The sequence below is a fragment of the Hypanus sabinus genome, chromosome 11 (assembly GCF_030144855.1).
Source record: "Hypanus sabinus isolate sHypSab1 chromosome 11, sHypSab1.hap1, whole genome shotgun sequence".
Classification (NCBI taxonomy): domain Eukaryota; kingdom Metazoa; phylum Chordata; class Chondrichthyes; order Myliobatiformes; family Dasyatidae; genus Hypanus; species Hypanus sabinus.
The window spans coordinates 80,251,052-80,539,409 of record NC_082716.1 but is presented as its reverse complement, the minus strand read 5'-3'; the positions used below and the strand labels follow the sequence as shown (position 1 = coordinate 80,539,409).

The following is a 288,358-nucleotide window of genomic DNA, read 5'->3' as shown; positions in this document are numbered from 1 at the left end:
AAGTTCAGTAGAAGGGGCAGGGGGGCCTGGAGAGGAATTGGATCTGAGCAAGGGGAAGGAGGAGTAATTGAGACAATACCAGCTGGAAGCCTCTTGAACACTGAAGACTGTTTTATGTTGGTAACACCATATTAATGTCAGTTTTGCTCCATCTGCAACAGATCATTGTAGAAGTGATATCAGTAAAGAAGATTACACTTGAATACAGACATGAGGATCAGTGCTAAAATAAATTACTTCATATAATGGAAGTTAAGTTTTTCTTCAAATCAAAGATTAAAGACCGGTCCTGCAGCCGAAAAAAATGATTTTGTGCAGATGTTCAGATCTGTGATGTTATGAATTCAATCCTTGTTTAAAATTTAGATAATTTTGACTATCTCAGTGCAGCCTCAAGACAATTACTGATGACATAGAAAAAATGCTGAGATAGATTTGAGGCACTGTAGTGCTGGTCAAAGGTGCTTACTCTTTAATAAAATACTTTTTACAACACATTCTGTGAACTCTAATCATCATGAGCTAGTCTAAATCCTTCCAGGTAAAGAAACTTGACAATATTAAAAACAGCCATTGTGCCAAAGATACGGAAAATCAAAATAAGGCCTGTGCTAACTAACAGCGAAGCAATGGACAAGCAAAGCTTTGTGCCATGTAAAGAAACATGAGTGGAGATAACAATTTTGGCACATTTAAAAGTACGTGTGTAACCATTTTCACTTCCATGGTACTGCTGGTTCCTAGTTGTAGATTTTTCTTCCCAAATTGCAATCCATGAAATTTAAATTTAAAAGCAATTGTTTCTGTAAAATATTGGTGTCTTTTTGTCTTAATTGTCTGAGGAGCCAGAGTATTGCTCAGAAATTAGATGAGCTAGGAGAGAAGCACAAAATGATTTCAGGCCTGTGTTGCAAAATTATTTTGTACTTTTGTCTATAGAACATGGCCTACACCAAGTCTAGGGATCTAATCTACTAATTCTCTAAATGCTGGAAATCCAGACTGGCATGCAAAATGCTGAAGGAACTAAGCTCATCAGGCAGCATCTGTGGAAAGGAGAATAAACAGTTGTTTTGGCCAAGACCCTTCACGACTGGAAAGCAAGAGAGAAGAAGTCAGAATAAGGTGGGGAGAGGAAGGAGTGCAAGCTTGAAAGTGATGGGTGAAGCCATGTGATGGGGGAGGTAGGTGGGCATGGAAGAGGCTAACATGAGAAGCTGGGAGGTCTGGTGGAAATGGTAAGGGCTGGAGAAGAAGGAATCTGCTGGAGGACAGTGAGCCATGGGAGAATGGGAAGGAGGAGGGGATGCAGGGGGAGGTGATAGGCGGGTGAAGAGAAGAGGATATGGGGAAGCCAGAATGGCGAATGAGAGAGAAGTGGGGAGAAATTATCAGGTAGGTATTCCAACCATCAGATTGGAGAGTATCCAGGTGAAGTGCTACTCCTCCAAACAAAATAGAGGAGCAATGAATCAACATATGGGAATGGGGATATCAACTAAAATAGTTGGCCACCAGGAGATCTTGTTGTGGATGGAGCCAAGGCGCTCAAAAAGCAGTCCCCTAATCTATATCAGGTCTTGCTGATGTTGAGGACGCTGCACTGGGAGCAGTACGTACGGTAGATGATCCTAACAGATTTGCAAGTGAAGTATTGCATCACCTGGAAAGACTGTTTGGGGTCCTGAATGGTGGGTGATGGTGGAACTGAATGGACGGGTGTAGAACTTCTACTTGCAGGGTCAAGTGCCAGGAGGGAGATCAGTGGATAAGTGAGTTAGAGGTTTCTCCTTGTGGGGAGAAGGTAAAAGATAGTTCAGTGGTAGGATTTCATTGACAATGGCAGACGTTGAGGAAGCTGATGTGCTAGATTTGAATGCTTATGAGTGTTAGGCATGGACAAGAACTCTATCCCTGAAAAAGACAACAGGAAGATGAGATGAGGGGGATGCCCAGGAATGGAGGAGATGCAGGTGAGTGCAGTATCAATAAAGTGGGAAGAGAAATCCTGTTCTTTGAAGGAGGAGGAAATCTCTGTACTGCAAAGGAAAGCCTCATCCTGGGACCAGATGTGGCAGGGATAGAGGAACTAAGAAAAGACCATGGTATTTTTACGAGTGATGGCATGTGATGAAGTGCAGCTAAGATGATGGCTGATACTGATAAAAAGATATCAGAAGCCAATGATGGTAACAGATTAAGAAGGAGAAGAGGTGTCAGAAAGGGACCAAGTGAATTTGATGGCAGGGTGGAGGCTGGATGCAAAGTTGATGAATTTGACAAGTTCATCATTGGTACATAAGCAGTGCCGGATACAGTTGTCAATATAGTGCAGAGAAAGTTGGGGAGCATTACCAGTGAAGGCTTGGAATATGGACTGTTTAATATAGCCATATAATAGGCAGGGATAGCTGAAGCCCATGCGAGCCAAAAGAGAAGTTGTTGAGTGTGAAGACCAGTTTTGCCAGATGGAGGGTGGTGGTGGAGGGAAACTGGTCAGGTTTGTCAAAATATTTTATTATTGTCTTTGTCCTGGAGAAATGATTTTAGAATCTTGCAGTTTGACTGTTTAATGCTGCATCATATTCAAAGTGTCACTGGTTAATCTGTTCAGCACCTTACAATATTTAATTTATGCTCTTTATGTGTAATCCATTTGTAGATTTCATCCTTGCTTTCATAAGTTATGTTATGTGTATTACAGTGCTTTATGACATGGCTTGGAGAAATATTCTCACTTGACCACATATGTATATAGTTAAATGACAATAAACTTAACTTGATTTGTGTTTGATCCAAATGCTTAGTTTAGAATGATTATCTAAATGACTGCTTTATTGACTTTTGCTATATTTGACTGAATTGCCTTGCAATGTACTAATCAACATTTTTATAATGGAGTTTCAAATTCTGTATAGTGTTCTATATTTTTGCCATAAAAACCTAATCTCTAAATCATTTTAGTGGCATTTTGGAGAACTGTTGATTTAAGATGAAAGACTTTGATTTTGGAGCCTGATTCAGAAGGTGCACATTTCACCATGATCAACCATTTCCAGCACACTTGCACAAATGAGTCTACTTTTGAGTCAGTTTTAAGATTATCCAATAATTTACTCTATATAAGAAGCACTCTGTTCCAGCTTGACATTGAACAGATACATTAGATATTATTCATAACCTGTAAATCATTCAGTGCCAATAATTTGTTCTGACTTACTGTTTTGCCATCTTCATGATCACCAATGCTTAATATTTTGGTCTCCAATCCTCATTACAAATCTTTGTATTACTTAACACTCTTCCCTTGCCCAAGTCAACACTGGGACTCTACAGTAGAAATCTTTCTCCTCCTCAAAAGCAGAAATGTAGTCTGGGTTCCTTCTCCCACAAGCTCGTCGAATCTCATCCCTCTACAAGTGCCATTCAGTAGAAATCTTTCTCCTCCTCAAAAGCAGAAATGTAGTCTGGGTTCCTTCTCCCACAAGCCCGTCGAATCTCATCCCTCTACAAGTGCCATTCACACTTTTTTTTCTCAGTTATGGAGATTCTCAACAGCTTCTGCCACACCACTCCTTCTCTTTTGTCTTTTGATCTAGAGCTCCATGCATATCTTTAGTTCTCTTTTGAATCCTTTGTATAAGCAAATGTAAAGTAAAAACAACTCTGCTATTTCCACCATCTGCCCTGTATGAAACCATTTTACTGCCACCTGACTTCAGAAGGAGATGATAACAAAGAGTCATATTTCTTAAATCTATTTTTACTTGATGAGAATAAAATCAAAATAGTCCAACTATAGTTTTATAATGCAATATGCACCTTCCATGTTCACATTCTATGTACTTGGTTTATTTGAAAGGAGCTTGTTTATGCACTATCACTAGCAGGTGATGGGTATTCTTCATCGAATAAACTTCAGTAACAATTGAGAAATTCTGTTTTGAACTGAAACTGATGCAATGTAATCAATTTAGAGTCAAAAACCTCTACAGCACACAGGCCTTTCAGCCCATCTAGTCCATGCCAAACTTATTCTGCCTAGTTCCATTGACACACAGCATAGCCTTCCATCATCCTCTCATCCACGTACTTATCCAAACTTAAATGTTGAAATCAAATCCACATCCACCACTTCCTCTGGCATCTTATTCCCTGTTCTCAGAACTCTCTCAGCGAAGAAGTTCCCCCTCAGGTTCCGCTCAAATATTTTAGCTTTCACCCTTGACTTGTGAGCTCTAGTTCCAGTTTCACCCAATCTCAGTGGAGAAACCCTGCTTGTATAAACCTATCTACACACCTCACAATCTCCCTTCATTGTCCTATGCTCCAGGGAATAAAGTCGTAACCTTTTTAATCTTTCCCTATAACTCAGATCCTGAAGTTCCAGCAACATCTTTGTAAACTTTGTCAATTTTGTTCATATCATTCCTGCAGGTAGATGTCCAGAACTGCTCACAATACTCCAAATTAGCCCCCTCAATGTCTTGTAAAACTTCAGCTAACATCCCAATTTCTCTACGCAATACTGATTTATAAAGGCCAATGTGTTAAAAGCTCTTTACAGCCTATCTATCTGTGACAACAGTTTCAAGGAATTGTAGATTTGTATTCCCTGATCCCTCTTCTACCACACTCTACAGTGCTCTGTTTATTGTACAAATCCAACCCTGGCTTGACTTCCAAAAGTGCAACACCCCACACTTGTCTGCATTAATTTCCATCTACCATCTTTTCAACCCATTTTTCCAGCTGGTGCAGATCACACTCCAAGCTTCCTCACTGTCCACTACACTCCACAGTAACCTGCTTCAATGAGTATTGTCCAGTGGCACTGATCTCAAATACAAGTGCTTTGAGCGGCTGGTTATGGATCTCATTTAAGTCCCATCTTCCTGTTGCATTGGACCCTTTCCAATTTGCTTATCACTCGAGGGGAAAACTTGGAATGTCCATCTTAGGAAAACTGTGCCTCATATGCCAGGATGCTGTTCATTGGCTTCAGCTTGGCACTTAATACAATCATCCTTCAGAAGCTGTGGGTAAACCACCCTTGTTAGGTCTCAACACCTCTCTCGTTAACTGGATTCTAGACTTATTGATGGGCCACAGTCAGTCCATGTTGATGGAAGCATCTCTAGTCCCATCACACTGAGCACTGGTGCCCCAGGGTTGTGTGCTCAGCCTGCCGATCATTGTTGCTGACCCTTGGCTGCTCTGCTAGATCCAGTTCAAACTGAATCCTCTTTTGCTGATGACATAACAGTGGTTGGCCTCAAGGGTGAGTTTGGGACCAAAGGACATGGCCTTGAGTTAGAGGGACCTCCATTTAAATCCGATGAGGAAGAGTTTTATTTTAGCCAGTAGGTGGTGAATCTGTGGAATTATTGCCACAAATAGTGAAGGCCAAGTCACTGAGAATATTTAAAATGGAGGTTCATACTACTTTATTAGTCGGGGTGTCAAATGTTACAGGAAGAAGGCTGGACAGTGGGGTTGAGCAGCTCTAAATCTGCTCCTATGTCTTGTGGTCATCAACAAAGACAAGACAGCAGACAGGGGGTAGAGCAGTTGGTAGAATAGTGCAAGCAAAGCAATCTGAGTCTCAGTGTGAGCAAGTCCAAAGAGAGGGGAGCAAAAGGGAGTGCACATAACTGGCAATCTCACCTGATCCCTCAAACCACCCCTTTGGTCAATAAAACACAGCAGTGTCTCCACTTCCTGAGGAGATTGAGGCCAGTGAGGCTTCACCTCCCCCCCCCCCCCCCCACTTCCCACCCCAAATTTAACTAACTTTTACAGGAACCCCACTGAGTCATTGTCTGCTCATCTGGAATGGGAATTGCAAAACATCTGACCACAAGTTCCCACAAAGGGTTGTGAAGGCTGCTGAGGATCATCAGGGTCTCTTTTCCATCCATTAGTGATATTTATCTGAAGTGCTGTATACCCAGTGCCTTTAGTGCTGTATACCCAGTGCCCATAGTCAATGATCTGTCCCATCTGTCCCACCTGGCTAAGAATGTCTGTGACCTCCCTACCATTAGGCAGGAGGTACCGTAGCATTAGGACAAGTGCTGTTAGAATGGGAAAATGGGTTTCTTTCTCCAGGCCATGTGACTACTGAGCTCCTTGCTTCCACCCAGGTCTCTTCATGCATGAAGTGCCAGTAGTGTTATACTGACTGCTTTGGAGTCCTTTCCAAACCTCCAATACTGGAGTCCCAGTCAATTTCTGGAAAGTTTAAAAATCACCTACTATCACATCTTTATTTTTCTCTCAGCTGTGTGTTATTGCTTTACAAATTTGCTTCTTTAAATGCTGTTTGGTGGTCTATAATATAATCCTATTAGTATGGTCATCCCTCAGTTTCACCCAAATATCCTCATAGACGAGCTGTCCAGTCTGTACTGTTTGAACACCTCCTTGATATTTTCTCTGACTAGTAATGCCACACCTCCCCAGTTAATCCTTTCCACTCTATCGCATCCAAAACAGTGGAATCCCAAAGTACTGAGCTGCAGTCCTGCCCCTCCTGCATCTAAGTCTCACTAATGGCTGCAAAGTCATAATTTCATGTGCTCTAAACTATGCTCTACCCATGCTCTAAACTAGTCTACCTTACTCACGATACCCTGAAACTCACATTGCAACTCGGAACACTCATTTCAACGTGCTCATTTTTTCAGTTCCTGTCTTTGTAGGTAGGCTTAACACCTTCTCAATCAGCAACTACCCCGGTACTCTGGTTTCCATCCTCCTGTAGCACCAGCAAACTTTCCCACAAGGATGTTGGTCCCTTCCAGTTCTGGTGCAAGCTCTGTCTGTACAGATCCCATAAACTCTGGAAGAAAGCTCAATGATCAAAAGATCTGAAGCCCTCCCTCCTGCACCATCTCCCTGGCCACGTGCTGACCTGTATTGCCTCCCTATTTCTAGTCTCACTAGCATGTGGCATGGATAGTAATCCTGGGAATACCACCCTGGAGGTCCTGACTCTGAACTTAGCATCTAACTCTCTGAACACTCTCTGCAGGACCTCATCACCTGTTCTGCTTGTGTCCATAGACCACAACCTCTGGCTTCTCAACATGTTCAAGAAGAATGCTGTGTACTCGATCAGAGATATCCATGACTGTGCCATGTAGGAGACAACATACAATCCGGAAATCTCGTTCTTGACTGCAGAGCCTCCTGTCTGTTCCCTTAACAAGGAATCCTTGTCACTATTGCTCACTTCTACCTCCTTTTGTGAGTCAGAGTCAGATTTGCCGGAGTCCAGACTGCTGCAGCTTTCCTCTGCTAGATTGCCCCTCCCCCACCACCCACCAGCAGTATCTGAAACCATTTACTTGTTATAGAGGAGAACGGCCATAGCGGTATCTTGCATTACCCTTTCCCTCTCCTGACAGTCACCCAGTTAGTTGTGTCCTATACCTGATGTGCAACTACCTCCGTGAATCTCCTGTCAATCAATCCCTGGTCTCTAGATGCCTCTGTACTAAGATGGGATTGTTCACATCAAAATAATACCAACTGAGCTTTGCCCAAGTTCCTTCTGATTTTCAGTCAACTTGGTTTCCATTTTAGCAGCTGCTTAGAAATAACTACTGTATAGGGCAATTAGATCCACAAATGACCACATTTTTCTGGGTGCTTAAGTTGGGCTTTGTAAAATTCTGTAAAGAAAAATGCACTCTGTTCCATCCCTGCTGGAGGTCTTCATGTACTTTGAAAATGGAACCTCAATAGTTTTTAGATTGCAACTGGAATAGGGTAGGATATTCCAGCATTGTCACATCCACAGCAGCATTGTGTCAGGGTTACTGTTGTATGGAGGTACAGTATAACTACTGGCAGGTAATGTGCTGTATCTAGTTTATGATTGCACCATCCCTTCATCTACTTTGGAAGGCAGTGCATCTGTGCTCAGGATTTTTTTGAGGTAGGCCCGATGCTGCAAAATATTTTAGAAATCAAATTGTGACCAGACAAATATTTGGCACTTTAACATTCTTTAATTAGTTCAAGATTTGAATATTATTCTTTTTAATCATTCACCATCTCTTTTCCATACAATTGAGCTAAATTGCATCAATACTATGTGTCACAGGGCTGCAACAAGGCTTCACGCTGGACCAGAGTTGGTGAATGTGGTGGAAACTGCTTGGACTCCTTGAACGCTGCTTTGTTTCTCTGTCCATTTTTTTTTCTTTTGTTTTGGCAACTTGTATGGTGCTCCTATCACTTCAGACCATTGTTTATTTTTTTTAAGCAATCAAGAACTTCACCTCTGTATCCAACACCACTTTAATCATGTCCTTGTCTCTTCAGCATCTATCTGGCATACTTGCCTTTGTACAATTGTACTAGAAAGGTACAAGTTGCACTTCTAAATGCACTTTGTGCTCCCACTGACTTTTCAGATGCCTTCCCAATAGAAAATGATTTAGCTTGTAATTGTGAAAATGAGTATGTAACCTGTTTAGTCCTTTAAATCTTTTTGGGTATCTTGCATCACATGCTTAACAGAAGATTAACAACAGTTGTAAAGATCAAAACTCCTAGCTAAATAAACTAGTATAAATGAAAATTTAAATGTAGAGAGAACATGGAATGTAGAGAGAACAGACACAGGTCCTTCAGCCCATAATGTAATGCTGAACCAAATAAATTACTAATCAAATGGTCAGCTAGACTAATCCCTTACTACACAATGTCCACATTTTTCAATTTTCCTGACATCCATGTGCCCGTCTAAACATCTCTTTGAAAATCTCTAATGTATCAGCCCTAATACCATTCTCCTCTTGATTCCTCCTTTAACAATCCAGTTAGGCTGTGTCTGGAGCATTTCATGCAGTCCTCTAAACCTATCAAACTGATAGTTAGTCCATTGCCAACTTATCTGGAAGATGTTGAGTTAATGTGAATTACAAAATTTGTCACCTGTTGAGGTGAAGGAATTTGTGGAGTGCAACAAAAGGGTGACAGAATAAGTTTAATTGAATAACTTTCTCTCAAGGCACAGACGCATTTCAGATTTGGATTAGTTTATTCAGATGTGTCATACAATTAAGTTTGGTGTTCACATTCAACCTTCTTATGCCATTTAAAATTTTCCACAACTAATCCTGTTAATACTTTTGATTGGAAAATACTTTTGGATTCTAAATTGTTACCTCAATTTCAGTAAATGAAGACATTTCTGGCCCTCCCTGGAGTAGATTTGTGCTCACAGCATAGGGTACTGGCTTCCAAAGGATTCAAGTACATTTATTTATCCAAGTGTGAATGTAGCATACAACCCTGATATTTGTCTTCCCAGACAGCCACGAAACCAAGAAAGCCATTGAAGCCATTCTAAGAAAAAGATCAACCACCTCAACCCCCTATGCAAGAAACATAATTGCACAAAAGGCAACAAAAAGAACGAGTGAAGACACAAACTACAAAACACAAAAATGACTAAGTGTATATTCAGTTCAGCTCATTGTTCATTATCTGGAGACAGCCCTAATTCAAAGCCCTGAAAAACTCATAATGTGAGTTACAGTCCGATCCACAAAATGGTTCTATTACCGTAAATCTCGCTCTGATAGGATCGAGGGAGAGATAAATCATTTGAATGCAGGGACCTTCCTCCAGGAGCTTCAAGTTGTGTGGGGGGGGGGGGGGGGGGGAGAGACAGAGCGCATCATGCAGCCACCTTGTTCAGCTGTAGCGAGCAAGAAACTGGTAGTTGCTGCCAAATACTCGCCTTGATATTTTCAATCCTCGACACTTTAATCAGTGAGAAATGGAGTCAATCTTGGGGTTTTTGTCCTCGGAGGCCACTCACCTCCCAGATCCCTCTCGGAGACAGCAAAGTGCCAGATTGCTCAATCAGCCTGAAAACAAACCATTAGACTGTAGATCACAGGCCCCAACAGTACCAAGAATGACATTTGAAAGAAAAAGAATGAAAAGACATGAACAAAGCAGTTTCGTGGACCATCATGAGGGTGTCATCTATGGTGGCATGGTTTGCTGGCGCCATCTTCTCCCATCTGAAGGGTTTTAACATAAAATTGCATTCCATTCTGACTGATTTGGACAAACCTATTCCTTTACAATCTGTAAAGACCTGGAAATTAATTTATCATAATGCCTGGAATCTTGATACTGCAGCCAATTCGGAGTGAGCGTAACACTTCCTTCCCTGCTTTATTGGGTACCAATGTGTTTAGCACCTGCACTGATTTTTTTTTATTATTTATACCAAAAATAAGTTTCCAGTTTATCATGGATACAGAGCCTCCCGCGTTCTGCCAGTTCAATAGATTTACTCAGGCACCTTTGCTGAATCATATTGTAATGTTTACACACTTGTGTTATGGCTGTAAACTGAATACGCATACAGTATCAACAAAACATGTCTCTTGGAATTGAAGGGGCATTGTGAAAGACGCTGGAAAAAGCTTTGTTTTACTTGCATGAAAGAGAGATAGCAAGAGAATATTTGTGTCTGCTGTTGCTCGTCAAGCTGAAGCCAACATAATCTCTGCCTCTAAGTGGCCTGCAAGGTGTTTCTGCCAAGCATTAATGCTATTATCAATCTCCTCCAGAAGTGTGGGCTTGTTCACCAAGTAACCTCTTACCTATTACTTTGTCTCTATTCCTAATTGAGGACTTGGGCATATATTTGCCTGAATGGCAGCTTGGTACCTCTTTGTGTAACAGCTGTTGCCATAATTCTTGAATTGGCATTAACTCATTCCCAAATCAGTAGAAATTTGCTTGCAGTAATGAAGTGCACATGTATAAAAGTACGAATTTGCCCATCAGTTGAACTTGAAATTGAGTTACAATGTAATATTAATCTGGTCATGCAAACATTGGGTGCATTGGCATGATTTGTAGCATTCATGTGCCAGATTCTCCAAGTACTATACAAATGTGCCCTGAACTGGCATTTACCCTGGTGCAAGGGCAGCGATTCTGCAGTTCGAACAGTTTTTTTTCTTATATATGATGGTCTGCTATTTCCTCCTAGATTTTGTCCTTTTGCTGCTCTTTCCCCGTCTGTTTGAATTGCCTGATTTCTTCGTTGCAGGAGCTTCAAGAATTTCCACTACTTCAGTAACTTGCACATTGTGAGGTGATGGGGTTGTAGGTTTTTCCCACTCTTTGTTGGGCATGTTCAGGTGTCTCACTACATTTCTTGGCTTGGTCTTCTGTGGTTTCAGAGGGTACATTGACCAGTGAAATGCTGGTAGGTTTGGAAGACTCATATAAGGCTGATACTGAGCCATTAATGGCATTTTGTTTATAGTGGGAAGTGATGCTTGTGAAGACTTGTACATGTTCATGCCTTCTGGTTTAAAATGTTGCTGCTTATGCGGCGTGACCTGAACTGGTTTCTGAGGTATGGCATCAATGTAGGAAGGGTTCACACCAGTGATGGTAGCGATCTGATGGGCATTGATGAGATCAGCATGGGCTCTCTCAGGTAAAACTGGGTTGTAAAGTGCTGTCCAAGGCACACCATTCACAAATCGGTGAAGAATATTCAGCCATGTCCAGCTACTGATTGGGTTGATGGTTACCCTGGGCCAGAATGCTGCTAAGTAATGGAGAGCTTTCTTGTTCCATCCTGATTCAACATTGGAATCATCGGTATGATAGAGTGCAGAAAAATAGATATCTAATCTCGTACTTGGATAATTTATTAAAAAATCATACATTTTGCTTATGCAATATTGGGCTCTTTCGTTGCATGGGGTGTAATTGGAGTATATGGTGATATAAGCAATGTTTTCATATGAATACATGAGTGCATCCAGATAACCATCGGTATCAAAGAATATTGATTCTGGGTGTAGTTGGTGTAAAGTACAGCTGGATACTTGTCCCTTCTGCACTAAGGTACCTGATGATAACTTCAGTTCATAAAAAAGCAGATGACTCCCACGCTGTGGCTGAGCATAAGGAAATCCAAATGATTCATAAAATTCCATGTACGACACGCGAGCTTCTTCTCCTGTTTTGATGTGATATGGGCACTTCAAACAGTTTTCAGTGAAGTGAAGCCAGTAGTAGGGCTTCACCAGCGTTCCCTGAGGAGCAGTATATTCCTTATGAGTAAAAGCCATGATGGAGAGTTCACTTCATTTCCATCGGAAAGGAATCCTTTGATGTATGCAGCACCTTTTTTTAACGATAGTTAAAATGGTGCACATGGTGGTGTAAAAATGGAATTCTGAAATACAAATACAGAAAATGGTGGGTATGCGGAAAAAAGTATCAATATCTGAAAAGCGAAACAGTGTTATTAAGTCTACTGTAGATATTCTATCTAAAGGTATCATTGATCATTCTTGCCAACCGACCACCTAGCATCAAGACTTTGCACTTTCTGCTTCAATAACAACATGATCTGGACTGTAATATAGTCTTGTTTAAAATTTTGTGTCCTTTGTGAAGATTGCACTCTGCAAGCAGAAACTTAAAATTCTGAATTGGAACAAAGTCCTCCAGTCTACTCTTAGTAAATAGTGATTCCTCCCCATACCTTGTGTCGGGTAGGGCAGCAACCTTGCTATTTCTTTAGCATTTTGTCTTTTTTTTGGTGAGGCCGTGTTGCTAGCTTGACACTTAGTACAGCATGGATGGAAAACGTGTGAGGAGCCAGCCGGATTTGAACCCTGGATTTCTCACCTTGAAGTACAGTGGCATTTAGCAAATGAGGCTAAACATTAAGATGTTTATATCCTTCCATCAAGCACATCTTTCCCTCCCCTCCCCTCTCTTTCTCCATGGAGATCGCTCTTTACACAACTCTGTTGTCCACTCATCTCTCCCCTCCGACACTTATTCCTGCAAATGGAACAAGTGTGAAACCTGTCCCTACCCATCTTCAATCATCATCATTGAGGGGCCCCCAACAGTCCTTCCAGGTGACACTTCACCCACGTCTAGCTACCATATCCAGTGCTCCTGTGTGGCAGCCTCTACATTAATGAGGCCTGACACAGATTTGTCAAGCAACTAATCCTGTGCAACCTGTTGTCAATACCCCAAAAGATGATATTTCCTGGTGGCTACACATTTCAATTGAATCCCTCATTCCAAAATATCAGCCCAATGCGGCCAATCTTTCTGGGTAGTTTCCATTCTGATGGTATGAACATCAAAATCCACAAGTTTCTATTAGTTTTTTTCCCCCTCCCCCTTCTCTTTTTTTGACATACCCCATTCTGGTTACCCTCTTACCCTTTCTTCTCACTTGCCCATCACCTTCCTCTAGAGACCCTCCTCCTTCCCTTCCTTTCACAGGCCACTATTCTGTCCTATTAGATTCCTCCTTCAGCCCCTCAACACTTCCACATCACCCACCCACTTTTTCCCCTATCCCACCTTCTATTGGTTTCTGATCCCTTTCTTTCCTTTTTTGGGTCTCTACCCGAAACATCGACTATTTATTGATCTCCATTAATGCTGCCCTGATGAGTTCCTCCAGCACCTGCAGAATCTCTTGAGCTTGTGCATTGACGTTAATTTCCAGAGGTCTTGGTCAAAATGCTCATATACACCAAGACTGTGGCTGACTTTCATTCATATAATGGAAGTTCTGAGAGTGTTTTGCTTCCAGGTACATTTAATAGTTTATTAGACTGTAAAGCATAATGTCTTCATGGGCTTAATTGTACCAATGGAATGTCAATTGTAGTGCTACTAATAGCTTCCACACTTAGATAGTTATTTTTGGAACTATTTTCTAAAGCAGAATTCAGAAATTGAAAGGGACAATCTGCTTGAAGGGCAAGTATTGTTGATATTGAGCAACACTTGTCTACTGCTTTCCCAGTTGATGTAATAGTAACTTGTTTTGATTATCACATGTGCAGAGGTACAATTAATGACTGACGCATGCCATTCATTCATATCATTTCATCACATCAACGCAACAAGGGAGTGCAAGGGAAAAAGCAGTATCAATTTAAGCATTATCGTTATTACCATGCTGATAAGTTTGATCGGTTTTAACTTTTTCTTTATTCATTAGCCATATGATTTAATTACAACTGTTATTTACACTATTTGAAAGGAAGAACTTTGTTTCCTGTTACAAAACACCCTGGAGTAACAGAAAATGTCAAAAGAGTGAATGCATTTTGAGAAATCTCTTCAAGATCTTCTCAAAATCTCATTGCTTGTAAAAAGGGATTATGGAGTAGGTTGCAGTGATCATAATAGTTGAATGTTTTCCCCACCTTGTGAGGAATAGGTGGTATGAACTGGAATGTCAAACTCCAGGAAGATAGAAGGTATTACAACAGTTTTACGATCTCAGCCTCGATGTGGCGAATGAAGCTGATGGACAGGAGCAAACTCAGACGACTGAACAGACTGGGCAGGTTTGTAATGCTTGGCATCTAACTTGCACATTGGAAATGCTTATCACCATCAAGACCAGCATATGTTTTCTGTTGCTTCGAATGTGCTGGAGACAACAGTTGTTGATTAGTTCAGAGGTGGCATTGTTCCGCATGAACGTTGAGTCAAAGGTCAGCTTTAACCTGTGAAGGAAGTATGTAAATAATTGAGGGCAATGGAAAGGCCATTTGTCATGGGATCTAGAGAATGGTCTTAAGCTTTGAAAGTGTTGTTTGGATCATGAATAATTGCACAACAACACCTGTAACTGTCCTGACAGTCCAGGGGATTGGTTATGGAGAAGCTAAAACTAGAGAGGAGTGCACATGTAATTAGAATTAAGCCTTAAAAGTGATGCCTGTCCATGCTGTGTTCCTTTCATCTCCAATCTGAAAAGGACACTTAAAATCTCTGTAGTTTCTCTAGTGATATCTGGGTTACTACCAGAACTTGATATTTACACTTGTTAGGAAACAGAACTTGAGAACCTGCAAGGTTTTTTAATTTGGGAATGAACAGGATTGTAAACAGGTGGTTGCAGATGCATTCAGTAAAGGATCACAGAGAAATTTTCTTAACATTCCACATTCCAACATCTCTATCATAATTTGACACATTCTTACCACAAGAGAATGCAGCTGGGACTTGTTGAATAGAGGTATTAACATTGAAGTTGGACTGAATGATGTGTCTCTGTTCCTTGGGAAGCTAAAAGAAGGAACTATGCCAAACTCATATGCATACTTAATATGCAGTAGTAGAAATGGATAAAAATGATGCAAGTGAATCAAATTTATCCTTTTCCGATAGTGTTACCTTGACTATGATTTCAATTTGATCATGTTGCAACTTCACTCAACTCTATCCACTCCTTTAAAATCTTGGATGGTCTCTTATTTTAAACTTACACAAATGTGTGTTGTTGCTTAATACATAGCCTGAGTTGCTGATTATCTATTTGTGAGCCAGCACAATAATTATCAACAAGCTAGTAAGCCATTTTAATATCTTAAGCTGGCACTTCATTTGATGGCATGAAAATTAGTTGTTTTTTGGGGGTGGGGATCTCTTGAAACCTACTGAATACTGAAAGGCTTGGATACTGGATATAGAAAAATATTTCCCATTAATTGGAGTATCTAGGATCTGAGAGCACATCCTCAGAGAAAGAAAATGATCATCCCTTTAAAACTGAAATGGTTTATTTCTTTAGTCAGAAGGTGGCAGCCAGAGGGCTATCTGGTGGTTGGATGTATTTAAAGCAAGATTTATGGGTTCTCAATCATTAAGGGGTTGAAGATTACTGAGTGGAGGTGGGAGAATTGGGGTTGAAGGAAAATCAGCCTTGATTGAATTGTGGAGCAGACATTATGGACCAAATGGCATAACTCTGCATCTACTGTATATGGTAGTTGAGTTGCAACATGCCTCAGCACAAGAGCTTAGGAATTAATCTTGTGCAAATCAGTTGTCAAACTTGCAATCATGCATGCTTTGGTTACTTTTGAATAAACTTCGGGCCAGAGGGATAAGCCCTGCTGTCATTTGAAGGGTGTAATACTAAATGTAATCATGTACAAAGGGACTCTAATTTTAACTTTCAATCTAAACTGCTACCAAAATGACTTTACTGGGTTATAAACAATTGTCACCCCTAATTTCTACGGATGCCAGGACAATCCCAAACCTGGAGCGGGCTGAATACAAGAGACTGGATAAGCACGGACCTAAGAGACTGCAGATGCTGGAATCTGGAGCTAAAAATGTTGCTGGAGAAATTCAGTGGTTTAAGTAGTTTGTTCTCTGTTGCATTGAAGAGGCTGGCTCTGTTTCCCTGGAGTGATGGGTGCTAAGAGCTGTCCCATCATGTATGTAAGGCTGAATGCAGATCTGAATCTTTTCCTCATGGTATAGGGGAATCAAAATGAAGGAATGGTTTATTTTTTTTGGGGGGCAGGAATTTAAGGGGATCTGAGTGGTATGTTTGTAGTGGTTGAAATCTGGATAATACTGCACAAGGAAGCCAGGTATAATATCTATAGAAGAGGCACTCGGAAATGCATTTAAACAGGCAAGGCATATGTGGATATGGTCTTAATGAAGGTAAATGGCATTAGCATTCATAAACAAATGGTGTGATGGGCTGAAGGTCCTGTTTCTGTGTTTGCATCACTCCGACACTGCACTTGCAAAATAGATTCCTTTATTTCTTATCAGTTGTAAAGAAATCAAACAGCACTGGAGTGCAGAGTTTAAGTGTTTACACTGGGGGCATGAAATTACATGATCACATCCCCAGAGCCTATCTTATCAAAACTGGCAACCTTGGGGTCACTTTGAATGCAGTCTCTAACCTAAATTTACTGTACAGTAGAAATAGAAAAACTCAGCTGAAATTTCTAGTGCAACAGCATAAAATTTGAAGAGCAAAATCGGAGACAAAATGGTTGCAAAGCAATGAAATCATTCTGTACAATTTCTCACACAGCTTGTATTCATCATCAATTACTTCATGGTTGAATCAGAAATACGGGGGGGGGGCACAGAATGGTAATAGAGCATTGAGAAATTCATTGCTTAGCATTTCATACTAAAAACTGGATACTGAAATACCTTGCAAGTGAAAATAAATGCTCTTGGTGCACGGTATAGTGCATCTACTTACCTGTTAGCGGGAAACTTGGCTAAGCTTCTGTGATTTTTGTTTCTTATTTCTTGGTTTTCTTGATTTCATTTGAGAAATTAATTTTATTCCAATTTGGTCTTCATTATAAAAGCACAGTACACAAGTTCTTCACAACTGCAGGTACGTACTTCAGAGTTGTGGATTCATTGCTAAGGTGTGGCATCTTTGCTTGGAAGCTAAATGGGTTCCATGGCAATGGTGTTGTTTGGATTCAGTGCTATTGTGTGTACAGAACCTGCATTTGCAATGCTTTTGGCAGATCATTCTAATGTATTAAAGAGTGCTAGATGGTCTCAATGCACATGATAGCACAAGATTGGTGAACCATTTGCTGCAGTGTTTTAAACCTATATCATCTTAGTGGTTTTTAAGTTGTAGGTCAAATGGTGACTTCCTGTACAGTAAACTTCTGTCATACTAAACAGGTTTGTAAAGATTGAAGAACTGTGAGATAAAGATGTCACTTCAAAGTTCAATTCCTCTGTTTCCCAACCACCCCTTCTGGCTTTGAGTTTAAGAATTCATAAATTGATAATCTGTTGGCTTATTCGAAGTTGAGGATTACCAAAAAGTAATTGGCTTCAAAAATGTCTCCATTTACAGGAATTTTAATATGGAGATATAATTACAAAAGATAGCAGATGCTTACTGGAACTGCCTACATTTTGTTAGTATTGAGTTTAATTTTCAGAAATTTGTCAAGTTTGCTCATGATAGTTTGGGATTGAGGGTGAATTGCAAGTTTGGGTTTGGAATTAACTTGCCTCTGGTCATGGGAGAAGTGGAAGTCTGTTGTTCTGGCTGGAAGACTGTGACCATTAGTTCTCCATCACGATTGATGCTGGGACCTCGGAGACATATATAAATGACCTGGATAAAAATATAGAAGGATGGATCAGGAAGTGTGCAGGTGAGAGAAAGAGTGAAGTTGTAGGTAGTGTAAAGGATTATCAAAAAATGGAGTGGTATATAAGTCATTTATGATTTATGGGCAGGGAAGTTGCAGATGGAATTTAATCTGACAAGTGTGAGGTATTGCACTTTGGTAGGTCAAATGAATGAAGAGGTTGTATAGTAAATGGTAAGGTCCTTTAATAGTACTCGGGTGCAGAGGGATCTTGGTGTCAACGCTCATAGTTTATTGAAATTTTAGTTGGACTGCATTGGGTGTATTGCATGCAGTTCTCGTAACCCCGTTATCGGAATGATATGGAGAGTGTGGAAAGGATTCAGAGAGGATGCTGCAAGGGAAAGTGGGGCAAACGTGGGTTGCTCTTCAGTGTATCAGAAGCTGAAGGGCGAACACGATAGAGGTTTTCAAAACTATGGAAAGCATACATAAGGTAGACGGTCAGAATTTTTAAGGGAGAAATGTCAAATGACAAGGCACGTTTTTAAGATTGGGGGGGTAATATTTGTTATGGAGTGACAGACCCCTGGAGTGGGTAGAAATGAGCAATTTGGTGGAGTTTAAGAGGCTTTTTTATATAAACAGGTGAATGTGAAGGAATGGGGGGAGGGGTAAATAGATTAATCACTCTTGGTATAAATTGGCATTGACACCTGTGCACCCTAGTGGGTCAAATGACCTATTGTATGCTGTGCTGTTCTATGTTCTATAATTATCATGGGTATCATTAAAATTTAAAGCACAGGAAGAGTCTGTTTGGCCCATATGGCAATGTGCACTGTCAGATGGAGAATTCTTTTTTGTAGCATGGCTTTAGTTCTATAATCTATTATTAATATACTAAGGAAACTAATGTTTATTTCCTTGGTCCAAAACTCAAATTTGTAAATGCCTCATGTGGTTTTTTTTTTGCATATTTCCATATTATGGTGTTTGTGATGAGGGACAGTCCTCAGTGACTATGTAGCGTGGGGGAGGAGGCAACTGCCCATACCACTGCCTCAGTAATCAAAAATAATTCCAGAGTGAGCTCTCCCCAGAACTACTGCTACTTTCTCCACTTAAAATGCCTAAAATCAATGTCTTTTGAAGTGGTGATCGCTTGTGGCAGCTCATGTCAGTATGACAAAAACATTTTGATTGCATTGAATGAAGTTGTCAGCACTCAACATCAGTTTGGAAAATGAAATGCTGTGGCGACCCATTTCCTGGCGCATCCGAACCGACTCACAATTAGATAGCCTGCGGGGATTTGCGAGCACAGAGCTTTGGAGCCTCTGCGCCATGGGGGGCCGGTTGAGGGAGGCTTAAAAGTGAGGCTGAAGTTTTCGAATAAAGTTTTTTCCTTCGACTGCAGTTACTGACTCCGTGTCGTAATTTTAGCGCTGCATGTAGCACACCGCTACAATTGGTGACCCCGACGGTCCAAACGATTTTTGGACCAGAAATGACCGACGCCGCCTCTGTTCATGCGGTTTCGTTGAAACTGCCGGGTTTCTGGACACAGCGCCCGGACCTATGGTTCCAGCAAGCCGAAGCCCAATTCCACGTTCGCCAGATCACCTCAGAAGACACCCGCTACTACTACGTGGTGAGCTCCCTCGACCAGGACACAGCGGCCCAGGTCGCGGAGTTTGTACAGTCGCCCCCGGCAGACGGCAAGTACACGGAATTCAAAGCCCTGCTCCTCAGGACTTTCGGACTCTCACGGCGCGAGCGGGCTGCCAGCTTACTGCACCTGGATGGCTTGGGCGACAGACCTCCATCGGCTTTAATGAATGAGATGTTGTCTCTGGCCGACAGACACACATGCCTCATGTTTGAGCAGGCATTCCTGGAGCAGCTGCCCGAGGACATACGCCTGCTGCTGTCCGACGCGGATTTCAGTGACCCCCAGAAGGTGGCAGCCCGGGCGGACTTGCTGTGGAACGCCAAAAAGGTGAGCGGGGTGTCCATCGCACAGATCTCCCAGCCACGCTCCCGGCAGCAAACCAGTCCAGGCCCGGCCGCAGAGCCCGCCAACCCCCGGCCCAATGAACACTGGTGCTTCTACCACCAGCGGTGGGGCGCAGAAGCCCGCCGTTGTCGCCCGCCCTGCAAGTTCCCGGGAAACGCCAGGGCCAGCCGCCGCTGATGGCTGGTAAGTGTGGGATAGAAGGTCGGGACGCCGGTTTTTGGTCGATACTGGGGCTGAGATCAGCGTTTTACCTCCGACAAGTTACGACACCCGCAGCAGGGCACCGGGTCCCCCCCTGAGGGCCGTGAATGGCAGCTCAGTAAGGACCTATGGCACCCGTCAGGTGCAGCTACAGTTCGGCTTCAGCCAGTTCACGTGGGACTTCACACTGGCCGCCGTAGCCCAACCGCTTCTGGGTGCGGATTTTTTGCAGGCTCACAGCCTACTGGTCGACCTGCCCAGGAAGAGACTGGTACACGCCGAGACCTTTCAGACGTTCTCCCTGGGTGCAGCCCAGTTGCCAGCCCCTCACCTCGGCTCCATCACGCTGTCCGACAACGACTTCACCAGGGTCCTGGCGGAGTTCCCATCGGTTCTGGCACCACAGTTCACAGCGGCCATGCCCAGGCACGGCGTACAGCACCACATCCCGACCCAGGGACCACCCCTCCACGCCCGCGCTCGGCGACTTCCCCCGGACAAGCTCCGACTGGCGAAGGAGGAGTTCCAGAGGATGGAGGAATTGGGGATCATCCGGCGGTCCGACAGCCCATGGGCCTCCCCCCTGCACATGGTGCCCAAAGCGACGGGGGGCTGGAGACCGTGCGGCGACTACCGCAGGCTGAACGAGGCTACCACACCGGACCGCTACCCTGTGCCGCACATTCAGGACTTTGCAGCAAACCTGCACGGCGCACGGATCTTCTGCAAGGTAGATCTCGTCCGAGGGTACCATCAAATCCCGATGCATCCTGACGACGTCCCCAAAACGGCTCTCATCACCCCTTTCGGCCTTTTCGAGTTCCTCCGCATGCCGTTCGGCCTGAAGAATGCCGCACAGACGTTCCAGCGGTTAATGGACGCGGTGGGACGGGACCTGGACTTCGCGTTCATCTATTTGGATGACATCCTCATAGCCAGCAGCAGTCGTCAGGAGCATCTGTCCCACCTCCGTCAACTCTGCGCCCGACTGAGTGAGTACGGTCTTACAATCAACCCCGCCAAATGCCAGTTTGGACTCGATACCATTGACTTGCTGGGCCACAGGATTACTAAAGACGGGGCAACCCCTCTGCCCGCTAAGGTAGATGCGGTCCGCCTCTTTCCCCGACCCACCACGATCAAAGGCCTTCAGGAATTCGTAGGGATGGTCAATTTCTACCGCCGCTTCCTCCCTTCAGCTGCCCGGATCATGCGCCCCCTGTTCGCCCTGATGTCGGGTCCGAGCAAGGACATTACCTGGGACGAAGAGTCTGCCGCCGCTTTCGTTCAAACGAAGGAAGCTTTGGCGGACGCCGCAATGCTAGTTCATCCCAGAATGGACACCCCTACCGCCCTCACAGTGGACGCATCAAACACGGCAGTCGGTGGGGTGCTGGAGCAACTCATCGCAGGTCGCTGGCAACCCCTGGCGTTTTTCAGCAAACACCTGCGACCACCCGAGCTTAAGTACAGTGCTTTCGACCGGGAACTGTTGGCGCTCTACCTGGCAATCCGGCATTTCAGGTACTTCCTAGAAGGTCGGCCCTTCACCGCGTTCACGGACCACAAACCGCTTACCTTTGCGTTTACGAAAGCGTCCGACCCCTGGTCGTCCTGCCAGCAACGCCACCTGTCCTACATCTCTGAATACACGACGGATGTCCGGCACGTCTCGGGTAAGGACAATGTCGTGGCGGATGCGCTCTCTCGCCCTACAGTTCATGCCCTTTCCCAAGGGGTAGACTTTGAGGCACTGGCAGAGGCGCAGCAGGCGGATGAGGAGATTCGGAGTTACAGAACCGCAGTCTCCGGTCTGCAGCTCCAGGACCTCCCCGTGGGCCCAGGTGAGAGGACCCTACTCTGTGACGTCGCCACCGGCCAGCCCCGTCCAGTCGTCCCGACAGCATGGCGGCGCCGCGTTTTCGACTCCATTCATAACTTGGCGCATCCCTCCATCCGGACAACTGTCCGGATGGTTTCCAGCAGGTTCGTTTGGCACGGACTCCGCAAACAGGTCAGTGAATGGGCCAAAACGTGCATGCAATGCCAGACGGCCAAGGTGCAGGGGCACACCAAAGCCCCACCGCAGCAGTTCCATCCCGCCCACCGGCGTTTCGACCACATTCATGTGGATATCGTGGTCCCCCTGCCAGTGTCGCACGGAGCGCGGCACCTCCTGACTATCGTGGACCGGTTCACAAGATGGCCAGAGGCGGTCCCGCTCACCGACACCACCTCCGAATTTTGCGCCCGAGCCCTGATCGCCACCTGGATATCTCGCTTTGGTGTACCAGCCCACATTACCTCCGACAGAGGCGCCCAGTTCACCTCCAACCTGTGGTCAGCTATGGCCAGCCTTTTGGGGACTCAGCTGCACCACACAACTGCCTACCACCCACAGTCGAACGGGCTAGTGGAGCGTTTCCACCGTCACCTGAAGACGACCCTCATGGCCCGCCTGCGAGGAGCCACCTGGGCGGACGAGCTTCCCTGGGTCCTACTCGGCATCCGCACGGCACCCAAAGACGACCTGCACGCCTCGTCGGCCGAGTTGGTATACGGCGCGCCCCTGGTCGTCCCCGGGGAGTTCCTACCAGCCCCAAGGGGGCAAGAGGAAGAACCCGCAGCAGTCCTGGGCAGACTACGCGAGAAGCTCGGTAACCTGGCCCCCATACCCACTTCACAGCACGGGCGGCACCCGACCTGCGTACCCAAAGACCTACAGAACTGTAAGTTTCTGTTTGTACGAAGGGGTGGGCATCGGCCGCCGCTGCAGCGGCCATACGAGGGGCCGTTTATGGTGCTCCGGAACAACGGGTCCACGTTCGTGCTGGATGTTGGGGGGAAAGAGGAGGTTTTCACGGTGGACCGCCTCAAACCGGCCCATGTGGACCTGGCGCAACCGGCCGAGTTTCCGGCGCCTCGGCGCAGAGGCCGACCTCCCAAGCAGGTTCTGGCCCAGACTGTGGACATTGGGGGGTGTATCGCCGGTTCTGGGGGGGGGGGGGGTGTTATGTGGCGACCCATTTCCTGGTGCATCCGAACCGACTCACAATTAGATAGCCTACGGGGGTTTGCGAGCACAGAACTTTGGAGCCTCTGCGCCATGGGGGGCCGGTTGAGGGAGGCTTAAAAGTGAGGCTGAAGTTTTCGAATAAAGTTTTTTTCCTTCGACTGCAGTTACCGACTCTGTGTCGTAATTTTAGCGCTGCGTGTAGCACACCGCTACAATGCTGCCTTTTCTACACTGAATTCAGATTTGAAAACCATTGTCAGCAATGTCCTACTCTGTAAAGATGCTCATTTGCAATCTTCCAATACAAGTATTTAATGTGAATGTAACTTTTTGTACAGATTCTAGCTGTAAAATGGCAATGAATTAACATAAGAACATAAGAGATAGGAGCAGGAGTAGGCCAATCGGCCCCTCAAGCCTGCTCCGCCATTCAACAAGATCATGGCTGATCCAATCTTAACTCTAGTTTTCACCGAATCCCACAAGGCAACAGTGCCAACCAACAGGGCACCATGCTGCCCATTTTATTTTATTATTCATCCCACCCATACCCATGTGATCACCCGGGGGAAAAATAAACGATTTGCCAATTGAGGAGAAAAAATCTGGAAAATTCCTCTCTGACCCATCCAGGCTATCAAAAACTGGCCCAGGAGATCACATGGCTGATCTAAACCTAGCCTCATGTCCACTTACCTGCTCGCTCACCATATCCCCTAATGCCATTTTTATCCAGGAAAATGTCTATCTCCGTTTTGAATTTATTGAGTGTAGTAGCTTCCACAGCTCTCTGGGGCAGTAAATTCCACAGCCCCACTACCCTCTGAGTGAAGAAATTTCTCCTCATCTCAGTCCTGGAACGGCATCCCCTTATTTTAAGATTATGCCCCCTAGTCCTAGTTTCACCCATCATTGGGAACATTCTCCCCGCATCCACCCGATCAAGCCCCTTCACAATCTTTTATGTTTCAATAAGATCGCCTCTCATTCTTTGGAACTCCAATGAGTAGAGTCCCAATCTACTCAACCTCTCATCATACATCAACCCACCCATCCCTGGAATTAACCTAGTGAACCTTCTCTGCACTGCCTCAAGAGCCAGTATGTCCTTTCTTAAATATGGACACCAGAACTGCACGCAGTACTCCAGGTGTGGTCTCACCAATACCCGGTACAACTGCAGTAAGACCTCCCTGTTCTTATACTCCATCCCCTTAGCAATAAAAGCCAGCATTCCATTGGCCTTCTTGACCACCTGCTGCACTTGCATACTAACTTTTTGTGTTCCCTGCACCAGGACCCCCAGATCCCTTTGAACAGAAGCACCTTCCAGTTTCTCTCCATTTAGATAATAACTTGCTCTATAATTTTTCCTGCCAAAGTACAAGACCTCACACTTGTCAGTATCATATTTCATTTGCCAAATGTCTGCCCAATCACTCAGCCTATCTATGTCCCCCTGCAGGGTTTCAATGTCCTCCGCACTCATTACACTCCCTCCCATCTTTGTGTCATCAGCAAACTTCGATACGTTGCACTTAGTCCCTTTCTCCAAATCATTAATATAGATTGTAAAGAGTTGGGGTCCCAACACCGACCCCTGCGGAACACCACTAGTCACCAACTGCCAGTCTGAGAATAAACCATTTATCCCAACTCTCTGTTTTCTGTTAGAAAGCCAATCCTCCACCCATGCCAGAATATTACTCCCAATCCCATGATTTTTTACTTTAAGTAATAATCTTTGGTGTGGCACCTTGTCAAATGCCTTTTGGAAGTCCAAATACACCACATCCACTGGTTCCCCTTTATCTACCCTATATGTTATGTCCTCAAAGAACTCCAACAAATTTGTCAAACATGACTTCCCTTTTGTAAAACCATGCTGACTTTGTCCTATTAAGCTATGTTTATCCAAATGCCCTGTTACTGTTTCCTTAATTATCGATTTCAACATTTTGCCAACCACAGATGTTAGGCTAACTGGCCTATAATTCCCAGCCTTCTGTCTATTGCCCTTTTTAAATAAAGGAGTTACATTAGCATTTTTCCAATCTGCCGGGACCATTGCCGAGTCCAGCGAGTTTTGAAAAGTTATCACTAATGCATCCACAATCCCGACCGCCACTTCCCTTAAGACCCTAGGATGCAAGCCATCCGGTCCAGGGGATTTATCCACCTTCAGTCCCATTAATTTATCAAGTACCATTTCCTTGGTGATTTGAATCGTAGTTAGCTTCTATCCCCCTAGAGCCCCTTGTTTATCCAGTGTTGGGATATTTTGAGTGTCCTCTACTGTAAAAACTGATACAAAATATTTGTTCAACATTTCCGCCATCTCCATGTCCCCTACCATTAATTTCCCGGTCTCATCTTCTAGGATGAGAAGATGAGCTCTCTTTAAACAGAATGTAATTAAACTTGTAATGATGCATTAGGTCACCTTGTCCCTTGAACAACCTCTGCTCTCAATATAAACACAAGATTCTGCAGATGCTGGAAATCTTGAGCCATACATAAAAATGAGTCAGAATCCCTGAACCTGGAGAACTAGTGGACGACATAGTTTGGCCTTAACCCTTTGAGGTGTTTGACCCTACCAGGAGCTAAAGCACAAGGCTCTGGCTCCAACCAACATAGCTCTCCAAGTCATTGAGGCACGCAAGCCTCCAAACCACAATGAGATTGTGGTTCTCTTGGAGGAGATAGCTCGTATTTCCAAGATAGCGGTGCAATGCAGCTTGCAGCACCCACTCTGGAGCTGATTATCTGTTATTTGTAAAGTGGGGTGCCATGTACAATCATGGAAGAACATTGGGAAATCTCCAGGAAGACCTTCTTAATTGCTGCTGCTGCTGTGAGGTCCGGGACTCTGCTGGGAAGAACAGGCCCCCAGTCCTCGGGGTTGCATTGCCGATGGCCGTTGGCAGGGCCATCTTAATACGCTCGGCAGTGGATGGTGCTTGGAGAAGCTGTGCTGGAGGGGATGGTTGTCGGCTTGGAGGTTGGACGGACTCGGAGTCCGCTGCGGTCAGGTTGCTTTCAGTGTGTGCTGCGTCTGCGAGGCTGAGTCGGGCGGCGCAGTGGAAGTCCATAGCGGGGGTATTCCCTTCTGCCACCAGCGTGGGATGGCGAGTCTGTCGGGGACCCTGGGGACTTGTGGAAGCTGTGTGGTGATTTCTTTTGAACTTATAGTCCTTTAACATCTTTGGATTATTTTTACTGTGCCCATGGTCTGTTTTTTTTTAAATCAATTATGCTATTGTTTGCACTGTTGTAACTATATGTTGTAACTATGTGGTTTTGTGCAGGTCTTGTAGCTTTAGTTTTTGGTCTTGTTTGTCTAGTGCAGGGGTCGGCAACGTTTACCACTAAAAGAGCCAATATGGACCCATTTCCCACAGAAAAGAAAACACTGGGAGCCACAAAATGAAATAACACTGCATACAACGGGTTTTTTTTGCCTTTATGCTATGTATAAACAAACTATAATGTGTTGCATTTTTGAAATTGATGAACTCCTGCAGAGAAAACGAAATTACATTTCTGCATGCAACAAAAACATTTTGAACTCCGAAAAAAAGACGTTGGGTTGAAGGTTGCTCCATAGTTAGCCTACCTTGGATCGAAGAATTAAAAGAAAGCGCGCACTGGCGGGTGTCAGGCATTGGCAGTGGTGATGTATATTAATAGCGATAAAAAACACGTTGTAGCGGTGTAGCGCTACACGCAGCGCTAAAATAAAGACTGCAGTCAAAGGTAACTTTATTCGAACTAAACAGCCTTGCTTTTAAGCCTCCCTCAACCCAGCCCCCATGGACGCAGATGCTGCAAAAGACGCGTACTCACAAACCCCCGTAGGCTATCTCCCTTAGCCGGAATGCTGGCTAATTGTGAGGAAATGTGTCGCCACACTTAGATCGTACAAGATCACCATAATCTTCAAATTTAGAATTACATTTCAAAAGCTAACAAACTAACATAAAATACATTTTAATTAAATACTGACCAATTATTTCCCAAAGCCACAGGGAGCCGCAGCACAGAGGTGAAAGAGCCACAAATGGCTCGGGAGCCGCAGGTTGCCGACCCCCGGTCTAGTGGATTTGGGGCTCCTTTCTGGGGAATGCACTAAGACAGAGCGCGATGTTAATACTCAGCAACCTCTCTGGACTCTGGATTGGGGATTGCCAAACGTTATGTGGATTTTCTAGTGTAGTCTGTTTTGTCACGTGCTTTTATGATATCATTCTGGAGGAACATTGTCTCATTTTTTAACTGCATTGCATTTGTGGTTTCCAATTGACAAACTGAATCTGAATCTATGCAATGGAATAAATGGTTGATATTTCAGATTGAAATTCTTTATCAGGACTAAGAAGGAGAGGGGCAGAAGCCAGAATAAAGGGGGGGGGGGGTGGGTGAGGAGGTGGTGTTCTACTTCAACTACTTTAGAATGAGAATCGTTTAATATCATTGGTATGCGTTCTGAATTTGTTGTTTTGCGGCAGCAGTACATTGTAATTCATAATAATAAAAACTAATTGCAGAAAGAAAGGGGAGAATACTGGGGTAGTATTCATGGGTTCATTGACCATTCAGAAATCTAATGGCAGAGGGGAAGAAGCTGCTCCTGAAAAGTTGAGTGTGTGTATTCAAGCAGCTGTACCACCACCTTGATGGTAGCAATGAGAAGAGGGTGTGGCCTGCATGATGGGGTTCCTTAATGATGGATGTCGCCACCTTGAGGCGCCACCTTTTGAAGATGTCCTGGACGCTGGGGAGGCTGGTGCCCATGATGGAGCTGACTGAATTACTGAGTTTACAATATTGCAGCTCTTCTAATCCTCTGCAAGGACCCCTCCGTACCAGACGGTGATGCAAAAAGTAAGAATGGTCTCCATGGTACAGCTGTAGCAACTTGCAAGTGGCTTTGGGGACATCCCAATTCTCCTCAAACTCTTGATGGAAATATAGCCACTGTCATGCCTGCTTTGTCATTGCTTCAATATGTTGGACCTGGGATTGATCCTCAGATGCTGACACCCAGGAACTTGAAGCTTTCGCCCTTTCCACTGCTGATCCCTTGATGAGAGGATTGGTGTGTTTTCCCTCAACTTCCCATTCTTGAAGTCCCCAATCAATTCCTTGGTCTTACCGATGCTGAGTGAAAGGTTGTTGCTGCGACACCACTCAACTACTGATCTATCTTGCTCCTGTATGCTTCCTCATCACCATCTGAAATTCTGCCAACTATAATTGTGTCATTCGCAAATCTATGAGCTGCGTCTAGCCACCAAGTAAAGTGTGTAGAGAGAGTAGCAGTGGGAAGACTAAACATGCATCCTTGAGGTACGCTGCAGAGGAGCTGTTATTTCCCATCCACAAAGACTGTAGTGTCGCAGTGAGGAAATAAAAGATCCAGTTACAGAAGGGAGGTATAGTGGCCCAAGTTTTGGAGTTTGTTTAGAACTGAGGGTATAATTATGTTGAACGTTGCATTGACATAGATATTACTATTGTCCAGCTGATCTAAGGCCAAATGGAGAGCCTATGAGATTGCATCTGCTGTAGCCCCATTGTGGTGACTGGCAAATTGTAGTAGGTCCAGGACCTTGCTTAGACAGGAGTTAATTCTAGACATGACCAACCACTTAAAGAACTTCATCACAGTAGATTTGAGTGCACCTGGATGATGGTCATTGAGGCAACTCACCCTGCTTTTTTTTGGGCACTGGTATGATTGCCTTTTTGAAGCAGGTGAGAACGTACGACTGCAGTGGTGAGAGTCTGAAGATGTCATTGGACACTCCCACCAATTGGTTGGTACAGATTTGAGGCCCTAGCAGCTTCACCATCATGGCCTGACCCTCTTGAAAAATGTTCTGATGTCAGTCTAATAGACAGAGGTCACAGGGTCACCAGGTCCTGCAGGGATTCACACAGGTGTAGTTTTATTCTCCCTTTCGAAGCATGCATAAAAGGTGTTGAGCTCATCTGTGAGTGAGCCATCACAGCCATTCATGATGTTAGGTTTCATTTCAAAGGAAGTAATCACATACAAACTCAGCCAGAGCTGGTGTGCATCCAATTCTGCCTCTAACCTCAATCGGAATTGTTTTCTCAATCTTAAAATACCTTTTTGTAGGTCATACCTGGACTTGGAAAGTTCTGGATCACTGGTCTTGAATACACAGATCTAGTCCTCAGCAGACTACAACTCCCCCAGTTCATCCATGGTTTTTTGTTTGGGTATGTCTGGTATGTTCTCGAAGGTGCACACACTTATCCAAACGTCTTGATAAAATCTATGACAACTGTATGTATTCACCTAGACTTGAAGATGAATCCCTGAATATTAACCAGTCCACCAACTCGAAGCAGTCCTGTAAGCACTCCTTCACCTCCCCTGACCATATCTCCTTGGTCCTCACCACTGGTGCAGCAGTCTTTTGGTCCTCCTGGCACATTTGGAAATGATTTACATGGACTACAAGGATAATTTCTAGTGCATAAACCTCAGCTTTTCAGATAGTCAAGAGTCGTAGTTTCTTGAGGACAGAAACTGTAAGTCCAGAAGGTAAGTGAGCAGATAGCTTAATTTATTCTTATTTTACAGAGATGAGAGCCCAGAAGACAGAGAAGGAGCACAACAGAACTCAGAGCACCTGAACCGTCTCCTGTGTTGTTCCACAGAATTTATAAAATGGTACATGGTGAAATACATGATCTTTAAAATCATTCCAGTTTTGGGTCCAAACTTTCATTTGCTCTTGATCCAAGGACTTAAATAGAACTTGAATTCTTATGATGCTCACTGAAAATTTGTTGGCTGATTCCGGTCCTCAGTCTCTGCAGTATATAGGAAATTTGCATTTTGGAATCAGCAAAATCTTCAGTCTAGTCTTAACTTGAGGTCTATAGCAATTGCCACGATTCTGCCAATAAAGCTCTCCCTGGTGGCCCTCAATCCATGCACGGTCTTTCAGTGTTGGCCTTTAACTTACAGTGGCATGCAAAAGTTTGGGCACCCCTGGTCAAAATTTCTGTTACTTTGAATAGTTAAGTGCGTAGAAGATGAGCTGATCTCCAAAAGTCATAAAGTTAAAGATGAAACATTCTTTTCAACATTTTAAGCAAGATTAGTGTATTTTTGTTTTGTGCAATTTTTGAGTGAGGGGGGAGGAGAGGAGCACCATGCAAAAGTTTGGGCACCCCAAGAGATTTGAGCTCTCAGATAACTTTTACCAAAGTCTCAGAACTTAATTAGCTTGTTAGGGCTATGGCTTGTTCACAGTCATGGTTAGGAAAGCCCAGGTGATGCAAATTTCAAAGCTTTATAAATTCCCTGACTCCTTAAACCTTGTCCCAGCAATCAGCAGCCATGGGCACCTCTAAGCAGCTGCCTAGCACTCTGAAAATTAAAATAAATGATGTCCACAAAGCAGGAGAAGGCTATAAGAAGATAGCAAACTGTTTTCAGGTAGCCATTTCCTCAGTTCATAATGTAATTAAGAAATGGCAGTTAACAGAAATGGTGGAGGTCAAGTTGAGGTCTGGAAGACCAAGAAAACCTTCCGAGAGAACTGCTTGTGGATTGCTAGAAAGGCAAATCAAAACCTCTGTTTGACTGCAAAGGACCTTCAGGAAGATTTAGCAGACTCTGGAGTGGTGGTGCATTGTTCTACTGTGCAGTGACATCTGCACAAGTATGACCTTCGTAGAAAAGTCACCAGAAGAAAACCTTTCCTGTGTCCTCACCACAAAATTCAGTGTCAGAAGTTTGCAAAGGAACATCTAAACAAGCCTGATGCATTTTGTAAACAAGTCCTGTGGACTGATGAAGTTAAAATAGAACTTTTTGGCGGCAATGAGCAAAGGCATGTTTGGAGAAAAAAGGGTGCAGAATTTCATGAAAAGGACACCTCTCCAATTGTTAAGCATGGGGGTGGATCGATCATGTTTTGGGCTTGTGCATGCAGCCAGTGACATGGGGAAAGTTTCACTGGTAGTGGGAAGAATGAATTCAATTAAATACCACCAAATTCTGGAAGCAAACATCACACCATCTATTTAAAAAAATTTTTTAAAAAGTTGAAGATGAAAAGAAGATGGCTTCTACAACAGGGTAATAATCCTAAACACACCTCAATCCACAATGGACTACCTCAAGAGGTGCAAGCTGAAGATTTTGCCATGGCCCTTGCAGTCCCCTGACCTAAACATCATCGAAAATCTGTGGATAGACCTCAAAAGAGCAGTGCATGCAAGATAGCCCAAGAATCTCACAGAACTAGAAGCCTTTTGCAAGGAAGAATGGGCAAAAATCCCCCAAACAAGAATTGAAAGACTCTTAGCTGGCTACAAGAAGCATTTACAAGCTGTGATACTTTCCAAAGGCAGTGTTACTAAGTACTGACCATGCAGGGTGCCCAAACTTTTGCTTCAGGCTCTTTTTTTAATTATCTTGAAACTGTAAAAGATGGAAATAAAAAAGTAATCTTAAAATATTAAAGAAATGTGTCATCTTTAACTCTATGCCTTTTGGAAATCAGGTCATATTTTACTTGCTTAGCTATTCACAGTAACAGAAATTTTGCCCGGGGTGCCCAAACTTTTGCATGCCACTAATAAGTTTTCTCACATGTTGGCACAGGTGCAATAAAAGGCTTACAGCAATATCACAGGCACATAGCATCATATAAGCAGTATTCACAAAAAAATTCTTAAATTATACTTAAAGAGAACTTCAGGCTTTCTCTTTGCAGTGTCTCTAACTGCAGCACTAATCTATCTTTAAAACATTTTGAGGTGTGGTATGTGCTTGTTTCATTAAGGTGCAGAGTCTGTTGTCACATTTTTGTACCACTTGCAGTTTAACATTTTGTTTAAATCCATAAAATTCATCAGGAGCAAGAAGAGTCTACAGATCAGTCTTGAGTTCTCTCCTGCTTTGAAAGTAATGAGTTCTAGCATGAATATGCCAGAGAGATTTGTTTTGGCTTTAAAAATGTATCTTTTCAAAATGGATAATTTAATATGATTGCAATCCCACTTGACATGAGTAAGCCATTAGGAATTTTGAGCAAAAGCCAATGTGCTGGTGGTAGTTATTTTTCATTTACCATCTGGTAAACAGACGTCTAATAACAAAGCTTTCTCAACTGTTGTCAGAGTTGATGGTGACTAAGTGACCTAGATGTAAAGGTTCCAGTGGGACTTGTGCATGCATCAATTGGCACAACTAAAGAGAAATGCGTTGCACCATTTAAGGTTGTCTTAATGTTGGACATTTGACAACAGGCTTCAAGTCCAGTCCAAGTTGTTTATTCTGTTTGTATGATTTGTGATCTTCCCTGAATTGAGAAGTGCATCTGTTAATCCATTACTTAAAATTAAATTAGTAAATCAAAAGGTAGATTTGTTGCTTCATTGTAATAAATTGATTTCTTTCTGGAGTGAAGATTTGAGGATTCAGCCCAACTCGACCTGCATCCTTCAAGCTTTGCCCCTTTAGATCAAATTGCTTTGTTTTGCAAGTCAGTGCTCTGCAGACTTTGTCTTCAGTGCTGCAACCAGATTCTGCTTCGTACAGTCCTATTGGAATGTTTATGAATATCTCTTGCTCTCCTTGAATCGGGATGTTTACTTGTGTTATTTTCAGGTGCATCCCACTGACCCCAACTCCTTTCTTTTTAAATCCTGCGTTGGAATAAGATGTCTGATTTGGCTTGCGCTGCACTAACACTGCTTACGTGACACCAAGTCCTCAGTCCTTGTGCTACCTTATTCTTTCATAATACCACCACTATTTGCCTAAAGCTTCAAATAGTTAAAAACATAACCATGTGGTTCACAAATTGCTTCTCATAGTTAAGCAGCACAGAAATGAGCCCTTGTTCCTGTTAATTATAATTTACCCATCCATCCTGATTCCATTTACCATCATGTAAGAAGGTATCTGCCTTGGCATATTGTCTGAGCCACTAGGACATGAATAAGGAAAATACATATTTACTGAAGTGTTTGATAATTTTAAATTGCTCCTGTGTGGTGATGCAAGGTATTGTGAATGAGATGTGATACACAGGGGGGGGAATAAAAGATGCAGGGTGCAGGGAAAAGCTTCTGTTCTTCATCCATACTTATCTCCAAAAATGCTTATTGCTTTGCTGGGTTTAGTTGGAGATTTTAGAGAGCATGTTAAAGCAAGTTGCAAGCCTTTGTCTTTGCCAAATTTTCTATACTATTTAACTAATTTTGAGGCCCATCAATACACACAGCAATAAATGAAGTTTGGAGCACAATGGTAAAGTAGTTTCTCGGATGGAAAGTGCCAGCATTTTTAAACCATAAAAATGGCAACTTAAGACTCCGGAACAGTGAAATATTGCAACTCACTTCACTGTCAAACACATCTGTGCAAGCTTCAGGCTTGATATTCCAGCAGTACAACATTCATTTAAAAACTAAACTGCTCAAAGTTGATTATGGAATTTTTGTGAGCTCTTGGGGAGCATGAATGCCTGCACAGCATGTGCTGAATGCATTGGGCAGCTCGTGCACAGAAAGTGCCACTGCTGGAATAGCCCTTTCTGATATTGCAGAAGGTGAACTAGTGGTAATGAGTCAGAATCGGTGGTTTATTTTCACTGACTTTAATGTCATGAAATTTGTTTTGTGGCAGCAGCATAGGACAGAGACGTAAGCTATTATAAATTACAAAGTACGAGGGGTGATTGATATGTTCATAGCCTAAGGTAGAAGGAGCCAATTTTAGAAAACCTAGCACATTTTTCAACATAGTCCCCTTCTGCATTCACACACTTAGCCCAGCGGTTGTGGAGCATATGGATCTTGGACCTCCAGAAAGTGCCCACAGGTGGGGTGATTGATAAGTTTGTGGCCTTGGGTAGAAGGAGAGATTAACTTCAAACTTTCTGCATAATCATTCAAAGAGTTAACCTGCATGTTCATGTAACGAGAGCTGTATAACTCGTCTCCTTCTATTTTAGGCCACAAACTTATCAATCATCCATGATGTGGACACTTTCTGGAGGTCCAAGATCCGTATGTTCCATGACCGCTGGACTAAGTGTGTAAATGTAGGAGGGGACTATGTTGAAAAATAAATGTGCTAGGTTTTCTAAAATTGTCTCCTTCTATCTTAGGCCATGAGCATATTAATCTCCCTCGTAGTACAAAAGTAATGTTCATGGAGCATTTGGACACCTGATGGTGGAAGAGAAGAAGCTGCTTCTTAATAATCTGGGTATCGATCTGCAGGTTCCTGTACCACCTCCTCCAATGGTTGCAATGAGGGAAGGGCAGGGAGGGCTGTGCCTGGGATGGAACTGGCTGCACCCCTCTGCATCCTTTTGTGATCAAGCACACTGCCAGATGGCAATGTAGGCAGTCAGAATGCTCTCAATCATACATCTATTGAAATTTGCAAGAGCTTTTGACGTACAAAATCACTTCAAACTCCTAATGAAGTCGGGCCACTGGTGTGACACCTTCCTGACTGCATCAATGTGTTCGGCTGAGGACAGTTCCTTAGATGTTGACACCTACAAACATGATGCTATTCACCCTTTCCACTACTGATCCCTCAATGATGACTGGTATGTGTTCTCCTGACTTTCATTTTGGGGATGTCCATGATCAATTCCTTAATGTTGCCAATCTTGAGTGCAAGGTTGTTCAACTAACTGATCTATCTTACTCCTATACACCTCATCACCATCTGAGATTCTACTGTGGCGTTATCAGCAAATTTATAGATGGTGTCTGAGCTGTGCTTAGCCACGCTGTCATGAATGTAGAGAGAATAGAGAAGTGGGCTAGTGATACTTGATGAACAACGAAGACTGGTGTGGCTGAGAACAATCCTCTGCTGGTGTGTTTTGCTCTGGTGTCTCTTCGCAAAAGGAAATAAACCAGTAATTTTTCAGTGCATTTTTATCAGTGGCTTAAGCAACTTAGATTTGTTAAACTTAACATGCGCTGAGACATTACTGTTTAAGGGTTTGAATTCACTGTGAAGCTGGTACAACTGTTTTGATGCCTGAACCAAACCACACACTTTGTGACTGTAGGCAACTGTCATTGGGAACTGTTAATAAATATTCTGCTCTTAATACCTTATTTGGGAAAAAAAACTTAATACTGTCTGTCTGTCTGGTTTCCATTTCTTGGCAGCATTGAAGGTGTTTGAGAAGACTGCAAATGGTCATTTACTTTCTCTCTCTCTCCCCTATTTGGCTCATTTAATCATCTCTCCTATTACTATTTGGCTGCACTAGTTTATAAAGCAGTTCTGTGATGATTCTGACTAGACAGTGGCTTAACCTCTATTGACTTGTGCACACTTATTGTGTATTTAATATTTCAGTAATATTTGAGTTATACTGTAAATGTATTGTTTTTAAGCATTCTTTGTTTACACACTTCATTGTGGGTTATATATAAGAAATACGTGAATGGCACACCTTATTACATCACCACATCATACATGTGTGCTTCATTAAAGTAAAACAAAGTAAATGTATTTCCCCGGTCTCCATGTTTCTGGAGTTATAAACCATACCAGTGGCAATGAGTCAGTTTTAAAACTAACCCAAGACTACTACCTACCTAGTGAAGAGCAGCACAACTTTATTCTGAAGAAGAGAGATACATTCCAGTTTCTTAAAGTGCAGCTTGTGTTTATTTGGAACAGGAGTGAGACAGTTAAGAAATAAGGCAGATAACAGACATAAACAGTGAGTACTGGGTGAAAATAATAAATAATAATAAATTTAAAAAACAAAACAAATGGCTGGCTACATCAGAAACACAAACACATTCAATTGCTCAACAGATAAGTAGGCAAAATATACTGAAAGAATTGAGCAGTATTTTAAAGCAAATGAAATGGTCAATTAAAAGCAAGTGCCAGTGTTACTGAGTGCAATGGGTGGGGAAACATGCAGTTTACTTAGGAGTTTGATTGCTCCAACCCAACTAGCCAAAACGAGTTTTGCTGATATCATGAACATAATGCAGGAACGTTTAGAATCAAAGCCATTGTTGGCCAGACTACTTTAGATTTCAAAAGTGGAAAGGGGAATCCATTTCAGCGTATGTAGCAGAACTAAAATTGTATGAACATTGTTAGTCCGATGATGGGCTTAATGTACTGAGATATCATTTAGTTTGCGGAATCTTAGAAGAAAGCAATTCAAAAATGGCTGCTGCCTGAAGTGCAATTCACACTTAAAAGAGCAGTTCAAATCGCTCTGTCAGTGGAAACAGTAGCTAGAGATGCAATTGAGTTGTAGTGAGGAGTGAAAGTGAGTGTGAACAAAATTGTAACCTCTTAATAGAAACCTACTTGGTTGAACAAATTTTGTTACTATTGTGACAGGGGCTTGCATACACCAGACCAATTCAGGTTTAAAGGTGAAAATTAGAGAAAATACAACAAAGAGCATGTCAGGCTGGAAAAAAAAATGGACTGTACAGGGGAGAGATAAAGATGAGCACTAATCTGCATGCTTTTAGTGATGTGTGATATGGTACTGAGTAGTCTTGAGATTTACAATTTGAAAACTAACAAGCAATAGGGCTTGCAACAGAATTGAATGGCAAATTAATTAAGATGGAATTGAACAGCATTTGAAAGATACTGAGAACTTAATACTGTAGAAAAGATAACTCTTGTGGGATAATGACATTTGTAACAGTGAAATACAACCAGGAACAAGCTATATTGGTAAAAATAGGAGTGCCACATGCCAGTGGGGACGATGTTAGCTAAGGCAACTTAAGCTTGATTGGAGATCCATCCAAAATTTGCATGCCACATCCCCTGTAATAGAGTCAACTGAAAGTGAATTGAGGATGATACTGGATGATACCACAGCCCCTTTCAAGGATGGCATTGGAAAGCTCAAACATATCAAGAGTGAAATAGTGTTAAATGAAAATGCTACACCCCAAGTTTTACAAAGCCTATCTGGTTCCTTATACCACCTGTAATAAAGTAGCCAATGAGCTAGATTACAAGGAGGTTGAAGGAATTCTTTTTAAGGTTGAGTGGAGCCCATGGGCAATGATGATGACAGTGGTCCTAGTAGCCAAGCACAAAGGTCTGTCAGAATCTGTGGTGATTTTAAGGTCACCATCAACCAGTACTGAAACTAGATCAATATCTTCTGCCCAGAATAGAGAATATTTTTGCAAACCTTTCTGGAGAGAAACACTTCAAAGTAGGCTTGGCTGAGGCTGACCTACAGATTGAGATGGAAGAAGAGTCCAAAGTGTTTTTCACCAAAAACACTCACAAAGGGCTAAATTGCAATACAAGACTTATATTTGGAGTAGCATCTGAACCTGCACTCTGGCAGAAAGCTATGGACCAGGTTCTACAAAGCTCCCTAAGCTCTCCGTGTTATGTCGATGACATAAATTGTTAACGGTAAGGATGACAAGGAACATCTCTAAATTCTCAAGAGTGTCAAAAAGATTATGGGCTCAGAGCATGACGCAACATGTGAGCTCTTTAAACCAAGAACCACTTATTGTGTTCACACTATTGACGCACAAGATTTACACAATTGTGCTGAGAAAATGCAAGCACTGGTGGATACCCCAAGGCAGAAGTATGTGTCACATTTGCAGTCCTTTTAAGGATTTGTCAATTACTGTAACAAGTTCCTGTTCAAACCTAGTTACTGTGCTCTACCCCATGAATTTATTACAACAGTTCAAGAAGAGATAGCATTGGACAAAGTAGTGTGAGGTGGCTTTCCAAAAGACAAAGTAAATAGTGACAACAAATACCGTGCTCAAGCATTATAATCCACATTGTCCTGTGAAGCTCCACCTTATGGCGTAGGTGCAATCATATCACAGAGAGGCTTTGAGTCTGTTTGCGGTGTAAAACATTTTAACCAGTAATTGTATTTGAGAGAGTTTACACTCCTTCCTAATCATCAACCACTAGAGTCCATTTTCAATCCACAGAAGGGTGTTCCACTAACAGCAGAAGCACAAATGCAGAGGTGGGCGCTGTTCCTTGGCTGACGCAATAGCAGGATCACATTCAAGAGGACAACTATTCAGAGAAATGCTGATGAATTGTCCTATTTACACTTGGAAAGGAAATTCCTGAATTATTTACAAAAGGGGTTATATTCTTCCTAATGCAAATCGAAGGTCTCCATATAATAGCAGAGGTGATCCAGAGGGAAACCAGATAAAACTCCACATTGTCTCATCGGCATGACAACCTAAAATGGCTGGAATGTGCAGCAGAAATTCCAGTTCCGAGAAGAACTTGCCCTTGTGGGGGTGGGGGGAATGTAGCCTTGGGTGGAGATTTAGAGTTGTTATACATCCAAACTGAAAGCTAGAGTGTTGGAGCTACAGGCTGGTCATCTAGGCATAATCAAAATGAAAGTGCTGGTTGGAAGCTTTGTCTTGTAGCCTGGATAGATTGAGCAACTTGCCAAGCATTGTTCAGGATACCAACACATCTAGAAGATGCCAAGAATAGCATCTTTCTATCCTTTGGAATGGCCTGCATTACCCTGGCAGAGGATTCATGTGAATTCTGCCAGACCATTCATGGGCACAAATTTCTTGTTAGTAGCAAATGCAACTGCAGATTGGCCAGAAGTGTTCCCTAATAGCCTCCACTACAACCTCACACTCTGTGTGTTAAGTTTCTTCTCAAGGACTGGTATTCCAGAACACTTGGTCATTGACAACAGAGCACAGTTTGTTGCAGAGCAGTTTCAGTCATCTCTGAATACAAATGCAATGTGACACATTACATTTGCGCCATACCACCCTGCTGCAAATGGCTTGGTGGAAAGGTTTCCCAGAGACTAAAGAGTGTACGGTGAGCTACGAAAGGAGAACACATTACACTAACACCGAGTCAGAAGCTTGGCAATTTCCTCCTTGCATATTGCAATGCAGTTTACTCCACAACAAGCAACTACTCACCAATCTTCCTGGGTTGTCCTTTGCATCACACTTGGATTTCGTCAAACTCAATCTCAGGAGGACACTGTGGGACAAACAGCTGAGACAAATGGAGGGCTCAAACAAGGAAGTTCAATGTGTCACTTCTGGACAAGCAGTCCTGGTGAGGGACTGCAGAGGTGATCAAAAGTTGGTGCTCAGAAGGATCAACTGGACCACTCTCCTACACAGCGGAGGAAAGCTGAGTCAATTGTTAGAGAAGAAAGGTGTCCAGAGCTGTCGGAACCATTTTCAGTCATCCCAGAGTCAACTCTTACCTCCACCTGGAACCAAAGATCTTTTCACAGTCACAGGTCAAACCTGCAAAGCAGAGTGAACCCTCCCCCTTATCCTGAAAAGCGGTATCCCACAAGATCAAGAAATCCTCGCAGCAATTAAACCCTTATGCCTGAATGGGGCAATTAAACATTTATTATGCTGTGGATGTCTATGTAGTAGTTGTACTATATTCTGTGGTATAGTGTGTGTGCGTGTCTTGTGGCAAGCATTCAGTCCATGATGATAGATGAGAAAAGTTTATCTCAGTTGCCACTTTTATTGCGTCAAACACAATAGCAGAGCACAGTAGCTCAGTGAGAACTGACACAGTCGCGTACAGACGGGGAGGTGATTTTACACACCCCGGTTACAGTCAGGATGGCACGCAAGCGAGCAATTGTATAACCCGAGCCAAAATAAATGAACTTAAAATCTCACCAACATTCTACTGAACACTCACACCAAGAACACATTTTAAAAACCATAGCAATAAATGGAGCTGCCGCTAGGAATGCTGGAGCGAGCTGCCGACTGCGCCTCTGGAGTGCCACGCTGCCCCCGGCAACCGCGTCCACAACAAAGTCCAAAGGTCCCAGTTGTGGTTGGGACCACCACTGCTTGGGGCACGGGAGGGGGGGGACTGTGTTTGTAGTTCCACCTCGTCCCCACCGCCCAGGGGAGGCACTGTTTGGGATTGAAAGGGGCAGGGGCACACAGTTTCACCTCCTTCCCTCAGCTTTCTGTGTTGATGGTGGCCAAGGCCTGATACGGTGCAAGCCAGCCTTGCTGGAGCCAGATTTCTTTCTGTCATTCAGGCAGCCGTGCCCGGTGTACCATATCGGAGATGTGGTCCAGCTCTGAGGATGGTCCCTGCAGATATCATAAGCCCATTTCTGGTGGCTGCTAGCTGTGCTTTGGTTTTGCTGAGCCTCATCGTGAACAGCAGATGCTCCAACCCAGCCGCACAGGAACCTCCGGCCCGGGGAAAGATGCCAAACATCGTCTGCCACCGTACATGGCTCCTGCCCAAGCACGTGCACAGTTGGCATGTACCTGGTGCTCTCCTGAGCTGCTGCCTGGTATGCCCGCAATACCAGGGGTAGGAGGCGATCCCAATCGCGCTGGTGAGGATGGCAAGCTGAGTAGCCAGGGTGTAGGTCAGCACCCATCACTTTGCAGCTGAAGGGGGGGGGGGTCCATATTTTGGTGATTCCCAGCCACCTGTAGACCTCGCCAAACACCTGCGTCTCAAAATTGTGCTCCTAGTCGCTGTGGAGTTTCTCAGGGGTGCCGAAATGGCAGAAGAACTCTCGGTGGTAGTGGTGCTCTTGTCCGGGACCACGTATGCCTGTGGTCACCTTGTGAAGTAATCTACGGTCATTGGAGCCTGGTGATTTCCAACATCGAGGCAGAAGGGGCCGCAGCACTGTGGAGTGGAGGCCCCAGGGACCACCAGCTGCAGGAGATGTCTGACACCATCGGAAAACTGCCACTGCCGGAACAGCAGCCCATCGCACACCTCCAGTATGTCCCACTGAGAGTATTGGGCTTCGACCTCTGGATCCAGGACTGAGACCTCCACCCCACCCCACCTCACTCACCCAGGCCAGCATAGGCTCACTTTCCCGATCCCTGTGCAGCCACTGTGGCCGACGGTGGGGAGGTCTACCTCGCTGCCAGGAGTCACCTGAAGCATTGCCACTGCTGCTTGCCCCGGCTCCACTCCTCAAGGTGATGACCATAGACCACTCAGCGGCCTCACAGGTTCAGCAATGAGGAGCTGTCGTCCTGCAGCCACAGTGGCAGCTGCCCCTTGGGACCGTGGGAGCTCAACAGCCAGGTTGACAACACGTGATCCCTGTGAAGCAGGAAGAGCAACCAAAGAGGTAGGGGTGGAAGTGGCAGAGGGCCTGAACCGATGCCGAGAGCTCCCGGTGGCTGACACAATGGTTCTGTTCAGGGCTGAAGTACAACACAATGTGTTCTCATCAGACCCCCTCCTATGACAGCACTACACTGACCCCCCCAGTTGATGGTGTCTGTGTTAACACTGACGCCATGCTGGTTTAGAGTACACCAGCCCCGGGGTCTGGGTGAGCGCAGCTCGGAGCTGGCAACACATCTGTCAGTCCAGGTGAAGGGCCTCCCCTTCTCGGTGAGCTGGTGCAGGGAGCTGGCAATGGGGCAAGGTCCCTAATAATCTGGCGGTGGTATGTTGCCAGCCGTAGGAGGCTGCGAAGCTCAGAGACGTCATGGGTGATGGGCTATTCCCTGACTGTCCATCACCGCTCCTGCGCTCACCTTGTGTCCCAGGAACTTCGTCTGGTGGTGCAGCAAGCAGCATTTTGCAGGATTGAGGTGCAGGTTCGCCTAGTGGATGGTGGAGAAGCCCCCTTCTGCAGGGCATCATCAAAAATGGTGACATTTACCAGGAGATCATCAAAATAGTTGACACAGTAACTCTGCCGAATGTGAGCCTGCGCCCTCTATTAGTCTCGTGAATGTGGCCAGGATGTTACATGTGACCAAGCAGCATTACCTGGAAGTGACAAAGCCCTTGACTGATGGCGAAGGCAGTCTTGCCCCCGATCGATGTGTTAGCAGCCGTTGTTGGGATTGAGAGAGTTGAGCCGGGTCAAACCCGTGACCCTGCATCATCAATTCGGGCCAGTGTGTCATAGCTCTTCTGGGTCACGGCATTGAGATGGTAGTCTATGCACAGCCACCATGACCCATCTTCCTTCCATTGGGGCTGCCCATGGGCTTTGGAGAGCTCAATGATACAACTGCTGCCATCGCTTTAATCTGCTGCCTGAGGCCAGGTGATGGAGCTGCAGGCAGAAGGGCCGGGTGTCCCCAGAGCTGGATTAGCCATGTGCGTCTCCAGTCCTCATCCCTGTCTGTGAAGATGTCCGAGATGTCTTTCAGTTGCCCCCTGCTGGTCCTGATCCAAACCCTTGATACTCTGCTACCACAGCCTGGGTGGTCCCACTGTAGTGCTGCCCGTGGCGTCTTGCTGCACTGGTGCGGTTGCTGGTGATGGGCAGGGTGAGGTGCGCTAGGGTGGCAGGTGATGGTGCATGTCACTCCACTGCAGGTTTCGGCGTGGTGCTTTGCATTGTGCTGCGCTGCGGTGGGCCGCTGTGAGACCGGTGGCGTGTGCTGCTGTGCCCGCCTGGCCTGCTTCCTCGAGCTTCCCCACCAGCGGGTCCAGGCCAATGATGCAGAAGTGCTGGACGTTGACTAGCCACACCTCGTGCTCCGCTGTGTTTTCCCCACAGTGAGACACAGCCGCCTCTTCCCTCTCATTGCCAGGCAGTCGCCGGTGACCATAGCCAGCTGGACCGCTGTTGTCAACCACCCAGGTGGGGAAGGCTGGTCTGTGTTGGGGGAGAACACCAGGATGGATGATAGTGATGGTTGAATCCGTGTCCACCAACTGACACCTTCCACCTCAAGGTCTGTGTATAAGCCTTGATCTTCGCCCAAGTGGCCTGCCCTGGGAGGCGACAGCAGAGGGATTTTGCTGGAGGTCTCGGGCAGTGCCAGTCACCTGGCGTTTCCCTATGGCTGCACTGTGGTATGGTTCTGGTGCAGGGCAGTTCCGGGGCACACGGCCTGCTTTGCCACTCGGTAGCAGAGATCATTCGGTGGCTCGTGGTGGGGCCAACACGGCACTGTTTGGACTTCTCACTGGCTCCTCCTCGTCGACACTGACCCAGCCTCACGGCATGTGGGGAGACGCTGGAACACCTGGCAGGTTAAAATTGCTCTACCATCTCCGCGTCTGACAGCATCTCGGCCAGTGATGATGGTGATGTCGAGAGAACGTGCCGCCTAAGGCACTTCGGCATTAGCGCCCTTACAAGGGCGTGGAGGGCAAGCTCTCCTTGGGCTGCGAGTGAGAACTGGGGGCAGCTGTGAACACCCCACCAGGCTTTCTCCCATACAATGCCCTCTGCCTCCTAGTTCTTCCTCCAGTAGCCTCAGCTTGCAATGCTGCTGCAAGGGTTCTGTAGTCGCGCTGCTCCGCCAGCATTGGTGGAAGAGGGCATCCCCTCCACCGCTGTCTCAATGGGGCTCCACTCAATGTGCCATGTGGCAAGTTCGACTTGCGCCAGGTAAGGCGCCCGGTGGCTGGTACCATTGTATCTGGGTGGATCTTGTGACGTGAGCTGCTGGAGTCCATTGATCCTTCTCTTTGGCGTTGTTGGTGCATGCCGCATTGCCCATTCTCCCCTGGCTGTGGTATCCTGGGTTCCCCAGTGTGGGCCACAAAGGGTGCTGGTGACACTGTGCACCCAGGGTACACTTGCTCATCGGGGTTCTCTGGGAAGGACTGATGCTCAGTTCCAAGGTCCGCCCCCCGGGTCAGCAACCCAGTTTTGAGAGCCCGGTGCCGGGGAGGAGTCCTGCTCATCCCTCGACTTATTCCCTTTGTCTAGCCCTTACAGCTCTTCACTTGCACCATCCAGTTCTGATCCGACTCCCAACACTAATGTTGCAGGCATTCAGTCCCTGACGGCAAATGAGAAAGGCTCATTTACCTCAGCTGCCATTTTTATTGTGACAAGCACAATAACAGACACAGTCGCTCGGTGAGAACTGACTCAGTCACGTTCAGATGGGGGAGGTGATTATCACTCACCCCGCTCACCTTCAGGGTGGCACACCAACACACAAGCGAGCAGCTGTATAACCTGAGCTAAAATAAATGAACTTGGAACATATCACAGTACTGAACACACACACCACAAGCACATCTTAAAAGCAAGAACAATAAGTAGCAACGGCCGCGAGGAATGCCGACCACAGCTCCCCAAGCACCACAATATGCTGAGGTGCATTCCATTTTGTTTGAAGTTTATAGCTGAGCAGTGCATGTAGTCAACGTTTCAGTAATATTTAAGTAATATAAATATATTGTCTGAAGCATTCATTGTTTATAGAATTCGTTATGGGTTATATGTAAAAGTGCGTGAATGGTATACTCTGTGCCCATATGTGCACGCCTTACGAAAGCAGTCTGAAGTAGGCATGTTAACCCCAGACTCCCATGTTTTTCTTTCAGTTAGTTTCTGAAGTTACATAACATGGCACCTCTACAATATTGTCAGTATAAGTATTAATTAAATGAATGTGAGGGATTGTTTTGAACTGTCCTTTTCCTGCCTCCCACTTCTGGAAGAGAAAAATCAAGGATCCCTACTTTGGTGTCATTTTCGGTGTAGCTTCTATTAGTACAGTTTAATTCAATGCAATTTTAATGTTGCGATGTGACTGTCAAGACAGATATACTAATAAATATATCTTTGCATTATGAACCATAAATGGAGACCCAAAAGCACATTTTATACACTGAGCTTTTCCAGTAAAATTGCAAATCTAGACCACAAAAATGACTCTGGCACTTAGGAATGTTTTCTTATTGGATTTTGCACTTCCCTTGAATTTGTAACAGCATTCTGAGATTTCAGCTTGTGTAATTTGGACATCTTTATTTTTATTTTGAAGCTCATTGAAGATTTACTTGGCTTGAGGATTACTTGGATTTTTGAGTAGACTTGTAGCAACAAAGAAGTGCTTGTATCAAATCAGAGGCTGTTCAAAATATGAAGTAGCTTTTTGGCACTGCAGAGCTGTTTTTTTTCCCTTCAGAGCAGGAGTCACACAGTCTGTGTGGGAGCACGATGCAGATTAATCCAGCTCAGCAGTTCACTTCCATCAATTGTTTCTGAACATCTCCTACTTAAGAGCGGAAAAGGAATTTCATCCTTTCTGGAACTTCACTGTGTCATAATCCCGTGACGGGCATTGTGGAGCAGAGTGCATGCTTTGAGTCACTTAGTGATTCCGGGGAGAATCTGGTTTAAACAAGAAGACTGGGCTATCTAATGGATTCTAGCTATATCTGTAAAATGACTTGCACAAAATCAACTGTACTTGCTTCTCACAATGGTTTATGAAGCAAATGAAAATTATGTTCCAAAGCAATGGCATATTTTCCTATATTGGTGAGTATGTATTAGTGGATATGTACAGAGAATTTTTTAAAATTCTGCAGCCAGATGTTTATTATAACTATGCGTTTTGAAAGTTGTTTGCATTTTTTTATAATCAGTGCCACCATTTTGCATGTTATTTGTATATATTCTCTTTTAATTGGGCACATGCTTCTTTACAGAAATGTATTATAATTGGAATAGGGTATATGCCAAGCCGAGTGTCAGTAAGAACATATCATGAATCCTCCATATTTAGCTGATGTGACCCTGAAGCAAAGTGAAGTTGAAAGTGTTGTCTGGACCCAACCAGTTTGGTGGTTCTGCCCTACTGGTCGATTATATGCCAGTGGCCAGACTAAATTGTTATCAATGGAATTTAAATATAAATGAAATATTGAATAATGAAGTGCAAGCTTTTATTTAATTCATTCTCATCTAACGTTTCACGGGATGTAATTAACTTACACTGATGTGTTCAATGACTTAGAACAAGTTGCAATTGGTATTAAGTGGTTGGCGAAAGCTTCTGAGATTTGGTAGAAGTGTAGATCATTTGCAGATTGACTCTGTTACAACTTTTGCACTGATACACATCTGGAGCTTGCACTTCACTGTCTTCCTTCAAACTGACTTGAGCAATGCAGAACGGGGGTTGCTTTAGAATCCCATACTCAACACCACTCCTTATTGAAAGTGTACAAAAGAGACATCTGATGTCAGTTTTGTCAACAGGAAATTGCTGTTGCCATGGGGGGGGGGGAGGGGGTGGAATTTAACAATATCTGAATCGTGAGTTTTGCTGCCATTTAGCTTATTCCTTAAATGGATCCTTGCCTCTAACTTTACAACAAGTAGCTGAGACCTCTTGACTATTATTTTTCTTTGTGTCTTCTGCTTGAACATAGTATAAATATGCGGGCAGACAGTATCAGGAAACCTGTGTAGAAGTTTGTGTACTGGTACTGTATTTAAAACAATTCCTTGTTCCTCATGCAAATGATGGGCCTGTTTGTTAAAATGGTGCTGCAGCAATTGTATGGCCTGAATAGCAAAACCACATCAAGATGGATGTCCATTTAGATCAGAGATGAAGAGGAATTTCTTTAGCTAGAGAATGGCAAATCTCTCAAATGTGTTGCCACTGGTGGCTGTAGAGGCCAAGTCATTGGGTAATTTGAGGTTGATGGTCAGGGATGAAGAGTTACAGGGAGAAAGCAGGAGATTGGGGCTGAGAGGGAAATGGATCAGCCACGACGAAATGGTGGAACAGACTTGATGGGCCAAATGGCCTAATTCTGCTCCTGTAACTTACGGTATTATGGTATACCCAAAAATGTTGGAACACCGTTATTCATTTTGGTTATTTAATTTTTGGCTTGGGCACCGTGCCCATGAATGAGATTACTATTGGTTCCTTTTAGGAAGCTGGAGTTTAAAATGACAATAGTGTTATTGGATTATGACTAATGTCAAAGTCTGACCTGGGGACCTTGAGCTGCCAGTCATTCTTAAGTATTGGAGACTGGTCATTTTCTGTCCCTCCCTATTCCCCACAATTGGGTGTTCCATGAGTTGGCTTTAAAATTGAAGTCTGGGGTTTGTTTCAGTGCATGATGCTAATATGTTTGTCTCCTGCAAGTTGAACTAGTGCTGGTTTGTGCTGCATTACTTCCTGCGCAATGGCTTCTAAAATGTAAATGTCAATCACCAATATGTTGTCTCTGACAGCTGCTTCTACATATCAAATATTCATGTGAATAAGTGGCATTGCTCCAATTTGCAGTGCAGTTTTATTTTTAAACCCTCCACCCGGGAAGGAATAGCTTGTTTAATGCAGCTTGATTCCATTGATGCTGATCTACAGCAGCACTAATATGGTTTTTTCTGAATCACCATAACTTGTGTGACTGCAGAATTGTGAAAGGTATGATGACGTGCTATCCTTAATCGACTGGATTGTACTTGATCTTGTCCACTCAGCCCCTGCTCCCATCCCCTTTGTTGCAATTCATGGCCCATTGACTGCTTGATGTCAAAATGTCAAAGACATTTGAAGCGCAATTACGTAAATACTTCTGATTGTAATTGGATTACAACAGTTTCAAATATTAATCATTTTTTGTTTTTTTAATTTTAATAGTTAAAAATTAAAGTTTGAAGGGGCAGTTTAGGAAAGATATTTACTACAATTATCAAGCAAGTACAATGCTGTCTATGCCTGTCTTGGCTGGTAGAAGGTTGTGGGGCCAGATGCAAAGTCAATCCAGCCACATGGTTCAGCATGACTGTATTCATCTGAGATTCCGTTTGAAATCCAGTGGTCAAGTGAGAAGTGAAGTCCAAAAGTGTCTGATCAATGCAGCTGTGACTGGTGGTTCCCAAATCTATTGATGTGATATTCAGGAATGTTCTGTCCTGCAAGCCATAGTTGGCCAACAGTTCCCTTCAATAAAAGGTTTATTAGCACCTCGACCTGACCAAACAGATCTCTTTTGGATCCTAACTGATTCTAACGTGAATGATTTCAAGCACCTTGTCAGTCTATTTTGGAGTAAATATTTATTCTTTTCTGAAGGCACAAACAACCAAGCTTTTGAGATGCTTTATTGGAATTGTGGATTTACTAATATGTCAATTTCATCAACAATTGTCTTGAAATGTACAGGAAGCCTGTACATCCCCTTCAGAGAACACAGTGAAAGATATTTCTTCCTAGTAAATGTAGTATTGAAGTATATGAACCAGTAGTTAAAGCACTGCAAATGTGAAAGCAGAATTACAAGCCGAGTGAAAAGTTCAAACAATCAAAACTTTTTGGAGTGATTTCTGATGAATATGCTTGGTGACCACCGTGTTTGGTTTTGGGAATTTGATCATATGTTACCATTGGTTTTTTTTCAATTTTGTGCAGTTGTAGAAATAGTTGTCAGTGTCCAAAAACGCACAGCAGTGCTGTGGATTTAATACTTGAGATCTCTGCCAAAAGGAGGTCTATAAAGATTTAGCAGCCTTCGTGGCATTGATTTTTGTCTAGTCAAATGTCATTTTGGTCTGGAACTCTATGGTTTATTCAGTATCTCAAAGTTAAGTCATTAAAAAGCCTGTAAAACATGGGAAAATATTATGACCTTAAATTGTAGAAGCTATAGATAACAAATACTCTCATTTTATGGGAATAGATAATTAGGATGTACATGGAATATTTCTGTCCATGTTTTCTCTGATTTTATTTTCTCTTCAGAACTACTTTTTTCATTAGTTGATGTATAGTACTTCAAAGTGTTTTACTATTTACTCTACCAGCATTTTCCTACAATTTTATCATTGTCTAGTAGACATAGTCTGAGAGGTGACTGACCATTGAAATGAGCAGCTTGGGATAGAGTTAAGAAGGTCTCTTTATAGTTGACATCTTGATAGCTTAAGATGCAGAACTGGATGTATTGGGGTGCCACCAATCCTACCAGTCTCTTCCTCTGTGAAGACAAAGTTCGAAACTCAAATGAAGCTCCTAAGCCCTATCCGATTATAGATAGCTATGGGTGCCCTCTCTAAAGGGAGGTTATACTGTAGCCACCTACCCTTCAAAGGCTACATGTCTTCCCTGTTTATCCTCCACAGCAAGTTAAGCTGCCATACCCACTATTTCAGTTGTAGGTCCTCCCTATCTACCTAGGGGGAGATGCTACCATCTAGCAAAGTAGTTTAAACACAGTTTGTTTATTTTTTAGAGATACACATTTAAATTTAGATAAAATTCTTAAAAAGAAAAATGTAGAAAACCTCTGAGTTTTAAATCTCATAAAGATTTCCAAATTGAAAACAATTTCTACAATAGAGTATTTCCAAAACACAGGTACAATTCGAATGAACTAACCAGTCATTTGTTGCATAAATCAATGGCAGATGAATGTTTTATAGTTCATCCTGTCTTTCTGTCATTCTTCTTGCTGTTCCTTGACCAGTCCCAACAAGCCTAACCACTCTCTTACATTTATACTTTCTTTTGCCACTTAGATGATTACACACAGATATTTTTTTCAGATTCTTTTTCACACAGACTGTCTTAAGCTTCTGAGACCCCAAATTAATACTGTGAAGCTGACTCTCTGAGTGCACAAATCTTCCAACTGTTGATCAATTAGCTATTTGATGTGCTAAGGGATAAAATCAATCTAGTCTGCAAGCTTCCTTGAACTAAATAACTTAGCCAGTGTTGTCTGATTTGATAAACACAAAGTACACTGCAAATGCTGTGGTCAAATCAACACATACAAACAAGCTGGATGAACTCAGCAGGTTGGGCAGCATCTGTTGAAACGAGCAGTCAATGTTTCGGGCCGAGACCCTTCGTTAGGACACAGGCCACATAACATAACCCCACTGATCTCTAGAAGTGTCAGTAGCAACATTAGAAAGCTAAGCTTCGCAAACAGGCCCCCAAACCCTGGACAGTGAATATCCATCGCACCTCTAAATATTTTGCTTCCATTTTAAGTTTTCTTCCACTTTTATTTCCTTTGTTTAACATATGTCGCTTTTGGGTTTGATGCCAGAGGGCTGTTGAAAATGCTTTACCAGCAGCTTGGCAGTGCAATAACAAAACTACGGAAGTGACTACATTTTTTACAGGTTATTGACAGTAATACATTGTTCTGAATGTGTTGAATCTATTGTTTTTGTGCGCTGTAATTGGTAATAGGTTTACACAAGATAAATGGCAAGTTAAACTTACTGGTTAATATTAATCCGCTAATAGCTGTCACTTGGCTACAAATCAGTCTCTGAACATCATATGCCAGTAGTACTAGACAGTTTAGCGTGGCAGGTTGCTATTACTTCTTTAGACTCTGAGTGGTGCTCTTTTCATACAGTAATGGGAATTGTAGCGGTGCTTGCTTAGAGTCACTTACAAGAAAGTAAGTGATTGCTTGTTTACAAGAAAGATCTGATGCAACGTACTTCAGCCCCAGTTTGTGCTTTACTGCTTCTCTTTTTCAGCTATTGAAACCAATATTTTTTTCTCTTCACGTTGGCTGACTTTTACTACCAAATGTCTTAAACTAGCAAACAGCAAAACAAAATATTGGTCGGGAATCTGTATTTTACTAAGTGAGTCAGATTATCAGGAAACCCTTATCTTCAGCACTTGAATAAACACACATTTTCTCTCTCTCACTCTCTGTTGGGTGCCAGATGACATTTATAATTTACCCAGTTGGTAGATAAACACTTGCCCAGTTTTCTCCTAACATTGCTGTGTGCTTAATGACAGGGTATATGTGTGAGCAGTTGTTCTCCCTTCCGGAAATAGGAAATAGACCAGGTGAATTATGCAGAACTTTAACTCTCCAATCAATACAAACCAGTCCTAGGTTCCAGCCAGTCAACTTTCCTCAAGCTTTGGTTGAATGTTTCCAAGATCCAATTAATGCCAGTTAAACACGTTTTCAATACGCAGTAGTTTTGATCTGTAGTTATGAAGTTGGTTCATTTTCAGTTTTGGCATGCTGGGAAATTCTGTATGAGGTTCTAAATTTCCAAAACATGTTAGAGATGACGACCTCCAAATTCAGCAGGGGCAAATCACGCATTGCTTAGTATTTCTATGCAAGTTTAACACATTTGGGTAGTGGCTTGTTTGTTCTAGTCAGAAGCTTGGCATTTTTTTACCATTCCTTTTGTGCTATCCAACCTTGCAGCACTAAATGGCCATGTTCATCTCACCCATTCCAAAATGTGTGCATTTATGAAGATGTGCACATTTGCCTTGTGTCATCAAGGTGATAGAAGGCCAGTAACTTCCAAAGTTCTGCTATCACTACTTTCAGACTCCAGCAGGACAAGTGAGCTATGAGGAAGTCAGTGGCATGCTGCTTCTGTGCCCATGCTATTAGCCATTGAATGGATAGCTTCTTTGCTGAAAGTACATAGTTAGCCACCACTCTAACTTTTGAAAGACTTGTAGAGTAAATGAAATTTGTCAAGTGCAGAGCGTCTAGATCAGGGGTTCCCAACTTGGGGTCCAAAGACCCTTCAGTCAATGGTTGGGGTCCATAGCATAAAAAAAGATGGGAAACCCTGGTCTAGATGCATTAATGCTCCATGAGTACTTTATTAAGAAAATAAAAATATCAGATGCTGGGAATCTTGAAACAGCATGCTGGAAGCACTCAGAATGTTGGACATCATCTGTGTAGAGAACAATACATTAATATTTCGAGTCCATCATGCAGCATGGATAAGGGCGAGTACAATTACAACGTTTTACAAAGGACATTTAAACATTTTTTTTTTGCTCTTTGGGTCCCTTTTAGATGTTTCCCCTTGTCTTAAATCTATGTTCTCTAATTCTTAGACTGTCCTTCCCTGGGACACACTGTGACCATTCGCCTTGTCTATCCTCCTCATGGTCACCACTCTAACCAGGACCCTCTGTTAATGCTTCCACAGATGTTGCATGACCTGTCGATTGTTTTTTGTATGCTTGACTTGAACTGTGAATAGAACATAGAACAGTACAGCATAGATACAGGTCCCTCAGGCCACAATGTGGTGCTGAACCAGCTCAAACATAAATTTAAAATCTCCAAAAACTAACCCCTCCTACCTACATGATGTCCGTATTCCTCCATCTTCCTCATTCATGTGCCTATCTGAATGTACCTTAAAAGCCTCTAATGTATTTGCATCTACACCATACTAGGCAGCGCACTCCAGACGTCCATTATTTTCTGAGTAAAAGTACTTGCCCCTCACATCCCCTTTGAACCTACCCCCTCATACCTTCTGTGCATGCCCTCTGGTATGAGATACTTCTACCCTGGAGAAAAAGATGCTCCCTGTTGACTCTATCAATGCCTCTCATAATTTTATCAACTTCTATCAGCTCTTCCCTCAGCCTCCACTATTCCAGAGCAAATAACCCAAGTTTTTCCAGTGTCTCGTGACAACACATGCCCTCTAAACCAGGCAACACCCGGGTAAATTCTTCTTCATTCTCCCCAAAGCCTCAACAGCCTTCCTATAGTGGGGGACCAAAACTGTATGGAATATTCCAGATGTGGCCTAACTAGTTTATCTATAGGTAGCATTAATAAGAATGAGTTGCCCGTTTGCCAGGCATTGACACTCTGATGATAGTCCTGGAGTTGGACTTTGAAAGGCACATTGTGATTTATTGGAAGAGAATTCTGCCAGATGCTTGTAATTTTGTACTATATGTAAAATGACCCAAGTATTGCAGTGATAGCTTCTCAACATTGTTTATGCTTGGACTTGAGAGAGAGTAATCAGTGTATTAAGAAATTCAGTTTGTCAAATCAAAACTTTCATACATACTGCACTCCTGGGGAACTCAGTTCCAACAATTTAACTTGAAAGCTTCCCAATTCCACAAAGAGCCCCTTGGGAATCCAAACTTCCCTGGACAAGCCAAACTGCAATTTTGCGCACAACATTTCAGATAATGGCTTGGTCATATAGTAATCAGAGACCTTTGGTCTCCCTAATGTACTGGGCATAACTGGCTGGCTGATTTCCAGCTCAACTCTGTTTGCCCTCTGAGTCATGTAGTAATATTTATAATAAAAAATGTTGAGAAAACCTATTTGTTTTAACTCAAATTAGATTTGCAATTTTCCATGGGCTGTGATGTTTTGAAGCTTTCTCAACTTAACTGAACGAGACAAGCTCTAAGCTATGAGCCATTTTTTTCAGTGCACTAAAAACTGTGGCTTTTGTTGCACAGAACTAAAGTTTTCAATGGCATGTTAACTTTGTTCACTGCTTTCACAATGGGCTATTCATGGTACTTTTCTAACAATCTAATTTTTGAAGGAGTTGAGGAATTAAAATTTTACTTTCTGTCACTTTAGCCTGCATAAATGTTCTAATCATTATTTCATGCTTGGCAAAATGTTTAAAATATGAGATTAAAATTGTGGCTGCCTATCCTTGATGTCACTGTTGCTCGATATCTAGGATTGCAGAGTTAAAAGCAGTGACATTCGAAGGTCAGGGCTTTCCTCGGGGATTACTTTCTTGGAGGTTGGTAAAATTCTTCTGTTTGCAAAAATCCAGACTGAGCAATAGCTTGCTAAAAGTGCAAATAGATTCTTTTTTTATGTAGTGACATACATTTTGAACCTGACAGGGTGTTATCATGCATCCCTGTATGTTATGTACTGAACGTAATGTGAGAGGGCATTCTGGGTAGATGACTTACATGTAAAATAAACAGCAGCACGTTTGTTCCTCACCTCTCTGTTCCCCGTGGTTGTTATTCATGGCCACCCGGCTTCCCAGTACTACAAACATAACAACTTGTGATGCGGTGACAAGTCCTCGCACGATATTTATTGTTTTGTTCCTCTTGGCAAGTAAAGTCCATGTGCAATGCTGGCGGTCTACCGCTGTGTCATGATGATGAGCAAAAACAAAATGGCCTCACGAAGCCTGGTGAGAGAAATCGAGGGGAGAGAATGAGAACAGAATGGTTAAAAAGAAAATGAGAGAGAGTGACGGATAAGTCTAGTTACCTTTTCTGGAACGTGATTGTTGGAAAATAGTAACAATGTTTAGAATTATGGGGTCGTATGACAAAATGACAAAGCAATGGAGTTCATATACAGAAAGATATGAGTATTTTGCACTGGCAAGTCAAATTTCAGATAATTATGTTCCAACTTTTCTGACTGATGGGTACAAAAACGTTTAATTTATTATGCAGTCTAGTGCAACATGCTAAACTTGGTGATGAATCTGATGAGGACATAGTTCAAGTCATAAAGGACCACTATTTACCTAAGTCTTTATTGCTGAGAGAGTAAATTTCAGGAAAGGAATCAAGGGGAAGGCAATTCTATTTCACATTTGATGTGGTGCTGAAGCAATTGTCTGAACACTGATTTTGGGCAGCGGCTGAATAACGCGGTACATGATAGACTCGTATGTGGTCTACACTGAGGCAATTTGGAAACATTTGCTTACAGAATTCAGACTATCATTACAGAAGACAGTTGAGATTAGTACAGCTATGGAGCTGGCAACTGAAGAAGTATAGCTTTTGAGCCATCTTCCCAAGTTCATAAAGTTTCTACTGACTTTAAAAATAAGACACCTATTGGTAATCAGCGTTACTGTTGTGATAAAACTAGGCACTCAACAAAAGAATGCTGGTGTAAGGATTTAGATTGCTAAAACTGTGGCAAAAAGGGGCAGACTGAACGCACCTGTAAAAGAAAAAAAGACACTGTCAACCAAAAACACTATAATAAAGAAAAATGACTTTTGGAACAACAAAAAGAAACGTGAATAAGGAGTGACAAGAAGGATGGACTGAGTGACTCTCCCTCTGTGGTTGAAGAAGCTTTGCATGTTTTATCTGTTTCAGTGGAAGTGTTCAATGGAGAACTGGGCAGAATGAAAGGAATCACTGGTAAGCCCAGAGCCTCAGCAGAGGCAGCTGCTGACCCCCGGTGGTGGCATGGATAAAACAGAACGACGGATTGAAGAAAAAGATCAATGAAACGATACAATAAAAATGTATGGCACAAAGAAACCACATAGATATTCTGTGGAAAAGCTGCTGGAAATCAAAGAGTGCCCATATACAATGCAGAGACCAGCAAGTCTTTTGGAAAAATATGACAGTGAAGGCATCTGGGACCTGGACAAATGGCATGCATCCTTGTATCTGAATTCTGGCAGGAATTCACCACGGGGGGGCACTAAGAAGGACTATCTTTCAAATTTGGAGAGGGCAATTCTCAAGTGAAGAATTACAAATCCATGAGAGAGAATAAAAAAAAGATCATGATGTTGTACTCAGTCCTCAGTGCCAAAGCTGTAGTCATAGCTGTCATGTGACCAATACTCCTAGTAGTTGAGGATCTGGAAGCCCATTGGAAAATAGAATAAAAATATTCATGGGTTGGGCTGCCAGTGGAGGATTGGAAGTGGGTGCATAATAACATCAAGAACCATTGATTAGGATGGTAGAGACAAAAACTTTGGTGATAGAGATGCTAGAGAAGGAAGGGGATGAGGCTGCAAGGAAAAGCACTTTAGGAGAGAGTTTGGTGATGGCGGATGCATTTTAGTCAGTGGAGGTGATGTGACTACTTTACTGAAGAGGAAGCAGAATGGTTTTCTGCTGGCCTCGCTAGTCAATCAGAAACAATAGAGCTGACAGGCTATGATGGTAACATGCTGCTGGAGGATCCGAGTCAGGCAAAGAGGCGGAGGAAACGATCACAGACCATTAAAGAAGGTGTAGGATGTAATGGCGTAGCCCAAGCAGAGAACCTACTGTTCTTGCATCAGAAGCTGACCAAGAAGCTGACCCAGAAAGCAGTCCAGCCTGAACTTGCATCGGCGAACTTCAGTGAATTCTTTAATATGGAGAAAAGAGTTCTTCAACTACCATCGATGATTGAAGAGGTGCTTGGTGAATGGTCAATATTATCCAGCTGATTCTATCAATGGTTGTTAAGCAACTTAAGTAGACCAGGTAGTCAGTCGGTCCAGTAGCTTGCAGTCTACCCCTCAAGAACGAGCGATTTTCTAGTCTGGAGCTGATGATCCCAGTACCCGTTCCATCATGAGGAAACTTATAAGGACATCAGTAAAAAAGTTGATATTTTGGAATACTGCAAAAAGTAAATGTGGATGTGAAGCTAAAGGAGAGGTCACAGTCTGGAGTGGTTTGTCTGTGGAAGAGATGGAAGCTGAACTGAAAGGTCTCAAAATGGAATCTGAGACGAAGCTTACCACCCCATTTATGGTGGAACATCTGGAACAGACTCTAACTGCACCATCTGGTCTTGTACAAATAAAAGACCGAAGAAAAGTCCTGCCAAAGGGTTTCGGCCTGAAATGTCGACTGTACTCTTTTCCATAGATTCTGCCTGGTCTGCTGAGTTCCTCCAGCATTTTGTGTGTGTTGCTCAACAGACCAGATATGACTTCCTTCAATAAGCTAATTAACAGTATGAAGGCAAGTGGAACCTTACCCTTGCAATCAAACCCCCCCAAAATTCTACCTCCCCCTGTAATGTGGCCTCCATTCCCAGATATTCTAGGTGACCTGCTTGGTGGTCAGAATCATCACACAGCAATCTTTAATCGGCAAGGCCTGTCACCTGTGCTTTCGGAGGTGACCCTACTAACAATGCAGTATCCAAGCCAAGATCTATACATACACCACCAAGAGATAAAATTACCTTAGCGTTATCCCCAAGTTGTCAATACCCTCACAGGATTATGTCTGGGAATAGAGGCGGTCTACCCTCTCTCCCCAGTTTAAAAAAATGTCTTTTGTTATTGGTTGTATTGGATGATTACTCTATTGAATCTTAATAGCTCAGTGGCTGGTCTCTGTGGGAAGGCATAGAAACCTTTAAAATAAGGGCGGAGAGATACGTTATGTATTGATGTATACTTTAACCCTTGCAAGTTGCTATCAAACTTCCCATGTGTGCAATGTACTGAATGTAACATGAGAGGGCATTTTAGCTAGATGACTTGCAAGTAAAATGAACAGTTGAACATTTGTTCTTCACCTCTCTGTCTCTTGTATGTGTTATTCACAGTCATCCAGCTTCCCAGTACCACAAACATAATATTTTTAATAACTACTGAACAAAGAATTTATACTAATTGATTTTTCAGTCAGCAGAACTAAAACAGATTAGCTGGTCACTTGTTACTGTTTAAGGCTGAAACCAGTATATGCCTGGCAACAGGAGTAGTTTCACAGTTGAATACTGCAGATGCTTAAAAACAGCAATGGGATGGGGCTAGAAATGTTCTAAGGGATTGGTAGGGTTGGGATCACTAGTGCAGAAAATTTCTTGATATCAGATGCCCTCAGCTTAGCTGCCTGCATTTTAGTTCCTGATCTTGCAAAGAGCAATGCATGCATTTCCATATTCTGTCATTAATGTTACCAATGCCTATAAAATTCACCTAATATGTTTGTTCTCCTGGAATTTTTAATTTTAATATTGCTTCTCCCTCCCAAAATATATTTAAAAAACAGTGCAGGAGCTGAGTTTGTGTAATTGACCACTTGATCAGGCTGCAACTAAACATGCTGGTATCTGTAGTAAGACCAATTTTGCTCCCATTTGCTCATTTGGAAAGAGTGCTATAAAATGGCCAAATCAAGGAAAACACCCAAAATTGAAAAATAAATCTTTGGAATGTAGGTTGAAGTTACATAATTCCTGGAACAAGTTTGCAGAAGGGTGTATTAGATATGCTTGAAGTTCAGAGGGGAATACTGGCATGTTTTATTTCATTGATGTTGGGGGAACAGGAACAGGAATAATATGGGGTTGAGGTAGATCAGCTTTATTAAGTTTTCCAATCTTTTGCTGCATTTCCAGCCTCTCGCCCCATGCACTTCATAGTGGGCTGCATTAACTTGGACACTGAAAGTGTTCTCCTTCAACTATTAATCCGGGATGCTTGCAAATGGGGGCTGGATTCACTGTGTTCACTGAAAATTGACATCTTGTGACTGCCCCAGCATTGCCTGGGAGTGTCACGTTAACTCTGTCCTTAGGCATTGAAAGTGGCTCTGGAACCCGCAGCCTTCTGTCTCAAGGCAAGTTTCATACCGGTGAGGCTTGGCCAAGACCTATATTTAAGAAGCAGCACTAGGTTAGTAACATTTCCATTAAGATCTTTCTGGAGTTACTGATCGTTATATTGTGTTGTCTGTTCTGTACACTTTCTACAAAGCACAACCTTCAGTGACTTCGTAATTCTGAACCCGGATCTGAAGGTGCACTTTCATCACTGCTGTAAACATTTTAATGCAATACTAATGAATCTTTTGCAATACAAGGCTAAAAACCACTATTTAAAAATATTCAAATTTCCTAAATGCTGCAAACCCTCCATGTTATTCCACTTAAAATGTATTTTATTTTATTACCCCAAATGTCTTGCAAGGAATAAATTTGAAGTAATGTACTTTTGGAATTGATGTAATTGAACACAGGTGATCGTGAGTAATTATTAGGGTCAGTAATAAAAATGTCAGATGCCTAGTTTAACTTGCCAATGTTGATCATTGAAGAACTAAAAAGAATGCAGAACATTTCATTCACAACGGCCATTGGATTGTCTTCGGCACAAAACAACTGTGCCACCTGATGAAGGAAGCCATTGATATAAAACTAGAGAAAAAGAATCTTAACGGAGGTGATGGTCTTGTTCCAAGTCAGAGCTAGAATTCAATTGTAAATGAGTTGGGACAACAGAATCCTGATTGGATGCAGACTAACCAATCAGGAAGGACGGACGACAAGGGTGTATAAATAGCACCGGTCTAGACATGCCCAGACTTCATCCCTGATGAAGATGGCAGAGTTTGTCATCAAAACATCAGTTCAAATTGATACCTGTACCCGGCTGGAAGCTCAAGAAGAGTTTATTCTTAACTAAAAAGACCTTCAATGAAATCGCAAGCTGTATAAAAGCACAACTGTATAGTGCTTTTGTGATATCACAGTTTGACTCCTTTGCTATTGTTAGTTCCTACGATAACTTCTCAGCTATTTGATTATCTTTGGAGCATGTATCTATTAAGATTGTTTTTATCTTTATTGAAGATAAATGTGATTGACTGGTTAGGCAACTTGATGAGACTACAGTACCTGGCTGTCAATCATTGGCTCAGACTGAATCCTGACAGCAGCTCCATTTCAAGAAGGGACATGATCATGTTACAGTTTGTTGGGTGTTTGTCAGTAACTTCAAGGTCAGCAAGTGTTGAGGCTACCCTGTAGGTTGGGAAAGGGGGACACTGAAGTCCTGTTTTGCTTAACAAGGTTTTTTAAAAACACAAAACCATGGAGTACAGTCTTTACAGAATTAATGCACTTCACAGTATTGAGGAGGAAATATGGTTTCCAGACCTTAACAATTATTTGATATGCTTGCTTTGACAGAGTTATGCTCGAGCAAGGTCTTGTATTGTGAGCCAAGGTTTAGTGAAAATCCCCAGGTAGTTACATCACTGAAAGTTTCTGTGTAAGTGCCGGCTGTTTTAAGAGAAAAATCCCAAGTGTAATGTGCAACCATTAGTGAATATTAAAGCATTAATCTTAGTTCAGAATTGTAGTTTTCCACTCAAACCACCCACATTGGAAAAAGCAGGTTTTTATTTTTAAGATTTGAGACAAGTAAAATACCTTCAGGTTTTTGGTGAAGTGCCAAATGGAAATTGGGTTCGTTCCTTGAACTGATGAAAAAAAATGTCTGCTTGAAGTCTTGGAATGGATGAGGTAAACTTTCTAACCAAATTTTTTTTTACCATTTAGTTAACAGTAAGATGGGGCAATAAAATACTTTAATAGGCTGGGGAGCATCTGTTGAAGGTTTTTGACCTCTGATGTCAAATGTTTCTCTTTCCGCAGATGCTGTCCTGAATATTGCCAACAATTTGTTTGTATTTCAACTGTCCAGTTTTTTTTTACTTTCATCAGACACTTGAACAACATTGTTGCAATAGGTTAAAGTATTAAATACTTCAATATATTAGAAAGGTTGTAAAATATTGCATGCTATCCAAATAGTCCTATGCAGTTTAGATTTCACATTGTCTAATAGAAAAATAAGACAATTTCATAATTGGATGCAAAATGGGTTTGCCGTTTAGAAAGGCTGGAATGAATTGTGTAGCTGAGGATGTCTTTCATTTTATTTCAATGGTCATATACAATGTATTGCGTGGAATGCTGTTTGATCCAACAGTCCATGGCATGGAGTACTTTTAAGCCACAAGTGAATACTATTATGCTAGCCTGTCACATTCTTCCAATCTGACTGCTTTGTATCGCTGAAGGCAGATGAGTTTGTGCCAAATTTCAGCAGATGTTTTTTATTAAATTACTGGTATTGTAATTCTTCCAGACAGCAAGGGTATGCATCTGCCACAAAACTCTAGCTTTCCACATGGACAGTTGGGATTCTTTTAGCCTGTTTTTTTTCTCTTGAATTAATTTAGTAATCACATGGAATGCAAGCAAGACTTTCTCCCGTGATGAAGAACAGCCATTGTTTTTTAGCTTTGGTCCTGCTGAAATTTGAGCTACCCAGTGTATACTATGATGTGACCTAAACATTTGGTTGTAATACAGGTTTTGCTGGATAATGGTTTAGGATTGTAATTGCTGATGGGGTGTTGCAGAGAAGAAAATTGTCCATGTAGTTAAAGCATTAGTGATTTATTTTCTTGTAGTCTTTTATTTTTGCTGGACTGTCTGAATTAATACCGCAGTTGGAAATCATTAGCAGGCACTTGGGAACACACACAAAATGCTGGAGGAACTCAGCAGGCTTAGGCAGCATCTATGGAAAAGAATACAGTTGACTTTTCGGGCCAATACCCTTCAGCAGGACTGGAGAGAAAAAGATGAGTAGATTTTAAAAGTGGGGGAAGGGGAGACAGAAATACAAGGTGATAGGTGAAACCGGGAGGGGGGGGGTGTAAAGAGCTGGGAAGTTGATTGAAAGAGATACAGGGTTGAAGAAGGGGGAATCTAATAGCAGAGAACAGAAAGACATGGAAGAAAGAAAAGTGGGGAGGAGCACCAGAAGGAGGTGATGGGCAGGCAAGGAGATGAGGTGACACTTCACCTGTGAGACTGTTGGGGTCACACTGTGCTCCGTGCTCCCAGTGCGGCCTCAGGTATTGGTGAGACACATGTAGATTGGGAGACCGCTTCGGTGAGCACCTACTCTCTGTTCACCAGACGAAGTGGAATCTCATAGTGGCCACCCATTTTAATTCCACCTCCCATCTCATTCCGATATGTCAATCCATAGCCTCCTCTACTGTTGCAAAGTTGAAGGAACAACTCCTCATATTCTGTCTGGGTCACCTCCAAACTGATAGTATGAACATCAATTTCTCAAATTTCCAATAATGACCCACCCCCCTTTCACCATTGCCCATCCCCTTTAACCCCTCTCACCCTATCTCCTTGCCTATCCATTGCCTCCCTCTGGTGCGCCTCCCCCCTTTTTCTTTCTTTCTTCCTTGGCCTTCTCTCTCTTTCACCAAATCAACTTCCCAGCTGTTCACTTCATCCCTCTTCCTCCAGGTTTCACCTATCATTTTGTTTCTCTTTCCCTTCTCCGCACCTTTAAATCTACTCCTCATCTTTTTCTCTCCAGTCCTGCTGAAAGATCTCAGCCTGAAACATCGACTATATTCTTTTCCATAGATGCTGAGTTCCTCCAGCATTTTGTGTGTTGTTTGGATCTCCAGCATCTGCAGATCTTCTCTTGTTTGTGAGGTAGCACCTGGGTATTTTTTTCTCATATTATAAAGAGAGTTTGTATTTCAAACCAAAACATGCGAGCTGAGGGCCTACATCATTTGGATAAGGTGCTGAACCTGACCATTAAACTAGATTAGTTGTCATGGCAAATGGAATCTTCAGAGTCCAGCTGGAGAGTAAATCTTTTGAAAGTACAATCAATTGTAATGATTTGTACTTCAAGTAGCTTACCTTTCTGGTAATCATGTAAACATGTATTCCTTTTTTTTGCATGTGTAAAGACATTACACATGCCGCAACACAGGCTAATATCATTGATCTTGACGAGGTAACTAATTTGCTTCTTACTAAAATCATGTTTTCCCAAAACAACTTGTGAAGTATTCCATACTAACCATCAAAATACATGATCATCCTCGGAATACATGACACCATTGTTAATTTGCTACGTAATATCTGAAAGTGAAGCTGGAAAAGTGTGGATGGAGCACAGGGTTTTGCAAATAGTGATGTGAGGCATTTTATGTTTAATAAAATAACCCAGAACAACTCATTTATTGAACTCCAAAAAAATTAACACAAAAACACACTAAAAGTTCTTTACGTAATTATGTCATCACATCAGACCAGTCTCTTAAAGTGAACCCCAATTCAAAGTCGGTGGTTGTGCATTATGTACATTTCCACCAATTATATTACCCTACACAGGCCCACCCCTGGATTCACTAAAACCGCTGTTATGAGCCTGTCTGGAGCCCTGCCTGGGTCTTACGTTCCAAGGGTGGAGGAACAGCAGGTGCCCCTGGTTTGTCCAGAGATTTGTTGACACACTCATGGTCATGTCACAACAGCAGGGACATGGCAGCAGAATCCTCTAAATCTTGGTGGGCCAGTTTAAGGCAATCTACCGAAACACATTCAGCTTTATCCCTATTATTTATGATAAAAGTCTTTTCTCTCTGTTCCAAAATGTGGAACGGGCTCTGATAAGGAGGCCTAGGGGGATGTTGGTGTGCATCGTGGTGGATGAAAACGAATGAGGCGGAATGTAGGTCAACAGGAACCCACGAGAACTGTGCACCATGATGGGAGGTAGGAATAGCTGAAAAGGGAATTGAGTTTACTGAGGAGGGTGGGACGCTGTTGAGACGCCAACCAGGCAGTTGTGGGATCAGGATAAAATCACCTGGTGCTCGTAATGGCTGCCCATATACAAGCTCAGGCACAGATGATTGCAGGTCCTCTTTGGAGCTGCTCAGAGCCCTAGCAGGGCCTACGGGGGATGATAATGCCAACACTAATCTGTCAGGGAAGCCCTCAGTAATAGTAATAGAGCTAGTAATAGATATGGGTGCATTGGGAAGCGGGTGTGCCAGTAGAGTCGCGTTAGAGCTGATTTCAGATAATCAAATGCCCTGGTCATGCCTGCTGACCAGTCAAGCCCATGATTGGGGTATTGCCATTAAATGCACTATACAGGGGGAGTATAAGTTCAGTAGCTCACAAATGAAGCGGTGACAGAAATTCACCATACCTTAAAAACTCCTGTAGCTTTTTAGTAGTGCAGGGCAGAAGGAAATCCATAATAGCGGCTACTTTTGTTGGGAGGGGTTTCGCACCTATGCAGAAATGCAATGACCAAAAATGTCACTGGCTGACAACCGAAATTGGCGTTTAGCAGGTCTAACAATCAACTGTAATGTTGTGAGTGCTCAAAGTGTGCTGAGATGAGATACGTAAACAAGAAAAAATCTGCAGAAGCTGGAAGTCAAAGTAATACATACAAAATGCTGGAGGAATCGGCAGGCCAGACAGCATGTATCGAAATGTGTAAACAGTTGACGTTTTGGGCTGTGACCCTTCATCAGGACTTGAAGAAGGAGATGAGAAGTCAGAGAAGAAGGTGGGTGGGAGAGGCGAGGAAGAAGTACAAGGTGGTAGGTGACAGGTGAAACCACGAGAGGAGGAGGGGTGAAGTTAAGTGCTGGGAGGTTGATTGGCGAAAGAGATAAAGGGCTGGAGAAGAGGGAAACTGATAGGAGAGGACAGAAGGCCATGGAAGAAAGGAAGGGGGAGGAGCACCTGAGGGAGGTGATAGGCAGGTAAACAGCTAAGGTGAGAGAGGAACGGGGAATGGTGCTAGGAGCGAGAGGGGTTGTAATTACTGAAAGTTTAAGAAAACGATGTTCATGCCATCAGGTAGGAGGCTACCCAGACAGAATATAAGGTGTTGCTCCTCCAACCTGAATGTGGCCTCCTCGACATTAGAGGAGGCCATGGACTGACATGTTGGAATGAGAATGGAAGTAGATTTTAAATGGCTGGCTACTGGGAAATCCCACTTTTTCTGGCGGATGGAGCATATGTGCTCGGTGAACTGATCTCCCAATCTATGTTGCGCCTCCTCAATATATGGGAGGCCACACTGGGAACAATGGATCCTGTAGATGACCCCAACAGACTCACAGGTGAACTGTTACCCCCACCTGGAAGAACTGTTTGGGAGCCTTGAATGGTAGTGAGGGAGGAGGTGTAGGGACAGTTATGGCGTTTGTCTCTCCTCACTGATCTCCCTCCTGGTACATCCTTGCATGCAGAACAAGTGGACAAGGGAGTCATGTAGGGAGCAATTGCTGCAGAAAGTCAGGAGGATGGAAACATGTTCTTGATGGTGAGATCCCATTGGAGATGCTAGAAATTAGAGAGAATTCTGTGCTGGATGCAGAGGCTGGTGGGGTGGTAGATAAGGACAAAGAGGAACACTAACCCTGGTGGGGTGAGGGTAGACATGCATGGAATGAAAGGGATGCAGTTGATGGCAGCATTGATGGTGGAGGAAGGGAAATCCTTTTCATTGAAGAAAGAGACCATCTCATTATTTCTGGAATGAAAAGCCTCATTCTGAGAGCAGATGCAGAAGAGACGGACGATTTAAGAGAAGGGGATGGCATTTTTACAAGTAAATGGATGGAAGTGGTATAGGCCAGGTGGCTGTAAGAGTCAGTGGGTTTATAAAAGATATCAGTGGATAGCCTGTCTTCAGAGATAGAGACAGAGATCGAGAAAGGGAAATGGATCAGGGAAATTTAACGGCAGGATGGGAGTTGGAGGCAAACTTAAGAAGTCAATGAACTTGGCATGGGTGCAGGAAACAACACCAGTGCAGTTGTCGATATAGCATAGGAAAAGTCGGGGAGTGATACCAGTGTAGGCTTGGAACGTAGACTGTTCCTTGTAGCCAACAAAAAGGCAGGCATAGCTAGGACCCATGTGCGTGCCCATGGCTACACATCTTGTTTGAAGGAAGTGGGAGCAGCGGAAGGAAAAATTATTGAGAGTGAGGACCAATTCTGCAAGACTGGGGAGAGTAATGGTGGAGGGGAACTGGTTAGGTCTGGATTCCAGATCTTCCTGATAGGGATAGAGGTGTATAGGGACTGGACATCCATAGTGAAAATGAGATGACCAGGGCCAGGGAACCTGAAATCATTGAAAAGATAAGAATGTCACAGATGTAGGTAGGAGAGCACTGAACCAGGGGGATAAAACAGAGTCGAGGTATGCAGATATAAGTTTGGTGGAGCAAGAACAAGGAGAACCAATGGGTCTACCTGGACAGGCAGGTTTGAGGATCTTGGGAAGGAGGTAGAAATGGGAAGTGTGGGTTAAGGGAACCATGAGGTTGGTGGCAGTGGATGGGAGATCCCCAGAGTTAATAAGGTCAGGGTAACAATAGCCTGGTGCTCCTTAGTGGGCTTCTGTTCAAGGTGTAAGAGGAGGTGTCTGAAAGTTGTTGCATGGCCTCAGCATGGTAGAGGTCAGTCTGCCGGTCTACTGCAGCACTCCCCCCCACCCCCCATCTGTGGCTTTGATGGTGAGGTTAGCATTAATGCAAAGAGAGAGGAGAGCTGTGCATTCAGGAGTGAAGTTAGAACTGGAGAGAGGAGTAGTAAAGCCGAAATAGCTGATATCTCATCACCAGTTAGCAGTGAAAAGATCCAGGGAAGGCAGAGCGGGTATCCAGGAAGAGGATGAGGGTTGAAGATGGGAGATTGGTGCAGGTTGGAGAGTCCTTGCCAAAGAAATAGGCAGAGACAGGTGGAAGAAGAACTCTATGTCATGACTGGTATGGAAATCACTGATGTGTGGGTGCAGGGGGACAAAGGAAAGGCCCTTACTGAAGACAGAACATTCTGCCTCAGAGGGTATTGTGAAGAGTTAGGATCAGAGGGCAGAAGGGGGATGGTAGTGTCTGAGGATGGGAGGGTTGGGGTGTTCGGGGAAAGTGGGGTAGGAGGAAGATGGTCTCCAAGGACTCGAGCTGGTACTGGGACCTGAGAGGCACAGGATTGCAGAGTGGAGGTAGGGTAGGGGACACTGGGGTTGCAGCAGCAGTGTGTAAAGTCCCGGCCTGGTGGTGCTGTTGGTGAGATGTGTGTTCATATTTGGGTGCACTGGTGGCAAGTATGTCATCCAGTAAACAAAAAGAAAATTTGTCTTTTAATATGGAGTCCATCGGTCATTGGAAGGTCTGTGCTGCATTTTTCAGCCCAAGTGGCTAATGCAGAAACTCAGAGCCCAAATGGAGTTAGCACTGCCATTTTGGGAATGTCTGCTGAGCACACATGCCCTGATTGAAGCTACTAACTAGAATAACTTTGGAAAAATTAACTTTCTGGCTAAACATGTCAAAAAGTCTTAGATGTAAGGCACCAGATAACGATCAGGGGTGGTGTCCTCGTTAAGGTGTGAGTAATTGCCACATGGGCAACAACCACTATTGGACGTGGGGACCACACGGAGGAGTGACGCCCAGGGTTTATTTGAGTGGCATGCAATGCCGAGTCTTTCCATGTTGCCAAACTCAGCCTTCCTGGTTGCCAGTTTTTTTTGGGTCCAGTCTACGTGTTCAGGCATGGACTGGCGGGACTGCTGGTGCTTGACCTCATGTGACTGCAGTGGAGAATGTACACGTGGTGAGGTTTGGAAATTCACCCAGCAGTCAAGTTAAACTCACATGCAGTGGTGCATGTGCTTGACAGAGTTGTGGGGAACTTACTACGGGAACAGGGTAATGACCCAAAGTCCTTGATATCCATAAGCTAGCAATTTTTAAGATTGACTAACAGCCCTGGGGCATACAGGATATCTGCACCGAGCAGAGGTCTAGCCACTTGAGCTAGGACAAAGTCCCATGTGTAACGTCACTGACTGAAGCAGAATGCCAATTCTCATGTCCTGTAAGACTGGATCCTACTGCCATTGGCAGCCTCCAGTGAGGTTTCATCACTCTTTGCCTTCTCATCAATTGGCGATACTGGCAGAACACTCACTTGAGCACCTGTGTCACAAGGAAGAATTGCCCTGAAAGGGTGTCCATAATGAACAGTAGACCACCCTGGCAGCCTGAACCTGTGGTGATCACAGACCTCTGATGTCCCTATGCACTGGCACTTCTTCAAGTTCGTATCAAAGTGCGCATGGTTAAAACACAGACCAGACATAGTCTGTTTTGCAGCATTAATTAGTAGTCTGTTTCATGTGCTTATGTTGAGGGCCTTGATGCCTCGGCTTCTTGGGACAGGGAAAAGAGAAGCTGCCTAGCTGAGTGTAGTCTATCAGCCTTTTTAGCAAACTCCCTATAGTCCTTCTCAGATACATTAGCAAGGGCTCTGCAACCTTAAGCAGGTATTTGCTGCATGAAGAATTCTTTAAAAATAAAACAAGAATGATAATTTTCCAGGGGAGGCAGCATGTGGCCCATTAGCTCTGATGGCTTAGCATCACTGAGGCTGGGCAAGGAGAGCAATTGTTTGGAGCGCTCAGACTCCCATAGTCCAAAAGTCTGTAAAAGGTGAATTTATCGTGTTCAGATGTGTGTTCTAGTAGACTCATCACTCTCGTGGCCTTGGAGTTTCCAAGCAACACTACCACATTTGGTGTCGTCATTGGTTATTTCTCCCAGCATGAATTGGGCTTCAGCTTGAACAAGGCGAGTATTAGCATTTTGCTCCCAAAACTCCAGTTTCTCAAAGTGACTGCATTGGCTGACTTGCTCAGTAACTCTGGAATCATCCTAGAACATTGGGGTCACTAATGTATGTTTTCACAAAAAAAATGACATAAGCAGTTTTATGTTTCAAAAAAACTGTGATAACTTATTTATGGGATTCCAAAAAAACTGAACACAAAGCACGGTAGGCCTTTGCATAATTATGCCATCCCATCAGACCAGCCTCTCAAAGTGAGCCCCAACTCAGTGCTGGTGTTCAAGAATTATGTAGGTTTCCACCTATTACATTTTTCTACAGGTTTCATGGGCTAAACTGTCATCTGCAATGTTAAAAAATGTTGTGCCATGCAGTTTGGAAACCTTCAGAATGGAGAGCATGCCCTTCACCCCAAAATGTCTATACTTGCCAATATGAAGTAATTGTATCTGCCTACACGTGGTCCACCCCTCTCCACTCCTGCCTGTTCACATGCCTGTCTAAATGCCTCTTAAACATTCCCATTGTATCTGCTTCCACCACTTCCTTGGCAATGCATTCCTGGCACCTATCACTCTGCATTTTTAAAAAGAAAACTTGCCTCATAGATCTCTAAACTTCCCCCCTTAAACTCCAATTCCAATACCTTGTCACAAGTTAAGATCCTTAAAGCTCTGCTGTTGAGTATTTGCAAATTTCTACCCTGGGGAAGAAAAGATTCTTCCGATCCACCTTATGTATGCCATTCATAATTTTATGTGTTTCTATAAGCTATTGATATTCCAACAGTCTGGGTTTGTCCAATTTCCTTTATTTAGTTAATGCTCTGTACTCCAGGCAACTTACTGGTGAATCTCTTCTGTACCTCTGCAAAGCCTCCACATCCTTCCTATAATGCCATGACCAGATCTATGCAACTACTTTCATGGAGTGAAGGTTGTGGTATTGAAATCCCCCGGGCTGTTCTTTCTCTTGCAGCTTTGTTTTTGGAAGAATCCCAGGAGCACAGTCAACTGACACTGATGCATTTTGTGATTTGTCATCACTTTATGTATTTCTAGTCTACCAATCCAATGGGTGAGAAAATTTGCCACATCAAAGCCATATTTTGTAACTTTGCATAATCTGGACATTTCCAAAAAATGAGAGGTGTTTGGGTGCAGATTTGCCAGCTCTTGAATCTGTAACATGCCAACTGAATTGCTCTTATCTATGAGTTAGGTACCAAGTATGATTTGGTACCATTAAAGGATCTCACAATATGTGATAATCCTTTATGCCAAATATTTGAATTCCTATTATAGCACGTGACTTGTGACTTCATCCTATATATCATAATTGATCATTCAATAAACCAAGTAACTGAGAGATTCAGAGTTGAGCCTTAAGGACAGTGAGAAACAGAATAAAATTAATTACTAAGAAGTTTAGTGAAACACTGATTTTTTTTTGTGGAAAGAGTGGAACACTTGTTTGTAACTTGCAGAATGGTTTTGGATCTGAACTCTTGACAAATATAAAGAGTCAATAGGATCAAATGGGCAGATTGCAACACCCAGAACAGCTTCAATCTCTTTGATCTGTATCATCTTTGACAAATGTCTTTACACATACTATGGCAAACGCGCAACAAGATGCTTAAAGAGCAATACACAGCAAGATAGAGACTAATTGCATTCAAGGATGTCAGAATAGATTAAAACCTTAATCAGAGATTGTCTTGAAGGACAGAAGTCTGTGGAGGGAACCACAGATTCAAGTTTTCTTAGCCAAAATAGTAGCATTGGGTTGGAGCAGTTGCAAGATGGTCATTGCTGTAAGAGATGAGATGATGAGACTGTGAAGAAGGTTAAGACCAAGAGATTTGAAGTTGAAACATCATTTAAACCCAAGTAGGTCAGCACTGAGGTGACGGGTTAAAGGTAAGACACAGCCTGCAGAGCTTTGGGTGAGCTTTCGTTTGTAGAAGTGCAACCAGCAAGAGCTGATAGAGATGCATTAGAATGGTAAAGACATGGACAGTGTCAGTGGTTAGGGCAGAGTGGACAATGGAATGAAGGAGAAAGTAGCCATTTCGAGTGATCTTTTGCTCAATTTGGAGTCTGATAATGAAAAGCTTGAATCTGTTTTGTACTATAGCCTTGAGAGATGGTCATTTTGTGATGAAAGCCAAAGCTTATGATTTCATGTTCAAGGTACCTGGAGCAAAGTTCCCAAATGCACAACTAAATGTCATTTGGAGACTTAGATAAGTTAGAGGTCAGAGCAGTATAGCTGAGAAAGATGCAGTACTTCTGAATGATGGAAGTGATAGCATACAAAAGAGAAATGGGTGAAGACCAAAGCTAACTCCCAGGGAATCATTAAGTGCATGAGTTGGGGACAAGGAAGAAAGCCATTGCTGTTAGTTCTTTTGATTATAATAAGATCATAAGACATAGGAGCATAACTAGACAACTCTGCCCATCGAGTCTGTTCCACCATTCCATCATGGGTGATTTATTAACCCTCTCAACCCTATTATACCCGATGGCTAAAATAAATCCTTCTCATCTCTGTTCTAAGTGGACATCCATCTATTCTGAGGCTGGGCCCTTTGATCCTAGACTCCGCCACTATAGGATACATCTTCTCCGTATCCACTGCAACTAGGCCTTTCAACATTATATAGGTTTCAATGAGATCCCCCTCATTCTTCTAAACTCCAGTGAGTACAGGCCCAGAACCATTAAACGTTCCTCATACATTAACCCTTTCATTCCCAGAATCATTCCTGTGAACCTCCTTTGGACTCTGTTCAATGCCAGCACATCTTTTAGATGAGAGCCCTAAACTGCACGCAGTACTCCAAGTGTGGTCTGACCAGCGCCTTAAAAGCCTCAGCATCATATCCTTGCTGTTATATTCTAGTTCTCTTGAAATGAATGCTAACATTGCATTGGCCTTCCTCACCACTGACTCAACTTGCAAGTTAACCTTCAAAGAATCCTGCACAAGGAGTCCTAAATCCCTATGCACCTCTGATATTTGAATTTTTCCCTGTTTAGAAAATAGTCTCTGCCTTTATTCCTTCTACCAAAAGTACATGACCATACACTTCTGTACCCTATATTCCATCTAGCACTTCTTTGCCATTTCTCCCAATCTTTCCAGCTTGTTCACCAGACTCCGTTTCCTGACACTACCTGCCCTCCACTTGTCTTTGTATCATCTGCAAACTTGGCCACAAAGCTGTCATTTCCATCATGAAAATCGTTGACATATAATATGAAAAGAAGCTGTCCATTACTGAACCTGACAGAACTCCAGCTGCCAACCAGTTTAGGCCTGCTTTATTCCAACTTTATTTTATTTCGTATACTGTGTGAATACAAATTTAAATCCTTCAGTCCTGTGTTAATCACCCTTTTCAATTTTGCTCCCACGTGACACTTCAACTCAACCAACTGACTGAAATTTTGTCCTATCATCTGCCTGTCCTTCCTCAGTCTCGCTACAAATTGTATCTGTTTGTATTTAAACTACCCATCCTTAGCCCTATCACTCCTGCTCCCAACCCCCTGCCAACTTAGTTTCAACCTTCCCTAACAGCTCTAGCAAAACAGCCTGCAAGGATATTTGTCCACCTCAGGTTCAGGTGTAAACCCATCCTTTTTGTACAGGTCATACGTTCCCCAGCAGAGATCCTAATGATTTGGAAACCTGAAACCATGCCCCCTCCACCACTTCCTCAGCCATTCAGTCATCAGTACTGGCACCCTATTCCTGCCCTGTGTGGCATGTGCTACTGCGAGTAATCCAGAGATTACTACCTTGAAGGTCCTGCTCATAAGCCTCCCCTAACTTCCTACTCTCTTTACTTAGAACTTCTTCCCCTTTTCTACCTATGTGAACTATGACCTCTGGCTGCTCACTGTCCCCCTTGCAAATCTTCTGCAGCCACTCTAAGACATCCTGGGCCCTAGCACCTAGGAGGCAACACCCTATCCTGGTTTATCTTTTTCAGCCTTAGAATCTGCTGTCTGGCTCTTTATCGAGTGTCCTATCACTACCACTCTGTCTGACTTTAACCTTCCCTGTTGAGTCTCCGAGCTGGCTACAGTACTCCTGCGCCCCGATAGGTCATCCCCTCCAGCAGTGTGCTGTTGTTGAGGGGAATGGCCACAAGTAAACCCTGCACTGACTGCTTACTCCCGTCACTTCTCCTAGCCATCAATCCCTCGAAGCAGCCAGTCACTAGCATTGGAATTCTTATGCAATGCACTCAGGGTGTGACCACCTCAGTTAAAGTCTCATCTGTGAAGTTTTCATTCTCCCAGATGGTCCTAAATGCATCCAGCTCCAGCTCCATTTCTTTGACCTTGCCAGTCAGGAGCTGCAGTTCGATGCCTATCCTGCAGACTTGATCATCAGGGTACTCTGAAATCCCACATCTCACAGTTGGAGAATTCCACTGTCTGATCTACCATCTTGCCAACACTTGTTGTACCTCTATTTTAAGTTCTCTGAGTTTTAACCTGCATCTGTTCTCTCCCAAGCCTGACCATTCTAATACTATCCCACTCCAAACAATGACCGCTTTGCTTACACCTTGCTTCTTTTTATTTGACCCCGACAAGTTACTTAATCCAAGCAACCTCCCGCTCTGCAAGCAAGTTCCAACAGGCTCCCTGATGGCTAAATCTGCAGGATGGGCATGTAACCGCAGCTCCTGACCGACACATCTGCAACGAGATGTGGACCTGGACACTAGGCACACAACCACTCCCATCAATTTAACACGATTGCTTTACCGCTGTGGACAGAACAGTTTTTCTAAATATTAACATATTCCGCCACAATTGACCAGAGAAGTTTTTTCCCCCAGTTTTCTCATGTTCTTGCCCCAGAATGCACTTTGGTCATCTGATTATCACAGGAGTCTGCCGTGTGCAAGGTTGGCTACTTTAGAAGCTGCTAAGCTGGCTGTAATGAGCTTTGGGACATCCTACTTTTGAAAGAGTGAGTGAGTGTTTTTGCTCTCTCTGCCCACACCTGCATTCTTCACTTAATTAAGCAATGCCCTTTGTAACTTGACTGTGTACCAAAGGTTTGCTCAATAAAATATTCTGTTCCAATACTTTGTACATTGAACTCTGAAGGTTTATGATCTAACTATTATTATTGCTTTTCTAATAAACAAAGCAGCACAAAGTTCACACAAATCCATGTCATTATCTTTCATTAAATTTGGAAAGTGAGATGTTTCATATTCTAAACAAGAACAGGGATCAACCATTTTGGATGAAATTCCACAATGGAATCCAAAGCATGTCTTTAATGTCTATTGGTTTCCATAACCTTTAGAAGCAAAATAAAGTCTGAATGACACCTCACCACCTGTAAATGTATTCCATTTTATCATTGCTTAACCAAGGGCATTTCTGTGGTTGCTTTAGACTTGACTCTTTCCTGAAGTGTGTAAATTCTACAGGAAGAGATGAATATTGACATGGAAAAATGCTTAGAGGTTTATTGGCACATTGTGCAGTGAATTAGATTTACCTACAAGAAATGTTACATTAGTATTACCTAGAAACTATACATACATTTTACACTCTCCACCACCAATAGTTAATTACTCATAACAAATCTTCTGGAGTGAAATGCAACAGTAACAATTTCCAGGTCACTGAACAGGCAAATCCTGGCAACAATTACCCTTGCATATAGAAATATTTCTTTATTCAGTGCTTATAGCATTTTACTGTACATGGACTTGGACCTTGGAAATCAAGTTCTCCACAGCCTTTCTCCATAAAAGGCCACGTTGACCACACCCTAGACATTGTCTTGCCCTCACCAAAACATCCAGGTGGTGTACACGAGAGATTCTGGAGATGCTGGAAAATTCGGAGCAACAAACACAAAATGCTGAAGGAATTCAGCGGGTTAGGCAGCATCTATGAAGAGGAATAAACAGTTGTTGTTGCGGGTGAGATCATCAGGGCTGGAAAGGAAGGCGGGTGGAAGCCAGAATAAGAAGGTGGGGGGAGGGGAAGGAGTACAAACGGGCAAGTTCAAATGGTGATTGCCCTTTGATTTTTCTTTGGGTGGGAGTGTGGCACTCTTAAAGCACATCTTAAAGGAACAAAAATAATAGGCGATTATATTAGGTTAGTTGTGAGAAGTGTCCATAGCTGAGAGATCTTGTACAGAGTGAGGCCAGGTTTGCTCTGTGTTTATAATGTTCTCAGGGAATATCATACTTAAGGAATACATTGCTGAATCTTTATAGTTTGTTGTAATTGTACAAATCAGCAGGGTGCTAGTGAGAGTGGACTGCTCCATTTGCTCAGTAAGGTAGGTAGTATGTTTTTAAATAAGTTCCATGCTTTTAGTCTCAATTCGTACCAGTTGCCACAGTAAATTATAGGTGTCACGGTGGTGTAGAGCCTAGCGTGACACCATTACAGCTCAGGACATTGGAATTCAGAGTTCAATCCCGTTGTCCTTTCAAGGAGTCTCTGTACGTTCTCCCCATGGAATGCCTGGGTTTTCTCTGGGTCCTCCAGTTTCATCCCACAGTCCAAAGATGTACCGGGTGGGTTGGCTGGTCATTGTAAATTGTCCTGTGATTAAGTAGGTTAGAGTTAAATTGGAGCTGTCAGGGATTGCTGAGTGGTGCTGCTTGAAAGGCCAAAAGGGCCTATTCCATACTCTCTCCATAGATTAAGGAAACAAAATAAACTTTTTTTGGAAGGGGAGAGAAGATCCCTATTCCCTTTTCTGATATCAAACCGTCGTATGATCTGAATTTCTTCACTATTTTTAGTGTATCATGATGCTTGCTTTGTTTCAACTGCCTTTCTCCCACCTTCCCTTCCAAATTTGGCTGTGTTAGACAGTGCTAGGTATTCTGGGCATCACTATTTCTTCAGGAACATATCCTGTTATGGAGAATGGTGTTGAACTCTGATTCTGAGTAATCTGTCTTCTGCCGACATCTGACCAACCATGAATGACCTGAAACTTTCATAGCACATACATTGTCTCTTGGCCAACCTCGATCGGTGATGAGATGTAAAAAGATATTTAATCTGGTTTTGTTTCCAGAAACAGTTTAATTTGAACAGTGACCAATATTGTGTACCATTGTTTCATAGCAATCACTATTGTGAAAGTGTATCCAAATTCCAGTTCAATGATGATGAATAAGCCATGTTCTTGTTAGTGCACATGCTTTTGCAAATAGTCTTTGCACATGTGCTAACATGGCTTTGAAGGACATTAGAACACTTCGGTTATTATATCTTAGGAAATGTGGCCTTGCTGACTGTCCCTCTCATGTCTTTGTCTATGAACAGCCAAATAGATGAGACTACAGGCTTTTGTATTAATACCCAAGTGCAGTAATGGTATTTTTAAATTCTATGTTTGTGACTAAATCTTTGTAGTTCCAGTTGGTGCAGCCCTGGTCTATGGATAGCTTGCTACAGAGAAATTTTTAAAGAATCATAGCACATAACAGCACAGAAACTGGCCACTCAGCCCATCTAGTCCACTAATCTGCACTTGGACCTCCATACCCCTCCCATTTATGTACTTACCCAAACTTCTCTTAGGTGTTGAAATTGAACCTGCATCACCACATTCTCACCACCCAGATGAAGTTTCCCTCATATTCCCCTTAAACATTAGGCCTTTCATCCTTAATCCATGACCTCTAGTTCTAGTCTCACCAAACCTTAGTTGAAAAAGCCTACTTGCATTTACCCTATCTATACCCCTCAATTTTGTATACCTGTATCAAATCTCCCCTCATCCTCCAGCACTCAAGATAAAGAAGTCCTAATATATTCAACCATCCCTTTAACTCAGATCCTCAAGTCCCAGTGTCCGTGTAAACTTTCTCTGCATTCTTTCAATCTTATAACTTTCTTTTAGGTACATGATCAGAACTACACACAGTACTCCAAATAAGGCCTCCCCAATGTCTTCTACAACTTCAACAAAACATCCCTACTCCTCTACTCAATAGACTAATTTATGAAGGCCACTGTGACAAATGTAGTCTTTACGACCCTATCTATATGTGACACCACTGTCAAGGAATTATGGATCCGTATTCCCAGATCACACTGTTCTATTGCACTTCTCCATGTTCGTCCTTCAAATGTGCAACACCTCACGCTTGTCTGCATTAAATTCCATCAGCCATTCCTCAGCCTATTTTTCCAGCTAATACAGATCCTGCTGCAAGCTTTGATATCCTTTCCACTAAGCTCTCAATCTTGGTGTCATCCGCAAACTTGCTGATCCAGTTTACAACATTATCATCCAGATCACGGATATAGATAACAAACAACAAAGGACACAGCACCAATCCCCTATAGCACACCACTAGTCACAGGCCTCCAGTCACAGAGGCAGCACCTACTACCAATCTCTGGTTTCTCCAACGAAGCCGATGTTGAATGCAATTTACTACCTCATCCTGAATGCCAAGTGACTGAACCTTCTTGACCATCTGCTCAAGCAGGACCTTGTCAAAGGCCTTGCTAAAGTCCACGTATACACTATCTTCTGCCTTTTCTTCATCAATATGCCTGGTAACTTCAAAAATTATATTATATTGGTTAGACATGACTTGCCACATACAAAGCTATGCTGACTATCTCTAATCAGTCCCCTTCTGTCCAAATACTTATATATCCAATCTCTTAGAATACCTTCCAAAGACTTAACCACTACACATGTTAGGCTCACTAGCCTATAATTTCATGAATTATTCTTCAAGTCTTTCTTATACAACGAAACAACATCAGCTATTCTCTAAACCTCCAGTACCTCACCCATGGCTAAACACATCTTAAATAGAGACCATGGAATTTCTACACTAGTCTCCCACAAGATCAGAGAGAAAACTGGGGTTTTATGTATCTTAATTTTCCTCAAGGCGGCAAGCACCTCCTTTGTAATCTGTATACGGTGCATGACCTCACTGCTGTTTTGCCTCACTTCTACCGACTTGTGTCCAACTACTGAATAAACACATGCAAAAAATCCATTTAAGATCTCCCCCAACTCTTTCAGTTCCATGTGTAGATTACTGTGCTGATCTTCCAGCAGACTAACTCTGTCCCTTGTTTTTCTTTGCTCTTAATATATATGCAGAAGCCCTTGAGATTCTTTTTCACACCTTATGTTCAAGAGCAACCTCGTGCCTTCTTTTAGCCCTCCTGATTTCCTTAAGTGTTCTCTTGCATTTTTTATACTCCTTAATTACCTTACTTCTTCCTTGCTGTCTGCACCTGCTATGCACTTCTTTCTTCTTAAATAAGGCTCACATCACTCAAAAACCAGGACTCCCTAAATTGGTTGGCCTTGTCTTTTATTCTGGTAGGAACATCCAAACTGTGTTATCTCAAAATTTCACTTTTGAACGCCTCCCAAGAACCCAGCATGCCTTTGCCAATAGTCAGCCTATCCCTAACTATTCTTACCAAATCCTCTGTGATACCATCAAAATTGGCCTTCCTCCAATGTAGAATCTCAACTTGAGGACCAGCTGTATCCTTTTCCATAATTATTTTGAAACTAATGTAATTATGATTACTAGATCCAAAGTGTTCCCCTATACACAATTCTGTCCCATGCCCTGTCTCGTTCCCTAATAAGAGATCCAATGTCATACTGTCTCTAGTTGGAACCTCTAAATATTGATTAAGGAAACTTTCACAAGCACATTAGCGGAACTGTATCCCATCCAGCCATTTTACAGTATGGGAGTCTCAGTCAATGTGTGGAAAGTTTCAACAAAGTGGTATAGCCACTTTGCTTTATTATCAGATCCTTGTGTATCCATAAACACAAGAATTCTTTGGTGATGGAAATCCAGAGTGACACACACAAAATGCTGGAGGAACTCAGTGGGTGAGGTGGCAGTTATGGAAAGGAATAAACAGTTGATGTTTAGGGCCGAGACTCATTGTGCATCCATTTTACTTTTGCCACCACTGTTAAAGAAAAACTATCATCCTCAACCATCTGTAAACTGTATTTTGCATCTCATCTAAGATTCTTTATTGCAATCAGGATGTATTGATCTGTGGCATTTGGTTTGGATACTGAATTTTAGTGTTTCATTGTGGGTGTCGTGCATTGCGTTTGTAATCATCGCACCTAAATGTGATGGGCTTCGTCAATCCAAACTTTGATCCCCACTTTGGTTCCCAAATACATTTTTTGGTAACTCTCCTCATACATGACTAATTTGATACAAATACTTCCTGACCATCATGTGGCTTGTAACTTCCCCAACATTATTGAAGGCATCACAAGTGAACTTTAATGAGTGCATAAAGGGAGCTTGCAGACCTTTTGCCCCTTGTCCCACCACCACAATCTATCTTTCAACAGTCGATGCAGAATTTTGCACTATTACAAAATGTAGCTGAAACCTTGGAGGGGATCATATTGGACTGTGACTGAGAAGGCGAAAGGTAATAGCTTCAGCCTTTAACGGGATGTAGAGAATTTTGTGTCCACTTTTAAGCCCAATTAAATCCATTTCTTTCTGTACAATGGCACATTTACTCTCAGTTTAATGCTGTGGTCAGGAAGCATCTTGAATACATCAATATTCAGGATCTTAATCAACAGGCAATTTATTATGTAGGGGTGACCCTGATTTTCCAGTCTCCTGTTATTTTCACCCTCTCACACTTCCACTCTGAGCCTGTTCTTCTATCCTTCTCCAGCATGGCAGCATCTTGTCCTCCATATTGGCACAATATGGTCATTGGTACTTGATATTAAACTTAACAACTTCAAGTAGCCTATCATAGTCATTCTGCTGTCTCTACATTTCACTCTCTCTGCTTCACTCTCTTTTTTTTTCATTTTCCAGTTCTGATGGAGGGTCTTTGACTTCAGATATTGACTCTTGACTATTTCTCTCCCATAGATCAGGCAGCACCTAAGGACTTGCATAACTTTGTTTTTTGTTTTGGATTTTCAGTGTCTGTATTTTTTCCACTGCAGTTGCACAGGCTTTTCCTCTGTGGCTTTAAGCTATGTGTTTTCTCTTTATTGGCATTCTGCTCGGCTGATATTATTCTGGCTTGCAATCCAATGTCTAGCTTCACTGACTGAGGCTATGTGGCCTTTCATGCTGTTGAAGCACTTCCTGCTCTAATGTGGCATGCTAGTGATTTGACTACCAAGACATCATTTGCAGCTTTGCTGCCAACCTCATGTTGCTTAAACTTACTTTAGTAACTTGGGTTTAGTATTGGAGTTCCTGCCTTGTTTTTTTTGCTTTCATATGCACTACTGCTGACATTGTGAACTGGCCAAAATTCCTAGTCTTTAAAGGAGGCACTTCCATTGATGTGGTTTTACACAAATGTAAAATTTTATCACTATTAGCATGAATTTGCACACAATTTTAAACTGCACGTGAGTGCATCCCATAGCACTCTATATTCAAGAAGATATCAAATTCCAGCAAGGCAAATCCTTCAGCTTTATTATTTTATAGTCTCAGCTGATCACTTTCTGATTCTTTCCATTTCTTTCTGAATTTGTAGTTCCTTTCCATCTCCTTGCTTCTGCAATAAACTCTTGCCTTATGAAAGGAACCATCTCTTGTACCGCACAAGGAACTCTACCAAAATGTTGTTTGGGTTTGAACCTATTTGCTTATGTGTTCTTGCATGTCTTCATTTTGAGTGGTCTCCTTTCTGCCCATGTTGTTCTATTTTAGAATATATATTGATAATAAATTTACTTTGAAATTTGATCTTTACCCTGGAGAACTTCACCATTCTTCAACAAGAAAACTGAAGGACTTAAAATCATGATCGCAAATGCCAGTGCTCCCAATTACATCCAGCTTGTTTAAGCAGTCACAAGGGTTATATTTGTTCATGCACTGTTCTTTCTCCTACGTTTAGTGTTCGCACCAGTGTTCCATCCTTTCATGTTCTCACTGTGACCAACCATGAGTTCATAGATTTCCCTGGAAACCATAATGAAGGGTCATTAGATTCTGTTTAACTCCTACCCATCCTGCCACACTTGCTGAGTATTTCCAGCAGTTTGTTGCAAATATCATGAATCTGCTGCATTTATTTTGCTTTAGAAGCATATGTTGTCACCTGATATTCATTATTTGATTTAGCGTGAGTCTTTATTCTTCCAATCTCAATGCCAGTGTTAAGCCTTTTCCCCCCATTCAGACTTGTATGTTATGAAATAATATGTTGGTGCTGCAAAATAATATGAGAGAATCTTGAACTCAAAGGTTTAGCTGAGATTCCCTTAGGACTATACACTCTAAAAAGGAAACCAAAGGTTTATGAGCCAGTCCTCATTGGGGAATCAGAGATGGAGAGGGACTGCAGCTTTAAATTCCTTGTGTTATCATTTCAGATGATTTGTTCTGGGTTGAGCATGTAAGTTCCATTATGAAGAAAGCACAGAGGGGCCCCTAATTAGAGGTTTCAGAAGATTTGGCATGACATCTAAAACTTCAAAGGTGTGTGGTAGAGAGTACATTGACTAGCTGCATCACAGCCTGGTATGAAAGCACTAATGCTCTTGAACATAAAATCCCACAAAAGTAGTGGATCTGACCCAGTCCATCATGGGTAAAGCCTTCCCCCCCATTGAGCACATCTACAAGGAGCACTGTCACAGGCAACCATCATCAGGGACCCCCAGGTCAGTCTCGCTTCTCACTGCTGCCATTAGAAAGAAGGTACAGGAGCCTCAGGACCATACCACCAGTTTTAGGAACAATTATTACTCTCAATCATCATGCTCTTGAAGCAGAGGGATAACTTCACTCAATCTCACTTGTACCATCACTCAACTGTTCCCACAACCTATGGAATACTGTAAATGACTCTTTATCTTGTGTTTCAATATTTTTTGTCATATTTTTTCCTTTTTATTTGCATAGTTTGTTGTCTTTTGCACATTGATTGTTGTCTATCCTGTTGGATGTGGTCTTTTATTGATTCTATTGAGTTTCTTGGATTTACTGAGTATGCCTGCAAGAAAATGGATCTCGCTGTTGTATATGATGATGTATGTATATGTTGATAATAAATTTACTTTGATACATGCATTGATACATCGAGACATGGTCAGAAAGATTGTGCAGTGAATCTATTGATGTTCACTGCAAACATAATCTGCAGATTCTTCCTTTCCCTATTGTTATCTGGCTTCCATTAAATGCATTTCCCCCTCAAATTTTTCCCAGCTGATTGGCTATCTTTCAGAATTCATATTAATTTCCTCTTTAACCATCTTGAATGTCCTTTGGTTAACCCTTAGGTTGATCACAGGGGCATGTATAAGTCCATCTGTTTATCACAGTGGGTGTAACTTGGCAATTGCATCTTTTTATTAGTAAAAGCAATAACTGAGCTATTGCGCTCTGGCAAGAAAATTAGATTATCAATAATAAATTCAATGGGGCAAGAAATATTGGAGCACAAATAAATCTTTAATAAAATAATGAAAAAAGCATTCTGCACCCTTTTCTATGCCTCTATTTCATATAAAGGTGTCAGGAATCATACACAGCCCACCAAGCAGGGTTCAGTGTTGTCTAGCTTCTCACCTTTCCCACTCTACCCCTCTGGAATGAATTATTGAATTTGCTTTTCCTTTTCTATGCTTTAATTGATCCGCTTTCAATTTATAGATTTATGCATTCAGATTTCCTTGATACTCCATCCCTTTGCATTCTTGCACTGAGTGATTCTTGGTGACCTCATTGTTCTTGGCCAAATGCTAGACCCCTTGATTTTATGTCTTGAAATGGAAATAATATACCCACTCTGTCTAAATCTGCTTTCACTCTGGGGGCAGGGAACTTACTTCAACATGACAGTTAATAAGTATACAAGTAGTTGAATAAATTTGTTCAATAACTTGTATGGTATACATGACATAACTGTGCCTTTTGTTTCCAAGATCTGAATTTATCTAAGGGCCACGGTTCTTACTGAAGGAACGCTAATTATTACTAGATTGAGAAATGTATTCATGCCAATATGGACCATTTCCATTCAGCTCCCACTGCAATTAAGTACTCATTCATGTTCAGGGATAACAACATGCTGCCAAGCACAAGTAACAGCTGTCATATATTTGTACAAAGATTATTCTGTTGAACAACTCTGGTAATGCAGATTATTTCCCTTCCCCTCCATTTGAACTATGATGTTGGAAGGTCTGAGATTAAGGGAAGAATTGTGAACTTAATCAGACAGCATACCCAGATCAACCTAGCACAATATCGACCCTTTGCCCTTTGGAGATATAAATATTGCTTCTAAAGCACTGTTTAATTGTACATTCAACTAAAATTTGATGCTTGAATGCGTATTTATTATCCAACTAAAGCAAAATCTGTGACAAGTGAAATGTCAGATCAGCTTATGCTGATCCCAGCCCACGATGTTTGTAAGCCAAAGCCCTCTCCGATGGTATGGGGATATCACAATGGTGAATCCATATTGCTTTGTGAACTCAACTTTTCCATTACCATACTCTGATTTACAGGAATGCCAGGTTCTATTAATGAAATTCTGATGCTATTATGAGATATATAAATTTGTATATTCTAATGACTGGAAAGTGAGTAATGGTTCAGAACGGATTTGCTTTTCTTGGTCCTTGGAAGTTGCATCTCTGGGTCCTTGGGTAAAACTTGACACCCTTCAAGTTTTTCTTCATAGAATTGCTCTAACGGTTAGTCATCCATGTCTCTTGTCAGGGAAGTATGGAAAATTTCACATCTATAGGCAACAGCTTGGAAAATGTGAATTTTCTCACATGATAAGCGACAGCTTTAATGGGATCTCAGTTGCTCTCATACTGTGTACTTTTTGTATTTTGTAATCGGACAAAAATTTCAGTACTATATATCTCTAGTGTAAAAGCTCAAAGCTTGATTTTTTTCTATATTTATGATTTTCGTGAATCTCTAGAAATATTTCTTCTTGCATCATTTTTGGCTGGATCCAGCAAATGGAACATCTGCTGGTGAGATATTATTTCACTTTCTCCAATGACACTATTATTAGCTGTGTTTGTTTGGTCTTTTCTAGCCCTACGCGAACCATTAATTGCGAATGTATGTTATATTGGCCACACTTGTGAGCTGCCCCAGCACCTCCTTAGGTGTGCTGATTGTTAACACAAATGTTGCATCTCATTGTATATTTCAATATATATGTGATAAATAAATCTGAATCCCTGTCTGACTCTTCTCTATCCTTTTTTTGATGTCATATTTACAAGGTTTATTTTTGCACTGAGCTTTACAATTTCCTGCAATTACGATAATGTATGTGTGAGATCTGCTTCTAAAACTGGTTTGTATTTGGGCAAGGTTGCATCTCAGGAGCCTTGGGTAGTATTTTAAGTCTTGTTTGACACCACTAAGTTTTTTTTAATTATAGACTTGCTCTAAGCGATAGGCATCTGTTTCTTTTGTCAAAGAGGTATGGAAATTCTCACATCTATTTGCAATGGCTAATAGCTTTTTTCTGGTATATGTTGTTTCTGCTTTGGAGGCAAATGCTATCAGTTTGCCATTTGTACAAGAAATGTTCCCATGCCTCGAAGTGCCTACTTAAAATTTATTTTTTCCTATTATAGTATGATAGGTTTGTCTCCATACGTAATGCTTCCTTGTTGAAATGTGTTTCATGGAATTGCGATCATGGTAATCTTTCAGTTGCTTTCATCTACGTTAGGATGCAAAGAATGAAAGATTCATCAGTTGGATTAGTCCCAAACTGCTCTAAATTCCATTTGGCCTATTGCTCCTTTTGTATCTTCTAAATGAAGTTTTCCACAAACGATGTATTGGCTTGCTCCAAGATGAAAAGGAGGAAGTTGCCAAATGATAGGGCAAATGTCAGTACTGAGGATTATTTATCAAACTTGATCTGATAGCAACACCCATAAAAGGCTGGAGGAACTCAGCAAGTCAGGCAGCATCTATGGAAATGAAGTCAAGGTTTCAGGCTGAGACCCTTATTCAGGAATGAGAAGGAAGGGGAGAGATGCCAGAATTAAAAGGTGGCAGGGGGAAGGCTAGCTAGAAGGTGATAGGTGAAGTGAGGTAGATGGGAAAGATCAAGAGCTGGAGAGGATGGTATCTGATAGGAGAGGAGGTGGGCCCTTAAAGAATGGAAAAGAGGAGTGGAACTAGGGAAAATGATAGGCAGGTGAGAAGAGGTTAAAAAGTCAGAGTGAGGAATGGGGGGTGTTCTGGTATCTGTGTCGTCAGCAGGGGTTACTGAAAATTTGCAGCTGTAGTGCTAGTGTGAGTTCATTAGAATTGGAGTGCTGTTAATATTTTGGTTTTAATCTAACACTAGTTCTTTTTTCTGGAAGGAGTTCAATCTGTATTTTTAAAGTCATACTAAACCCCTTTCTGTCTCTTAGTTCCTTTTGGGCTTGTATTAATTTCTGTTGCAACTAGATCATGTGAGAATGTGGTACACATGTGGCATGCAGGGTTTTTTCCCCAAATTGGGTGAGATTAGAATTGGAGATTAGGTTTAGGGTGATAGTGACATATTTAAGGGAAATCTTGTGTGAGTATGGAGCGAGCAGCCAGTGGTAGATACAAGTTCAACCGTAACATTTAAGAGATGTTTGAATAGGTACATGGATGAGAAGGGTATGGAGGCAGACCAGGTTTGTACAGATTAGGAGGACTGAAGGACCTGTTTCTGTGCTTTAGTACTCTGATTTGGTTACTGGCTATACTAGGAGGGGGTTGAGGAAGTGGGGTGAGATAAGTGAGCAGGGAGATACAGTACTGGCACTGTAATAAATAAATAATCTGGTGGGAACAAGGGATATTGGGAATGGAGAGGGTGGAGTACTACAGGAGGGCTCTGGTACAGGTGGCACAGAAGGAGTGCCGGGGTAGCGGTGGCATAGACGCAGACAAACCCAGCCCTGAGACACTAGGCAAGGTCATTTGATTCCAAATGACTGGTTTATTGATCAATACAGAAGGTCTCTCTGATGCTTCTTGCTCCCTCCCCACTTCCTTTCCCATTTCTCAACCATGACTCCTCTCCCTGCCTCCTTCCCACTCAATCCACAATAGCGATCCAGATCAGAGTTAGGTTCATCATCACTTATGTCATGAAATTTGCTATTTTTGTAGCAGCAGCAATACAAAGTAGGGGCAGGCCCAAAATGACACGGCAAAGATCTGTGGAAGCAGAATTGGAAGAAGTAGGTATGAACTGGGTAACGGCGAGCAGTAGAGCGAAAGACCAGAGACCTTTGTGTAGGCCCCATGTGCCACCTAATATCCGAGATCTTTAAAATTTCCAACTATCCAGACCCAGAATAGTGGGTCCGTCTATTTTTGTGACATAAAGCTAGCAGTTAACTTCCCCACCTGCATCCATTTTGATTTGGGTTGCTATTGGTTGTGGAATTTTAATTGCTCCATTCTCTGCTGGTAGAACTTTTTGTTTTGTTGTTCAGAGCCAGGATGAGTATGATTACATTCTACTTTGTTCATATTGGCTCTCTGCAGGAGCAATGCAGGAGTCTGTCTCTGCCACTGCCTTCCTGTGACTCATCAAATTTACACCTTTCCAATATCTATCCAGCTCCCTTTTGAATACCAGAAATGAATCAACCTTATACGTTACCCTAATTTTCTTAACTTAATGCTTGTTATGCCCCTGGCGTTTAGGGCAGTAATGAAGGTCCTCCATCTTTGTCCTTGGTTGCACACAGATATAGAAGGATTCTTCAGCGGATTCTCGCTGTTAATGGCTGATATTTTGTGTGTATTGCTGATGCACCATCAATAACTCTGAGACGTGAAGGCGAGATATCGGCTTTTATTGACTGGAAGAAAGAACAAGCAGTGGTTGACCACCGTACTACATCCTGGAGACTGAGGGCCGGGCTCAGGCCTCAATCGCCTTTATACAGGGGTCTGTGGGAGGAGCCACAGGAGCAGTCAGCAGGGGGCGTGTCCAGACAGGTATATGTAGTTCACCACAATTGCTAGGATTCTTCACTGTGGTTTCTGTAACAACTTTTCTTTTTTGGACCATTCAGGTTTGTTAGCCCTGAGCTGAACCCCCAAACCTGAAGGACCAGTAGATGACTCTTGGTCTGGCCTCTACCCTTTGACCTGTTTGGCTTGGATGACCCTACCAAGAGCCAAAATACAAGGCCCTGACTCCAGCCAATATAGCTCTCAGGTCATTGAAGCAAACAGGCTCCAAACCCTACGACAAGGTTGTGGTCCTCTTGGAGGACCCCAATTGTCTATTACACACAAAAATTGCCCATTGTCTAAAGTGTTTCCTTGTTTCACTTACCAAAATCAAATTTATTATCATTAACTTATGGCGTGAAATTTTGTGCTATACTGTTGTGCTATACAAAGTCAAAATTGCTAAATGGGGATGAAAATGAAGAACGAGGGTTCATGGGTTCCTGGACTGTTTGGAAATCTGATGGCAAAAGGAAAGAAGCTGTTTCTGAATCATTGAGTGCAGCCCTTCAGACACCAGAACCTCCTCTCTGATGGTAGTGATGAGAAGTGGTATGTCCCGGATAGTGAGGGTCTTTAATGATACATGATGACTTAAGACCCTGTCTCTTGAAGATGTCCTTGATGGTGGCAGGGTTGTGCCCATGATGGAACCGGTGAAGTCTACAACTCCTTGCTATTGTGTAGAGTCTCCATTAGAGGTTGTGAGGCAACTGGTCAGAATGTTCTCCACCTTCTATCTGGAAATTTGGAACAGTCTTCAACATACCACTTAAATATAGGTGCTTGTGTGCTGCTTTGGTGGTGCGTCAATGTGTTGGGCCCAGGATAGATTCTTCAATGTTGACACCCTGGAACTTAAAGCTACTCACCTTTTTCACTGCCGACCCCTCAGTGAGGACTGATGTGTGTCTCCTGACTTCACCTTCCAAAAGTCCACAATTTCTTGATCTTGCAGATACTGAGTGTGAGATACTTGGGCTTGGAGGTATGGACTGGATTTTTCAAAGGTCGCTTCAGCATTTTTATGCATTACCAGGCTTAAGGACAGCTTCTATATCACTGTTTATAAGACTCTTGAATGGACCTCTCATCTGACAATGATGAACTTTCAATCATGCAATAGATGGCATGCAAACCAAAGTTTTGCTAGTATACCTCAGTACATATAGCAATAATAAACCAGTTGCTTTCATCCTTAATTCTCAAATGTTAAAAAATCTAGACAGTCCTGTTCCCCTTCAGGATATAGCTGGCATCATTGTTTACACTGTTTACATTTTTCTAAATGTTTATAATATATTTGACTTTGAATTTCATGGTAACTGATATCACACGCATGCACGCATCTTTTGTTTGAAAAGCTAGCAGTTCCTTGTGTCCATTATTTTTTTCACATAACTATATGGTAGAAAATGAGATACATTGTCAATGAGATTTCGGACAAATACCCATGGCTTATAATGCATGTTCTTCCAGCTGAATCTTTGTGAACACATTTGTTAGGCCCTATAATATGTTGTGCATCTGTAATGTAACTTTTAAGTCTCCTTGAGTTGCTTCAGGTACACTGAATCAGTTACTAATGAGGCAAAGTGAAATACTAAATAAGCTTTGTACCAGGTTGTATTGGAATTACCAGCCCCAGTTTGTAATTTGTACTAGATGCGGGGGTCTGGACTTACCGGTCCATGAATCTGTGATAGTGATGAAGATTGCCATCAGTGAGCTGCCCACTGATCAGAGTAGCTGGACTGGTGTCGGTGTGGAGTTGGCCGAGGTGTTGAAGGGGTCGGCCGAGGTGCCAAAAGGGCTGCTTAGGATATTGGAGGAAGCCACTGACGTGTCAGAGGAGTTGATTTGGAGGAGATCTGTGATGCACCATCAATAACTCACACTGAGACGTAGGCGAGATATCGGCTTTTATTGACTGGAAGAAGGAACCAGGAGTGAGTGTCTATCATACAAGGTCTTGGAGACTGAGGCCGAGCGTCAGGCCGCAGGTCTCCTTTATACAGGGGCCTGTGGGAGGAGCCACAGGAGCAGTCAGCAGGGGCGTGTCCCGACAGGCACATAGTTCACCACAATCTGGCTGCAAACCATGTTACTACCTGCTAATCGGAAGCATCTAAGTTGGTACGGTATAACCATGGGAAATTGTCTTAGACATTCTACTTGCTCAGTAACGTAAGATCCGCAGGCCTGTTGCCCTTGTCTGGTGGAGGGGCAATTGACCTCAGAGTGGTGTACCCTCAGTTGTAGTGAGAACTAGGCCTCAACCCTCAGGCTTGCTTGCTGCTATAGACCAGGTGAGAGACATGGAAATGCTACAGCGTGGTTGAGCTTGGCTAGGGCCCAGCCTCTCATAAGTGCCGCCCTCCTGGGTTTGAGCGGTGGAATGACAGGCTGGTCTGTGTGTGTCTGTACGCTGCCAGGAGTCTGTACGGTTGATTGCTGGACATTGGTGCTCAGGGTCTTGGACTATATATGGTTTTTTTTCTGAGTGAATATGCTGCTTGGCTCAACATTTTGAATTATGTTACTTGCTATTTTGAATGTTTTGCACCTTGGACCCAGAAGAACACTGGCCTCATTGTGATGTATCTATGTATAGTTTGAATGATAATTAAATTTAATTTGATTTAGTGTATCTGTGGAATTCATTGCCACAGATGACTACAAAGACCAAGTCATTGGGTATATTTAAAGCAGAGGTTGAAAGGCCTTTGATTAGTAAGGGCATCAAAGGTTATGGGGAGGAGGCAGGAGCATGGGGTTGAGAGAGTCATGATCAATTGGTGAAGCAAACTTGGTGGGCCAAATGGCCCATTTCTGTTCCTATAATCTTATGGTCTATGTGGTAACTGCCTTGGGCATTGCATTAGAGAAGTGTGCTGTTACTTCTTCCCCTGACTGTCGAATCCCATATAGTGTCTCACTGAAAGTGGGAAATTCTCAGTGGTCCAAGACTTGAGGGTTGTTTAGATGGTGGACTTCCAGCGATTTGAATGGGAGCTGCTGACAAAATTCTCACATGATCTGGCTTGTACAGCTTGATCTCCAGATGAGCCTCTTCCTGTTTAGCATGTGTTCTCCATGTTTGTTTCACCAATGTTACACTGTAATATTGGTAACGCATAAAAGATCAAGAGAGTGATAGTTGGGAAAAGTCCAGGTACCTTGCCTCTGAAGCAAAGTTTACAAGTAATAGCTCATCAAATAACAGAAAACATTCTAACAGCTTCAAGTAATTTTTCAAACCACCATGCTTTTAACCAGTCCATGAGAGAACACCAGCCACAGGTCTAAAGAGAAAATTGCTTTCAAATTGCAGTGTCGTGATTTTTTTTGGTTTGTCTTGATGCTTTTTGGTCTTTCTAAACTGCATCTCAATTGTGGTGGGGTGGAGACATGTCTCTACCAAAGTAAGTGTAAGGTTCTCCTCTCTTCCCCCCCCCCCCCCATTAGCTTGTACATTTGGCTTGGACAAGGTGTAGCTCCTGCTTACCTTGGTCTTATGAGTAGCTGGTGCGTATCACGTCCAGGTTATGCAACCACTGACGCCAGGCAGACAATCTCTGAAGAGTGTTGATAATGGCTGGGGTCACTCGTCTTGTAAAGACACTGCCCAGAAGAAAGCAAAAGCAAACCACTTCTGCAGAAAAATTTGCCAAGAACAATCATGATCGTTGAAAGACGATAATCACCTACGTCATACAACAGAGCATATAATGAATGGATGAATAAATCTGCATCCATAAATATATTTTTTGTTGCCTAGCAGTGAAGAATTAGCTTGCTCTGTATTGCACCCCAAATAAATGTGCATTTTAGAAATTTGCCTCGGGTTCTTAATGTGGTACTTGCATAGATCCGTGCTTTATCTCAAATTGTTTGTTTTAAAAGTGATATTTTTATTAGAGCAGGTTTGATTTGAACTGAGTTGTTGTTAACTTGCATTTGAATGAGGTGTTCATACCACTACTAGTATGCACATTTACAGCAGGAAGTTGTGTAGAATTTTGAAACATGAGAATCTGGTTTTCCCACAAATTGAAGATGGTTCATATCAGCCAAATTGCCAGATTTTGGTGCTGAACTGCTACTTTACTGAGCTTAGAGTCTTTATGACTTGAGTTAGGAAACCTGTTGTTTTTCTTTGGATTCAAACAATTCACATTCTGTTTATTTAATTTTGGATGTTGATGGAGAAGCTTGAATTTTTAAAATGTACTTCCTGCAGGGCTCATTCTTGCATGAGAATAGAATGTGCATTGGTGCAATGTCTCTCAAACCAACTCCTATAAACATATTTAAAAAATCCCTGCAGTGTTTGACTTCGTCATTATGCAATAATTTAGATGGACACAAACAATATGATTTGGAGTTCAGTTTTTTAACACATCTGGAAATGTTAAAATCAAAGTTTGAAGACTTACAAGTGTTTTATCTAAATTGCTCACACGTTGAAGTCTAACACTGTAGACGTAGTGCTATCCATTGTTTTTATGCTCTAAAATATAATGGGAACAACAATAATTCATTAAGTATCGACAGATCTAGTATTTTGTCTTCAATGTAAACCTGCAGCAGCAAAATTGGGATAAACTCAGATTTCACACTTGGAAACTTGACCATTTTTGTTCACAAAGAAAATACCAGTTTATTCTTGTGAATGAGCTGATTTTGAGGGTCAGTCCATGTGAACATGATTCTTGAATGATAATGTGTTCTGCAATAGTCTTCCCTACAGTAGAGTGCTACCAATTGTGACAGGCTGACCCCTGAGGGAGAAAGTTTCTATTTTATGTCTTAAGTACAAATTTTAGACTGATAATTTGAGTATTAAGGATTCAAAAGATTTGAAATACATTTACTATTGAAGTATGTATACAGAATGCAACTCTGAGATTTGTCCTCCAGCAGGCAGCCACAAAACAAAAACACTGTGGAACCGCTCGAGAAAACAGCAAACAACCCACATGCAAAAAAAGAACAAATTGCGCAAATGGCTAAAAGCAAGCTGACAGTATCAAACGTCAAACTAAGAATCCAGTAGTAGTCTGTTTAATTCAGTTCAGCTTCGTGCTGCTAGCACACTGCAGGCAGTATCTTTGACACACTTCATTTTTTGGAGATACATCTTTAAATCACTTGAGCAAAAGTAGAGGTGTTTGGTTTATTTGGCCTTCCAAGACCCGATGGCACAATTTAATGAACAGCAGGAGTAGTTACCATTGAGAGTTTGTATGGTTGTCATCACATCGCTCTATTAGTGAAGCTCCAAAACAGGCAACAAATTCCAGAGTACTCTGTTCACAACATCATTTAGCATTTGTCAAACTCTCGTGTTAATGCTTCCTATGTCTCTTGGGTGGATGCTCATGCTTCTCAACAGGTGACTTTAATTTCAATTACAAAATGTCTTTCTATTTTTTTTATGGGTATGCCTTCAGTTTATGTTGCATTTAAAAATTGAGCTTGATGTTCAATTTATCCTTATTTCTGTCCATATCCCTTTTACACCATCTCCCAGATACAACTAAACACTGGATCATGAACAGCCAAATGTGTGCCAACTGATCTAGGCATCAACCCTTCCTGACAGTTACATCTGTAGATCAAAATCTTTCAAATAGGTGTCTGCTGCTCTGGAAAACTTGTAATGATTCATTCTGTGCAAAATTATAAACTGATCCTCAGTCCATCTATGTAATTATATACACATCACACGTTTTCTTCTGTTTCACCTTGAGCGATTCCTTTCTCAAGCCATTTTATCCATGTTGATATCACTTTTTTCTAGTAAAGGCCCTTACAGGAATATTTAATGAAACTTCCTGCTCAGGAATCTTTACTAAATCTATTTAGATTAATTAAGCCTTCCAGCACCCATGCACAGGATCCAAACTGTCTAACTTTATTAATCAAATTTAATTGACTTTTACTTTTGACTCCAGAAGCTGTCAGCATCTTTTGGTTTTGAATTTGCAGAGAATGGCATACTTGGAAGCCTTGGATAAAAGGCTTACATTTAAATACTGAATTTTACTTTTCCTTTTCAGGGTGCACTTAAGTATGTTGCATAAAATGAAATATCTTGAAGTATAGTTGTTGTAACGCAAGAACCTCAGCAACTAATGTATGCAATCTCACACTGGTCTTTCCCTCTCAAGCACTGCAGTAATGACTGAATTCCATTAGTGTTGTTGAGAGTTAAATATTGGCATTTCCTCTGCAGGGAAATATAGCCTGTGTCACAGGGACAGAAAGCTATGGTTGTCATTACATTTCTCTAAGGTGTCCTTGAGTGTGGTATTATCCAACAATGCAAAATTGCCTTAGTGTTTCACTAGTATAGGCTAGAGATTGTTTCATTACTTCCAATCTAATTAATGGGTTAGGATACAAAGGCCCATTTCCAGTTGAGGTTGAGCAACATTTGTGTCAGTGGCATCCTTAGTCACGCTAATACATTTGAGATCCAAAATTGGTTGCTAAAAATCCAAAATTGAAATAGTAATAGCTGAATGTTTGCTAGGTGGATTATGTTAGAACATAATGTTTGGTTTGAGTAAATATGTGTCAATGCAGGAGGAATGTTGAGCCTCTGGGAAAAGATAAAGACATTTTCTCATTTCCCATACATGGTTGAGCAACTTAGGCTTTTAATTAAAACTTGTGAAGGTTGTTAAGAAATAAATTAGGCAGTCTTTTCTGCCATTCAGTAAGATCATTTCTGAATCTTGTAATTCAAGACAATTTTTTTTAAAAAAGTATCTTTGAAACTGTTTATCTCAGTCCTGACTATACTCACATCTGAATGTCCATAGAATTCAAGGTTTGCAGAATGTTTGCATCTGTCTAAAACAGGTTCACAACCTTTCTTTAGCTATGGACCTCTACCATTAACGGAGGGGCCTGTGGACCTCAGGTGAGGATCCCCTGGTCTATAAGTCCAACGCCCTGGATTCTTAGAACCTTGGCCTCCACTAATTGTCAAATATCAGTATAGATATTGATGTCTTGTTGGGTTTCTCCATTCTGCTCAACTCCAATGAACATGATCCAATCTTTGTTGAATGTTTGCTGGCCATTTCCCTCATCCTATGTTTCAAGAACAGTATACACATGCAGCGACATTTTGGAGAATATCAAATAAAATTCAGTTATAGGGAACCATAGTGTTACAGGTACAGAGTTGTTCAAACTGATCGAGATGCCCATCAAAGTGGCCCACATCCCTGTAAATGTTTGCCATCCATGTACCCAGTCTCTTTTGAAAGATATTGAACATGTGGCACATTTTGATAGCATTTTTCTTAATGTAATAGCCGGTGCTTGGGTGAAGTTGCCCTTTTATTCAAAATTAAATCATACACCTTTGGGAAAACAGATTAACATATTGGGTCATTTGGTAAGCTCTCAGACATGACTAACTGGCCTCACCTATGGTGCAAAATTCCAATTCCAAAATTGTTGTATGGTGAATTATTTTAAAGTGTGACTAATATTAATGTTGCAGCTATTATGAACAGTATGTTTCTACTGAACCACAAAGCAGAGACCATGCTACCAAATGGAGTCCGTCCAGGACAGTTTTTACCAAGGCCTTTTTAATTCTATGAACAATTTACAACAATAAGCATTAGTCAAAAAAACCTGCAGTCATTTTGCCTCAGGGCGAGTCATAGTTTAGAAGTACATTGTAATATTTGTCTTGCTGTGATTGCCTGATTAAGTAAATATAGGTTTAAATGAAAACAACACACACAAAATGCTGGTGGAACACAGCAGGCCAGGCAGCATCTATAAGGAGAAGTACTGTCGACGTTTCGGGCCGAGACCCTTCGTTCAGACTAACTGAAAGGAAAGATAGAGATTTGAAAGTAGTGGGGGGAGGGGGAAATGCAAAATGATAGGAGAAGACCGGAGGGGGTGGGATGAAGCTAAGAGCTGGAAAGGTGATTGGCGAAAGTGATACAGAGCTGGAGAAGGGAAAGGATCATGGGACGGGAGGCCTCAGGAGAAAGAAGTGGGGGAGGGGAAGCACCAGAGGGAGATGGAGAACAGGCAAACAACTAAGTATGTCAGGGATGGGGTAAGAAGGGGAGGAGGGGCATTAACGGAAGTTAGAGAAGTCAATGTTCATGCCATCAGGTTGGAGGCTACCCAGCCAGTAAATAAGGTGTTGTTCCTTTAAACTGAGTTTGGATTCATTTTGACAGTAGAGGCCATGGATAGACATATCAGAATGGGAATGGGACGTGGAATTAAAATGTGTGGCCACTGGGAGATCCTGCTTTTTCTGGTGGACCGAGCATAGGTGTTCAGCGAAACGGTCTCCCAGTCTGCGTCGGGTCTCACCAATATATAAAAGGCCACACCGGGAGCACCGGATGCAGTATATCACATCAGCCAACTCACAGGTGAAGTGTCGCCTCACCTGGAAGGACTGTCTGGGGCCCTGAATGGTGGTGAGGGAGGAAGTGTAAGGGCAGGTGTAGCACTTGTTCCGCTTACAAGGGTAAGTGCCAGGAGGGAGATCGGTGGGAAGGGATGGGGGGGGGATGAGTGGACAAGGGAGTTGCGTAGGGAGCGATCCCTGTGGAAAGCAGAAAGGGGGGGGAGGGAAAAATGTGTATGGTAGTGGGATCCGACTGGAGGTGGCGGAATTTACGGAGAATTATACATTGGACCTGGAGGCTGGTGGGGTGGTAGGTGAGGATAAGGGGAGCCCTATCCCGAGTGGGGTGGCAGGTGGGTGGGGTGAGGGCAGATGTGGGGGAAATAGGAGAGATATGTTTGAGAGCAGAGTTGATGGTGGAAGAAGGGAAGCCCCTTTGTTTAAAGAAGGAAGACATCTCCTTCGTCCTGGAATGAAAAGCCTCATCCTGAAAGCAGATGCAGTGGAGACAGAGGAATTGTGAGAAAGGGATAGCATTTTTGCAAGAGACAGGGTGGGAAGAGGAATAGTCCAGGTAGCTGTGAGAGTCTGTAGGCTTATAGCAGATATCAGTAGATAGGCCATCTCCAGAGATGGAGACAGAAAGATCAAGAAAGGGGAGGGAGGTGTCGGAAATGGACCAGGTAAATTTGAGGGCAGGGTGAAAGTTGGAGGCAATGTTAATGAAGTCAACGAGCTCAGCATGCGTGCAGGAGGCAGCGCCAATGCAGTCATCGATGTAGCGAAGGAAAAGAGGGGGACCGATACCAGTATAGACTTGGAACATGGACTGTTCAAGTTTAAATGAGCTTGTTTTTGAACAGTGTCCCCTCCTCCTCAGAAAGGATATTTGTCAACCAAGTGCACACTTGAAAATTCTGCATTTAAATTAATATTTGACATTAAAGTTTCCAGGAACTTTGGCAACTGTTGTGTTTTCTTTTCTGTGGCATTTACATGCAGCAGTGATCCCTTTGTGTATAATGTCAAACTGATAACTGAATAATTGAAAATAAAAATAAGTCTCTGGTTTGACTTTCTGATCAAACAACTGCTAAATAATGATGGAATTTCCAATTTTTGGTATTGAAAAGTGACCCTGACTTTTCAGAGTAAATTGTTTAAGCCTTTCTAGGTACATAATATAAATAATTTGGCATGAATGGCCACCCACACCTCTTGCTAGTTTTTGTGTATTGAAATATATTTCTGAAGCATGTGACCAATGGTTAAGTGTTTAGCTAACTATGTCAATTAGCTAAATGGCTTGAGTTTTGAAGTGGCTTTTAATGTTGCAGTACCATAATGAGAAGAAAGACAAGTTAAATAAGTTGTGATTAGTGGTGAATAGGAATGAAATATAGAAAACAGATACCCTTGGTTAAGGAAAATGGATAAAAGTGAAAATGTGTAGGATTGAGGATGGAGGGAACAGACCTTTTGGGTAGTTCTTCGAAAGAATTGGTATGGGCCTGACTGACATAAATTCCTGAAGGTTTCACTTTGGGTAAGCAATAATTATTGGAACTTGTGAAAGACATTTGTGAAACTGAAGCAGTTTTCTTTGCACAGTATATTTTAACACAAATATTCTCAAATCATGAACTGCATAGGCTAGAGAAAAAGTGGTCTTCCTGTTATGGCTGCAAGATTCACAATGTGGAATCGTCCAATGTTGTCACATCCTTGCGTTTCTCGTGGCTTTAGTTCTGTACTGTGAAACTTGCCCACTTCAAATAACAAAATACCATTTCAATTGTCCCATACGAGCCACATTGTTATCCCTTCTACTGTTGAATCCTGAGCCAATGCCTTGCCAAATTAATTAGCCAAGTTCTGATGAGGTGATGCGAGCAGGCAAAATATCAGCTATCATCTTGGTGATAAGCTTACAGTTTACTCCCGACCCCGAGTTGCTGTAACCAGAGTAGCATTTAAAATTAAATTGTATTTTCTAAAATTAACTTTAAAAAAACTGCCTTCTCTAAATACAGACATGAGGAAATCTGCAGATGCTGGAAATTCAAGCAACACACACAAAATGCTGGTGGAATGCAGCAGGCCAGGCGGCATCTCTAGGAAGAAGCACAGTCGATGTTTCGGGCCAAGACCCTTCGTCAGGACTGATGACGAAGGGTCTCGGCCCGAAACGTCGACTGTGCTTCTTCCTAGAGATGCTGCCTGACCTGCTGTGTTCCACCAGCATTTTGTGTGTGTTTCTCTAAATACAGTTTGCTCAATAAAGCAAGCCCACCCAATGTAAGGGAAAACTAGATTCTAAATAGAAATTGAAGTGGCCACAGTGAAACACATTTTACATATAAATATTTGATCTAATAACATGAACAAAAATTTTGGCGAGCTTGCTGTTATTAAATGACCAAAAAATTCTATCAACATCTCTTGGGCTCTAAAAATAAATATCAAATTAAGTAACTAGTTGGAAACTGTGAAATTGCTGGGAGGATAAGATTTTTTTTTAAAGTGTAGCTGTTAAGTCCCTCAATCTATGACCTTGTTTTACTGTCAACATTACTCATGTTATCATTATCAACAAATTACAATACACCACCTGCATGATATTGCAAATTAAAGCCAGTACACTTGTTGGATTTGGCAAGGGTCAGGCTAATAGATCATTCATATGCACTCCTTAATGGGCTTGCATTCATCTCCTTTGTCTGTTCTTGGACATTGGTAGTTTTTGTGTGCAGAATGGTGACTCCTAGTTTTATTCTGCTTTGAATTAATATCTGGGGTAAATTTCAACTTTTTCCCTGTGGCCTTACATAAAGTTGAACTTTAATTTGATTCAGACTCTTTTTAAAAGTTTTCATACTGGTGGTATGTACTTTTGTGTCAAAGGGAAATGTTGAAGTGCTGAATCAGGGATTTCCATATGCCAAGTCATTCTAAGTGGTGGTGTTCTGACACCTGTTTCCTGGGGAAAAGCAGCAGCAAATTAATCATATGACTTGTCTCCAAGTGAGAGTCCAGTTTTGGTTGGTTAATTGATGGATAATCACTCTTAATGTCAGCGTTTCCATCTGGAACATGCGACTCAACAGAATGCTTGCATCAATCACAACATTGCTAGTAGGCTGTGGGTTTGATTCCCAATCTGGAGAATGATTACATAATTTAGGCTAGTAGTACTGAAAGTTGGTTGTGTGCACCATAAAGCATCCATCTTTCCTGTGTTAACATATCTTCAACTGTTCATTTTTGTGCAATGTTTCTAGTTCAAGCATCAATTCCACATCCATACACTTATGCAGATGTGTAGATGATGTAAAATATTCCATGAATCTTGTTTAGAGAAGGGGGATATTATTCCATGGTGAAAAACCAAATACTTGAACCTAGCGTGCCTTTTCTCACGATAACATATTTGGTCACTACACACAGAATGCTGGAGGAACTCAGCAGATCAGGCAGCATCTATGGAAATGAATAGATAGTCAATGTTTTGAGCCAAGATGCTTCTTCAGGACTGAGAAGGAAGGGGGAAGGTGGCAGAATAAAAAGGCAGGGGGAGGGGAAGGAGGCTAGCTGGAAGATTGCAGGTAAAGTCAAGTGTGTGGGGAAAAGTCAAGGGCTTGGAGAAGAAGGAATCTGATGGGAGAGGAGAGTGAACCAAGGGAGAAAGGGAAGGAGGAATGGACTTAGGGGGAAGTGATAGGCAGGTGAGATGAGGTAAAATGTCAGAGTGGGGAATGGGGGGGGGGGGGGGCGGGAGATATTTGTTTACCAGAAGGAGAATTCAAAATTCATACCATCAGATCGGAGGCCACCCAGACAGAATTTTTGGATGTCACTGCTCCACCCTGAGGGTGACCTCATCTTGGCACAAGCGGAGGACATGGACCAACACGCCAGAATGGGAATTAGAATGTTTGGCCACTGGGAAGCCCCACTTGTGATGGTTGGTGCAGATGTGCTCACTGAAGCGATCTTCCAATTCATAATATTTCTCACAAATGTAGAGGAGGCCGCATTGGGAGCACTGGGCACAATAGATTATTACATCTATTACATTGTTTCTCTGCCTTGGGATTATTAACTCTGTGCTGACTATAAAGTATCTTTTCTTCCCATAATTGAACGCATTCATTCAATTGATTCTCGCTAAATTCCCTCAACCCTTACCCCATCTAAGTTTCTACCTGCACTAAGCACTGAGGTAACTTGGTATGGCCAATTACTGCAGCAGCCTGCATGTTTTTGGATGTGGATAGAAACTGGACGTCCCAGAGGAAACCCACACTGTCGCAGGGTGAAAGGGAAAATTCCATACAAACTGTTCCTAGGACCAGGATTGAACTAAAGTAGCATCTTCTCCCAGCTGTGGCACTGTGAACCTCTCAGGAATGAAATGCGTTTGGTCGAGTTATATACTGTTCTCTTGAGAAAATGTTCACTAGATTTTGTTTCACCTGGAATGACAGGTTTGCACATAAGGAACAATTAATCAGACTTGACCTACCCTCAAGTTTTAGAAAATATAGGGATCTCTTTGAAAGGTGAAAACTGTCCAGTACATACACAACAGATGTGGAGCTGAAGCATACCCTGCCTGGAGTGTAGAATAAGGGCCACTCTCTCAATAGGGGTCAAACACTTAGGACAAATTAAATCATTTACCTAGAGGATGGTGAACCTTTTGGAATTCCCTGCCCAAGAGAGTGATGCAATCTCAAGTACATTCAGAGCTGTACACTTTGAGTATTAAAGATACTGAGTTTAATGTAAGGAAGTTATGCTGAGGTTAAATGGTGGTGCTCTTGTTGAATGGTGTGGCAGACATGACTACATGGCTATATGTTTCTATTTCCTTGAGCATATGGGGAGAAAGTGTGATTGATGAAGCCAGACTAAATATTGTGATTTTTCCCCCCTCTCTCCTTTGGTCTTCTTTCACTCTTATTGTCATTGAAGTATGTTGTCTTGCAGATCATATGAAATCTTGTATTTCATTTAAGGCTAAACTGGAAAAGCTGAGGTTGTTATCTTGCACCAAAGAAGGTTGAAGGGCAACTTGATAGAGGTGTATGAAAACACAGCAGATTCCAATAGAGAAGTTGTTTTATGGTTGCAGGATTGGTCTGGTGAAGATTTACAACTTTGGGCTAAAGATAAGGGTATGTGAAGAAAAGGTTTTCTTCTTGAGTTGGGTAACTATGATCAAAAGTTTACTCCATGAAAGGTAAATAAAATGGTTTGGGCTTTCACAGGTGAATAGAATACTGCACTTGAGAAGTTTCAAGGGTGAAGGGCAGTTAAAATGGCTGAATTGCTGTGAGGACCTGGCATAGATTCTGAGTGAGCTGCTTCTGTAATATGTGCAGTTCTCCATAAATTCAGTGACTCTAAGATGGTGGTTTAAAGCTAAAATTCATCTATTAAACAGTTAGGAATGCAACTAATGATAAACTGGTGGAGAGCTGCAAGTGCCTGTCACCCATAGTTGTACAGTTTCAACACCAGGGAAGCTGAAGATTCATGATTGCCTGTACACAAGTGTAAAGGAGGACAGAATAATTGTTACTCCAGATCTGATGCAATACAAATAAAAACAAAATATAAAGAACAAAATAATAATAATAATAAACACTATAAATATAAATGCAGAAGATAGCTTATTTGTACGGTTTGATTATGTCCATAAAGTGACACTAGGCTGTATACAAGTGACACTAGACTGACAGAAAGTAATAAAGTAGGCACAAAGTACACTGCAGATACTGTGGTCAAATCAGCACCTTCAGGACTGAAGGAGGAGGGGGCAGGGGCCCTGAAAAGAAGTTGGGGGGAGGGGTAAGGTGCAGGTGAAAAACCAATCAGAGGAAAGATCAAGGGGTGGGGGAGGGGATAGGCAGGAAAGGTGAAGTAGGAATGTAAGGGGAAAGCACTATAGGTAGTAGAAGGCAGAATCATGAGAGAGGTGATAGGCAGCTAAAAGAGGAAGCAGACTGAAAGTGTAATTGTGAAATTACGAAGTGAAATTCCCTCCCTCTCCCTTCCCCTATCACACTTTCACTTTGCCTTCTCTTCTCGGCCCGAAACGTTGACTGCTCCTTTCAACAGATGCTGCCCGACCTGCTGAGTTCATCCAGCTTGTTTGTACATAGTAATAAAGTAGGGGTGGTTGGGGATGTGGAGGGAACTTCAAGGATGTAAAATGTTTGCAGAACTTGGCTCATCCAGTTGGAATTCTTCCCAGAAGTAATGTCTTAAATTTTTGGGTGAATGTGTATTCTCCCAGTGGAAATTTAATTGGTTACAGTGTTATCGAGTTGCTTGGTTGCAGATTTTATTTATTGAATAATGCTAATTGTTCGTAATAGCCACAAGCTACTTAAAATACATTTAATTATTCACAGTTGTAATGGACTTATTTCTGTTCAGTGATACCATAAAATATGGTGAATGGAGGAGTGAGATGGTATCAAATTTTCTTTTTTACCAATATAGTTTCCTGTAGACCATAGGTAATTGGAGCAGAATTAGACCATCCTGCCTGTCGACTCTGCTCCAGCATTTCATTACAGCTGATCCATTTTCCCTCTCAATTCCATTCTCCTGCTTTCTCCCCATGACACTTCATGTCCTGACTAATCAAGAACCTATCAACCTCTCCTTAAGTATACCCAATAACTTGTCCTCCACTGCTGCCTGTGGCAGTGAATTCCACAGGTTCACCACCAACTGGCTAAAGAAATTACTCTGTTCTAAATGGATGTCCCTTTATTCAGAGGCTGTGCCCTCAGATCCTAGAATTCTCCCACTATAGGAAATATTCTCTCCATCTGAGCCTTTCAACAGGTGTCAATAAGATCCCCCTTCATTCTTCTAAATTCCAGCGAGTACAAGCCCAGAGTCACCAAACACTCCCCATAAAATAACCCTTTCATTCCTGGAATCATTTGCATAACCCTCCTCTGAACCCTCTCCAATTTCAGCACATCCTACACTCCAAGTGAGTCCTCTCTAGTATCTTATACTCAGCACTTAATCCTTGTTTTTATATTCCTGTCCTTGTGAAATAAATGGTAGCACTGCATTTCTCTTCCTCACCACTGACTTGACCTGCAAGTCGACCTTTAGGGAGCCCTGTATTAAGTCCCTCTGCACCTCAGATATTTTAATTTTCTGCCTGTTTAGAAAATAGGCTCTGCTTTAGTTCCTTCTACCAAAGTGCATGACCATGCACGTCCTGACACTGTATTCCATCTGCCACTTCTTTGCCCATTCTCGTAATCTGTCTCCGCCCTTCTGCAGTTTCCCTACTTCAACACTACCTGCCCCTCTACCTGTTTTTGTATCACTTGCAAACGTGGCCACAGAGCAATCAATTTCATCATCCAAGTCATTGACATATAATGTAAAAAGAAGCAGTCCACATACATACCCCTGTGTAACACTATTAGTCACCAGTAGCCAACCAGAAAAGGCTCCCTTTATTTCTATTCTTTGCCAATGAGCCAATCCTCTATCTATGCTAGTATCTTTCTTGCAATATCCCTTATCTTGTTAAGCAGTCTCATGTGTAACAACTTGTCAAAGGCCTTCTGAAAATCCAAACACATAATATCCACAGAATCTCCTTTGTCTATTCTACTTGTTATTTTCTCAAAGAATTCCAACAGATTTGTCTATTATTTCCCTCCCTCAGCCTGCTTCCGTTTTTTTTGAAGTGGAGTGACATCTGCAATTTTCTAGTCCTCTGGAACCATACAAATATCTAGTGATTCTAAAAAGATCACCACTAATGCCTCCACAATCTTTTCAGCGACCTCTTTCCGAACCCTTGTTCTCTTTCAGTCCATCCCGTCCAGATGACTTATCTACCTTCAGCCTCCCAAGCACCTTATCCCAAGTAATAGCAATAGCACTCGCATCTGCCCCTGACACTCGAACTTCTGGCACACTGCTAGTGTCTTTCAAAGCGAAGATGGATACAAAATACTTATTTAGTTCATCCATCATTTTTTGTCCCCATTATTACCTCTTCAGCGCCATTTTCCAGTGGCCCGATATCTACTCTCACCTTATACTCTTTATATTAGCTAAAAAAGCTTTTGGGATCCTCTTTTATTGGCCAGTTTTTTTCATATTTCATCACTTCTCTCCTGATGGCTTTTTTGTTGTCTTGTGTTGGTTTCAAAAACTTCCCCATCCTCTACTTTCCCACTATTTTTTGCTCTATTATATGCCCTCTCTTTAACTTTGTTGTTTTGACATGTCAGCCATGGTTGTTTAAAGCCAAAACATTCTCCCAATAAGCTTTAAACCTCTTTCCCTCCCAGCAAATAAACCTTGTTTTCTCAGCCTATATAAAAGAACATGGAGTACCTTCACTTTGTTGCATTGGGAATAACTTCAAGTGGTTAGGCTGTCCTTGCAATCCCCACTCCAGTCAAATTTTGGTGATAGTGGCCCATGATAGCAGCTGGAGAATTTCATTTGGGTCAATGAAATAAACTTGGAAAGAAAGCATCAGCATCTGAAATATTGAGTATGACAATTAGAATTAGATTAATTACTGTTTATAGCTGCAGTATGGTGCAAAAAACCCCCCAAACCATTGGAAATTTCTACAAAAAAAAGTGTCCACAGATCAGATGATGAGGAAGAAGCTGTTCCTGAATCATTGAATGTGAGTGTTCAGGCACATATACCTGGTAGTAATGAGAAGAAGGCAAATCCCGATGTTGTGAGTTCTTGCTGATGGATGTTGCCTTGGGAATCGGCTCTCCAGGATGTCTCCTGGTGGGGTGGGTTGCGCCGGTGATGGAAATAACTATATAACCCTTTGCAGCCTCTCGTGACGCTGTACCCGAGGCTTCATTCCAGGCTGTGAAGCAACCAATCAGAATGCTCTCCACTGGATAACAAAATTTGCAAGTCTTTGATTAACTAAATCTTAAATTTCTAAAGTAGAACTACTGGCCTGCCTTCATGAATGCATCAGTGTGTTAGGTCCAAGCTAGATCTTTGGAGACATTGACACCCAGAAATTTGAAGCTGCGACACTGACCTCTCAGTGAGTACTGATTTGTGTGCTCTTGATTTCCCCTTCCTGAAGTCCACAATCAAAGTCTTCGTCTTGCTGATACTAAAAGGTTGTTGTTGTGATACCACTCAACCAGCCAATTTATTTCACTCCTGCACGCCTCCTTGACGGCAGCGATAATGGTGCCATCTTCAGATTTAATTGATATCAGTGGAGCTGTGCGTAGCCCCACAGCCGTGACTACACATAACGTCCATGAGGTATGATTGATCATCAAGGAGATAGATGTTAGTACCAATCTGTACTGACTCAGTTCTAGCGACAATGAGAACTTCTTGGGTTTTAGGGAAATCTAGCTCTTTCCGGGAAAGAAAATCTGCCATTCTGCTTTGGTTTCAAAAGAAATCCTTATCCAAAAACGAAACTAACTTTCAGTGTCGCTACCTCTATCAATGAAACATTATGGTGAATCACTTGCAACAAATAAATCAGTACTGTTCAGTGATGCCCCAGTATCTCATTGGCAATTGTTTAAAACGGGAGGCCACCGAGCCTTGCAAGTGATTTTTTTGTTAGATAAAGGATGCTGGTTTGTCAAGAATGTTGTGTGGGGCTAGAGGTGGCGACGAAATGTTGCATTGCTAGGCAACTTTGGATCCCACTTCCCATTCTTGCAGAAATCCACTCCAGGTTTTCCCGCCTTGGTGAGGTTTGTTTTAATAAACACCAAGACACGCACGCAAGGCGCTCATTTGAATGGGGCAATGACATCACCGCTAGTAGATGAAAAAGTTTTTCCCACCTCCTTTCAAAGAAGGGAGCTGAGCGTGAAGTAATCCAGGCGGCGGGGCTGAGCAGCCCGAGCCTCGGCAACAGAGGAGGCGGCGGCGGCGGCGGCGGCGGCGGCGGCGGCTGTCAGTCACCCGTCAGTCGACTCCCGGGCGGCAGCTGTCAATCTGTCAAGCAGCCGCGCTGCCAGGCAACGGCAACACCCCGGCGTCCAGGGAGACCTCCGCACCCTCTCCATCCATCACACACTCCACTGTATGCAGCACCATGTTTCTGTAGCTGTTATTTTGCTCCCTCTCCCTCAGAAGATAGGTGTTTATTTTTTTTTGGGAAGCCGTCTCCGATGATTTCCCCGTTACCTGTGGAATTGCTGCCCGCCGCCGCCACCTCCACCTGGACCCCTGATGCGGGCGCTCAGGGTATGTTCGACCGAAAGCGTTCAGCGGTGCGCAACATTCAGCAGAGCCTGGTGCTGGAGCTCCTCGGCGAACCGAACGTGGCCCTCCAGAACTATCAAGCCAGGTCCCCGGAGGAAAGCAGCTCGCTGGTACGTGGGGCATGATTCATTGTGTTGAGATACTGATGAGTGCACTGAAGTGGGTGTTTTCCCCCTCTTTCTCTTCACGATTGTTTATTGCAAGTCACGAAAGTCAGTATTCCGTGATATTTCGAGAGTCTTAAATTGGCATTTCAATTGTTTTTTTTATTTCATAAGGGGTCTGGGGTAGCGTCAAGGCGTTCGTGTCTCTATAATAATGTGGCTACATTTATCCATAACCTAGCGTGTATTTTTGCCTCCCTTTTGAGATTTTTATTGTAATAAATGATACGGAAATTAGAGCTCATTCGGGTGTTTATTAAATGGGCAAACTTTGCCTGTTAATTAACCTTTGCTTTTAGGGCACGGAGCAATCGGTGCTGATATTATTATATTGTTTTTCTGAGTGGGATGTTCGCTTTATCAAAATGAAAGGACCAAACAGTCCGTATTTGCTTTTGAAAAGGTCTTGTAAATACTTAAAGCAGGACTTTTGTCAGTTCTGCGCTGCAACAACCGAGGGGGCTATTGTACTGACTTGTATCTTTACTGTAGCGCTTTGGGATAATAAACTCGGTAATGATTTTAGTTGGGGATTGTCCGCACAGCAAAGTCTTCATAAACTTGGCCATTTCTCGGATGTTAGGAAGAGCGAGTGTTTCCGCTTGCGGCAACATGCGGCGTGGTATAAAACGCTAACTAGTCACATGCTTTGAATGTTAACATTGTCTGCGGTGCGGTTAGCATTGTGGGGTGAACGGAGAGTCTCCGCAGCTTCACAAGTCACAGGACGAAACCAAACGTGCTGCTGGCCGGTAATCGGCTGAATTTCAAACTGAACGTAGTAATGAAATAAAGAACTGCAGTAGTTGAGGTCCCGATACCAGATTCCTTCCAAGTTCTTGGTTTGCAGAGAGCTGGTTGAGAGACAAAGAAAAAAATTTCTTGGAAATAACCTCCTTGCCTGGGATTTGAAGGGGAGCCGCAGTATTTGCAATGTCAACAGTGCGGTGCTAGCCTGTTTTCCTCGATCTTCATCCTTGCATTCTGAATGTCAATCAGAAAACTACCCCAATCATTAGATTGGTAAAGCCCATACTTTAAGCGACTTCATTCGAGTGTTATCAACAATTTTATTGGCGGTGTAGATCAGCTGTTGGAACGGTTTGGGGTTCCATCTTTGATTAAAAGCATGCTGTTTATAATTAAGCTGTATTCTAGGGCTGTATATTTTCCTGTCCTTTGAGGGAACTGGGTGGAATTCCAGAACAAATTTAAGGCTGTTGTGCTACTTGGGAGTGTGTTGAGGGTAGGGAATTGGTGAGAAAGTGATGGGAGAAGAGGAACTCCTGCGTTGTTTTTCAGCTGTTGTGGAAGCTCAGTGAAGCCAGTCTAAATCTCTTTGTGTTCACAGTGGCTGCTTTCTGTTGGGGTAACAATAGCCAAATGAAGAGACACTCCAGGTAACCCATTTCACAGTGGGGTCTTGTTACATTCACTGTGGGACAAAACTGAGAAATGAGATGGAGCTTGGAGCTATGGACCATATGGAAGTTGCTCCATCAATCCTACTAACCTTTCATGAAAGATAGGCTGTGTATTTCATAAATGGGTTGAACACTACTGCAAAATGCGAGTTTAGAAGATCAACACATTAGAGGAGCATAACATTTGCTTCATTTTCTATGTTAATGCAACATGAATTTGAAATTCAGCTCCCTATATTAGATATTAGTGTCTCTAGCCTGTTTAACCTAGTGTGAATATTGTTGATCTCTGTTGTCTATTTAGGCAGGTCTGTTAGTACTAATCCGTTTTGAATGATGTTTAGGATAGCATGATGGACAATGGAACCGTAGTAAAAGTTATGCCACTTATACTCTGCTGAAATTTGTGATTTCTTGATTACCTGTGGGAACTCCTCGGCTTCATTAGTGTTGATATGAAATTTTCCTTTTTTTCCCTTGACTGTGACAATGATTTGAAGGATTTTTTTAAATGTCCTGAGGGCACTATTGAGGAATGTGCTATCTTTGTCCAAATGGTGGCATCCTAGTATCATTATTTCTGAGTGAGGGTTTTCTCTGCACCCTTGTACACTTTCATTCTTTAACCCTAACAATCGCAAGAAACAAACATGTTATTGATTATTTCAATGACGCTTGAAACAGAACTGTGTGTGTGTGTTTTTCTCCCCCATGATGGTCACCACTTGTGTCTATAGCATGCAAACTGTAGTGTAGAGATCTCAATATGCTGACTGTGGTAAGGTCCACAAGGCAATAAGTAAGAAGGTTATCTTCAGTATGAAAATGGATATAATTATTATATACAGTTTATATATTTAGATACTATTGGCAGTTCAACTCATAAGTTTTGGGTAACAAACTTACATGGGGAGATGTAGGAGGTTCAATTGGGTCCAGTCAGCAGAACATTAATTTGCATTCTATTGATGTCCCGGCTGAGTTACTGAAAAAATTTTCACTGGATGTCTCTTCTGTTGTTGCCTTGGCTTGCTTCCATTTCAACCATTTTTTGCTCCGTTTGAGAGCTTGGCCAGGATATCATTGAAACACTTTGAAACTATCATTATCGTACACAATTAGAGTAACACTTTGAAGAGTTTTTGAGGCAAGATTGTAGTTCATATACCACTTGGATGTAAACAACCTCGGTCAGGAGTTCCCAACCTAGAGTCAGTTGACTCCTTAGTTAATGATAAGGGTCCATGGCATAAAACAGGTTAGAAACCCTTCATCTATGTTAGCGCTCTAGTATCTTAGTGTATAACAAGATACTACCTCTAGATATCTCATATACATTCAGTCTTCATATACGGACTTTTGGATGTAAAACCAAGATATTTTCCTTGCACGCAGTTCCATGGAACTTGAAGAAATCTTCATTTGCAACCAATAACTAAAACACAACTCTCATTGTTTATGGGAGCTTGCTGTGCTTGAGTTGGCAGCTGCATTTGCAAGGACAACTTCAAAAGCAATTAATTTACTCAGTACAATTTTTCACACTCGTCTTAAAGGATGCCAACTATATGTGTGTTTGAGTTTCTAAAAATAAGGCAATTGATGTTGAAAAATTCAATTTTAATTAACTAATCAAAAAAGTCAAGTACCAATAATTTTACTTGATGCGTTTAACTGTGCAGTACATAGAGATAGCTTTGGTTATCACATTCATTTAAAAACACCTTTTTCTATTTTAGCTGATTCTTGTAACATTTTGGTCATTGATTTTTTGCTAATTTTCCTGCCCTGGTGAGTTTATGAGGTCATTGTCAATTGCATCCACCAACTGCTGCTATCTTATCCAAGGATATGGAAAAAAGCAAAGGAATTTGTTTGCTTCCTTAACTTTGCAAATAGGCTAAAGGTTGTATACTAGTGTGCCTTTTGTGGCGACTGAACATTTTAGCTGTGGAGAATTATTGTCTTCTGGAGTTGTGTTTTTTTAATTTGCTGCTGTGAGTATTAAAGGCTCCAAAAGTCCAACTGTGCCCTAATGACTTTTCTAAATAGCAAAAATTAACGTTGCCTTCTCCACCTCCAAAGTATTCTGTGACTCCCAGTCTCCTAAGTATTGCCTAGCTAGTTCGGTATCTCAATTCCAGAGAAAGTCCTGCTTTTGCAAGCTGTTTTTATAGAACAGTCGCTTTTTGTTGGAGCGGCTGTGGGTGAGAAAAGAAGGATGCATTGGTAAATGCACAGGAGATTCAGGAGATGGTTACCTTGAATTGAGGGCTTTAGCTGACAGGAGTGATTGAATCAGCTAGGTTTGTCATAACAGAATGGTTTGGTAGGTGGAATGGTGACCTTTTGAGATGAGAAAAATATTGAGGGGCATAGCTAAGCACTGTATTTTTCCAGAAAGTTATGGAGTCTAAAGCCAGAGGGTGTAGGTTTAAGGTGAAAGGTGAGAAGAGTTCTGAGCGCCATGCTTTCCCACATTGGGAGGTGAGTATATGCAATGAGCTGCCTGATGTTACAAGCAAAATTATTTCTAACTATTAACATTTGAGCAGGTGCTTGGATAGGAGGGGTGCTGAGGTATATGGGCCTCACGATAAGCATTGATGGACATTTTAGTCATCATGGACATGTTAGGCCATTTCTGTGCTGCTGACCTGACCACAACTACTGCTGACAGCTTCAGTTACTTAGTTTTATTTTTAATCTAAAAGAAATAGTTCCCTGTTCCTAAGCATTATGAGAAATGGATGATTCATCCAAGCTGTTTTTCATCTTCTTTGATATACCTTCTCACTTTTGTTTTACTTAGTTAGGATTTATCCTCAACAAAGATCCAAGCATTTTGTGCATGCGGGTGGTTGCTGGTAAGTTAAATGTGACTCTATAGAGGTAAGAGCTGAAGTACGTAAAATATACAACAAAGAAGGTTGAACAGTACAGCACAAGAACAAGCTCTTTGGCACAGCCTCTCCAATTAAGTTAGTGATCAAATGGCCATCTAAACTAATCCCCTCTGCCTTCATAAGGTCCATATCCTTCCATTTGCCTCACAATCACATGCCTATCCAGAACACCTCCATTCCAGCGGCCCAATTAGCGGCAGGATCAGGCCACAGCGACACAGTTTCTCGCAGGTCGGTGACACTTGTTTAAAAGTTCAGAAGGGACAAGCGTAGCAGCCATTGTTGGGAGTAGAACAGTGGTGAGAATAGGAGTGTCACGTTTTGGCTCAAAGGAGGTCAGCAATGATTGAAAGAGGTGTGGCTTTGGGTAAACTTCTGTTGAGGTTTCCTTTTTTTCTCTCTTGCTGTACCTAGTGTAGTAAATGGCTGTTGTGTGTTCTTCATGTTGAATGTTGAGTCCTGGGAGACCCAGGCTCTCCCAGGGAACTACATCTGCGTGGTAAATCCAGTTGCAGCTCCTTGAAGACCGTGTTAGGGATCTGGAGCAGCAGCTGGATGACCTTTGGCTGGTATGGGAGAGTGAAGAGATCATCGATCAGAGTTACAGGAAAGTAGTCACCCTGGAGGAGGAGGGTAGCTGCATGACCATCAGGAGAAATTGATATGTGAATAGGCAGATAGCACAGTGGCCAGTTCTCTCAATAATAAGTATACTGCTTTGTATACTGTAGTCAGGGATGACCTCCCAGGAGAATGCCATGGAGACTGGATGCTGGCACTGAGCATGGGTCCATGATGCAGAAGGGAAAGAAGGGGAAGAGTGGAGCGGTAGTCAGGGGAACAGACAGAAGATTCTGTGGATGTGAACGGGACACCCGAATGTATGTTGCCTCCCCGGTGCCAGAGTCCGGGATGTCTCGGATCGCGTCCACAGCATTTTAGAGAGGGAGGCAAATGTCTTGGTACATATCGGTACCAATGACATAGAAAAGAAAAGCAAAGAGATCCCGAGAAGAGAATTTACAGAGCTGAGAAACAGGACCACTGGGGTAGTAATTTATGGATTGCTACCCGTGCCATGTGCCAGTGAGTGTAGAAATAGGGTAATTTGACAGATTAGTGCATGGTTGGGAAGCTGGTGCAGGGGGCAGGGCTTCAGGTTCTTGGATAATTGGACCTCTTCTGGGTGAGATATGAGCTGTTCAAAAGTGATGGGTTGCACTATGCTCACAGGCCAGTTTGTTAGAGCTATTGGTGGGGGATGGGGGGTTGGTTTTAAACTAATTTGACTGGGCTATGGGAACTGGAGTGAAGGGTCTCAGGATAGGACAGATGGTAAAAAAGTGAAGATAGCGTGCAATCAGATGGTCAGAAAGGGCAGGCAATGATAGGGCAAAATTGCAGCCAGCAAGGTATCAATGCATTACAGATGTAGAATCAAAAAGGATAGCAAATACAGTACTCAGTGTTATAACTTAGTGGCTGAAATATAAGAAATTAGGTGGATGATTTTGTTTCACTTTTACAGATTGTCAGGTATGATGTTGTGGCCATCACTGAATTGTGGCTGAAGGGTGGTTATAGTTGGGAGCAGAATGTCCAAGGTTACACGTTGTATCAGAGGGATAGGAAGGTAGGCAGAGGGGGAGGTGTGGCTCTGCTGGTAAATAATGGCATCAAATCAGTAGAAAGATGTGACATAGAATCAGAAGATATTGAATTCTTTGTGGGTTGAGTTAAGAAACTGCAAAGGTAAAATGGCACTGATGTAGTTATATGCAGGCCTCCCAACAGCAGCTGGGATTTGGACCACAGGTTAAAATGGGAAATGGAAAAAGCGCGTCAAAAGGACAATGTCATGGGAGGTTTCAACGTACATGTCGATTGGGAAAATCAGGTTGGTAATAGACCTTGAGAGTGAACTTGTTGAATGCCTATGATGAGATGGCCTGTTGAGCAGTTCGTCATTGAACTTACTAGGGGATCAGCTACACTGGATTCGGTGTTATATAACGAACTGGAGGTGATCAGGGAGATTAAGGTAAAAGAACCCTTAGGAGGCAGGGATCATAATGTGATTGAGTACAATTTGAAATTTGATCGGGAGAAAGTAAAGTCTGATGTAGCAATGTTTCAGTGGAGTAAAGGAAATTATGGTGAGGAGGGAGTTGGCCAAAGTAAATTGGAAGGAGATGCTGACAGGGATAACAACACAGCAGCAATGGTGTGAGTTTCCGGGAAACAAAATGAGGAAGGTACAGGATAGATGTATTCCAAAGACTAAGAAATATTCAATGGCAAAATAGTACAACATGGCTGATAAGGGAAGTCAAAGCTAATGTAAAAGCAAAAGAGAGGGCATACAATAAAGCAAAAGTTAGTAGGAAGATAATGGATTTTTAACTTTTAAAAGCCTACAGAGAGCAATTAAACGAGTCATTAGGAGGGAAAAGATGAAATATGAAAGCAAACTAACAAGAACTATCAAAGTGGGTAGTGAAAGCTTTTTCAAATATGTATAACATGAAAGAGAAATGAGAGTGGATATAGGACTGCCAGAAAATGAGGCCGGAGAAATAATAACGAGGGACAAGGAGATGGCAGATGAACTAAATGAGTATTTTGCATCAATCTACACTGTGGAAGACTCTAGCACTGTGCCAGGTGTTGAAGGGTATGAAGGAAGAGAAGAGAGTACAGTTACTATTACAAGGAAGAAGGTGCTCAAAAAGCTGGAAGACCTAAGGGTACATAAGTCACCCGGGCGAGATGAACTACATCCTAGGGTTCTGAAAAAGGTAGCAGTAGAGATTGTGGAGGCATTAGAAATTATCCTTCAAAAATCATTAGACTCTGTCATGGTGCTAGAGAACTGGAAAATTGCAAATGTTATTCTACTCTTCAAGAAAGGAGGAAAACAGCAGAAAGGAAATTATAGACCTTTTAACCTGACTTCATGGGTTGGGAAAGTGTTGAGTCAGTTATCAAGAATGAGGTTATTGGAGTCAATTGTTGTTATGGAGTACTTGGTGACACAGGACGAGTTAGGACAAAGTCAGAGTGGTTTTCTTAAGGGAAAATCTTGCCTGACAGACCTGTTGAAATTCTTTGAGGAGATTGCATGTAGGATAGATTAAAGAGCTGCAGTGGATGTTGTATATTTGGACTTCCAGAAGGCCTTTGACAAGATACCACACATGAGGCTGCTTACCAAGTTAAGAGCCCATGGCATTACAGGAAAGTTACTGGCATGGTTAGAATATTGGCTGTTTGGTAGGAGGCAGCGAGTGGGAATAAAAAGATGCTTTTCTGGTTGGCTGCCAGTGACTAGTGGTGTTCTGCAGGGGCTGGTGTTGGGACCTCTTCTTTTTATGTTGTTTATCAATGATTTAGATGATAGAATAGATTACTTTATTGCCAAGTTTGCAGATGATATGAAAATTGGTGGAGGGGCAGGTAGTGTTGAGGAAACAGGTAGGCTGCAGAAGGACAGACAGATTAGGAGAATGGGCAAGAAAGTGGCAAATGAAATACAATGTTGGAAAGCAGAGCTTTTACAGATATGTTAAGAGCAAAAGGATAGCAAGGACAAATTTGGTCCTCTGGTGGATCAGAGGGGTAATCTATGCTGGACCTGAAAGAGATGGAGGAGATCTTTAATGGATTTTTTTCATCTGTATTTACCCGAGAGATGGACACAGTCTGTAGATGTGAGGCAATGCACAAGTGAGGTCATAGACCCTATACAGATTATAGCAGAAGTGTTTATTGACTTGAGGTGGATAAATGCCTAGTCAGTTGTTTAAGAAAGACTCTTAAGAATATGCCTGGAAATTATAGGCCAGTGAGCCTGACACCAGTAGTTGGAAAGTTATTGGAAGTTATTCTAAGGGATCACATTTATCAGTATTTGGATAGACAGGGACTGATTAAGGGTAGTCAATCTGACTTTGTGCATGATGACCAATCTTAGAGTTTTAAGAGGAAGTTACCAGGAAAGTTGATGAGGGCAAGGCAGAGGATGTTATCTACATGGAATTTAGCAAGCCTTTTGGCAAATTCCCTCATAGGAGGTTGGTAAAGACGGTTCAGTCTCTTGGCATTAAGATAAGGTAGCAAATTGAATTAAGTATTGGCTTCATGGGAGAAGCCACAGAATGGCTGAAGACAATTGCCTCTCTGACTGGAGACCATTGACGAGTGGTGTGCTACAGGGATCAGTCCATTCTTTTTGTCATCTATATCAATGACCTGGATGATAATGTGACAACTGGATCAGCAGATGTGAGGAAGACACCAAGATTGGCTGTGTAGTGGACAGAGAAGAATACTATCAGGGCTTGCAGCAGGATCTGGATAAACTCATAAAATGTACTGAGAAATGGTAGATGGAATTTAATTTAGACAAGTGTGAGGTGTTGCACTTTGGGAGGACTAATCAGGGTACTGTAGAGCTTAAACAATGAATAGTAGGGCACAGAGGAGTGTGGTAAAACAAAGGGATTTGGGAATGCAGATCCATAAATAATTGAAAATTGCATCACAGGTAGATAGGGTTGTAAAGAAATCTTTTGGCATATTGACCTTCATAAATCAATGTATTGAGTACAGGAGTTGGGATGTTATGTTGAACTTGTGTCAGATGTTGGTGAGTCCTGACTTGGAGTATTGTGTCCAGTTTTGGTCATGTACCTACAGGAAAGAGTGCAAAGAAAATTTACAAGGATGTAACCAGTTCTTGAAAACCTGAGTTATAGAGGAAGGTTGAATAGGGTTAGGACTTCTATTCCCTAGAATGTAGAATATTGAGAGGAGAGTTGATAGAGATATGCAGGATGTAAATAGGTAAATACAAGCAGGCTTTTTCCACTGAGGTTGGGTGAGCCTACAACTAGAGTCATGGGTTAGGGGTGAAAGGTGAAAAGTTTAAGGGGGACATGAAGGGAAACTTCACTCAGAGGGTAGTGTGCATAGGGAATGAGCTGCTGGCACAAATAGTGGATGTAGGGTTGATTTCAACATTTAAAAGAAATTTGGATAGGGTACATGGATAAGAGGGGTATGGAGGGCTGTGGTCTGGGTGCAGGTTGATGGGACTAGCAAATTAATGGTTTGGCACAGATTAATTAGATGGGCCAAAGTGCCTGCATCTGTGCTTTAACGTTCTATGACTCCACTTCAGACAAGGCATTCCAGGCATCCATCACTTTTTGGTTTTTTAAAAAAAATACCCTGCACATTTCTGAAATTATCCCTTCTCACCTTAAATACTTACCTTCCGGTTTTAGACAGTTCAACCCTGAAAAAGATACCCTGTCTACTCTATTTATGCCTCTCATAAACCTCTATTAGATCTTCCCTCAGCCTCCACTACCCCCGAGAACACAACCCAAGTTTGTCCAGCATCTCATAATATCACATGCTGTCTAATCCAGGCAGTATCCTGGTAGACCTCTTCTGCGTCCTCTCCAAAGCCTGGACATCCTTCCTATAACTGGGTGACCAGCACAGTATGCAATACTCCAGATGCAGCTCAACTGGAATTTTATAAAGCTGCAACATAACTTCCTGACTTTTGAACTCAATGCCTCAACAAAAAAAGGCAAGCGTGCGTATGCCTTAGCGACCCTATTAAGCCACTTCAAGGAGCTATGAACTCGGGCTGCAAGATCCCTCTGCTCATCAAGTTAAAAGATCTTGTCCTTAGCACTTTACATTTGTCCTACCAAGATGCAACACTTCACATTTGACTGGGTTATGATCTACCTACTATTTCTTAGCCCATACCCACTGTATCCATCACCAGTCTTCTGTGCTATTCACTATGTTACCAATCTTCGTATCATCTGAAATCTTACTAACCCACCCATCTATATTTCCTTCAAGGTAATTTATATACTTCACAAACAGCAGAGGTGCCATTACAGATCCTTGTGAAACACCACTAACCATAGTCCTCCAGCTTGAATAAGTCCCTTCACCTACTACCCTCTGTCTTCTATGGCCAAGCCAGTTCTTAATCCAAACAGATAGTTCACCATTGATCCCATGCATCTTAATTTTTTTAGATGACCCTTATCAAATACCTTATTAAAATCTGTAATTCTACTTTCATAAAACGTCTTGTCGGCATAAAACTCAATAAAATGAAGTAAAGTATGATCTGCCCTGCACAAAGCCATACTGGCTCACCCTAGGCCATGGTTTTCCAAATGCACATAAATTCTATCCCTAAGGATTCTCTCCAGTAACTTCCCTACTACTGACATGAGTCTCATCAGTCTATAGTTTCCAGGATTATTTCTAGTTCCTTTCTTGAATAATGGAATAATATTAGCAGATTAATGACTCAAGAACCTGGGATATATCACAATGGGCCTTGGGGGCAACGACTTTGTGACCCAACACTACTTTCTCCTTTATCTTGAAATGCCCAGGCATATCAATATGCTTGGCACTGATCTCTCTATCCTCCATGTCCTCTTTGGTAAATAAAGATGTAAATACTCATTAAGGACCTCACCCACATCCTCCACATCTAAACAAGTATTCCCTCCTTTATCTTTAAGTGGTCCCTTGTTACTCTCTTGATCTTCATGTACAGAATGCCTTGGGATTCTCTTCAATTTTGCTTGCCAAGGGTCCTTTCATGGCCCTGCTGGCTAATACCCTTCTTTCTGTGCTTCTTTAACATTCTCAAGGGCTCTGTTTGATTCTAGTTTTTAAAGCTTAACATAATTTTCCTTTTTCTTTTCAACTAAATTCATCACCTCTCTCAGCATCCAAGGTTCTCTTAACTAAGAGTACTTTTGCACTAAGAAGGTCTTAATTTATATTAGGGAAGTTGAAGTCCCCCCATGGCAACCAATTCTATTGTTTTATTGTTGTTTTTAAATGACTCCTGCATTACAATGATCTTATCTCTCACTCATTACTTCAAAGTATGAAGTGAAATGACATGAAGTTGCTACTGAGCAATTGTAGTTAGAAGGGCGCAATCCACTAGCACAAGCAAGTCACGTTGGTGACTTTGACATAGACAGTAAATCAATGAAGCCGTTTAAGAAAGTTGTCAACCTAGCCTAGATGTAGGCAGTGTGAACATAATTGAAATAACCACTTGAAAATTATTTTGTCATCTCCTGCTGAGGAAAGATTTTGAACTCTCATCAGTTTTGCCCAATGTGCTAATTCTAACCCAATGTCAACAGTAATTTTTTTCCTTTACAAACTTAAGTTCCATGTTGGTTGGCATTAATGGGAACTTTGAGCTTGAACTGGTATAATAGTGATTTATTATTTTTCAGGGTTCATTGCTGTCAGCAATAATTTTTTTCCACAGAAACAGGAGACAGGTTGTTCAGATGTACGGAAATTATGCTTAATTATAAAGGAGCTAAAATCATTTCATCTGTTGATGTATTACATATGTCAGCAATGAATTGAGGAATGTTGACAACCCTGTTACTTTTGGTGAATAATGATTGCTGTCCTTGCATTTGTCTAGCAATTCTGGGTGTTGAATCCAAGTGTTCAGGCCAACTTATCCCTTGGTCTGAATTGGTCCCAGAGGAAATTTCTGTGGAATGTTCCTTCTTTTAATACACATTTTTCTGATCTCCTTAATTATGAGGCATTTAAATTATTTTGTGTGAAGTAACTATTTAATTCATATTTCTCCATACTTTTATTATAACCTTATTTTTGTCTTCATGCTCCATGGTGGTGGTTTTACATTTATGTTCAGACAGTCAGAAACTGTTGAAATCAAGGCCCTAGAGAAGATTATTCAAATGTTTTGTGACCGTTCCATAGCAATTCAGGCTATCCCACTTCCCAGTCTTGGTCTAAATATAGCTCTGCCTGCTTTGGCACATTATGTTTATCATGATTCTTTGAGTGGTAATTCTGGCTCCTCCAGTAGCTGATCTGAGACCTCCTTTCCAGTCAAGAACAAAAGTTTTTGCCTAATTTTATGTTTGCTTGCTTATGGCTCCAGTTATTGATAGCTGAAGAAAGTAAGCTCTCATTTTGCACTCACTGTTCAGTCTTCCTTCAATTGGTAGATTGTTGTTTTTGCCTAACTTGCCGCTGGTCTCTAGACAATGGCCTAATCTATCTTTCCACAGCTTTGGCAATATCATTGTAAGTCTTTTCTGCACTGTCATCCTGCCAAGGTGTAAGGCAAAATGTATGCTGTTCACTTGCCTCCAAACAACCTCGCTGATCAAATACTGTATTCATTGTGTGAATGTTACAACTCCTTTAGGGGTGACTTGTCCTGAATACTCTTAATGTACCACTGTGACAAGTCGCCGACACATGAGATAACTTAATTATGTTAAAGCCTTGGGAATGTCTTTTATTAGGTCTTCCTTGGAGAGACCCTGTGGTAATGTGCATTTGGAATGGCGATTAATGATTAGTTTTTGTCATGTAAATCAACTTTATGAATAAGTCACAGTTGGTGTTGAGCATGATGTTAGCAGAATCCCTCTTCTTGATGTGTGTAAACTGCTGATTGCTCTGCTTTACCCCATCCAAGCCTCCACTAATTCTATACACGATTAAGTCTTTCCTATGCCCTCTCATTCATAGAAAATAATCTACAGTTGACCCTGAACCAAGTCTGCAGTCTAGCCTCTGCCACAGAGGTGAGATATCAAATGATTGATAACGTCTTTGCAAATGTTGATTTCAGCATTTTACAGTAACTGCTAATGTGGGTGTGATTTTCTTTTTTAATCCAAAGAAATATTTCCTCTATTTAGTCTATCCTATGAAGAAAATAACTAGAATTAAAAACACAGTGCAGAAAGTTCTCGGCAGGTCAGGAGGCATCACTGGAATGGAAAGCGATTTCCTGCAGAGTACTTCCAGTGTTTTCTGTTTTAGGTTCCCAGCATCAGGGCAAAATTTTGTTTTGAGGCAAATCCCCAGTAGAGGTTTTCTGTTTCCTCTTTTCAGAATGCATTCAAAGAGCTGTTGCCCAGAGTACTATGTACTTGCACTGGCAGTACTTCAGGTCCCGCCATTTTGATGTTGAGGAAACTGCAAAATATAGATATTAGAGGTAGCAGAGGGAAGATTTAATCATCAAGGCCCTTTGGTATGGATTTCATTTGTCTAAGAGCTTCTAATGTGAAAATGTTGACAAATTATCGAAGATTGAGATTATCTGTTCCATGGTCTGTTCCATTATCTGTTTCATGTTCCATGGTTCCATGGTAGACATATAATTAGGACCAAGTTGCTGACTACCCAGTAATTCCTATCAGCAGTGGGTGTGGCAAAGGTCTGGAATTTCCAGGAGTCATGGGGATGATGTAATTATTTTGTTTACATTCATAGCTTTGTGAGCATCCGTGATTCTTCTTGTAAGAGAAGTTAAGAAAATGTCTGTTTTGAAAGTCTAGCATTTGGCATGCAAGTGATATGATGTGCACAGTGGAGATGCCTGACTGTATTGAGGGGCTCCATGCTGGGGATATTCACCTAGAAGAAGATGCAGACATTAGCTCACTGTACTTGCAATGAATTTTTGTAGGATTTTGTGGAGGTGGTGATCTGTAAACCTCTAATCTGGCCTACATTTCTAATGGTTTGAAGACAAGTGTGGTTCAGTGATAGAAGTGGACAGTATTCTCAGTCCTGATGAAGGGTCTCAGCCCAAAACATCGACTCTTGTTTACTCTTTCCCATAGATGTTGCGTGACCTGCTAATTTCCTCCAGCATTTTGTGTGTGGCCCATTATTCTTAGTTTATCTCCATGAGGAACTTTATAAAGGTATCCTTCAAATTTATGTTAATTTGGTTTTACGCACAGGGATAAAGAATTAATACATATGAGAAAGTTATTGTTCACGGCTTGAGTTTTTTAAGCCTCTTAGGGTCTTACTTAATTTGACGATGACCACCTTATGCTGTTTCTTTGTGGACACTCAATTGATCACTGTTAGGTATGTGTGTTTAATGAATTTATTACATATAATAACAAAGTCCATGATTATAGAATGTACAGACTGATGCACAAGACAGTGCTTGAATGTGTAGAAGTTGCAGTGATATTCAGCTAATAGCCCTTGAACTTAAAATCCATTTAGTCAGATGACACAATTGTTAGTGGGGACTGCAGCCTTTTATTCATTATTATTATTCATTAACAATTATTCATAACTGATGTATACTTCAGGAAAAAGCTGAGTTACTCAATGTTAAATAGTCTGTTGGAAATACACAACTCAAATCTTTCAGATGCCATGTTTGTACATGGTAACTTCCATTGCGTTTGAAGGGAGCTGCACTGAAACTTTGTAATGTTAACTTCATACCTTTTTCAAAAAGCAAGTAGATTGCAAGATAAAAGACAATGTAGAGCTGACCCTGACACCAGCATTTAGATGTTGGTACTTAAGTTTTTGGGTATTCCTAATGAGACTTAATCAAAATCAAGTTTAATGTCACTGGCATATGTCGTGATATTTGTTGTCTTTGTGGCAGCAGTACAATGCAATACATAATAATAGAAAAATGTGAATTACAGTAAATAGTTAAATTAAATAAGTAGTATAAAAATAGAAATAAAAAAAGTAGTGAGTTAGTGTTCATGGGTTGAATTTCCAGTCAGAAATTGGATGGTAGAGGGGAAGAAGCTGTTCCTGAATCACTGACTATATGGCTTCAGGCTTCTTTCTGGACCTCCTCCCTAATGGTAGCAAGTGTTGACATTTAATGTGAATATCAGTAAATATTGTTGGTGTCATTATTTGGATTCATGAGGAGCGTAAAGAATATCACTTGAATTAATTCTAATCACTTAAACTAGAACCCATTTGTCTACTTTGAACACGTTGTGGCTTAACTGTGGAAGTAACTAATTTACCGAACTATGTGGTTTTGAAGATATTTGGTTCATTAAAATGGATAATCATGTTGCTGCATTATATTATGTGCAAGAATATTTAATAACTGTGGTTGAAACAAGCAAGTATGCTGTTTAGAAGGGTTGTGAACAAAGTACATTGAATGAATTGCAAAGGGCTTCAAGTTCCATTCTTAAATTCCTCTAGGTTGTACATTTCTTTCTGCATCTATAATTAGAATGCCACTGTAGGTCAGTATCTCTGGAAAATGGGAAAATCTTATTTTGCTTGATTAGGAATTGACCTGTTCAATATAATAACCTCGTCTTTTTTATTTGAAGAAAAACATCAAAGTCAACAAAAAAGCATGACATTAAAAAGTTAATTGAACTGGTTAAAGCTTTTGAATACCAATTTCTGTTGCATCAAATCAATATGTAAAATTAATCAGAAAAAATGCCTTCTGTTTTGGCCAATTAATTCTTTACTCCATGTAATTATCAACATTTTGTATGTTTCAAATTCTCTTCGACACCAGACAATAAATTAATATATCGATTTGAAGAGTTTTGAGTAAATGTGAAAGACTTTTGAAGGAACCATACTTGATCCTTTGGTTCTTGTTTTTAAAAGTTGATTTTCTGTTGGTGCTGTTATCTAAAATTTTTGCCAATTTAACCAAGAAGGTATGAAAGACACTTATGATTCCTTTGCTTCTCTCTGTGTCTACAGCAGGACCAAAATGTTGCAAGCTGCTTTACCAGAGTAAAATGTCCTTTAAGTTTACTACTTGTTGCATGCTAATCAAAGCTTGGATTTTGAGGATGGAAAGTAGATTGACCACATCTTTTGGGTTTTTATAAATGCTTTACTTCAGTTTATTTCAGAAAGTTGACCAAATCCAAATACTGAGCTGGAAGTCTAAGTTGCAAAGACTTTGACTAGTATTAGTCATGTCTTCCTGAAAGGAGGCCAAACCATCACTAACTACCACACAAACTCTTCATCCAGATAAACCCAAGTCTAGATTACCCTGAGCTCTGATTGAAAATCTAATTGGAGCCTCGATTCTTCAACAAGCCTGGTCGCATGTACATAGTCTTTACTAACCCCATCTCACCTGTAGTAAGCTATCAATTGCTGGAAATAATTAATGTGCAGCTGAGTGTGCAGACTGCTTTCTCTAGATGGCACTGGTGCACGCTCAACTTCAAAGTTTGGTCAGATTCCAAATAACCTACTAAATATTTGGATTTGAGATTTGAGAAGCTGCACAAACCGTCCTTTTTTTGAGGAGGGTATAATTTCAGATCGTCATTACTCATTCTACTGAGAATGCTTGTTGCTTGACATTTTCTTTCCTTGCAAGAAATATTAATATTTTGGTCTGATAGATTGCTGCTGAGATTGCTACCCATTTGGAAAGACATGGGCATAGTCTGAGTTTAAGAGCTCATCCATAACACCTGGCACAGCTAATAGAGCTTCAGGCAGAAGTTCAATCCTGACCTCCATTGTGGAGCTTGCATCTTGCCCCTTAACCTGGTGCCTTCAGATATTCTAGTTTCTTCTTAAAGCCAAAAGATATGTAGGTTGACCACTGTATAGGTGAGAGGCAGGATCTGGGATGGTGGAGAGGTGGGGAAGGATGTTGCTGGGGATGCAGTGGAAGTCGAGCTAAAACACTTGGTGCTCATGAGTACTCAATGGTGGAAGGATTTGTTTCTGTGTTGTGTGATTCTTAAGAGTGAAATGTCCACTTAAAGGCCTGTGAAAGCTCACTGTTTTACACCAGAGAGCTGGGATGCTCGACTGACTGATAATGGTCTGTCTTGCAGAGTGAGCATAACTTCAGAGGAAGAGATGCAGAGTTTAGCAAAGGTTTGTACACTGTACTCTTCACCACCTATTGCCCCAGTTTGCAAGTTCTGTTCCACCCTTTCTCTCTCCACCTGCAATTTTGAAATGAGGTTAATTAGTCTTTTGGTGGTACACTTTGAGATATGAATGCCTGTGTGTTATATAAATAATCCACGCAGAAAACACCTCCACAAATGTTGCATTGTTAGTGAATGATAAATGTAGAGTAGAAGCTGTTTTTGATCATGGAGAAGGGCTGCTAGAATTGCAGTGTTAGTGAGATCCTGCTCCAAACCTCTGTGTTTTGTTGGTAGTTGACTAAAACCAGGGACTTGGTTTAAAGATCTACTGGACCATTGCTATTTGGGCAGAAGTGATAAGAGAGGAAAGTTCAGGCTGATTTGATTCTACTGTTGCCAGATGTCTCTTTGGAATGAGAACCACTTTTTGCCTTCTGACTAATTAGACCGGGTGAAGTGGGAGGAGGGGCGTGAAGATGACAAAGTGATTCATTAATAATTCATTTCCTCATCATTTATGGATTACAGCAATTTAATGGATGTCATCTGAGAATAGACCCAGCATTCCTTCAGAGGCATCCCACGGATAGTGTGCATTTTAATTTGCAGACTATTATTCCATCACTTCCTGTGTATTTATTAAGGCACTGTTCCGAGTTTAGATACAGACTGTGAGACAACACATTTTAACAGCAATCTGCTTGTACAGCTTTTAACAAAATCCATTGCACACATCTTCTATCCAGCCTGTGGATCAAGCCGGTTAGTGTACCATTGCCGTGATAAATGGATGCACTTGAGCAAGCTGTTAACGGTCTGTACTGCCACAATACTTTTTGTGTGGCCTCTCATTTGTGACATTTCTGTTATAGCAGTTAATCAGCTGTAGTGATTGACAGACAAATTGCTTGTGATATTATCACTACTGCAGACTGCATTTAGTGAATTTGTGATTCTTTGGTGGTGTAACAAAAATGCTGATCTTGATTATGTACAGAATATCTAATATCTCTCTCTCCCCCCCCCCCCCACCCCAAGAGTACAGCTGTTTGGAAGAATGAAGTATGCCTCTTTTGAAATTCACATCACCACACTGAAATCTGAGTTGGGAAATAAAATTCTCTTGCCGACTTTGTCAATTTGTATTAATTTTCTGCTCACATTTTATTTTGCTGCATGCACAGATACAGCTTTCCATCATGGAAAATTGAGATTATGGATTATTTTCTGGGAATGCACCTCCCATCCCTGTAACATGGAGGTAATCTGTGTATATATAATACTGGAAGCACTTGGATTGTGGGGCATTGTAGATAGTAAAATCAAAAGCTTGAGCATTAGGTCCGAGGCTTGAAACGCAAACTGTTACTCTTGCCATAGATTCTACCTGACCTAAGTATATATTGTGTGTTCTATTAAGTTTTTTCATATTTCCAGCATCTGCATGTGTTTGCTTATTTCTGTACACTAATGTGGTGAACAACGCTTGGAGGAGACCAGAATGGCATGAGAGGTGGTGGGGAACCAAGTGAGATTCATGTGTATTTCTGGCGGTTGAAGAAGGTTATATAGTAAGAGGTTATTTCCCCTTCCCCCCCCCCCCCCACCTCCCAAAAAACATCTTCAAGAACTACATGTGATGCTATGGTGATTTTTGTATTATCAGTAATGTAGAATGGAAGGCCACAGATTTAATTACATTTATGTCTGTGCGCACACACACAAAAAGGCACTTGTGTTTACTTCCCCTCCCCGTCCTACAAAATAAACCTGATTTACAAGAAATGCTGCCAGTGATTTAACTTAATCAGCCTCATGGATGAGTCACAGATTCCTCCATGCAAAACATTTTGGGTAGATGAAGCCTTCATTCACTACTTGCACCATCTGTGCTTAGCACTGATTTGAAACTGAACCAGACTTCACCACATGAATAGCTACTCGCATCCTTATAGCTTTCATCCTGTCAGCGGCCAGCTTCTCCTCAGCATTTCAATGTGAAACTTTGCCATAGCTTAATTCAATTCTCACAATGGCTGTCTCACCCCCCCTCTCTCATCGCTTCTTTTAAAAATCTTCACTCTTCATCCAATTTCATGAGACCATCATTCCTGTTGTTGTTGACTCGTGGCTTTCAGCAACTTTCATATCCCAAATTTAACGTTGCTAACAATGCTTAAACTGCCTTGTCTGATTTCTTCAACATCCTCCAGCTTTGTATTACCCTACCAGAACTCTGTTCTCTCACCACTCTTCTGTTTGTTCTCTCCTCATTTCATTTTGTTCTTAATTTCCCAGACATTGGGACCTCCCCATTGGAATTTCACCTTCTAAAGGTATGTACCTCTTCTGTAAAAGAACGGGCGAAACTACCTTTGCTTCATATTCCTTAAATTGTTGTTGGTTTGAACATTGGGTGACGTATTTTGAGAAAGAATTAGCAGATGACTTGTTTTGAAGGTTTGTTTCTAGGTGGGATAGTGAAACACAAGGACTTTGGAGTACTAAAACTAACAAGTTAATGTGTTCATTTGCATTTTCCAAATGAGTTTCAAGCTTCTACTTTTTTGTATTTGTAACATACTCCTTACTTCATGCAGAAAGGCTTGTTCTTAAATTTTTAGTATTTTTCTACCCTGCCCCCTTGCATTTTAGTGCTGGAGTCCAACCAATGGAAGTCATTTGATTCTATCTACCCTCTCAACCCCCTCTTTGAAACCCTGATTTAATTGTCCTCGAGGCTTATAAATCCAGGGAATACACGTCCAGTTGGTATAATGAATTCTTGCAGTTTAACTTTGAGCATGAATTTACCATCTACTTAGCTGAATTTGAGATGCTTAGCATGCCTTTATCGGATGCAATCTTCAGAAGGCATTGACAAACCCTGTTACTGAAACAGTAAAATAGGCACAGAAAGGGGGTGAGAAGAGGCTTCCCTTGGTGTATCTAGAACTGGATGCACAATTTCAGAATAAGGGTTGACACTGTTAAAGCCTGAGATTTTCCAAGTCAGAAATCTTGGCTTTTTTCTGCAACAGTTGTGGAGGTGGATTCATTGGAAATATTGAAGGCAGCAATGGGCATTTGAAATACAAGGAAGTTGATGTTAAAAGGGAAGAACATAAAAGCGGTGATGAAATATCATGTGGAGGTTAGGGGAAAAGAAGTCATTGAAGGCATTAAGCATGGGTCATGATGAAATGGACTTGATGAAGACATGGATATAAAAGCTAAAACCCATTTCTTCAGTCAAATGACACAAAAGGCTGTGTGCACAACCAGTTTTGAGGGAGTGAAGAGCCTTAGTGGTAAGTATGTAATCTTTTAATGAGGCTTTCTCATCAATTTGATTGAGGAAAATGTTTACACATCGATGTCAAACATAGTCTCTAAATCAGGGGTTCAGTTAAAGGTAGGGGTCCATGGCATAAAAGGTTAAAACCCCCACTCTAAATGATCAGATCATGGGGTCAAGATGCTACCCAGTGACACTAGCCACCTTGGTTCATAGGTAGGAAAACAGTAACTGAAATACAGCACTGAACTCAAAGTAAATTTATTATTGATCTACATATATGTTACCATGTGCAACACTGAAATCCTTTTTCCTGCAGACATATTCTATAAATCTATAACAGAATAATGACCATAATAGAATCAATGAAGGACCATACCAACTTGAGCATTCAATCAGTGTGCAAAAGACAACAAACTGTGAAAATACAAAAAGAAAGAATTAATAACAATAAGTAAGCAATAAATATTGAGAAAAGGAGATGAAGAATCCTTAAAATTTAGTTCATTGGTGGTGGGAATAGTTCAATGATGGGCCGATTAAAGCTGTGAAGTTATCCCTTTTGCTCCAAGAGCCTGATGGTTGAGGGGTAATAACTGTTCCTAACCTGGTGGTGTGAGCCCTGTGTGGCACCTGTACTTTCTTCCTGATGGCAGCAGTAAGAAGAGAGCATGGCCTAGGTGATGGCGGTCCCTGATGATGGAGTTTACCAATATACTGAGAAACAAGCTTTGCTCTTTTTGAGAGAGGAAGCAGAATGTCAAGGCAAATAAAAAGTCTTGTTACAGAATTACTGCACTTTGCTAATTTAGAACCATATTTGTTTCACGTGAAACACTCAAAGACGTGCATTTAATACAGGTAAGGTAAAAGAAATGGCCCCAAGGATGGATTTAGTGAGATTACTAATAAGAAATAAGTCTGCCAATCACAGATAATCTTTGGAAATGTGTTTGCAGTGTGAGTAGAGTTAGACATTTGTTTTTGTTTGAGGGTCACATTTCAAGGCTTTAAGTAAAGCAAGCTGCTTGAAATACAATTGACTGTAATAATATTGAAATATTGACTGTAGTAATCTGATAACTACCTGAACTATTGATAGGTAAACCTGCAAGTAAAACATTTATACTAATCATTCACTATGATACAAAGCAAGCATATGCTTCTAACAGGCCAGGAGAAAATGGGGGAATCAAGCAGCCAGGAAGACTCATAAAAAGCAGCAAAGGGAGTAACAAGATTTCAGTAAAGCATGGAAGAGTTTGCAAAGGCCAACAGCTAGCACAATCGATGTAGATTAAATTGGTGAAAAGACTGAATAGGAACGTGAAATAGATATGAGAATGGTGAACTACTTAACTGAGTCCCTGGTTTGCATTCTGCTTTCCAGATTCAATTGGCCATGGCACTGAAGTACTTGTAAAGAGAAGAAGTGTATTGGGTTCAAAATAGTGGCTGGATAGAGGAGGAAAGTGAAGCAGTACTTCAAAAATTGTCCAAACTTGGTCTTCATCCAAAATATTGAAAGTCAATGAGAAAATTATGGATGCATTTCTCACTTTTCCGAAGTACAACCTTGTTTCAGCACTACAAATATTTAATAGAATTTAACCTTCAAATTTCCTCCATCTATCATAAATATAAACATGTCTCTGCCTGTATAAATTCCTCACAGTCTGTTCATGTTATGTCTCCATTGAGTATACAATCCTTGATGGGTTTGGGCCCAAGATTTAATTGTCTCTTTGAATTAATTATAATAGACTTGGGTGGTTCCCATTCTACAGGACCTTCATGTGTGTTCTTAAGTTTAATGCAGACTCCCGGAAATTTATTTTATCCTGGAGATCCATTTAGGCTAAGCACTCTGTTGCTCAATCTGAGAATGTTTTGGCATAGATTACAGCTGAGGCCATTCAGCCTGCTGAGTTTGTACTGGTTCTGTATAGGAGTAATCCCATTATCCTGGCTTCTCACCATTTATATATTAAGTTATAGCATAGCTCCTTGTCTGTGGTTTCTGCCTTGATCTTTTAATACCGTTTAGTAAATTCATGCCTTACCATCTCCATCCCAAAGGAAACGGCCCCAGGTTCTACAGTTTGTCCACCTATTTAATATCTCTCATCCCTCAAAGCTATTCCAGTTATGAAACCTTTTTGATGCTTTCACATCTTTACTAAATTCCATTTGTGGCTGCATTTGGCTATTATATGTTTCTTTTAGCTGTCATTAAGATTCATAGTTAAATGCATCTGAAATGAGCACATTAGTTCAAGGCTGTGCCAACCATCAAGTACCCATTTACATTCATCCTACATAAATCCCATATTGTATCTCTAGGTCCCCCTAGGCCTAAATTGTACTACTCACCCATACACTGGAGGTTACTTACATTTCCCAATTAACATACCTGCATGTTTCTTATCATTTTTCAATTTACTTTTTATTCATCATAGATCTGCTCATTCCCACCAGCACGGTTATATTTCCTTGAAGTCTATAACCATCAGTAAATGTGAAAATTGGCCTCTATTTCCAAGTGCAAATTAAGATATTTTAAAACAAAAAAAAATAGTCTTAATCATAACCAACGTGAACTGGTTTATTATTGTCACATGTACTGAGGTGCAGTGAAAAACTGTCTCGCACGATGTCCATTCAGATCACTTCAAACACATCAGTGCATTGAGCTACTGTAAGGGAAAAGCAATAATCAAATGCAGAATAGTGTTGGTAGTTACAGAGAAAGTACAGGCATGCAATAAGCTGCAATGATACAACAGGGCATTTTGTTCCTGGCTTGTAATACTATCCAATACTGGGAAATGAGAATCTGGCACATTCTGGTCCACAGCTGATGGCTGGCTGAATCGCTTGCCACTCAATGACCACCACTGTTTATGACCATGTGAGATGTACTTCTAATCAGAACCAAACCTGTGCCACTGTCCTCCTCACTGTTATCCATTGCTGGGGTTTTGAAGCAGGTATTACTACTACTAACACTGGTATGTTAAGACCATTAATTTTTGTATCAATTTTGGACTTTCTAAATCTATGCTGACTTTCCTACATTGAGTAGAGGAGGCTTGTTGTACCTCCATTCAGGACCCCAAACAGTCCTTCCAGGAGAGACATATCCCTTCACCTGCAATTCAGCGGGGGTCATCTATTGTGTCGTGCTCCTGTTGCAGCCTCCTTGATATTGGTGAGGCTCATCACAAATAGGAGGACCACTTCATCAAACACCCATACTCCATCTGCCAACATTGTAACTCCCATTTCCATTCCCGTTCCAACTTGTTGGGCCATGGCCTCCTCCTGTGCCACAATGAGGCCACCCTCAGAGTGGAGGTGCAACACCTTATATTCCATGTGGGTAGCTTCAACCTGTTGGCATGAATATCGATTTCTCCTTCCTGCTTTTAAAAAAAACTTCCCTCCCTGCCCCCTCTTCTTATATTCCCCATTCTGGCCTCTTACCTGTTCTCACCTATCTCCCACACCCTCCCCCACTCCCCAGGTGTCCCTCCTTTCCTTTCTCCTATGTCCCATTCTCTTCTCCTATCAGAGTCCTTCCTCTCCAGACTTTTACCTTTCCCACCCACCAGACATCACCTATCACCTTCTAGCTAGTCTCATTCCACTCTTCCCTCCCCAACCTCTACACTTACTTTCCAGTCCTGAAGAAGAAACGTTGACTGTTTATTCATTTCCATGGATGCTGCCTGTCCTGCTCAGTTCCTTCAGCATTTTGTGTTTGTGTTGCTTTGGACTTCCAGTACCAACAGAATTTCTTGTATTTGCAAATCTAAGTTGGTCAGTCCCACACTGATCAATGGTTATTTTTTATTAAGAAAAGTTTTACACTTTTTCTTTATATTACTATTTTTCAGCAACCAGGCACTGGAGTGCATGCAAATAACTTCACTGAATGTTCCTCTAGCATCTGTTCATAATTGTCATAATACTGCACTGAGATGTTGCTGGAAATCTTGCATAACCATTGTGGCAAATAAGAAGTGATTTATGTACGTGTGATGCATTCATTAGAGGAAGCAGATCCAGGATGCCAGAAGTCTCCTGTCTTTTTGGGGTTGCCCGTGTTGAACATCAAATTGTTATTGGCAGTTGAATTATTTTTCATGTCTAGAGCATACTACTACTCATGACAACGAAGTACTCCATTATGAAACCTATCTTTCTGATGTACTGGTGCTGAAATATGAAAATTGTTTATCCAGAGATGTGATCCTTTTTGATGGTCAGCTCTTCACACTGAATGAGCTGAATTGAATGTTTAACCTCTGTTTCACCTTGACGATAGGAACTTGCGTCCACCTATTTTGCCAATGCTTGACTTCTTTCCAACTTGCTGAGCAACACGCAGGGGGAAGAGCATCGGTGCCTACATTTGCTCAGTGGCTCTGATGATTGCCTGAAAACAGGCTTTTACCCCAGTAACTTACCACAGTAAGATGAGGCAATGGGGACTTAAATACCTGGTATCATATCATGATGCCTTTAAGTAGTGTGTAGCCTCAGAAAATACAATTTTGCTGAGTGATCTGCAGTGTTTTCTTTATTAAAATTGAGTTAATCACTGTGATAAATTCAAGTTCCTCAAGATGTGCAACAAATTGTACAAGAGTTGCCTTTCCTGTATTTGATTTTGATGTTCTGAGTTTACAAAAAAACTAACTGCATGCAGCACAGTGGTACAGCTGGTCATACTGCTGTCTCTCAGATCCAGCGATGTGAGTTTGACCCAGACCGCCACTGGCGCCTGTGTGAATCCTGCGTGTTCTCCCGTGACTGTGTGAAAATGCTTTCTCTCTTCACAAAGACATGCAGTTTGGTCCTTTATCAGGGTCATTATAAGTCACCCTTAGAATGTAGGTGAGTGGGAGATTCTGTGGGAGTTGTGGCGGGAGTAGTGTTTGGTTGATGTGGACTGTAGGCTAGAGGGCCTTTCTCTATGCTGTATGCCTCTAGAATCTCAGCCAAAGATTTAAAAAGTAAACCCTTGGTATGGATAATGGTGTAGTGCATTGGTTACTGCATTGATAATAGTTTTGAATGTTACTTGTATAAATGACAAGCCATATTCCTGTGCTTGGAAACACCTTTCATCAAAGTTGGCATCTGATTAGAGAAACAAAGCAGTGAGTGTGCCTTAACCCTGGCACCTGTTTACCTGGCTGAGAGCTGCCAGAGGCCAGCACCATCTTGGCTTGTCTCCATATGGCGTTTGCACTTTTTGTCTTCCTCCATCACTCTTCTTCTGTAACTTTAACTCTGCATTGCACAATCTGTTTGGATGGCATGCAGTGCAGAGTTTTTCTCTGTACTTTGGTGTATGTGGCAATAAGAAGTCCTATCACTCAGTCATTAAATTGCGGACTGCTTCGCTGGAGTAAACATCTCAAGCCTTTTGTTGCATGAGGTTCTGCTTTGCTGTGATAGGAAAAGGTTCTAGGTTTACTCCTTGGAAATATATCATCTCTTCCTTCCACGGACCAACCTTTCTAAGAATTCATGAGTTCTGTTTTCTTCCTCCACTGGATACAAATAGCTGGTGGCTCTCTGATTCCTGCCATGACTGGTTAAATCTATTTGTATTGTAGAGAACTGAACCTTTTTCATATGATTGTCTGGTCTACTGTGTGACAGAAGCAAAGGACCTTTTATTTTAAAATCTGACATTTAATAGTTGGAATAAAAGTTGGTGTATCCATATGATTTTTGCAGACCTGCTCTGCTAAACACTGGCCCTGGTACAGCCAGATGTCTCCTGTACTTCAGCAATTTAGATTCAATAATGTGTATGTTTTTTTTCCCTTTAAAATACCAGTTTTCTTTCAGAGCACTTAACCTAAAATTACTTGACTTTTGCTTTGTTTGTAAATCACCATGGATACCCAAGTAAGTGTCTTCCATTGCTCAGACAAAAACCATTATGCTAGAAAGACCATAATATGCACAAATTACTGTCATAGTTATCTTTTCAAAAGCAACCTGTATTTTGCTCTTCCATTTTTCTCAAGGGCAGTGGAAAATGAGTCTTTGACTACTCAGTCATGGCAGAAGTAAATGCAGAAATGCTTGAGTGGTCACACAGGTCATTTGGGAGTGGAGGTAACGATCAGATAGGCTGTGATCTTACTGAGTAGCAGAACAGGCTTGAAGGGCTGTGGCCTAAATCCTACTCTCAGGTCATAACTATGGATCATTGTTGCTTCTATACTCCCCCAGAAAGTACAGTGAGAACATATTCAAGTAGAACTCTGCCGTTCTGTTCTCTGTGGATATTGCATGAATAGGATTTGTGGATGCAAAAGATGACCCCACTTTCTTGCACTAACCGCATACCACTTGATTCCAAAGCAATAGACTTTTTGTCCACTGAGTTTGGGATTGTTCTCAATATTGGAGCCTTGGAAATTTCAGTTCAGACGCTGCCTCACTCATTTGTTGATTCATTGTGTCAAAAGAGATGTTTACTGTCTTTGATGACTGCAAGGCAGGGTGGTGAAGGTATTCCCAGAGACCTGTTGAACAATGCCAGAGTGACTTTGATGTGCCTAAGTTGGGAAGGAACCAGGATGTAATGGTGTTCCAGTGTGGGTGTGATGCTGCTGTCTTTCTACATTGGTTTTGAAGTTGTACTTGTTAAGCTTTGAAGCAACACTTGGGATAATATTTTCAAGAACTGGCACAACTATGAGAACTCCTTCTTCTCCACTCAAGGAAGTTATGATTGAACTTAGTGCTGTCAGTGAGGAGTTTGCACATCGTCTCCATGACAAATATCCCTGTTTTCCCCCAAGTTTCCTTGGTTTCTTTCCACACTCAAAGTCTCATGGAAAGCTGATAGGAAAATGTGGGGGGAAGTTGGTACTGTATAAACAGATGGTTCATGGTTGGTTTGGATTCAGTGAGCTAAGGGGTTTGTTAATATAGTCTGGTACTCTTTCTGAGCACATATCACAGAATCAGAATCAGGTTTATTATCTCCGGCATATGTCGTGAAATTTGTTAACTTTGCAGCAGCAGTACAATGCTATACATGATAATATAGAAAGAAAAATAAATAAGTAAATCAATTACTGTGAGTGTGTATTCTAAATAGAATAAAATTAGTGCAAAGGCAGAAGTAATATTTTTTTTCAAGTGAAGTAGTGTTCACGGGTTCAATGTCCATTTAAGAATTGGATGGCAGAGGGGAAGAAGCTGTTCCTGAGTTGCTGAGTGTGTGCCTTCAGGCTTCTGTACCTCCTACCTGATGGTAACAGTGAGAAGAGGACATGTCCTGGGTGATAGGGGTCCTTAATAATGGACGCCGCCTTTCTGAGACACTGCTCCTTGAACATGGCTTGGATACTACAGAGGCTAGTACCCAAGATGGAGCTGAATAATTTTACAACTTCCTGTAGCTTTTTTTAAACCCCACCCCCACTCCCAATACCAGACAGTGATGCAGTCTGTCAGAATGCTCTCCATGGTACATCTATAGAAGTGTTTGAGTATTTTGGAACAAAACAAATCTCTTCAGACTTCTAATAAAATATAACCACTGTCTTGCCTTGTTTATAGCTGCGTCAATATGTTGGGACCAGGTTAAATCTTGGAGATCTTCACATCCAGGAACTTGAAATTGCTCATTCTCTCAACTTCTGATCACTCTGTGGGGATTGGTTTGTGTTCCCTCATCTTACCCTTCCTGGTCATTGTTGGAGCCTGCAAATGAGCTGCTTTGCCCAGCTACTGAATGGGTGCCATGGCAGAAAACTACAGATTAAATTGCTAGGGTGGCTCAGTGACCATTAGGGATGATTATTTTTTTTATTATTCCAGAACGTTAGCTTTTACATAAGTACATGGCAAGTTGAGCAGTCTCTTACAGGTTTTATTGTGTTGACTCATTGGAATACTATGTTATGCAGTCGTGTCTAAGGTAATGCCACAGTTGATAGGTTTCTCTTTAGGTTATTTGTATACAGGTGTTATGTTTAACCTTGTATGTAGTTAGAAGCAAATTTGATTTCTATTGTTAAATATACTAGATCTTGAACATGTTAATGCATTCAGACTACCATCATTCTGAGTTAGTCTCTAAATTAAAAGCAAAATTAGGGTAGGAATTATGGTTTTCACTGTTTCATTCTCTTGGCACAGTGTAATAGAACAAATGGGGATGTAATGTTTAAACACAAGTGGATGGTAGTGAGAATGGTGTAATCAGTAACATGTCCAGACATGAACAAGTGATGTGGAGGGACAGTGTTTATTGCTGACAGCTCCCCAGGTGTTGAATTCCAGATCTGTCATGCACAGTAGAGAACAAGTCTATTGCCACTGTTTGTTGTCTGTACCAGACGGCTGAATTTTTTGAGTCATTCTACTTCTTGTTCATGCAAGAACCCAGTGTTTTGCTTCCAAGCAGACAATCTAAATTTTTGAAAGAATGCTTTTCATCTGGGTAGATTGAAATTTTTTTTTAAAATTCCCATTGTAAGTCAAGCTGCATTAGATTTTAAGATGTTAAGGATCTTTGTCAAGATCGCTGAGTTGTGGTCTTTGTTGAGGTTGTGGCTCAGTTGGTTTTAGATTTGCAGAGATGAGTTTGGAAACAGAGAGGGGAGTTGGGGATCAGGTTAGGATCGAGGGACAGAGATGTCGAGGAGTTAGAGTACAGGCCTCTGCTCTGAATTTGAAGGCCTGTGACATGGACATGGGATATCCGTTGTCAGATATCGGACCGGCGGACCAACATGGACAAAGGCTAGTGAGCTCCTCCGCACCCCCCCCCCCCCCCATCCCCAACAGGGTCAGTGAATTGTTTACAGGTTCCAGGCTCAGAGTTTCATGTGGACAGGAAGAATAAGGTCTGGTGAGCCCGGAGGTATGCGAAATCAGTGATACCAGAGATCAGTGCCCAGTGTTTAGTTATCGGTGGGTCCTGAGGACAATGCCAAGGATTGAAGCTTGAGGGCTAAATTGAAGGTCTAGAGGTCAAGGCCCCTTGGCTAGAGCCTGAGACTGTGTCTGCTGGGGAAGTCAAAGCCCAACATTTCCAAGTCCACTGGAGGCTGAAGATTCCCTGTCCTGAGGTCGGAGGACTGTGTGGATGTGTGAGAGAGAGGAACAGTACTTGTTTTGCTGTTGCTTTTGACACTTGTTCTGTGTTCTGCTGAGCATTGTGGGCATGCTATACTGGCACAGGAAAGTATGGTGACACTTGCAGGCTGCCGCCACCATACCCACAGGTTGTTATCACAAATGACACATCACCCTGTGTTTCAATGGACGTGCGATAAATAAATGTGGATCTTCCTATGCAAAGTGTTAATTTTCCAGTGAAAATGTGCTATTGTGACTTGTTTTCATGAAACTTTTTCTTTGCTTGTGTCAAGCTTGCTGGCTCACATATTGTATACAAGTTCAGCTGAAGTAGATAATCCAAACAAAACCAGAAGATTTTATTCCTTGCTGGAAAGAAGCATGGGTCCTCGATGCTTGACCCCAATGTGCTTTCTGATGGCTAAATGTACTAAGTGGGTCCTTACATTAACATGAACTTGTGAAAACGTCCATAGCCAGGTAATGGTTCAACAAGTTCAATCATCTGTACCTCCTATCTATCTTTTAGTTTTGAGATGTTTTTGAGAAAGGTTCTGGTAAAGGGCCAATAATATCATGAAGGATCTCACTCACCCTGCTCATTGACTATTTATCCCACTCCCAACAGCAAGGAGGCTACGTATCATCCACACTAGCACCTTCAGACTTAAGAACAGTTACTTTCCCCAAGCAGTATGGCTGATGAATACTTCCACCCACAGCCCCCAGCACCTCTACTTTATTATTTCCTGTCAGTCACTTGCTGTACAGACACCCCTGAGCCTAGCGTCACTTTGTGGACATACAGTCAATCAACATATGTACATTAAGCTATCTTATGTATTTATTTTTATTGTTTTAATTATTGTGTTCTTTATCTTATTGTGCATTTATTATGTTCTGCATCAGAGCTGGAGTATCAATGATTTCATTCGCCTTTTACACTTGTGTACCAGAAATGACATTAAACAATGGTGAAATCTTGATCTATTCTCAATGTACAATGCAGCTGCTAGAACAGTATATAACATAAGGTTATAGTACAATCTGTCCTTGTCTTTTTCCCTCGTCATTCTTCTTCCTCTGAAAGTCATAGAGTCATGGAACACGACAGTACAGAAAAAGGCCCTTCGGCCCATTTAGTCTGTGCCGAACCATTAATCTGCCTACTCCCATCAACCTGCATCCAGACCAAAGCCCTCCATACCCCTCTCATTCATGTACCCATCCAAATTTCTCTTAAACGTTGAAATAGACTCTGCCTCCACCATTTGCAATGGAAGCTCGTTCCACACTCTCGCCACCCTCCTGAGTGAAGAAGATCCCCCTCATGTTCCCCTTCAACTTTTCACCTTTCACCCATAACAGATGACTTCTAGTTGTAGTCGCAAGGATTCCTGCTGCACACCACTAGTGACAGGGCTCCAGTCAGAGAAGCAACCCTCTACAACCACTTCCATTCTTTATCTTGTGTTTTCTTTTGTGTGCTGTGTTGGATACAGAGTAACAATTATTTTGTTCTCCTTTACATTTGTTACTGGCAATTATATTAAACAATATTTAATCTTCAGTGTCATAGAAACACTATCCAAATTGCAAAGCTGTACTTAAGACTTCTTAGTGGCCTGAGAATTGTTGCAGCACCTGTTTCACAAACCACTGCACGGTTCTTGGCACCTCTCCATCCACGTTCACCAGCTGTGCAGAGTGAATTCTCCCTCGGTCCACTTATTGACGAGAAACAAGGGTTCATTTGACATTGTTGCCAGCTATGCAGTATGGAAGAAGATCTAGTTTAGAAAACTAATACATGAGCAGAGTTCACTTTTATTGTGCAAGCAGATTGGCCCCACATGATTCAATAAAAAAAAGAAGCAATCAGTAGTCTGGACTTTACTGAAATTTGCAGCAGTTCCTCAATGAAGAATGACAGTTGCCCATTGGAGGTGTCTTTGTGTTTTGGAGTTCCTGCACAGGTGCCAGTCCCTCTGGGAGTGGCCCAGCTGCACTCCACATCTGGAAACTTGGCAAGTGCATGGCAAGAGAAAGTTATTTCTAATCTGTTCATTTATTAGAAAGCAAATTGATACAAGAGTTCATTATCCAAACCCTCATGATCTTATTTTAAAGGTGGAGAATCATGTTAATCTTCTAACTCCAGTTTAAGTAGTTTTGTTTTTCATTTTGTGGTTGTATAAATACCTGCAATCTCAAGGACGTTTGGCAATATGGCAAGATGACCCAAGACCTTGTTGTGTGGCTGTAGCCTGGCCAGGATCTCCGGAGGAGTGTTCTCATATTTTCTGCTAGTATAGAGGGAGCCCTGGGTTGCTGAAGTACTGAGACAGCAGCAATGCCTGTTGCGGGCATCACTGCTCCAGGCCCTCCCAGTCCACTTTCCTTGCATTAGTTAAGGCCTATTCTCCACATAAAATCATAAGACACAGAAGCAGAATTAGGCCATTTGGCCCACCAAGCATGCCGTGATCATGGCTGATTTATTAGCCTTCTCCTGCCTTCTCGCTCACAGATCAAGAACCTATCGACAACCATTTTAAATATACCCAATAACAATCTCCACAGCCATCTGTGACAATGAATTCCACAGATTCACCACCCTCTGGCTAAAGAAATTCCTCATCATCTCTGTACTAAAGGGACATGCTTGTATTCTGAAACTGTGCACTTTAGTCCTAGACTCTCCCACAATAGGAAATGCCCTCTCCACATCCACTCTATCTGGGCCTTACAAAATTCAATAGGTCTCAATGAGATATCCCCCCCCCCCCCCCACCACTGATTGTATTAAACTCCAGTGAGTAAAGGCCCAGGGCCATCAAACATACCTCATACATACACCCTTTTATTCCCAAGATCACTCTTGTGAGCTTTCTCTGGATCCTCTCCAACGCCAGCACATCCTTTCTTAGATAAGAGGCTCAAAACTGCTCACAACATTCAAGTGCAGTCTAACTAGAGCCTTATAAAGCCTCAACTTTACATCTTTGCTTTTATATAATAGTCTTCTTGAAATGAATGCTAACGTTGAATTTGCCTTCCTCACCACCAACTTAACTTGAAAGTTGACCTTTAGGTAATCCTGCATGAAGACTCCAAAATCCCTTTGCACATCAGATTTCAGAATTTGCTCTCCATTTAGAAAATATTCTCTGCCTTTATTCCTTTTACTGAAGTGCTTGCTGCTCAGCCCCAGAATGTTCCTGGGTGGCAAGATCAGGATTCAGATTAAGTAAGTAATGCACAGGAGAGAGTATGAAACCTGATTTGCTAAAATCTGGACCAGTGTATGTTTTCTGGAGTTCGGGGGTGGGGGAAGGAAAGGAGTCTGGAGCAAGGTATTTCTCTGGAATAAAATATTGAGTGATGACAACTAGTTTAACTTATAAAGGCTGCAGTACTTTGTACATCATTGAGAAACCCCATCCCTACCTTGTTTCCATTTAGAGAATGGAAGCACCGTGTTGAATGTAGATATCCCCTAAAGCAGGGTTGTCAAACTCATTTTAGGTCACAGGCCAGATTGGGCAAAATGCAGCTTCATGCGGGCTGGATCAGTCGGGCGCGTGCGAACGCAGCTTTCATTGCCTCCGTTTTTTCAGCCTGTTCTCATGTGTCTCGGTCTCTGCTATAACTACAAAGTGTTTCACTTCACAAATTCCGTTTCTTATGAAGAAGACTGCTGAGCAAGCATTATTTTTATGATTGGTATTAACTTACAATCATAGGCTTCATATCGCCGGGCCATTAATAATTAAAATAATAGATCTATCTAAAATGATCTCGCGGGCCGGATATAATTGTACGCCGGGCCGGATATGGCCCGCAAGCCTTGAGTTTGACATCACTGCCCTAAAGGATGGCTTGTGTTCATTCTTTTATTTGGCTGACTTGCAATTCAACGTCTAAATGGAGTCAACGTTCTTCTGGTGTTGTCTCTGCTTAGAACCCAACCCACAGAGTACAGAACACTGTTCCCTGTGGAGCCATGATGAGCAATTCATGTGGATTGCTTTATTTTTGTTTTTCCACAGATGTCAGATTCTTGGCAGAAAAAATAACTAATAAGTTTGTAGCCTTCAAATTGGGAGAGCAGACAACATCAACATAACTTTGAACTTTAAAAAAAAGTCTTGCTTTAATGTTGATTCCTTGCTGTGAAACAACAAGATTCTGTGAATCAATTTAAACTGCTTAATTTTTTTAATATAAGACTGCCATTTTTTTAAAGTTATGCAATACAGTGTATGATTTGCTGATCCTACAATGTATGAGCACATTTGGCTCTGGTGTGCTCTTTTTAAAATAGAAGTATTGAAGCAATAAAATAAGCTTCCCATGTCTGATTGACTCTGCTAGACAGCAATGGTGGAGAAACAGGAATAAACATCCTGGCTGCCATTTTAAAAATATTTTGCATGGGAAGAAGGTGTGAGTATTTAAAGGCATTTTCTATCTTGAGTAATTTGTTGATAAAGGTAAACATTAGTGTTGGCTATTGAAGTCCACAGGATCTGGAGTATGTTGGATCTGTGCAGTGAGATGCGAAATGCCACAACTGGTGCCAATACCTCGAAAATGCAAGTTGCTGTCAAACAATAGCCAGTTCCCCTCTTTACAGTGTGGACTGCTGCTTAACTATTTCAAATTGCTGTGGTTGGTACATTTGCTGAATTTTGACCATGTATTATGAAGTCAGACCATAGACACTTGGATGATTTACAAAATTAAAAGCTGACAATTTTGAATTTAGGTTCTGGTTTGGGTGTGTCACAAGCAATGGACATAAATAGATGTCAATTGACTCTTCTGTATTTTGCCTCACCTAGAACATTCTGGAATAGTAACAATTGTCCATCAATTCCAAGAGCGCTTGCACGATTTGTTATCCCTGGGAGGCAACCTATTCCAGCTGCCCAAGTATCCAAAGCAGGCAGCAGATCTGGAAATAAAACTTGGTTAATATTCAGCAAAGGAATGGTTAATATAAACTGCACACCCATTCTTTGGCTTTAATGAGTTGTTGGTCATCCTGCATGTGTGGTCTGGAGTTTATTTGATCAATAGGATTTAAATATTTAAACAGCATGTTTGGGAGGTGGTGAAACTGGATGTTTTCCTTAGAGCACATGATTTTTTTCCAATCAGTTGATATCTTTTTCCAGATGACACTTCCTTTGCAACATTCTAATGTTGTCAGTGGTGAAGAGTAGATACTGTTGCCAAGTCAATACTCATTTATTAAGTGAACTGCTATTTTATGAGAGCAAGGCAGTCTGTCTGCATTTTTTTAACATAACCAATACCAGTTGCGAGAATATTTTTCTTATTAATTAGATCAGAGCTGTTCAACATTCTCGCCTCAAAGCTAATCCTTAAATTATTTTCTCCTCCTTACACCAACTGAATAATTTGAGAAAATGCTGCTTAAGATCTCACACTTGTAAACCAAAGTTTAAAAATCCGTATTGTGTGATTGTACTTGAACATTGTTACTATCAAAACTTTTGACTTTTTTGCCTTTCCATTATTTTGCTTGCTGTCTTGCAGCTTTCTCAATTTTGAATTCAGTTCTGATCATCTTCACTTTGTTTGGGCAGCCTTGCTTTCATGACCTCTCTTGGAGCCTTCCAAACATGATGTTCTCTTGGAATTGCATTCATTGCTATGCAAGGTAAATTTTAAGGATTAACTAGGAACATGGTGTGGTGATATCACGTGTCACTTGTCAGAACGTGATTAGACAGAGTTCGGAGCATGCACAGAAATGACAATGATCTAGAAGCGTGGCAGTGTTAAATAAAAGTTCTAGTTATGGTCATCCAGAATACGTTTCTTTATGAGTAACCCACGGTATGTATAAAGAACACAACATGGTGTCAGAAGTCAGTCTGGAAGAATAATATGTTTCACTAACATGGGAGAAGCAAAGATAATCAGAAAAAAAAGAGCACAAACTTTTTCGTTGTTTGCTAACAGCTTTAAAAATGGAAGTTTTGCAGCCCCCATCTTCACTTGAGCTGACTGGAAATGTAGCTGAAAACTGGAAAAGATTTCAACAGCATTTTGCAATTTACTTATCAGTGATCGGAGCAGATAATAAAACAGAAATATAACGCAAGCTGCCATTCTCCACGTGACTGGTGTTGACACAATTGAGTATATAACCATTTTACTTTTGAAAATGGAGATAATTTGAATCTAAAATCAATAATAGACAAATTTGTAGCATTTTGTATACCAAAGCGCAATGTGACATATGAATGGTACAAATTCTTTACCTGTCTGCAGAGAGCTGGTCAAACTTTTGATCGATTTGTTACTGAGTTGAGAAACCACAGTAAAACATGCAAGTTTGCAGAACTGATGGACTCTCTCGTTAAAGACAGAATTGTTTGCGGCATTCTGGATAATGGTCTGAGAGAGACTCTTAAGACAAACAGACGTAAATTTGGAAAAGCTTTGATTCTCTGCAAAGCTTCAGAATCAGTGACGTCACAGCCTAAACATAGAATAATTCAAGAGCTTTTTATTGACAGCTGCGTAGACGCTGTGGAAAAGTGTGAACATGTTAGAAAAAATAGTAAATCGGCAACGGAACCGACAGAGAGCAAGATGTCGTTTGAAAGAAAAAACTTTGTGATCGCTGTGGGTGGGAGCACTGACCTAAAAAGTGTCCTGCATATGGAAAAATGTGCAATCACTGTGGTAAGAGCAGTGCTTGAAAATGAACGTGAGGAGTTTTATATAGATGTGCTTAGTGAAAACAAACAAATTAAGAATGACTGGACTATTCCATCGCAAGTAAACCAAAACATTATTCTGTTTAAATTGGATACTGGAGCACAAGTAAATGTTCTTACAGAATCTGAGTTTAATGCATTAAAGCCGAGACCAAAGTTACATCAGACAAATATAAAAGTGACTGGGTATTCAGGTGCAGACATTCCAGTTAAAGGAACATGTGTGGCAAAAGTATTGAGCACACGCTTTCATTTGTGGTAGTGCCAAGGAATGTACAGTCAATAATGGGTTTATCTGCCTGTGAGAGACTGAATTTGGTGAAAAGGGTCTTAGTCCTGGACAGTGACACCTAGTCAGAATACAGTGACATGATGAAAGAGAAAGAGAGAGAGAAAAGAATTTGATTCCAACACGACAAAAGTAAAAAAAGTCATAAAGAAAGATCCCAGACCCATCCCTTTGTTACCAGCATCTGACAAAGCTTTGCCATCAAAACCAGGAGATGCAATTTTGCTCTCTGGAAGTAACGCACAAGCATCAATGGGCCATGCAGTCCATCACAATCTCACCCCTGCAGGAGGACAGAAAACAAACTTGCAAGTACAGTATGATACTGATCTGAAGCCAAAGAGTGACAAGAATCAGGATCCAATTGAAGTGAAAGCACAAGTGAAGGAATTGAGGTTTTATTGAAATGATGAAGTCTCAGCATAAAAAAGAGATTACACAGCTAATGAATGAATTGCGATTTCTTCGCAAAGACCTCAGGAAAGAGCCAACTTCAGAGTTTCAGTTAACTGACACAGACCAGATGAAACATGAAAATAACAACGAAACACAAGAACTGTGTGAACCACTTAGAAGGTCTACTCGTGTCCATAAACCCCCAGAGAGCCATGTTAAATTGTGCATTTGTTTTGATTAATGTTGCTAATTGTTTTTCTTTATAAGGAAAGGAAGATGCGGTGATATCACGTGTCACGTGTCAGAACATGATTGGATAGAGTTCGGAGCATGCTCAGAAATGACAGAATTATCTACAAGGGTGGCAGTGTTAAATGTGGTTACTGTTTGAGGTTAAATAAAAGTTCTAGTTATGTTCTTCCAGAATACCTTTCTTTATGAGTAACCCACAGTACGTATAAAGAACACAACACGTAGCATGATAAAATATTGTACAAGAGGCTTCCTGTAGCCAGGTCACTTATTTTAACATTTGCTATTTGGGGGAAAAAATGTTGTGCATTTTTGGTCATCAAAGTGTTTTTCATTGATCACAGGACTTGCATCTTAGGCCCACTGTGGTTTGTATATGTTATTGGCCAGTGCAGTAAATGGAATGTTTTAACTCTGGTTTTCCACAGCTTAGAAATTAATGTCTTTTTATATAAACGTTGAATGAAACTGTGAAGATTATGCAAAAATATGGATGCAGGAGTAGCCAATTAACAGCAGGATGCCTTTGTAAACTTGGATATGCACCTGTCAGAACTCTAAATAATATCCTGAAATAATAAGATGAATGTTGCCTGTGTTCAATCATTGTTTATTAGCCATGCCAATTGCTAGCTGCTCTGTGATTGTTGCTATTTTTGGTCAATGTTAATGACCTTTAACATTGGCCCAGCCTGAGGAAGTTGCAGCCAGAACTTGGATGTGCATCCTCTGCTCTAGGAGGCCAACGGCACATCCAGGTGATTCCAGCCTTGTGGTGACATTCAAAAGCAACCCTGAACTCACGAGGAAATGCATCAGTAGCTACTCTTGTGGTTGCCAGCTTGGAAGTCGAACTCATTGTTTCTAAGAAAAAGGAGACAATGCTGACTGAGTTTCAGTGATGATGTCAACCTCTGTGCACTCCCTGCTCCATTTGAAAGGATATGTCTGCTTGATTTATTAATGAACTGTGATTAGTAGCAAACTTTAGTTTGATATAAGTGAGGTAAATGTTTCCTGCTAAGCCCATGTCCATTTTAACTATATTTTTATTGGCTTTCATGTACTGAGTTATAAAGCTTTTGACTTCCCTCCTTTGTTTTCTAAAATTTGTGCTGGTGGGTTGTTCTTCCATTCACACAGTTTTCCTGTGCTATTTTTGTTGAAAAGGATAGAACTTCATAGAACTCTGTCATAGAACTTCATATTTCTCATCTCCTTTTATGTTATTGAATGTCTCATAATTTGGCTTAAACTTATCAAATGTATTACCTTGTTCAACAGCCCTACAGTCTTAGGAATCTGAATAGGTCAAAAATTTAGCAACATTACCTGACGCAAACTGATGTCCTTATTGTAACTTTTAGCCATGAAACATGTATCGATGCAAAAGATATTGGTGGGGAAAAAAATTACATATCTGAACATTGCTTGCCTTTCTTTATCAACCAACAAAATGGCTGACCTTTAGTCAGATGTTTTAGTCCAAATTTGCTGTTAAATTTCTGTGGTAAAATACTGATTGCACTTTGGGCATAAATTACCTGTTTGAGTATGTTGCCTCAGGAAGTTTTGCACTAGTAAAAGATGCCAAATGAATACAAGCTTTGCCTTGTTTCATCACAGTAGTTAGAGAGGCCCTCCATTGGTGGGAGTCAGCCATGGTTGTTGCATCCAGCTGTCTACGTAATACACAAGCCAGGACAGTGTGATACGGAAAGAAAGCTGTTGCTCATGTAGTAGGCGCCCCCTCTCCATGCATCTTATAAATCCATGGAACAGCTGAGACTAAGATAGCCAATCAGCGTTGAACTCAATGTTAGACTGCCTTATGGACTCCAGCTCCGGATCAGAGTTTTTCTTCTAGATGAGCTGCCAACTACAGCTGATGAGCTCCGTGTGCCTGCAGCAACTGGTTTTATGGTGCCAGTAACCCACCTTTGCCCGTTCTCCTGTCAGTATTAACAGTTCTGCTGGGTTTAGTAACTAAACTGTACGTGAAGGCCAGGAGCTGGATTTGGTCATCAAGATACACATCCATTGGGAGCATTTAATAAGTAGTGGGAGCTTGTCCCCACTATCACCCCCAGCTATTACAACCTTAAGGAATCAATGGTTAAACATGGTTAATACAGTATGTGAAAAATCCAAAGTACCATTGAGCTTATTCTAAGCCATTATTATTCAATGTTTTCTAATTTTTGGGTCTAAGTAAGGACTCTTCATCTTATGTTCTTGATATTCAATGCTTATTTATTTATTTTTATTATTTCTTTATTTTTTCTTTTGTATTTGCATATTTTGTTGTCTTTTGCAACCTGATCATTCTGCTTGGTGTGATCTTTCATTGATTCTGTTATGGTGATTATTCTGCGATGGATTTATTGAGTATGCCTGCAAGAAAATGAATCTCCGGGTTGTATGTGGTGCCATATATGAACTTTGCCTGCAGTTCACTTGATTCCAGAATAATAATAACACACCTAGCTTAGTGGGAATGAGCAAATATTATAACTGGCACAGCAGATGTACTTTAAGCAGAAAATTATTCACAGAATCGGGAAAGTTTTCTGGGGCTTGTAAAGGCTGTTGGCACATGAAAAGAATAATGTCTAGTCAATTTTCAGAGGTGAGGAATTTTTAAGTGCACTCATATCTTGACACATTCTGAAAATTGTGGTTGATTTTTTTTGGAGTAGACTTAGCTGCATTGAAGCAGTGATTCACTCGTCTCACCCTAGAAGTTGACAAGTTGATTAGCCATCATCTATAGGCAAGAGTTTACAGCTGGGTGAATCATCATTTGAAAAGGACAGAAATAAAAACTAGAGTCTCATTGAATTTCTGCATTAACTTGGAGCATGATGGGAATAGAAGCGTTTTTAGAAGAAATTATAGTAGGTTGGATATAGAAAGCTGTTGCACCAGCGGTAACGTGGTTGTTAATGAAAATAAAAATGCAAATCAGAAAAGGAAACACAACGCCTTCACTGTGATGCTTCACTCTTCCTCTCCGCTTCAAGTGAGAGTCATTTATGATCTTTTCCACGGGTCAGTTTGTGTTCTCGGAACTTTTCAGCCCCCTCTCTCTGATCTCCACGAGACAGCTTTCTGGACACAGGTCAAGATTCAAACTGTACTTCATGGGCTCCAACGGTTTCTGTAACACAAATATGCAGAAGCTGTGGAAAAAGTGAAATAATTGGAAAGTTTTGCTATCTGGAACATTTTGCCTGTGGAATCATTGTTCTCTGCCACCGTCTTGACCGGAAATGTGTAAAGAATGGAAAGATACGGGTTTTGTGTATGCAAAAGGGGTTAGTTTAATGAGGTAATATGTACTCGGTATAATGTCATGGTGGCCTCTTCCTCTGCTGGACTGTGCTATGCTTAATGCATTTGTTTTTACTCTCAGCTGAAATGTTAACACTTTTCTTTCCAAAGATGCTTAATTTTTCCATCATTTTCTATTTATTTTGATCCAACTGGGTGAGTTCCATCATTTTACCATTAGCTGCTCATTAAGCAGCCATAAATGTCTGATGTACTGATAACTATCCACAAAGAGCCATTACAGTTCCTCTTGCTTCAAGCTCTCCCTTTGTTCTACACATTCCCTCACCCTCACCCCACCCCACCCCCCATCCCAATCTTATCTCCTACTGAAAACAAGCTAGAAATCTCTTTTTCCCAGATCTGATAAGGATCAGAGATCCAAAAGAACAAAATTTTTCTTTCCAGATGACCTGCTGACTTTCTCAGCACAATTTTGTTTTGTTGTTCTTGTTCGTTCTGTCCCGGAATCCTATATCACCAATGAACTAATACTGGTTGAATGGGACCTGGACCGAAACTACAATTGAGAGTTTTATCTTGTTCCAATAAAGTGCAAGAACTGCATGGAACACTGATGTAAGCATTAGTTTACATTCAACATTAGGATTAAAGGAAGTTGTAGATTGTGCTGAGGTGTTAGTGTGCAGAATCTAATTAAAGTTCCAAGAAAAGTCCTCAAGATACTTGGAGCATAAGAGCAGGAGTAGGAAGAACAAAGTCTGTGGGAGATGTTGCCTCCAGTAAGAAAAATCTTGTTTAACTCAACAATGAAATATCTAGAAAGATAGCTAGAAAGTTGGGAGCTTTTCGCACCAGGGAGTTTTCAGAAGAAATGGGAGGAAATGGGAAATCACATAGAAAAGGACAAGGAGTGCCATTTTTCCAGGAAAAGAATTGGGATTTTACAGAAAGTTAGATTTATTGTTATTTAACTATATACATGTATACCAAACAAGCTGTTTCTCCAGACCAGGGTGTAAAGCACAATAGCACAGATAGCATACATTAACTTAGGAAAGTAAGGAACTACAAATGAATTGTGTGTAGATAAGCAAAGTAAGTGCATAAATTAAATATTGTAGAGTACAGTGCCAATTATCTGGGCTGTAACATTAAATAGTTTCATGTAGGAGAATGTGCCAATTCAGCAAGAACTGGCAATTATATGGCCTTGCCACTGTTTGTGTGTTGGAAGGTGAAGACACTGCAGTAAAAGCAGAGTTGGATCAGAGTAGGGCATGTGCCGATTGAGCTAGGAAGTTCATGCATTCTTCCACGAAAGTGTGGATGGCTCAGAGGCCTGATGGATATGAACAAGATATAGATGTGGGGAGGGGCAGTGATTATATTGGATTTTGTCTGTGGTAGCTGGAAAATAAAGCCAGAATATGGACCTTGTGAAATTGACCTTTGGCCATAATCCAACACCAAAAAAAAAAGCATTTTCTTTCAAAGAAATGCTGGAGTTAATAACATATCAAAAATCTGATAATTTGGTTTAAAAGACTTTATTCTCTAATGCAACACACACAAAATGTAGACTATTTATTTCCATAGATGCTGCCTGGCCTGCTGAGTTTCTCCCTCACTTTGTGTTGCTCAGGATTTCCAGCAACTGCAGAATTTCTCATGTTCATGATTGACTCCTCCACTGCAAAGTCTCTTCAAGGGTTGCCTACCCTGAAGAGGTTTAAATGTTCTCTTCAACATGAGTTATTTATTTATATTTACACAGTTTGTTTATTGATCCTGTTTACAGTTACTGGTCCATAGATTTGAGTATGCTTGAAGGAAAAAGAATCTCGGGGTTGTATGTGGTGACATGTATGTACACTGATAATAAATGTTGAACTTTGAACGAGTTCACCTGCTCCCGCTCGGTGATCTCTGCTGCTCTTCAGCTCTTTGCCCATGAACTCAACCAGACCCACTACCACAGCCACACATCCTTCCTTCCTTGGAGCTCGTCTTCACAGCCCTCTTGTGCCACATGGCTTCCTAATTAGATTCCTTCTTCTCCAGCCCTTGACCTTTGCCATTCACCTGACTTCACCTATCACCTTCTAGCTAGTTCTCCTTCCCTTCCCGCTCCTTTTTATTCCGGTATCTTCCTCCTTCCTTCTCAGTTTTGAAGAAGGGTCTCAGGCTGAAATGTGGACTGTTTATTCATTTCCAGAGATGCTGCCTGACCTGCTGAGTTCCTCTAGCATTTTGTGAGTGTCACTTTGAATTTTGAGCATCTGCAGACTTTCTTGTTTTTAATTCTCTAAAGCTCATAATTAACCATTCATTGAGCTTTATCATTCTAAGGCTGTTTATTTTAACATTGCAGCTTGTCACTCCAAATTTTCAAATGGAAATGTTATGTTTTTATTTTTGAAAGTTTGCTTGAAAACAGAAAACTGAGCATGATTATCATATGTTTTAAATGGCTAGTCTCAACCAGCACTTGTGACTGTTGAAAACAGAGTTTGTTTTGTAAACTTCCAAATGCCAAACAACACTGACAGTTGTGTTCTGTGAAAAAAATGGTGTAACTTTATTATGGTTAACATGAGAAATTTGACTTTGTTCCTTTCTGTCCATATATCTTTGCAGCAAACAGCTTTAAAGTAGAACTGGCAGAAACTTTTATATGATAAATGCAAATTAATAGGGCTTGGAGCCAAATAGAAACATGTTTTGCTTTATGTTCACTGCATTTTGAGTAAGACCTGAAAACTGTCCATTGTGTGTATTTTATTATCTCCATTCTTAAGCAAAGAAGTGAGGACAATATATCAAATGTCTGTCTTCACATCTGTCTTGTCTTCCATGAAAGACAGTACTGCACGTCTCAATGTCGCTGTGTTTGGGATGAATACAGATTGTCTTGTGTTTCCATGGAAATATGGCATTGTTTAATAATCATTGTACACTGCTTGAAGAGTCTGAGTGCTAAGAAAGGATTGGTAACTATTTCAGTAATCTGTATTTGTACAGTTTTTATACTTCAAAACCTTGAAAGGAATCAGTAAAAATTTTAATTACCCTAAAACACATGCATGAAAATCAGTTTGCTAATTATTGTGACAAATTCCAGATTTTGGTCTGTCTTCTTTCCAAATTGGCTTAAGTAATCAAGTATGTGTATTGGAACTACACTAACTGGATTTTGCACGTTAATAAATTACTTTGAAAATCCATCTGCATTCGATGAGCCTACTGGGAGGTGTGTCAACAAATAAGAAATTTTAATGATTAATCACTGCCATTTCTATTACTCCCAACCAGCCCCAGTTCTGGATTGTTGTTTTTGCTGTAATAATGCAGGACATTGCATTTTAAAGCAAAACTTGCTACTAGAATGAGTTCTTTTGTTGCGTTCCAATTGCAAATATTTATTCTACTGTGAAAATTTCCCTAATCTTCTCTTTCAAGTATTGTGCAAATGTTCTGCTTTCTCTCGCCCATGCTACAGAAGGAGTTGAAGAGTTTTTTATATAAAATGTTGTAACCCGCCCCCACCTTTCTGTACCACCAAAAAAAACCAGAACTTTTCTCGACTTCATCCCCAGAGTTCAGTGGCATCATTATCAGTGGCACTTCTGCTTGTGAAACTTGGAGCAAATTGGAGAGTGAATAGAGAGATACTTTAATCTTTTGAATGGCTTTGCATTTGATCACAGTATGTTTGGCTAGAAGGTTTGTTCTACTGTCTGTGGGTGCTTCTCTTTAATAGGCAACTGAATTGCAGTGTACATGTCTCAATTGAATTGGGCTGGTTTTAATTATTCATACAAATCCACACAGCCAGATAATGTTGCCTGTAAACCCACTCTTCCCCCCCCCCCCCCCCCCCCCGCCCCCATTCACCACTCCTTCCCTTTGTTCTGGGGCTGACAAAACTCCTTTTGCTCATCAGCACAAGGAGCTGGTCTCAGGTTTGACCTCTGAAGTTTTAAGCATGAAGCCAAGAGGTGCTGCTGCATGGCAGAGGTAATATTTTTTTGTGTGGAGAGGCTTGAAAGAGACTCTGGAAGTAAAAGTTTAAACTCAGGCAAACAGGAAACCCTTGCATCACACAGTGGGAGGAGTTGCAGCAAACTCTGCCAGAAATGGATTTGTTCCAAAGCCAAGCAGTGCCGTAACTTAGTGAAGTGTGTGACAGGATTGCAAAAACTTCAGTTCAAAGTGGTTAAATCCAAGAGCCAGGATCATGAAGAGGAAAATACGAATGCGGTTACCTTGGAAGCCTAAAATGGTACAGTTGGCTGTACTTTGATTTTTAGCAGTGGGGGTGAGGGAACAGAAGCCAGAAGGAGTATTCTTTATCACTGAATATGTTGGCTTTGGTGTAATGCAGTGATTGAAAAGTATGGCATTGCCTTTTCCGTTGACTAATAGATTTGTCTTCTTGGCTATTGAGTCCATTCAATTTTGCTTCCTCTTCATTTAAAAAAAATCCTGTTTATAAAATACTGTGATCACTGATTGAATGGGGGAAATTGGAGCAAAGGATTTACAGCATATTTACTCCAAAGCAAAGTGCTGCTCTTGCTGTGTGATACTGTGCAGTATCAAATGTGAATGATGACCGACCCCTCAAGCTTGTCAAGCTCTTGATCAAAAAGATGATAAAGATTTGATTCATGGTAATTAAACACGTCTTGCATTGAATAAATAGCAGTGCTATGTGCAAAATATCAAGTGGTTTAGAAGCTAGTTTATACATTGATACTAATAGCATTTATTTATTAAATGTCACTGTGAAAGTACTCTATCGTGAATGTGGAGAATGGGATTTGTACTAAATGGTTACCAGATCAAACCGTGATTTTGTTCCTTGCAGATCTAATGAATGTGTCCCTGATGTATTTAATGGCCATTTGAGCATTGCTAGAACATATTTCATACGATGTTTCTTTTTGAACAAGCACACAGTAGTTCCTTCCCTTCTGTGGACTTTCTTTAAACATTTGCTTTGTATTATTCCTCAACAGAAGGATTTACTGTTTTGCATTTTGATCTTCCACAGCACAATTCAATCCAAGACTGGGGAGAAGAGATAGAGGAAGGAGCTGTTTACAATGTTACCTTGAAGAAGGTCCAGATACAGCAAGCAGCCAACAAGGGTGCAAGATGGCTGGGGGTGAGTGGCCTCAGACTTTACTCTGCTGCAAATAATGCCAAATTCAAAATCATGCTCAACTTGCACAACTAGTATTTGTATAACTGGATAATTCTTGGAATAGCTATAGACTAGTTAGGAACTGTCAATCTGATTACATCAAGAATACATAACTAGATGAAAAAAAGGTGGGGACAGAGGGACTGGAAGAGAAATTGGAATGATGAGTATTGTTAAATTTTAAAATTTACAGATTCTCATCTCTCATTGGTCACTTTTATTACAGTATCATTTTGTGTATTTACTTTGGAGCAAACCCAGTGTGTAATTAAGCAATTAATTGATTGTTGCACAGAAATACATGTTTTTGGATGGTTCATATCCCCATCCACCAAACACTTGTTTATGTAAATAGAGGTGTTTATGTTGACAAAATGAGCAGGGGGTTGTTCACTCAGAGTAGAGTTTGGGGTTTGTTTTGAGAATCTTGACCTGCTGTTGAAGGTCCTGAATTCTGCATGGGATTTTCCCACTGAAGCAGTTTGCTGATCTGGCAACATCCATTTGCAGTTGGGAAGATATTCTACTGGGATTCCACTCCAGCTGTTTACAGAAATCATTGTGAATCAGCTTGATTGGGTTCTATTTTAACTTTGCATGGCACAGTAAGCAGATTTTAAACTCAAACTGCACACAAACAGAACCAAATATTTTTGGATTTTTATAGGTGGGCAGTGTACATGGAAGTTATCGTGAGTGGATAAGTATAAGGCTTTGTTGTTTTTGCTTTGAATTGTATTTATTGCTTCAAAAACTAATGCTGTGTGGCTTCCCTGTTACCGATTTATATGAATGTCAGTATTTGCAGCAGCTCTATTACTGTGTCCTCAGCAAGAACTAGTATTTAGACTTTGGGTTGAATCTCGGACTGCAAAGGTGCATTGTGCAGGTCATCTTAATCTTGTCCACGTACCTGTACTTCATCCTTTAACCCCATTCCCACTAAGCTTCAGATTACCCAGCTCCTCCACTCAGCCAGGACTGAGCTGAAGCAGCAGATGATTCTACCTCATCAGACCCTCGACTCCTTTACTATTTTAAAACAAAGATATGTCTTTTAAGCTCCCTTGCAGTTACTGGTACTTGATGTCCATCTATGTTGTCTCCCCTGTTTGAATTTCAGCAATCTGATTTCTGTGCCTCTTGTCGAAATATCAATGGAAACTGTGACTGTCATTCTATGCTGTAATGTGTTATCCTTGACAGGACCATGATATCTTCTGCTGTCTTTGTACTTTATCTTCTACAACCTCGTCCATTGTTCTTGAAATTCGTGCAACTGTCCAACTTCCAAATCTACACTGTTCCAAGTGCCTGCTTCATGCCATCGTTTCCCTGAACGATTTCTACTGAACCTGAATCCTCAAGTTATTTTTAGTTTGGTTTCTTGGTCCAAGTCCTATTTCTTCAACAACATTTTGAAACTCCAAGCACTGTCCTGGCTCTAAGCATCGACTGAATTCAGCACCTATGTTGACCCATAGTTGCAAACTGCCTACTTCTAGCAGCCCACCATCCTGCTTTCCTGTTTTAGTTCGGCCCCTCAAATTCTGCCTGATCTCCCAACTTTTTTCCTGTGCAGTATCTTAACTTCTTGACCTCTGGTTGTATATATGTATTATTGACCGTCTCTTTGTGTAAATTCATCTGATCTAACAACGTCTCTATCTCCTTTTTACTGAACTTAAAAGTCCTCATAGTTCTTCCTTGCGATGCAGCCTCCTGCTTCTTTCTGCTCCCCCTCTAACATAACCAGCCATGCCATCAGTTGCTTATGTCTCTCTCCTTGGACTCAAACCTTTGTATCTTTCCTTCCATCACTAATTTTCTGGTTTTCATTAAAGTTGTGTATCCTCTACTTGGCAATTGTTCTCTGCCATATTTGCCTTGATGTCCCTTTTGCTCTGTTTTCTTGTCCAGACCCTTTGCAAGAACGGGAGGGATTTAGAGAATAAGTGGTTCTAAAAGTGCTGCAGTTGTGCACAGAGCTGGTGGTAGCTAGAATCTTGCTGCTTATTTTTAATAAAAATAGTTTTTAAATAAATGTTCAAAAGTTATCATTAATCCATGACAGGAAGTGAATTCAAACAGGAGTAGGACAATACGTTGATCTGCTATTCTGTCTCTGCTGATCTAACTGGTCTTCCTGTGTTAGGAAGTGTGCAGACTGTTAAATTCTCAGAAGTATTGTCATTCATCCTGCTTTTTAAAAATTACTCCCATCCCTGTTCTTGAACTTCTTTTAAACCACTGTCTGTTCTCAGGATGTAAAAACCCCATGGAACTATTTTAAGGATCAGGATAATTTTCTTGACTTTGCCAACATGCTAAATCATGTGATTTGTTTATTATCAAATGACTTTATGGCAGTTTTCCACATATAAGTTGGTTACAGAGTTTACTACATTACTATAAATGCTGTACTTAAAATGCAGCTGGGGATGCCTTTAAAGGTAGTGAAGTTACTTGACATATCAGTAAAGTGGGCCTCAAAGCCTTTGGATTATTTTCCCAACCATTTTCATTCTTTAAAACCTGTTTGAGCCTACATTGTAAGGATTAATGATGTCCTTCCCCTTACCCTCCCGAAATAGAATACTTTTAGTAACAATGCACTGGAGAAGAGCATGCTCTAATAAATGTAATGCATAAATATTTCAAAGAATACACCTTCAATGCCATTGACCTCCTTCAAAATGCACATAGTTTGCAGCTTAACTGGTTAGGTTTACCTTTGATGCTGGCAATTATTAGGAGATGCCAAAATGTCTATTATCCTGTTAGTAGACTGCAGTCAGTCATTCTGATTGTTTTAGATGTTATTCAATGTTTCACTTCTGTTCTTGTCCTTCACTTCATTTTCCTGACGATGCAAGTCATAACAGTGGTTTTCAAGTTCACAAATGCCTTCTTATTTCCCTAATCTTGAAAAGTAGGTTTGGTGTATTTGTATGTCACATTCCTGATGATTCATAACCAGGAAGTTTTAATTCTGAAGCTTAGCCTTTTGTCTTAAATCTGCTAAAGTCTTAATCTATAAAGTTCTAATCCTTCAACACAGCAATCAAGGTGTTCAGTTTATAAGGATTTATCTGAATTCTCATAATTCTGTGCATTTGTCATTAATAGGATAACACCTTGTGCCAACTGTAGAGAAAACAGATTGTATAATAGCTATGTTGTTGTTCAAAAGTGAAGCCTTTGAAAGGATAATGAAAGACTATGCAGAATGTGGGTCCAAAAGGTAGTTAATGCCAAACAGTTAAAATGTCCATTGGGCTGACTGCCTGATTCTCGGCGGATTTGAAATATATAAGTTACTTATAAAGCATGTTCAGGATATGATTAATTCATCAAAGGTCAACATTGATTTGGTCAGATTTAAATTATTAACTCTACCAATATAAGATGTATGATGTGTTGTAGGGTCAAAGTTCAAAGTAAGTTCATTATCAAAGTACATATATGTCATCATATACTGATATTCATCTTCTTGTGGATATACTCAGTAAATCCAATGACCATAATACAATCAGTGAAAGATCCACCTGGTAGGGCAATAAATGTCGAGAACATGAGATGAAGAGTCCTTGATAGTGAGTCCAATATTGTGGGAATGGTTCAGTGATGGGGCAAGTTAAGTTATCTCCACTGGTTCAAAGACCTGATGGCTGAGGGGTAATAACTGTTCCTGAACCTGGTTAAGTGAGTCCTGAGGCTCCTGTACCACCACCTGGATGACAGCTGCGAGAAGAGAACATGACCTGAGTGGTGGCGGTCCCTGATAATGGATGCTACTTTCCTATGACAACGTGCTGTGTGGACGTGCTCAATGGTTGGGAGGGCTTTACCAATGATGGACTGGGCCACTGTGACATTGAGTCACAACTCAGCCAGATTTTCAGTCTCCCTCCTATTTGCTGATTTGTCACTGCCTTTGATTTGGCCAATTACAGTGGTATCATCAGCAAACTTAAATATTGCATTGGAGCTGGTTAACCTCACAGACATAAGTATAAAGTGAGTAGAGCACACAGCCTTGTGCAGATAGAGATTGTCGAGGAGATGATGTTGCTAATATGAAATGACTGGGGTCATTGTGATTTCAAGTGATGAAATCAAGGATCAAATCGCACAAGGAAGTATTGAGACCGAGGTATTGAAGCTTACTGAGTGGTTTTGAGAAGATGGTAGTATTGAATGCTGAGCTGCAGTCGATAAAGAGCATTCTGATGTATGCATCTTTGCTGTCCAGACGTTCCAGGGCTGACTCATCAGCCAATGAAGTAGCATCTGCTGTGGACCTGTTGTGTCGGTAGAAAAATTGGACGGGGCCCAAGTCACTTCTCAGGCAGGAGTTGATGTGTTTCATCGCCAACCCCTCAAGGCACTTCATACAGAGCAAACGGAGGGTAGTCATTGAGGCAGGTTACCACATTCTTTTTTGGCAGGTGTGTACCTCAAGTTGCCGAAGCACGAGATTCAAATGATTGGTGAATACTCCAACCAATTGATCAGACAGTTCTTCAGTACTTGGCCAGGTACCCCCATCTGGGCCGAATGATTTCCAGGGGTTCACCTTCCTGAAAGATGCTGTCTCTTTGGCCTCCGAGACAGAAGTCACTGCGTCATCAGGGGCTGTAGGAGTTCATGAAAGTTCCTCCATGCTTTGATGGTCAAGGCAAGCATTAAAAGGCTTTGAGCTCACCTGGGAGTGAAGCCTTGTTGTCACTTATGTTGCTTCATTTCCCTTTGTAAGAGGTGATAGCATTCAAGCCCTGCCCCCAATGTGGATCATCCTTCAGTGATTCAAATTCGGCCCAGAATTGCCACCTCGCATGTGGAACAACTTTCCAGAGATTGTACCTGAGCCTTTGCATCTTACTTGGGCACCAGACCTGAATGCCACTGATCTGATGCTCAGCAGATAGTGGATCTCATGGTTCATCCCGGGCTTCTGGTTGGGAAAGACTGAATCATTTTGTGGGGCTACACTTGTCTATGACAGTTTTTATAAAATTTGTGGCAACCATGGTTGCCCTGTCCACCGACTCGAAGCAATCCCATAGTTGCCCTGTGCCTCCTGCAACCACCTGTTTGTTGTCGTTATCTCCAGAGCCTTGTTCTTTAACATCTGCATGTAAATGGATTGAAGAAGGACAACCAAGGGATCAGATTTCTTGAAATACGGTCTGGACATGGAACGGTAGACATTCCTTATTGTAGTATAGCAATTGTCTAATGTTTTGGGACACTTGGTGCTGCAGGTTATATGCTGATGATAATCGGTCAGAGATTTCTTCAAACAAGCTTGATTGAAATGCATCAGGTGCATGGTTTCTTGTTTGGTGATGGCAGCTTTTAATATCTTGATTGCCTCTAATTAACATTAGCTTTTAGTTGCATGTGAACTGTGGTCAGGATCACGGAGGAGAACTCTCTTGGTAAGTAAAATATTCGGCACTTAATCATTAGATATTCCAAGTCAGGTGAACAAGAATACAACAAAACTGCCATGTCTGAGCAACATAAAGAACTTATTATGAAACACTGACTCCCAACTTATGCCTTATCCAAATCAGCCTTTTGGTCCATCCTGTGTATTGAGAAGCCTTTGGGTCTTACCGATGCATCCAGTGTGTCTGGAGTGAGCAGTGTCTGTGAAACACAGAACAGAGCAATTCCTCATTTCGTTCCGAAACAGCAATATTGCCCTTAAGTCCATGATGGGTAGAGGGAGTTTCATTCCTCTGTATCTGAGCTTGCCTTGGTGCTTCCCCCTTCCGTCTCTTTCGGCCATGGCAATGTACCTTCGTCCACTCAAAGGTGTCGTATCTGCATGCTTGAGAATTAAGTCCACAAGCCCTCCAGAAGATCCTGAAATTAGCAGTTCATTAGGACTGCTCAACAGTCTTTTGCTCAAAGGGAAATGATTGACTACAAATTTCAGTGAGAGTAATTCAAAGAAGGTATGTTTAGACGTTTTGTAAGCAGCATACAACACTTCGCCATGGTTCACTGGTGACATCTTGCCATGGATGTGTGCTGATAATTGTTTGCAAGATATTAACCAAGTTCCACTCCTGTTAACAGAGATTGCTGCAGCACACTCAGCTGCATAAAACTGTACTTTAAAGCAGTGATACTCCAGGTAAGTGAGGCAAATCCTTGGTCAGTTCTAAACTGGGCAGGTAAACTGTAAGGATTGTTTTTATCCAAGCTGGTGAAATCAAAGTAGTTTGTTGGTAATTGTTCCTTATAGCACTGTAAATGAGAGTAGACTGATTTGGTGTTACAGTAAGTAGTTGCATTAGATTTGCCTAGATTTCCCTGATCTAAACTGTTGAAACATTTGATGGAGGTAAAATCATACGTAGCTGCTTCAAATAAAATTTTAAAGTGAGGGGGTGCAAACAAAGTTATAATAAAAACGTTAAGCAAAACTCTTTGGAGTGCTGTTATATACAGATTTTTGAGTGCCCAATCATATAATGAGCTGATCAGAAATTGTGCTTCCGGATACAATTGGCTGAAGTGGGGAAAAATGCAGATGTTGGAAATCTGAAACAAAATTGGTAATGGAAATATCTCTCAGATCGCACAATAATCTGTGGCAAGAGAAATACATGGATTCTGGTTAACTGGCACATATCAGGACCAGTGCATTTTGGCCCAATTAAACAACTGCACAATTAGCAGAAGTTTCATGGAAATAGTAAAAAGTAGTAAAAAGGTACAAATAAAAACTAAGCCACAAAATGTGCTTTTTAATGAAACACAGAACAAATTAGAACATGACCAATAGTACTACAGTACTACGAAACTATTAGTTTGTAATAGTTATTGACGGAGGAATTTATCCAGAGATTGTAATGGATGAATTCCATGGATGAATCGGCGTAGACACCTAGTACAGATGATGGACTGCCTTCATACAATATCATTGATGATTACATCCACCAAATCTTCATTTTCATTGGAACATTCAAGATGATTGTTGGTACCTTCAAATTCTTCATAGTGCCTAACATGTTGATGTAGTGAAATAGTTTCATTTTCACTCCTGTCTGTTTCTGACATCTCCAATCCTAAATGCTTGAATCTGTAGTGAGCAAAACCGTTTGAAATTGTCTTATTGCTTATTTCTCGCCAATTATCTGTGACAAAGATCTCTGCTTTTTGAACATAAGCACACGCAAATGCCACTATTTTAAAAACTGTTCCTCTAAGCATGGTGTAGCGTCTAATGACCACACAACTGCACGCGACTGGCTAGTTAGAACCTGTTCGGCAAGTCTACTGCCCCAATAAAGCAGCATAAATGAAGAGAATCCTGGCAATTTTCTTGTTCTTTATGAGTTTGTCCCAAATATGAGCTGCTGTAACCAGAGTCCACTGTATTTAACGTTTAGGTTTTGGACCCTTTGTCTCAACTGGTCCTGAAATGTTAATTGTTCCTCTTTCCACATATGTTCCCTTGCCTGGCTAAAAATTGTGTATTGAAGTCCAGACAAAGTTTCTGAAGAATTAATTTAATTGTTTCTAAACTATTGGGAATTTTTGTCTTCTCAATCAGTTTGTGATTTAACAAGCTTTAAGACATTTTTGAAAATAAAAAATCTTTTGAGATCAGAATATGCTTGTGAAGTTCATTAAGACCTAAGTGGGGATGTTTTTTTTCTCGACGGCTTGAAAAGGGAGCTTGTTTTCTAAAATGAGTAGGAAATGTTGCCCAGAATCACAAGCTTGTGATCTAAGTACCCGAAGGTGCTTCTGTGCATATAAATGTTTGAAACATTTAACTGACTCAGCGTGGTAATGTCTACAACAAAGTTACTGGATTTCTGTTGCATTTATATATGGATGTTAATGAGTCTGCCAAAAGATTGCATCTTGTAGATCATTTTAATAATGGAACCATGTGGGTTCACTGACCCCATTGACTTTAAGCAAAATTGAATAGGACTCAACTGTTAACAAAGTGTGAAGGATAAAGGAAAAATAAATTTAAATAAAATATCATTGATTTGGATGTCCTGTAAATCTTGCTGCATTCTGTCCTTACTGTGCCCAGCACTTGTGCATGGGGCAGACGTGTGGTTAATCTTGGCACGTTGTCAGAGTGGGATAGAAATATTTTGAACAGATGTTTTAAAAGGCCAAGCAGTCACATTAAAAGTGCTTTAATACATTCAAAGTTACAGTTAATTTAGGAAATGTAGAACCATTCTAATATTGGATTTCAAGAATACAATGACAAATCAACTTGAAAAGGCGTGAGTTTCTTCATCACCATGTATCTAATCAGAACATCCGATTTTCATTTGAGTTTCAGTTTTGAGGTTTTGTTTGTTTTAAGTCTTGTGTTGCATTTTCCCACCTGTAACCCGCAGCCACTGTGTAGGGAATTTCAACATCAGTTTTGGTTCAAAAAAAATTCTGCTTGTTTTTTTTTAATACCAATTAACCCTACAGTCAGTATTTTAATTGAGTCACATAGAACACTACAGCACAAAAACAGGCCATTTGGCCTATCTAGTATGTCCCAAAATGTAATAGTCCAGATTTTATTAGTCAGTTTAAGTAAAGAAACTCTTGGGAGGCAGTGATCATAATATGATTGAATTCATTCTGCAATCTGAGAGGGAGAAGCACAAGTCACATGTATCAGTGATCGCAATGGAACAAAGGGAATTACGGAGGCATGAGAGAGGAGCTTGCCCAGGTGGACTGGAGGAGGATACTAGTGAGTTGAAGGCAGAACTAAGATGGCTGTAGTTTCTGGGATTAGTTCACAAAGCACAGGATAGATAGGTCCCATAGGAAAATGTTGTTCTCTAGTGGCAGGACCAGGCAACCGTGGCTGACAAGGGAAGTTAAGGACTGCATAAAGGTCAAGGGAAGGACACATAAAGAAGCATAAGTGAATGGGAAGTTTGATGACTGGGAACCTTTTAAAATCCAACAGAAGGCAACTAAAAATAGATATAAGAAGAGAAAAGATGAAATATGATGGCAAACTAGCCAATAATATAATACCAAAAACATTTTCAGTTATGTGAAGAATAAAAAGGAGATGAGAACTGATAATGGACCACTGGAAATGATGCTGGTGAGGTAGTACTGGGTGACAAAGAAATAGCAGATGAATTGCATCAGCCTTCGCTGTGGAAGACACTAGCAGTGTGCCAGAAGTCCGCGAGTGTCAGGGAGCAGGAGTGAGTGCCATTGCTATTACAAAGGAAAAAAAATTGCTAGGCAAACTGAAAAGTCTAAAAGTGGATAAGTCACTTGGACCAGATAGACTACATCCCAGAGTCCTGAAAGAGGTTGCTGGAAAGATAACAGATGAATTGGTCATGATCTTTCAAGAACCACTTGATTCTGCCATGGTCGCAGAGGACTGAAAAACTGCAAATTCACTTCACTGTATAAGGGAGGAAGGCAGAAGAGAGGAAATTATAGGCTAATTAGCCCAATCTCAGTGGTTGGGAAATGTTGGAATCCGTTATGAAGGATGAGGTTTCAGGGTACTTGGAAACTAATGAAAAAGTAAGTCAAAGTCAGCATTATTTCCTTAAAGGGAAATCTTGCCTGACAAATCAGTTAAGAGTTCCTCGAGGAAGTAACAATCAGGGTGGACAAAGAAGAGGCACGAGATGTCATTTTCAGGATGCATTTGATAAGGTGCCACACATGAGGCTGCTTAACGAGATAAAATCCTATTGCATTACAGGAAAGATACTGGCATGGACAGAGGAATGGTGGACATGTAGGAAGCAGTGACTGGGAATTTTTCTGGTTGGCTGCTAGTGACTAGTGGTGTTCCTTGGGGTCAGTATTGGGACAGTTACTTTTCACATTGTTTGTTAATTATTTATATTGTGGAATTGATGGTTTTGTGGCAAAGTTTGCAGATGATATGATGATAGATGTAGTGCTGAGGAAGCAATGCAATTGCAGTAAAAATTAGACAAATTGGAAGAATGGGTAAAAAAGTGGCAAATGGAATAAAGTGTTGGGGAATGTATGATGATGCATTTTGGTAAAAGAAACAATAGTGCAGACTTATTTAAATGGAGAGAAAATTCAAATATCAGAGGTGCAAGGGGGCTTGGGAGTCTTTGTGCAAGACTCCCAGAAGGTTAATTTACAGGCAAGTATAATGTTGGCATTTATTTCAAGGGGAATAGAATATAAAAGCAAGGAGATAATGCACTTGGAGTATTGTCACCAGTTTTGGCCCCTTATCTCAAAAAGGATGTGTTGTCATTGGAGACAGTCCAGAGGAGGTTCACGAGGATGGTTCTGTGAATGAAGGGGTTAACATATGAGGAATGCTTTGCAGCTTTGGGCCTATACTCACTGGAATTTAGAAGAATGTGTGGAAATTTTATTGAAACCTACCAAATATTGAAAGGACTAGATAAGGTGGATGTGGAGAGGATGTTTCCTCTGGTGGGGGTATCCAGACTGGAACACACAACCTCAAAATTGAGGGGTGACCTTTTAGAACAGAAGTAAGGAGGAATTTTTTTAGTCAAAGAGTGGTGAATCTGTAGAGTGCTGTTCACAGGCTGCGGTGGAGGCCGAGTCTGTGGGTAAATTCAAAGTAGAAATTGATAGTTTCCTGATTAGTTGGGGCATCAAGGGATATGGTGAGGAGGTAGGTTTTTAAAGTCCGTTCTGCCATTTCATCATGGCTGGTTGAGTGGGATCCGGAATCATCCATGATGAAAAGGCAGAGCAGACTCTATGGGCTGAATAGCCGAATTTTGCTCCTATGTCTTTGATGCACCATCAATAACTCTTGGAGACACGAGGCGAGATATAGGCTTTTATTGGCTGGAAGAAAGAACAAGCAGCAATTGACCACCACACTACATCCTGGAGACCGGGAGTCCCCAATCGCCAATCGCCTTTATACCGGGGTCTGTGGGAGGAGCCACAGGAGCAGTCGGGGGGGGGGGGGGGGGGCATGTCCAGACAGGTATATGTAGTTTACCGCAGTCTTATTATGCTTACCGGTCCCATTGACCTGCTTCTGGATCCTACCCGTCCCATCCATGTACTTACTCAAATTTCTTTTAAATGTTGAATCTGAAACCACATCCACCATTTCCACTGGCAGCTCATTCCACATTCTCACCACCCTCTGTGTGAAGCAGATCCCCCTCATTTCAGCCTTCACCTGTAACCAGTGACCTCTGGTTCTAGTCTCACCCAACCTCAGTGGTAGCAGCAAGTTTGCATTTAGCCTATAAATTCCCTTCATAATTTTGTATACTGTACCTCTATCACTTCTCCCCTCTTTCTCTTCACTCCCCTCACTCTAATTTAGGGAAACAATAGACAATGAGTTCAAGTTGGTTTATTATGATGGGCATACACATCTTAGGTAAATATGCTATGAAAAGCAACTTTGCAAGATTATACATGATTTAACTTTTGAATTACAAACTTAAATTAACACATTATTCATAACGTGCATAGCAAAACAAAGCATAATGTCCTTGGTTCAGGTTGAGAGAAACCTAGCCTGAGGTAGAATTGCGGTTTTGCAGGTTGGTTCAAGGACCTGATGACAGTGGTGAAGAAGATGGGCAGCACACGGCGTAGTGGTTAGTACAAACACTTTACAGCACCAGCAATCACCATGTGGTGTTCGATTCCTGCCGCTGTGTGTAAGGAGCTTGTACTGCATGGGTTGCCTGTGGGTGCTCCAGTTTCCTTGTACATTCCAAAGATTTAGGGTGAGTGAGTTGTGGGCATGCCATGTTGGCGGCATAATGATGGCGGCACTTGTGGGTAGTCCCTAGCACGATCCCCGCTGATTTGATTTGACACGAGCTGTGGCCTCTTCCTTCTTCTTGCCTGCCTATCACTTCTCCCTGGTGCCCCTCCTCCTTCCCTTTTTCCTCTAGTCCACTCTATCAGATTCCCTCCTCTCAAGTCATTCATCTTTCCCACTCCCACCTTTGTATTCTGACATCTTTCACCCTTCCCTTCCAGTCCAGAGCTAGGATCTCAGCCCGAAACACCGACTGTTCTTTTCCATATATATTGCCTGACTTGGCATTTTGTGTGTGTTGCTGTGGATTTCCAGCATCTGTAGAACTACTCAAGTTTTTGATTTAGTGCATTTCATTGTGTGTTTTGATGCTCATGGGGCAGAAAAAGCTAATTTTTAATCTTTAAATCTTTAAGATGTTGTTGAACTTTGAGGTGTGGCTGTTCAGGCTCCTGTATCTTGTATCTGATGGCAGCAACGCATCATAATCAAGTTTAATATCACCAGCATATGTCATAAAATTTGCTAACTTAGCGGCAGCAGTGATAATATAGAAAAAACAATTACAGTGAATATATATGTGTATATATTAAATATTGAAATTAAAAATAGTGCAAAAACAGAAATAATTTTAAAAAGTGAGGTAGTATTAATAATTTCAATGTCCAGTTAGGAATTGAATGGCAGAGGGGAAGAAGCTGTTCCTGAATCGTTGAGTGTGTGTTTTTCGGTTTCTGCCCTCTTTCTTCACGGTAACAATGAGAAGAGGGCACCTCCTGAGTGATGAGGCTCCTTAATAATGGAAGTTGCCTTTGTAAGGCACCACTCTTTGAAGATGTCTTGGATACTACGGAGACTAGTACCCATGATGGAGCTGATAATATTACTTACGATCCTGTACAGGAACATCCCCACCACCACCACTACCACTGTCTTGCCTTCTATGTAGATGAATCGATTTGTTGAGTCCAGGTTAGATCCTCAAAGATATTGATAACAACAAAAAGAGGGCGTGGCGTAAATGATGGTTGTCTTTAATGATGGATGTCATGCACAATGATTAGTCTAATCAATGCATTAAAGAGTAAGTATTAGGCAGGTTACCAGGAGAATTCCCCACCCTAACTGAATGTGTTTAGCTGAATTGGCAACTTCACTCCAGATATTTGCAGATATCATTACTGCAAATTTGGTGCAGCATTTGCTTATTAATGCACAATGACGCTGTTTTAAGTCTGGCATTAAACCAAGGTCCCAAATGCTCTTCTATACAGAGTGGAGTTCTGTTTACTTTTCTAACAAACATTTATCCTCCATCAGTTAAAAACAGACCTGTGAATCTTTGTACTTTGAATCTTTGATCTTACTGTGCAGAAAATGTTTTTCCCCGTTTTAGATCAGTTGGTGTTCCTTAATACCAAAGGAGGAAGGAGCTGTGTTCCGAGCATTTTTAAGGCATTGTGAAAGGAAGTTATTTCCATGCAGAATTGCCTGTCAGATATTCTGATGCTACATTTGTCATTTCGAGTAGGTTCAAAACTAGTTCTTTTTTGAAGATCTTGCATCGTGTTTAATTGAGATACCCAGAAGCTTCTGTAGATCCATTCTGAAGCTGAGTTCAGACTTTCAAGAACCCTGAGAATCTGTCGTGTAAAATACATTCTTAACGGCACATGTGACTCTCGAATCAAAGTGATTTGTTTTCTATACAAACTTGATGTTGCCTGACACAAATGATCTTATGAACTTCTAGTAATGTAGTAGTGGCGGGGAGGGGTAGATAAAAGGAAGTTGCTGGTAGGTAAATTTTATGCTGAAGCTGTCTAGTCTCCCATATTTTCCTCTGGGATCATAAAAAGATGGATAACATACTGCAAGGCCCAGAGATGATCTGTTACTGTGAAATGATCATGTTTAAGCCAACATCTTCAGTATCAGCAGGTTATTTGATCTTGAACATCACTGCAAGCCATTTTGATCTTGCCCTTCACAAATATTGGCTACTAGGTGGCCATCAAGGGGGCCCCATCTTTGTAACCAGTTCTGCCTTGGTTAACACTGAAGGCTAACTTGGCATGAGGTCGAGTAACCAAATCTCAGCCCAAGTCAGTAAACTGCAGTTCACTCGACTCCTTTGCTTTTTCAGCTGTGTACCATTTCAACGAGGTCAAGCCTGAATAGCTTTTTGTTATTGCGGAATCTTATTTTGCATCATTTGAATATGATGTTTTTCTGGTAAATGGTGAACACATGTTCAAACTTTAGGCATTTGGTTCCAACTAAATAATGTGAGTGATCCGACAGTCAAAGTGAGCAGTTGCATGCTCCTTTCATCCTACAGTTGCTCGGTGCATAATGAGCTCGTGGGCATTTTTATTCTGCAGATGTCCATTTTAGTTTGTTTTTTAACCGTGGACTGTAGAGTGAGATTGCTTGCTTGTTGTTCGTGAAGTGATGAAAATCTGGAGCTAAGCGATGAGTGCTTGGGAGTATTTGAATGAAAAATCCACAAAATACCCAGAAAATCATGCCAGCTATATAGAGTAAATCACCTAGATTTAATTTTCAGGTCAAGTTTCTTATTACATGCAATTTTTGATTTTCATTTTTATTTACTGAGATGCAGCACCAAATGGGCCCTTCCGGCCCATTGAGTTGTGCTGCCCAGTAATTCCCTGATTTAATCCCAGCCAAATCATGGGACAATTTACAATGACCAGTTAACCCATCAACTGCTACATCTTTGGACTGGAAGGAAACCGGAGCACCAGGAGGTACCCACATGGCTGAAGGGCAAACATACAAACTCCTTATAGGCAGCAGTGGGAATTGGACGCCGGGGTCACCGATACTTCAAAGTGTTGTGCTAACCCCTACACTACCTGCGGCCCAAATTGTTTGTTTTCCTTTTGGTTTTCATGTCATAACAACAAACGTCAAATTCCGAGGCAGCCGAACGCCAGAGAAATCCAGGCATGTCACATGATTATGTTAAACAGCTCTGATTCTGGTTTCCATACTGGATGTTCCATCTGCTCAATTAATCAAACTTGCCCTCCGTCAACTGCAGTTGAATGATACCAAAGCATTTTCCTCCTTTTGCAACTTGCCAGTTTCTCTTCTTACTGTTCTGAGGAACTTGGTTCCTTGACTGCATGTGATTCCTTCAGGGGCCTTGTACTAAAGTTGTAATCAGCTTTTTAAAGGCAAGCTTCTGCCAAGGATGACTGTAGCTTTGCTTGATGTCCGTGTGATTTTTGCATTCTGACATTTAAGCCTTTGAATTGTCTTTCTCATGTTTATACAGTCCTTAGCTTTGGCAGTCAAAGGATGGTATGGCAAAGTTGAAAGATTTTGTGTTGCATTATGACACTGTACAAAATTGGGCAGGCCTTCTAGCAAACGTCCAATGGATATGTGTAAACACCAACTAAGCCCACCTTCCCTGTTAAACATTGAAGTATTGAGGGCCCTTGTTATTAGCCCTAATGCTTATCTGATCCTGGTGGCTCATGGAATTCTCATTCCATTCTGAATGGAATTACTGAAATCTTGTTAAAAATGTAAAAGGAAGGAATGAGAGTGTGCTTCTCCATTCCACCTGGTATCCCTGCTATTCTGTTAGCGTATTTTTGATATGCACCTCAACCCCATTTACCCTTAGTTCCTTGTTGCCTGCCTTAGGACATTTAAAATATTTCCCTATCTCTAGCTGCATTTCTGTACCATCAGCATTGTTTTGGGGGAGAAGTTCCCAAAAAGGAGGGGGGAGCTGTTTTTGTGAAGGATAATTATGAATTTGTATCAGGCATATCTGGTGCTATCATTGTATTTGTCAAGGTAAAAGGCAGAAGAGTATTTAAAATCTGTATTTAGTTGTGGCTGCCTTTTTCATTATTTATATCAAAACTATCCTGTGCAGTAGCTGCAGTAATTGTTTACTACTTGAGTAGTTCAAATTGAAATCTCTGTTCACATTATACATTGTGGAGGGAGAATCTATGTTAATTAGTTCAGTTTGCCTGCAGAGGAGCAGACACGACTGCCTGATTATATCCTCATTTTGCTGCATGCATTTTCCGATGGGTTTACCATTGACAAAAAACTACTTGCCATCAGCTTTCCCGTACAGTGGTCCGTATTTTTGTTGGTTCTCTCCCCCTGCTACACCTCTCTCCCCCTACCACACCTCTCTCCCCCTACCACACCTCTCTCCCCCTACCACACCTCTCTCCCCCTACCACACCTCTCTCCCCCTACCACACCTCTCTCCCCCTACCACACCTCTCTCCCCCTACCACACCTCTCTCCCCCTACCACACCTCTCTCCCCCTACCACACCTCTCTCCCCCTACCACACCTCTCTCCCCCTACCACACCTCTCTCCCCCACCACACCTCTGTCCCCTAAAATGCGCGCACACTCACACGCACTTTGAATTGTGGAATCCAGCTCTTGAAATGTAAAACAGATGTGAAAATATCAAGGATTAAAAAGCATGCCTGCAGCAGCAATCACCCACACAGGCGAGCAGCAGCCAGCCAAAGTGGATAAGCTATAATTAAGAAGTAACACGCAATCCCGTCTTCCAGTGAAGCGGTGCTTCTAAAAGCCGGTTGTGTAAATTATGGTTTTATATTTATTCCATTTACCTTAACACTTTGATCAAGCTTCCCTTAAGATGACACTGGAAATGATTTTAAATTATAACAAAGGCAAGTACCGAACTGGTTGTGACGTGACATGTAAATTAGTGGAGCAGCGTCACTACTCTGCTGATAATTGTGACAGGAAAACATTGCCAACTGGTGCATTAGTTACAGTTGCATCCAGCTGTCATTCTGAAGTACAGTCAGTTAGAAACTTGATCCCCACATGGGAGAGATCTCATCCTCCCAGCACTTGGAATGAAATGTCTCCTCCTGCCGAGGTCAAGGGAAGAGACAGGAGGCTGAGAAAGATTGATAGTTGGATGTGAAAATTGATCCAGCTTTCCACAATCCAGCCGAGCAAAATCTTCTTTTTCCATTAACTCTTGCTATAATTTCTTTACAAGATCAATTGAGATCGTTCTGGGTTTACGGTTACAGTTTTTGATGTGATAGTGCTGCGTTTGTGGCCTGAGTATTTAATAATGCACCAAATTTAATTAAGTTTTTAAACTTGCCACAGTACAGCACTTTGCATTGGAATTCCTGTGGTTCTGGGCTATTGGTCCCAGCAAGCATGTGGGCCAAGATACAGAGTAGCTGGCAAAATTTGCAAGAGATTTGTGCTTTACATCTAAGCTAAAGCTGGCTTGTGCAAAGAGGCTTAAGCATTCCCGTCCCCCTCCCCCTTCCTCAAAGACAATTTATGTTCCAGCTGGGCACTCTCTTGTGTGGAAGAGATGAAATTTAATACAGGAATGTGTGCTGACATCTGAGCTTTTAAAAGTCTTTGATGTCTTGTGTTCAGGCCCTCTGTGGTCTCTAAAATAATCATTATATGAAGCACCATGCCAAGTAATCTCTAAGCCAGTATAAAGCAGCAACCTTGGTGAACACCGCGGGGTTTATAAACTGTCTGCTCCCCCACCCCCACACTTTGTCAGCTCAGCAAATGTTTCATAATTCAACTCTCTTCTAGCCAAGTTAAACTGGCTTTCAAGTACGATAATTTTTTTATTAACAACAATATTGTTGGGAAATGGGAGGACTGTGACAATGTAACAGAGTTCAGACATGATTGAAGCCAGACTGATCAGCTTCCTGTTGCGTGCTGTGGCCCAGGAGAACAGAGCTTTCTGCACCCCGTCCCACTGTGCTTCATCTGGAAAACTACGGCACCGGGTTTGATGCTGTTTACTGCTATGGAGCTTCCTGAGGCTTCAGATACCTTGACTGAGGCAGAAATTCTCAGTCCACGAGCAGACAAAAAGATAAAGACTGAAATTTCTAGTTTACTTCGTTATGGATTGCTGATGCCCAGCAGGTTTTAAAAACTTGTGCATGAGTACAGCACAATATAGGCCCACCTGCCCACGTTTTCATCTTTTTTGTCTTCCATGTTTTAAGAACCTGCTTAGCAATTGGCTGGGATCTGAACTTGTTGCCCTGGACAGTAATGGGAATAGAGGTGGTTATGGTTTCCTAAAACATACTAGATAGAACCTTGAGGGAAATTAACTAATTGGCTGCTACTTGGGCACTGTGAAATAACAGATGACTTTCAGTCTAATTTTGTTGTTCCTGAAGAAACTAATGACGGAGCCACAGACTTCCCTGGAGCTTTGGGGGGGGGGGGGGGGGTATAGCTGGTGGCTGACATGGTAGATGGGTAGTTGCTTTCAGATGGTATGTTTCTTTGATGTGTAGAGGTTATCCATACTCCCTGTGCATGGACTTGATTCTCAATGCCAATCCAACTACTGAAAGAATGCCAGAGCAACTCAGCAGGCCAGGCAGCATCTATGGAAAAGAGTTAACAGTCAATGCTTCAGGCTGAGACCTTTTATTGGGCCTGATGTTTAATTCTAAGTCCTGATGAAGGGTCTCGGTCTAAAACATCAACTGTTGACTCTCTTCCATAGATGCTGCCTGGCATTTTGCATGTCGCTTGGTTTTCTAGCATCTGCAGATTTTCTCTTGGTTTTGACTGGGCCATTCCAAATACGATTCCATTTAGAGTGGTCATGGGCTAAAGGTTCCCAGGGGTCATTGGAGAAAGAATATTTTGAGCACCTCCTTGAATCTCTTCCGCGATCAGCCTGGTAAACACTTTGCGTGACAGTAACCTGATAGGAGTGTAGAGATGTAGCAGGCAATGGAGGTAGGGCAGGCCAACGAAGGACAATGGGATCATGTGAGTGGCACTGTTGTGATGCCCCCTCTGACTCCAGTCTCCACTGTTTCATTGGGAGAGGTTAGCTTTCTGAGTTTGATTCAAAATTGAGAGAAAATGTTAAAGAGCTTCCTCTCCTTCAAGCTCCGTTTCCATTCTTACAAACTATATTCTTGTTTCAAAGGATTCTTGTCTAGAGTAGCTTGATGGGATGGGAAGGACGTGGAAAATTCTGGTGAAGCATAATCAAATTTTGGAGCAGAGATGTTGTAACCAAATAAATCTGTGTCTCTGGTACTGTTCTGACTTCCTGATCTTATTCAAGCTATGATGTTTGCCTATGGACAGAGCTGAAGGGAGTGGATGGAAGTATGTAGTTTAAATGCTGTTCCTAATGGCACATCTATATAATGCTGGGGACGTGCGGATGATATGGGGGTTTTACATTCGGGGAGTATACTTTAATCTTAACATTGCAAAATGAATAGCTGCAAATTGAGTGGCATACATTTTTATATCTGGAATAGAAACTGTATGATTCTGCTTTTCTGATTAAATAGTTTAGGCCAAAAATGAGCATAACTTTAAAGGCAGCAGGAACAGCAGCAGAAGATGTTAGGGGGCAGAGGGACCCAGGAATTTGGATAAGTGTTTTACTTCCTTGCAGATCTTCCAGTTCAGGGCTGAGGGGTGGAGGCCATTCTAATCTGGGTGTACCCAATGAAGGTACACTGGGTAACATCTTCCCTCCCAAAGGGAGCTTTGCAAAGAGAATAACCTTGGGCATGTGTCCCTGACATCCTGAGGTGACTCAACAGGAAGTGTTTGTTTGTATTTCACAATTGATGAGGTTTAATCCAGAAATGGTTGCACACTCAGTGATAAATCAATTTTAGACCGCACACTGAAGCAAAGTTGCTTGACCAAAGGAGTCAGTTTGGTAAATGGTTGGCTGCTTTTGAGTTGACAGTGTGCAGTATACATAATGTACTGTTGATTTAGTAAACAGAATAAAGCTTTCAGTTTGATACCTTAATGAAAACATTGAGGGACAATATCCCAGAGGTGGCAAATCATTTGCTGGAGAGAACAATTGAATGTTTTAAGTTTTTTAAATGGTACAGAGTATAACTGAAACAATGTTACAGTGCTGCAATGTGGGCTCTTCAGTCCAATTTAATGTATACATAGCTATAGAGGTCATGGCCAGTCCACGATCAAAGTTGCACCACAAAAGCTTTATTTATGATAGCAACCAGCTCAAGCAGGAGGTGCTTCAGAAATCACTATTTTCCTGCTCTGGATTGCTGATGCTGAGGGCCCTAGACGGGAGAATGTAGTGGTGCAAAAGGTGAGTACGCTTTCCAGTGTTGTGGTTGGCTAATGCCAGTGATCCATCCCATTCTTACAGTACCATCTACAAAAACCCAGCCAGAATCATTATTATTACTGACTTGTATAATATGCTATTTCTTGTTTTGTGGCAACAGTTCCGTACAAATCACTCAATGACTTATGTTAAATTAGTAAGGGACTGACAGGATGATTGTGATTTTTGAAATATTCTTCTATGGCTATTGTTCCGCTGGCACTTGATTCCGTAGTGTTTGTGTGCATCGAGCTGGACAGGCCGTCCAAGTGATAGCAAAAGCAGGAAACATTCATCTGCCTGCCTTATCTAAATGTCTACTGTTCCAAGAGCATTGCCCGGTTACAATCATTTATTGTGACCATTTTGCTTCCCCATTCCTGTGCTTAATTGTATTCTCTCCCTCCGCCTGCTTAGTTGAGTTTTGTGCCTGGCACAGTTACTGCTTTTCTCTTGATAAATCCTGCTTGTTTATTTTGATATCTGACTGACTCATTTCTTTGGACCAAGTCACAACTACTCATCCAGGTTTTTACTGTTAAGGTATCTTAATATCTTAATGAATATATTATGCTTTGAGGGGAGATTACCTCTTCATATCTCCTCTTGAGCCCTGCAACTCCTTGAAGATCTTGGCACAACCTGAAGCAGATTCATTTCCGTCTTCTTGCAAAGGCCTGATGTTTATTTTCTACATTGGCAGCTGAGCTTGTTGCTTTGTTCCCTGTTTCTGGAATTCCCACCACGGCTGTTGCTGACTCGAAGTAACATGAACTTGGAGTTGAACAGAACAGAAATGGGCTCTTTGGCCCACCAATTCTGCACTGCCCAATAACTCCCTACTTGCATTCATCCCACGCTGGTCCCTTTTGTATTTTCTCTATCAACTCCTCCCCTGACCCCCCCCCCCCCCAATCCTACTTGTTTGCCTACACTTTGGGGGCAATTTAAAGTGGCTATATAAAATATCAACACCCACTGGGTGGTAGCCTGTGGAATGGAGGTGAAGGTGCAAACTGTATTGCTAGCACTGAGGTCAGGATTGAACCCAGAGCTGACTGTCTGCTAGTACTGTCAGGCAACTGCTTCAGTAGCTGTGTCTCTGCTGCCTCGGTCACTCTGAAAACGCTGCAGTTGTTGCTGTTGTCCTGGTTGCTGCACTGTTCAACTTCTTCTTTTTAATACCCACAGGTGGAAGGAGATCAGGTGCCCCCAGGTCACACCATCAGCCAGTACGAAACATGTAAAATTCGCACTATCAAAGCCGGAACCCTGGAAAAACTAGTCGAAAATTTATTAACTGCCTTTGGAGACAATGATTTTACATATATCAGCATATTTCTGTCAACGTACAGAGCGTTTGCTTCAACAGAGCAAGTTTTGGAACTGCTGCTGGACAGGTAAAAGAGCAAATTATTGCTATCTATCTAAATGGACAATGGAATGGTTAGCTCTTCAACTGGGTTGTATCTGTTATGCAGATATTAATTTGGAATGATCAATGTTCCTGGGCTGAGATTGTAATGAGTTCACCAAAGGGGGTAGTGAGGTGCTTGACTGAGTGCTATGGCAGCTTAGTGTGTTGTGTACTATCACTGGAAGTTTTTATTCCATTCCCTTCAGCTGCTTCAGTTTTTGTTTCAGATTCTAGAATCCACAGTTTTAATTTATTTTCCTGATACCTCTACAGCTTTCGTTAGACATGAATAAATTCTGTGGGGATATTTCTGTTCTTAAAGGTTGAAAAAAAAGTACTTATTAAGATCCCGCGAGGAATAGGTCCATCTGGCCCTTCAACCCGTGCTGTCCCACCCCCAAGGAATCCAGCCTAATCATGGGACAATTTACAATAACCAATTAATTTACCAAATTGGTGTGTCTTCGAACTGTGGGAGGAAACTGGAGCACCCGGAGGAAACCCACACGATCATGAGGAGAACATACAAGCTCCATACAGACAGTGGCAGAAATTATTTTTGCTGAAACCTCGACAGCTGTCATTGCATGTGAATTAATTCTGTGGGATACTTTTGTTCTTAACGGTTGAAGTATTTTCTGTGGTTTCCTCCAAGGAGTATCTTTCAATAATGGTGTAAATATACTGATCTGTATTCATAGTTCAAAGTAGATTTATTACTAAAGTACATTATATGTCACCATATGCAAGCCCGAGGTTCATTTCCTTGCGGGCATATTCAGTAAATCCATAACAGAATAATAACAGAGTCAATGAAAGCCAGCACCGACCTGGGCCTGTGATTATTGAATTGATTGAGAGGCTGTGGACTGATGGACAAATCTTGTCAAGTGTTTCCTGACCCTTTTTGTTTTCCTTCTTGCTGCTGAACACCCAAGTGGAGGTATGCAACAGAGTAATGCACTCCACCTGCTGGTTTGGTGTAGAACCTTGCAAAGTGAATGCAAACCAGATGACTTGAGCACAATTCAGTATCTTGGATTTTCTGGCTAATTTTCTTTCAATGGCAGCCCTAAACCTGTCACTTATCAGCAGCACAGCTTAGCAATTTAATTTTTTTGTTAGTCTTTATCTCATTTTATACAATTGTTCACATTTAAATAGTATGATCTCATGTTGGCACTGAATGCACAATATCCAATATCCTGGAAGGATAATCCGGCAGCTGCATTAAATTTAACACTGTTGTGATTTTTTGTTGGAGACTTTATTTTTGTGTATGTGAGCAGATTGCAGATGTATTGCAAGCACTTGTACCCTGGGTGGTAAACTGTCTCTAAGGGTTTGTTATTTTCTCCAATGGAGACTGTTAGAATGGACTTAATGAGCGAAAGTTTGTAAATGGAGCACAAAAGAAGAAACTTCCATGGGAAATCTGCTGACCAGATGTTGGATTTTTAAAAACTGTATTAAAGAATCATAGATGTCTGCTTATTGCTAATTGAATCTGAAAAATATTTTCATTCACTCTTGCAAAATTATTTGTGGAAACTTGCATATATCATTTACAAGAAATTGGTTTCTCCTTTTCACTCCTTTACATTCTTTACATTTCTGTGTCTTAGGTGCTGGCGAATTGTAAGCTTGTCTGTTTCCAAGAACAGTTAAGTGGAAACACAGTTCTGAACCAAATCAGGAAGTGCAAATTTGCATCACTTGACTGACTGACAAATTTGTGTTGATGGCTCAGATAATATTGACTAAAAAATTGTTTACCAGATTCTCCAATTCACAGGAGTGCAGTGGGAATATTTTGTTCTGAGCTGTGGTTTGGAATGAACTAAAACTGAGGGAAATGAATTCCACTGAAGTTTTAAACAAAATGTTGAACTTTTGCACAAAAATAAAAAAAGATACAAAGCAAGAGTATAAGCTAATTAAACAACTGTTTTGAAGAGCCACTTCGCATATATTAGGCTTAAAACATTTTGTCATGTGCTATAAGTAAAATTGCAAGAAATGGACTGATGTATATTTTCAGAAGTTTTTGAAAGTCACTCATGACTATTTCCCCTGAATTAACAAAGGCATTAATGACATGTATGTACTTTGTGAGAGTGTTCTGAAATACAAGTGAGAGTTATCAGCTTGATTGAAGCTTAAGACATTGAGTCCAGAGTCCTTTCTTAAATTATTTCTTCAGCTAGAGAAGCAAAGACTTGTTTAAGCTGGTTTAACTTATTTTTATGACCGATTGCAGGTACGGAAACTTTGAGTGTCAAAGCTGTGGTGAAGATGGCAGTCAAAGTACATCAGAAGTGAGAGTCGTAATTAGGAAGTAAGTGGATCGAATGAGTATCAAAATGTTTTTCATTCAAAACAGGATAGTATGAAAGAAAATTGTTGGAGTTCCTGCAAGATTACACAGATGTTCTTGCAGTACGGTGAATATCAGTTCATAGGAAGCAGCTGCTACTGGAGTTCTGAAGAAGAATCTTGCATGTATAAAACACAACAATGAGAAAATGCCTGCCCTTCAGCATAAATAAATAGCTTTGGCTGATAATTCAGGGCTATCCGGCAAGGTTCAAGTGATATGAGATTTCCTATTCCAGGGCTTCATCTCTGCTCACTTCCACCCCCCTCACTATTTATAAACTTAGTGTGAAAATTCAGGGACAGGGTGTGGGGCAATGAAAAATCGAACGCAAGGTTTCTGAACCGGGTTTCTGCGAGAGATCATGATTTGAACAAATAGAGATCATTCTTTTAACTGTGCAGTGTACGATGCTTACGTTCGTAGTGGTGGGCAGTGACCAAGCAGTCCCGTCAGCAATCTTGTTAGAGGTCTCTCACCCGGTATGGCAGTGCGCAGTAGGACCGTGCTTGAGTCTAGTCTATTCTCAGTTTTTAACGTGCGATAGGGAAGGACGGTAGGTTGATAATTAATGAGCACTGTATTGCTGTTGAGCATGAAGTACGTTTTCCAAGCATTGAATGGACTCGCCCGATTTCGGCTGTGGCGTTAGCCTCTCCCTCCTAAATTACCTTCCCCAGCTTCTCGTTACGCACCACCGACTGACTTATGGCTGTGCACAAACTGTACTGGTGTCGTTTCTCCATGGATTGTCACCTTGTCATGGTGGAGAAGCTTGTGTGGTCCTGAGATCCCAAGAGCGATACCGTCTGGAGCTATGCTCCTGGTAAGGTCGAGGGTGAGGTCCCTGACAAAGGACAATCCAACCAAGATCTCAACAGTAGAACAGGCAGGCGAAGTTACTTCGAATCAACGACTATGAGGGCTGCAACAAATCCATCAGCTCCAATCGTCGTGGTTTCCATGCCATTGGTTGATTGATTTGTGAAGTATCGTGCACTTCTTGCAGCGCAACATCAAATACACGTTAAAACAAATACACACACAGGCATTTTCACTCTGTGATAGATCAACGGAATGACCATCATGCTTGACTTTGAGGGATAGCCACAATGACTGGTGTAGTAGAAAATTGGAGGGAAATTACATTCTAAAGATGGACCAGTGTGGCGATTTTTGAAGAGGAGGTGTGAGATGGAAGAGGAAGTTTCTAGGCCTAGGCCTGAGGACAATTCTGATAAGGTTAATGATGAAGAATTACAATTACAACCTCAGAAGGGTGGCTTCCATCATTATGGACCCCCATCACCCAGGACATGTTCTCCTCTTATTGTTACCATCAGGAAGGAGGTACAGAAGCCTGAAGGCACACATACAGTGATTCAGCAACAGCTTCTTCCCCTCTGCCACATGATTTCTAAATAGACATTGAATCCATGAACACTACCCGACTACATTTTTTAAAATTTCTGTTTTAGTACTACTTCATTTAACTATTTGATGTATATATACTTAATGTACTTCAGTTTTCCTATATTTATCATGTACTGCTGCTGCCAAGTTAACACATTTCACAACATATGCCAGCAATATTAAATCTGAATCTAATGCACAAGAACATCTAGATCCTCTGTATTTCATGCTGCAACCTCAGCTTAGATAGATAATCCAACTATTGATTCCTCATACTAGTGTACAGGATTTCAGTTCTGAGTTTAAATGCCATTTGGCAAGTTTCTCCACACTCACTAAACCTATCAATATCCTGTTGCAGTTCACATATCCTCATTACAGCATGTATACACCTGTTTTCACCTCCTCAGCAAGCCGGCATGCCTCTGCACCCTTTTCCAATTCATTAATATCGATAAGTAAAGGGAAAGACTGATCCTTGTCAATGGTGCATTCAGACTAATCTTCAATCCATGTTAATGCACTTTTCCTCTTCTGAGCTCTTGTGCACGCCTCTTATTAATGCCTTCTAGAAATCCTACTGGGCTACATTTATTATCCTCTATTGATTCCATTTGTCACATCCTTGAAGTGCCCCAGCAGCTTTGAGAAACATGATATTCATTTCATAAAACTATCTTACCTTGGTTTAATTAAGTTAAGCCTTTCTAAATGAGTGGCTGTTTCTTCCTTCCTTAAGATTGCAGCATCTTCCCAACAATGATTAAAGATTAGCTTTACTTGTTACATGTCCAGTACATTGAATAATACAGTGAAATGTATTGGAATGTGAACTTTGCTGGCGACCTGGCATTTATGCCCATCATTGCCCATGAAATGAGAATGTAGTCTTGAAACAACTACATTGGACACATAGACCACTATAGTTAAGAGCATCAGATTCCTTCTCCCAAAAAGCATCAGTGCACCAGACAGGATTTTAATAACCACCTGAAAATTTGGTGCTTATTTTTACCACAATTTGTTTAAAATTCATGCTGTATTTAGTTGAACATGGAACCTCCCACCCAGTGATTTTGAACATGTATCAGATTAGTAGAAATCTGGCGATTAGTCTAGTAGTCACAATAGCGCTGAATATTAATTCTAAGCATATATTTACCCTTAACATGACCGCTGACTTCTTTCACATTAATTTCTAGTGCTATAGCCTCAATTCTGCGAGCCTGGCTGGACCAGTGCTCTGAAGACTTCCGGGAAACTCCGAATTACACGTGCCTCCACAAGTTACTCTGCTACCTGAGACAGACAATGCCAGGCTCCGATCCTGAGCGAAGGGCTCAGAACCTCTTGGAGCAGTTTCAGAATCAGGAGCTGACAGAACAGGAGCTGGACAGTAAGATGAACCTTTTGAGCTGCAACTAATGAGTTGGGGAATGAATGTAGGGCTTAAAGGGGAAGTAAGGAAATTTCTTTATTCCTCTGGTTATTTGAGGATTCTGCCCCCAATTTTCAGTGTCATTTAAAAGGGAAACTGATTATTTGAACAAAACAAACATTTTTTGGGGGGAAATGGAGATGAAATTACAATGAATGGATATAGATAGAGGCATCAAACAAACACAGGAATCTTTAACAAAATTGGCTGACTTCTCTTAAGATTTCCCTGACTGCTTCACTTTAAAAAAAATTAGTTCGAATTGCTGCCAGCTCTGTTGCAAGCTCTGGAGTTCAAAGGTAATCTGAAAACATGAACCTGGACTTTACAGTAGTTACCATGGCAATGCTAACAGCCTTTACTGTGACTGAAGTAAACTGGCAGCAACTGCTGAGACACAGACTGGAGCACAAGTCCACTGTCAGCAAATCCTTGCTCCTCCAAACTTCACCTATCTAATCACAAGAAATTAACGAACAGCTGGAAGTTTCAGATATTTACAGAAAACTTCACTGTAAAATACCCAGAAAATTTTGTGCTTTGTTGCTTGAGGTATACGTTGCTGTTAGTTGTTAAGCCATAATTACCCTTTAGTTACCCAACATTTCCACCCCCCCCAAAAAAAAAACTTATGGGTTATGGTTTGCTCAGATAATAGGTTTTAAATTTTACAAACCTTTTTGATTGATATATTTCAGCTTCTGTCCTATTTTATAGGTTCCAAACACAATGCTCTGCATAGTATTAGCATTTCCTTTAAAACAGACACGCCTCTCACATTCTCAGTTGATGCTTCTGGAAATACCTCAGTGGATGCGCAGCTGGCTTGGTAGCACACAGCTGCTGGACAATGAATTGCTCCTGAACCGATGCTGATAGGTTACCACTGTCACTGTGTGGGAGACCCGTACCACAGTTGTTGCCAGATCTGTGCCAGCTTTCACTCAGTACAGACATGAGAAAATCTGCAGGTGCTGGAAATCCAAAGCAACACACACACAAAGTGCTGGAGGGACACAGCAGGTCAGGCAGCCCTCATGAGTCCCGAAGAAGGGTCTCAACTCGAAGTGTCAACTGTTTACTCTTTTCTATAAGCACTACCTGGCCTGCTGAGTTCCTCCAGCATTGTGTGTGTGTGTGTGTGTGTGTGTGTGTGTGTATGTCATTCAGTGCAAGATTGCTGTTTTACTACTAACTGCAAAATTGGTGACATTTCATGTAATCTGAGGGGCAAGTGTGTTTAATAACACAATGGATGGCAAGTTAGTCAAATTAGTATAATGACATGTGCCATAGTTCACTAGTGACTGCTTAGTGTTGACCAATAAAAATTAATGTCTGGTTCCTCCCCATTTGCCCTTATCCAGTATCCCTAAACCACAGACTGACCCTGTTTTGGGCAAGTGCAGTAATGTTACTGGAACACATCCAGCTAATTCCTGGATTGTTAATTGCCTATTTACCTAAATTAGAATACCTTAGCAATGCATTCATAAATTTGGTTTTATACTTGACTCATTCATTTCTCACGGGATGGTGAAGGAACTCATTGCAGTAAAGGCTTTGCAGTTGTCTATGGTTGTGGATTTATACAATCCTGTACTGGATTTTAGATTTAAACAATATTTACCATTAATCTTATAGGAATTGTAAGATAAAGCAAAACAAATACTGACCTGTCAGTAATTGGAGGAGACAACATTTTATTCTCCACTCAAACACTCTACCAAGAAGTTGTTTGTATAGCACTCTGGAATAATTCTTTTAAACTTCAATGCAATCCAACAAGTGTTTGGCCATCCTCCTTGCCTCCTTTCAGTAATATTCCTCTGAACTCCCCCCTCAGTTAAAGGGTATGAGGTTTCTTGTTGCATATTTCCTGAATGGTGCATCTTTTCTTGAGCTTAATGGGTGAATTATACAAAACAGTTTTGTTTTGTGCCTTCTTCAGACTTGTTGATAAGTGTTTGTTACATTGTCACTTAAAAGTAATGCTGGCTTACTTTAAAACCAGAACCATTCAGTTGGTGGGAAGATTGACTCAGGCACAGATTAGCTCTTTGTTCATCTCTGCTCTTTAATGGGAACATACCAAGAAAACGGTTTTTCTTGCCAGTTGAGTGCTCCATTTAAGTGACTTTGTAGTGTAATATAATTTTATCAAAGCCATTTATGGATGTGAGAAAATTGATTACTTTTTTCAAATAATTATTTTAAAATCAGAACAAATTGTAATTGTGCAAGTTTGACCTTGTTCTTTTTTAGATCTTAGTTAAGTGTTGTGAACCTTGGGCACAAATAAGTGTCTTGTCAATTGTACAGATGGTTACCATGGAAACATCACTTTCAGTCTTGGAGAGGAAGGGGATGTAGAGATAGATGGAATTGAAGAAAAACAGGATTTCCTCTCCTTCTCATCAGATAAAGTGGCAGAACAGTTGACTTACATGGATGCTGTAAGTAAACAAGAATTTGGGCCATTATGTCGGTATGATTACCTGGTTACCATCAATTCCATATATTAAGTAAGCGTCCTAATCTTTCCTCACATTGCTAATGCTTTTAGTGCTGTGTCAGTCAGTATTGCTCTAAGTTCACTTCATAGAGCAACATTTTAAAGCTTCAAAGCATGTGACTTCAGTATCAACGTTGGAATGTCAGTGCTGTCAAAAGCTTCAACAATCCTTTTGTCTTTCTGAACAGGATGTTATGTGAGAGAATGCTAAAAAGCCCATACTGTAATGCCAGATCTTGGGCATTGACACAGTGAATTAGGATCAATCCACAATAAAGGCTGCAATCTTCAGAGCTAAAGTACAATCTTTGTCACAAATTATTTGGAAAAAGGAGAAAAAAAAATGTTGATCCAGCTTGGTGGCACAAAGCTTTGGCAATGCTATATTATGATAGAATAGGTTAAAAAAAACTAATTTGAGTGGGATACTGCTGGGATGAGGTTTCAGTGAAGCACAGTTGGGCACGGTATGAAGCCAGCTTTGTGTGCCGTTTTGACTATAGTCTATTAGTTTGAACTAAAATGGCTGTTTGTGTGTTCTTTCTCAAAATAAAATTATGTTTGAAACTGCCTTTGATTCTATTAGATATACATTTTAATTGTACACATTCTCACTTAAATATTGTTGCATTCAATATTTCCACCTCTGATTTCTTCAGCCTAATTGAGCATGCATAATCTGTGTAAACTGAAAGTCACAGCCTTGGGCTTCTATTAGACCAAGTGTCTGTGCACTCGACATTCTTTTCCATGGTTTTAAAAGGAACATTTACTTTCCTCAACATAGCTCTATCAAATTTCATTCTGTACTCAGTCAACTAAAATCTCAATCATGTTTTTGTTACCTGGATTTCATTATCCAAAGCTTCCTCAAGAATCTTCTGTCTATATATTACCTTGTACCAGGATCTCAATGTTCATAGATCACAGTTAGCTCCCTTCCTCCCTATACCTTTGGTTTGAAATGAATCCTGTTGTAGTCCTACTGTACAGAAATGGGACATTCAACCCACCATGTCTGCATTGACCATTGAGCACTCAGTTCCATTATTATTTTTGTTTAACCTTCTTGTGCTATTAGAAGGTGTTAAAGTGATTTTTGGGTTTAGGACATATACATTTAGAAATTTCCTTTGGCTACCGGTCTTCACATCTGAAAATGTATTGTGCAATTAATTTGGAATGCAGGTCTGAACAATGGGTCCCTGACAGCTGTGATTCCCAGTCCAGACAATGCGAATTAAAATTCATTTGGACATCTGTTTAATTGGCTACTTACAAGTCTTGTGCTTAATTTTATGTTTGACTTTAGGAATTGTTCAAGAAAGTTGTTCCACATCACTGCTTAGGCTGTATATGGTCCAGAAGGGACAAAAAGGGAAATAAGCACCTGGCACCCACCATTCGAGCCACCATCACCCAGTTCAATATCCTCACAAAATGTGTCATCAGTACCATATTGAGGGATCTACAGCTGAAGCCACAGCAAAGAGCCAGAATCATCGAGAAGTGGATTGATGTTGCCCAGGTAACACATGAATCAGAATCAGGTTTATTGTCACCAGCATGTGACGTGAAATTTGTTAACTTAGCAGCAGCAGTTCAAGGCAATACATAATCGAGCAGATGGAGAGAAAAATAACAAATAAAATAAAAATAATAATAATAAACAAGTAAATCAATTATGTAAATTGAATAGAGTTTTAAAAAAACGTGCAAAAACAGAAATACTGTAAAGTGAAAAAAAAGTGAGTGGTGTCCAAAGATTTAATGACCATTTAGGAATCGGATGGCGGAGGAGTAGAAGCTGTTCCTGAATCGCTGAATGTGTGCCTTCAGGCTTCTGTACCTCCTATCTGATGGTAACAGTGAGAAAAGGTCATGCCCTGGGTGCTGGAGGTCCTTAATAATGAACGCTGCCTTTCTGAGACACCACTCCCTGAAGATGTCCTGGGTACTTTGCAGGCTTGTATCCAAGATCAAGCTGACCAGATTTACAACCTGCTGCAGCTTCTTTTGGTACTGTCCATACCAGACAGTGATGCAGCCTATCAGAATGCTCTCCATGGTAAAACTATAGAAGTTTTTGAGTGTACTTGTTGACTTGTTTGTTTTCACAATGTGAAAGGTCAGAGGCCATGGTGCAAGTGTCAATCAGGGTAGTAGAGGACTTTTAAAACTGAAAGCAGATCAAGTCTAGTTGTTTCCTATTGGTGGGTTTGGAAGCTTATTGGGTTGTGGTCATTGGGTGTTGCTATATCTGAATTTGAAAGCTTGTAAAATTAGGAAGAAGTGACTGGAAGTTGAGGTGGGTGTCCAAGAAGCATTTCTGAAGTATAGTGAGTTCTGGTTATTCATCATTCTGAGACTTTGGAAGGCTGTATCAACATAACTTCTGCATCCTTGGTTGTAACCATGAGCTGGAAACTGTACCCATTAAACTGAGAATATAATGAATAACTAGCACTCTTTTCTCCCTTTAGAGTATTTGCTGTGCCGTGTCTTGTGCAGTAGAGATGCTGTGGTTGCTTTGTTCTTGTGCTTCCCTTAATTATACAAGATTTGGGGCGTCCTTGTGTCTGCTTTTTACTTCAGTTCTTCCATAATCATCTTACAACTTTACAAATGGATAGCCTTATTAACTTCACTGGGTCATGACCTCTGCCCCATATAGTGGAGTTGAGTCTTTATTCATTTCTTTCTTGAAATAAATCTACAAGTCTTTGAAAGAGAAAGTTACTGGGGATATAAACTTCTGTGCTTCTGTAGGCGTCTGTATTTGAATATTAGCATTAAAAATGGTAATGCTATTTAAATGATGCATAATAGCAACATGTTCTTAATTTTTAATTACACTTGGGAAAAATTAAGTTGGTTATTTGATCCAAAACAATTTCTCTCCCTCCTTAGTGCAAGATCTTTAACTATTTTAATTTTTATCTTGCTTGGGCATGTGCCCTTGTGGCTACATTCCAATGTTTGGTCAAAGTTGTCCCCGAGTTTCAACTAATGAACAATCCAACAATCACTTGAGGAGAGGGAGCACGGTGGAAGAGGAACAGGTTGGCTCCATCCTCATTCCATTATCAAAAATCGATAATTTGCATCAGGTTCCACTGTATGCATTTCCTCGTGAGTCCTGGAATGGGAATCTTGCTTCCCTGGATCTCTGTAGAACAAGGAACATAGAAGACATTCCCACCATAATTCTGGCTGAGGCTAGCTATCCTGGCATCAGCTGCTGTATATTAGTTCACTTGTAGCTAATAGAAGTGCATCAGTTTTAGTTCTGATATGTCTGAGATTATTGTATGCAGTGGGGTCTTCAACATGAGGATTTTACCTCAGCCATTGTTGTCACTTTTAATCCAATTATCGGCAGAAAGGCTTCTCTTTTCAGTCTGTTCCCCTCCCACCACCGCAAAACAATTTTAGAAGAAAAGTTTGTATTTGATCACTTCTGAAGTCTCTTCTGGTGTCCTTGACCTCATTTGTGACCGGTGTCTGAAGTTGTTAGGCAATGAAGGGAGGAGGTGGTTGTAAAGAAAATGTGAATAACAAGCTTTAAGCTGCCAAGTATAAATGTTTTCCACAAAACCTTAATGCTGTGGTATTTTCACAGCTGACTCTTGGTAGCTATGTTCAAAACCCTAAGGTATCAAGAATTCAGCAACCACTCATATTTAGACAAAAAATCTCTTGTTTTACCATTAGGAATGCAGGATCATGAAGAATTTCTCCTCACTGCGTGCCATACTTTCAGCCTTGCAGTCAAACCCCATCTACAGACTGAAGAAGGTTTGGGCTACTGTATCAAAGTAAGTCTATTACCAAGATGGCTGTATGCATTTTCTTTAATACATATGCGGTGACATGGATTGCAGATTCTTCCCTGAGTTTAATTTCAAGATGGGCAGATCTCAAAGATTTTGACAGGGTTTTCAGATTTGTTTTACCCAATCCCCTAAAGGATCTGTCTTGACTGGAGAATAAGCATTTGCTGAGTAATTGTCTCTAAGGCAGCGGTTCCCAACCTTTTTTTTAATGCCACGAACAATACCATTAAGCAAGGGGTCTGTGGACCTCAGATTGGGTGAAAGAAAATATTATCCCAATTTAGATCTGAATTGCCGTCAAAATTGTTACTCTGAGCGTATATTTCTCTGGTGAAGTAAGAGTGTTCACTAACAACATAGAGAATTTGCAATCCTTCATCACTCAATGAAATGTGTTAAATCTCTCTAAAGCAATTGCCTGAGATTGGAATTCAATGTCAGAGAAAACTTGATCGTATCCTGATTTTTTAAATATTTTAAGCTGCTTGAGCATTTGTCTGGCTACCATAACGTTTGATAAAGATCTTCTTTTTTTGTTCTGTGAAAATATAAAATTCCACAGAGCTATCCGTTATTTATTTTATCAGACACCTTGATGGCAGGTAATTAATCTGTTTCTTATAATTGTGTCTCACTCTTTTGATTAGAGACAGCATGTTGATGTTTGAAGAGCTTTCAGAAATATTTTCTGACCAAAATAATCATCTGACAAGTAGAGAGCTCCTAATGAGGGTAAGGTGAATACTTTCCTATAGGTGGGGCATTAAATCGTTATAAACAGTTCTTGTAATGGGTTAAGCCAGTTGCTGACAGCTAATGAATACTGTATACCAATCTCAGATCCATTTTGTACCAGGTAGTTTGGTTTGGTCTAGCTGGTCAAAATTTCTAATGGAAATGATAAGTACAATTTTTCATGAACTGGCTTTAAACTTGTGCTGCCATTCCAAGTGATAGAAGTTTATCTTGGAATATCTTCTAATGAATTGCAAAGCGAAATTTGTTTAATTATGGTCATTTTGCTTCATGCACTGAGCTCCCCGTAATTTAAAAGCCAGGTGAAATGCTTGTGTGTCATTTCCTGTGTGTAATTGATTTGTTCAATTATCACCCATTTCTTATACTTTGTTATTTTATTGATGAGGATTACTGGCTGCTTGAGACCCAGGCCTCATTTATAATCCACATGTTTGTTTGTGGAATCTTTTTAACTGTAGCTACTAAATTTTAAAAAATCATAAATTAAATCAGCTGTCATCTTATTCAACTGGTTTCTCTGACTCTTGATAGAACAGTATGCTCTTAAAATGCTGAATATGTTCCAAGTGCTAAAATAATCACTCGTATGTATGAGAAACACTATCGATCTTTCAGTGTCACCATATTTTGTAAGTTTATCAAAGATAAGAGCATTGTAAGGAAATCTCATTAAATACACAGTCACCTCATTTTGGGCATGTTATCAATGCTTGCTGTCTTAGTGGGGGCGGAAGCAAATTGCATTTAGTTGAAAATTTGGGAGAAGTGTGTTTAATAATATATGAAAAATGCTCTTTCATCTTGCTGGTATAAACAGTATGGCAGTAATCCAGTTCAGCTGAGCTAATTTGTTTGTAAAAATAAGTAACATGATTCAAATCAAGATATTAGGAATTGCAACTAGATCTTTTACCATTTCTTTCCACAAAGCTGACGCATCCTTCCCAGCTCATTGATTAATTGCCAAGATGTTTTCTTGACCGCCCCTTCACCCTGAACAAAAAGATCTTGCTGCCAGCACATGTCTCTCTAGGCCTCCAATGTTTAAAAATAACTGCTCACCCTCAGTTTAGATTAGGGTTAATTCAGCATTGGTATGGAAAAACTGGGTTAATAATGAGGAATAAGTGCTTGTATTTAGGGATAGGAAGTTTAGACTGATACTGTAACTGTAAATACTTGGTGCTCATGAACATTCTAAGGAATGTGGTTCCAATTCCTCAGATATCCCTTTTCCTATTTATTTCTGATTTATTTTTCTCGACCCTGAAGTTTTGCTTGCTTAACCAAATTAACAGGCAGCAAAATACACTGAGCTGAGCCAAGATTGACCTCTGCTAGAATATTTGTGCTTATTTAAAACTGAATGACAGTCGGACAGTGAGCACAATGGTTCACTTCTTGAAGCATTAATTCGAAATCCATTTAGAAAACAGTCTTTTCACATCTTAAGCAAATGTACACAAAATGCTTGAGGAACTCAGCAGGTCAGGCAGCATCAGTGGGAGTGAATAAACAGTCGATATTTCAGGCTGCAACCGTTCTTCAGGACTAGCCTTCTTTCCCTCCCCTACATTTTTATTTTGGCGTGTTCCCCTTTTCAGCCCTGATGAAGGGTCTCGGTCCAAAACATCGACTATTTGTTTATTTCCGTAGATGCTGGCTGGCCTGTTGAGTTCCTCCAGCATTTTGTGTGTGTTGCTTTGGATTTCCAGCACTGTACTGTACCTGTAGAGTTCCCCGTTTTCACATTTTAGTCAGTCAGTTGCCACTGTGGAACATTAGCAGACAATTTGTGACTTCAGAACTGTCCATTGTATCTTTCCTTATCAGTATAATATTATGAGCACTCATTCATTGATGGTGCCTCAGACAAATTCCCTCTGTTGCTTGGATTGAAGTAATCCATGCGGAAACTTTGGCAGCCAGTTTCATAGAAAGCTGCATCTGAACCATTGTACCCGTGTATTTGCATGTTTTTACCCCTTCATTTCTGCTACCTGGTGTTCTTGATATCCTGACTCCATTTCCTCTGTTTGCCTTCCATAAATTTTTAAAACAAAATTGAAAAGTTCACAGGTCTGGTTGTTGAAAGGTCATCCACCTATAATATTGACTCCCTCTTTCACCAGACAAGCATTTTCTGTTTTTCCAAATTCCCAGAGCTGCAGCAGTTTTCATTTCCATAAAATTAAATGGTTCACAGTCAGCAGTTGAGCTCAGAAACCATTCTGTCAATAACATGGGCTTCTTTTCCCCAAATCTGCTGAGTATCTCACACTTTTTCATATCCTTCAATAATCTTATCCTGCTTGTCACTCTGGCCTTCTCTGTTTGTATGGTCTTGCAACTTTTCACTCAGCCGTTCACATTTATCATTCTGACTCATCCCATTCCTTTTCTCTTTCACTCTTCCACTTGCTTAGTTACTAATCAGTCATGGTGTTAGCTACTTACAAACTTATTGCTGAGTTACCATACCACTTCACCTTGTTCACAGGGTAAGAAAGTCAAAGTAAGGGTTCCTTGTTTAATTCCCCTTCTGTTTTGAATAGAGTCGTGTGTTTCTGTCTGCTCAAAGAGGACTAAATGCAGAACAGTTTTCTGTAATATTCTTTCTGCACAGAGGTCTCTGAGTTCCATAGTTCTCAAGATGCTTGCCTCGAAGTTGCCCTGATCTTATGCTGTGTTAGTCCCTTGTAACCCATCCGCCTTTTGTTGTCAATTGGCCATCCTCTGATTGAAATCAAAATTGGGTGAACAAAGATTTTTATTCACAAATCTCATACTGAATGCCAAAATGTTCTTTATTGGAGAGTCTCATAACAGTTTTTGTAGTTATAAATATCTAGCATGGATGATGTCTTAGCTTGTGCTTTCTTTAGGGATATAGCTGTCCCATATATAATTCACTTTTATGTAGCCTTCCTTTAATCTGTAGAAGTCATATAGATGCATGATTACCTTTAGCTTTATAGTTACCTTTCTGTGGTCAGTTACGAGGTCAGCATTGATTACCAGTTTCTATTTATGTTGGAGCTTGCATTGTGGGACTGCTGTCTGTATCATCTACTGGTACTGTGAGATTGTGAATATGCATACTTTGACACAGTCCTGGTTATCTTCATCTCTGATACCTGTGGAAGCAATGTTTTTCATGGAGCATCTTCTCCATGCACGTCAGAGCTTCACCTTTTATTGTCCATCAGTGTGACCAGCAATCCAAGTTTGGAAGCTTACAGAAAGTCTGAACTAGTTCCCAGTATGACTGTATATGAAACTTCTCCACCTTCCAACAAATAGTTCAAAGTACATTTACTATCAAAGTATGTGTACATTGGACAACTTTGGGATTCGTCTCCTAGGAGGCAGCCACGAAACAAAGAACCCCAAAGGAACCCATTTAAGGAAAGAAAATGAAACTGTTGGACACCCAATGTGCAGAGAGAAACAAAAAAAGATCATGCCCATTTAAAAAAACAAATAATTAAAAAAACATAAAAATAAAGACAGTCGAACACCCAATGTGCAGAGAGAAAGAAAGTAGGATTGGAAAGAATTGAGATGTAAATACCTGATGAGATTATACCTACATAGTAAGGAGCAATGATTGTTCTTGTGTACAATAGGTCCATCAGTGTTTCTGCAAGCAAGTTAACCCCTTCCAATTCCCAGTGATGTAAATTGTGTGTACTTAGGTGTAGGTTGTTAACAATCTGGTACGATACTGTCCTCTGTATGGCTGCATAGAACTTTCACTCTAAATAAAGCACTGTACAACTTATCACAGTTGGAAATATCTTAGCTGAATCAAATTTTTTCTTTACAAGAGCCTCGAATGGAATAAATTTGATTCAGCTGGAATGTAAAACATTGCGGGAAATTATCCGGCAGGGTGCTAATTGCCTTTTATTTCCGTCCTTTCAGGAAGGCACTTCAAAATTTGCAAATCTGGACAGCAGTGTGAAAGAAAACCAGAAACGGACTCAGAAACGGCTGCAGTTGCAGAAAGATATGGTAGGTTACTCCTTTATATTCACCACCAGGTGAAAAAATTGCCTGGAAATTGGTCTTGTATTTGTATAATGCAGCTGTTGTATATCTGGCTATTTACCAGTACTTAGAATTAAATGGAACACTGGTATTACTGATTGCTCTTTCAAAGTGTTCAGATTAGTTGTAACCTTAAACTATTTGTACTGAAAATGAAATATTGCTCTATATTGACATAATTTCAATGAAAATATTCTACATTTCATTTGATTATGATTGAATGCCTGGACCAATAAAGCAGGAGTATGCCTCTAGGCCTTAGTAGGTGAGGTCTTGACAATAGTTGATTTTGTTCATTCATTGGGGCATGGGTGTCACTTGCAAGAGTAGCAATTAAATCGCCTCAAAGGTGATGAGAAATTGCTACAGTCTTTGTGCCTTGTGTTGGAAGTAATCACAGAACTGGTAGAAAGGTATTGGATTTCTACAGTTTTCCTACGCTATATTAACAACTGCATTGGTGCTGTTTCCTGCACCCAGGCTGACCTTATCGACTTCATCAACTTGTCCTCCAACTTCCACCCTGCTCTCAAATTTACCTGATCCATTTCTGACACCTCCCTCCCCTTTCTCGATTTTTCTATCTGTTTCTTTGGAAACAGCTTATCCACTGATGTCTATTACAAACCCAATGACTCTCACAACTACCTGGACTATACCTCTTCCCACCCTGTTACTTGTAAAAGTGCCATCCCCTTCTCTCAATTCCTCTGTGTCTGCCACATCTGTTCTCAGGATAAGGCTTTTCATTTCAGAGCAAAGGAGATGTCCCCTTTCTTCAAAGAAAGGCACTTCCCTTCTTCCACCATCAATGCTGCCCTCAACTGCATCTCTTCCATTTAGCGCATATCTGCCCTCACCCCATCCTCCCACCTTTCCATAGTGATAGGATTCCTTTTGTCCTCACCTACCACCCCACCAGTCTCCAGGTCCAGCTCTGTAACTTTCACCATCTCCAATGGGATCCCACCACCAAGCACATCCTTCCCTTCCCCCACCTCTTGTTTCTGCAGGGATCGCTCTCTACACAACTCCTTTGTCCATTCATTCCTCCCCACTGATCTCCCTTCTGACACTTATCCTTGCAAGCGGAACAAGTGCTACACCTGCCCTTACACCTCCTCCCTCACTACGATTCAGGGTCCCAAACAGTCCTTCCAGGTGAGGTGACACTTCACCTGTGAACCTTTTGGGGTCATCTGCTGTATCTAGTTCACCTAGTGTGGCCTCTTGTATATTGGTGAGACCCAACATAAATTGGGAGACCGCTTCGCCAAACACCTATGCTCCATATGCTAGAAAGTGGGATCTCCCATTTTAATTCCACTTCCCATTCCCATTCCAGCTTGACCATTCATGACTTCCTCCACAGTCGTGATGAGGCCACACTCAAGTTGGAGGGGAAACAACTTGTATTCCATCTGGATAGCCTTCAACACGATGGCATGAACATCAATTTCTCAAATTTCCAGTAATGGCCTCCCTGCCCACCATACCTTCTCTATTCCCCATCCCCTTCCCCCCCCTCACCTTATCTCCTTGCCTGCCCTTTGTCTCCCTCTGGTGCTCCTCCCCCTTTTCTTAATTCCATGGCCTTCTGTCCTCTCCTAATAGATACCCCCTTCTTCAGCCCTGGATTTCTTTCAACCAACTTCCCAGCTCTTTACTTCACCCCTCCCCCTCCCAGTTTCACTTATCACCTTGTGTTTCTCCCTCAGCTCACCGTCTTTTAACTCCTCACTTTTTTTTTTCCCAGCCCTGCTGAAGGGTCTCAGCTCAACACCTCGACTACTCTTTTCCATAGATGCTGCCTGGCCTGCTGAGTTCCTCCAGCATTTTGTGTGTGTTACTTAGATTTCCAGAATCTGTAGATTTTCTCTTGTTTGTGAATTGACAGTGATGGTTTGGTGGTGTATTTCCAAAGAGTATTGTTCTGCTTCATTGCCGTCCTTGTCTTTCAAGATGTTAGAGGTGGTGGGCTTTGGAAGGTGCTGAGAAGGAAGCCTTGGTGAATTCCCTCATGTTCCTGACTTCTCCCATAGATTAGGGAATCCACAGATGAATCTCTCAGCCAGACAGGATTTGTAATCTTTTGCTCTAAATGTTACACTTGGCCATTTCTTTGTATCATCTGAACTGAATTGAAATGCCTGGAGATTGGTCTGTGTAATACTTGGGACTTCTGTTTCTGGATGAAGACGTTTGCAAGCACTTCAGCGTTGTCTTTGATACTTGTGTCCTAGGCTGTGTGGTACATAAGAGTGAGGACATTATGGAACGCACTTCCGCTAACTTGTTTCATTGTCCAACACCAGAATCACGTGGCAGTGATGTACAGCTTTGATCTTGGCCACTCCTACCAATCATTATAAGTTTGTCTCAATTTGTTGGAATTGTGCAAGTGAGGCCAAGTAGATGCCACCCATATCCACCTCTCTTAACCTTTGTTCTCACTACCTGCTTCAACCAACTTTCACCTTCAGGACTTGGCCTAATAGCTGTGGTGTTACCGAGAGGTTCTTGGTGATGGAGGTTAAAATCTTGCAGCTAGATGTATTAGTGCCCTGTGATCCTTTCAAACGTACCTTAAGCTAAGTACTGATTGTTGCATGAGATGAGATATACCAGGATGTCAAGTCCATGTTTTGTTAAAAGTGCTGATGATCACCTGGGCAGTGAAAACTATCAAATAGGCTCTTCAGTGGAGCTTGATTGGGAAAGAATGCTGTATTTGACCTTGCGATTTCTGTGATACTTGCTAATACCAAGCTATGAAATAGCTTCTATTCATCTTTCCAATAGTATTGATGTGAACAATGAGCAAAAAGGTTATGTCTTTTATGGGACCTATGACGTGGAAGAGCTCCCAAATTCAAGTAACAAATATTCCATAAAGCTTGGCATGGTTATCTTGGCGCAAAGTGCCAGGTCTTCCTAGTCTGTGCCCTGGCTTTATGTCTGAACTATTAACCTGTTTAATTCCAAATTGATTTAGTAGAATAAAAAGAGAATGTAACGTGTGGTCAGGATGGTCGAGAAGCTCACGCCACCCAGCATGTTCAAAGTTGAACTAAGTTGCTTGTATTCCCCAGGGTGTGATGCAAGGGACTGTGCCATACCTTGGTACCTTCTTGACTGATCTGACAATGCTGGACACTGCACTCCCGGATTATGTTGATGTAAGTATTACTGTGTGTTGTGATTCCTTCTTTGGTTGCTGTCGTTCAAAGTTCACAGTAAATTTATTATCGAAGTATATATATGTCACCATATACAAACCTGAGATTCATTTTCTTGCGGGGCTACTCAATAAATCCATAACAGAATAATGACTGTAATAAAATCAATGAAAGACCATACCAATTTATGCAGTGATATTAAACCTGATTGATTCTGAACTGGACATTCAACCAGTGTGCAAAAGACAACAAACTTTGCAAAATACAAAAATAAATAAGCAATGAACAGTAACAGCATGAGATGAAGAGTACTTGAAGTGAGTCCATAGGTTATAGGAACAGTTCAATGATGGGGTGAGTGAAGTTCAGTGTAGTTATCCCCTTTGGTTCGAGAGCCTGATGATTGAGGGGTAATAACTGTTCCTGAACCTGGTAGTGTGAGTCCTGAGGCTCCTGTACCACCGTCCAGATGGCAGCAGTGAGAAGAGAGCATGTCCTGGGTGGTTGGAGACCATGATGATGGATGCTGCTTTCCTGTGATACTGCTCCTTGTAAATGTGCTCAATGATGGACTGGGCCTTATCCACTATTTTTTGTAGGATTTTCCATTCAAAGGTATTTGTGTTACCATACAAGGCCATGATGTAACCAGTCAATATACTCTCCATTGAACATCTATACAAGCTTGTCAGAGTTTTGGGTATCATGGCAAAACTTCACAAACTCCTAAGGAAGTAGTGGCATTACTGTCCTTTCTTCGTAATTGCACTTACTTGCTGGGCCCAGAAGTTAGAGCATCAATGAAAGTTGTTTGAAGGTAATCATCATGAAAGTGAAACCATTTATGGGGTAGGTTGAGAATGCATTAAAGAAGCTGAATGTATATCTTCAGTAATTTAAAGTACTGTGAAATTAACTCTGAAGTTGAATGAAGATAGCTATGCAGATCCTTCTAAGTGCAGTCCTTTTTAATTGTGGTCCGAAATGTTGTGTGTTGCAGAGTTCATGCAGCTTTGTCACTTGGATGCCATGCAGCCTTTCATTCTTTGCCGCCAGTTTTGTTGTGTCGTATAAATTACTCTGCACAACGACCACATCTTAAGCAAATTAAAAGCTACTAATGGGCAATCCACCTTCACGTTATTGCAGTTTGGGTCATGGAAATTTTCAAATTACTTCTAAAATTTTGAGATACAGACTTAAAATTCACCCTTTATTATGTAGGGTTATGGGGCAAAATGATGAGCAAAAATAAACTGAGGTGCTTTATTGAGGACAAACGAAGGTTAAGTTTTATTACAGGTTGCTTGTTCAGAGTGGAGTTGCCTTGGACTGACAAGACACTCTTGGATTGATACTTGTACAGTAATACTGTAACAAATACTCAGAATTCCCTTGCCTATGGATTGCTCTTTGCTGTTGAGAGAAGAACTTGTTGTTAGGGGTGCATCTCCGCTGGAAAACATGGGTTTCACTGAGCTAAAAGAAGTACTTGCGTGGTAGAAAATCATATTAGAAGTAGCTTCCAAGGCACCCAAACCCTATGTAATGGAGAGGGTTATAAGTTGTCCTACTTTTGAATTTTGGACTCCTATTTTGGAAGCCAGTTAAGTTGTATTCAACTGTGGCCTTTCTATGTCTACAATCCTGGAGTGCATTCATCCAGACAATGCTCTCTTTTTGCTACTTCCACTGGGCAGGAAGTACAGGAGCCTTAGGTGCCACACACCAACCAAGTTCAGGAACAGTTATTACCCTACAACCATCAGGCTCTTGAACCGGTGTGGATAACTTCATTCACCCCAACTCTGAACTCATTCCACAACCTATGGACTCACTTTCAAGGAGTCAACAACCCACAGTCTCAGTGTTGTGTTTTTATTTATACAATCTGTCTTTTTCACAATGGTTGCTTGTCAGTCTTTATATATAGATTTTCATAAATTCTATTGTATGTCTGTCTGTAAATGCCTGACTTTGCCTTTATTTGCAAGTTAAGTTAATGCTTATTGTCCCTTGTGTTTCCTAGGGTGGTTTGATCAACTTTGAAAAGAGGAGAAGGGTTAGTATGAATTATTAAATGTCACACAATTTTCTGAAATGTATGAAGGCAAAGTATTATTAAAAATCTTATTAGGCTTTACTTTCTCCAAAGTTAATGGCTTTAAATTATGTCACAAAAATCTAGTAAATGATTCCAAAGCTTGCTATAAAGAGGTTAAAGGGAATTGCATAATGATTTGAAGAGGCAACACGATTATACACAAGTGAAAGGAATAGAAATATCTTCAGTTGCATGAAGTGAAGTGAATTGATCACGAGCACACGTATAGATCAATTGGGCTAAATAAAAATTCTGTAATTTCTATGTAGTCACTGTCAGCAACTATCCTGTATCTGTCTGGGATGCAGGTTAGAGGTTTGTTATTGAATGATCCTAAGTGTGACTTTTTTTTTCCACCATGTACACCAGTTGCTCATAATCTTTTTAAACCTTCTATTGGGAATGTAGTTGAGTTTTAATGTAGTATTTGAGGTAGAAGTGATTCTGCCATTTTATTTTTGAAAGATGTATTTTTCCCAGGATGGTGGGCTGGAGATACAGCACTACTAAAGGAAGTGTAAGCTGCTTCTTCCCACTGCTAACCTGCAGGTCACCCTTGGACAAGGTGTAGTACTTGCTTTCTCCCCCGATCAGGGTTGCATGAAGCGATGGGAGCAGGTTGTGGATGACCGTATGAACAGCCAGTGCATATCACAAGCCCTGGTCATGTGACCACTGATGCCAGGCAACCAATCTCTAAAGAGTATTGATAATGGCTGGGGTCACCTGTCTTGTAAAGACACTGCCCATTTGAAGGCACTTCTGCAACAACATTGCAAAGAACAATCGTGGTCATGGAAAGATCATGATCGCCTACATTGTACGACATGGCGCATAATGAATGAACAGACAATATTTTCCCAGTTCAGATTTTGTTAGACGGAGGGGTGCAGTAAACGTGATATCCAGTTTCGGGCAAAGCTGTTTTCAAAGTTGGACTTAGAAAAGTCCTTCACTTTTCATTTGACAGATAAAATGGTGATTTTGCAGAGAACCCAGAACTGATTAAAATAAAACAATTCAGATTTCACAGCTTTCCAGCATTTCACTTCTCCTAGTCACTACCTTCTTAAAAAAAATCCTATTAGTCTAACCATTGATATTGATGTTATATTCAAGAATTTTTTGGAATAAAATAACAGCCATCCAGAATGCTTGTCCACAAATTCTTTGAGGTTTATGACTGTATAAATGTTGAGTAATTTTAATTACCTGGAAAGGAATTGAGATATAAAGCAATCTTGGGATAAAATTCTATGCTAGTTGTTCTTCAGTGAGTTGCACAGTGTACTTCAAATCCACTGGTCTTTGATTGAAATGCATTGAGTGAGCAGCAAATTCATATTTTTAATATAGTTTTTGAATTAAAAGTTTTTACAAGTTCTACCAACATGATTAGAGATAGGGATATTGGGATATTTCAGGGAAAGAAAACACTAAAAAAAATTTTTAATCTTCTGACAGGAATTTGAGGTGATTGCACAGATTAAATTGCTGCAGTCTGCCTGTAACAGTTACTGCATCAGTCCTGTCCAAAGTTTTCTCAAGTGGTTCCACAGTCAACAGTACTTAACTGATGAAGAAAGGTAAGAAGCTTAGCAGGATTTTTTTTTCAGTAGAATAACAAGTGTGATTGTGATCATGTTAGACTTTTGAACTTTCAGAGTTTGACACCAGTTCATTTACTCTTTCCATCTATGCTTCAACATTCACCAACGTGACATGTAACTTCAGCCAGGTGTTGCTTACCATTCAACCAGAAATGGTATCGTTCTTAATACATCATAAAAGGCAACTAACATCAGCAGTTAAATGAATAATAATGACCAGAATGTGTCAGCTCTGGGATCGATTCCATTTTAGGTTGTTTTACCACATTTTACTAGTCAACAGGATTGGCTGCACCATTTTAGTGAGGCTAGAGATGACACTGAACTATCAGTTGGCTTAAGGAACTGCTCCAAGTTCACTTGAGGTGCTTTAGTGTGAGATCTCACAGGAATATAGCTGAGGTCTGGAGTTCATAGGTTGTAACTCTGCATGCTCCTTTGTTGCACTGAGCACTGGAAATTTATCTCGAGGGTCTGCTATTGCTAAGAGTCTTGCTAAATTGAATTTTCTACAATCAAAGTGCAGTTTGCAACATTTTTGTTCTTCTGTTCTAAGTGTCCTGCTGAAAGGTGGTGATAGATCTTGGTACCTCTTCTCTGAATTTCCCACAAAAGCTCCATTCCTTCCCATCTGCTTTTCATGTGGAAAGCATTGTGCTTCCGGAAATGCCAACCGCTCCAGACTGCCGCACCTGTCAGCCATTAATCAAAGTAATGAGCCATGTTCTCCTGCCAGAGAAATAAATGGCCCTGAACAAAATAATCATTTGCGCAAGCTGAGTTAGTGAAAATAACGGCGTTGAAAATCTCCATTTGTCTAAATCATACTCATTTGCCATCCTGCAGCTATAATGTGTCCTGTGAAATAGAGGCAACATCCGATATCAGTCCCACATCTCCAAAGCCCCGGAAGAGTATGGTGAAGCGACTCAGTCTGTGAGTATAATATAATAATGTACTGCATCTGTTTATCTCAAAGGGCACTGTCCTTAATTAACTTTCATATTGTGTCCAAAGGCACCATCATAAGTAGAGCCATATAATGCATAGCCCTCGTTTCCTTGGATCTAAAAGTTGCTTAATACAATGAGTAACTTTAAATGTGACTAGGTAGGTGTTGCATACATGTGAAGATTAGGTACGTTTGACCTCTGGTCTTTGCCTACCATGTGTTTGGGCAGGTTGAAAATATAATGAGTGGATTGTTGTAGGATGATATACAGTGCCTTGAAAAATTATTCTGCTCCCACAACAGTTTTCACCTTTTGCTATCTCATTTTCTAAATGTAAAGTATATTGTAGCAGGGTTTTGTTTTTAGCAAATCTGCAAAACGTTGTGTATCATGTCAAATCAAAAGATAAATTCCAAAGCCTGTCAGTAATTTAGTAAAAATTAAAAACCAAAATTGTGAGGCTGAGAAGATATTCATCCCCTTTGTAATTTACTATGCTAACTTTCTCAGGTGCAATATAGTATTACCTTACCAACTCATCCAATTTGTTGATGTAGAAAATTGGAGGATCATCTGCTTTCAATGAATTCATAAGAATAAATATCCCCTCTCTTTCTAAGATCCAACCGTATCTTAAATTTTGAGCAGACCAAACCAAAATGTAGAAAGAAGGGCATTCAAGACAAGTCAGAGAAATGGTAATAGAGAAGCACAAATCTGGGGAAGGGTACAAAACCATCTCAAAGGCAGCGAATATACTGTAGAGCTCAGTGTAGTCCATCATGGAAAAAGTAGGAAAAGAAATGAAACCACAGCTGCACTGCCTAGGTCAGACCATCTTTTTAAACTTAATTGCCTGAGAAGAGTGCACTCGTAAGAGAGGCTACTGTGTCGTCAACAGTCACTTTGAGTGAGCTGCAGAAGTCAGTGGCTGCAACTGGAGATGAAGTTCATGGCTCCACAATCTCCAAGGCCTTGCACAAAAAGGGTATTTATGGAAAAGTGGCAAGGAAGAAGCCTTGGATAAAGAAAAGCATATCCTTGCCCATAAAGACTTTACAACGTCTTATTTAGAAGATGCTGTATAGATGTGGAAGAAGATCTTGTGGTTGAATGAGACTAAAGTGGAACTTTTTGGCCTCAGCACTAAGCGGTACATGTGGCATAAATCTAGTACTGCATACCAGCCTGGTCACACCATCCCAACTGTAAAAATGCGGATCCTTTTCAGAGGCTGGGACTGGAAATCTGATCAGGATCGATGGGAAGATGAGTGCCACTAAATACAGAGAGATCTTGCATAAAAACCTGGCTTCTACCAGGAAGCTTAAACCGGGGAGCAAGTTTGTCTTTCAGCAATACAATAATCCAAAGCACACTGACAGAGCAACCATAGAGTGGCTTCAAATGAAGAAGATTGATGTCCTTGTGTGGCCCAGCTGGAGTTCTAACCTTAAGCGATCAAACATCTCTGGTAAGACCTCAAGATTGCTATCCACCGCTGTTCCCCAACTGACCTGGTACCAGTTGAGCAATTTTGGAAGGAGGAATGCACAAGCCTTGCATTATCACATTATGCAAAGCTAATAGAGACTTGGCTGAAAAGACTATTGGCTGTAATAGCTGGGAAAGGTGGTTCAACTAAGTACTAAGCAAAGAGGGATGACTAATTTTGAACTGTTGGCATTTCACCTCTAAGAGAACCACAACCTCTTTGTGGTTTGAAGGCTTGTGTGCCTCAATGACCCAGAGAGCTATGTTTGCTGGAGTCAGGGCTTTGTGCTTTGGCTCTTGGGGTTACCCATGCCAAACAGATCAAAGGGTAGAGGTGGGACTAAGATTGGTCCACGGGTCCTCCATTTGCAGGCTCAGCTCAGGGCTAATAACCCTGACTGTTACAGAATCAGCAATGAGGAAGCCTTCTACATCCAAGTGCAATGGTATCCCTGAGTCTCAACCCAGAACTTGCATGACTGACAGTAGTGAAAACCAGGAGGAAGCTACTGACACCACGAACAGAGTCCTGAACACCACTAGAGATGGAGGACCGTCATTGCTGCCCGAAATGCTAGTGGCATTATGAGCAGCAGAGAGATGGATGACATTTCAGTTTCTCAATTTTTGATTTTGTCATGTTTTATAATATCCCTTTTGTTTTTTAGGTCTAGTGTGGGGGAGAAAAAGGAGCATGTGATTCACAAATAATAAAATGCACAGTTAAATTGATTGCAGTTTCCAGTTGTAATTTATGTGAATGAAGGGTTGGTGAGGACTGAATACTTTTACAAGGCACTAAATTTGTAGGGCAGCTCATTCTGACATTCTCAGGTGGATCTGTTTGGATTACTGCTGCATGTGAGATGCTGGATCATTACTCTGTGCACCCAGAGTTTTTATCTCCATTTCCTGAGCAACCCCACCCTGACTATTCCTTAAAGGGAGCGGGTGAGGTTGGAAACCTGCACAGCCCCTAATTATAGCAATTATGCTCTATCTTTATCTCCTGGTCTTTGGTAGCTGCAACTGATTCTGGATAATAATCAACTCCATTATTATTATCATGTGATATCGGAATTAGAGAAGCAAACTGTTTTGTCTTGCATTATCTGCATTCTTTTTCCCTCCCCCAGCAACCTTTCTGCCTTGCAAAATTGGATTTAATCAGTGAACTGTAAGAATAGATTTAAGTAAGACAGTACAGCACACAAAATTATGAGCTTATAGATGGAAACTGAAGTACTTTGGATCACTGAACATAACCAGCTTGACATTCCACCTTTTATAGATTGTTTCATATGGACACACACAAGGCAAAATATCCTCCAATTTTCTAGAATTTCAGTCATTGTGTCTGAAGCTATGGCCCACATTCTGAAGTGCTTCCATGTACCTACCATGGTATTTGAGTTTGAGGCACTTCTGAAGCCAAGATGAATAGCCTCCCATGAATCTGATCCAGTATATTTGGGCATACAGTATATGTACTTTGATAAATTTACTTTGAACTTCGATGACCTAACTGTGCTTCTTGACGCTTAATATATGAACAACAGGGATGATTGAGTTGTAAATAGCCTCTGCTTGCATCAAGCCATCTCTGTGAAAACGCCAGTTTACTATTTTTGCTTATTTTAGTTGATTGCCCTGCAGGGCACGAAGCAAAGCTGAAGCAGAGGGTGGGCTAATCAATTATTCCCACAATGCTGCAGATCCTTGAAGTTATTATCTGATGTTCTGCTTTATTATGTGACTAGAATGCATGGGCTATTTTTAACTTCGCTGCTTCATAAGCAGTGACTGCTCTGTGTATTTGCTGAAGGTTTCCTGCAGCAGCATTAATTGTACCCTGCCACTTCACATTCAAAATACCTAATTAAACATTGGGGCTTAACTGATTTGTACAGTTTGGCTTTGTATATTGAGGTTGCTATTGGAAGCCACAGTATATTAGTTATTTTTCGACTGAATGGTGTTTTATTTAGTTATCAATTATTTAATTACACTTGTCTGATTTTGCTCACATCATGCCTTGCTATAAGTAGGACATTGCATTTTATAATATCAATAATTTTAGTGGATAATGTATGAATTTTAATGTATAACTTTAGTGAATAATGTATGAACGGGGTTTGCTTGTGTTTCAATGGTTAATTGCTCAGAACTTCCAACGCTCAGAAGTTAGTATAGCAATCAGAGGTAATGTAACCTCAGCAGGACTTGACAAATTCTTCATGGAATACTGCGCCAGGGTTGAACATAAAGTTGTATGGACACTAAAAATAAAATATGTCCCCCTTCTTGGCCGATGTACACTTCCATTTCAAACCTTTATGAGGAGCTGAGCAGTTCCCTCTTTCACAAGTAACAACATGAAAGCAATTTCTTTGTCAGAAATTGCTGTCAATGTATATTAACGAAACCGTTTCTTATAATACATGACTGATTACACTTCAAAAGTGTGTCCCTGGCAAGCACCGTTAGGGTGAAGGATAATACCTGTCCTGCTGGTAATTTCCAAATGCTCCAGTCTGCAGGAAGTTAGATATGTGCAGCAACACACCACTGCTCTTTCAAGTCGTGGATGAAGTCATCAATAGAGCTGACTCCCATGCTGAATTATAGCCTTGTTCTGCTGTCCTCCTATTCGGGGGAATCAACCACTGTGTCATTTCACCATATTAAACATCAGTCTTCCTCTTTTGTACCTCACCGTGATCATCTTCACTTTTCCCCATCATCGCAAGTTACTATCACACTGAAACCTTCTATGGCTTCCATTCTTGCCACTTCTAATGCTTTACAGCCTTGCTAAACTCCAGTATTTTAAAACCCTGCTTATCATTCGTATGCAGATGAAAAGACGTTTCTGATATTCTGAGACATGTGATTTTTGGACTGTACTTTATATTAGTTTCCTTCATTTTTACTGTTTTCTTTATTAGGGCTGATTGACGGGTGGGTGATTTGTTAATTTTTTGTGTGTAGGGGGGATTTGGGGGTTTTCATGTGACTGTCACTGTTCTTTATTGTGCGTGAGGGGGTTGAGGATTATTATTGTCACTGTTTTTCTCCTGGAGATGAGGGGGCCGGGGATTGCATTTGATGGTGTTTTTTTTCTGTGGGTCACTTTTTTTCTACAAGGAAGGGGTGGGGGATTTGATGCTATTGTCACTATTTTCTTTTTGTGGAGGAGGGGTTAAGAAATTTTGAGGTGTGCAAGTTTTGTTTCCTTTCATACCGGGGGTGGGGGGGAGTTGATATCTTCTTTTATCAACACCCATGGTCTTACTATATTTAATGGCTATCTGGGGGAGACAGATATCAGAGTTGTATTGTGCGTTCATACTTAGACAATAAAAAGAACCTTTGAACCTTTCTTACAGTTGATTTATTCTGGCCGCATTAATCTCAACTAGTTCACAGCCCATGCCCAGTGATGTCTTGCATGTTCTTGTTCCTCTAACTTTGCAATATATCTTCTGGTCCCATGTTTAGAGTTCAACCTCTGTTAAAGTGATTCTGTCCCTTGTATTTCCTGTTTGTTCACAACCTTTAATGAATGGTTGTTCTGTTCAGATAAATGTAAGTTAATTACATAATCACAATGCATCCAAATTTTGAAGACTAAGTTCAGGTGTACTTATTAAAATTGTCTGTACACTGCAGCAATGTGTCACTGGTTTTGCTTTTCTCTTGACACAAGTGTTATTAGCAGTGTGTAAATTCTGATTTGGTTAATCATGTCATGAAACCTACTGGTTGGATGTGAAATTAGGAGCTTTGGTTTTCCAGACATAAACAAAAGCTGAAATTCTGAAGTAAAACCATAAGATGCAGAACAGTGAGCAGGTCAAGAAGCATCTGAAGTGAAAGTGTTGATGTTTCAGGCTAAAGACCCTCTCAAGTAGGGTCAAGACCATTTCTCCATTTTTGGATATGGCATGACCTGATGACCGATGCATAAATACAGATTTATTAATAAGTCAGCGTTTACGCTGTACTTGGTTCCTAGATTGACTGAAATGCAGCTTTCTAGGCTCCTAGTTTGGACAGTACCAAGAAGAAAGTGCTTACATTCAAATTTATTTTTAATATTACTACTTTAATGTGGTATTTCCTTTGATCTGTTGCCAAAGTGAGCAGGGTCAATGGGGTTAGGAAAATCATCACCATTTTTTTCACTAGTGACTTGAAAATTTAGAAACACCAATAAGGGAGGAGTGTGGACCAGGTACCAAGTACTCTGGGTATAAGTGGACTATGCAATAAGTTTCACTCAAGGGTAGGAATACAGATGCTATGAACTGCTTCAGTGTAATATTTTAAAACAAAATATTGTGTGCATAAAAGTAATTAGTATTGGCAACAAGCATTCTTTTTTCTTTTACCTTGAGAACATAACATAAAAGAATCAGAGCAGGAGTCAGCTATCTGGTCTGTCGAGCCTGCTCCGCCATTCTGGCAGTGCAGGCTCGAAGGGCCGAATGGTCTACTTCTGCACCTATTGTCTATTATCAATAAGATCATCTCCATCTACCTGCCTTTTCCCCATAACCCTTAATTCCTCTACTATGCAAAAATCTATCCAACCTTGACTTAAATATATTTACTGAGGTAGCTTCCACTGCTTCATTGGACAGTGAACTCCATAGATTCACCACTCTCTGGGACAAGTAGTTCCTCTTCATCTCTGTACTAAATCTATTCCCCTGAATCTTGAGGTTAAGTCCCCTAGTTCTAGTCTCACCTACCAGTGGAAGTGACTTTCCTGCCTCTCTTGTCTATGCCTTTCTTAATTTTATGTTTCTATAAGATCTCCTTACATTCTTCTGAATTTCAGCAAGAATCAACCTGGTGAACCTGAACTGCACACAGTATTTCAGGTGTGGGCTCACCAACACCTTGTACAGTTGCAGCATAACCTCCCTGCTCTTAAATTCAATCCCTATAGCAATGAACGCCAACATTCCATTTGCCTTCTTGATAACCTGCTGCACCTGTAAACCAACCTTTTGTGAGTCATGCACAAGCACTCCCAAGTCCCTCTGCACAGCAACATACTATATATTTTTTTACCATTTAAATAATCTGCTTTTTTAATCTTTCCTTCCGAAGTGGATGACCTCACATTTACCAACATTGTACTCCATCTGCCAGACCCTTGCCCACTCACTTAACCTATCCATATCTCTCTACAGACTTTCCGTATCTTCTGCACAATTTACTTTTCCACTCATTTTAGTATCATCACTACGCTTGGCCCCCTCTTCCAGATTGTTAATATTTATTGTGGGCAGTTGTGGGCCCAGCATGAACCCCTGCAGCACACCGCTCACCACAGATTGCCAACCGGAAAAACACCCATGTATTCCAACACTCTGTATTAGTTAACCAATCCTCGATCCATGCTAATACATCACCCCCAACTCTATGCATCGTTATCTTTTGGATAAGTTTTTTATGTGGCTCCTTATCAAACACCTTCAGGAAATTCAAGTAAATAATGTCCATCTGTTCCCCTCTATCCACTGCACTTGTTACATCCTCAATGATCGTATGGGTAGTCAGAGGCTTTTTCCCAGGGCTGAAATGGTTGCCACAAGTGGACACAGGTTTCAGGTGCTGGGGAGTAGGTACAGAGGAGTCGTCAGGGGTAAGTTTTTTTACTCATAGAGTGGTGAGTGTGTCGAATGGGCTGCCAGCAACGACGGTGGAGGCGGATACGATAGGGTCTTTTAAGAGGCTTTTAGACAGGTACATGGAGCTTAGTAAAATAGAGGGGCTATATGTAAGCCTAGTAATTTCTAAGGTAGGGACATGTTCGACACAACTTTGTGGGCCGAAGGACCAGTATTGTGCTACAGGTTTTCTATGTTTCTAGAACTCCAGTAAGTTTGTCAAACTGGACCTGCCTTTGCTGAATCCATGCTGCATCTGTCTGATGGATCAATTACTTTCCAGATGCCACACTATTTCTTTTTTAATTATAGTTTCAAGAATTTTCCCAACTACAGATGTTAAATTCACTGGCCTATTATTACCTGCCTTTTGCCTATGTACTTTTTTGAACAGTGGCTTGACATTTGCCATCATCCAATCCACTGGGACCTGCCCAGAGTCCATAGAATTTTAGTAAATCATCACCAAAGCCTCTACTATAACTTCTGCCATTTCTTTCAGTACCCTAGGATGCATTCCATCAGGACCAGGGGACTTATCCATCTTCAGGCTCACAAGTTCGTTCAGCGCTACCTCTTTAGTGATAGCCTTTGTATCGAGGTCCTCCCCTCCCATTGTATCCAGAACATCTCTCTCTAGCATGTTAGATGCATCCTTCGCCATGAGACTGATGCAAAGTAGTCATTTAAAGCCTCGGCCATTTCCTCATTACCCAGTATCTATTCTCCCTTCTCATCTTCCAAAGGACCTACATTCACTTTAGTCACCCTTTTCTGCTTTATACAAATATAAAAATTTTTACTATCCGTTTTTATATTTTGTACCAGTTTATTTTCATAATCTTGCTTCCCTGTCTGTATTGCTTGTTTAGTCATACTTTGTTGCTTTTTAAAGTTTCCCACTAATCTTGGCGATTTTGTCTGCACGAGCTTTTAGTTGGCTTTTATTTCCTTAGTTATCCAAGAGCTGGCTCTCCCCACCCTTACTGGCCTAGCTTTTAACTGGAATATACTGGAGCACCGTGGAAAATCTCTTTGGAAGTCTTCCACAGTTCCTCAACCGTCCCACCATAGACCATGTTCCCAGCCTACACTAGCCAAATCCTCTCTCATCCCATTGTAGTCTCCATTGTTTAGGCATAATACACTGTGAATATGGCTCAACTGGCTACAAACAGCAAGCAAACTGAACTCTGGCACATGTGCTTCAAGTATCTATCATGAAATTCCTCCATAGAACTATTGTGATATCCCACTGTTAAGTCCAATTTAAATGTCTTTCAGAATGTAGTTACTTCTGATTTCTCTTTTGGTGCTTTTGCTAATTAATCCCTTTCCCTCATGCAGGCTCTTTCTAGGGTCTGATGTCATCACGAACAGTACTCCAACGAAGAGCTGTGAGCAGCCCAAATCCCCTCCAAGTGGGAGTTCTGGGGAAAGCATGGACTCTGTCAGTGTCTCGTCATCCGATTCCAACAACTCTGAAATGGAAGAGAACTCCACAACTCCCACTGACACTCCAGAAGGACCACAGCAAAAGGTGACCAAAGGGCATGTCACACCGAACTAATTCATTCCATTAAGGCTTAGTTTTTAAGCTGTGTTTTGTGTAATTAGATAAAATGTACAGGTGAAGCTTCTAAGTGTATCATCAAAATCCAATCTGTAACTTATGTATGACAGAGTCAGTCAGCACATGACAACATGGCAGGAGATAAAGGTGTACAATCTCTTCGGCTTCGCAGTTCTGCAAACTGTTATATAGCTGGTCTCGGCATAGTCATTAGGTTCTTGCGTTTTTACAAATTAACCTTGTAGTTCGTCATCTTCTCTGTAGAAGGACATTATTTCATGGGAGATTATTGGTGATTTAATTGATTTTAGTAGGAAGTGCATTTAACCTGCTTCTAAGAAAATTCAGCCTCTCAGCAGTTGAGTTGACCTTTAAGTTATCTCTTAGGATCATCAGTCTTCAGTTTCAAAGTTCCCTTTCTATTAATGTACTTCTTCCTTTCCTCCTCCCAAGGTTTTAGTATGAGATTACTGAAACTCGTGACCGATATGTGTTACGGTTACTTGCTGAAAGGTACCCTAGAGTAACTGGAGATTTAATGAGATGAAGAGATTAGTTTTATTTGTCATGTGCTCATCAAAACACAGTGAACTGCATCATTTGGCATAAATCACTGAGGATTGAGTTGGGTTTGGCCCCATTTGAAAATCGTGTTGGGCAGCCTGCAAACGTCATGCTTCCAGTGCCAACATAGCGTGACCACAACTCACTAACCAAACCAAATGTCTTTGGAATGTGGGAGGAAATCAGATCACACAGAAGAAACCCTACACAGACACAGAGAGAACATACGAACTGTTTTTCATTAAAATACATAATTTGATACTCAAACTAGTTTGTCTTTTTTGTTCCTTTTTAACCATTTCCATCAAACATTGGCTAATCGGGGCAGCCACTTAATTGGGCCAACTTGTAATGGCCCCAATGTTCCCAATTAATTAGAATCCACTGTATAATGAATGATCAATATTGGTTTAACAGCCCTGATGGGTGTTGTATTGATTGTTGGTGGTAACAACGAGGAGGACAGACAGATGTCAGGATACTTGAGTATTTAGATGATGCTTTTATAGCTGTGTTTGGAGGGTTGGGACTGCATTGCATAATGGTAGAACAAGAAATTTGGAACTATCTGAACTATACTCATTGACAGATATCTTGCTGTTTTTCAGTCATCTGAATCTTTATCATCATGCTCGTCCATTCACTCAATGGACACGGCTTCTTCAGGAGTCTCATCATTAATCAGTACTGTTTCATCATCGCCTTCATTCCCCCTCGATCCGAAGATCCACAAGCGCTCTTTCTCTGTGACTTCCTGCGGTTCAACGTTATCACTTCCTGTGTACAACCAGCAGAATGAAGATAGCTGCATCATCCGGGTCAGCCTAGAGGATGACAATGGAAATCTGTACAAAAGCATTTTGGTAAGTGCATGGACAGTTTTGGTCCTGATAATCAATGTGAGTCTCTGGGTATAAAGTAATAGCTGACTTTTGTTTAAAATAATGTCACAGCAACTGCTTGTTGGCAGATGAGTTCAAAATGGCTTTGTAGTTTCTATCAATGCTACTCCACGTATTTGAGTTTTGGGCTGTAATCTCCTGTTCTGCATTAAATGGCCACGTAGGATTCTCCAATACAGATTTCTGTTTGTGATCTACTACCTTTCTGATGAGGTTCTTGGACCTCTTGCTTAATAGTATTGGTCTGTGGCATAAAAGAGGTTGTAATGGGTGCTTATTATTTGGTTTGCTTGTAGTTTGCCTGGTGTTAACTCAGGCTGATTCCATGCAGCATGACTGGAATGCCATTACTGACTCAAAGCATCAAGGAGATTCTGATTTCTCTTAAGTGTTCAACTGCATCCAGTTTCTGCTGTATAACATTGGGTGCACTCTGTTATTCTTTGTCTTCAGCTCCCTTGTTTTGTCGGGAAAAGCAAATGTGCATTATGTTAATTCAATTTGATTATTTATTCAAAATATAATCCTTTGTATGTAGCCAAAACTGGTGCAAACAAATCAGAAAAATTGACCTGAATGACAGTGTTTTAAAATTGATGGGGCTTTGAGTTGCTGCAGTAGTTGTATTTATTTTCTTTGCCTGCCTTGTGGCTTTTCAAGGGATTGCTAATACGCTATTTAATCACAAGCAAACCAAATTTTCAGTACCATTTCTGGAGAAGATATGGGGCTATTTTAAATTTAAAAGCCTGTTTGATTTGCATGCCCAGCCCCCGTCTTCCCCATCCCTCAGAGTAGGTGAAAAATAATAAATTTGAAGGCAGAGGTTGCTGTTTCTCTGTTGGGAAAAACTTCCCAATTCTGTTGCAGTAAACAACATGTTTACCTCCTGGGGCCAGTTGCTAGCTGTGTAATCTCTGGACATGTTCCTACCACCATGTTGTGGAAGTATCCTTGCCACCACTCAGAAAGCACAATGCATATCAATAAACTGGTACATTCTGTCATTTCAGTATCCTGTTTTCCTTGCATAATTCCAGAGTGTTTTGCAACGGAGGTTAAGATCTTGCACTCCATTCAGGAACTGAAAATTGCTAACTGCTTCAAACACTGTTTTTACTTTAATAAGCTCCTCTGAGCTATCTTTTATGTACACAAGAAACATTTGCTGGGACACATTGCAAAAACAGTATTTAAAATCTACTGCTGTCTTACCAATAAAATTTTAAACCACAGTATATTTAGAAAGAAACTAGTCTAATGAAATTGAGTTCTTTGTGCAATCTACTTGCTGTAAGAAGTAAATTGATAAAAGCTTCCATTAACCCAGGTCTGGGAGGTGATGGCATTAAAACCAGTCATTACTACTTGGCATTTTTCTAAACACTACTTGTACAATGTTCACTGACTTTTGTTTGTCATTGGATAACAAGCAGTTATCTTTTAATCCCTCTTGAAGAATCCCCAGTCTCTTTCTAGCATTCCCCCCCCCCCCCGCCACCCCAACTAAGACTGCAATCTGCTAACGTACAAGATAAGAAATAGTGATGCTTTTCCTCTTCCCGTCTAGCTGACCAGCCAAGACAAGACGCCTGTTGTAATCCAGAGAGCCATGTCCAAGCACAATCTGGAAGGAGAACATTCAGAGGAATATCAGCTTGTCCAGGTCATCTCAGAAGATAGAGGTGAGGAATGAAAATCAAGGTTCTACAATGCTTAAAAAAAAAAGGCAGTTTTCTGACTGGTTTCCTTTGAATACTGGAGAAATCAAATTTCTTCACTAAAGTCACATTGACCTATGATCCTGTCTGGAGTAATTCTGTTTTGCTGACATATTCGAGATGCTGCCACTGAAATCTAAGAACCCAGGTTTGATCCTGATCTTCACTGCTGTCTGTGATGTGCTCCCATGTTCTGTCTGTGATTGTGTACGTTTTCATAAGACCATTACAAAGAGGATCACCTGATTTCATGTCTGATTTATTACCCCTTTCAACCCTATTCTTCTGCCTTCTCCCCATAACCTTAGATGCCCTTACTAACAAGACCCGAGCAACCTCCACTTTCAATATATCTAACGACTTATCCTCCCCTGCCAGCTGTGGCAATGAATTCTATAGATTCACCACCGTGACTAAAGAAATTCCTCCTCTTCTCTGTTCTAAAGGGATGTCCTCCTGACACTGTGCACTCTGGTTCTAGACTCTCCCACGACTTGAAAAATCTTCCTTTTAATATTTAGTAGATTAAAATGAGATTTTCCCACCCCCCCCCACCATTCTTCTAAACCCTAGCAAGTACAGACCCAAAGTCATCAGATGCTCCTCATACATTAACCATTTCATTCCCAGGATCGTTCTTGTAAATCTCCTGGGCCCTCTCCAATTCCAGCACATCCTTTCTTGGATGTGGGCCTCTATTTCCTCTGGTTGCTCCAGTTTTCTCCTGTATTTAAGGATATGTCAGTAAGTGAGTGGTCCCTGCTCTAGGTGGGTGGCAGGTGTATTAATAGAGTTGCTAAGCATGTGTGCAAGAATAGGTTGTAGGGGCATGAGATGGGTGGGATTACAGACTCAATGGTTCTGAATGGCAATCTCTTTTGTCACAAGTAATCATAATAAATGATTTGGATAATACTGAGTTTACCAAATTTATTTGGTTTTAATTTATTCCTTTAAAAATTGTTTTGCTGAAGTTTAAAAAATTTGACTGTACTCCATCAATGTAGGAAAATTATGTTACTTCAGTGGTTGTAATTCGTGATGTCCTCTGCTATTACCATCTGAAAAGTGAATATGTAAGCCAAATGAAATTCTGCTTCACATTTCATGTCTTTTGATGTGTTCATGGGTAAAATTCTTGCAAGTCTTGGAGTAAAATTAACTAAGTAGAATTCTCCCAAAAATCTGAAAATTAATGGCAGAACCCACAGTTACATTGTGTTCTTATTTCTTCTATAAAGGCGCTGATGATGAGCCTTCTCGTATATTGCTGACATTTTGGTGTATTTCTGTCTTGGTGTTTATAGACATCCAGTTTATATTTCCTGCAACAGAAATTCTTGTAATTGTTTTTTCAAATGATAATGCAGTAGTATCTTTCAGTCTTCATTACTGAGGTCAGTAAAATAGCCCTTCTTGTTGAATTGTCCTAAAATGCATTTGGTTTATTTCTTGTCCTTCTGGAGTGAAAGCTGGAAGATATTTCCCACTCTTTTATTGATTTGACTTAAGACCCGCATCAGTCCTATTGCCTCTGATCAGGCTGCTGATGTTGCCAAATTTGTTCCATTTTATCAAAAGAAAAATGTGTTAAAGAAAGTGGCACATACAAATCTCTGAAGGAATGATAGCTGGCAATAAATGTATCTAAACAATGATTTATTTTTTAAAAATTCAAAGTGAAGTACAGTAGATATTGGTATTTCAGCTGTAGGTTCTAATACAAACCCTTGCTTAAGCTAAGACCTTCTGAGCTAATCTTAATTCTATATCTAGTTCATTGTGTTCTGTAGACTTGTACTTACATAACAAGATAGCCATGTAAATATATATCACCTCTTTTATTTTCCCAGAACTGGTAATTCCAGACAACGCCAATGTTTTTTACGCAATGAACACTTCTGTGAATTTTGACTTTATTCTGAGAAAGCGGAGCCTAAATCGTCAAGTTAAGCTGCGGAGTCGATCCAGCTCGACACTACCCAGAACTGCCAAAAAAGGAATAATGACAAACAGACTGAGCAAAGTTACACTGTGAGGGAGACCGACCAGTGCGTTCATCTCCGCCAGAGATGGACACTACCACTCAGTATTGAGAGCCCTGGAATGTATGTGAATAAAAATCACCTAGGCAGTATTTTACTTAATTTACCCAACAACATGAATGGCATTGACCAAACTTTAAACTTTTGAGAATAGTGCTTGTTCATTGTTGAAATGTTTTGCACATCAGCCTTGTTTAGAATAGGCTAAGTTTTAATCAGGCTGGAGGATCATTGGCAGGCTTGTCACAGCCCCAGTGAATCAAATAATTCAAGTGAATCAATTCAGAGAAGGGGAGGAAGAACTTTATTTACTAACCCTGTTGACTAATTGTGGTTGTTGGCTCTGTTTCCTGCAAGGTCACATTAGAACTAGTGACTGCCCTCCAGTTATTGGCCAGATGATGAATACTTTTAGAAAGTGTTTGGATTGGCCTTTAAACCCTTCAGCAGATGTTTCCAGCCTCTCACCCCTCCCTGCCTAATGATTTAATCACTTCTGGATGTACAGAATTAAACCTGCCTTCAACGAAGGACAACTGCAAGAAATGATGAAAGGAGGGTGTATTGTGCCAATAATGTTGCACTTGTCTTGAAATGCTGGTCAGCTTTATACTGAACTGTTATTTTGTATGTACATTTGTAAATGTAAGCTATTTAGGAGGGGCTGGGGGATCTTTACAAGATGCAGAGGGGACCAAATTATCTGGATTATGAATATTATGACCATTTTTGTCCACCATTTTATCTGTTTTACGACTAGAACTGCCATTATCTTGTGAGCTCTGCCTGCTATAACCTATCAAGCAAGCAATTCCCTGTGCAGGATTTGACAGTCAAGAACCTAATCTTACATTTACTCATTGATCTTTTAATTTCAGTGCAATCATTTCTCAGGTGTAGAGCATGTTCACTCCTCAGATATTTCCCAACCAAAAAAAACTTCAAAATAACTTAAATGTGAAGAATGTCTCAACAGTATTTAGTTTGTTTCAAATTTGGTTTTGCACTATGTATAAATTAAATGACACAAAAAGTGCTTGATGCACTTTTACAATTTTGGGTATTTGTCGCACAATTCCCACAGTTTTGGTATCCATGTGCCTATGAGCTGTGATGACATGAGGCTTTGGGGAGCTCTCACTCCTCGATTTGGAGCCCTTTGCTTTCTCTTTCCTCATCCTATTGATCTGACAGATCCCTGTCAATGATTTGGTCATCAGATGCAATCACCCCAAACCACCAACTACTTAGATTCAAAATCTGGGCCATGTTTGTCAGCACTGGGCATAGACATTACGATAAAAATGTCTAAGATATTGGTGTAACTCCTGAATGTATACTTTTGTAAATATTTTTCCAAATTCCTTGTATAATTGTATAATTTGTTTTAAAATAGTTACTAAAAATAAATTTCATTGCATCAGTTTACTTTCTTCAATTTTTGAAGCATAATGAATGTCTGGGATGCTTGAGGTATTAGGTTTTATTTGTAGTTATTTGTGCATCTCCGATCATAACTGCTGCTCCATGTTTATCTGGGATGTTGAGACCTCAGCTCCCTGAAATGTCATCTAGGACAAGTTGTGGATTGGCTATCTGCATCAATGCCATCTTTAAAATATCTGATCTAAGCACATACCAGATCCTCCAGTGATCCACTGGCTGGCTGGGAAATGGTTGTGAGCTGTTCACACACTAAGATAATTCCTTTCCTTCTGTTCTACCCCACGCCTTCTTCCTTTGCACCTTTCCCCAATTTGTAACATCATAACCCAGTCCATATTAAAACTACAAACAGACACCGGGTTTCAAGTTCTGTCTGCTGAATATCTGTTTAGTGTGATTTCCCATTCTATTTCTCTGTCGTCAAAGGCATCCACTGAAATGTTCTAAACAACTGGATTTAAACTTTCTATATAGCCAATTTACATATAATAGAACAGTACAGCGCAGAAATAGGTTATTCAGCCCACTGTGTTGTGCCGCATCAGCTAAAAAGCAAATCAAAACACCCAAACACTGATCCCTCCTATCTATACCACTTTCATGACCCTCCCTCTTCCTTACATCCATGTGTCTATCCAAAAGTCCCTTCAAAAACCCTCTAATGTATTTGCCTCTACCACCATACCAGGCAACACATTCCAGCCATCCACCACTCTCTGAATAAAAAAACTTAACCCTCTCATCCCCCTTGAACCTACCCCTCTCACCTTCAATGCATACCCTGGATTTCAACCCTGGGGAACAGATACTCTCTGTCCTCTCACAATCTTGTGTTAGATTTACCAGCGCTCCAGAGAAAACAACCCAAGTTTCTCCAGCCTCTCATGTTAGCACATGCCCTCTAAACCAGGCAGCATCCTGGTAAACCTCTTCTGCACTCTCTCCAAAGCCCCAACATCCTTCCTGTAGTGGGCTCCATTACTTTCCCAGAGTGGGCTCCTAGATATCTGCCATTTGTTCTTAATCTCTGTTCAGCCTTCCTTGTCTTTCCATTTGCTCTCCTTTTCTAAGGTTGCTTTGAATTCTTGAGCTCAGATCATGGTGGATGATGTTTTAAAGTTAAGAGTAAATTTATTATCAAAGTACACAAATGTGACCTTATACAACCCTGAGATTCATTAAAGAATCCAAACTAAGTTTAAAAGTTTCAAAATGTGCAGAATTCAGTAAGTAAGTAAATTGGTTTTGCAGCACTATATCATTAATGTTTCATCTGTTACTAATTCAGTTTCTTTAAAATTGAATCTATCATCTATAATTCTGTGCTTCTCCTGGTGTTAAATGAAATCCTACTGAAGTAGTACCTAACAGTTCAATGAATCAATCTTGACATCTTCTGTTAAAGAACATAAAGTTGCCACCACTGCATAAAATGTGATTTTACTTGCACAAGTTCCTTTTAAAGCACAATTGCTAATACAGTGACTCATTTGCATAAAATGTGCCCAAGCAGATTTTCTTTTGGTAGAATTGACTGGGAGGAATATTAATCAGGGCACACAGACTCTTACTGTTTAAATGTGTTGGCTCTCAGCTCATCTCAATAAGCAAAAAAAGCTTTCAACATCTTCACCCATTGTTCAACCGGAAGACCACAATCTGTGAAGACTGGTGATAATATCTCCTCCTCACTGATGATCAACACTGGTGCACCTCGGGTGTGTGCTTAACCCACTGCTCTACTCTCTCTATACCCATGACTGTGTGGCTAGGCATAGCTCAAACACCATCTCTAAATTTGCTGATGATACAACCATTGCTGGTAGAATCTCAGATGGAGATGGGTGGGTGTACAGGAGTGAGATATCCCAACTAATGGAGTGGTGTCGCAGCGACAACCTTGCACAATGTCAGTAAGATGTAAGAACTGATTGTAGACTTCAGGAAGGGTAAGACGAAGGAACACATTCATGCCTCCTAGAGGGATCAGAAGTGGAGAGAGTGAGCAGTTTCAAGTTCCTGGGTGTCAAGATCTCTGAGGACTTAACCTGGTCCCAACATACCGATGTAACCATAAAGAAGGCAAGACAACAAATATATTTCATTTTTTTTAAATTAGTTTTTCAAAACATTTTACAAATTAAAAACCCCAAATCCCAATGAGGAACATTAAAACAGTGCAAAATTAAGCATACAATAACAATATGTTACAAAGGAAGAGAATTTAGCAAAAAAAAAGCACCTAAATTAAAGACAAGTAAGCTTAGTATCCTCCCCAAGCCCCACAACACAAGAAAAAACAACAGCAACTTAAGACCAACAACAACACAATATAGAGAGTATAAGTCAGGACAGCCAAGCTCCCAGACTGTGAATTCACTCAGCAACAAAGGATAATAATGCCTTCTACCAGAAAAAAAAGGAGCTGAAAGCAAGGGACCGAAGAGAAAAAAAAACCCTAGTCAAGAGGAAGGTTATGAAAGTACTCGATAAAAGGTCCCTAGACCTTATGGAACTTTAGATCCGAATTGAGAACTGAATAATGATTTTTTTTTAGGTCCAGACAGGCCATGATGTCGTTAAGCCATTGAGCATGAGTGGGTGGGGCAGCATCTCTCCATCTGAGGAGGATCAAGCGTCTAGCCAGAAGAGAGGCAAAGGATAATATTCGGCATTAGGTTGGACCCAGACAGTCTCGCCCCAAAAACCGAACAGAGCAATAAAGGGGTTTGGTTCTAGGTGCTGATTCAGAATACACGATAACGTAGTGAAGACATCTTTCCAGAATTTCTCCAAGCTTGGACAGAACCAGTACATATGGATGAGAGAGGCCACGCCCCTCTTGCATTTATCACAGAGCGGACTAACGCTAGGGTAGAATCGAGATAGTTTAGATTTAGACATATGGGCTCTATGAACAATTTTAAACTGTAAAAGGCAGTGGCGAGCACAAAGAGAGGTTGAGTTAACCGATTTGAGAACTGAATCCCAGCTCTCCTCAGATAAGGAGATATTTAAATCCTGCTCCCAGGCCTTTATCATTTTATCCATGGGGGCCCGTCATAAGGCCGCTAGTTTATCTCGGATGATTGATATTAAGCCTTTACCTAGTGGATTCATGGAAAGAAATAGGTCCATGGCATTTTTCGCAGCCATTTCAGGGAAGTTAGGAATTAAAGGAGCAATAAAGTGTCGGATTTGGAGATATCTGAAAAAATGAGCATTGGGCAGATTGAACTTAACAGAGAGCTGCTGAAAAGAAGAGAAGTGATTATCAATGAAAAGATCTTCAAAATATCTAATGCCCTTCCTATACCAAACCTGCAATGCTGAATCGTATGTAGTAGGTAAAAAAAGGTGATTATGAGCAATAGGGCTGGAAATGGAAAACCCCTGGAAACCATAGCATTTCCTGATCTGAGCCCATATACGCAAAGTGTGTCTAACAAGAGGATTAGCTATTGATCTGGGCAGACAACTAGGGAGTGCAGAGCCAAGAAGTGCAGAGATAGATAAATCTTTGGTGGAGCTCAGCTCCATCGCCACCCAGTTAGGGAACAAATATATTTCATTAGGAGATTTGGTATGTCAAGAAAAACACTCAAAAACTAATATAAATGTATCGTGGAGAACATTTTGACAGACTACATCACTGGTATGGTGTGGGGAGGGTGGGGCTAATGCACAGGACTGCAGAGGGTTGTAAATTTAGTCGGCTCCATCTTGGGTACTAGCCTACAAAGTACCCAGGACATCTTCAAGGAGCAGTGTCCCAGAAAGGCAGTGTCCAATACGAAGGACCCCCAGCATCCAGGGAATGCACTTTTCTCACTGTTGCCATCAGGTAGGAGGTACAGAAGGCTGAAGTCACACACAGTGATTCAGGAACCGCTTCTTCCCCTCTGCCATCTGATTCCTAAATAGACATTGAAACCATGAACACTACCTCACTTCTTTATGTATATTCTGTTTTTGCATGATTTTTAATCTATTCAATATACATATACTAATTGTTTTACTTATTTATTTTTACTTTTTTTCTTCTATATTACGTATTGAGCTGCTGCTGCTAAATTAACAATTTCATGACACATGTTGATGATGATAAACCCAATTCTGATACACAAACACCCACCTGGAGTGTGAATGGAGTTATCTTACTGAGGTAGAACACACTGAGAAGCTGTACCCAAGTGTGGCAAAATATCAGGGTTATCTTTTTAGTATCATGTTTCTTTATAAATAGAATTAACATGTAAAACTGAGGTGCCAGTTAATGAAAGACTATCCCAATAAATTTAAACAATGGAGGGAAAAAAAGAGAATTGTCCTTGTAGGAAGCAGACTGTAATCCAAAGATACTTGGTATCTTCGCAAATAATATAATTTTAGATCTAGCATTCTGATGGTCTAGAATTGTCATAGAAATTGGTTTTCATTTCAATCAGTAAATGTCAAATTAGTATCATAATGTTTGGAAACAAAACAACATTATTCAACAATATTATTTCATCCCACCCTGAGTGGAAGATCAATCACTGATGGCTTATTTTCCTCACTCCAGAGGTTGGTCTTGGCATTATTGATCAGCCTTCTCCCTTGAGCCCCAACATTGTTTCCATGTTGTGAATGATATAATTTCATGCTCAATTTTGATGAATCATTTGGATTAAATAGTCATATGGGTTGCCGTTGCTGGACACTCCCAGACCAGCAGTGTAGAGATGAATAAATGCACTTGGTTGTGTTTCTGGTAAGAAGGCAGTGCATTCAGTCGCAGCAGCTTCTAATGGGTCAACCAAAGGTGTCTTTTTTAAAACTTTTTTTTTATGATTGCAAGACCCTGCTGGGTATTAAGAAGTAAAGTTCTGCAGGTCTACCCCATCAACGAGTTTCCCGTTGGCTGAGAAACTTAAGGAGCTGGACTTAGTGCAGGTAGTGCTGCTGCCTGAGTCAGAGAGGAGGCTCTGCGTGAAGGAGGTGTGCAGCCTAACAGCAAGTGGTCGAATTCGTTGTTCTGTACCTTGGCTTCAGAGCAACACTGTTGGGTATTCATGAATGACAATTAAACTTGAACTTGGTAGATTCTTCAGTCTGAGGCTTAAATTTTTGACTATTATTGCTTGAGTCCAAGATTCAAATGTGACACCCCTGACAAATGCCATGGTCCCCAAATTTCTCACCTCCTGCCTGTCAAACCCGTCTACCAACATAGGTCAGTCCCAATGTGATTACTTTTTAATTTTGTTCCACGCCCCACCACTACTCCAAAACATGGCAAAATCCAGCCCCCAGTTCTGCACCTTCCACACCTGTAAGCTCCAAAGTTTTCTCCCGTTCTTCCTAGTCATAACACAGGGCCAATTAAACCTGAGACTTATGAAAGTAGAAATTCAGAACTTGTGCTGGAACTGGAAGTGGAAAATCATGTACCGGTGAAGTTGATGTGCTGGTGAAGTATACATTATTATTTATATATGTGAGTTCTGAATACTTCCAGAACGTGATGTTTCAAAATACATTTGCTAATACTGTACTGGGATGCAAAATAAGTTTCACATACTTTGTGCATTATGTGATTTACCATCATTTATCATAACGCTTTGATATCTAATCTGGGATGTGAGCATCTGCAAGGCCATCACTTACTTCCTTTTAGAAGATAATGGTGTACTGATATAGTCTGTCTGCTGATAATTCCACTGTGGTAGCAAGTTCTAACCAGTCTCGTGAAGTCTCTTCGTGCAATCTTCAATAGTACTTTATGTAGATTTATCTGTGTTTCAGAAAAGTACTGCTACTCAACACAAACTTTGGTCTGCCACCCAAGTTTGCTTTGTAATATCAGTTAAGTCCTTGTCGCTGATGACTCCATTTCATATTCTTTGTTCATTCTATACTATGTTGTATGACTTGAGTGATCACGGTCTTTCCATGACTATCAATGTTCTTGGCAAATTTTTCTACAGAAATGGTTCACTATTTGCCTTCATCTGGGAAGTGTTTTAACAAGACAGGTGACCCCTTCCATCATCAATACTCTTCAGAGATTGTCTGCCTGGCGTTAGTGGTCACATAGCCAAGACTTGTGATATGCATCAGCTGCTCATATAACCATCCTCCACTTGCTCCCATGGTTTCTTCTCAGTGTTGCATCTCAATGGAATGAGTCTCTGGCTGAATGTACTCCTGTGCCTAACCAGTACATTATGGAGTGGATGGGAGACATTGTCCAAGATGGCATGCAACTTGGACAGCATCCTCTTTTCAGACATCACCGTCAGAGAGTCCGGTTCCACCCCCGCAACATCACTGGCCTTATGAATGAGTTTGTTAATTCTGTTGGTGTCTGCTACCCTCAGCCTGCTGCCCCAGCACACAACAGCAAACATGATAGCACTGGCCACCACAGACTTGTAGAACATCCTCAGCATTGTCTGGCAGATGTTAAAGGTCCTCAGTCTCCTCAGGAAATAGAGACAGCTCTGACCCTTCTTGTAAACAGCCTCAGTGTTCTTTGACCAGTCCAGTTTATTGTCCATAAGTCCCACTGCAGAGGTCTGGACAGGAGTTCTAGGCTGATACTTGATTACCATACTGTAGGAGTGGTACAAGGCCAGTGTTTCAATGAGGTGTTAAGTCTCGGGTACTTCTACTTGGCTTTAGAGATTCCATGTTAGTACAGCACGAGAGTTCTGCTTAGTATTCCTTTCAATATTAGCCCATCAACAACCCTTCTGTCATTCTCAGGTTGTTCCTGAGGACACTTGTTACTTGTTACTTATTATTATTTATGGTTTTATATTGCTATATTTCTTCACTATTCTTGGTTGGTGCGGCTGTAACGAAACCCAATTTCCCCCGGGATCAATAAAGTATGTCTGTCTGTCTGTCGGAAAGTTACTGGATGTATTTTCTACATTGCAACAGTAATTAAGTTAAAATAAAACTTCGTGATGGCCTGACATTGTGAAAAGCGCAATATCAATATTTCATTATCATATTTCAATATCATATTTCTGTCTAGCTGAAAGGTCAATTGTCCACTTCCCTTCTCTAATGCTACCTGACCCACTAAGTTTCTTCAGCAGTTTTCTTTTATATGTATACTTCTCCAGGTTCCAGCACTCATTTTTGCCCCTACCTTTATTGCCAACATAAGATTCAACCAGCGTTGTTCACCATTTTTATAGCATCACATGCAGAGAAACACACCCTTTGGCCCATTAAATTCACACCAGCCATGAGCTACCCATTTACCTAACACCATAAAGCTTACAAGCAGAATGAGGCTGTTCAGTCCATCAAGTCTGCTCCTCTATTCCTTCATGGCAGTTTATTTTCAACCCCAGAGAGCCTGCTTTCTCCCTGTAACCTTTGCCACTGTTACTATTCAAGAACTTATCAACCTCCACTTTAAATGCATCCAATGACTTGGCCTCCACAGCTGTCTGTGACAATGAATTGCACACATTCACCATCCTCTGGCTAAAGAAATTCCTCCTCTTCTCTGTAGAGGCATCCTTCTATTCTGAGCTCTACCCTCTGGTCTTAGACTCTCCCACTATTGTAAACATCCTCTCCATGTCCACTCTATCTGGAACAAAATACAATTTGCAGATGCTGGAAATACAAGCAACACCCACAAAATGCTGGAGGAACTCAGCAAACCAGGCAGCATCTATGGAAAAGAGTACAGCTGATGTTTCAGGCCTAGACTCTTCAGCAGGACCAGTACGAAATGTCAACTGTACTCTTTTCCATAGATGATGCCTGGCCTGCTGAGTTCCTCCACTCTTAAGGCCTTTCAGTATTTGGTAGGCTTCAATAAGATTCCTCCTTATTCTTCTAAACTCCAGCAGGTACAGAACCAGGGTCAGCTAACACTTCTCATACATTAGCCTTTTCATCACTGGGTTTGAAACCTCCTCAGAAGCCTTTGCACATCCTTTCAGATATGGGGCCCAAAACTCTACATTGATACACATTTTTAATCTCCGCACTGTCTCATATCTCCCCCAAGATTCTATCATTTGCCTTCATACAAGGGAAATATATAAAGGCCAATTAACCTACTAACCCATACACTTCTGCAAAGTAGGAGAAAACTTGTGGTCACAGGGAGAACTCCACAGAAGAGTACCAGAGGTCGAGATTGAAACCGGGTTGATGGAGCTATGGAGTGGCTCTGCTAGCTGATCTGCTCTGCTCTTCATTTAGTGAGTTGTGTAGATAACTTCACATTTACATCTCCCCTACCATCCATTCTGACTAATGGAACCGCTGTAACTTCCCCACACCCTGACCAGACTCTATGTGTGGACCTCTGGGCATAAAGTCAGACCCTTCCCTCTCCAAATACTCGAGTTTGGTTGCCTGTGCTGTCGCCAAGGAAGTCCATAGAAATCACTGAGGCTCCACTATGTTGCTTGGCACTTTAAGGTACAGATGATGGAGACATCTGGAGGAAATTGAGCAAGTTTCAAAGTCAGAATTTCTTTGTTATCAGCCATTTTGGCACAATTAAACAAGATTTCTTTTTGTGGTTCTAATGCTTTATGTCTATCGTAATACAGTCTCTTTTTTAACTTTATATTTACACATCATTACTTTCTCTATGATGTCATACAGTCCTAAATCAGGCTTATCCTAGAGTTTAGAAATTTGTCAATACTCCTGACTGCAGAACTGACCACTGTTGCTATGAATCCAACTGTTTCCATTGCTGGCTGTGGTTAGACAGCTGCTTCCCTTACAGGCTTAAGTTCCCATTGAATTGAAGAAATCACATTCACAACAAGTCCATAAATCTGTTTGGCATTTTGATTAACGTTTCTTTTAAATATCTATGATTGATGATGGAAACTGTTAATTGAAGCATGCAATGTCGGTAAACTCTCTATATCACTATTTAGTCAGAATTGTAAATTAGATGGGGCTGCCAGTAAAACATTCCTCGACCATGATGAACAATATTCAACTTAAAGATGGCTGAGACACAAAATTGTAAAGGTCATAACACAAAGGCATACAAAGAGAATATATGCAGTTTGATTGGCAGAGCAATTGTGGATAAAATTAAATCTTGGTACTGTAAGTATGAAGTGAAGCACATTGGGAGAGCAAATAATGGTAGGGTATACATAAGAACACTACATCCGACACTAGGGAGAACTGTGCAACAGAGGTTCGCAAGTCCAACGATTCTTAAAGGTGGTAGCACAGAGAACTAAGGTGTGAAGAAGGCATACAGGGAACTTCATTAGTTGACCAAAATTCAAAGTTCAAAGTAAATTTTGTTATCAAAGTACATTTTTGTCACCATATACAACCCAGAGACTTACTTTCCTGTGGGCACACACAACAAATCTATAGTAGTAACAGGATCAATGAAAGATCAACCAGATTGCACAAGACAACTTACTGTGCAAATGCAGATGTAAACAAATAGCAAGAACATGAGGTAATGAGATAAAGAGTCCTTAAAATGAGATCATTGGTTGTGGGAAACATCTCAATGATGGGGCGAGCGAGTGTAGTTATCCCTTTTGTTCAGGAGCCTGATGGTTGAGGGGTAGTAACTGTTCTTGAACTTGGCGATGCAAATGCTAAAGCTCTTGTGCCTTCTACCTGATAGCAGCAGTGAAAAGAGAGCATGGCCTGGGTGGTGGAGATCTTTGACTATGGATGGTGCTTTCCTATAACAGCATTTCATGTAAATGTGCCCAGTGGTTGGGAGGTCTCTACCTGTGATGTACTGGGTCAAATCCATTAATTTTGTGGGATTTTCTGTTCAAAGGCATTGGTGTTTCTATCCCAGGCCATGATGCAGACAGTCAATACACTCTCTATTACACATATATAGAAGTTCGTCGAAGTTTTTCATGTCATGCCAACTCTTCACAGACTACTAAGGAAATAGAGTCGCAAACGAGACTCCAGGATGGTATGTTACCTCCCTGGTGCAAGGGTCAAGGATGTCTCTGAGCGGCTGCAGGACATTCTGGAATGGGAGGGTGAACAGCCAGTGGTCGTGGTGCACATAGGTCCTAACGATATAGGTAAAAAATGGGATGAGGTCCGACAAGGTGAATTTAGGGAGTTAGGAGATAAACTGAAAAGTAGGACCACAAAGGTAATAATCTCTGGATTACTACCAGTGCCATGTGCTAGTCAGAGTAGAAATAGGAGGATATTTCAGATGAATATGTGAGTTGAAAAATGGTGCAAGGGGGAGGGATTCAAATTTCTGGGGCATTAGAACCAGTTCTGGGGGAGGTGGGACCGGTATAAACAGGACGGTCTGCACCTGGGCTGGACTGGAACCAATGTCCTAGGGGGAGCGTTTGCTACTGCTGTTCAGGAGGATTTAAACTAATGTGGCAGGGGGATGGGAACAAGTGCAGAGAGACAGAGGGGTGTAAAATGAGGATAGAAGCAAAAAGTAGTAAAGTGAAAGGTAAAAGCGGAGCGCAGGCAAATCCAGTGCAAAAAGCAAAAAGAGCCATTTTTCAACATAATTGTATAAAGGCTAAGAGTGTTGTAAAAACAGGCCTGAAGGCTTTGTGTGTCATTGCGAGGAGCATTCGTAACAATTGAATGTGCAGATAGTTATTAATGAATATGATATAGTTGGGATCACTGAGACATGGCTCCAGGGTGACCAAGGATGGGAGCTCAACATCCAGGGATATTCAATATTCAGGAGGGATAGACAGGAAAGAAAAGGAGGTGGGATAGCATTGCTGGTTAGAGAGGAGATTAACACAATAGAAAGGAAGGACATTAGTCTGGAGGATGTGGAATCAATATGGGTAGAGCTGCATAACATGAAGGGGCAGAAAACACTGGTGGGAGTTGTGTACAGGCCACCTAACAGTAGTAGTGAGGTTGGGGATGGCATTAAACAGGAAATTAGATATGTGTGCAATAAAGGAGCAGTAGTTGTAATGGGTGACTTCAATCTACATATAGATTGGGTGAACCAAATTGGTAAGGGTGCTGAGGAAGAGGATTTCTTGGAATGTATGCGGGATGGTTTTCTGAACCAACATGTTGAGGAACCAACTAGAGAGCAGGACATTCTAGATTGGGTATTGAGCAATGAGGAAGGGTTAGTTAGCAATCTTGTCGTGCGAAGCCCCTTGGGTAAGAGTGACCATAATATGGTGGAATTCTTCATTAAGATGGAGAGTGACATAATTATTTCAGAAACAAAGAAGGGCAACTTTGAAGGTATGAGACGTGAATTAGCTAAGGTAGACTGGCAAATGATACTTAAAGGGTTGATGGTGGATATGCAATGGCAAGCATTTAAAGATCACATGGATGAACTACAACAATTGTTCATCCCAGTTTGGCAAAAGAATAAACCAGGGAAGGTAATGCACCCGTGGCTGACAAGGGAAATTAGGGATAGTATCAAGTCCAAAGAAGAAACATATAAATTAGCAAAAAAAAAGCGGCACACCTGAGGACTGGGAGAAATTCAGAGTCCAGCAGAGGAGGACAAAGGGCTTAATTAGGAAAGGGAAAAAGGATTGAGAGAAAGCTGGCAGGGAACATAAAAACTGACTGTAAAAGCTTTTATAGATATGTGAAAAGGAAAAGATTGGTCAAGACAAACGTCGGTCCCTTACAGTCAGAAACAGGTGAATTGATCATAGGGAACAAAGACATGGCAGACTAATTGATTAACTACTTTGGTTCTGTCTTCACTAAGGAGGACATAAATAATCTTCCAGAAATAGTAAGGGACCGAGGGTCCAGTGAGATGGAGGAACTGAGGGAAATACATGTTAGTAGGGAAGTGGTGTTAGGTAAATTGAAGGGATTAAAGGCATTAATCCCCAGGGCCAGATGGTCAGCATCCCAGAGTGCTTAAGGAAGTAGTCCAAGAAATAGTGGATGCATTAGTGATAACTTTTCAAAACTCCTTAGATTCTGGATTAGTTCCTGAGGATTGGAGGGTGGCTAATGTAACCCCACTTTTTAAAAAAGGAAAGAGAGAGAAACCTGGGAATTATAGACCAGTTAGTCTGACATCGGTGGTGGGGAAAATGCTGGAGTCGGTTATCAAAGATGTGATAACAGCACACTTGGAAAGAAGTGAAATCATCGGACAAAATCAGCATGGATTTGTGAAAGGAAAATCATGTCTGACGAATCTTATAGAATTTTTTGAAGATGTAACTAATAGAGTGGATAGGGGAGAGCCAGTCGATGTGCTATATTTAGATTTTCAAAAGGCTTTTGACAAGGTCCTACAAGGAGATTAGTGTGCAAACTTAAAGCACACGGTATTGGGGTATGGTATTGATGTGGATAGAGAATTGGTTGGCAGACAGGAAGCAAAGAGTGGGAGTAAATGGGACCTTTTCAGAATGGCAGGCAGTGACTAGTGGGGTACCGCAAGGTTCAGTGCTGGGACCCAGTTGTTTACAATATATATTAATGATTTAGACGAAGGAATTAAATGCAGTATCTCCAAATTTGCGGATGACACGAAGCTGGGTGGTGGTGTTAGCTGTGAGGAGGATGCTAAGAGGATGCAGGGTGACTTGGATAGGTTAAGTGTGTGGGCAAATTCATGGCAGATGCAATTTAATGTGGATAAATGTGAGGTTATCCACTTTGGTTGCAAGAACAGGAAAACAGATTATTATCTGAACAGCAGCCGATTAGGAAAAGGGGAGATGCAACGAGACCTGGGTGTCATTGTACACCAGTCATTGAAGGTGGGCATGCAGGTACAGCAGGCGGTGAAAAAGGCGAATGGTATGTTGGCATTCATAGCAAAAAGATTTGAGTACAGGAGCAGGGAGGTTCTACTGCAGTTGTACAAGGCCTTGGTGAGACTGCACCTAGAATATTGTGTGCAGTTTTGGTCCCCTAATCTGAGGAAAGACATTCTTGCCATAGAGGGAATACAGAGAAGGTTCACCAGATTGATTCCTGGGATGGCAGGACTTTCATATGAAGAAAGACTGGATCGACTAGGCTTATACTCAGTGGAATTTAGGAGATTGAGGGGTGATCTTATTGAAACGTATAAAATTCTAAAGGGATTGGACAGGCTAGATGCAGGAAGATTGTTTCCGATGTTGGGGAAGTCCAGAACGAGGGGTCACAGTTTAAGGATAAAGGGGAAGCCTTTTCGAACCGAGATGAGGAAAAACATCTTCACACAGAGAGTGGTGAATCTGTGGAATTCTCTGCCACAGGAAACAGTTGAGGCCGGTTCATTGGCTATATTTAAGAGGAAGTTAGATATGGCCCTTGTGGCTAAAGGGATCAGGGGGTATGGAGAGAAAGCAGGTACAGGGTTCTGAGTTGGATGATCAGCCATGATCATACTGAATGGTGGTGCAGGCTCGAAGGGCCTACTCCTGCACCTATTTTCTATGTTTTTATGTTTCTATGTTTCTAGAGGTGCTGCCATGCTTTCTTCACAATTGTTCTTATGCTCTGGGTCCAGGGCAGAGCCTTGGAAATCATAAACCCAGGAATTTATAGTTACTAACCCTCTCCACCTCTGATGAGGACAGGCTCATGGACCTCTGGTTTCCTTCTCCTGATGTCTACAATCAGTTCCTTTGTCTTGTTGATACTGAGTGAGAGGTTGTTGTTATGAAACCACTCAGCCAAATTTTCAATTTCCCTCCTCTCTGCTGATTCATCACCATCTTTGATACAGTCCACAACAGTGCTGTCATCAGCAATCTTGAACATGGCATTTGAGCAGTGCTTCGCCACACAGTCATAGGTGTAAAGTGAGTAGAGCAGGGGGCTAAGCACACAGCCCTGTGGTGCTCCTGTGCTGATGGAGATTGTGACTGAGATGTAGTTGCCAATCTGAACTGACTGGGATCTGCAAGTAAGGAAAGCCATGATCTAATTGTACAAGAGGGTATTGATACCAAGGTCTTGGAGCTTATTGATTAGTTTGGAGGGGATTGTGGTATTGAATGTTGAGCTGTAGTCGATAGAAAGGATGATGATGTATGCATCTTTGCTGCCCACTTGTTCCAGGATTGAGTGAAGAGCCAATGAGATGGCATCTGCTGTGGACCTGTTGCTATGGTAGGCAAACTGGAGGCGCCTCTCAGACAGGAGCTGAGATGATTCATCACAACCTCTCAACCAGTTCATCACTGTGCATGTAAGTGCAACTGGGCCGCAGTCATGTTAGTTGATGTGTTTAAGATCAAAATGACTGTGGCATGACTTGATAACTCATCTGTTAGGATACTGTATATGGTTCTGTTCATCATGCTGTAGAAAGGACATAATTTCTCCAGAGGGGCTGCGGAGAAGATTCACAGAAAATTGCCTGGCATGGAGCATTTTGGTTAAAGGAAACCTAAGGGGGACCTGATACAGTTATACAAAATTGGGGAGATTGGATAGCAAGCAACATCTTTCCTTACCAAACATGTTTGCAACCAGAGAGCATTGGATTAGCATAAGCAGTAAAACGGTTTAAAGGGGTTCTAAGAAAGAATGTTTTCACCAGAGTGTTGTTGGAATGTTGAACTCACTGCCTGAGAGGGTGGTAAAGAAGGTACAGTATACCCACAAAACTTTACTACCTAGATGAGATTTTAACCAAGGCATTGAAGGCTCCAAACCAAGTGGTTTTACTAGAAACAGTATGGTGGAGTGGTGAGCTAGCTGCTAGAGGGTCTGTTTCTGTGCTGAATGCTTCTATTATATAATTTTTGGTAATCTTGCAGATTGAAAAGTGAACTAAACAGGTTTTTATTTTTAATGTTTTGCTGTTTAAAGTTACAGGTCAATAACATGCCCTCTACCCCTCTGAGTCCACACTGTCCAATTACACACATGTGACCAATTAGCCAACTAACCCACACATCTTGTAGCCACTCTGGCTTCTTTCCTCTTCCTTTCCAGTCCCGCTGAAGGGTCTCAGCTCAAAACATTGTCACAACATTCATCTGCATAGATGCCGCCTTACCTGCTCAGTTCCTCTAGCATTTTATGTGTTACTCTGGACTTTGAGTATCTGCAGAATCTCTTGTGAAGAAATTTGTTTTTTTCTCTCACATTCTCCTCAATTCCTCTTTGATTCTGCTTGACCCTCAATTAATCTCCCAGAACATCACAAGGATATGGAAAAAACAACAACAGTGGAAACCCCTTGAGTCACAGGGAGAATATGCAAACTCCTTATAGCACAGGAGGACAGGTTTGATTCCGTAGTACTGGAGCTATGAGGCAGCAACAATAACTGTTGAGCCAACATGCAGACCATTGCTGATGTGTAGTGATTATTGGCAAACACTTTCTTTGGCCTCAAAGCTTAATTTAAAATTTCTTCACTTTGGACGCTATTTGGTGTTTAACTATTTTTCTTTTGTTTTTATTCTTTTATCTTTCATACTAGATTAGATCCTCCCAAATCTTTATTTTGCATTCTCCAAGTGACAACATAAATTTAATTTAGAATGGTTGCTTTGCACTCTGCACTCAGTGAGGATTGGTTGTTCATGCAGGTTGCTGGACCCATGCAAACAACACTCTAATTGATCGGGTAACCAATGTCAGAAAGTCTTTGCTCAAAAAGATCTGGGTTATTACACAACACCCAAATAGGCTAAAGCAACATCTTGTAGGTATTCAGCAAATTCCCTTTCTTGCATTCCGACACCAACCTGTTTTTCATAATCCCCTTGCATATTGAAGTCCCACAGTACAGTTGTGTCACTACTCTTATTACATGCCATTTCCAGCTCCCTTTGCAACCTCAACCACACATCTTGACTTCTCTTTATAGGCCTATATATTGTTTCCCATAATGGCGTTTTCACCCTTGCAGAATCTTAACTCCACCCACAAAAATCCAACAGTCTCTGACCCTGTCACTTTTTCCTAAAGTTGTAATTCCATCTCTTACCAACAGAACCACAGCACCCATCTATTCCTTCCCGTCTGTCTTTTTGATAGAGAATATTTCCTTTGATGTTAAGCTCCCAACTATGGCCTGTTTTCAGCCATGACTCTGATGCCCACAATATCATACCAACCAATCTCTAACTGTGCCATAAGTTTGTCCATCTTATTCTGAATGCTACACGCATTTAAATATAGCACCTTCAATCCTACATCCTTTGCCCTTTTGAATTTTGCCTCTGTGGTACAGTTTAACTCTTTATCTGTCTGCATTTGTCCCTAGTAATCATATACGAACTGTAAATAGTTTACTTTTTTCTCTGTATTTATCATGTATTGAATTGTACCGTTGCCGCTAAGTTAACACATTTCATGACATACGCTGGTGATGTTAAACCTCATTCTGGTTCTGAATGCAATGCAATGACATCATTAATAACTAGTAATTAAAGTTTATATTTTGAACTTTATCAATATAAAGTTCCCCACAAGGGTCCAGTGATCACAATATCAATAAAGTCTGATATAAAAATTGGAAGTGTTTGATTTCAATTTGACATTAGGATTTTAAAATTGGATAAAGTAAACTTAAAAAGATGAGTGAACTAGTAGATTAAGAGTTGCATTAACAGGAATGATGTGTACAAGTAAAGAGAAAGATTGAAATAATAAATACCTAACAGAAACATTATAAGCACGTTCAGTGAAATAGTAACAAGAGTAAACATAGTCTAGCTATGGCTGCCATGAGAAGATAACAAATGGGAAAAGACATAATATTATCAGAAACAAAACAAGCTCACTAGTATTTCAGAATTCAACAAAACAGGACCAAGGCACGTAGAAGGAAAGTGAAAGTACAATATTAAACTGGGCAAATGAGAAACCTAAAAAAGCGATTTTAAAATTTTATAACAACGAATAAAGGAAAAAAATTTCTGGAAATATCTCTAAATTCCATATGATCCAAAACATTTTTCCACACAACTAAAGCTGGAAAATATAACCCAACTGATTATAAAGGGTGGGAAGGAGAGAGACACCAAGGAACATTAATGGTAGGGAAAAATGTGGAATCTGTATTTTGAATTGGTTACAAGGGACAGGGAAATAATAGGACTCGGCTGAGTCAACATTGATTTACAAAAGGATAAGTATATTTGCTAGCCTGCTTTTGAGATTGTAACTATCAGCATAGATAAGATGAAGCAGTTGATGTTTATTTTGACTTTCAGAAGGCTCCACAAGAGATTATTAAATAATGTTAGAGTGGGAATAATTTAATGGTGTGGATTAAGGGTTAGTTAATGTAGAGAAAACAAAATAAGAAGTTAAGTGGATGGTTTTCAGGTTGGGAGAATATTGATGTGTAGGGTGTCTATAAGACCATAAGATGTCGGAACAGAATTAGGCCATTCAACCCATCAAGACAGCTCCACCATTCCATCATGGCTGATCACGGATCCCACTCAATGCCATACTCCTGCTTTCTCATCATATCCTTTGAAGTTCTGACCAATCAGGAAACTTCCACTTTAAATATACCCAAGGACATGGCCTCCACCGCAGTCTGTGGCAGAGCATTCCACAGATTCACTACTCTCTGGCAAAAAAAACCCTCCTTACCTCTGTTCCAAAGGGTTGCTCCTCAACATTGAGGCTGTGCTTGCCTGCTATGGATACCCCCACCAGAGGAAACATCCTCATCACATCCATCCTATCTAGTCCTTTCAACATTTGGTAGTTTCAATGGGGTCCTCCTGCATTCTGGTAAATCCCAGTGACTACAGGTCCAAATCTGCCAAATGCTCCTCATATGTCAACCTCTACATTTCCAGAATCATCCTTGAGAACATCCTTTGGACTCTCTCCAATTACAACACATCCTTTCTGAGATACGGGGTGCAAACGGTTGACTGTATTCTAAGCATGGCCGGACTAGTGTCTTATAAAGGCTCAGCATTACTTCTTTGCTTTTATATTTTATTCCTCTTGAAATAAATGCCGGCATTGCATTTGACTTCTTTAAAACAGACTCAGCCTGTAAATTAACCTTCTGGGGATTTTGCATGAGGACTCCTAAGTCTCTTTGTATCTCTGATATTTGAACCTTCTCCCCATTTAGATAATATTGTTCCTTTTTCCGAAATGCATTATTGTGCATTTCCCAGCACTGTATTCCATCTCCCATTTTTCTTTCAATTCGTCTAAGTCCTGCTGCAATCACATTGCTTCCTCAGCACTGCCTACCTCTTCACCTATCTTTGTATCATCTGCAAACTTTATCTGAATCATTGACAAACAACGTGAAAGGCAGCAGTCCCAATACTGACCCCTGAGGAACACCACTAGGCACCAGCAGCCAACCAGAAAAGGCTCCGTTTATACCACTCGCTGCCTCCTGCCTGTCAGCCATTCCGCTATCCATGCCAGTACCTTTCCCGTAACGCCAAAGAATCTTATCTTGCTAAGCAGCTGCACGTGTGGCTCCTTAGCAAACATCTTCTGGAATCCAAGTAAATTGCATCCACTGCGTCTTCTTGTTACTTTGTCCATCCTGCTTGTTACTTCCTTGGAGAACTCTAACAGATTTGTCAGGCAGATTTCCCTTTACAGAAACCATGCTGACTTTGACTTATTTTGTCATTAGTCCTCAAGTACTGTGGTGAACTACAGATACCTGTCTGGACATGCCCCCTGCTGACTGCTCCTGTGGCTCCTCCCACGGACCCCTGTATAAAGGCGATTGAGGTCTGAGCCCATCCTCTCTGTCTCCAGGATGTAGTATGGTGGTCAACCACTGCTTGTTCCTTCTTCCAGTCAATAAAAGCCGATATCTTGCCTTTACGCCTCAAAGTGAGTTATTGATGGTGCGTCAAGTACCTCAAAACCTTATTCTTAATAATAGACTCCAACAGATTCCTAACCCCTGAGGTTAGGCTAACTGGCCTATATTTTCCTTCCATTTGCCTTCCTCGGTTCTTAAAGAGTGGAGTGACATTTGCAATCTTCCAGTCCTCTAGGACCATGCCAGAATTAAGTGATTCTTGAAAGATCATGACCAATGCATCTTGTATCTCCTCAGCAACTGCCCTCAGGACTCCGGGATGTAGTCCATCTGGCCCAGGTGACTAATCCACATTAAGACCTTTGAGTTTGCCTAGCACTTACTTCCTTTCTATTAGCAATGGCACTCACTCCTGCTCCCTGATGCTCACGGACCTCTGGCACACTGCTAGTGTCTTCCACAATGAAGATAAATGCTAAATATTTATTCAGTTCTTCTGCAATTTCCTTGTTCCCCATTACTACCTCACCAGCATCATTTTCCATTGGTCTAATATCAACTTCCCTTTTACTCTTTATAATGACTGAAAAACTTCTGGTATCCTGCTTTATATTATTGGCTAGTCTCCCTCATATTTCATATTTTCCCTTCTTATAACTTTTTTAGTTGCCTTTTGTTGGATTTTAAATACTTCCCAGTCATCAAACTTCCCATTCACTTTTGCTACATTATATGCCCTTTCCTTGGCTTTTATGAAGTCCTTAATTTCCCTTGTCAGCCACAGTTGCCTACCCCTGCCATTTAGTAACTTCATCTTCTTTTGGACATATCTATCCTGTTCCTTGTAAACTATTCCCAGAAACTTCAGCCATCTGTGCTCTGCTGTCATCCCTACCATTATCTACCACCAATCCACCTGGGCAAGCTCTTCTCTCATGCTCCTGTAATTCCCTTTATTCCGTTGTGATACTGATACATACAAGGTATGCTTCTTCCTCTCAAGCTGCAGTATGTCATGGTGTTAGGTGTAAGGTCCCCAAATATTAAACTAAAATCTGTATCACTGTTTTGAATTAGGTGTAATATGTCTAGGTTACTGATGATAAACCTCCAGATGTCAACGTAGACATCTTGAATGCAGAGAAGCCAAATGAATAGGCAATATAATGTTATGTGAGGAATGAGGCATCCTCTTTGCTGGGGAAAAATATAAAAGGTGGCTACATTTTAAACAAGGATAGCATAAAAGTTATGGGTTTTCAGAGTGTCCTGGGTATCTTTGTATGTTCAGCTATATCGTGCAGTTAGAATGGGTCTTTTATGTCTTTGTCTTTATTGCTTAAAAATCTATGTGCAGGAGCAGAGTTGGTCTTCTCCACTTATAGAGGGACCTGGTGAGACTGCAGAAGGATTATTGTGTACAAGACTATTCCACAAACAGAAAGGAAAATGTAGTTGGCACAGGGAACAGCAGAACTGGACTGGATTTAATGGCAATTTGAAAATTTGGTGAAAAGCTATGATTTTGTAAATAGCTTGGTTAGGCAGATGCTTGCTTAACTGGATAGTAGGTTTTCTATCAGGTCTTTGGTTTATTAGAAAGAAGAGATCTTATTGAAAAGTAGAAAATTATTACAGACCTTGACAGGTTAGTGCAAAGTTGATGTTTCATCCCAGTTGTTCTTTCTAGAACCAAAGGATCAGAATCTCAAAATAATTGGTCAGCCACTCAGAATGGAAATATGGAGAAATTTCTTCACTCAGAGGGCAACGAATCTCGGCTGTTCTCTTCCCAGAAGCCTCTACAGCAGGGGTTCCCAAACTTTTTATGCCATGGGCCCCTACCATTAACTGAGGGGTCAATGGATCCTAGGTTGAGAAACCCTACTATAGAGGATCACTTTACAATTTACAATTTACTTCAATGATTTAGATGAAGGTATTGAGAATATCATCAGCAAATTTGCTGATGATACTAAGCTGGGTGGCAGTGTGACATATGATGAGGATGTTAGGAGAATTAAGGGTGACTTGAATAGGCTGGGTGAGTGGGCAGATACTTGGCAGATGACATTTAATGTGAGTAAGTGTGAGGTTATCCACTTTGGGAGTAAGAACAGGAAGGCAGATTATTATCTGAACGGTGTAGAGTTAGGTAAGGGAGAAATACAAAAAGATCTAGAAGTCCTTGTTCATGAGTCACTGAAGGTGAATGAGCAAGTGCAGCAGGCAGTGAAGAAGGCTAATGGAATGTTGGCCTTTATTACAAAGGGAATTGAGTACAAGAGCAAGGAAATCCTCTTGCATTTGTACAGGGCCCTGGTCAGACCACACCTGGAGAAGTGTGTACAGTTTTGGTCTCCAGGGTTAAGGAAGGACATCCTGGCTGTAGAGGAAGTGCAGCGTAGATTCACGAGGTTAATTCCTGGAATGTCTGGACTGTCTTACGCAGAGAGGTTAGAGAGACTGGGCTTGTACATGCTGGAATTAAGGAGATTGAGAGGGGATCTGATTGCAACATATAAGATTATTAAGGGATTGGACAAGATAGAGGCAGGAAATATGTTCCAGATGCTGGGAGAGTCCAGTACCAGAGGGCATGGTTTGAGAATAAGGGGTAGGTCATTTAGGACAGAGTTAAGGAAAAACTTCTTCTCCCAGAGAGTTGTGGGAGTCTGGAATGCACTGCCTCGGAAGGTAGTGGAGGCCAATTCTCTGGATGTTTTCAAGAAGGAGCTAGATAGGTATCTTATGGATAGGGGAATCAAGGGATATGGGGACAAGGCAGGAACCGGGTATTGATAGTAGATGATCAGCCATGATCTCAAAATGGCAGTGCAGGGTTGAAGGGCCGAATGGTCTACTTCTGCACCTATTATCTATTTTCTATTACTGACTATACTAAAGATAAAAATTAGTAGATTTTTGAATGTCAAGGGACTCAAAGGACATGGGGTTAGTGCAGAAAAATGGTGTTGACATGCAGTAAATTATGGTATTATTGAGTAGTGTAGCATTCCCGACGGGCAGGATAGTCAACACTTGCTATTTCTTACATCCTTACCACAACGCAGCACATTCCTATTTACACCTTGTTCAAAAGTTCTTACGCAATTTTGTACAGAATAAGGCTGCTATTTTAAACTTATGCCAGCACATACAAGTTGTGATAGACTTAAGATCCCTGTTGATTTATTTTATCCGTAAGAGTGCTGCAGAAATCAGAAAATCCCCATCAGCTATGGTGCTGTTTGATGCCAAGCCAGTGATAGGAATTTACCATTGAAGTCAGCAAAATGGGCTGTCTTTTTCCAGGGTAGTTCTCGTCAGCTTTGTCAGCACTTCTGCTGGGATGCGTCTGACACACAATTACAGTACAATGTTTAAATGGGAACCAGGGTGATCTCTATGTAACTTCTGGCTGCTGTTGGCAACCCAGATACAAACAATGGCAACAGCAGCGAGCTGTTACAAGCAGAGGACCTGACTTGACTTTGAATGTTCCAAACGATATACTTTCACTAATGAAGTGTTAACTCTTGTATAAGTCTCAAACACCATCATCATATGCTTCTCGAGTTTATCAAGGAATTGCCAGGTATTACTCGGCTTAATTATCCTCCTTACTTGCTCAATATGCTTGACAACTTTCACTTCTGCACATTATGTGGTCTGAGAAAGACATCATCTGCAGCTGACGGTGGTATTTCTAAATTCGTAATTTATAGGAAAAGATGAATTTCCTATCATGAGTTCTGGGGCAGTACTGCAAGCCAAGGCCTCTAGTACACTATTTTATTAACTTATTACTGGTAATAATTTGTTTTCTGTGTTGTGTGTGTGATATATATTTGTTTTGTGGGTGCACCATGGTCCAGAGGAACATTGTTTCATTTGGTTGTATATATGTACAGTCAGATGACAATAAACTTGAACTTGAAATGACTTCATACCTGAAGGCTGCAGATGCCAAAGTCCACAGATGCTTAACTTCCCCTCCAATTGTACTAGTGTTGTACAGTAGTAGTTGGTATTGTGCTATGCAATACTAGTACAGTTGGACAATAGCTGTACTATACAACAGTATGCTGGCTATGACACAATAGCCAGTAATCAATGCCATTTATTCATCAATGTTGACGTGATGTTTGTAAGTAGCTACCTCCGTGATTATGGTCCAGTCTGTGCTTTTGGAACAGTCTTGCAGTGCTGAGGTGGCACCTTCTGGCCAGGTCCTGATCTCCCTGTAAACTGGTTTGACCTATTTAACTAGTGGTCTGTATGCAGAGATTAGCAAGATGGATAAGTGGTCTGTGTATCCAAGGTGAGCGTGGTGGTGGGGGGCAGCCTTGTAGGCTCCACAATCATTGGTATAAATCATGCCTAACCCATTTTCTGATCACAAAGTGGACAAGCCGGTAGAACTTTGGTAAGACTGTTTTGGAATTAGCGTGACTGAAGTCACCAGAAGAAACGAAGAAACCATCATGGTGAGCGGCTTTCAGATCACCGATAGCATCCTAGAGATCCTGCACCATTTCCCCAGCACTAGCACTGGGAGGGCTGTAAATTGCAAACGTCACAATGGCAGTGAACTCCCTTGGTAAATAGAAGGGTCTGCACTTCATTAAAAACTATTTACAGTAACAGTGGGCTGTTACTACCGAGTTTTTATTCACACTCCAGTTTTTATTGATGTATACATACAGATTTCCTCTGCGGTCTTACCAGAGGCCGCTGCATTTCTGTCCACCCACAAGGAGATTAAGCCTTCTAGTTGCATGACTGAGTTAGAGTAGTGTCCTGGAGCCACATTTCCGTCAGGACAAGTAGGCAGCAGTTCATCGTCTTCAGCTGGTTCAAACATAGATGCATGTTATCCATCTTATTTTCTGGTGATTGGACATTAGTGAGTAGAATTGTTGGGCACATGGGCTTGCAGGCATTTTGTTTAAGTCTCACTCGAATACCAGGGTGCTTAACGTGCTTTTGATGTACACTTCCCCAACCAGCTATAGTGGGCTGCGGCACAGAGCAAGGGCCCGCTTCACAAGTTAGGCTGTAACTGCGCAGCGCCTACACTATGTCACTCGCTAGCGATGTATACTTGCTGAATTTAGTGCTTTTTATGATCAGCAATGTATTTCTATCAAAGAAAAGACAAACAGGACAAGAAATTTTACCATTGATTGGAGTTGGAGGGGCCACAGAGACTGTGTATTCCTCCATCTTCTGACAGTGCCCTTTGTCCATTGAGGACAGTTTCTTTGTCCTCAGTTTCAGCAATATCAGAGCCAGGAAAGAATAAAATTTAAAACTTCGGAACACACACAAAATGCTGGAGGACCTCAGCAGGCCAGGCGGCATCTGTGGAAGAGAGTGGGAGTGAGCTTTACAGACTGAGGAGTATCACTCCATACCATTGACTTTTCACAAACAAACATTGTCAGTGGAAATATATTTAAGAAAAACTGCAGATTCTGGAGACCTGAAATAAAAATTTGGAAAGGCTAGATTCCGATGAAGGATCTCTAACATGAAACATTAACAGTTTTCACTTTCCACAGATGCTGCCTGACCTGTTGAGTGCTTCCAGCAATTTCTGTGTTTATCCCTGCTTTTGATTCCTTTTGTAAATATATTTTTCATTGCAATGACATCTGATGTGTGATAGGAATTTACACTAGTATTTCTAAACAAACAACCACCATGTTTTCCTGCTGGAATTCAGTTCAGTATTATGTACAGCAGACTGTGTAACTACTAGACAGTCATGAATACCTGCCTGGATCACTATTGCTCCTTCAGAGAAGCAGATTTGCTCATCTTGTACATTCTGATCTATATGTGTCTCCTGACCCAGTTTTATTTATTTATGTATTTAACGAGATAGCACAGAGTATGCCCTTCGAGCCACACCACCCCAGCCACCCCGACAAACCAGATCAATCCTAACTTAATCATGGGACAACTTACACTTTGGACGGGGGGAGGAAACCTGAGCATCTGGGGAAAACCTATGCATTACACGGGCAGGATGTACAGAGATTCTTTCCAGAATAGCACAAGAATTGAGCTCCAAACTCCGGATGCCCCGAGCCGTAATAATGTCGGACTAACCACTATGCTACCGTGACACCAAAGTTCAGTTCTGTCGTTGAGGATCTGTTAAGATCGGGCAATAAATGTTGCATCGACAATGACATTCAAGTCCTTTAAAGAAACAAAATAGTAACTAGTGGGCTTCCAGTGCTCTGTTTCAACTTTCCAATCCTGGATCTCTTCCAGAGGGCAGCAGAGTAATGCAGCTGGGAGAGCTGCGGCCTCAAAGCCCTGTGACCCTGGTCCAATCATGACCTCACATGCTGTCTTTGTGGGGTTTGAATATTATCCCTGTGATTACGTAGGTTTCCTTCACAGTCCAGAGAGGCGCGAGTTGGGTATGTTAAGCGGCCACAGTAAATTGCCACTAGAGAATGAGTAAGTGATAGAATCTTGGGGAGGGGGTTGACAGGAATGTGTGAAAATAAAATGGGTTAGGGTAGGATGAGTTCAAATGATGGTTGTCATGCACTGGGTAGAATAAAGAGCTTATTTCACTGCAGTATGACTCTAATACATTTCAGCAGTTCTGCATTTGACGTAAAGTACCCGAGGATGCCCTAAGATTTTACAAGAACTCCACAAATGCAAAGGTACTTTTTTCTTATTCATTATTAATTCTCAAATTCCTTAAAACTTCTTTAGACTTCATATTTTTTTATTCTGATACAGAATTGGCCCTTCCATCCCTTCAAGTTAAGCTGCCCAGCAATCTGCCGATATAATCCTAGCCTAATCATGGGATTGCCAATGACCAACAGGTTTGTGTTGAACTGTGGGAGGAAACCAAAGCATTAGGAGGAAACCCACACAGTCACGGGCAGGATATATAGGCAGTGTCCGGAATTGAACCCCTGTCACCTGTACTATAAAGCATTGTGTTAACCACTAAGTTACCATGCCACTCTTCTCCTGTGTCTTTAGTCTTCTCAAGATATGACCTACAGAACATGAGTTTGCTCTATGTCTCAGAGATATTCTATTTATTCCTTGAGCACTTATCTAATTTGATTTCAAGTAGGAAACAGTTTTTATTGGCTTCATTTGAACTTCAGAGTAACAGTTTCCATTCCTGAAGGCAGTCTGTTTTAAAAGAAACAGAAAGTAAAAGCTGGTAGGATACTGCTGTCATTTTTAGATTTTCTCAAATGCCCATCTCATTACAACAAATTATCCTTCCCCCTCATTAAAATGAATCATTTCAGAACATGTGGTTTCCATTCAACTAAATATGGTTATTGGGCACTTTTCCTTTTGATGTCATTGAGACAGAAAAAGCAGAAGGAGTGAAATTTTAACAGATTAGCATTATTTTTGCAGTGTAGGGAGTTAAATCATGTGGTATCTCTTTGGAAAAAGTCCAATGGTAAATCCTGAAAGGTCAATATCCTCTGGAAGGGACAAACATACAGCGTGGCCAGTTTTGATGGGATTTTCATCCTTATCATCTCTCTCTCCCTCTCTTTTGTATCTGAGGTCTTTTTAACATCTGCAATCAGAGTTGACGGTATGGGTGGGGTTAATGTTCCACTAGTGTAGCTATTAAAATCGCTGCTTCAGCATTTGGAGACCGAGCTCCTGACTTTGCAGAGTTTGCACACTCTCCCTCTGACCAGGTGCTCTGGTTTCCTCTTGCATTCAAAACATGTGAGTGTTGGTAGGTTAGTTGGCCACTGTAAATAGCCCATTAGTGTGTAGATGAGTGCTAACATCTGGGGAAATTATCGGAATAATGATGTGAGGTTAATGTGGGATTAGTGTAAATGTTTGGTTGGAAGGCTCTGTTTTGATTTGCTGCTGAACTGTATTCCTCCATGATTTTTGTCTCATTACAATCCATCCAATTTGTTGCTGCACAGACAGCTACCACGTTCCCACATTTTCCCCTGAAGGTATCATGGTGCCAATAATAGAGCTGAAGGAAAGGCTTTGCCTTAAAACATCCTGACGCATTTCACTGCCAACTAACTCTAATGAGCTGTAGCCACTGTTGCAGTAAAGAAACACAGCAGCAGCCGTGTGCAAGGAAACCAGCAACACACACAAAGTGCTGGAGGAACGTGGTGAACTACATATACCTGTCTGGACACACCCCCTGCTGACTGCTCCCGTGGCTCCTCCCACAGACCCCTGTATAAAGGCGATCGAGGCCTGAGCCCGGCCTCTCAGTCTCCAGGATGTAGTATGGTGGTCAACCACTGCTTGCTCTTTCTTCCAGTCAATAAAAGCCGATATCCCGACTTCATGTCTCAGAGATAGTTATTGATGGTGCGTCAATTTTATTGACTGGAAGTTTTAAAACATGGAAAGCGTTTTACATCCGGAAAGATTGGATTTGAACCCCCCAATCCCCTGAAGCAGCTCTTGCCTTTGAACTCTGGCTTGCATGCTTCCACTCATACTTGGAGGAGGTTCGTGCAACTGAACTCACTGTTATGCACTGAATTCTCCTCTCGAGGGTCACCTCGAAAGTTTACTCACTTATCAGAGGCCTGCCGACCTACGAAGGGGCACTGGACGCCCTCAAAAGACAGTACCTGCGGCCGGTGAACACCGTCTATGCAAGACATCGCTCAGCTATGTCGTGGTTTTTCGTGCCTCACAAATGACTAGGAGGCGCAGAAGATTCTTCAAGAAGGGTTAAACTTTAATTTGCAAATCAAAGCTGAGACAGTCATTGAGCTCCTCACTGATTGCCCACCAATCTCTGGACACAGCATTTTTTATAGTATTTGTTCAGTTGTATTAGCATATGCAATCGATCTATAGTTGCGTATTACACGTACTACACGTCCCTATTGTTCCTATCAATTGGCTTAATCATGTTCTAATCTACATCTCTTTAGCTACCTACTCATTAACATACCATTGTCTTCTACATTCCTAAGACTTCAGTCTACTAAATTGGGTACATGCATAGCAGATAATAAACTCAGAACTGAGCAATGTTCTAATCTACATTTCTTTAGCTCTTTAGCTACCTCTCATTAACACACCATTGTCTTCTACATTCCTAGGATTTCATCTTGGGTACATGCATAGCAAGCTGACTACATAGTTTTGGTTACACAGCAAATGATACAAGTTTTATACTCCATAATATTTTAGTATTCCAATACTCCAATCATAATATTTTTATACTCTAATACTCCAATAGCTACGCGATGACAGCGGCCTGCAGAGTCGAGCGCCCAGTTTCTCCGAGCCCTACAGACACTCGTGCGAACTTGCGACTGCAAAACTCTCATGGCAGAACAGCATGCGGAGCTGCTAGTACGAGACGCCTTTGTAACAGGAATCAGGTCAGTGTATGTACGCCAGCGGCTGCAGGAAAATGCCGATCTTACCTTACGCTCGGCGATTGAGACGGCTGACATGCTGGAAGCTGCTCTGCACAACGCTGACGCTGTCCAACCACGCGATCCCCCGCCGGTCCCGTGGACACCTCAGACCCCGCCGCCGCCGGTTCCCGCGAGCGAATTTGCCAACACCGCTGCCAGTCGCGATTCCACGGACCCTAACCCTAACCCGACCACAGCTGCTGCCAGTCGCAAGCCTGCGCAGTGTTACTTCTGCGGACTCAAAAAGCACCCCTGAAAACGCTGCCCAGCCCGAGAAGCGACCTGCTCCAGCTGCGGGAAGAAGGGCCATTTCGCCAGGGTCTGTAAGTCTAAACCACAAAGTCTGTAAAGTCAGGCAGCGCTGCATGTGAGGCATGGGGGCCACTATCTGGCCTGCCCGGATGGGGGCAGCCATCTTTGTCGACACCAACATGCCCTGCCCCCGACCCACCAGTGCTTACCGGGCACCAAGACGGCAGTTCAACTCTGGCCACCGTAACCCTCGACCAAAGCGCCCCACACCAGCTTGCAAGGTCAATGATGGACATCCTGCTGGAGGGGCACAGGACTAGCTGCCTGTTTGACACGGGCAGCAATGAGAGTTTTATTGACCCGGATACAGTGCAACGCTGCGGACTCGTGACACGGCCGGTAAGCCAGAGGGTCACTTTGGCTTCTGGGTCGCAGTCCGCAGACATCCGGGTGGGTTGTGTAGTGATATTGGTGGTGCAGGGCACAGAATATCGGAACTTTGCGCTACTGGTCATGCCTCAACTGTGCGCGCCTGTGCTTTTGGGGCTGGACTTCCAGAGACACCTCGAAAGTGTGACTATGGCAAATGACAGGCCCCTCCCACCACTCACTGTCAGGAATCCTCAGTTTTGTGGGACTTCGCCATATACCCCACTACTGACCACAAACACACACCGACCCACACATCCTACCCAGCTGTACTACTGACAACACTTGCAGCCTCTCCACCCTCAAGATCCCTCCCCCACCGCTGTTCGCCAACCTGACCCCCGACTGTAAACCTGTGGCAACTAAAAGCAGGAGGTACAGCGCAGGGGACAGGGCCTTCATTCAGTCGGAAGTGCAGCGGCTGCTCAGGGGAGAGGATCATTGAGCCAAGCACAAGCCCTTGGAGGGCCCAGGTGGTTGTTGTTCGGACCAGGCAGAAAAATAGGATGGTCGTGGACTATAGTCAAACCATCAATAGGTTCATGCAGCTTGACACGTACCCCCTACCCCGCATCACGGATATGGTCAACCAGATAGCTCAGTACAAGGTGTACTCGACAATGGATTTGAAATCTGCTTATCATCAGCTCCCATTCCGCCCAGAGGACCGCCCCTACACCGCCTTCGAGGCGGGCGGCAGGCTTTATCACTTCCTGCACGTCCCATTCGGTATCACAAATGGTGTCTCGGTCTTCCAGAGGGAAATGGACCGGATGGTGGACCAGTGCCAACTGAAGGCCACATTTCCCTATCTGGATAACATCACCATCTGTGGTCACGACTGGCTGGATCACAACACCAACCTCCAACGATTTTTCAAAGTGGCTAAAGCTCTGAACCTTACTTATAACAGGGACAAGTGTGTGTTCGGAACCACCCGACTCGCTATCTTTGGGTATGTTGTGGAAAACGGGGTCATTGGCCCTTATCCCGACCGTATGCGCCCTCTGTTAGAACTCCCTCTTCCCACCACTCTCAAAGCCCTCAGACGTTGCCTGGGCTTCTTTTCCTATTACGCCCAATGGGTCCCCCATTACGCAGACAAGGCCCGCCCCCTGGTCAAGTCTACCACTTTTCCCCTCTCTGCTGAGGCCGAAGATGCATTAAAGGGGACATTGCCAAAGCAACGAAGCATGCGGTGGAAGAGACCATTCCCTTCCAAGTGGAGAGTGACGCCTCCGACTTTGCGCTGGCTGCTATCCTCAATCAGGCAGGAAGGCTGATAGCATTCTTTTCTCGTACCCTCCAAGGCTCTGAAATTCAGCACTCCGTGGTGGAGAAAGAAGCCCAGGTCATAGTGGAAGCTATTAGGCACTGTAGGCACTATCTCACTGGCAAAAGGTTCACCTTGCTGACCGACCAGCGCTCAGTTGCATTCATGTTCAGCAACCAACAGCGGGGCAAAATCAAAAATTATAAAATTTTGCGGTGGAGAATAGAACTCTCCACCTACAACTATGATATCCTCTACCGGCCTGGAAGGCTCAATGAGCCCCCTGATGCCCTATCCCGGGGAACATGTGCCAACGCACAGCTCGACCAGCTATACACCCTCCATGCACATCTTTGCCATCCAGGGGTCACCCGATTTTACCATTTCGTGAAAGCCCGGAACCTGCCGTACTCCCTTGAGGACATCAGGACGATGACCAGGAACTGCCAAGTCTGCGCTGAGTGCAAACCACACTTCTACCATCCTGAAAAGGCGCAACCTATCAAGGCCACCCACCCCTTTGAGCGACTGAGTGTTGACTTTAAGGGCCCCCTTCCCTCCACCGATCGCAATGTCTACTTTCTCAACATTATCGACGAGTACTCGTGGCTCCCCTTTGCCATCCCTGCCCCGACACCACTGCCACGTCCGTCATAAAAGCCCTGTGCCAGCTCTTCACTCTGCTCGGATATCCCTGCTATATCCACAGTGATAGAGGGTCCTCCTTTATGAGTGACGAGCTGCGCCGGTACCTGCTGGCTGGGGCGTTGCTACTAGTCGGACCACGAGTTATAATCCCCGGGGAAATGGACAGGTGGAGAGGGAGAATGCCGCAGTGTGGAAGGCCACACTTTTAGCCCTTAAGTCAAAAGGGTTGCCAGTCTCTCGATGGCTGGAAGTCCTCCCTGAGGCGCTCCCTGTTATGTACGTCCACCAATGCCACCCCTCATGAATGCCTATTCTCTTTTCCCAGGAAGTCTGTCACTGGGACCACTCTACCAGCTTGGCTGATGTCCCCAGGGCCAGTGCTGCTCCGGAAACATGTGAGGAGCAATAAATACTCCCCGCTGGTCGAGAGAGTTCACCTTCTACATGCGAACCCCCAGTATGCCTACGTGGTCTTACCTGATGGGTGGGAGGACACGGCTTCCGTCCGCGACCTGGCGCCCATAGGAGCAGCAGACCACTACCCCGAACACTCCATGGTAACTATGAACCCTGTACCTGAGGTTGACACCGCGCACACCGAGCCCTACACAGACTCCTCACGACACTCCAAGACCAGGCGTCTTGTACGCGCATATACCAGCTGCCTCGCACACGCATGAGGGATCACTGATGCCTAGTGGGCTGACACCTCCAGTTAGGCCGGAACCAGCACAACCACCGTCTCCGGTGCAATCACCACCGGCACCTGTACAATCACAGCCGGTGCTACAGTCGCAGCAACAGATTTGACCACCTGATAGACTTAACCTGTAAATATACTTGTAAGAAATTTCGCACCATGGGGCTCCCTTTTAAAACAAAGGGGGGGGCGAATGTGGTGAACTACATATACCTGTCTGGACACGCCCCCTGCTGACTGCTCCTGTGGCTCCTCCCACAGACCCCGGTATAAAGGCGATTGAGGCCTGAGCCCGGCCCTCATTTTCCAGGATGTAGTATGGTGGTCAACCGCTGCTGGTTCTTTCTTCCAGTCAATAAAAGCCGATATCTCGCCTTCACGTCTCAGAGAGAGTTATTGATGGTGCATCAAGGAACTCAGCAGGTCAGGCAGCATCTGTGCAAGTGAACAACAGTTAACGTTTCAGGCCGAGATCCTTCTTGAGACCTGAAAAGGAAGTGCGGGAGGGGGAGGTGACAGAATAAATAGATTGGCAGAGGGGAAGGAGGATAGCTAGAAGCCAATAGGTGAAGCATGTTTCACCATCAAATTTTTTTTATCATGACTGGACTTTCTTGTGATATTGACTTAGGGATAAATGTTGGCCAGGAGTATACGGCTCGTGGAAGAAAACAGTTCTTAAGTAAAAACCTCTGCCTTGATCTTACTGATTGGAAGACCAGGCATGAGGGTGAAATACTTTTGTTCTTAAAAGTTACAGTTGGGACCTTGGATTTGTATATCCTGTTACACAGACAAATATCGAAAGTGTTTTGAATAAGAGGATAGAAAATAATCTCTGTGTTGAGCACAAGGCTAAAACAAATCCTGGCTGGGAGCTTCTGTCTTCTCTGAACCTTTGCCAGTCAGCTGAAATAGGATATCCTGAATTTTGACCATAAGTTTTGATTTCACAATAATTTGTGAATGGTTTTGAAAACCCATAAGTTTCAGCTGTCCTACGTAACTTTTGAATGGGTACTCAATGAACCATCATAACAACTTGCTTTTAATGATGGATATAGTATGCTAATCAAGCAAAATATTAAATACTATGTCATGTGAACTAACAAACGCAGGAGGTTCTACCGATACTGGAAGTACTGAAGGAACTTGGCAGCTTCCATGGAGGGGAATAAACTGTTGACAATTCTGGCCAAGACTCTGTCAGGATTTGTGTGTATTGCCATGTGAAATAATGATCACGTTATATTAGATCCAGACCACATGTAGCATTCACTTCGCAACAGATGTCTGTGTTTGCATTTATCCACTCCAACTGCATGGTTCTCTGAGTCAACACTGCCTGGTCAGTCGGTGAGTGGAGATGAGGCTGCCGAGGGTGGAAGTGATAACCACAGCCTGTCCTAATGACCGCTCAACAGCTCGATACCCAACCCTTCTCCCTGTCTTAAACAATTTTTGCTGATTACCAAAGCCTTTTAGAAAGTTGATTTAAATTTTGGTTTAAATAGTTAAAAATAAATTCATTTAAAGTACATTCAACTATGTGGGTTAGTTATCACATTAGTAATAATGAATGTAAATTAGTTGAGTGGTGTCACAACAACAACCTTACACTCAACATTATCAAGACCAATAGCTGACATGTGGACATCAGGAAGGGTAAGACAAGGGAACACAAACCAATCCTCACAAGGTGGAGAGAGTGAGCAATTTCGAGTTCCTGAGTGTCAAGGTATCTGAGGACTTAACCTGGATGCAACATATTGATGCAGCTATAAAGGCAAGACAGCAGCTATATTCCATTAGGAGTTTGAGGACATTTGGTTTGTCAACTAAATCTCTTGAAAACTTTTGCTGGTGTTCATGGAGAACATTCTAGCTGGCTGCATCACTGTCTGGTATGAGTGGGCTACTGCACAAGGTAGAAGTAAGTTATAGAAACTTTAAGATTGGTCAGCTCCATCATGGATTCTAGTCTCTGTAGTATCGAAGACCTCTTCGAGGAGCAGAGCCTTTGGAAGGTGGTGTCAATCAGTAAGGATCCCCAGCACCCAGGACAGGCCCTCTTCCCATTGTTGCTATCAGGAAGGAGGTACAGAAGCCTGAAGGCATACACTCAGTGATTCAGGAACAGCTTCTTCCCCTCTGCCATCCAATTTCTAAATGGACATTGAACCCATGAATGCAAACACGAGGAAATCTGCAGATGCTGGAAATTCAAGCAACTCACACAAAATGCTGGTGGAACACAACAGGCCAGGCAGCATCTATAGGGAGAAGTACAGTCAACGTTTCCGGCCGAACCCATGAACACTGCCTCACTACTTCTATTTCTTTTTTTGCACTACCGGTACTTAGTTTAACTTAAGTATTTAATAGACATATGATAAATATATGTATATATATGTATTTCATTGTACTGCTGCTATAAAGTTAAATTTCCCAACATATGCCGGTGATATTAAACCTGATTTTGATTCTGATTCTGAATTATTTAAAAGATCAATTTAAAAAGCTGGGCGATTTACTTTTTTTTAGTGAAGGCCTCCAGCTACTTTCAAATGAATGGGGCTTGCACTAGATATGCCAGTCAAAGCCAGGTTAAAGCTGAGGAGCAAGGTATAATGTGTGTTTGACCCTTCAGCTCAGACCACCCCTGGTCTCGACAATGAGTAATTGGATAAAAATGCAATAAACATTTTGTCTCAATTTTGAACTATGAAACCCATTTTAAGAAGAAGAATAATCACTCTGAATTCGAACACAATCAATAAATATATTCAACCACTGATTCTGCTGATCACCAAAGAAGATTTGACCAGTCATTGGAATACATAAACTCTCAGTTATAGAAGTTTTTCTGAGCATTTCCCATTTATGAATAAACCTGCACAAATAAGCAACATACACAAAATGGTGCAGGCCAGGCAGCATCTGGGAAAAGAGTAAACAGTTGACGTTTTGGGCCAAGATCCTTCATTGGGACAGGATAAATAAGCCAGCTGACAAATTAAATTGCCACTTTGGAAATATTTGTAGAGCAAATTTTAAGGACTTAGTGTAAAATGCTGCTGAGAAAGTGGAACTTGGCGCTGCTGATTTTCCTTTCCACTTGTCACTTCGCCCTCTGTTTTTCTTTAGTTTCTAACTCAGAAAAATGGTCTTTTAATACCATTTAAAATATACACTCAAAGGCCATTTTATTTGGTACTTTCTGTATCTAAAAAAGTGACCACAGAGTGTATGTTGTGGTCTTCTGCTGCTGTAGCCCATCTTCTTCAAGGTTTAATGAGCTGTACATTCAGAGATCTTTTTGCAAATCCCTGTTATAATGCATGGTTACTTGAGCTACTGTCAGCTTGAACCAGTCTGGCCATTCGTCTCTGACTTCTCTCGTTAAGAAGGCCTTCGCCTACAGAACTGCTGCTCACCGGATGTCTTTTTTTGTTATTTGTACAATTCTCTGTAAACTCGAGGGACTGTTGTCTGTGAAATTCCTAGGAGATCAGCAGTGTCTGCGATACTCAAACCACCCTGTCTGGCACCACCAATCATTCCATTGTCAAAGTCATTGAGATCACATTCCTTCCCCATTCTGATGTTTGTTGTTAACAATAACTGAGCCTGTTGACCATGTTTTAATGTTAGAATGAATTGAGTTGCCACCTCATAATTGTCTAATTAAATATCCGTATTAACGAGCAGCTATATGGATGTAGCTAATAAATGGTCACTGAGTGTATATCGAAATTATACATTTATTTTTAATTTTATTTTATTGAGATAGAGCAGTAAATAGACCCTCCTGGCCCTTTGAGATGTGCCACCCCGAAACCCCCAATTTAATCCTAGGACAATTTACAATGACCAATTAACCACTAATTGGTACACCTTTGGACTATGGGAGGAAACTAGAGCACCCAGAGAAAACCCACACATTCCATGGGGAGGACGTACAAACTCCTTCCAGATGATGTTGAAATTGAACTCTGAACTTCGATGCCCTGAGCTGTAATAGCATCACACGAACTGCTATGCTATAGTTGCAAAACACAGCCAGTTTCTAGCTCCGGATGCGTACCATTCTGAAAGTGCTCCTTGTGATTGGTTACTATGTGTTCACTTATTGTCTGTGCACTAGATTGATGCATTTTAGATCACCAAAGCCAGAAAGATTGACCAACAATGCTGGTGAGCTTAGTCCTTGTGTCAGAGCTAAGCTGGTCAGTAAAAATGGCCTCCATTGCAACCGTGTGGCGTAGATATAACAGGGTGCATTGCTAGTCTACATCAGGAAAGCCAAGGGTCACCATATCTCTGGAAGCACTCCTTCCATGTAAAGGAAGATCATTTGCTTGGCCTTAGAGAGCTGCAGGCACCTGTCGAAGCAGTGCCTTTTACGATTCATTCCTTTATTTTTGCACGCTTCAGTCCCAATAAGCCATCAGATTGCCTAGAGGGAGAGAGAGCTTAAAAGAAGCAAACGGGGCAAACGGGGCAGTCTGCAGATTTGTGCACCACAGTTCCCAATGAGACAATGGTAGCTGGTAAGGTCCAATAAAAATAAGTTGGCTTAAAGCAGTGTGTGCATTTTGTGAGTGGGTGAGTGTTGCAGTGGGGATTTAAGGCTTTGGCTCATCGAGGTTGCCAAGCGGCATAGTGGAATGCTTCACTTGTGGGATGTGAGAAGTCAGGGAAACGTCCAGTGTCCCTGATGGCTACACCTTCAAGAAACGCATTCAGCTGCAGTTTCTAACAGACTGATTAAAGGAGTTGGAGATGGCACTGGATGAACTCAAGATCATTAGACAGGCTGAGGAGTTGATGGACAGGACATTCAGAGAGATAGTTACACCTGCCTGTATGTAGGACACAAATAAGTGGGTGACTGTCAGGAGGGGGGAAGGGGATAGGCAGCCAGTGCAGAGTATCTCTTCAGCTGTTCCTCTCAACAACAGGTATACGGCTTAGGATATTGTTGGGAAGATGATCTTGCAAAGGAAAGGTCTCTGACACTGAGTCTGGCGCTGTGGCTTAGAAGGGAAGGAGGGAGAAGAGGTGAGCTGTGGTGATAGGGGGTTTGTTGGTTTGGGGAACAGAAAGGAGGTTCTGTGGATGAGAACGAGATTCCCGGACGGTGCCAGGGTCAGGGACATTTCAGTTTGAGTCCTCAGCATTCTTGAGTAGGAGGTTGAGCAGCCAGAGGTCGTGGTCCACTTCGTAATCAATGACATGGGTAGGATGAGGGATGAGGTCCTGCAAAGTGGGTTCAGGGATTCAGTTAAAGGACAGGACATCCGCTGTCGTGATCTCAGGGTTGCAGCCGGCACAACATGCTGGTGAGGCCAGGAACAAGATCTACAGATTAACATGTGGCTAAGGAGTTAGAGCAGGAGGAAGGGCTTCAGATTTTTTAATCATTGGGCTCTGTTCCAGGGAAGCAGGGCCTGTCTTGAAAGGATGGTTTGCACCTGAACTGGAGGAGTATTAGTATCATAGTGGGAAGGTTGCTAGTGCTGCACAGGGTGGGGGAGTTAAATTAGATTGTTGCAGGGGTATGGGAACCAGAGCACCAGAATGGACAGTGGAGTGGTTGTGGAGAAAGATGTTGATAAGCCTACATTCAAGGTCAGGAATCAAAAGATTGAGGATGGCAGGAGTAATGTTCTGTTCAGACCTGCGTATATTTGACTGAAACAGTATCGTTGGTAAGGCGGATGGGCTTAGGCCAAGGATCAGCACATGGAGTTATGACACTGTAGCCATTAGTGAGACTTGGTTGTAGGAGAGTCGGGACAGGCAGCTCAATGATCTGGCATTCTGTTGTTCTAGATTTGATGAGCGGAAGGCTTATAGGTGAAGTCTTGGCATTACTAGTCAGGGAAAAGGTCATGCCAGTGCACGGACAGGACAGACCAGAGAGCTTTACCACTGATGCCTTATGGGTAGAACTGAGGAATAAGAAAGGTGTGACGATGCTAATGAGATTATATTATAGACCATTCAACAGTCCACTGGATTTAGAGGAGGAAATTTGTAGAGGGACTGCTGGAAGAAACAGGCTGTGATAGTTGGTGATTTTAGCTTTTCACATATTGACTCAGACTCCCATACGATAAAGGGAATGAATGTGAAGGTGTTTGTCAAATAGTTCAGGAAAATTTCCTTAGTCAGTACATAAGATCCCATCCAGAGAGAGTGCAATATTAGATCTCTTAATAGGGAATGAGAGAGGGCTGGTGACAGAAGTCTGTCGGGGAACACTTTGCATCCAGTGATCATAATGCCATTGGTTTCATGGTAGCTGTGGAAAAGGATGGGTCTGGTCTTCGGGTTGAGATTCCAATCTGGAGAAAGGCCAATTTTGATTATATCAGAATGGATCTGTCAAGTGTGTATTGGGACAAAGGTGTACTTGGTAAGTGGGAGATCTTTTAAAGTGAAATTTAGAGAATACAGTGTTTGTATGTTCCTGTCAGAATAAAGGGCAAGAATAAAAGGTTGATGGAACTTTGGTTTTCAAGAGATATTGAAGTCCTGGCTAAGAAAAAGAAGGAGGAATATAGCCAGGCAGAAACAAATGGGATGCATGAGTAATATAAAGAACACTTAAGAAAGAAATCAGGAGGGCAAAATTAAGGCATCAGGTTGCCCTAGCAGACAAGGTGAACAAAAATCCCAAAGTCTTCTACATATGTAATAAGAGCAAAAGTATAGTGTTATGATCCCAGCCCCCTCCTTTGTGAGAATCGCAAGAGCACTAGTTGAGGGAGGGTCAGTAGACCCAGGAAGTGGGAGAGAGAGACGTGCCGAATACCGTGTTCCACCAGGATGCAAAATAAGGCGACATTGACTATTGTCTCATGGAGACCACGTGTAAAGCCCTCGGGCAAAGTGGGCTGGTTCATCCCAACCTGATTGACACCTGCGACCCTGTGAGGAAGTACAAAGGAGGGTCTGGGGGGGCAACCCTTCAGATGCACCAAGAAGACACACTAGCGATCCCGTCGTAGCGGGAAGCCATTTTGAAGGAAGCCACGTGCGTTAGATTCCAGGCCTGGAGTCTGTGGCTGGAATCACGGAAAACTGCTTTTAACTAACAATGGGGAAGCCCGCTCCCCTGTTTCAACGGATTTGCTTCATAAAGACCCGGGCAAGTTTTCCTTTTCTCACCAATCTCTCTCTCTCTCCAACACGTGAAACCCAGCGGTTCCCAAAAGGCTGAAGCCTGCAGACTTCTGAGTGACTTTTATATTTCCAGTGGACAATATATTATCCCCTAGACCGGGGGTCGGCAACCTGCGGCTCCCGAGCCATTTGTGGCTCTTTCACCTCTGTGCTGCGGCTCCCTGTGGCTTTGGGAAATAATTGGTCAGTATTTAATTAAAATGTATTTTATGTTAGTTTGTTAGCTTTTGAAATGTAATTCTAAATTTGAAGATTATGGTGATCTTGTACAATCTAAGTGTGGCGACACATTTCCTCACAATTAGCCAGCATTCCGGCTAAGGGAGATAGCCTACGGGGGTTTGTGAGTACGCGTCTTTTGCAGCATCTGCGTCCATGGGGGCTGGGTTGAGGGAGGCTTAAAAGCAAGGCTGTTTAGTTCGAATAAAGTTATTCGACTGCAGTTTACTGACTGCGTGAGCACACCGCTACAACGTGTTTTTATCGCTATTAATATACGTCACCACTGCCAATACCTGACACCCGCCAGTGCGCGATTTCTTTAATTTTTCGATCCAAGGTAAGCCAACTATGGAGAATTCTAAAAAAAGAAAAGTGACTGAAGAAAACAGAACGTTTAATGATACGTGGACAGATTCATTTGCTTTCACTGTTGACGAGACTGGTTTACCGGTATGCTTAATATGCAATGAGAAACTAGCAAACAACAAAAAGTCAAATGTCGCAAGGCATTTCCAGAATAAACACGCAGCCTTTGCTCAAAAATATCCGGATGGAGATGAGAGAAAAAAAGCCGTTTCGGAACTGATGCGGAAGGTTGATCTGAGCAAAAATCATTTCCAGAAATGGATGAAGTCTGGAAAATCAACGACATACGCCAGTTATATTGCCGCTCAGGAAATAGTCAGGCACGGGAAGCAGTTTACAGATGGTGAATATATAAAAGAATCTTTCATTAAGATTTCAGAACATTTATTCACGGACTTTAAAAACAAGAGTGAAATTGTGCAGAAAATCAGGGATATGCCCCTCTCTGCAAAGACTGTCAAAGACAGAACCATAAAAATGGCAGAAGACATCACAAGACAGCAAATTAAAGACATCAATTCAGCTGTGGCCTACTCGATTGCCTGTGACGAGTCTAAAGACAAAGGTGATATTGAACAAATAGCGTTGTTCTGCCGGTATGTAAACTCTGCCGGGCCACAGGAAGAACTGATTGAGTTGATACCTCTAAAAGACCAAACACGGGGGGAGGACATCTGTGAGGCTGTCTTGAATTGTTTAAGAGCCAAAGGAATAAAGACCACCCATCTGGTGTCAGTAGCTACTGATGGGGGCACCGAATATGACGGGAACGCACAAGGGAATTGTGGCTTTACTGCAGAAGTCACTGGACAGAAAGCTGCTGACTTTTCACTGCATCTTGCACCAAGAGGCACTGTGCGCTCAAACATTTCCTCCGGAATGCACAGAAGTAATGGATGTTGTCATTCAGATTGTCAATAAAATAATGGCAAAAAGTTTAAATCACCGTCAATTCCGTTTGTTACTGGACGAGCTGGAAATTGCATATTCTGATCTCCTGCTGCACAACAAAGTCTGATGGTTGTCCAGGGGGGAGGTGCTGAAACGCTTTGTCGCGTGTCTGGAAGAAGTGAAAACTTTCCTGGGCAGCAAAGGGCTCAACTTTCCTGAGCTGGAACAGCCAGAGTGGCTGGAAAAGCTACACTTCATGGTAGACATGACAGCGCACCTGAACACGCTGAACACAGCTCTTCAACGGGGTAAGGACGTACAGCCCTGCACATGTTGGAGGATGTTTTGGCATTCGAGCGCAAGTTGACGTTGCTTGCCAGAGATTTACAGAAAGGCACATTGTCTCACTTCCCCAATTTGAGAGAGTTCAAACAAGGTCACGACATGATAAATTCGGAGTATTTACATTCTGCAATCATCGCAATGCAAACATCGTTTGGGAAACGCTTCTGTGAGTTCAGAGAGGAAAAAAACACATTATCCTTCCCGGTCACTCCCCTAAGCATCGATCCATCCCTACTAAATACGACTGCATTGTCAGGTGTGAGTCAACCTGAACAAGTATGATAAATATTTTAATTGCCTATTATTTTACGTATATTCATATGTTTTCATTGTTCAGTGAAATAGTCCTTTTATTTTTCAGGTTGACAGCTGGCTGACGTTATTTTTGGTTTGCTGCTGGCGGCAAATTTAAGTTTGGCGTTTTTCATAAATACAAGAAGGACTCAAATAGACGTTGAGTATTTTACTTAAAAGTAACCTTCAACCCAACGTCTTTTTTTCGGAGTTCAAAATGTTTTTGTTGCATGCAGAAATGTAATTTCATTTTCTCTGCAGGAGTTCATCAATTTCATAAATGCAACACATTATAGTTTGTTTATACATAGCATAAAGGCAAAACAAAACGTTGTATGCAGTGTTATTTCATTTTAAATGTCAAGCGGGTTTTGCGGCTCCCAGTGTTTTCTTTTCTGTGGGAAATGGGTCCAAGTGGCTCTTTCAGTGGTAAAGGTTGCTGACCCCTGCCCTAGACAAACGATAGAACGATTTCTTAATGATGTTTATTACTATACCCGCGCTTTAGATTGAGTATTGACGACGTATATTATCTGAATGTTTGTATTAACCTTACTTTTGGCCCCTTTATAAATAAAAAAACTTTTGAAAATAGTGCCATCAGACTTCAACAGACCTCTCTATCTTTGCTGGTAAGTGATCCAGTTACGGGATATGTAACAACTTGGGGTTTCTCGTCTCGGGATTTGACACCAAATTGGGAGGCCAGTGAATCGGGCTTGTAAGTCCAAACTTGAATCTGGTTACACAGGTAGCCAGACGGGAAACCAGCAAAGATGGACGTGGGTGAATTTATGAAAAACCCGACTGTGGGAGCGCTAGAGGCGGCCACCAAATCAGACTTGTTAAATTTGGTGAAGGGGTTGAACCTCGCAGAAGTGAGGTTGTCCATGAAAAAGCGGGAGGTGCGAAGGGCTATAACTCAGTATTACATTGGGAAGAATGTGTTTGAAGCTGAGGTAATCAAAGATATCCCTGAAAAGGTACCAACAAGTGGGACGGCTCAGTTAGAGGTGAAGAAATTAAGGTTGGAACATGAAATTAAAGTAAAAGAGCTGGAAGCAGCTGAGAGAGAGAAAGAAAGGGAGCAGGCGTTCCACCTAAAGGAGCTAGAGGTGAAACGGGACCATGAGCTCCAACTAAAGGGGTTAGAGGTGAAAAAGGAGCAGGACCAAGCTGAGAGGCAAAGAGCATGAAATTCAGCTAAAAGAGCTAGAAGCAGCCGAGAAAGAGAAGGAATGGGCCGAGAAAGAGAAGGAAAGGGCCAAGAGAGAGCAGGACCGAGCGGAAAAGCAAAGAGAGTATGAGGGGAAAGAGAAACAGAGGAAACATGACTTGGAGATGGAGAAGATAAGGAACGAGCGAAGAGATCAAGGGTCAGACCGAGAGGAGGGGTTTGATGTTAGTCGGGCGTTGAGGTTGCTCCCCCCCGTTCGAGGAGACGGATGTTGATAGTTATTTCTTGCTTTTTGAAAAGGTGGCAGTGAATCAGCAGTGGCCCAGAGTACAGTGGGTGGCGTTGTTACAAAGTGTGTTACGAAGGAAAGCACAGCGGGCATATGCAGCGTTGTCCACGGAAGGGGAAGGGAATTATGACCAAGTAAAGGAGGCCATTCTCCAGGGTTACGAGCTAGTACCTGAAGCCTATAGACAAAAGTTCAGAAATTTAAGGAAAGGATGGAATCAAACGTATCCCGAGCTAGCCCATGAGAAGGGTGTGCTCTTGGACCGTTGGTGCACCACGGAAAAGGTGGACGAGGATTATGGGCATCTCGGAATTACTTTTGATTGAGGAATTTAAAGGTTGTGTTCCGGAAGAGATCCGGATGTATTTGAATGAGAGGCCGAATAAGTCCATCTCAGAATTTGCTAGGTTCGCAGATGAATATGCCCTAACCCACAAGACAAAGTTTTCCTCGACAAAAAGTTACCCGAGAGACTGTGGGAACGATCGAGAAAGTCCGCCGAGTGAGGCAGAGGTCCCACCGGGAACTAGTGGTAAGGGAGAGGGGGAAAGGCCAGGCGGCCAGAGATTTCTGGGCTTGACTTGTTTTAATTGTGGGAAGAGTGGGCATGTTGCGTCTTGGTGCTTTGCTCCGAGAAAGGAGCCAGAAAAAGGGAAAGCAGCAATCCCTATCGGGTGTGAAGTGGTAATCAGAAAATCAACAAGAGAGCCCCAGGTAGACAGAGTACAAAAAGGATCGGAGACTGGTCTGTCCCACGGAACCGTGTCCGTGAAGGAGGGAGACCCCCCAATTCCCGTGCGAATCTGGAGAGACACAGGGGCGGAGCTATCGTTGATCAGCAGAAGGGTACTAGATTTTGGTCGGAAAAGGGGAATGGTCGCGGTGCAGGGAATAAATAAAAGGATAGAAATGGTGTCCTTATATAAGGTCATTATGGATTGTGAGCTGGTGTATGGATCAGTTGAAATAGGGTTGCCATCAGAATTCCCGAGAACTGACGTGGACATCCTTCTTGGGAACAATTTAACAGGGGGTAAGGTTTGGTCATGACGATGACCCGCCGATCGGTGTGTGTTGAGGCCCCGCCCCTAGTGTCCAAGGGCTATCTCGCGGCGCGGTCACTCGCAGTCTGTCGAGAGAGGCAGCTGAGAACGAGAGCAGTTTAAATCTGACCAGTTTTGATTTGGCTGAGATGTCTTTACCGACCCTGTGCCATGAGGGTTTAGAGGGTAGTAAAACAAAGAGTAGTAAAGTGAAATGGGGTAAGGGAGAGGAGATAGATCTGCCCTCAGTGAAGAGAAAGGTCCTAGAGGTAGGAAATAAAGATGAGAAACAGATAAAGCTGTTAAAAGGTCCAGAGTTGGACATGGATGATCTGTCTGGTTTGGCAGAATTGTTTGAAGAAGTTGAGAGTTCTAAAGGTGTTCCCGATAATGAGATGAGGGCAGTCCTAGATGGAAAGGGTACCCTTGCCTTGAGGAAGTCTGCTGAAAGGGCCGAGGAGGTTGTTTCAGCTTGCAGGGTTGCGCCTTCCCCGGGTGGGAGCTGCCCAGAGAGTAACTGGGAGGATCGGGGGAAGTTAGAATTTGAAAAAGGTACAGGTGTTGAAAGCCTGGAAGAGGCCAATGTCCCGTTTGAGTGTGTCCAAGACGGGGATGCACATGGTACTGAACCCAGTAATGGAGCTCAGGAAAAGTCTGAGGTATTTGATTCAGTTGAACGAAACGGCCGTCCTCATGAGTCAGATAGACTTGGTTCTGTGGGAAAAGGGTTAACCTTGGTAACCGTGGGAAGTGTGAGTTCCCTGGTGTTTGTACTCAAAGGTGGGTTCAAAGTTAATGCAGAATTTAAGAATGGGGGGATGAGGATCATTATTGAAAGAAACAGAAAGTCTGTAGTTCCCAAATCGAATGAAGAAATCTTAAACCTGGCAGATCGCTCACAGAGTGAGCCGGGAGATAGCGGGGGCCCCCCACTCTATTGTTATGCCAGGCTGGGGTGTGAAGAGGCCGCATTCGAAATGCTACTTGAATGAAGAGTTCGAATTAAAAACCAATAGCCTGAAGGGTCCTGACAAAAGGGCTAGCCACCTGGGTAAAATTAAAGAATTGGGTGGAAATGGTCAAAGTTTGGGGCATGGTGTTGATAAAATAACCCCGATGAACGAGGCGGGCGGGAGTTCACCACACCAAATTACTCAAGTTCCCCACGGGGGGGGGGGGGGGACTTGCCGGAAAAGAGGCGACGGTTAATGGGGATGCCATTTTTAAACAGCAAAGCAGGTTGTATGGGTTTGCGCCAAAGCCTGTGAATAATAAAGACAGCCCCTTTGGAGACCTGCCGGTTAAGTAAAATGACCGAAACAATTAGTATTCACATAAACTTTTGTAGATGCACCTAAGCTAAGATCACACCTCCTTAGTTTTGTTGCTGAAGGAAAGAGAAAACAAAATAGGTGGTTATTGATTTGAAGTCTGATGCTACAAGACTTTAGTACAGTATGCGATGTTAAGATATTAAAGAAAGGGATGTGGCGACCCATTTCCTAGCGTATCCGAACCGACTCACAATTAGATAGCCTACGGGGGTTTGCGAGCACAGAGCTTTGGAACCTCTGCGCCATGGGGGGCCGGTTGACAGAGGCTTAAAAGTGAGGCTGAAGTTTTCGAATAAAGTTTTTTCCTTCGACTGCAGTTACCGACTCCGTGTCGTAATTTTAGCGCTGCGTGTAGCACACCGCTACAATTGGTGACCCCGACGGTCCAAACGATTTTTGGACCAGAAATGACCGACGCCGCCTCTGTTCATGCGGTTTCATTGAAACTGCCAGGTTTCTGGACACAGCGCCCGGACCTATGGTTCCAGCAAGCCGAAGCCCAATTCCACGTTCGCCAGATCACCTCAGCAGACACCCGCTACTACTACGTGGTGGGCTCCCTCGACCAGGACACAGCGGCCCAGGTCGCGGAGTTCGTACAGTCGCCCCCGGCAGACGGCAAGTACACGGAATTCAAAGCCCTGCTCCTCAGGACTTTCGGACTCTCACGGCGCGAGCGGGCTGCCCGTTTACTGCACCTGGATGGCTTGGGCGACAGACCTCCATCGGCTTTAATGAATGAGATGTTGTCTCTCGCCGACGAACACACACCCTGCCTCATGTTTGAGCAGGCATTCCTGGAGCAGCTGCCCGAGGACATACGCCTGCTGCTGTCCGATGCGGATTTCAGTGACCCCCGGAAGGTGGCAGCCCGGGCGGACTTGCTGTGGAACGCCAAAAAGGTGAGCGGGGCGTCCATCGCACAGATCACCCAGCCACGCTCCCGGCAGCAAACCAGTCCAGGCCCGGCCACAGAGCCCGCCAACCCCCGGCCCAATGAACACTGGTGCTTCTACCACCAGCGGTGGGGTGCAGAAGCCCGCCGTTGTCGCCCGCCCTGCAAGTTCCCGGGAAACGCCAGGGCCAGCCGCCGTTGATGGCTGGTAAGTGTGGGATAGAAGGTCGGGACGCCGGTTTTTGGTCGATACTGGGGCTGAGATCAGCGTTTTACCTCCGACGAGTTATGACACCCGCAGCAGGGCACCGGGTCCCCCCCGAGGGCCGTGAATGGCAGCACCGTAAGGACCTATGGCACCCGTCAGGTGCAGCTACAGTTCGGCTCCAGCCAGTTCACGTGGGACTTCACACTGGCCGTCGTAGCCCAACCGCTTCTGGGTGCGGATTTTTTGCGGGCTCACAGCCTACTGGTCGACCTGCCCAGGAAGAGACTGGTACACGCCGAGACGTTTCAGACGTTCTCCCTGGGCGCGGCCCAGTTGCCAGCCCCTCACCTCGGCTCCATCACGCTGTCCGACAACGACTTCACCAGGGTCCTGGCGGAGTTCCCATTGGTTCTGGCACCGCAGTTCACAGCGGCCATGCCCAGGCACGGCGTACAGCACCACATCCCGACCCAGGGACCACCCATCCACGCCCGTGCTCGGCGGCTTCCCCCGGACAAGCTCCGACTGGCAAAGGAGGAGTTCCAGAGGATGGAGGAATTGGGGATCATCCAGCGGTCCGACAGCCCATGGGCCTCCCCCCTGCACATGGTGCCCAAAGCGACGGGGGGCTGGAGACCTTGCGGCGACTACCGCAGGCTGAACGAGGCTACCACACCGGACCGCTACCCTGTGCTGTACATTCAGGACTTTGCAGCAAACCTGCACGGCGCACGGATCTTCTCCAAGGTAGATCTCGTCCGGGGATACCATCAAATCCCGATGCATCCTGACGACGTCCCCAAAACGGCTCTCATCACCCCTTTCGGCCTTTTCGAGTTCCTCCGCATGCCGTTCGGCCTGAAGAATGCCGCACAGACGTTCCAGCGGTTAATGGACGCGGTGGGACGGGACCTGGACTTCGCGTTCGTCTATTTGGATGACATCCTCATAGCCAGCGGCAGTCGTCAGGAGCATCTGTCCCACCTCCGTCAACTCTGCGCCCGACTGAGTGAGTACGGTCTTACAATCAACCCCGCCAAATGCCAGTTTGGACTCGATACCATTGACTTCCTGGGCCACAGGATTACTAAAGACGGGGCAACCCCTCTGCCCGCTAAGGTAGATGCGGTCCGCCACTTCCCCCGACCCACCACGATCAAAGGCCTTCAGGAATTCGTAGGTATGGTCAATTTCTACCGCCGCTTCCTCCCTTCAGCTGCCCGGATCATGCGCCCCCTGTTCGCCCGGATGTCGGGTCCGAGCAAGGACATTACCTGGGACGAGGAGTCCGCCGCCGCTTTCGTTCAAACGAAGGAAGCTTTGGTGGACGCCGCAATGCTAGTACATCCCAGAATGGACACCCCTACCGCCCTCACAGTGGACGCATCAAACACGGCAGTCGGTGGGGTGCTGGAGCAGCTCATCGCAGGTCGCTGGCAACCCCTGGCGTTTTTCAGCAAACACCTGCGACCACCCGAGCTTAAGTACAGTGCTTTCGACCGGGAACTGTTGGCGCTCTACCTGGCAATCCGGCATTTCAGGTACTTCCTAGAAGGTCGGCCCTTCACCGCGTTCACGGACCACAAACCGCTTACCTTTACGTTTACGAAAGCGTCCGACCCCTGGTCGTCCCGCCAGCAACGCCACCTGTCCTACATCTCTGAATACACGACGGATGTCCGGCACGTCTCGGGTAAGGACAATGTCGTGGCGGATGCGCTCTCTCGCCCTACCGTTCATGCCCTTTCCCAAGGGGTAGACTTTGAGGCACTGGCAGAGGCGCAGCAGGCGGATGAGGAGATTCCGAGTTACAGAACCGCAGTCTCCGGTCTGCAGCTCCAGGACCTCCCCGTGGGCCCAGGTGAGAGGACCCTACTCTGTGACGTCGCCACCGGCCAGCCCCGTCCAGTCGTCCCGACAGCATGGCGGCGCCGCGTTTTCGACTCCATTCGTAACTTGGCGCATCCCTCCATCCGGACAACTGTCCGGATGGTTTCCAGCAGGTTCGTTTGGCACGGACTCCGCAAACAGGTCAGTGAATGGGCCAGAACGTGCATGCACTGCCAGACGGCCAAGGTGCAGCGGCACACCAAAGCCCCACCGCAGCAGTTCCATCCCGCCCACCGGCATTTCGACCACATTCATGTGGATATCGTGGGCCCCCTGCCAGTGTCGTGCGGAGCGCAGCACCTCCTGACTATCGTGGACCGGTTCACAAGATGGCCAGAGGCGGTCCCGCTCACCGACACCACCTCCGAATCTGGCGCCCGAGCCCTGATCGCCACCTGGATATCTCGCTTTGGTGTCCCGGCCCACATTACCTCCGACAGAGGCGCCCAGTTCACCTCCAGCCTGTGGTCAGCTATGGACAGCCTTTTGGGGACTCAGCTGCACCACACAACTGCCTACCACCCACAGTCGAACGGGCTAGTGGAGCGTTTCCACCGTCACCTTAAGTCGGCCCTCATGGCCCGCCTGCGAGGAGCCAACTGGGCGGACGAGCTTCCCTGGGTCCTACTTGGCATCCGCACAGTGCCCAAGGATGACCTGCACGCCTCGTCGGCCGAATTGGTATACGGCGCGCCCCTGGTCGTCCCCGGGGAGTTCCTACCAGCCCCAAGGGGGCAAGAGGAAGAACCCGCAGCAGTCCTGGGCAGACTACGCGAGAAGCTTGGTAACCTGGCCCCCATACCCACTTCACAGCACGGGCGGCACCCGACCTGCGTACCCAAAGACCTACAGAACTGTAAATTTGTGTTTGTACGAAGGGGCGGGCATCGGCCACCGCTGCAGCGGCCATACGAGGGGCCGTTTATGGTGCTCCGGAACAACGGGTCCACGTTCGTGCTGGACGTTGGGGGGAAAGAGGAGGTTTTCACGGTGGACCACCTCAAACCGGCCCATGTGGACCTGGCGCAACCGGCCGAGTTTCCGGCGCCTCAGCGCAGAGGCCGACCTCCCAAGCAGGTTCTGGCCCAGACTGTGGACATTGGGGGGTGTATCGCCGGTTCTGGGGGGGGGGTTATGTGGCGACCCATTTCCTAGCGATTCCGAACCGACTCACAATTAGATAGCCTACGGGGGTTTGCGAGCACAGAGCTTTGGAGCCTCTGCGCCATGGGGGGCCGGTTGACAGAGGCTTAAAAATGAGGCTAAAGTTTTTTCCTTCGACTGCAGTTACCGACTCCGTGTCGTAATTTTAGCGCTGCGTGTAGCACACCGCTACAGGGACACTGTAATCGTTAACTGTTTAGATACTGACTTGAATGTATAACGGTAGTACTCTGTGAAAAGAAAAGCTTGTGTATTGTGTTAGATTCAAAAATCCTGTAAGACTCTGTACCACTCCATTATAACCACTGGTAAAAACGTTTTTTTAAGAGGGGAGGTGTTATGATCCCAGCCCCCTCCTTTGTGAGAATCGCAAGAGCACTAGTTGAGGGGGGGTCAGTAGACCCAGGAAGTGGGAGAGAGAGAGAGATGTGCTGAATACCGCGTTCCACCGGGATGCAAAATAAGGCGACATTGACTATTGTCTCATGGAGACCACGTGTACAGCCCTCGGCCAAAGTGGGCTGGTTGAGAGAGAGATTGCATCATCCCAACCTGATTGACACCTGCGACCCCGTGAGGAAGTATAAAGGAGGGTCTGGGGGGGCAACCCCTTCAGACGCACCAAGAAGACACACTAGCGATCCCGTCGTAGCGGGAAGCCATTTTGAAGGAAGCCACGTGCGTTAGATTCCGGGCCTGGAGTCTGTGGCTGGAATCACAGAAAACTGCTTTTAACTAACAACGGGGAAGCCCGCTCCCCTGTTTCAACGGATTTGCTTCATAAAGACCCGGGCAAGTCTTCCTTTTCTCACCAATCTTTCTCTCTCTCCAACACGTGAAACCCAGCGGTTTCCAAGAGGCTGAAGCCTGCAGACTTCTGAGTGACTTTTATATTTCCAGTGGACAATATATTATCCCCTAGACAAACGATAGAATGATTTCTTAGTGATGATTATTACTATACCCGCGCTTTAGACTGAGTATTGACGACGTATATTATCTGAATGTTTGTATTAACCTTACTTTTGGCCCCTTTATAAATAAAAAACTTTTGAAAATAGTGCCATCAGACTTCAACGGACCTCTCTATCTTTGCTGGTAAGTGATCCAGTTACGGGATACGTAACAATAGAAAGGGACAAAATAGATCCTTTGGAAGATCTGAGTGGTCATGTAAGAGTAGAGCCAAAAAAATGGGGGAAATCTTAAATGGGTTGTTCGTGTCTGTATTTACTTGGGAGATGGGGACAGGGTCTATATGTGAGAGGCAGAGCAGCAAGGACCCCATACAGATTACAGAGGAGGAGGTGTTTGCTGTCTTGAGGCAGATTAGGGTGGATAAATCCCCAGAGCCTGCCTACTTGGACTTTATCAAAGCCTTTGACAATGTCCCCCATGGGAGGTTGGTCAAGAAGGTTCCGTTGCTTGGCATTCAAGATGAGGTAATAAATTGGATTAGACATTGGCTTTACAGAAGGAGCTCATGAATGGTTGTAGATTGTTGCCTCTCTGACTGGAGGCCTGTAACTAGTGGTGTGCTGCAGGGCTTGGTGTGACTACAACTAGAGGTCATAGGTTAAGGGTGAAAAATGAAATGTTTAAGGGGAAAATGAGGGGGAACTTCTTCACTCAGAGGGTGGTGAGAGTGTGGAATGAGCTGCCAGCAGAAGTGATGGATGCAGAGTGGCTTTCATCATTGAAGACAAATTTGGATAGGAGGGGTCTGGCGGGCTATGGTCCAGATGCAGATCGATGGGACTAGGCAGATACGTGGTTCAGCACTGACTAGATGGGCCAAAGGTCCTGTTTCTGTGCTGTCGTGTTCTATGATTTATGTGACTTTCAGAAGAAGAAGAATGAAGGGGAATAAAGGCAAGGTCAGTTTGCATTATAACCTCATGTTACATATTGTCAAAATGGCTGCATCAGACATTGAGAATAGACCAACCAAGATGATTTAATGTCATTTCAAGTACACAAGTGTAAAGCAGAATGAAATAATTGTTACTCAAGCTCTGATGCAGAACAAAAACACAGTAAGATAAACACAAAATTAATTTAAAAATTATGAACTATAAATACATATTTATATTTAGGATAGTTTATATAGATAGTTAGGATATCTTATATACATAGATCGATTGTATGTCCAAAAAGTAAAAAATATTTCTTTGTTCATAGGCACAGGGTTGTCAGTGCAGAAGGTGACTGATGTGAAATGACAAAGTGGTGGTGGTTGGGGGTGTGTGGATGGGTGGGGTGGAGGATGGAGGTACTGGTCAGCCTTACTGCTTGGGGAAAGTAGCTGTTTTTGAATCATGTGACTTCAATGCTCCTCCGTAATGGGAGTGAGAGAAACGGTCCATGAACAGGGTGGGTTGGATCGTTAATGATGTTACTAGCCCTTTACTGGCACATTTCTCATTTATGCGTCCTTGACAGAAGGTAGGCTGGTGCCAGTGATACACTGGGCAGTTTTGACTTCCCATTGTAGAACCTTCCTGTCTGCAGCAGTGCAGTTTCTGTACCAAACAGTGATGCAGCTCGTTAGGATGCTCTCTACTGTGCATCTGTAGAATGATGTGAGTTCTCTTCAGTCTCCTCAGAAACTAGAGGTATTGATGAGTTTTCCTGATTATGTAGAATGTGTTCTAGGACCATGCGGGGCTGTGTGCGATGTGCACTCCCACGAGTTTGAAACTCCTTGCAGTTTCCACAGCTGCACAACAGATGTAAAGAGGGGTGTAAGTTTTCCTGAAGTTGATCTCCATCTCCTTTTTTCTTGCTGACACCAAAGCTCAAGTTCTTCCACCTCCTCTCTGTAGGCTGTCTCCTTACTGTTGATGATGAGTCCCACCGTTGTCCTGTATCAGCAAACTTGAGTACGTGATTACTCGGATGTTTGGCCATGCAGTCATGTTTGAGCAGAGTTTACAGCAGCAGGCTCAGCATGCAGACCTGGGGGGGCACCCATGTTGAGGATGATGGAGAGAGAGAACCGGTTGTGCATCCTGACTAAATGAGGTTTGTTTGTTAGGATGATTAACACCTAGTTGAACAGTGAAGTACTTAGATGTTTGTTCCCGCAATCTATAGTCCCATTTTCACAGAATCTTCATATCATGTTCTCAATATTTATTCCTTCTTCTTATTATTATTCTCTTTCGTATTTGTGCAATTTGTTGTCTTTTGCCATTGGCTGGTTGTCCGTCCTGTTGGGTGTGGTCTTTCCTTGAATCTACTGTGTTTCTTGGATTTACTGTGTATGTTTGCAAGAAAATGGATCTCAGGGTTGTTTTTGGTGACATGTATAGTAAGTAATTCAATAGTGAATTTACTTTGAACTTTACGGGGGTTGACTCTGCAGCCTTCCTCACATCTGCTGCCGTTACAGACAATGGCTGCTTACCTGGGTGGGGAATTGTTTTTATGGCTTATGTTATGTTGTATACCTTGAAGTGTGTAGGAAAGTTATTCCGAGCATCAGGGAGGGGGGCATCACTGGCATAGCTGATGCTGTTTTCCCTGCGTAGTCAGTAATGCTCTTGATGCCCAGCCACATACGCTGGAGATCATTATCAGACAGGTGATCCTGAACTTTCTGTGTCTATGTGGCCCTTGCCCTTTTGAAGCCTTACATGAGGTTTCTCCTGATTAGCTTGTGACTTTGACCCAAGAAGACAAATAAATATTGGTTGCACAATTACCTTTTGAGTTCAGTCCAACAGTACATCAGCATTCTCAGAGCTCGTCCCATGTTTCACATTAAGCAATAGCATTATGGCAGAGCATACTAGATTAATTCTTTATGAACTCCGTCCATTGCTACTGCTTATAAGGAATTCTCTATTTGAAGTCTTCTCACATGGTTTCTCCGAGAGTTGTTCTGTCACTAGATTTGAAAGCAATATCCTGGGTTTTCAGTAGGGAAGGCACCTCTGCACTCAGCCAGGGCTTCTGGCTGGGCTGTGGGATGACTGTTCTGTAGGTATTAATGTAGTCTGCACACTTACTGATGTAGCCAGTGACAGATAAGGCACGTTCCTCGAGATCTGCATTTGTTGCAGCTTCCTTCCACATCTGCTAGATGGTCCCTTCAGAACAGTCCTGAAGCATAGAGATTGCCTCATTAGGCCATACAATGATGTCCTCTAGAATGGTTTCTCCATTTTCAGCAGTGGTCAATATGCTGGGATTAATATTATGGAGATGTGGTCAGAGAGGCCAAGCTGAAGGCATGGGATGGGTTTGTATGTACCACGTCTGTTTGTGTAAACATGGTCCAGAAATCGTTAACAAAGCTTTTTTTTTACACAGAGTGGTGAGTACGTGAAACGTCCTGGTGGTAGAGACAGATGCATTAGGGTCACTTAAGGAGCTCTTAGATAGGCACATGGATGATAGAAAGATGGAGGATTAGATTGATTCTAGAGTGAGTTAAATGGTCAGCACAACATTATGGAGCTAAGGGCCTTTACTGTTCTATGTTTTAAATAGTCTGGGACACATCCGAGTGGCCTCTAGCTGGCAGCTTTAGGTCAAAAACAGCTCTGCTTCTGCCAAAAGTTAATGCCACTGCCAGCACCACCTCAACAACTGCCATGTGAGAAGTCTTTCAAAAGTGAATTCCTTATAAACTTTAGCAATGGACCTAGTTTATAAGGAGCTAATCTAAGGTGCTCTGCCATAATGCTGTTGCTTAATATGAAATATGGGACAAGCTCTGAGAATGTTGATGTACTGTTGGACTGAACTCAAAAGGTAATTGTGCAACCAATGATTTATTTGTCTTTTTGGGTCAAAGTCACAAGCTAATCAGTGTGAAGCCTGTTAAAGATAAAGAAATCTTGACTTTACATAGATCTTAGGATGCCCAGACAATTCCACAAAGAGCACAGAACTGCAGTCAGTTAATACATGACCAGTGATTATGTTTGAGACAAGGTGGTGAGATAAGTCATTCTGACCCTTCAAACAATGTCAATGGTCCTTTCAATTCACCTAAGCAAGTGGGGGTGTCATCACGTTATCTGGACTAAAATGCTGAAATGAGACTTGAGGTTGCCAGCTCGTACTAAAAGCAGAAGCTCTTTGACCAGTAACCTTTCGTTACTCAGCATATTCTTCTAAAGAAATTGCAGAGGAAAGGAGGATTGATAGTAAGAAGGAAGTGAATGGAATTAAGTTCAGAGCATTCACAAGGAGATCCCAATCCACTCTTTCATGAAGATAAGCGGGCTGATACTGGGAGATGCAGGAGGATTGGTGAATTGTAATTTCACAAAAACATTCCTAAATTAAGTAAAGCCAAATATTAAAATAGGAAACTTTGATTAGTGGTATAAATCAGTGGGTCAGCAGAGTGAACAGCAGCAGACTGAGCACACAGCCCTGGGGGGGCCCTGTGCTCAGTGTGATGGTGTTGGAGATGCTGCTCCTGATCCGGACTGACTGAGGTCTCCCAGTCAGGAAGTCTAGGATCCAGTTGCAGAGGGAGGTGTTCAGGCCCAGTAGGCTCAGCTTTCCAGTCAGTTTCTGAGGGATGATGGTGTTGAATGCTGAACTAAAGTCTATGAACAGCATCCGAACGTATGTGTCTTTTTTGTCCAGGTGGGTTAGGACCAGGTAGAAGGTGATGGCATTGGTGTCGTCTGTTGAATGGTTGGGACGGTACGCAAACTACAGGGGGTCCAGTGAAGGGGGCAGCAGGGTCTTGATATGCCTCATGATGAGCCTCTCGAAACACTTCATGACGATGGATGTAAGTGCAACGAGATGGTAGTCATTTAGGCAGGACACTGAAGATTTCTTCGGCACAGGGACGATGCCTTGAAGCACGTTGGAATGGTGGCACTGCTCAGGGAGATGTTGAAGATATCAGTGAGAACATCTGTTAGCTGGTCTGCACATCCTCTGAGCACTCTACCAGGGATGTTGTCTGGTCCAGCTGTCTTCCGTGGGTTGACCCTGCACAGGGATCTTCTCATGTCGGCCACGGAGAGACACAGCATCTGGTCATTCGCAGCAGGGGTGGACTTCCTCACCACCATGTCATTTTCCGCCTCAAACAAGGCGTAGAAGTTATTCAGCGCATTTGGGAGGGAGGCATCACCTGCACAGTCAGGTGATGTTGTCCTGTAATTGGTGATGTCCTGGATGCCCTTCCACATGCGCCACGTGTCACCGCTGTCCTTGAAGTAACTGTGGATTAGCTGGGCATGTGCATGCTTTGCCCCTCTGATGGCTCGGGACAGTTTGGCCCTTGCTGTTGTTAGAGCTGCCTTGTCGCCTGCTCTGAAGGTGGAGTCACGGGACCTCAGCAGCGCACGCACCTCTGTGATCATCCATGGCTTCTGGTTGGCACGTATAGTGATGGTCTTGGACAGAGTAACATCATCAATGCACTTGCTGATGTAGCTGGTCACTGATGCCGTGTACTCCTCTAAGTTGGTAGAGTCGCCATCGGTTGCAGCCTCCCTGAACATGTGCCAGTCAGTGTGCTCAAAGCAGTCTTGAAGAGCGGAGATGGCTCCTGCTGGCCAGGTTTCACCTGCTTCTGAACTGGTCTGGAGCGCCTGGCGAGCGGTCTGTATGCTGGGATTAGCATAACAGAGATGTGGTCTGAGTATCCGAGGTGGGGGCGGGGATCTGCCTGGTACACGTCGGGGATGTTTATGTAAACCAGGTCCAATGCGTTCTCCCCCCTCGTTGCAAAGTCCACATACTGATGGAATTTGGGGAGCACTGACTTAAGGTTCGCATGGTTAAAATCACCGGTGACAATAAACAGACCATCAGGGTGTGCGTTCTGCAGTTCGCTAATAGCCCCGTATAGTTCACAGAGCGCCTCCTTAGCATTAGCGCTGGGGGGAATGTAGACACCGAATATAAGGACAGAGGTGAATTCCTGTGGCAAATAAAATGGTTTGCATCGAACTGCCACAAACTCCACTAACGATGAGCAGTGTCTGGAAACCAGCACAGAGTTCTTACACCATTCTGTGTCGATGTAGGTACACACACCACCACCGCGAGCCTTACCAGAGAGAGGTGCATCCCTGTTCGCACGAAACAAGGCGAGCCCGTCCAGCTGAATGGCGGTGTCTGAAATTCCCTCAGTGAGCCATGTCTCTGTAAAAACGTACGCAGAGCAAACTCTGTACTCCCGCCGAGTACAAGATATGATTTCAGGCCTGGAAAAGATATGAATGCTCCCATTTTCCTTTGTTCTGGTGTTCAAAACAAGTGCAGTTGCACTTTTAAAGGTTGAACGATTAGATTTGTTTGTCTCATGTTCACTGCAGTGAACGGTGTCATTTTGCGTCACTGACCAGCACAGTCTGAGGATTGTGACGGGGACAGCTCACATGCTTCTAGTGCCACATAGCATGCCCGTAACTTACTAAACCTAACCATCTGTCTTTGGAATGTGAGACGGAACTGGAGCAGCCGGATGAGATCCATGCGGTCACAGGGAAAATGTAGAAACTCCTTATAGACAACAAATTGAACTTGCAGGGAATTAAACACTGGTCAGTGATTGCTGGCATTGTAAAACAATTGCACTAATCGTTAAGCTACCAAGCCGCCCGTTTGGCTTGGAGTCATCCACTCTTCTAGTCCGCGTGGGCTTGCCCTGTCGAGCTTCCTAAAGCTTGACATGAAGTGCACCACCCACTCAGTTTACCTTGCTGACATCTCTTCCAGCAACCATTGCTAGATCTATGCCGTAATATAAATTAAAAGTTTGCCTTAGTTAGCTTGCTCCATCCAGAGCTGAATATGAGACATTCGGAAGAACTTTAGAACAGAAGAGAACAGGGAACGTCTCAAGGAAACAGAGGGACGAGGTATACTGGAGAAGGTGCAGGGGTAGTTGTTCAGTGCTTACATGGCTAAGTGGAGAATTCATGTGGAGTTTAAAATCATGAAAAGATTGATGCAGTAAGAAGAAAATGTTTCCAGTGGCTGATGGAAGTAGAAGCAAAGGGCACACAACAAAAGAACCACAGGCACCAAAGAGGATAAATATGTTTTACCCAATCACAGTGTCTGACATTAATATCATTTGGTCAATAATATTGACCAAGCTTCCATTGACAAGACAGATTCCCACAACAACGACTGCCCTTCACACAATGTACTTCATTGTCTTTGGATTGTCCTGAGGCATGATATGTGCTTTAAATACAAGTATTTTGTTCTTCTTCACGTAGCTGTGTAATGAGTTATGACAACAACATACAAACATATCCAAGCAAACACAAACTGAAGTGGCATCAAAGCGAAATAGTTGTCATGGGCTGACAGTACGCCATTCAAACAAAGATAAAGTTTGATGTTAGAGATAAAAAGGTATATTGGAGTCAATGACAATTTTCTATAACTGATATTTTACCAGTTCTGATGAGCTGACCCTCAGTTTTAGTGCAATGTATAATAGATTAAAAAAAGGTTCAAAGGTTGATTTATTGTCAAAGCATGTATTCGTATACAACACTATTTCTCCAGATAGCCAAGTAACAAAGAAAGAGCATGAAACCCATTCAGAGAGAAACATCAAACCCATCCCCCGTACAAAAAAGTACATCAACTCCCCCCCAAAACTCCCTCCCCTCACACAAAGCAGAACAAGAATATTGACCCACCCAATAAAACAACCCCTTCCCTGCACAAGAAACTAACAGAACATCTACCCCCAAACACCCTCCCTTCACAGAACAAAACAGAATAGGAATGGACAATAATTAAAAAAAAGAATATAAGAACTGTAAGTCTGAAAAACTCCTCGGTCCATAACTGCAACAGTCCAATCCGTAAGCACAGAACCACGATACCATCCTATGATATCACCGACATTCATCATCAGAGAGGGACATCACACAAGGCAGAGGGGCCTACCTGCCTGCCACAGTGAGCCACACAGTGATAGGCCACTCGCAGACTCCTTCTCCGGCAACAATCAAAAGGAAGGCAGTTGGAACTGAAACTCTCGCTCGCCTTCTGCATTCACCTCCATGTCTCAGTCTTCCTCGACACTTTAATCAGAGATTAATGCACACTTTAAATGGCAAAATGGAGTCCAACAACAGTTTGCACCGTCTCAAAGTTTCTTTGCACTGAGGCCGTCCGAGTATGTGCTAGCTTCCCAGAATCTTCTCAGAGCCAGTAAAGCACAGGATCACTCAAACGATCTCTAAACTGTAAATTGCAGGCTCTAACTGTCCCAGAAACACATTGAAGGTGAATAACAGAGGGAGGAGAAGTAAAAAAGCTATTTTCATTTGCTATCTGGTAGATGTCAACCGAGGGAGCGTTTGATAAGGTAGGCCCTTGGTGATAGGCTCTGTTTTCCTGTGACAACAGTTGGTGTAGATATGCTCAATGGTGGGGAAGGCTTTACCTGTGCTGTCTTTCTGTTTAAGGGCATTGGTGCTACCAGTCAATATATTCTCCATTACACATCTATTGAAGTTTGTCAAAGTTTGAGATCTCTTCACAAATTTCTAAGGAAGTAGAGGTGCTGCCGTGATTTCTTTGTAATGTGCTGGACCCAGGACATATCCTCTGAGATGATAACACCGAGGAATTTAAAGTTGCTGCCCCTCTCCTTCTTTGATCTCCTGGTGATGTCTGGCTCACCGACCTCTGGTGTCCTTTTCCTGAAGTCAATAATTAAATGTGAGGTGGTTGTTGTGGCACCACTCAGCTAGATTTTCAGTTTCCTTCCTATATGTTGATTCATTCCGATCTTTGATTCAGCCTACCAAATAGCCTATATTGTAGCACCTTCATTATCTTTATTCCCCTCTAGCATCCACATTTGTCTTACTTCATCTCCTTTCCATTTATTCTCTTCTACCTTCCTTCTCATCAAAGACATTCCCTTTTGTAGTTTGTCTTTCCCAGTTTTGTCTCTCTATTTACTTAATGCCTGTTATATGCTAATTTAATTTAAATGTGGCAGACCCAAATCATTAATATAGACATTCCTCTGTAGACCTATACATTGCAGGAAGATGGATGCAAGATGTTACAAGTGATGTTCTGCGGGGTTATAAACCACTCAGACCAAGCAGATGCCCAAAGACATCTAACTGCTTTACTGCCAATGTAAAAAAACACTTAAAATGCTGCTTTCATTCACAGCACATTTAGGCTAACACGAGCTTTATTTAAATAGGTCTTTTGTTTTTCTCTGACTGTGTGTGTAATTATGGGCTACTCTAGTGAGTAGGAAGTATAGGCATGATATCTATCTCAGTGCTGCTTTACTGCACTATCACATTACACTTTCTTGCTATGAAAATCCTTGTAACTATTGCTATATACTTTAAAGAATGGCACAGAGATTTAAAAGTCCACTACAGTACTTATAGGAAAGATGGCACAATCAGTCTTCTACACAACTGCTCATGCACAAGCTCTAGTCAGGCAAGAATAAATTTGCTCTGTGTGACACACTTTGAGGCCTGTGTGGTGAACTACATATACCTGTCTGGACACGCCCCCTGCTGACTGCTCCCGTGGCTCCTCCCACAGACCCCTGTATAAAGGCGATCGAGGCCTGAGCCCGGCCTCTCAATCTCCAGGATGTAGTATGGTGGTCAACCACTGCTTGCTCTTTCTTCCAGTCAATAAAAGCCGATATCTCACCTTCACGTCTCAGTGTGAGTTATTGATGGTTATTGACTGGAAGTTTTAAAACATGGAAAGCGTTTTACATCCGGAAAGATTGGATTTGGACCCCCCAAGACCCTGAAGCAGCTCTTGCCTTTGAACTCTGGCTTGCATGCTTCCAATCATACTTGGAAGAGGTTCGTGCAATTGAACCTGCTGTTATGCATCGAATTCTCCTCTCGAGGGTCACCCCAAAAGTCTATTCACATCAGGGACCTGTCGACCTATGAAGGGGCACTGGACGCCCTCAAAAGACAGTACCTGCGGCTGGTGAACACCGTCTACGCAAGACATCGCTTAGCTACGCGCCGACAGCGGCCTGGAGAGTCGAGCGCCAAGTTTCTCTGAGCCCTACAGACACTTGTAACCCCCTGGGTCGCCTCAGGCTTGTTCAGCTCATTCTCGTCTAGGGGGAGCAGCCTTCGGCCCCGCCAAACTGGGTAATCAGCTGGTGTGGATGCTGTGTGATGTCCCCACCTCGCCCAAAAACAGACAGTACACCATATGCGATTAAATGAGTACAATTTATAAAGGTTACTATAACTAAGTGATTAATAATGATACAGTATATATGAAGAGAAAAAAAATAAGGAAAAGGCGCCAAACTTATCAAAGTCCAAACCACTTCGTGCACAACCGTTGGAGCTCAATTACTGAAGTCTTCTGGCCACCATTCGATCCCCTCCGAACTCCTCGACTTGCAGCTCAGGACCCTCCGAGCACCAAGCACATCTAGCTTCATCCCCCCTCCTCACTCCTCAGAGTACCTCCCGGCCTCGGACCCCAGCATTGCGTCCTCTCTCTCTCTCGACCCCCTCGCGCCGATCTGCCCAAAAGCCCGTCAACAAAAGCTTACAGACTCAGAAGAAAGAACATTAATCCCCATTTGGTTTACAAAGGAATACAATTCTCCCAGCACTCTCTCGCAACAAAGAGGCAATCTTGCTAGTTAACAAAACAAAAGAAGCCCTTTTGATTACATACACAGTAACAAAGAAAAAAGAAGAAACCCCCTTTACACTCTCCCCCCACCAAATAAAAGTCATGTTCTCATGACTATTAAATAACTCGCCACCTTTCCTGCCAACACATCTTAACCCAAGCACAAACAGTGACATCTCCTCCTCACACAGTAAACCTCACGCCCTGTTCCTCAGGCGCTACTTAGGCCAACTATCTGGGAGTTCCCTAACCCTTCTGAGACCTCCGTACCCCCTCACCTAAACCCTTCAGGCTCGGACACAATTGGGGATACCTTGGGCCCACTACCAACTCCTCTCTCAACCTCTCACTCATGCCCCACACTGCACACAGCTAACCCTCCCCGCTACACCTGACTCAATGGGAGAAGGGCCAAAGGTCTCTTCCTCAATCGGGGGAAAGTCAGCAAAAGGCAGCATGTACCACTCATCCAGCACATTATACATCGAATCTGTATTCTTCCTCATTTCTGCGATCGGTAGCTGCTGTTTGATCTTCTCCCAACGGAAACACGTGGCCTGCACTGCTCCCGCAGTCTCTTCAGCCTTCTGTTCAGTATTCACTGCACTTCTCTCCAGCTTTTCCTTCCTCATGACTTCTTCCAGATCAACTTTTAGGTTTTGCACTTCATTTGAACTGTCGATGGTCATCTTCAGGTTCCCTTCAAGCTTCCGCTTCTCTCTTCTGAGATTCGTCTGTAATTTCTTCACCTCCGCAAACTCCTCTCTCCAGGTTCTCAGTTTGCTATTGCCCTCAGTCAGACAACTTTCTTCATTCTCTCCAACTTGTAAGTCTTCCGAATGGTTCCAGATCACTTTCTCCAGTCTCTCCATCTTCATTTCAAACTTGATTCTGTAGAGACAGTCACTCACGAGCTGCGACCTTCGCCAGCCCTGGCATGTGTCCAGAAAACACTTTAACTCGGTAGTTCTCAGCTACTCCTGCAACGACCTCACTTCATATTCTCCTGAGGCAAGTCCAAATACCAGGAGATCATCCACATACACCAAAACTCCAAACGCCTCCACATCCCCTATGATCTTCCACCTGCCCCGCAGGAAGGTTGCAAGGGCTCCAGATATGCCCTGTGGCATCTTTTCGGACCCGAAGACTCCTAGGGAATTTATAATGGCCGTCTTCTCCTTGTCGGCCCCACTCATCGGGATCTAGCAACATCCACTCCTCAGATCCAGCACCTTAAACCACATCGCACCACTCAGACAGGCCATCGCCTCTTCGGCCCTCAGGGCCATATTCTGGTCATTGACAGTGCGCCTCTTCAGCGCAATATAATCCACACACACGCTGCCTACGTCTTCCACGGCTTCAGGGGCCAGTCGCCGCAACCTCTCTCTCTCCGAGTTGTCTTCAGCAGTCAACTCCCCTCCCTCATGGTATTTCGCAGCATCCACTAAGAGGGTCTCACACTCAGATACTTCCCCTAGGCCGTACCACCACTGGCTCTTGTTTGAATTCGGTATCGGCCCAATGCTGCTACACACGTCCGCACAAGCAGCTCGAAACTCTGGGTGTATCGACAATGCCTCCAAACAGCGCTCACTCACCTCCTCCGGGCAGGCTCCCAAGCGCACCAGCAGGATATTGGTTCTCTCTAGAACAGAAACGCTGCCCGTCTCAACAGGGTCCGGACACATCAGCATTAACGATTCATGAACCTCAGTCTCCTCCACATTTGCCTCTAAGAACTCCATTTTCACTGACCAACAACCGTTGTCTGGATAATCACCAGCACTGGTACCCCGAATCTCCAGTGTCCTCAATGTCATCAAGGGTAAATGCTTCCAATAACGGTTATAAAACAAACTGTACAGCAACTTAACCAGCGCCCCGGTGCCGAGGATGGCTTTAACTTTGACTTCCATCCATCTGTAACAACACCTGTGCGCTTGGTCCCTCTAAGCCTTCAGGAATAGGGTCTGCTCCTTTCGGGAGTTCCTTGGTACATTGTTGGGAATGTGCTCCCCCAGAGACCCCAAGCCGTTCCCCCACTGGGCCTCCTCTAAGTTTCCCAACACCTCTCGAATCAACGGAACAACTGATCCCCTTGACAGATCCCCTTGGCACCACAAGCAATTTATCTGCCCTCCTAGGCAAAAGGGATACCCTAAAAACTTTCCACCAATCTCCTGCCACAGATATGATAAGCCCCCCAGCTGCGGTATTGGACTTCCAGTCAAACCACACGCATTTTCCCACACTTTCCCAGAACTGGCAGCTGTCACTTCGAGGTAATTGCGCCCGACAGTTCTAACAACGCCACCAGCCCGCCTACTCAAACTTTCAACCAATCCCTGTCGCTTTTCCTCAGCCAAGCACTGCCACTCAACAAACAACTGAGGGGTCCGCTCCGCCCACGCCTCCGCCCCTTTAGGGCTGGACATTATTCCAACAACCGGGCAGAGCTCACCACTGCTGAAACATCCCAACCTGTCACTCCTCACTCTCCAAACAGTACGGACAACCCATGGTCCCACCACCATTTCGTCAGCACTAGTCAGAACTTGAACAACGACCTCTGGGCTACCAACAGCAGCCACCCCACCCAACACACACGCAGAGATAACCAGCAATCGCACACCCAAAAAGGCACACCAGCTCTTCGCCGCAGACACAATTTAAAGAGGGTGATCACACAGCTTCCACAGAAATCAATCCCGGACGAGCACCCCACAATGTAACCCCCTGGGTCGCCTCAGGCTGGCTCAGCTCGTTCTCGTCTCGGGGGAGCAGCCTTCGGCCCCGCCAAACTGGGTAATCAGCTGGTGTGGATGCTGTGTGATGTCCCCGCCTCGCCCAGAAACAGACAGTACACCATATGCGATTAAATGAGTACAATTTATAAAGGTTACTATAACTAAGTGATTAATAACGATACAGTATATATGAAGAGAAAAAAAATAAAGAAAAGGTGCCAAACTTATCAAAGTCCAAACCACTTCGTGCACAACCATTGGAGCTCAATTTCTGAAGTCTTCTGGCCACCATTCGATCCCCTCCGAACTCCTCGACTCGCAGCTCAGGACCCTCCGAAGTGGTCAACCAAGCACTTCTAGCTTCATCCCCCCTCCTCGGAGTACCTCCAGGCCTCGGACCCCCGCTTGGGGTCCGTTCCTCGCCCAACTTACAGCATTGCGTCCTCTCTCTCGACCCCCCTCGCGCCGATCTGCCCAAAAGCCCGTCAACAAAAGCTTACAGACTCAGAAGAAAGAACATTAATCCCCATTTGGTTTACAAAGGAATACCATTCTCCCAGCACTCTCTCGCAACAAAGAAGCATTTCTGCTAGTTAACAAAACAAAAGAAGCCTTTTTGATTACATACACAGTAACAAAGAAAAAAGAAGAAGCCCCCTTTACACACTCATGTGGACTTGTGATTGCAAAACTCTCAGGGCGGAACAGCATGCAGAGCTCCTCATACAAGACGCCTTTGTTACGCGGATCAGGTCAGTATATGTGCGCCAGTGGCTGCTGGAAAATGCCGATCTTACCTTACGCTCGGCGATCGAGACGGCCGACACGCTGGAGGCTGCTCTGCACAACGCTGATGCTGTCCAGCTGCGTGATCCCCCGCCGGTTCCATGGATGCCTTAGACCCCGCCGCCGCCGGTTCCCATGAGTGAATTCGCCAACGCCGCTGCCAGTCACGATTCCACGAATTCCCTGAACCCAACCACAGCTGCTGCCAGTCACAAGCCCACGCAGTGTTACTTCTGCGGACTCGAAAAGCACCCCCAAAAACGCTGCCTGGCCCGAGAAGCGACCAGCTCCAGCTGCGGGAAGAAGGGCCATTTCGCCAAGGTCTGTAAGTCTAAACCACGAGCAGGGTCGGGCAGTGCTGCATGCGAGACGTGGGAGCCGCCATCATGCCTGCCGGTCTCGTGCGAGGCATGGGGGCTGCCATCGTGCATGCCCGGATGGGGGTGGCCATCTTTGTTGGCTCCAACATGCCCCGCCCCCGACCCACCGGTGCTTACCGGGCCCCAAGACGGCAGTTCAACTCTGGCCACCGTAACCCTCGACCAAAGCGCCCCACACCAGTTTGCAAGGTCAATGATGGACATCCTGGTGGAGGGGCACAGGACTAGCTGCCTGTTTGACACGGGCAGCACTAAGAGTTTTATTGACCCAGACGCAGTGCAACGCTGCAGACTCGTGACACGATCGGTAAGCCAGAGGGTCACCTTGGCTTCTGGGTCGCATTCCACCGATATCCGGGTGGGTTGTGTAGTGACATTGGTGGTGTAGGGCACAGAATATTGGAACTTTGTGCTACTGGTCATGCCTCAACTGTGCGCACCTGTGCTATTGGGGCTGGACTTCCAGAGACACCTCAAAAGTGTGACTATGCCATATGACGGGCCCCTCCCACCACTCACTGTCAGGAATCCTCAGTTTTGTGGGACCTCGCCATATACCCCGCTACTGACCACACACACACACACACACACACAGAACCACACGTCCCACCCAGCACCATGCAGTCAGCTGTGCCTCCGACACCACTTGCAGCCTCTCCACCCTCAAGATCCCTCCCCCACCGCTGTTCGCCAACCTGACCCCCGACTGTAAACCTGTGGCAACTAAAAGCAGGAGGTACAGCGCGGGGGACAGGGCCTTCATTCAGTTGGAGGTGCAGTGGCTGCTCGGGGAGGGGATCATTGAGCCAAGCACAAGCCCTTGGAGGGCCCAGGTGGTTGTTGTTCGGACCAGGCAGAAAAATAGGATGGTCGTGGACTATAGTCAAACCATCAATAGGTTCATGCAGCTTAACACGTACCCCCTACCCCGCATCACGGATATGGTCAACCAGATAGCTCAGTACAAGGTGTACTCGACAATGGATTTGAAATCTGCTTAACATCAGCTCCCCATCCGCCCAAAGGACCACCCCTACAACGCCTTCGAGGTGGGCGGCAGGCTCTATCACTTACTGCGTGTCCCATTCGGTGTCACAAATGGTGTCTCGGTCTTCCAGAGGGAAATGGACCAGATGGTGGACCAGTGCCAACTGAAGGCCACATTTCCCTATCTGGATAACATCACCATCTGTGGTCACGACTGGCCGGATCACAACACCAACCTCCAACGATTTTTCCAAGTGGCCAAAGCCCTGAACCTTACTTATAACAGGGACAAGTGTTTGTTCGGAACCACCCAACTCGCTATCCTTGGGTATGTCATGGAAAATGGGGTCATTGGCCCTGATCCCGACCGTATGCGCCCCCTGTTAGAACTCCCTCTTCCCAGCACCCTCAGAGCCCTCAGACGGTGCCTGGGTTTTTTTTCCTATTACGAACAATGGGTCCCCCATTACGCAGACAAGGCCCGCCCCCTGGTCAAGTCTACCTCGTTTCCCCTCTCTGCTGAGGCCTGCGCGGCCTTCAGCTGCATTAAAGGGGACATTGCCAAAGCAACGATGCATGCGGTGGACGAGACCATTCCCTTCCAAGTAGAGAGTGACGCCTCCGATTTCGTGCTTGCTGCTACCCTCAATCAGGCAGGCAGACCAGTAGCATTCTTTTCTCGTACCCTTCAAGGCTCTGAAATTCGGCACTCTGCGGTGGAGAAAGACGCCCAGGCCATAGCGGAAGCTATTAGGCACTGGAGGCACTATCTCGCCGGCAAAAGGTTCACCTTGCTGACTGGCCAGCGCTCAGTTGCGTTCATGTTCAGCAACCAACAGTGGGGCAAAATCAAAAATGATAAAATTTTGCGGTGGAGAATAGAACTCTCCACCTACAACTATGATATCCTGTACCGGCCTGGAAGGCTCAATGAGCCCCCTGATGCCCTATCCCGGGGAGCGTGTGCCAGCGCACAGCTCGACCAGCTGTATGCCCTTCATGCACATCTTTGCCATCCGGGGGTCACCCGATTTTACCATTTCGTGAAAGCCCGGAACCTGCCGTACTCCCTTGAGGACATCAGGACGATGACCAGGGACTGCCAAGTCTGTGCTCTGTGCAAACTGCACTTCTACCATCCTGAAAAGGCACAACTTATCAAGGCTAGCCGCCGTTTTGAGCGACTGAGTGTTGACTTTAAGGGCCCCCTTCCCTACACCGATCACAATGTCTACTTTCTCAATATTATTGACGAGTACTTGAGGTTCCCCTTTGCCATCCCCTGCCCCGACACCACTGCCACGTCCGTCATAAAAGCCCTGTGCCAGCTCTTCACTCTGTTCGGATATCCCTGCTATATCCACAGTGATAGAGGATCTTCCTTTATGAGTGATGAGCTGCGCCGGTACCTGCTGGCTAGGGGCATTGCTACTAGTCGGACCTCGAGTTATAATCCCCGGGGAAATGGACAGGAGGAGAGAGAGAATGCCACAGTGTGGAAGGCCACACTTTTAGCCCTTAAGTCAAAAGGGTTGCCGGTCTCTCGATGGCAAGAGGTCCTCCCAGAGGCACTCCATTCTATCCACTCCCTGTTATGTACGTCCACCAATACCACCCCTCGCGAGCACCTATTCTCTTTTCCCAGGAAGTTTGCCACTGGGACCACTCTACCAGTTTGGCTGACGTCCCCAGGGCCAGTGCTGCTCCGGAAACATGTGAGGAGCAATAAATACTCCCCAATGGTCGAGAGGGTTCACCTTCTACATGCGAACCCCCAGTATGCCTTCGTGGTCTTACCTGATGGGTGGGAGGACACAGTCTCCGTCCATTACCTGGCGCCCGCAGGAGCAGCAGACCCCTACCCCGAACACTCCACGGTAACTATGAACCCTGTACCTGAGGTGACACCACGCACACTGAGCCCTACACAGACTCCTCACGACACTCCTATACCGGGCGTCTCGCACACGCATGAGGGATCACTGACGCCTAGTGGGCTGACACCTCCAGTTAGGCCGGAACCAGCAAAACCACCGTCTCCGGTGCAACCACCACCGGCACCTGTGCAATCACAGCCGGTGCTACGTAGATCGCAGCGACAGATTCGACCACCTGATAGACTTAACCTTTAAGAAACTTCTTTTAAAACAAAGAGGGGGGGGGGTGAATGTGGTGAACTACATATACCTGTCTGGACACGCCCCCTGCTAACTGCTCCTGTGGCTCCTCCCACAGACCCCGGTATAAAGGCGATTGCGGCCTGAGCCCGGCCCTCAGTCTCCAGGATGTAGTATGGTGGTCAACCACTGCTTGTTCTTTCTTCCAGTCAATAAAAGTCAATATCTCGACTTCACGTCTCAGAGAGAGTTATTGATGGTGTATCAGCCTGGAAAAAAGGTTATAGTGGTTTGTCACAGTGGCAGAGTGGGGTTTCCTTGGGAATCAATTTGCTCATTCCAATAGGGACAAGCAGACAGACACGATCCATTTTGAATATTTAATAGAAACAGATGTTGAAATGGGTGTCTGCTGTTGTGGAATAAAAGGGAAATAGTTTCTTATAATCCACTCTTCAATCTTGGAGAATTAGAGGGAAAAATCACCTCACCAAGCAAACAGGGGTGCAAGTCACCAAGTCAGAAATGACCCAGCAAGCAACCAGCGAGCAGAGCAGACTGCAAGTGTATCCCTATAATGAAAATAAAGAAGACTTGCCATCATCGACCAAACACTGTCGCTCTGAGGGAAGCACAACATGACATTAAATCCAACAAATCTATTTCCATTGGTTGGAGTGGGAGCTTGCTCAGGACCTCAAGGCAGCTCTGCATTCCCACTGCCTGCCCGTCAAGACTTACCCAGTCACCAACCTGCCATGCAGGTCACAATGCCCCGCTGCTTGTGTGAACATGCTTAAAACCCTTATTCATAGCCCATCAAAGGCTTTTTCAGAGCTATTGAAAAGAGTTATGAGCAGCTTTATTCCACTCATGTATTTTGTCTTTTTTTTGTTCTAGGTATTTTGTGATTTTCTATGTATATTTATAATTTAATGATTGTGAAGTGCATGAGTGATAGCTTCCTCAATGCCAGCACTTCACTGCACCATCCCTGTAACCCTGTTTTGTTTGGATGTTATCTTGATTTTCAACATATAATTCTGCTCATGAGTAAAAACTGTGCACATAATGGCTAGTTCAGCCATATTTAATGGCACAATCACCATACCTTTTGAGACTATTAAAATCCACAAAACTATGGGTGTACAACTTAAAGAATCATACAGAAACTTTAAAAGCCTGCTAAGTGTTTGAATTTTGTCTTGATGAGGTGCAAAGTGGCCGAGCCTGCTAGATTTTTCAAGTTTGGCTCCTCAAGCTAGAATACGTTTGCTCCGCAATTCACCCATTGAGCTCTCCAAGAATACATTCATGGTTCAACACCAGACCAGGGCAACTCATTTTCACTTTCTTTGCTGAACTGACAGATTCATCCAGCAGACACAGAGGATGAATTGGATGACTGCCATGGTGAAGGAGTGGCTTACAACTCTATGACCTGCCTCCACAGGAAGATTGTCAAGTTTCTAGTAATCCTGATGTACCAGAGAGAAAATAGCTCCTGACCAAGCAGATGGCGCACAAGCTGACCAGCAGGAAAAGACTCCAGAAGTATATGATGACTACAGCGACCTACACATATTCCCCAGCCACGGAGGAGTGAAGGAGACTCACTACCAGCGATGTGCCCTGACTAGGAAACAAGAAACAGCCTACCCTGATGCCTTTCACATCCTTGCTGGGGACTTCAGTCAAGTTTGCTTGAAGAAATCATGAGCCAATTACCATCAGCTGATCACCTGCAGCTCCAGTGGTCACAACACACTTGACCAATGATACCATCCATCCCTAGATCACATTTCAGGAAACCTGATCATCTGTCTGTCCTCCTCTTATCTGCAGACAGACTGAGGCCAAAGAACAAGGCACCAGGGGTAAGGACAATGCAGGGGTGGTTATGGTAGGCAGAGGAGCGGCTAAGGGAATGCTTTGAGTCAGAGGATGACCCTGTTCAGGGACTCAGGAGACCGGAATGAATACGCCACTGTTATCAGGAAATTTATAAAGAGTCTCTTAGGTGAGTGTGTACCCACAAAATCATTCAGTGTTCCCCAACCAGAAGCCCTTGATGAACTAAGGAATCCAAGGCTGAGGGTTGGATCTGTAGCGTTCAAGTCTGGTGAATCAGGAATGTACAACAGGTCAGATATGGCCTCTGGAAAACCATCTTACACTTTAAGAAGCAATTCCAGACAAAACTTGAATCACAAAATGATGCTCGACAACTGTAACAGGACTTGAGTTTTATCATCTCCTATAAAACCAAACCAAGCAACAAATCTGACAACCAGACCAGATCAGAATCAGGTTTAATATCACTGGTATTTGTCACGAAAATTGTTGTTTTGTGGCAGCAGTACATTGCAATTATAATTTTAAAAAGCTACAATAAGAAGTACATAAAAATATAGAAAAAGAAAATGAAGAGAGGGAAAATACTGGGGTACTGCTTTGGGTCTATTGTCTGTTCAGAAATCTAATGGCAGAGGGGAAGGAGTTGTTCCTGAATTGTTAAATGTTTGCCTTCAAGCTCCTATACCATCTCCTTCATTGTAGCAATGAGAAGATGGCATATCCTCAGTGTGGGGAGTCTTAACGACTAGTCTCTCCAGTATCGCCTTTTAAAGATGATCTCGATACTGCAGAGACTAGTGCCTGTGATGAAGCTGGCTGAGTTTACAACTTGCTGCAGCTTTTTCCGATCTGGTGCAGCAACCCCTCCACAACAAATGGTGATGCGACCAGTTTGAATGGTCTCCGAGGTACATTTGTAGAAATTTGCGAGTGCCTTTGGTACCATACCAAGTCACAAACTCCTAATGAAATATAGCCCCTGTCATGCCTTCTTTGTAGTTGTATCAATATGCTGGGCCCAAGATAGATCCTCAGAGATGTTGCCACTCAGCAAATTGAAACTGCTCACCCTTTCCACTGCAGATCATTCAATGAGGACTGACAGTGAGTGCAGGGTTGTTGCTGTGACACCACTCAACCAGCTGAAATACCTCACTCCTGTGCGCCTCCTCAGCCCCATCTGAAATTCAGAAAACAATAATCATCAACAAATTGATAGGTGCTGTTTGAGCTGTGCCTAGCTGTACAATCTTGGGCGTAGAGATAATAGAGCAGTGGGTAAAGCATCATTCCTTGAGGTGCACCAATGTTGAATGTCAGCGAGGAGGACATGTTATTTATGATCCGCACACACTGTTGTGTCCCAGTGAGGAAGTAAAGGATTGAGTTAGAGAGTGAGGTATAGAGGACCAGATTTTGGAGCTTGTTGATAAAAACTGATGGAATGATGGTGCTGAACACTGAGCTGTAGTCATTAAACAGCAGCCTGACATAGGTATTGCTATTGTCTAGCTGATCCAAGGCCAAGTGGAAAGCCAATGAGATTCCATCCACTCTGCCTCTAATTTCTTGGAAGTTGGTGAAGATTCAGCATGTCACTTAAAACTTTGTCTTCTGTAGATGCACAGTAGAGGGTTTACTGACATGATGCATCAATGTCTGGTATGGGAGTACCAGTGTTCTTGTACAGAAAATCCTACAGAAAGTAGTGGATACAACCCAGCTCATCATGGGTAAAGCACCTGTCGCAACTGAGCACTTCTGTCACTGGAAAGCAGCGCCTATTACCAAGGGACCCCACCATCCAGATCGTGCTTTCTTCTCACTGTTGCCATCAGGAAGGATGTAAAGGAGCCTTAGATCCTAATCTACTAGGATCAGGAGAAGTTGCTACCCTTCAACCATCAGGCTCCTAAATCAGACTGGTAACTTCACTCACTCCAACACTGAACTGTTTACACAGCCTACAGACTCACTTTCAAGGACTCTACAACTCTTGTTCTCAATGTTATTTATTTATTATTATGTATTAATACAATTTATTTATTCTCAGCTCAAGCTGGTAAAAGCTCAGGTGCGGGCAAAGCCAAGCACACTAATTTCTCAATTGCTAGGAACTTTCAGACTATTCTAAAGGTGTTCAGTATTGTGGCTTTCTTTAGAATTACATAGATATCGCTGTGCAGCCCTAATTGTTTAATGCTATTTTGTGGTGCCTTTGGGATGGTAATATCTACCGGGACAATGTATTCCTTGTTCATGTTCCATAGTCAAATCAATTTCCTCTTTTAATTCAACATATTTCTAGTATTTATCACAAATTGATTTCTGTAAGTTATGTGTGTTTGGAATAGCAATATCCATTGTTCTTGCTTGTTCACCCTGGATTATTATCTCCAGATGGTTCTTATGGATTGTCCTGTCTGTAACAACTGATCGGTCATAATTTAATTTGTGGCATTCTGGTTCTAAAGCTTGTTATGGATTCAGCAACAATGAATATATAAGTTTTTTAAATTAAATATATAAGAGTTTTTTTTATAACAAATAGAACATTTATTAAACACTGAAAAACAAACCCCCAAAAGTAAACAAACAACTAACGTAACTGGAAATCAGCTGCTGTGCGGCAGCTTAAACAGTTCTTAAAGGAATAAAGCGAAAGCAGTTCTTCAAAGTAGTACTGCAAACGTTCAAAATGCTTACAGTCCATTAAAGGAGAGACTTTTTAGATGATTTAAATTCTCTTTCACGTCGTGTTGTTGCGGTTCCTAGTCGAACTATACTTTTCCCCGGAGAATTTATGAAGATGAAAATGAAATGGCTTAAAGGCACTGACCTTTCCTTTACAAAACTGTACCCCAATCCTTTCTGCTATATTTCACAGGGATTAACACGGGGACAGTCAACAAATTCCTTCTGAATGAGGATCAAACAAGGTCAAACCTGTTTCACCGTCGAAATCGACTTTCCTCGATCTTTTAGCATCCCGAACTCTGATCTTCACTCTCCACTGATTTTTAACTGGCAGTATTATAAAGAAACTGCTGGCAATGACCTTTTAAACTTTAGGTATTAAATAAAACTCCATCTTTCAACCAAACTGCGTCATAATATTGGACCACGCAGTGGCATGGAGTCAAAATAGCAAATCCAGCCACAAATGGCCCCTCCTCACAGGGAGGGGTCCTCCTTTTATACCCTGTAAAAAAAACCTGTCACATGACCCCTACTGGCAGGAAAATGACATCACTCCACCATCACAAGACCACTACCTTAAGTCCAGCATAGGTTCAACACCAATGTCACGTGTCACGAGTACGTAACAAGCTGAATCAGGCTTATATTTAAAGTAAGGTGTGATTTCATTTATGAGTTTGTATTTTAAAGCAAGAGTTTGCTGAATGACGTTTGCCACTTGATTGTGCCCGTGTAAGCAATCAGAACGTGTTAAACTGCTGCAGGACCTGTAATGTGCTGGATTGTTTCAGGTTTTTCTCAGCTTTTTCTTCATCTATCATCTTGTTGTTGTCGGTCTTTTGTTATGTATTTTTGCTCATTTTTTTGCATTACCAACCTGTGATAATCCAGGGTGAACACCTGGTCCTGTATTGCCACAAGCTGTCCTTTTGTTTCCGGGAAGAAGTTTCCAAATCTGAGACACTTCCTCATCGACATCTAGTCTGCTCAGCTCGTGGGGCTGTCTTCCATGGAAAGTCATGCTCTTCTATTGGTTAAGTTGATCCTCAATAATAATGTCTTTATTTTTCTGGGTTGTGGTCTTACTTAAGTTTAGTGTGTATATTTTTTATCAGAATTGAATATGCTTGTGTGGAGTGCTGAGTCCTGTTTTCCTTGATGAAAGTATGTCCTTAGAAAGCCTATCTGATTGTTGTGTAGATCTTTAGTGTCTGTTATTCCTCTTCACCCTGTGTACAGTTTTATTGATTCCGTTGTATTTATTTATATTTACTGTGAATGCCCACAAGAAAATGAATCTCAGGGTAGTATATGATGGAATACATGTGCTTCAACAATAAATTTACTTTGAACTTCCAATAAAGGCCATTTGAAGAGCCAGTAGAAAGAGCTATGACCACTAAAGTGTTTGGCCTTTTTATGTGTCATTGTGGTTCGGTGAGTACAATGTGTGCGTCATTTCTATTTCTGTGCCATTTTACTGCACAATTACTGTATACCTCAATGCTTTTAAAATCCAGGTAACTGCAGGAATATGTTTAAAAACTGGGACAGTGATTTAACACTTAGTAGGAAATTTATCTTGATGCAAGTGCAGAATTGTCTGGGTCACTTGTACTGAGCCGGTGGCCCCTGCACAACTAGAGAAGACGGAAAGGGCCCTGCAAACCACTGGTGCTCACAGAAGCCTGCAGTGTTCCCCAGGCATGGGGGAGAGAAGAATGCTCACTGCTGATGACCAGGCACTGTGGCACCGATGGAAACTCTGCACCATGAGAAATCTATCCAGCCACTTTGCAAATCTTCCTGAACTTGGTGCGAGGGAAAATACAAGCAAAAGCATAAGCAGGAACAAACTTAAAACCCTTCCATAACTTAGCCCAACAAAAGTTCCTTTAAGAGCCATTGGAAAGAGCTACTGTATGATCAGCTTTATTTCACATGAATGTTTTGTCTTTACTTTTATCTTTGTGTATTTCATTATCTTTCATTTTTAATCGCAATCTTGTGAACAGCTGTTACCATGTCAATACTATCTCAGTGTCATTTTCCTACACTCTCACTAAACACACTGATGCCATTAAAATTCCCATTGCAAAAGGAATAACTTGCAGGCTAGTGAGACTTCACTGATGGGTCTCTCTGAGGATCTCAACGTATGTTACCCACTCCATGTGAGTCAATGCCCCCAAAGACATCCAGGTAACTAGCGACTCAGGAAAGCTGCAAGTCTGGAGACGTTGACATGAAGAAAAGAATTTAGCCCACAGGTGATGGAAGGAGTGAGGAATTCTCACTGCAGCTGACAGGCATTGTAGCCCTGAAGGAGATCTGGCAGGGGTAGGAATTCACCAAGCTCCTCCTCTGCAAACTGCCTTTCCAGCAACTGATGTGGGGTTATTGTCCTGGACTTCAGTACACAGCAGCATACCCCGAATGGACCAGCAGGAGACGGGAATTTGCAGCTCCAGATAAAACTGATGGCAGCTTGCTTGCCATGTGCGGGACAGGATAATGTACTGCATCAGTGTTACCAGCCTTTCCAGTGGGGTAAAAGGATGTTGGTCAAACCATTAGCAATTTTCTCTTCACCGTGTTTGAATCAGATCACAGGCTAATCAGATAATGTGGAAATTGACTAGAGAGAAAGAATTCCACAAGCACCTGGTAACCAAAGCAGCCTTGGGAGTGTATCCCAGTCACAAATGGGGTGTCTCAGCACTACTGACCTGTCAGTGATGTTCTGAGGGAGATCCAGCAGTATCAGAATGCAGTGGGAATGTTTTAGCCACATATATCATGATTTGAATCATCAGCAGAATTGGAAGATGAATTACATCGTTGCCATGGTGAAGGAGTGGGGAATGGACCTACCTGTGACACCTACCTTCCCAGTGGATGGAAGAATCACATTCAAGATCCTTCTAATCTTCTCTTCATTCTGGATGAATAGGAAGAAGTGTCCCAGACCAAGAAGATGGCATGTAGGTGGACGAGAGGAAACTAAAATGGCCTGCAGGTATTTTCCAGCCATGGAGATGTGGAGAAGACTCACCACCACTGACCAAGCACTGTAGCTCTGAGAGAAATCTTGGCATGATAAGAAATCCATCCAGCTGCTATTCCACATAGATTCCATCACCACTTAGGACTTCAAAGGAGACCTGTGCTCCCACAATTCTCCCCATCATGGAGCGGCGGGCCAGTGAGACTTTCCTAGTGACACTGTGGTGTGATGATGGGTTTACTGTCTGCAAAGTTTTAAACTCAGGTGAAGATCTTAAGCCCTGCCCGATATAGATAGCTATGGGTACCCTCACTGAAGGGAGGTTTCCGTGGCAAGTTTAGCTGCCAATGCCCACTATTGTAGCATTGAGTTTCCCTCCCTACCCAGGAGGAGATACTTCCAGTTAACAAAGTAGTATAAACACAGTTTATTTATTTTTAGTGATACACATCCAAATTTAGATAAAATTCTTAAAACACATTTAAAACACAAAGGATTTCTATCTCATAAAATACTTTGAAATTATAATTGATGTCTAAAACACAAAAGTTTTCCAAATCACAGGTGGAATTCCTATAAGCTAAAAAGACATACCTAGGAGTAGCAGATGAACAAGGTGTCAGAAATCAAAGGCAGACAAATGGATTCTAGTCACTACATCTTTCTGTCATTCTTCTTGCTGCTCCTTGACCATTCCTAACAAAGCTGACTGCTTTCTAATATTTATACTGTTATTTTGCTACTTGGTGACTTCACCTGCATATGATGTTTTTCAGTCCAATTCATCAGGGCAGGTTAATGCATTGTTTGATGAAGCTGAAGTGGACCTCATTGTTGTGTCTTGATTAAATAATGGGCCAACGAGGACCCTGTTGTTCACTTGTTTACGACAAGAGGCTGAGCAAAGAATATTGATTGGAAATTAAACTTCTTCAAAAGTAACCCTTTGAACCCTGGAAGAGTCAACTGCTGTGTTAGAAAGCTGAGCTTGGCAAAAAGGTAATCCTGCCCACCCCCACCAAGCCCAGGACAGTGAATACCAATCGCTGTGTGGGACCTTAAGCCAGTGCACATTCCATGCTCATCAGCTTTCCATGCTCAAAGACATTAATTTGCATCACTGCATGTATAGAGTGTGATTAAAATCCTTAATACTTGGCTCAACAAAGGCTCTTTTAAGAGCCACTAAAACCAGCTATGACCACCTTTATTTTACAGATTGTTTTGACTTTATTTTTGCCTGTGTGCATTCCATTAATTTCAAACCATGAGGGCTAGTGAGGTGCTGGTGTATGTGTCAGAACTCCCTAAACACCATTTTACTGCACTTTCACCATACATACAGATGCCTTTAATGGCCACACTTAACTACAGTATGTATGAGTTATAGACTGATGCAGAGAATTAAAGAATAACCTTCAGGCCATTGAGACTGCATTCATGGGGCTCCCTGGGAACACCAAACTGTGTGCTACCCATTCTAAACAGGTACCCATGCCTGAAGACATCTAGCTGCATCACCACCTATGCAGGAATGTCATTAAAACCTTTCTTTAATCTCAGATCAACAGAACTTCTTCTAAGTACAACTGAAAAGAGATATAACCACTTTTACTCCCCCTGACTCTTCCGTCTTTGTTTTTGCCTCTGTATACTTACCATAAGATTACTATAACACATAGGAGCTGAATGAGGCCATTTGGACCATCAGGTCAGCTCTGCTATTCCATCATTGCTGGATTATTATCCCTCTCAACCCCAATCTCCTGCCTTCCCCACCTTCTCCCTATAACCTTTGACGATCTGGTTGACGTAAAATCTACTTCAGAAAAGATCAGATTGGAATGCACAAGCGACTATGTCCAATCTCAAATAGACCTGAAGATTCGTTCTTCCTCTCCATACTTATACGATAACGCTCCACTTTATGAGGAGTCTCAGA

The 288,358-nt window shown here is 42.3% G+C and overlaps 2 protein-coding genes and 1 pseudogene across 6 annotated transcripts; 2 read left to right on the top strand and 1 right to left on the bottom strand.

Moving 5' to 3' along the window:
• Positions 1-11,021: 11,021 nt before the first annotated feature.
• LOC132401508 (putative C->U-editing enzyme APOBEC-4) lies at positions 11,022-12,134 on the bottom strand. Its single transcript, XM_059983533.1, has one exon. The coding sequence runs from the start codon at positions 12,132-12,134 to the stop codon at positions 11,022-11,024; it is 1,113 nt and encodes a 370-aa protein (XP_059839516.1).
• A 33,148-nt stretch (positions 12,135-45,282) lies between these two features.
• rgl1 (ral guanine nucleotide dissociation stimulator-like 1) lies at positions 45,283-211,432 on the top strand. 5 transcript variants are annotated; one of them, XM_059984834.1, is made up of 18 exons: positions 45,283-45,495; positions 150,233-150,346; positions 171,559-171,767; positions 174,045-174,122; positions 176,777-176,970; positions 179,335-179,468; positions 180,840-181,055; positions 183,242-183,345; positions 184,011-184,095; positions 188,050-188,139; positions 191,268-191,354; positions 193,384-193,416; positions 194,923-195,044; positions 195,915-196,004; positions 204,547-204,739; positions 205,945-206,199; positions 207,809-207,923; positions 209,813-211,432. In XM_059984834.1, the coding sequence occupies exons 1-18, from the start codon at positions 45,475-45,477 to the stop codon at positions 209,995-209,997; spliced, it is 2,325 nt and encodes a 774-aa protein (XP_059840817.1). In that variant the 5' UTR covers positions 45,283-45,474; the 3' UTR covers positions 209,998-211,432. The 5 variants fall into 5 exon arrangements, with proteins under 5 accessions (XP_059840817.1, XP_059840814.1, XP_059840818.1 ...); XM_059984831.1 differs by lacking the exon at positions 45,283-45,495 and adding an exon at positions 104,172-104,630; XM_059984835.1 differs by lacking the exon at positions 45,283-45,495 and adding an exon at positions 149,170-149,193.
• Positions 54,475-56,716, top strand: LOC132402318 (eukaryotic translation initiation factor 4E transporter-like; annotated as a pseudogene).
• Positions 211,433-288,358: the final 76,926 nt, after the last annotated feature.

Bases quoted from the DNA above. Each gene is read 5' to 3' on its own strand.
- rgl1 (XM_059984831.1), top strand. From the start codon at position 104,427: ATGATTTCCCCGTTACCTGTGGAATTGCTGCCCGCCGCCGCCACCTCC. The intron at 206,200-207,808 runs GTAAGTGCATGG...CTTCCCGTCTAG, and splicing joins ATCTGTACAAAAGCATTTTG to CTGACCAGCCAAGACAAGAC. The intron at 207,924-209,812 runs GTGAGGAATGAA...TTATTTTCCCAG, and splicing joins GGTCATCTCAGAAGATAGAG to AACTGGTAATTCCAGACAAC.
- LOC132401508 (XM_059983533.1), bottom strand. From the start codon at position 12,134: ATGGCTTTTACTCATAAGGAATATACTGCTCCTCAGGGAACGCTGGTG.